We start from the raw sequence: 224,862 nt of genomic DNA, 5'->3' as shown, positions 1-224,862 counted from the left end.
GTCGGAAGTTAGAACGGGTTCTGCCTCCTCGCGTGCGGTTACCCCGAGAGTGTGCTGTCGCCTATGCACCTGCCCCTCGTGCTCCGCCCCTGCCTCCACCTCCTGGCTCCGACGCCTCTTGCCTGGGCACACCCTTAGCGCCGCCTCGGCTCACCCCCACTCCAGCCCAGCCTCCACGCTGGCCACCCGAGTTTCCTGACACTGCCCTGATCGTGTCACCCACCCACTCCCCCGCTAGAGCCTTCAGTGCTGCCTCCAGCACAAGTTCCTGGCCTCCTCAACCTTCCCAGTACGTGGTGGGCAGAAGTCATGGAAATGACTTTTTAGACTCAGCACTAGACAGGCTGTGAGCCAAGAAGACAGAGACCCTGTCTGCTGGATTCCACCTGTACCCCCAGTACCTGGCACAGAGAAGGCAAACACCAGCCTGTTCCAACCTATGTTTCCCCAAGGCATCAAGTCTCTCTTTGCAGGTCTAGCTCCTAATGCATTGTGAGCACTCCATGAATATTTGATGACGTTGAAATATGATGCAGGAGAGACCAATGTGCAGACATCAGGCGAAGTCACTGTTTATGTAACTTCAGAGGCCTTAACCCACCTCAGGAAGGGTTACAGGACGGTTCTTCTGATCGGGGGGAGAGGGTACAAGGGAACTTGGGCCTCCTGAGCCCTGTGGACCTGGACAGAGGGAAGCTGAGGAAGGAGCGGCTGGATGGGCATGAGAAAGCCACCCCCTACCTGAGAGGAACTTACACAGAAGCTCAAAACAGGGAGGGCCATTCACATGTTCACCACGGGGGAGGCAAGTTTAGGCACTTGGCTCTGGGTTTAGAGTTGGGTTCAAACCTTGCCTCTTCCGAGTGACCTCGGGCAGTGATGTGGTCGTGGTGTTTCCTTACTTCCCAGGTGTTATGGGGGAAGTGTTATGACTTTGTGAAATTAACATGTGTGAGTGGAGCTTGAGGAATCTGATGGCGGGCAGAGGTTCAACAACAGACCACAAGAGAAACTGAAGTAAAGAAGTTTATTGCTCACAGGTCTTGGAGGAGGTACAAGGCATGCCTCAAGGGGCCACACAGGAGGTCAAGGCAGAGTGCAGACAGAGAGGCGGGCCCTGGGGCATATTCCTTTATCAGGGTCTGTGGGTGGAGTGCTTTGGGCTTCCCAGGCTAGGGCTGGATTGGTTAATTCAAGCCGAAAGAGTGGGGTTTTGGTAAGGTCCACGGGGGTCTTATCTCAGGGGCGGATAAGGCATACAGGCAGGGGAGACTGCTGATCACAGGAGCATACGTTGGCTGGTGGCTCCACAGGCTGCTGTCTAGGGCGTGCGCGTGTATGAAGGGACCTACTTGTCAGTCTGAGGCCTCTGCAGGCCGCTTAGCCAAACAGACTGGATGCCAGGGCAGCAGTACCATGGAGTAGCCTAGCTAGACTCTCAACAGGGAAATGCCATGGTGAGGCTTCCATGCCAGAAGGCACACAAAGGGCCTGGTGTAAGGCCTGGCCCAGAGCGGGTGCGGGGTGCCTGCTATGTGTTTTCTTCATTTGTGTATTTGTCTATTTGGCATCCATGCCTCACGGGGCCAATTATATTAACTATATTTTCTTATTTTCTGTATTCTTTTCTTTTTTAATGCTGACACTTCTTTATGGGGGTGGGCCGTGCCACGCAGCTTACGGGATCTCAGTTCCCCGGCCAGGGATTGAACCCTGGCCCTCGGCAGTGAAAGCGCGGAGTCCTAACCACTGGACCACCAGGGAATTCCCGTTATTTTTTGTATTCTGGATGCTCTGGCATCTGGGGTCTTCCCCCCCAAGGCTAGCCACTTCTTGGGGATAGCAAAGGGAGCCCATCTTTCCCATGTGCACCAGTCAATCCCCAACCCCCTCTCATCTAACCCTACACGCTCCCACCAGGCCCCAGGCCCAGACACCCTCCCAGACCCTTCACTCCGCCCTGTGCCTGGCTGACTCTTCCCACCATCCCTTCCCCAAGCATGCTCCAGCCCCTCCCCAGCTGGACCAGGCTAGCCCGTCAGTGTTCTCTGCAGCCCCGGAAAGCATGGAACACAGCTGCAATTATGTAGCACATTCTGCAATCATGGGCTTGATGTTTGTCCCTAGAGCTGAGCCCTACGAGGGCAGGGCAGTGGCAGGCTTGTGCTGCCGAATCTCTCTGCCACGCACAGGAAGCACCTATTGTTGCTGAATGAGCGATGGGGTTGAGACTCATAGGTTTGGCTTTCTCAGAACCAGGTGAGGCAGAACGCTGGGATTCTCTGCTCCCATCTTTACCATCCCCCCACCAGGTCAAGTTCACAGGAGCACAGGAAACACAGCTTTCCAACATGGCCCTCCTCGCCCAATCCCCTTAGCCAGCCCCACCACCTGCAAAAATGTCAGTTTATTCCCCTCAGGTCTTTAAGCTTTTGTTTGAACACAAGCCGGCGCTCAGCACTTAAAGAGTTGACCAGGTGTCCATCGTTTTAAGAGTATTTATTGCCATTTCCCAATCACAGGTGTAACCCGTGCTCATTGCAGAAAATGCATACGCACAAACACACACACAAATAAAACTAAAATCAGCCATAACCCCTCACCCAGGGAAAACCGTGGTTTTGTATTCTGGTGTTTGCTTTTCTGCTCTGATATGGCCATGGCTAGATAGTGCAAAGTTAAACAAGGTTTGGTCACATATCTTGAATAGCAGTAAAGCCTCACACAATCCGTCAGAAGGGCAGAAATAGCAGGAGTAAACCCACGAATCACCAAAGTGGCAATTAGTAAAAGTCGATTGTGCAAAAGACAGTTAGTTCTTGGACCAAGAGCTCTCAAAACATGGACTAAGCCTCAGGGTACGTTGTTATAAAGCAGCTCGTATAGTGCGGAGGCAGTGACTGTTTATTCTTCACCATGATTGGTTATAATATTAGGATTTTCTTAAATGATAGGGAATTGGTTACCTCATAACCAATTTCGGGAAACAGTTCCAGTTGTGCTTATGATTTCCGGAGGCAGAAGGAAGGAATGACCCCAGTCAAGTTACTCTTGCAAAATAAGCTAAATTAAACTTTATGTGCACAGGTACACTGTCACCGAACCAAACCGGGGTCTGTTTGCCTGCGCACAGCAAAGCCAATCTACTGACACTGGGTCGTGGTGAAGGAAAATACAGCGTTTACTGCAGGCGCCAAGCAAGGAGTCCGGGACAGCTAGTGCTTAAAAAGCCCAAACTCTCCACTGGCTTTCAGGGAAGGTTTTTAAAGCAGGGTGAGGGAGGGGGGCTGTGGGGTGTGGGATCAACTGGTGGACATTCTTCTGATGGGTTGGTGGTGAGGTCATCAGGAGTCAACATCATCAGCCTTCTGGTTCCAACCGGTCTGGGGTCTACGTGCTTGTGGGCAGCATGCAGTTAACTTCTTCCACCTGGTCAGGGTTTCAGTATCTGCAAAACAGCTCAAAGGACGTGGCTCAGAATATTAACTGTAGCCCTTGAGGAGGAACTAAAGGTCCTTGACTTTGTTTAATGGCTAAACTATTATTTTGTTCTGCTTGACTGTTTTCCTTTCTGCATTTTCTCACTTCTCTGATTAAATTTGCTCTTTGGAACTTGGGGAAGGCCTAGGAAGCTAACGTTTTTCTACAGCCAAGACGCAGGTGGAGGACATGGCGGGGTTAGGGTGGGGGGGGGGGGGGTCTTCTTTGGGAAGGCCCTGTAGGGTCCTGCTCGGTTACAAAATTGGTTTTGTCTGCTCAGGCAACTTTCAAGGCTGGTCTTCGTTTGTTTTTTATTTTAACAAACCCATTTTCCTGATGGGGAAATTGAGGAGCAGAGAGATTACATGGCTCGCCCAAGGCTTGCGGCTGCAAATGCACCTCCAGTCAAGATAGCTGAGCTGGCGTGTTTGCACAGATACAAGCTCCAGACACGGAGGAGTACATCATCGTCCCGTTCCAAGACAAGAAAGGTAAATACGGTATCCAGGCCCTTGAGAGAAGAAGGTCCTCGTTGCCGAGTGCCCATAAAGGAGCCGGGAGCAGATTGTGCCGTGGGGGGGGTGGGAGTCAAAGCCACAGCCCCATGCAGAGCAGCAGGGTTCTGGAACTGGCCCTCTGCATTCCGCGGGAGCCTGAAAGGGTCTGTGCTTTTGTGAAACTGAAGCAAACTGCTACCTCAATGGCTCTGAGTAGAGTCCTCTCCCAGAAAGTGGAACGCTGGGCCTGACAGCACGTGGGCCACCTACATGGTGCAGAAACCCCAAGTGGAGAAATAAAAGATGGTCCACAGCCAGTGACTTCCTTAGAAGCCACCATAGAAGCTACCTGCCTCATACACCAGGGCACACGTGCGGTACACACAGGGTGCCTTTAGAAGTCAACTCCTGCCGACCATGAAATCGTGATGCTGCTGAAGGCCACGAGGAAACCCCCCCACTGTGCAGCAGTCAGCAGGTGTGGCAAATGGGCCGAATCGCATCTAAGAAACTACAGTGATTTGAAAAGGATTTAAAACCAGGTCTATAAAAGTGTTTGAAAACATGGCAACTAAATGCAACACGTAATCCTGGACTGGATTCTGTCCTGGCAAAAAAATGCGCTGGAAAAGGCATTGTTGGCTCATTTGTCCCATTCTTGCAACTTGTCTCTGAGCTTGAAATTATTTTCCAAGAAAAAGTTTTAAAAACCATTTGAAGAGAAAGCACATGGAATAGAGTGCATCACCACAGAAAAGACATTATGAAAAACATGCAGATTTTAAAAGAACCAAATGAAAATTCTAACCGTGAAAAGTAAAGACATCAAGATGTTTTGCAGAGCCCACCCCCCCCCCCCGCCAGCTGTGGTTTGTCTGAGGTTTTTCTCTCCTGTGATTGAATTTATGGATTTTTGGAAGGGATATACAACATCAGAGCTTCAAAATACCTGCACCACCTCTGTTTCCTCATAGTTACTTTTCCCATTTGTTTATTTCTGTCTCTTTCAATGAGATTCTTTCTTCCCATCTAAGGTGGATGAACCCGGTCCCTGTTGATATTTTAGAGCAGGGGACTCGAAAGATGGTTAGAAGTTCTGAGTGTGTGGGTGAGGTTTGTTTGGCTGGGTACATTCACTGAGGAAACCCTGATATTTCTATACGTCTGTTGGTCTATCCTGACTGCTGGCTTCCTGTGAGCACAGAAAATGAACACCACAGCAATTGTTTTAGAACTGAGACCAACAAAATATTCTTTTCAGGGAGGAGTATTTTGTCACTGACATTGTTTAGAATTACTGTCCCACGGTGATTAAAAGCAGGGCAGCTTTTAGCCAGTTTTATTATTGTCTTCAGACAATGCACCCCCTTGTTGCCTGCACCCACCCAGGGTGGACCCCTTCCACCCTGCTGCCCGTGGTGTGTAACCTCCTCCTCCTTGGGCTAAGCTCTGGGTTGTTTCACCCTCTCCGGGTTAGCTTTTGCCTCTTCCGTCATCACCAAAGCCAGCTCCCTGCATTAAATGTCCCCTGTTTCTTTTAAATACTCCAGGTGGTTTCTGCTTTCCCAGCTGGATCCTGATTGCCCCAGAATCAAGTCCTGCTTTTGTGTCTGGAGACTCTCTCTCATGGTGGGTTGTTTGCCTGTGCGTTTTGCCTTTGGGGGTTGTGCACTTATCTTCAGGGGCGCTTCTTCTGTGGAAATCTTGTCATCTTGGATGGGGGTTGTCCCACCAGAGTAGTTTTGCTTGGGAGAAATCCCAGCGCTCTTTCCTGGAGCCACTATTTTTTTTTTTTAATGTCAGTTTTTTAAAGTGGGGTTTCTGGACCACAACAACGGGCTGAACTTGAAACCCAGACCCATGTGAGGAGTAGGCCTGTGGTTACAACTCCCAGGGAGACTTTGTTTCCTCATCCAGAACCTAGTCTGGGTCAGACCAGCTTCCTTGTCTCCTCTGTGAGCCATGGGCAGATTTTATTTTGTGTTCATCGCTCTTCATCCCAACTCCCTGCTTCGCAGACCCAAGGTTTCATCTCCTGTCCACATCTGGGAGCAAAACTTAAGCCGAGACCAGCTTAAGAGACCACTATAAACCCACCACAGTGCACAGACAGCACCCGCCTCCATCCCATCCAGGCTGTGTCGGTGTCCGCTCTTCCTTGGTCCCTGGGGACCTCCCTTACTATCTTGGGAGCTCAGCCATGAATTTAAATTGCCGTCTGGCTTGCGTGCGTAGTCTAGCATTTCTCGGTGTTTGGAGTGAGACCTGCTTTGAGTTCTCCAGTCTGGTAAGTTTCAGGGACTAGAAGTCTCACACACACATTGTTTTAAAACCCAGGAGATTTCATATGACAATCTGTATTTCTGGCTTCTCTTGCTGGGCAAAATAAAAGGGAGGATTCGGCAACTCGGATCCCCAAGGCCTTTTCTGGCCACAGATGCACCCAGCCGTGCTCTCCGGCTTGCCCCGGTCTCCCCTTGCCCTTTCCCAGTTGGGCCTGGGCTGCTCCCCTCCTCCCACCCGCCTCCAACTCGGCTTCCTGCCCGGGGGGCCGCCGGGCGCGGGTCCTGCCGAGGCGGCCAGGCTGGCGGGCGCCCGCAGGTTCGGGCCCCAGCGCCGGGGCGCGCGTGGAGCCGCCTGTTGACACAGCCGCGGGCAATCCAGGCGGTCAATGATTAACCGGCCGCGCTGCCGGCACCAGGAAACCCGAGCCGCCCGTGAAAGCGGAGCCGGGCCCGACGGCGGCGGCGGGAGGCGCCGGGCGCGGGAGGCGTGCAGCCCAGCTGGTCTCGCCATGGACGCAGGTAAGGGCGGCGGGCCCGGTGCGCGCTCCCAGGGGTCCCGGCTCCCGGGGAAGGCGAGGGCGACCCCGCCCCGGGCCCCGAGGCTGGTCAGCCCTGGGACGCCTCTCCCTCCCACCCGGAACTGAGGGGCCCCGGAGGCCGCTGCGGGGAGTTCGGGCACCTTGGCCGCAGCCCCCTCCGCCGGGGAGGGGCAGCCCTCGGCGCAGCCCCCGGGCGGGCAGCAGGTGCCCGGCAGTGGCGATGTGGGGGGCACGTTCCCCTCCCTCCCCCACACCCCGTCCTTCCTCTGACCGTTCACCGGGCAAAGGTGGTGAACGGGCTAGGCTGCAGTCCTTGGAGCGGGGAAGGAGTCCACCCTGGCAAGGGGGGCAGAGACAGGGCCAGGGAGGGAGAGAGAGCCGGGAAGAGATGGCAGGAGACCCCGCAGACTGACTCGGGGACCGAGAGGCGGGGCGGGGGCGGGGGGCGTGCTAGGTAGCTGGGCAGACGGGGTGCGGGGTGCGGGGCGCGGGGAGGCTCAGCCCGGCAACTCCGGCGGCCCGCGGCGCAGCCAGCCCTGGGCGGGGCGGGGGGCGGTGAACCGAGACCCCGGCCTTGCCCTCGGGGGTCCCAGGCTGGCCGGGCAGGGGGTCGTGGTGACGGCGGCGGGACCCGGAGCCGCAGGCGGTGCGGAGTCCGCCTGACCCACCGCCCCCGCGAGCCTGGGGCGGGGCGCACCTAGATTTCTTCTGCAAGGGGCTCCCGAGGGGCTGCTGCTGCGAATGGGGACCGGCCCCGCCTGACTTCATCTGCCGCCCGCACCCCGGGGCCCTCGAGCACCTCCCACCAAACTCCCGGCCCCCCTTTCCGGCTGGAATGTCCCGCCGAGGCTCGGGTGTCGAGAACCCGAGGCCACGGCCGGGCAGCCCCGCCAGCAAATTTATTTATTCTGCAGCCCTATCTCCGCGTCATCGGGCCAGGTATTTACCCAGGCGGCCCGGGTAGCTGCGGTTTTTGTTATGATAACTGGGGCAGGGGATCGGCGTCTCCCCGGGGCACTCCCGTGCCAGCAACCGAGGGAGCGCCTCCTAGGCTCAGGTTACCTACTGGGAGCCTCAGTTCTCTCACCTGTGAAACGGGATAATAAGACACACCTGAGGCTGACCTGAGCTACTGTAAGGAAGCTCTCAGAACAGAGCCTGAGCTTGTGTCCACTGTTATTATTTTTATTATTTTATTTTAATTAATTAATTTATTTTTGGCTGCCTTGGGTCTTTGTTGCTGCTCGCGGGCTCTCGCTAGAGCGGGGGCTACTCTTCGTTGACGTGCGTGCGCGGGCTTCTCACTGCGGTGGCTTCTCCTGCTGCGGAGCACGGGCTCTAGGTGCGCAGGCTTCAGTAGTTATGGCTCGCGGGCTCTAGAGCACAGGCTCAGTAGTTGTGGCTCACGGGCTTAGTTGCTCCGCGGCTTGTGGGAGCTTCCCGGACCAGGGCTCGAACCCTTGCCCCGTGCATTGGCAGGGGGATTCTTAACCACTGCGCCACCAGGGAAGTCCCTGTTATTATTTTTAAATGATCGTTACTATTATTATCCTCATTTACAGATGCGGAAAGGGAGACATGGAGAGTTTGTCTCTAAGGTCGCAGAGCCAGCGTTCACGGGGTGGCACAGCTGGCTCAGGGTTAATGCAGATGTCATGTCTGTTCCTCAGGGCCTGGCACCTGATAGATGCTTAAAAATGGTAGCTGCAGTTCCAAGCACTATCACTGCTATTCACTTGGACATCTTAGCGGCAAAGCTTCGTCCACTTAGCAGCCCCACAGGCACCTGACCCTGCTGAAATCATGGTATTTCTGTGGGGTTTGTGTAGAGAATTCTTTTTTTTTTTTTTTTTTTTTTTTTTAAGTATAGTTGATTTGAAGTATAGTTGATATCCAGTGTTGTGTTAGTTTCAGGTGTACAGCAAAGTGATTCAGTTATGTATATATTCTTTTTCAGATTCTTTTCCATTATAGGTTATTATAAGATATCGAATATAGTTCCCTGTGCTCTACAGTAGGTCCTTGTTGTTCATCTATTTTATATATAGTAGTTTGTAGCTGTTAATCCCAAGCTCCTAATTTATCCCCCATCCCTTTCGGTAACCATAAGTTTGTTTTCTATGTCTGTGCATCGGTTACTGTCTTGTAAATAAGTTCATTTGTATCAGTTTTTTAGATTCCACCTATAAGTGATATCATATGATACTTGTCTTTCTCTGTCTGACTGACTTCACTTAGTATGATCATCTCTCGGTCCATGCAGAATTGTATTTCTGAGCCTAGAACACTAGTGCACAGGAGTTGCCCAGTGGAAACGTGTGGGATTGAATGGCTGGCGGCTGGGTCCCTCTGCCTAGCTGCATATTCAGAGGGTGGTTTGGGGGCTTTGTGTACCAAGGGTGGTGGATTTTGGCTGAGAGCTTCATAAGTAGGTCAGCAAGTGGCCTCTGGGCTTAGAGGAAGGCCCTCTAGCGTAGACAGCAAACACAACTTCTCATTTTCCCCACAATGTTCCTTTTGTTCTTGTTGCCTTATTTGAAAACTCCAGCCCTTGGCTGGGTCGGTGAGGTTGGGAGCTGCTCTGGTGTCTCCCGCAGGGACATTTAGGCCACACCCACCCTCCAATAGATCAGCAACCCTGAAGATCCCCACGGAGGTCCCCTTGGAAGAGCCCAGCTCTCTGGATCAAACTCAGAAGTCACAAACCTTGCTGACGTTACGTGTGATCTCATTGCTCATTGGCTTTGATTTCCCCCACTTCTTACCGATTCCCCAAACTGGCCGGAACACCCTTCCAGTTTCTCATCTCCCAGCCGCTTCCTAACCTCAGATAACGGTAGCCAGGGTTAGTGGAGCGCCCAAGCACTGTACATGCATACACTCATTTCATCCCCACAATAACCCCGAGAAGTGGTGGTGTCCCCATTTTAAGGATGAGGAGACTGAGGAGGCACAGGGAAAGGAAGCAGCCCGGGCGGTCTGGCCCCTGAGCTCCAGCTCCTGATCATGACCCAGAACCTCAGCCCAGGGACTTCCCTGGTGGTCCAGTGGTTAGGACTTGGTGCTTTCACTGCTGGGGCCCCGGGTTCAATCCCTGGTCAGGGAACTAAGATCCCGCATGCTGCGTGGCATGGCCAAAAAAAAAAAAAAGAACCTCATCCCATATCCACCAGGCCAGCTCTGCCCTGGGCACTGAGCAGGGAGAGGAGAGATCTGATCTGCCCTGTTGCTCTTGTCAGCTCCCTTCCCCTCCTCCCCCCGGGTGCTGCCAGGCCCGGTGCACCGCCTCCGTACTGCCCAGGTCCGTCCGCTTGTCCATAGCCCTCTGGCTCTGGCCACTGCTGTGTCTCCCTTTATTCCGCCTTTGCCTCCTCTCCTCACTTCCAACGCTCCCAAAGGAAACTTTCTGCGTCAGTTATCAGTTGGCTTTTGTTGCGGAACAAACCAACCCCAAACCGAGTGGCCTAAAACAACAGACATTTATTATTTCTCATGATTTTGCAGGTCGGGGCCAGCTCACTGGGGCTGGGTGGTCTAGGGGTTGGTAAGCCATTGGCTGGGAGCCCCCATTCTCCTCCTTGGAGCTGATCCAGTGGGCTCCCTCACGGCAGTGACAGAAGGATTCCCAGAAGTGGGAGAGAGCAAGCCCTAGCGTGCAAGTGTTTTGAAACATTTTTTCTTTAAAGAATGTTTTAACTTTATTTGGGGTACAATTTAAAATGTACGCTTTGATCAGTTTTGATGTATTACGTATCTGTCAAGCTATCACTACATCAAAATAAGAATCTTCATCACCCCCAAAAGCTTCCTTGTGCCCTTGGTAATCCCTCCCTGCAACTATGGAATGGCTTCCTGTTCCTCTAAGAAGGCATATTCTAGGATTTTATATACATGAAATCATATAGCCTGGACCGTTTTTGACTGGCTGCTTTTCCTCAGTCTAATGATTTAGCGATCCATCCATGTGGGCTGCTGTGCGTATCCACAGTTCATTCCTTTTTACTGCTGAGTAGTTGTGACTGTTAAACAAATTATAGATGGTCCCCAACTTACGATGGTTCAACTTCTGATTTTTCGACTTTACAATGGTGCGAAGGTGATGTGCATTCGGTAGAAACCATATTTTCTGTTTTGAATTTTGATTTTTCCTGCCCTGGGGACATGCAGTGGCACGATGCTGGGCAGTGGCAGGGCCTCTGCTCCCGGTCAGCCACGGGATCACGGGGGTAAACAACTGATACATTCTGTACCCATTCAGTCATTCTATTTTCCATTTTCAGTACAGTGTTCAACAAATGACATGAGATACTCAACACTTTAGTATCAAATAGGCTTTGTGTTAGATGGTTTTGCCCAACTATAGGCTAATGTAAGTGTTCTGAGCACGTTTAAGGTAGGCTGGGCTAAGCTACGATGTTCCAGAGGTCAGGTGTACTAAATGCTATTTTGACTTACGATATTTTCAACTTTAAAAAAAAAAGTTATTATCACTTATTTTTTTTGGCTGCGTTGGGTCTTTGTTGCTGCGTGCAGGCTTTCTCTAGTTGTGGCGAGCGGGGGCTACTCTCCGTTGTGGTGCGCGGGCTTCTCATTGCGGTGGCTTCTCTTGTTGCGGAGCACGGGCTCTAGGCGTCTGGGCTTCATTAGGTGTGGCACGAGGGCTCAGTAGTTGTGGTGCACGGGCTTAGTTGCTCCGCGGCATTGGGATCTTCCCGGACCAGGGCTTGAACCCGTGTCCCCTGCATTGGCAGGCGGATTCTTAACCACTGTGCCACGAGGAAAGCCCGATATTTTCAACTTTTGATGGGTTTCTCAGGAGGTGACTCCATCGTGAGTTGAGGAAGAGCTGTACCCTCAACACTTAGGTTTTAAACAGCCCCCATTTATTACTGCACAGCCTGGTGTGGCTGGGCTGGGTGCCTGTGGCTTGAGTTTCTCCTGAAGTTGTAGCCAAGTCATCAGCCGGGATGCAGTCACCTCAAGACTCAGCAGAGGCTGAAGGGCTGCCTGCAAACGCACTCACCTGGTTGTTGGCAGGTTTCGGTGCCTCCTGGGTTGTTGGCTAGGGCCTCAGTGTCCTGTTGCGTCACGTGGGCCCCTCCCGCCGTGGTTCACTTCCTCCTGGAGTTGCTGGAGACAAAGAGAGAGTAATTGACAAGAAGCCATGATCTTTTTAAAACCCAATCTTGGGACTTCCCTGGTGGTGCAGTGGGTAAGCCTCCACGCTCCCAACGCAAGGGGCCTGGGTTCGATCCCTGGTTGGGGAACTAGATCCAGCATGTGGCAACTGAGACCCGGCAAAGCCAAAATAAATAAATTAACGAATAAATAAATAAAATATTTTTTAAAAAAGCACCTAATCTCAGAAGTGACCCCATACCTGCTGCCATAGTCTCTTCATTAGAAGTCATGCAGGGAATTCCCTGGGGGTCCAGGGTTAGGACTCTGTGCTCTCACTGCCGAGGGTGCGGGTTCGATCCCTTGTCAGGGAACTGAGATCCCACAAGCCAAGCAACATGGCCAAAAAAAGAAAAGTCACGCAGTAAAAAAGTCATGCAGTCCGGGACACTCAAGGGGAGAGAATTACATGTCAGGAGGCAGGGATCATAGAGCTGCCTCTGCAGACGTATTCCAGTGTATGGATACAACACAATTGCTTTATCCATTCATCTGGTTGTGGACTTTTTGGGTTGTTTCCAGTCTGGGTCTACTGCAAACAGAGTTTCTATACACATTTGTGTGGCTATATATTTTTATTTCCCTTGAGTAAACACCTAGGAGTGGAATAGCTGAATCTTACGGTATATGTATGTTTAACTTCTTAAGAAATTGTCAGACTGTTTCCCAAAGTGGTTTACTATTTTATTTTCCTACTTGCAGTGTTTGTTTCCTGCTTCCACTGTTTTACATACTTCCCAAAGCTTGCTAAGGTTAGGTTGGTTGGTTTTGTTTTTAATTTTAGCCATTCTAATGGATGTGTAGTGATATCTCGTTTTAATTGGCATTTCTAATTTTGATGGCATTTCTGATGACTAAAGACGTGGAGCACCTTTTTATGTGCTTATTGGCCATTTGAGTGTCTACTTTGGTGAAGTAGACAAATATTTCGTCCACTTTCTTATTGGGATATTTGACTTATTACTGAGTTTAAGAGTTCTTTATACAGTGTTGATACAACTCCTTTGTCTGATATATGTGTTATATTTTCTCCCACTCTGTGATGTGACTTTGTATTTCTTAGTGATGTCTTTTGAAGAAAGTTTTTTATTTTGAAGTCCAATATATGCATTTTTTTCTCTTATGGATCATGCTTTTGGTGTCATGCATAGTATTTATTTATCTAGTCTAAGGTCACAAAGATATTCTCCTGTATTTTTTCCAGAAGTTTTATAGTTTTAGGTGTTACATTTGGGTTTATGATGTATTTTAGTTAATTTCTATGTTGTGAGGAAAGAGTCAATATTCACTTTTTTCCCACAAAGATAGCCAGTTGCTCTTACACCAGTTATTAAAAAGACTTTCCTTTCCCCATTGAATTGCCTTAGAACCTTTGGCAAAAATCAAATGACCAAATAGATATGTGCGTCTGTTTTGATGCTCTACTATTTTAATGCTACATTGATATCTGTGTCTATCATTTCATTAATATGAACTGTCTCGTTTATTGTAGATTTATAGTAAATCTTGAAATCAGGTAAAGTCCTCCAATTTTGTTTTGTTTTGTTTTTTTAAAGAATGTCCTTTTCATTTATTTTTTTAAAAGCCAAGCATTTATTTTAATAAGCATGCATAGTTAATACTTTTAAAATGAATTTAGTGCTTTACAACAGCTAGAAAACTTCCTGTTTAGACAGAAAACTTTCCTCAACTTCTTTACAGTTACTTCAAAAGGATTACATGAATTTATTATACTCTGTCCTGTGTTTCATCCTCTTAGTATTACGATAATGCTAATATTTTATGCTAATTCTTACTGAACTTCGATAATCTACGTCATATTTGAAAGGTTAGAATTATACCTTCTGGAAATCTTCAAATAGTTACAATCACTGAGAACATTTACTCTATTCTCACATGTCCATTTTAAGAAGAATTTTAAGGTAAAAAAAGTCTTCCCCACTAATCCCTCCATTCCTCACACCATCATATATAACATATTTTTTCACCTGCTTGGAATCGAGAATTACGTGGTCAGCCCCAAATCCTTCCTACCTAAAATGCTCTTTCATCCTTTAAAGAGTTTTTTGTTTATTTTTTTAAACCTTTATTTTTTTTGGCCGCGCTGTGCAGCTTCCGGGATCTTAGTTTCCCAACCAGGGATCAAATCCGTGTCCTTGGCAGGGAACTCCCCAGATATTTTTTCCTTGTGATGAGAACTCCTAGGATCCTCTCTCTTAATAACTTTCATACTTAACATTCAGCAGTGTTAATTTATCACGTTGTACATTACATCCCTAGTACCCATCTTATAACTGGAAATATTTTTATAATTATAATTTTATCTTATAACTGGAAATTTGTACTTTCTCAAAACATTTTTGGCTGTGCAGATTGTGGGATCTTAGTTCCTCAACGAGGGATCCAACCCGCGCCCTCGGCAGTGAAAGCATGGAGTCCTAACCATTGGACTGGGGAATTCCCTGTTTTTAAATTTTTTAAGCCATTAAAAAAAAATTGAAGTATAGTTAAATTACAGTGTTGTGTTAGTTTCAAGTGTACAGCAAAGTGATATATATATATATATATATATATATATATATATATATATACCCTTTTTCAGATTCTTTTCAATTATAGGTTATTACAAGATATTGAATATAGTTCTCTGTGCTGTACAGTAGGATCTTGTTGTTTATCTCTTTTATATATAGTATTATAGTTTGTATCTGCTAATCCCAAACTCCTTATTTATCCCTCCCTCCCCCCTTTCCCCTTTGGTAACCATAAGTTTGTTTTCTGTGTATGTGTCTGTTTCTATTTTGTAAATAAGTTCCTTTGTATAATATTTTAGATTCTGCATATAAGAAATATCATCTGATGTTTGTCTTTCTCTGTCTGACTTACTTCACTTAGTATGATCATCTCTAGGTCCATACATGTTGCAGCAAATGGCATTATTTCATTCCGTCTCTCTTTTTTTTTTTTTTTGGCTGAGTAGTATTCCATTGTGTGTGTATGTGTGTATTACACATACATACATATATATACGTATATACATATATATACACACACACACACACACATATATATATATATATGTGTATATATATATACCACATCTTCTTTAACATTGACTTTTTTTTTTTTTTGGCTGCGTTGGGTCTTCGTTGCTGCGCGCGGGCTTTCTCTAGTTGCGGCGAGCGGGGGCTACTCTTCGTTGTGGTGCGCGGGCTTCTCATTGCGGTGGCTTCTCTTGCTGCGGAGCATGGGTGCTAGGCGCCCAGGCTTTGCCTATTTTAGCTGATATTAAAGGAGCCACTCCAGCCTTTTTTGCTTACTGTTTATTTGGCATATCTTTTTCCACCCATTTACTTTCAGCTCTCTGTGTCTTTATATTTAAAGTTTATCTATTGTAGGTTGCTTGTAAGTCTTGGTTTTTATTCATTATGTCAATCTCTGCATTTTAACTGGAAAGTTTAGACCATCAGCATTTAAAGTAATTATTGATATGGTTGCATTTAAGTATATAATTTTATTACTGTTTTCTCTTTGCCTCTGTTTTGTTCCTCTTCCACTCCCGTGCTGTGCCCCACTCCCTACCTTTTTTGGGTATTATTTAAATATTTTTTTGTATTCCATTTTATCTCTTGGTGTTTTGGCTGCATAGCTTCATGTTATTTTTTTAGTGGTTGCTCTAGGGGTTAAAATACATACCTAACTTTTCATAGTCTACTTAGAGTTAGTATTGTATCACTTCCAGTAAAATGTAGAACCTTAGAGGTCTCTTTACCCTCATGCCCATCCATTTATAGGCTTAATAAGTGTTATAGTTTTCATGTGTAATACATCTGTACACATTGCAAACTCATCATAAAATGTTATAATTTTGGCCTTCAACCGTCATATATTAGAGGATTTAAGAGGAAAAAAATTATCTTTTATTTTCACCCCAATAATTATACATCTGTGGTTCTTCCTTTATTTCTGAAGTTTCAAGTTTACCTCTGGTATTATTTCTTTTCAGCCCAAAGAACTTCTTTTAGCCTTTTTGTTAACAGCAGGTCTCTGGCAAGGAATTCTCTTAGTTTTCTTTCATCTGAGAATGACTTTATTTTACTTGTGGTAGGCAGAGCTCTAAAGATGACACCCAGGTTTCCCTTCCCTAGTTATTCAATCAAACACTAGTATAGGTACTGCTGTGAAGGGATTTTACAGATGGAATTAAAGTCTCAAGTCAGTTGATCTTAAAATGCAGAGAGTTTTTCTGGGTGAGCCTGACCTAATCAGGTGAGCCCTTTAAAAGCAGAAATATCTCTCTACCTGGTAGTAGAAGGGAAGACAGGGAATTTTGAAGCATGAGAGGGATCTGATGTGCATCCCTGGCTTTAAAGATCAAAATAGTCACATGGGAAGGACGGTGAGCAGCCTCTGGGAGCAGAGAACCTCAGACCCACAGAACTGGAATTTGCCAACAACCTGAATGAACTTGCATATAGATTCTTCCTTAGAGCTCCAGGTAAGAGCCCATTCCAACTGACACCTTGATGTTGGCCTGGTAAGACCCTGAGTTGAGTCAGCCTGGACTTCTGACCTACAGAACTGTGAGTTAGTACATGAGCATTTTGGTAATTTTTCCCCATTAAAAAAAATTGTTGTAAAATACACATAACATAAAATTTATCATCTTAACAATTTTTAAGTGTACAGTTCAGTGGTACTAAATGCATTTACATTGTTGTGTAACCATCACCACCATCCATCTCCATAACTTCTTTCATCTTTCCAAGCTGAAACTCTGTACCCATTAAATAATGTCTCCATTCCCCCCGCTATCCCAGCTCCTGGTAACCACCATTCCCCTTTCTGTCTCTGAGTTTGACCACTCTAAGGACCTCAGACAGTGGAATCATACAATATTTGCCTTTTTGTCACTGGCTTATTTCACTTAGAGTAATGTCCTTAAGTTTCCTCCTTGTTGTCAGAATTTCCTTCCTTTTAAAGGCTGAATAATATTCCGTTGTATGGACAGACCACACTTTGCTTATCCATTCATCTGTTGGTAGACACTTGGGTTGCTTCCACCTTTTAGTTTTTGTGAATGGTGCTGCTGTGAACATGGGTGTATAAATATCTCTTAAAGCTCCTGCTTTCAGTTCTTCTGGGTATATACCCAGAAGTGGAATTATTGGATCATGTGGAAATTCTATTTTTATTTATTTATTTATTTAAAACATTTATTTATTTATTTAGCCGCACCGTGAGGCTTGTGGGATCTTAGTTTCCCGACCAGGGATTGAACTCAGGCCACGGCAGTGAAAGGGCCGAGTCCTAACCACTGGACTGCCAGAGAATTCCCTGGAAATTCTATTTTTAATTTTTTGTGGAATTGCCATATGGCTGCACTGTTTTACATTCCCACTAACAGTGCACAAGGGCTCTGATTTCTCCGTATCCCAGCCTCTGGGTTTTATTATATTTTTGATTGCAATCATTATAATGGATGTGAGGTGGATGGGTGTTGTAAGCCACGATATTTATGATAATTTGTTATACAGCAATAGAAAATGAATACACGCCTTTATTCCTGAAGGACATTTCCTTTATGTTTTATTTTATTTTATTTTTTTTGGCCTCGTGGCATGCGGTACCTTAATTCCCCAACCAGGGATCCAACCCGCCCGCCCCTGCTCTGGAAGCACTGAGTCTTAACCACTGGACCACCAGGGAAGTCCCTGAAGGATATTTCCTTTAGATGTCGATTTCTGGGTTGGTCCACTGTCTTCTGACCTCGGTCGTCTCTTGACTATCTATGGAAATTCAAATTGTTGTTCCCCTGTATATCACGTGTCATTTTTCTCTGCCTGTTTTCAAGGCTTTGTTGTTATCTTTGGTTCTGAGAAGTTTCATGATGATGCGTCTGGGTGGTTTGCTCCCACAGAGTGCTTGTTCTGGATTTTCTGAGTTTTATGAATTTGTGTTTCACCACATTTAGGAAGTTAGCAGCCATTATTACTTCAAATATATTTTTCCTAAAATCTGTCCTGGGACTTGACTGGCACACAGAGTGAAGACCTTCTTGTGTTACCACACGGGTCCCTGAGGCGCTATTCTTTTTTTTTTTTTTTTTCCCCCCCCTTAATCTGTTTGTTGGATTGGTGCTTCTTCAAGTTCACTGACTTTTTTTTCCCTGTCACCTCCATTTTGATATTGAGACCCATCAGTGAATTAAAAAAAAAAAAATTCAGATATTATGTGTTTTAGTTGAAAATTTCCAGTTGGTTCCTTTTTTTCCCATCAAACTTCCTAATTCTTTATTGAGAGCTTTTCTCAAGTGTGTTTATCTTTCCTCATGGAGCCTAGTTATAACAGCCACTTTTTCTGATAATTCCAACGTCTAGGTCATCTCCAGGTGGACGGACATATGTTGATTGTCTTTTCCCTTGAGGACTGGTCACATTTTCCTAGTTCTTTGTATGGTGAATGATTTTGGGATTGTGTCCTGTACATTGCGAATATTATGTTGTGTAGATTCTCAGTCCTGTTATAATTCCCTGGAAAGTCTTGATATGTTTTGTTTTAGTAGGCAATCAACCTGGGTTGTTTCAGATCACTAGTTGTTTCACCTTCTATCAGTAGCCTTTCCAATCTTGGTCCAGTTTTCTGTTTTTTTATTGAGGTACAATTGCCATAACATTACATTAATATCAGGTGTACAATGTAATGTTCTGATATTTGTATATATTGTGTAATGATCACCACAATAAGTCCAGTTAACATCTATCACCATAATAGTTAGAAAAATTGTTTTCTTGTGATGAGAACTTTCAAGAACCACTATTCTAGCTACTTTCAAATATGCAATACAGTATTTTTTTTTTAAGGTTTTTTGTTTTGTTTTTTGGCTGCGTTGGGTCTTTGTTGCTGCGTGCAGGCTTTCTCTAGTTGCGGCGAGCGGGGGCTACTCTTCGTTGCAGTGTGCGGGCTGAGACATTGCTGTGGCCTCTCTTTGTTGTGGAGCACGGGCTCTAGGCGCGTGGACTTCAGTAGTTGTGGTACACAGGCTCAGTAGTTGTGGCTCGCGGGCTCTAGAGTGCAGGCTCAGTAGTTGTGGCACACGGGCTTAGTTGCTCTGCGGCATGTGGGATCTTCCTGGACCAGGGATCGAACCTGTGTCCCCTGCATTGGCAGGCAAATTCTTATCCACCGCGTCACCAGCGAAGTCCCAACAATACAGTATTATTAACTATAGTCACCATGCTGTACACTACATCCTCAGGACTTATTTATTTTATAAACTGAGTTTGTACCTTTTGACGCCTTTCACTCATTTTGCCCACCTCCATCCCCATTTCAGGCAACCACCAATCTGTTCTCTATATCCATGAACCCAGGTTTTTTATTTTTTTATTTTTTTTTCAGATTTCACATGTAAGTGAGATCATGCAGTATTTGTCTTTCTCTGTCTGACCTATTTCACTTAGCGTAATGTTCTCAAGGTCCATCCCTGTTGTTGCAAATAGCAAGATTTCATTCTGCTGAATAATATTCTATTGTGTGTGTGTCTAGATATATACCATTTTCTTTATCTGTTCATCCATCGGTGGACACTTAGGTTGTTTCCACGTCTTAGCTATTGAAAATAATGCTGCAGTGAACGTGTGGGTGCATATAGCTTTTTGAGTTAGTGTTTTCGTTTCCTTCAGATAAATACCCAGAAGTGGAATTGCTGGGTCATATAGTAGTTCTATTTTTAATTTTTTCAGGAATCTCCATACTGTTTTCCATAGTGGTGGCGCCAGTTTATGTTCCCACCAACAGTGCACAAGGGTTCCATTTTTTCCACCTCCTCACCAACACTTGTTATTTCTTTTTGATGATAGCCATTCTAACAGGTGTGGGGTGATATCTCATTGTGGTTTTGATTTGCATTTCCCTGATTGAGCATCTCTTCATGTACCTGTTGGCCCCCCTTATGTCTTTGGAAAAATGTCTGCTCAGATCCTCTGTCCAGTTTTTTTAAAAAAATTTATTGATTTATTTGGCTGCGCCAGGTCTTAGTTGTGGCACATGGGATCTTATTTGCAGCACGCAGGCTCTTAGTTGCAGCATGCTTGTGGGATCTAGTTCCCTGACCACGGATCGAACCTGGGCCCCCTGCATTGGGAGCGTGGAGTCTTAACCGCTGGACCACCAGGGAAGACCCCTCTGCCCAATTTTTAATTGTGGGTTTATTTTTTGCTATTGAGTTTTATGAGTTTTTTTATATACTTTGGATATCAACCCGTTATCAAATATATGATTTGCAAATATTTTCTCCCATTCAGTAGGTTGCCAATTCATTTTGTTGATGGTTTCCTTTGTTGTGCAGAAACTTTTTAGTTTGATGTAATCCCAACTTGTGTGTTTTTGCTTTTGTTGCCTTTGCTTTTGGCTTCAAATCTATAAAAATCATTGTCAAGACTGATGTCAAGAAGCTTACTGCCTATGTTTTCTTTTGGGAGTTTTATGGTTTCAGGTCTTACACTCAAGTCTTTAAACCATTTTGAGTTAATTTGGGGGTATGGTGTAAGATAGTGGTCCAGTTTCATTCTTTTGCATGTGGCTGTCCAATTTCCCCAACACCATTTATTGAAGAGACTGTCCTTTCTTTCCCCATTGTGTATTCTTGGCTCCTTTGTCATAAATTAATTCATGATCTATATGTTGGTTTACTTCTGAGCTTTTTCTTCTTTGACATTCATCTGTGTGTCTGTTTTTATGCCAATACCACACTGTTTTGATTAGTGTAGCTTTGTAATATAGTTTGAAATTGGGGAACATGATGCCTCTAGCTTTGTTCTTCTTTCTCAAGATTGCTTTGGCTATTTGAGGTCTTTTGTGGTTCCATACAAATTTTAGGATTGTTTCTCCTATTTCTGTGAGAAATGCTGTTGGAATTTTGATAGGAGTTGCATTGAACCTATAGATTGCTTTGGGTAGTATGGATATTTTAACAACATTAATTCTTCCAATCCATGAGCACAGACTATATTTTATTTGTCTTCTTCAATTTCTTTCACTGAGGGCTTATTGTTTTCAGTGTACAGATCTTTCATCTGCTTGGTTAAATTTATTCCTAAGTATTCTATTTGATAGGTATTTTATTCTATTTGATAGGGATTATTTTCTTAATTCCTCTTGTAGTTTGCTATTAGTGTATAGAAATGCAACAGAGTTTTGTATATTGAATTCGTATTCTGCAACTTTACTGAATTCATTTATTAATTCTAAAGGTTTTTTGGTGGAGTTTTTAGGGTTTTCTGTATATAATATCATGTCATCTAAAATAGTGACAGTTTTACTTCTTCTTTTCCAATTTGGATTCCTTCTATTTCTTTTTCTTGTCTGATTGCTGTGGCTAGGACTTCCAATACTCTGTTGAATAAAAGTGGTGAGAGTGAGCACCCTTGTCTTGTTCCTGATCTTAAAGCAAAAGCTTTTCAGTTTTTTTTTTAACCATTGATATGATATTGGCTGTGAGCTTATTGTACATGACCTTTATTATTATGTCGAGGTACATTTCCTCTATACCCACTTTGTTGAGTGTTTTTATCATATATAGATATTGAATTGTCAAATGCTTTATCAACATCTATTGAGATGATCATATGATGTTTGTTCTTCATTTTGTTTATGTGGTGTACCACATTGATTTTTTTGCAGATGTTGAATCATCCTTGCATCTCTGTAATAATTTCTATTTGATAATGATGTATGACTCTTTTAATGTATTGTTGAGTTTTGTTTGCTAATATTTTTGTTGAGGATTTTTACGTCTATGTTTATCAGGGATATTGGTCTGTAATTTTCTTGTGGCATCCTTTTCTGGTTTTGATATCAAGGTAATGCTGGCTTCATAAAATGTGTTTGGAAGTGTTTCTGCCTCTTCTACATTTTTGGTAGAGTTTGAGGATTGGTATTAATTCTTTGAATGTTTGGTAGCCATCTGGTCCTGGATTTCTGTTTGCTGTGAGGTTTTTGATTACTGATTCAGTCTCCTAGTAATCAGTCTGTTCAGATATTCTTTCTTATGATTCAGTGTTGGCAGATTGTATGTGTCTAGGAATTTATGTCTTCTAGGTTGGCAAATTTGTTGGCATGTAATTTTTCATAGTAGTCTCTTATGAGCCTTTGTATTTCTGTGGTATTGGTGGTATCATGTCCTCTTTCATTTTTTATGTTATTTATTTGAATCTTCTCTTTTTTTCTTAGTCTAGCTAAAGATTTGTCCATTTTGTTTATCTTTTCAAAGAACCAGCTCTTGGTTTCTTTAATATTTTCTATTGTCTTTTTAATCTCTATTTTATTTATCTCCACTCTGATCTTTGTTATTTCCTAACTTCTGCTAGCTTTGGGCTTCATTTTTTCTAGTTCCTTGAGGTATAGAGTGTTTTTTTGAGATTTCTGATGTTGTATAGGTATTTATTGTTATGAACTTTCCTCCTAGAACTGCTTTTGATGCATTGCATAAGTTTTGGTATGTTCTATCCATTTTCATTTGTCTGAAGGTATTTTTTATTTATTTATTTATTTTTTGGCTGGACTGGGTCTTTGTTGCTGTGCACAGACCTTCTCTAGCTGCGGCGAGTGGGGGCTATTCTTTGTTGCTGTGCCCGGGCTCTCTCTTGTGGCTTCTCTTGTTGCAGAGCATAGGCTCTAAGCACACAGGCTTCAGCAGTTGTGGCGTGTGGGCTCAGTAGTTGTGGCGCATGGGCCCAGCTGCTCCATGGCATGTGGGATCCTCCCAGACCAGGGATTGAACCCTTGTCCCCTACATTGGCAGATGGACTCCTAACCACTGCGCCACCAGGGAAGTCCCTGAAGGTATTTTTTTAAATTTCCCTTTTGATTTCTTCTTTGACGCATTGGTTGTTCAGTAGCATGTTGTTTAATCTCCATATTTGTGAATTTTCCAGTTTTCTTTTTGTAATTGATTTCTGTGTTTCATACAATTGTGGTTGGCAAAGATGCTTGATATGATTTCAATCTTCTTAAATTTATAAAGCTTACTTTGTGGCCTACCATTATTTATCCTGGAGAATGTTCCATGTGCACTTGATGAGAATGTGTATTGTTTCTTTTAAATAGAATATTCTGTATATATTTGTTGAGTTTATCTGGTCTAACATATCCTTTAAGGTTGCTGTTTCCTTATTGATTTTTTCTTTTTTGTTTGGATGATTTTTCCATTGATGTAAGGTGGGTATTAAAGTCCACTATTGTATTGCTGTCGATTTCTTTCTTTAGGTCTGTTATTATTTGCTTTTATGTTTAGGTGCTCCTATGTTGGTTGCATAAATATTTACTAATCTTATATCTTCTTGTTGGATTTGACGCCTTTATCATTTTGTAATGCTCTTCTTTGTCTCTTATTACAGTCTTTGTTTTATAGTCTTTTTTTGTCATATAAGTAGAGCTACCCCAGGCTTTTTGGTTTCCTTTTGCATTGAATATGTTTTTCTATTCCTTCATTTTCAGCCTGTGTGTGTGCTTACATATGAAGTGAATCTCCCGTAGATGGCATAGAGATGGATCTTGTCTTTTTATCCATTCAGCCACTCTATGTCTTTTGGAGAATTTAGTCCATTTACACTTAAAGTAATTGATAGGTATGCACTTATTGCCATTTTGTTAATCGTTTTCTGGCTTTTTTAGTGGTCCAGTTTTTAAAGTCTTTCTTATGCTGGTCTAAGTCTGTCCCCTTCACATGCAGCTTGGGGGTGAGTCTAAGACTTGTGTGGATCCATTCTAAGATGACTAACCGTTCCAGTTTGCCTGGGACTAAGGGGTTTGCCTGGATGCGAGATTTTCAGTAGTAAACCCGGGGAAGTCTTGGGCAAGCTGATATACGTTGGTCACCTCAGTTCACATACAAAACTAGGGGATCCCCCTCTGAAGCTACTTCCTCTCTAGGATTTCCCCACTATTTCCATTCTGCAGGGGCCCTTTCCTGGTTCCTCTGGCTAGAATGACAGTTTCCAGTGGAGTTTTAGCTGCTCATTCTGGTGCTCTATCACGTGGCTCTGTGACTGGAGCTTTGTTTGAGCTTCAAGGGAAATGAGAGGAAAAAAATGGGAAATTCACCCCCTTTATGGTCACTTCTGCGTTCTGACTGCATTCCACAATCTGCTTGCTTTTGTTCACTTTTCAGGGTCTTTGGGTAGTTTCTTCTGTATTTTGTCTAGCGTTTTTAGTAGTGATCAGCAGGAGAGAGAGGCTTTAAAAAAACGGTAAAATATATGTAAGATTTACCATTTTAACCATTTACAAGTGTACAGTTCAGGGGCATTAAGTACGTTCATGCTGTTGGGCAACCATCACCACCCTCCACCTCCAGAATGTTTTCATCATCGCAAACTGAAACTCTGTCCCCATTAAACACGAACTCCTCATCCCTCACCAGCCCCTGGTAATGTGGAGAGATGTAGGTTTTTAAAGCCTCTGTGTGCAAGATGTTTATTAATTGGCCAAAGCAAGTCACATGGCCAAGTCCAGATTCAAGGGGTAGAGAAATAGAGGGAACAGCATGGGTAGAGGTGTGGAGGCATGAACACCAGATGCGTGTGTAGGAAATGCCCTGAGTGAGACCCTGGCTGCTGGAGGAAGTGGGTGGGGAGCTCTCAGGGGCTCAGTACTCCCTGCCATTGGGGATCCCTCCCCTAAGGATCCCTGGCCTCTGACTCCACCCACCAGCTGTATGGGAGGTGGGGGTGGGGGGGAGGGATGGGAGGGGGATTTCAGCAAGGCTCCTCCACCCTCACCAGCGCTGTCACTGTCATGTCTGGTTTACTTAATTCTCTGCCTTCTGTAACCCTTCAAGACACTCAGGAAATGAACCTCCAAAGCCACACCCTGGGCCCTGGGCTCTGGGCTGCCTGTCACTGCTGTGGGTCCTTGAATGCCCACCCAGGTCCACGGGGTCTGCCCCAGGACCCTTCCAGGCTGTTCCTCCAGGACCTACCTGAGGCCTAGAGGTGCTCAGCTGGTCAGAACTGCTCTCAGGAGGTGCAGGGGGACCTTCAGGACTTGCTGGGACCAGCTGGGGTGCCTCCAGAGTCTATGGTATGGATGCTGGAGGCCAGGACCAGGGAGGGAAGGCAGCTGGGCAGCTGAGGGTCTCTGAGCGCCCTCCAAGCTGCTGGGTGGGCTGCTCTCTGCCCACTGCTCCTGGCTGCTCCCTGCCCCTCCCCCACCCCGTTCCTGTTTCTGTTCCTTCTCTGCCTCAGTAGGCACTTGGCCCTTAGTGACCTCCTGGCTCTTTGAAGTCACTCGCTTGGCCGGGGTCCGACAACTCCAGAGCCGAGAACCTGATTGGCTCAGCTGATCTCCTCAGACCAGCCCCCGTTGGATGGTGTCTCAGCACAGCCTATGAGGGGGCTGCCCTGGGCTGAAGCTTCTTCCCTGGTTTAATCGGCTGCGGCAGCAGGACCGTGGGGGCGGGGCCACCTCCCAGCAGGGGCAATCTGGAGCAGGGGCTGGCAAGTGTGGGCAAGGCCTGCCTTCCACCCCAGCCGGCCATACGTGCTGGCTGTGTGATCACCAGGAAGGCACTTCACCTCTCTGAGCCTTGGTTTTCTTGTCCTACTGTTGCACTTTGGGGAAAGATTCAAGGGCCCAGCTTGGAGAAGCCTGAGTGCGGGGTTCATCAGGGGTCAGGATCGGCACGGTCATTGTGACTTTCTCCTTGGAGGCGCTGTGTTCTGGCGTTTGGGGTGAGGACTCCCACCTGGCCCGGCAGCCTCTTGGGGGCTCACCACCTCTGCCATTTCTTCCCAGGAGCGGACGCGAAAGGGGGCGGCAGCCCCGAGGACGCCGGGAGCGCCGCGCGCCCCGAGCTCCCGCAGCTCCCTCGCCGCCCGCAGCTCCTGGAGGAGGACGGAGGGCCCAGCGAGGAAGCGGCCGCGGATGGAGGCAGCGCCCCCGCGCTGGAGGGCACCCCCGGCGATCCCCCGGCCGAGGCCTCGGCGACGCCCCCTGCCCAGGACCAGGCCCAGGCTGCGGGCGAGGCCAGGCAGGCGCCCAAGGCGGCGGCCGGCGGGGTCCCCAACATCGGCTTCGTGGGCGAGCCCCCGCCCTACGCGCCGCCCGACCCCAAGGCCGCGCACCTGCTCTACCCGCCGCCCTTCCCGCAGCCCGTGCTCTTCCCGCCCGCGCCCTCCGCCTCCTCCCTGTACCCCCCGCCCGCGCCGCTCTTCCCCGCGCCCACCGCGCAGCCGCTCTTCACGCCCTTCCCGGTGGTGAGTCAGGCCGCGGGCGCCGCCCCCTCCCCCTTCAATCCCCCCCCTCGCCCCTCCCTCCTCCCACTCCCTCCTCCCCTCGCCCCTCCCTCCTCCCCCTCGCCCCTCCCTCCGTCCCTCCCTCCCTGGGCTGGAGAGTTTGGCGCACAGGAGGTGAGAAGTCACCACAAGCACCCGGCAGGGGACGCTTCTGTGCCCAGGGGCGCAATAGAAAAGGGCTCCCTCAGCTTGGGGATTGGGCGGGAGCGCGAGGCTTCCCAGCAGTGGGGGCATTTGAGCTGGGTTCTATGGGATGAATAGGAGAGTTGAGGCAGAGGAGAGAAGGAGGGCACAGCACAGGCGTGCAGGGGGCCAAGGCCGGTGTGTTCTGGTAATGACGGTGGTTGGTTCAGCTTAGTGGGGAGGGGAGGATAGGAAGGTGGGATCCACTGTGAGGGTCGCCAGGGCCTTTGGTAGGAGATGACTTGATTAGATTTTTAGGAAAAAAACAAAACAAAAAAAACACTGGCTGCCTGTGGAGGAGAGCTTCGAGGTCCCCCCTGGTGGGGACCCAGTGGGGACATGGAGACACTGGTGGCTGGACCCTGGACCGAGCACTTTGTAGAGGGCAGAACCCTGAGACTCCTGGGGGCTGAGTGACAGGCTGGGGGTGCCGAGGGAGCGGGCAGAAGGGGGGCCTTGACCCCTGGGCGACCCGCAGCCTCACTGGGTGGAGTGGTGGGTCCACGGCTGTCGCAGGCTGCGTGCTCCCTAACCACGCCGTGGCCTCTGCCCTCACAGTACAACAGCCCCGTGGCCGGTGTGCCAGCCCCGGCCACCGTGGAACACAGGCCCCTGCCCAAGGACTACATGATGGAGTCCGTGCTGGTGACCCTCTTCTGCTGCCTGCTCACCGGGCTCATTGCCGTCGTCTACTCCCACGAGGTAGGCGGGCGTGGGGCGGTCCTCGGTACAGCCCTCCCAGCCTGCAGCCCCTGGGCCCCTGGCGTTTCCCCCTGAGAATGGTGGCAGGATTGGGAAATCGGTGCCCAGTTGTCTGTGCGGTCCTCGCCCTCTCCTCTGCTGTCTGTGCTCCCTACCACTCAAGATCTGCCCTAGAAAATTCAACTGAAACAATTCACACTGAGGGTGTGGATGATTAAGGCCCAGGGAACTGCCTGTCCGGTGGGGGCTTGTGTTTAATTGGGTGGAGACTGCCATCCACCCATCCACTCACTTCTACCCCTGCACCTCCATCTGTGTAGCTACCCGTCTGTCTGTTCACCCACTACCCACCCATCCATCCACCATCTCTCTAGTCTCCATCTATTCATCCATCCATCCACCCCTCTGCTCATCCACTAATGCACCCATCTGTCTACCCATCCAACCTCCTATCCCTGTCCGTCCATCCATCCATCCATCCATCCATCCACCCATCCACCCACCCCCCCACCATCTCGATAACACTCTTTCTTCTTCCTCCGTCCCTCCCTCCTGATTGTTTCTGACCATGGCCAGGCAAGAGGTTAGACCCTGGGGACTTAGCACGATGCCAGTGTGAGGACATTCTAATAGAGTAGGAAGGCCCTGGGGCTTTTGCTCAAGGCTGACCTGGTGACAGCCCTGACCTCCCTCCATGGTCAAGCTCACCCGTCATAAGCAAGGCAGGACTGTGGGGAGAAAGAAGCTCTCAGGACAGCTCAGAGGCGGGACTCTGGAGGCTGCTGCCTGCCAGTCCATTTTCTGGCTCCACCACCAGCTGTGTGGCCCTACGGGGGTCACTTAACCTCTCTGAGCCTTCGTTTCCTCCTCTTCAAAGTGGGGACAACGATGACACCAAACTCAGGGTTGTTGTGAGGATGGCAGGCGATGGCGCGGAGGGCGCGGGTCTGGCGCAGGCCCGTGGCTGGCAGCCACCACCTCCATCGCTCCTGCTCCTTCGCGAGCTGTGGCCCGGGGAAGGCCCCTGACCGCCTCGCGGGCTCAGCGGTCCAGTCTGCGCACTGGGGCCGGGCCCGACGGTGCCTCTGGGAGGGAGCGGGGACTCTGTGTCCGCTCACCCCCCCCGTCTCGTTGCAGACTCGTGCGGCCCTGGGCAGGGGGGACCTGGCCCAGGCTGAGGAGGCCTCGCGCAAGGCCCGCTCGCTTGTGCTCTTCAGCCTGCTCTTCGGGGTCTTCGTGTCCACCAGCTGGGTCATCTACGTGGTGGTAGCACTCTACCTGCCCTGAGGGCTGGTGGCTCCTTCGGGGACGTCGGGACACCCAGGGACTCCTGACCTGGCCAGACTCTTTCTGCGGACTTGGATCCCTGCTGGTGGCCATCTGTCACCTAGAGGGGACCTGGGCAGGCTCAGAAGAAGGTGGGCTTTGCAGTCCTCAGCACACTCATGGCTGGGCCTCTGCCCCTGCAGGTGGCCTCAGGCAGTGTTCTAGCCCGAGGTGGCCCCAGGGCCCAGGCCCAGCTGTGGTACAGGGGCCTGAGGTCTTCCTGGAACTGTGCTGGCAGTGCCCCCATGCCCCTGGCCTTCACTTGACCCCTGAGAGACCAGCAGAGGGACCAGTGCCCTCACTGTCCTCAGCGCCATCTGGAAGGACATCGCCACCTCTGGCCTCCCCATCGCCCAGCCCAGCCCTGGGATTGCAGGGCAGAGCTGCTGGGCTTTCTTTCTCCCTGTTGGGGAGTTGAGAGGAGTGGCCTCCTCTTTCCTGGGTCGCTCCTGGCCGGTCGTACTGCGTCCCAGCCCCGTCTGGTGGGGCAGGCTCTCTCCTGATGACCCCGTGTCCGGAAACCAAGGCCACGACGTCCGGTCAGTAAACAAACAGCAACACCCTGGGCAGAGCGTCTCATTGCTGCGTCGGGGCTGTTGCTCGCCCTGGGTCACTGTAGGGTGAGCGGGACGCATCTGTCCACAGCTGGGCCCTGGGGCTCCCACGCCGGCCCCTCTGAGATGCTGGGGTTTGCCCAGTCTGTGCAGCGCGGTGTCTGACTTGTGCACGTGGCGGTGGAGCCGCTGGGTACCGATGGCGGGAATTTCTGTAGGGTCTTTCGCGGGCCAAAGGTGATGAGAGAGCAAGGAAATCCGTCTGCATGGAGAGAGGAGGAAGGGGGCCCCCTGGCTGAGCCGTAAAAGATTGAGAGCTCAAGTGAAATCAGGTGCTTTCTGAGCACTGACCAGCACTGGGAGCTGAGGCAGGACGACAGCCCATCTCAGCCCTCGAAATGGTCCAGGGGCTGGAGAGATGGGGATGCGGAAGTAGGTGAGGAGTGATGACGCTTGGAGCCTGAGAGGTGGCCTCACGGTCTAGGACCTGGCGTGGGCCGGAATTAGGATATCAAACTCTAAAATGCATGATTGCCGCGAAAAAGAAGGAGGAAGCTGTATTTTAGGGGTCCGTAGATGCCAAGAAGCATTTGGTAGACCCCAACTGCCATAGCTCTTCCTGTTGCTAAACTCTTACCTAAAATCAGAATAGAAAGAAACCATCTAGACCAGTGTGCCTTGAACCTCAAAGTACATTATGAAACACCTGGGAAATCTTATTAAAATGCAGATCCTGATTCAGTAAGTAGGGCCTGAGATCCTGCATTTCTAATGAGCTCCCAGGTGCTGCTGAAGCTGGTAGATGAACCAACAGCGTATCGTGTGTTAAGTGGGAAATTACTAAAACCACTAACCAGGACCAAGCCATGGGTGCCCCCTAGAGTCTCTGTTCAACATTGTTTTGAGGTTCTAGCTAATGTAAAAAACAGCAAAGTGAAATTTGTAGTGTGAAAACTAGAAGAGACAAAGTGATACTCTAGCCAGAATATCCAAGAGTCAATGAAAAAATCAAAATAAGAGAACTCAGAGAAGTGATTGGATACAGAGCATACAATAGTCAATAGCAATATTCAGGTAAAAGTGGAAAAACTTTAAAATTCCACTCACAATAGTGATAAAAACAGTAAAACCTAGGAATAAACTTAACAGGAAAGATCCAGATCCAAATGAAGAGAATTATTTTATTTTATTTTATTTTTTTGGAAGGAATGTGCATGTATTGTAAGGTACAAGGAGTCCAGGACAGCTAGTGCTCAAAAAGGCCGAAACTCCTCTAAAAAGAGCAAAGAACAAAATATCTGGATAGGAAGATGTAGTATCATAAAAATATCTAGCCTTCTTAAATAAACAGATTTAACGAACTTCCAACAAGAAAGCCAAGCTTTTAAAACTGAAAAAGATGTTTTTAAAAATTAATATGGAAGGAAAATGTGCAAAAACTGCTAATAATTTTTCAAAGTTTAATGAGGGAGGACTTTCTTCACCAGATTTTGAAACTTACGATAAAGCTACAATAAACAAGGCGCAGTATGGCTTTGCCACAGAGATGGATCAGTGAAAAACAAAGTCCAGAAAACATTCCAAGTATATATGGGACATTAACATCTGACCAAAATGGCATTTTAATTGAGTGAGTCAGGGAGGGCCGACAGTAAGCAAAGTTGCAGCTCTGGTTGGAAAAATAATTATTCTCCTCCTATTGTATGTAAAAATAAATTCCAGATGGATTAAAGAGCTAAGTAGTGTGAAATAAAGCTCTACCAATCGCAGATGAAAGCTTAGGAGAATATTTGTATAACTTCAGGGTGTTAGGCAGTGTGGAAGGGGAGACCTCCTAAAATCTGGAATTCCAGATCCGAGGAAGAGATGGATTTGGGTTCTGTGTATAAGGGAAGTACAGACTTAAACCATGAGACGATTTTTACTTATCAGATTGGGAAAAAATTAGAAAGATTGATTCTAGAGGTGGCGAAGGCCTGACCCCTCTCATTTATTACTGGTAGATGTGTATTGCTACCATCTTTGTGGAAAGTAGGCTAATGGTAGCTACTAGTAATATGTGTACCATATATTAATTTGCATGTAAGTGCAAAGAACAGAGTCTAGAAGGATATATTGCAGACTGCTGAGAGTGGCTGCCTTTGGGGAGGGGCCGGGACTAGGAGGGTTTGTGCTGAATTTTAAAATACGGGTGTATTCATGTGTTGTGTAATTAAAAAATAACTGGAAAAAATGTGCATGTCTTTTGACCCAGTAATTCCAGTTTCAGGATTCACAGGAGTGAAGAAGGCAGTCCATTTCGACAGACATTTGTCAGTGTTGTGGCTAAAGGGCCATGAAGGAGAGGTGACTGGGGCAAATCTGGAATGAGCGCTCTGATTACATTAGGGTGCACCCTGATTTCAGAGATGCTCAAATATGTGTCTTAGAATCACTCCGGTGTGGCCTAGAGGTGTTTGGCCTTGGAGAGTGGTAAAGAAAGGCTCCCCTGAGGAAGTTGTGAGTGTGTAAGATAAAGCTTCAATCAGATGCTGCCATTCCAAAGTGGTTGCATCGTTTTGCATTCCCACCAGCAACAGATGGGAGTTCAGTGGTTCCACAAACTCATCAATCCCTGGTGTTTGTCAATCTTTTACATTTGAGTACTTCTGGTCGTTAAAACTGTAGTGGTATTTCATTGTGGCTTTAATTTGCATTTTTCTGATGAATGCTACTGAGCTTTTTATCATATGCTCATCAGCTGTTTGGATCTCTCTTTTTATAATGTACTTGTTTAAGTCTTATGCCCATTTTTATGTCTTTCTCAGTTCAGAGGAGTTCTTTAGTGTTTTCTAGATATGAGTCCTACGTTAGATTCAGGGATTGCAAACATCCTCTCCTACTTTGTAGCTTCCCTTTTCATTCTCTTAATGGTGTCATCTGATAGAAAAGAAGTTCTCAATTGTAATATATTCAAATTTATCTTTTCCTTTATGGATAATGCTTTTTTAAGGCTTAAGAAAAATTTCCCTACTCCTAGGTCATGGAGATATTCTCTTATGTTGTCTTCAAGATCTAGAAGCTTTTCGGGTTTTCTTCACATTTAGGTCTGCCACCCACCTGGACTAGATCTTAGAGATCCATTTGTCTACTCTTGTTACCACTATCATACCTCATGCCTGGGACTTGATAGTAAGTCTGGACATTGAGTGGGTCAGGTCCTCCCGACATCTTTAAGATTCTTGGTCATTTAAAATCATTTGTATTTATAATAAATTTTAGAATTAATATGTCAATTTTTACCTCCTAAAAAACTGGGATTTTGACTCTGCTTTAAATCTATAGATTAATTTGGGGACAACAGACGTCTTAACAGTGCTGTTCTCCAACAAACATGGTGAATCTCCTTATTTGTTTAGTAGGTCGTTTAAACAGTTCCCTTGATTTTTTTGTGTGTGCAGAAAGTTTGCACATTTTGTTAGTATCCCTAGGTATTTGATTTTTTGATGCTATTATAAATATGATCACTTTTATATTTTTTTGTTACTTGCTAGTGTACAAAAATGCAATTGATTCTAGATGATTGACTTTGAACCCAGCACACTTTCTAAATTCACTTATTCTGGTAACTTCTCTGGAGAGTCTGTTGAATTTTCTGTTTACACAGTATTACCGTCTATATGTAATGAGCTTCTTACCTTCCTTTCCAGCCCTTACTCTTTCGTGTGTTTTCCTTCCTGCACTGGCTGGGGCCCCCCAAGTACAATGCTGGATCGCACTGCTGACAGTGGGCAGCCTTATCTTTTTCCTTGTTTCAGAAGGAAGGCTTCAACGTTCTGTTTTTTTTGTAAAAGATAGACATCCTTTTTCAGATTAAGGAAGTACTCTTCTATTTCGCTAAGAGATTTTTTTTTTTTTTTAATAAATTTATCTATTTTTATTTTTGGCTGTGTTGGGTCTTTGCTGCCATGCGCGGACTTTCTCTGGTTGTGGTGAGCGGGGGCTGCTCTTCGTTGTGGTGCGCAGGCTTCTCATCGTGGTGGCTTCTGTTGTTGCAGAGCACGGGCTCAAGGTGCGCGGGCTCAGTAGTTGTGGCACGTGAGCTCTAGAGCGCAGCCTCAGTAGTTGTGGCCCACGGGCTTAGTTGCTCCGCGGCATGTGGGATCTTCCCGGACCAGGGCTCGAACCTGTGTCCCCTGCATTGGCAGGCAGATTCTTAACCACTGTGCCACCAGGGAAGCCCTGCTAAGAGTTTTTAAAAATCATGCATGGATATTGAATTTTGTTAAATTACTTTCACATATCCACTGAGAAAATTATCTAATTCTGTTAATATGGTGACTTAATGTCGATTTTCAAATGTTAAAGTAACTTTTCATTCGTGGAACAAACTCATCTTGATCATGATGTGTTATCCTTTTTCTGTATCGAAGATTGTGGATATTTTGTTTAGGGTTTTTGGCATCTGTGTTCATAAGTGAAATTGATCTGTAATTTTCATTTTTGTTTATGGTTTTGGTAGCAGGGTTATGTTGGTCTCATTACAAGAGTTGGGAAGGGATTCTCATTTTCTTTTTGGAAGTGCTGCGTAAGATTAGTCATTTCTTACAGTGTTCCTCAGAGGGGTGTGTTAAAACTTCCCATTAGCATCTCGGATTTGTCCATTTCTCCATGTCGGCCTTTGCTTTAGATATTTTGAGGCTATGTAGTTAGATGCATACATATTTAGAAATTGTTAAATCTTTTTGATGAGTGTACCTTATATCTTTTCTCTATTGGCTTGGCAGTTATGCATTCTTTCACTCTATAGTGGTGCCCTAGAGACTACACGCTTGCGTTCTTGACTTCTGAAAGCCTAGTACTTTTTCTCCTTTCTAGACAATTCAAGAACCAATTCGAGAATACTCTAACTCCATGTGTCTTCTTCCTGAATCACACACTGTTGGTTGGTATTTTAATTCTCCATATTTTAAACCTCCATGGGACACGATTATTGTTTATACAGTTCATGCTCATTTAGGTTTACCCACATGTTGACTGTTTCTTGTGGCTTTTTCCTTCTCTCCTGCATGTCTCACTTTCCATTTGGGATTATTTCCCTTTGGCCTGAAAACACTGTTCAGTCTTGTCTTGGTGTAGGTCTGCTTGTGATGAATTCTGTTTCTGTTCGTCTGACAATATCGTGATTTTTACCTTCATTCATGAAAGAGATTTAGAGTGAGTATAGAAGTGTGGCTGGTGATTTTCTTTCAGTACTGAAGGTATTCCATCGACTTCTCTCCCCACGTGCTTCTACTGGGGAGTCTCATTCACTGTTACCTTTGAAGGTAACGTGTCCTTTTTTTTTTCCTTCTCTGTCCGCTTAAAGATGTTCTTTTTGTCTTTGTCTTTCCGAAGGTTAACCACGCTGTGCTTAGATGTGTACAGTCAGCCCTCCCTATCTGTGGGCCCAACCAGCTGCGGGGTCACATACTGTTTAAGATTTGAGGTTGACTCTGGTGCTGACTCCGTGGGTACAGAGGGCTGACTCTGGGACCTGAACTTCGGTGGATTTTGGTATCCAAAGCGGGTCTTGGAACCAATCCCCTGTGGGGCTACTGAGGGGACCACTGTATTTCTTTTTAATTATCCTGCTTGGGATTCATAAGGCTTCTTGAATTTAGGGCTTGATGTTTTTCAGTCAAGGACCAATCAGAAGGCATAAACTATGGAGTAATTTGAACAGAGAAAGATTAATATAATTATTAACTGTGAGAGAAGAGCGACTATGAGGGTGTAGAGGGAGTGCTAAAGTTACCCAAGGGTGAAGGTGAATACCCGAGGAAAGCAGATCTCAGGAGGGCCCACGTCCCCATGCTGGGATTCGGAGCTCGTTGCAGAAGGTGTGGTCAGTCCACTGGGCGTGCTGAGAAACACACTGGGTCACCCAGGCCACAGCTGGTTCAGAGCTGGGTGAGCCGGGGCTGGCAGGTGGGCATGCGTACAGGGTGGCACAAGGCCTGGGGGCCACAGTGAGAGGATGAGCAGGTCAGGCTGGGCTGCAGGCTTGCCGAGAGACAGCAAGGTGTGGGTAGAGGGCGTGGCTGGGGCAGAATGCACTGGATACCTCCCAACACGTGCCTCTAGCAGCCCTGCGGTCAGAGCGAGAAGAAAAACGCAGTCTCCACACCTGGAGCCGGCGCCTGCTGCAGGACCCCTCCAGGGACAAAACCCTGCGCTCCCCGCACACGGGAAATGCTCCCTGCAGAGCAGCAGATAAACGGGAGACGTGGACACGAGGAATGAGAAACTGATAACTGGCACGATCAGTTTTGGAAACTTCTTTATAAACATCTTTACTGAGGTGTGATCTACATATCATTCTGAGTATAACGTTAAATTTAGTACATTTACAAAGTTGTGTAACTATCGCCATGAACCAGTTTTTAAACAATTCCATCACCCCAAAAGATCCCTCATGCCACCTGCAGTCTGTTTCCACTCGCAGGCAACCACTGGTCTGCTCTCCGTCTCTAGATTTGCTTTCTCTGTACATTTCATTTAAAAAGAAGCAGGAAATATACCGTCTTTTGCATCTGGCATCCTTCATACCCATGTTTTTGAGGTTCATCCATGTTGTGTGTCAGTTCATTCCTTTTCAGGGCTAACTGGTGTTCCATTGTATGGAAATATGTTTTGTTCATCCTTTGACCGGTTGATGGACATCTGGATTATTCCCCCTTTTTGGCTATTGTGAATAACACCGCTATGAACGTTGCTTCTACTTTGTTTTTTCCTTTTCTTTTGCTACTCCGGTTAGGCTTCTCATCCCATCTCTTCCTGCCTTGTGTTTTGTCCATACTTTTCTCTCTTCAGGCTTCATTCCACCCCTAGCTCCTAATCTATCTCCAGTTCACTAATTCTGTTTTTTTAAAGATGTATTATTTATTTATTTTATTTATTTTTGGCTGCATCGGGTCTTAGTTGAGGCATGTGGGATCTTCGTTGGCACGCAGGCTCTTCATTGTGGAGCACGGGCGTCTCCCTAGTTGTGGCGCACGTGTTTTCCCTCTCTGGCTGTGGCGTGCAGGCTCCGGGCCGTGTGGGCTCTAGAGTTTGCGGCACGTGGGCTCTAGTTGAGGTGCGCGAGCTCAGTAGTTGTGGCGTGTGGGCTTAGTTGCCCCGCGGCACGTGGGATCTTAGTTCCCCGGCCAGGGATCAAACCCGCGTCCCTTGCATTGCAAGGCGGAGTCTTTACCACTGGACCACCAGGGAAGTCCCAATTTTGTTAAACACATTCACTGAGTTCCTTATATCAGTTAATGCATTTTTGGGTTCTAGAATTTCCGTTTTCCCTCTATTTTCCAATTACTTGCTGAAATTCTCAGTCCTCTCTTACACCTAGACAGAGTGTGTGTTGTGCTTTCACAACTACATCTGGTAACTCCAGAATCCCAGCCCCTGCAGGTCTGATTCTGTCCATTGTTTCTGGTCTTCTTCTGTTCATGCTTCTTTGTCCCCTTGTGTTCCTGGTTATTTTTTGTTGTATATGAAAAATTAAACATATTGAGGCCTAGGATGATGTCAACCTCCTCCAGTGAGGCTTTGCATTTGCTCCTGGCAGGCGCCTGGGTGCTAGGAATCCAGACTGAAGCTGGTTTGGTACAGGGCTGTGAGGGCTGGTATACTCGTAGTCACACAGCTGGAAGGTATCTCCTTTGGGGTCTCAAAATATGAATTCTGGACTTTTTTCTTTTTTAAATCTCCCTCTTCTCAGAAGTGCTGCCGAGCTTCTCAGACACCTCTTCTGGAATTGGCAGGAATGTGACCCCAAATGTCAGCCTTCCTCCCTGGATTTCTGTCTCCTCCTGAATCTTGGCCCAGTAATTCTTCCTTCACCTGCCCTCTCTCTGATGAATTCAGGCAGGGATTTAAAAATACTTGGTATAGCTTTCCTAGCAGGATGGCTGGTCTGAATTACCTAGTGTGCCATTCCCAGAAGTGGAAAATTCCTTCTTAAACGTTTTTAGAATAAACTTGTCAAGAACCATGTAAAATCCTGTTGGGACTTTCTTTGGAATAGTTTTGAAATATATACATTAATATGGGGGATAACTGACATCTTTAAGAAACTTAATCTTCCTACCCATGAATATGTGTATCTCTCAACTATTAAGGTCTTTATTATTTTTAAATGAAACCTTATTTTTTCATTTAAAAAAATACATAATTTTATTGAGGCATAATTGACATATAGTATTAGTTTCAGGTGTAAGATGTAACGATTGATGTTTATATATATTGCGAATTGATCACCACAATAAACCAAGTTAACATCCATCATCACATAGTTACAAAAATTTTTTTCTTGTGATGACAACTTTTAATATCTACCCTACGAGCAACTTTCAAATATGCAATGCAGTATTACTAACCATAGTGACTGAGCTGTACATGACACCCCCATGACTTATTGTATAACTGAGAATCTATACCTTTCGACCCCCTTCACCCATTTCGCCCACCTCTCCTACCTCAGGCAACCACCAGTCTGTTCTCTATACCTGTGAACTGGGTCGCATTTTTTTTTTTCTCTCCAGATTCCACATATAAGTGAGACCATATGGTATTTGTCTTTCTTTGGCTTATTTCACGTAGCATAATGCCCTCAGGATCATCTTTGCTGTTGCAGATGGCAAAATTTCATTTTTTTCTGGCTGAATAATGTTCTCTTGTGTATATATATGCCACATCTTTATCCATTCATCCATTGGTGGACTCTTAGGTTGCTTTCATGGCTTAGCTATAGTAAATAATGCTGCCATGAACATTGGGGTGCATATAGCTTTTTTTTGTTTGTTGTTATAGAAAGATAAAAATGTATCTGCTTTCATAACCCCTCCTACACCCACATATAGCTTTTTAAAATTTAAAAATTTTTAAAATTAATTTTTATTGGAGTATGGTTGCTTTACAATGTTGTATTAGCCTCCACTGCACAACAAAGTGAATCAGCCATACACATACAGATATCCCGTCCCTTTTGGACTTCCCTCCCATTTAGGTCACCACAGTGCCTTAGGTAGAGTTCCCTGTGCTATACAGTATGTTCCCATCAGTTGTCTATTTCATGCGTAGTATCAGTAATGTATATGTGTCAATCCCAGTCTCCCAATTCCTCCCACCCCACCCCTTTCCCCCTTGGTATCCATACATTTGTTCTCGACGTCTGTGTTTCTACTTCTGCTTTGCAAATAAGATCATCTATACCATTTTTCTAGATTCCACATATATGTGTTATTATACGATATTTGCTTTTCTCTTTCTGACTTACTTCGCTCTGTATGACACTCTCTAGGTCCATCCACGTCTCTACAAATGACCCAATTTCATTCCTTTTTATGGCTGAGTAATATTCCATTGTATATATGTACCACATCTTCTTTATCCATTCCTCTGTCAGTGAACATTTAGGTTGCTTCCACGTCCTGGCTATTGTAAATAGTGCTGCAATGAACATTGTGGTACATGACTCTTTTTGAATTATGGTTTTCTCTGGGTATATGTGCCCAGTAGTGGGATTGCTGGGCCATATGGTAGTTCTATTTTTAGTTTTTTAAGGAACCTCCAGACTGTTTTCCATAGTGGCTGTATCAATTTACATTCCCACCAGCAGTGTATGAGGGTTCCCTTTTCGCTGGTATTTACTGTTGGTAGATTTTTTGATGATGGCCATTCTGACTGGTGCAAGGTGATACCTCATCGTAGTTTTGATTTGCATTTCTCTAATAATTAGTGATGTTGAGCATCTTTTCATATGTTTGTTGGCAATCTGTATGTCTTCTTTGGGGAAATGTCTATTTAGGTCTTCTGCCCATTTTTTGATTTGGTTGGTTGTTTTGTTGATATTGAGCTGTATGAGCTGCTTGTATATTTTGGAGATTAACCCTTTGTCAGTTGCTTTGTTTGCAAATATTTTCTCCCATTCTGAGGGTTGTCTTTTCGTCTTGTTTATGGTTTCCTTTGCTGTGCAAAAGCTTTTAAGTTTAACTAGGTCCCATTTGTTTAAATTTTCATTACTCTAGGAGATGGGTCAAAAAAGATGTTGCTGTGATTTTTGTCAAAGAGTGTTCTGCCTATGTTTTCCTATAAGACTTTTATAGTGTCTGGGCTTACATTTAGGTCTTTAATCCATTCTGAGTTTATTTTTGTGTATGGTGTTAGGGAGTGTTCTAATTTCATTCTTTTACACGTAGCGTCCAGTTTTCCCAGCACCACTTACATATAGCTTTTTAAGTTTGTGTTTTTGTTTCCTTCAGATAAATACCTAGAAGTAGAATCAATGGTTCATACAGTAGTTCTATTTTTAATTTTTTCAGGAATCTCCATACTGTTTTCCATAGTAGCTGCACCAATTTACATTCCCACCAACAGTGCACAAGGATTCCCTTTTTTCCACCTCCTCATCAATACTTGTTATTTTTCATTTTGATGATAGCCATTCTAACAGGTGTGGGGTGATATCTCATTGTGGTTTTGATTTGCATTTCCCTGATGATGAGTGATGTTAAGCATCTTTTCATGTATCTGTTGGCCATCTGTATGTCTTCATTAGAAAAATGTTCAGATCTCCTGCCCATTTTCGAAAAGTATTTTTTTTTTTTTGCTATTGAGTTGTATGAGTTTTTTCATGTATTTTGGATATCAACCCCTTATTAGGTATATGATTTGCAGATTATTTTCTCCCATTTGATAGGTTGTCAATTCATTTTGTTGATGGTTTCTTTTGTGTGCAGAAACTTTACTTTGTTGTAGTCCCAACTTGTATTGTTTTGCTTTTGTTGCCTTTGCTTTTGGCTTCAAATCTAAAAAATCGTTGTCAAGACTGATGTCAAAGAGCTTTCTGCCTGTGTTTTCTTTTGGGAGTTTTATGGTTTCAGGTCTTACATTCAAGTCTTTAATCCATTTTGAGTTAATTTTTTGGGTATGGTGTAAGATAGTGGCTTTCCCAACACCATTTATTGAAGAGACTGTCCTTTCCTCATTGTGTATTCTTGGCTCCTTTGCCATAAATTGATGATATATGTGTTGATCTACTTCTGGGGTCTCTCTTCTGTTCCGTTAATCTATGTGTCTGTTTTTATGCCAATACCATACTGTTTTGATTACTGTAGCTTTGTAATATAGTTTGATACCAGGGAGCATGATGGCTCCAGCTTTGTTCTTCTCTCTCAAGATTGCTTTGGCTATTCAAGGTCTTTTGTGGTTCCACACAAATCTTAGGATTGTTTCTCCTATTTCTGTGTAAAATGCCATTGGAATTTTGATAGGAATTGCATTGAATCTGTAGATTGCTTTGGGCAGTATGGACATTTTAACATTAGTTTTTCCAATCCATGAGCACAGAATATCTTTCCATTTATTTGTCTTCTTCAAGTTCTCTCACTAATGTCTTAAAATTTTTAGTGTACAGGTCATTCACCTCCTTGGTTAAATTTATTCCTAGGCATTCTCTTCTTTTTGATGCAATTGTAAATTGTATATTATAAATGAGATGGGCTTTTTTAAAAATTCATAAATTTTTGGCTGTGTTGGGTCTTTGTTGCTGCGCGTGGGCTTTCTCTAGCTGTGGCGAGCGGGGGCTACTCTTTGTTGCAGTGCGTGGGCTTCTCATTGCAGTGGCTTCTCTTGTTGCAGAGCACAGGCTCTAGGCACGTGGGCTTCAGTGGTTGTGGCACACGGGCTCAGTAGTTGTGGCTCGGGGGCTCTAGAGTAGTTGTGTTGCACAGGCTTAGTTGCTCCACAGCATGTGGGATCTTCCGGGACCAGGGATCGAACCCACGTCCCCTGCATTGGCAGGCAGATTCTTAACCACTGCTCCACCAGGGAAGTCCCTTAATTTCTTATAATTCACTATCAGTGTATAGATACATAACATTTTTGTACATTGATTTTGCATTCTGCAACTTTACTGAATTTGTTTATTAGTTCTAACAGTTTTTGATGGAGTCAAGTGTTGTCTATATATAATATGTCATCTACAAATAGTTTTATATCTTCCTTTTCAATTTGAATGCCTTTTGTTTCTTTTTCTTGCCTAACTGCTCTGTCTAGGATTTCTAATACTTATGTTGAATAAAAGTTGTGACAGTGGGCATCCTTGTCTTGTCCTGATCTGTTTTTCTTTGGCTGCGCTGTGCGGCTTGCGGGATCTTAGTTCCCTGACCAAGGATTAAACCCCTGCCACAGCAGTGAAAGCAATGAGTCCTAACCACTGGACTGCCAGGGAATTCATTCATTCATTCATTCATTCCAGTGTCTGTCTTGTTCTGATCTTTAAGGAAAAGCTTTCAGCTTTTCACCACTATAATGTTAGCTGTGGGCTTGTCATATATGACTTTTATTATGTTGAGGTATGTTCCCTCTATACCCATTTTGTTGTGAGATTTTTATCATAAATGATGTTGAATTTTATCAAATGCTTTTACAATATCTATTGAGATGGTCTTTTGGTGTTTATCCTTCATTTTGTTAATGTGGTGTATCACATTGATTTGCAGATGTTGACCCATCCTTGCATCTCTGGAGTAGATCCAACTTGCTAATGCTGTATGATCCTTTTAGTGTATTGTTGAATTTTGTTTGCCAATATTTTTTGTTGAGGATTTTTGCATCTATGTTCCTCAGGGATACTGGCCTGTAGTTTTCTTTTCTTGTGGCATTCTCATGTGTTTTTGGTGAAAGGATAATGCTGGCCTTGTTTTAAAAAAAAAAAAAAAAAAAAAGAGTTTGGAAGTGTTCCCTCCTCTTCTAGTTTTTGGAAGAGTTTGAGAAGAACTGATATGACTTCTTCTTTGAATGTTTGGTAGAATTCACCAGTGAGGCCATCTGGTCCCAGACTTTTGTTTGTTGAGAGGTTTTTGATTACTGAGTCAATCTCCTTACTAGTGATCGGTCTGTTCAGATTTTTTTCATGATTCAGTGTTGGTAGGTTGTATGTGTCTAGGTATTTATCTGTGTCTTCTAGGTTGTCAAATTTGTTGACATATAATTGTTCACAGAAGTCTCTTAGGAGCCTCTGTAGTTCTGTGGCATCAGTTGTAATAGCTCCTCTTTCATTTCTGATTTTGAGTACTCTTCTTTTTTTCTTGGTGAGCTTAGCTAAAGGTTTGTCCATTTTGTTTATCTTTTCAAAGAACCAGCTCTTTCCTTGATCTTTTCTATTGTCTTTTTAGTCTGTATTTTATTTCCACTCTAATCTTTTATTTCCTTCCTTCTACTAACTTCGGGTTTCATTTGTTCTAGTTCCTTGAAATTTAAAGTTAGAGTGTTTATTTGAGCTTTGTATTTCTTGATTTAGGTGTTTATTATTATGACTTTCCCTTTTAGAACTGCTCTTGCTGCATCCCGTAAGTTTTGGTATGTTGTATTTCCATTTTCATTTGTCTTAATGTACTTTTTATTCTTTGACCTATTAGTTGCTCAGTAGTATATTGTTTAATCTCCATCTATTTTTGGATCTTCCCATTTTCTTGTAATTTCTCGTTTCATACCATTGTGACTGGCAGAGACGCTTGATACGATTTCAATCTTTGTACATTTACAACGACCTGTGGCCTAACATGTTACTTATGCTGGAGCATGTTCCATGTGCTCTTAGAAGAAGGTATTCTGTTGCTTTTGGATGGAATGCTCTGCATGTATCTTTAAGTCCATCTGGTCTAATGTGTTTAAGGCCAATGTCTTGCTTATTGATTTTCTGTCTGGATGATCTATCCACTGATGTAAGTGGGGTACTAAAGTTCCCTACTATTACTGTATTGCTGTTTATTCTCCCTTTAAGCCTGTTACTATTTGCTTCGTATATTTAGGTTACTCCTATTTGGGTGCGTAAATATTTACAAATGTTATATTCTCTTGCTAGATTACCCTTTTTCCTATGAGGTCTTATACATCTCTTATTGGGTTTATTCCTAGTACCTTAAGAATTGTGATGTTAGTATAAACTGGATATTTTAAGAATTATGTTTTCTAGTAGTTCGTTGTCAACTACTGTGATTTTCTTATTAATCTCTTAATCTTCTTTTCTTGTTGCATTGGCTAGTATCGCCAGTACAACAATGAAAGACAAAGTGACAGTGGGATCCTTACCTTGTTCTATTTTAAAGGAACTTCTTTAAATATTTCACCATTAAATATAACGTTTGCATAGGATTTTAGAAAGTAACATTTATTAGATTAAGGAAGTTTTTGATTTCTACTTACCTAAGACTGTTATTTTTTAAATTAAAATTATGAATGGGTGTTTTAATTTTTTAACAGTGGTCTTTCTGACTACTGAGGTGATTATATGGTGTTCTTCCTTTAATCTGTTAATGTAGTTTATTCAGGAGAGGCTAGGCCACGTTGTGAAAACTTACAAGCCCTGAAATCTCAGCAGCTTATTAGTAAGCCCAAATTCATTTTTCATTCGTGTAAAGCTCAGTGTGGAACAGTGGGAGTAGTCCCTGACTGGGTTCCCTCCAGTTAGGGCTCTGCCATCTCAACACCTGGAATCTAAGTATGCCATGGTGGAGAAAGTGCACATGGAGGTGGCACACCTGTTCTCAGTTCCCCAGGAAGGAAAGGTGTACCAGATGGGAATGCCCAAACAAGGGTCTAAGGAAAGGAATCAAGTACTATCATCACTCCATCTTTGCATTTGAGGATGTGCCCAATGGGGAGTCTTGATTTTTACGTTATCATCACTGGTTTGGGGTTGCTAAGATTATAATTTTTGCATCAGTAATTAATTTTGCCTATAATTTTCTTTCTTGTCCTTGTCTGGATTTGGTGTCAAGGTTGTATTCCACTCATAAAACAAGTTGAGAAGTGTTTCCCTTCTTCTGTTCTCAGGGGCATTCGCTTAAGACTGAAGCTACCTGTTTGTTTAGCATAAATTACCTGTTAAGCCCGTCTGGACCTGATGTTTGTGAGTGGATTTCAAATCCAACTTAATTTCTTTAATGTTAAGTACCTCTTCTTTGTAGTACTTATTATAGTTGTAGTATTTCACTTGTATGATTTTTAAATTAAGAGGATTCAGTGAGGTAAAGCTGCCTGCAAAGTGCTTGGGTACTCAATATATGCTAAGTAACAATAGTGGTGACAGCTCACCAGATACTGTTCCAGGTATAACTTGCTGAGCCTTCACAGACTGTATAAGGTAGAGCTGTCATTACCCCCACTTCCAGATGGAGAAACTGGGGAACAGAGAAGGGACCACAGAGATGGGGACAAAAGACCCCCCCCCCCCAAACACCCCCTGCACCTGCCAGGCGCCCAGCCCACGAGGAGGTCACAGAAAGGAGACAGCTCAGTTGTCACTTTGACACACGTGGCATGTGGTACACAGGTGGCCACAGCTTTCATCTGTGTTTATTTTCCTTTCATATAAAAGTTACAGGTTTGAAATGTCTGCAGGAAGATGCCACCATCAGCCAGGTTAGTCGGGGATATATTACAACGTAACACTGGGGAGGCGCGGGGCCGTGGGAGGGAGGCGCTGCTCAGAATCGGGGTTTAATTCAGCCCTGGCGCGTGCCTGCCCTTGCCCTGATCCACCCACACCTGCAGGTGAGAGCTGCCTCTGCAGGGAACGAATCCTCCCGAGGGTGTCTTTGTCGTAAAGACTGATTCGTACACCTGATCTGGCCCCTGAGACAGACAAACCACAGCCAGGCTGGCAACTCCCAGAGCCAGAATGTCTCAATGAGGTCAAGGTGGGGAAGCCTGTCAGCCAATAAGTTAAAACACACATTGCGCCCGCTGTCCTCATGCAGGGTCACCTGGCCACGCTGGCCCCTTGTCCACCTGCACTGCCTGCCCAGTGCCTCGGCTCAGAGCCACGGCTCCCAGCAAGGAGGGGAGGTGTGGGTGCAGGGTCTGTTCTGAATTGAGGGACGGTGAAGCCCCCGAGCCCCGTCCAGCTCGCGGCTGGGACGCTGAGCCCGAAGCGCGGCGTCGGCAGTTGCCCGCCTATGGAGGGAGGCCCCAGGGAACCGCAGTCCACACAGCCCGTGGGCCCTGAGCACACAGCGGCTGCACACAGCGGCAGCAGCAGAGCAGGGCCAGGCCAGGAGGAAGGTGGGAAGGAGGGAAAGACTGAAATGAGAGGACTTAAAAAAGCGGGAACAAACTAAAACCCAACCCCACACACAATATTGTTCATAACCAGCGACTCTATACACACACTCTTTTTAAATAATAAAGTGACGCGTTCCGCCCGCTGCCGCGGGATCGCTGCCTGAGGGGTCGTAACTGACATTTCACAGATTTCCTCCCCTCTGTGCACAGGACAAACAGCTTCTTGATAAAAGCTGTTCAAAGACCCATGAAGGACTCAAAGTGACGTGGCTGTTTCTTTAAACAGTTAACAGATGTTGCTTTCTACTTTTTTCTTTCGTTCTGTTTGTTTAAACTGGGCTAAGCCCGGGTTGAGCCTGGTGTTCACCTGCCCGAGTCCCAAACCCAGGAGACGTGAGCTCTCAATTATGTAAAACGAACAAAACAGGAGGCGGGCGGCCTGGGGGCAGCCGTCCGGATTCTGATGGCAGCCTGCCCGCAGGCCCACGTCTGGCTGGCACGGAGGCCAGTGGGTGTGGAGAGCCCCTGCAGACCTCACCTCAGATTGTCAACCTCAGCAGCGGGAGTGGTTCTGAAGGAGGAGGATGGAAAGAGCACCTGCTCCTGAAGACGCTGCGCCTCGCTGCCGTGTGGCAGGTGGGCCGTGGCCGCCAACCCCAGGGGGCGCCTCTGCGCCAGGCCCCTGGCCTCGCAGGGACACCCTGTCCTTCCCACTTGAGAGCCGGTCAGGCTGGCAGAAGGTCTGATGAGCAAAGAGGAGCCCCTTTGGGCCCACCAGGCTCAGCGCAAGGGAGGAGGGGAGCCCGCAGGGCGGGACGGATAGGAGATGATGGAGTTTAAGGCACACGGCAAGCGACAGAGGAGGGGGCTGCCGGCCCTCCCCCCGACAGAGATGCCCCTCCCCTCTCCCCTCTCTCTGGATTAACTCACCAAGAGCTACTGGCCCCAGCTCAGATAAAGTGTGTTTCTTGGATGGTCAAGTCCTTCCTTTCCAGCTGCTGCTTCCCAGCTCCCACGGTGCCAGAGGATGGGGAGGGCCGGTGGGACGGGGCAGAGGAAGTGAAGGGGCGAAAACATGACAGCCACGGCTGCTGCTCGTGACCCAGCAAGGGCGGGCCAGTACCGCGACGGGAGCACCAGCCCCAGGGCTCCTGAAAGGCCACCTGCTGTACCCTTCTAGGCCAGGTGAGAAGCTCACACCATCCTCCACTTAAAAAGTAAGTAGGACACGGGAAGTGAAAGGAGTCTTCCCCGGGTCTCCTCTACTTTCTGCCCACCCAACTGAAGGTCACGGGGAGAGCAGCCCCCGCCCCGAGGGTCCTTGGGCCTCTACTCATCTGTCATTTCAGGAGATTCAGAAGATTCCCACCGTTCCTGGGCTGCTGCTGAAGTCCCTGCGCTGCTCCCAGGCTTGGGGGGAGGGGAGAGAGGGAGAGCGGAAGACAGAGCGAAAGCAGAAACCAAAACCAAACCCAACCCCCAGTTCACAAATCAGCAGTGAGACCGCCCGCTGGCTCCCCCGGGCTGGGGGTCTGCTCCTGCGGAGGAGGGGCAGGAAGCTGCTGCGGCTCGGGACGCCTGCCCGGCACAGCAGCGGCCTGGATGGGCCCGGTGGCTCTGAGGCCAGGACACGTGCCACCGCCACGTAACAGGTCCAAAGTCCCTTCCGGCCTCGGAGCGGCCCTCTGAGCCTCTCGAGTTCTCCTCGCTTGCGGCACCTGCTCCTAGGTCTTCTCTTCCCGGTCTGTTTTCCTCCGTGTTATGTTCCTGGGTTTGATTTTCAGAGAGAGTTCCCATAGCGCCTCCTCAGCCAGGTGGTCACTGAAGTCGTTGAAGAAGTTTATGATGTCGTCGTTTCTCCGGATGTCATAATGCCTGGTGGAGGAAGGTGGCCAGTGAGAGCCAGTGTGGGCCAAACGGCCCCCAGACCCCTTGGAGGTGCCACGTGTGCCGCCCCAGCAGACTCACGGGGCAGGGGTGCCCACGTGTGACGCTGGCGCTCAGAGCGTGAGCTGCACCCCAGAGCTGTGCTCTGCTCTGTGCGAGGGCTCCCGAAGCAGCACCCTGCAGCCAGGCTCCCCTCTGCACGAGGTCCCGGGGAGACCCCACTGCGCTGGAGTCAGGAGGGCCAGGGCTCGCGGAGGACAAGCTGGCGGCCAGCTCTGGGTGCAGGCCCTGTGCCACGCTGGAAGCTGTTGGATCCCCGTGGGTCTCGGCTCAGTGCACCCCGCCCGCCCGGTCCCTCAGGGCGGCAGCACTCACGCCTGCTGGAAGCACCGCATGCTGTCCAGGATGTTGAACTGCTGCCACCGTTTGGAAAAATTCACCTTCCCGTCAATATAGTCTGGGTTTCCCAGGTGAACGAAGGTGAGGTCCTGCAGGATGAGCCCCCTGGAAGGACGGAGAAGCAGGTTAGACTCTGGAGGGTGACCTGGCGGGTAGTCGGTTGATGGGCGAGCCGGAGCCCGAGCAGCTGCCAAACCCACAAGCGCGTCTGCGGGGAGGGGAGGCGCGAATTCCTGACTCAGGTTCTGGCCTCTGGAAAGCGGGCTCAGGCCCACCTGCTACGGAGTCTCTTCAACAGCCGTCCCAGCCCAGCAGAGCTCCGGTACAAGTCACAGATGAACGGGAAAGAATGACACCACCCTGAACTTGAGTGGTGGGGTGGGGGGGTCACACGCTGTCATCAAACAGGGCGCGAAGCCCCGTGGCGAGTGGGGGCGGTTCTTGCACAGGGAGAGCCCAGCCTGAGGGGCACAGCCACGCCCACCCAAGCAGCCCGGCTGGGGAATGGTGCCGTGCTCGGCCGGGGTAGGAAGGCTAGGAAGCACGGCAGGGCCGTCGGCTGCAAGACCTACACTTCGGAGCGTGGAGGCCAGGGGCGTGCCGCCGCACACTCAGCCCGGGACAGCGCTGTCTCCTGTCTCTCTCGGAGATTCCCGCCGTCCACTAGCATATTAAGGGGTCCGGTGAGTCCCGCACAAAACTGTTTAGCTTCAGTGTTTTCTGTTATTTCCCAGGCTTACGTGACATGGGATTCTTTTTGGCGAGATACCTATTTAGTCCGTGGCCCACACTTGGGGAAACGCTCCCTGAGCTGCCTCACGCCAAGTAGTCTCAGGGTTCCTGGGGTGGCCGGAGGGCCCTCTGGTGGTTGTGACGTGCAGCTAAGCTTGAGGACAGCGGGACTATAGCACGCTGCCGCTGGCGGGGGGAGGAGAGGTGCTGCACGGCTGTCCACACGTGCGCCTCAACAAGCCCACTGGCCAATGGGGGGGAAGAAAGGAGGAGGAGCAGGACTGGGCGGGGGGACTGAACCATTTTCACTGGACCCCGCTTTCACTGAAATTGTTTAACAAGGCGCATGTTTTATTTTTAAAGTTCAAATAGAAGCACAAACGTCTGGCTTGGAAACCTTTAAGGGAGGGCTTCTCCACGGGGGCCCACTGTACCTTCCCCGGAGCAGGCGAGGGGCAAACCCAGCTGGGAGGCTGTACTCACAGGTACGGGATGCACGGCGGCTCCACCTCCGAGAGGGCGGCCCGGTAGGCGCGGAAGGAGGACGAGCTGTCGATCAGCGTGCAGTACTCCGCCAGGCCCTGGCAGGAGGGAGGCGCAGTCCCTGAGCACGGCGCCGACGCTGGGGCACCGAGCCCCCCCACCCCACCAACCCAGAGCCAGACCCCGCCCTGCCCCAGCCGCAGGCAGGCCAGGCCTTCCGTGGGTTAAGTGGCCCACGGGGCCGCGGTGCCGACAAAGAACCGCGTCTCTGAGCAGCCAGCGCCCCGTGTGCTGGACCTCAAGCTGGGCTCCTGCTTGGCTGTGCTCAGCGCTGCAGCCCGCCTGAACCTCAAAAGCACACACTGGACCATGTCACTCCCGGCCCCCAGCCTGCCTTCGCACCTCACCGCCCTCAAGGCAGAGTCCACCAGGGATGGCGGGTGAGCTCGCTGCTCCTGCACGCAGCGTGGGTGGGGTTTTTGCCTGTCCTGCCCCTTTGCCTGTTATGTGCCTCTCGCCTTGATGTGTCACCTCCTCCAGGAAGCCTTCCCTGCCTCCTCAGGGCCTGTTATGTGTTTCTGGAGCAGCTGGTGTGAATGTCCCATTTCTCCATACACCACTGTCTCATAACTGTCCCTTTGTGTTGCCCCATGAGACGACCCCCAGGTAGCCCAGGCGACACTCAGCCCTGTGGGCTTTGTCTCTTTTCCAGGAGCAGCACCCACCCAAAGATAAAGGTCCAATTCCTTGCCAGGTCCCCCAAGACCCCTGTGATGCAGAGCCATTCTCCCTAGTGATGTGGCCACGCTGGCCTCTGTCCCCTCTGATGGGAACTCCCCTCCCTTCCCAGGAAGCTCCTATTCGGGTCATGGTGTGATCGACACCTCCTTAAGGAGCCTCCCTGACCCCCAGGCCGGCCCAGACTCCTCGTTCACATGCTTGCTCAGCACCCCATCCCCATCCTTCTCCCTGTAGTACCTGCCCTGAAGAGCTCCACCTAATAACGGGTCTAGCCTGTTCAGAGTACATCCCAATGCCTAGTGCGGCCCGCACCCAAAGGAGCCCCTCTAGAAGCCTGGGTCGAGGGCAGGAAGCAGAAGGTGAAGCTGGGACCCAGGCACGGTTCTGCGGTACAGGCAGCAGGACGTGACGTGGCGTGACAACCCCGGCACTCGCTGACACCAAGCCCCGCAGGGCCCAGTGACTGGAGATTAGAGACAGGAAACTAGGGCAGGGCGGGGCAGAACACGTCCCACCACAGCCGGGCCTCGCGTCCCACAACTGCCCTCCCGGCTGCCCTCCCGGCCGCCCACCTCTGAGGTCTGCTTCTGCCACTCCAGCCTGCGGATGGGGGCCGAGTCCAGCGCCGAGAGGATGGCCAGGTAGGAGTTGAAGTTGTTCAGCTTCCGTAAGTGCTGCAGAGAGAGGGTGGGGGCAGGGATGGGCGGGTGGGTGGGCGGGAAGGGATGGGCGGGTGGGTGGGCAGGCAGGGGCTCCTGTGGCAGGCTCTGGGGAGGGTGCCCACAGTTACCTTCATGATCTTGATGAACTTCAAGAGCAGCCGTTCCCTGTCTTGGGCCTTTTCCTGTAACATGATGATTGACCGGACCCTGCACGGACCAAGGGGAGAAAGAGACAGTTGAGCTGACCCGTCTCTCTTCAGGCCTCTGGCTGGTCCTGGTGGCAATGGGACGGGGACACCTGCACCAGCTGGCCAGAAGCCCGTGCCTACGGAGTGCCCCGGGCTCACGAGGCACCAGGTGTACCCCTGTCTCTGCTCTGAAGGAGCTCGTGGCATCCCAGGGGTAGGTAAGAGGCCACAGAGAGATCCAGTGGCTGGGACCTCTGACTGTGCGGATGGACGCGCTCCCGGCGAGCGCTGAGCCTGAGCACCACGGCGGCTGGAAACGCTCAGTGAGTGGCCTCACGATTAGCTCAGGGACGAGTGGGCGTGTGGGCTAAGAGGCCACCTTGCTGGCCACGAGGGAGGGCACCTCTCAGAAACTTAGCAGCAACCAAAGCCAAAGGCCAGCCTTGCACGAGGACCTCACGGTGGCCTCGACCCCCTGTGCTTTCACAGGGGCCACCGCCCGTCACCCAGAGGACGTGCCCCTCTTCTGACCCATTAAAGGGCACCGGCACCGAGTCCACCTTGAGCACCGGGGCTCTGAAGGGGCTCCACCCGCATCTCCTCCTAGGCAGGCCCCAGGGGGGTGTCTGGAGCCCCCGGGCCCAGCAAGGGGCGGGGCTGGAGGCCGTGCTCAGGGCTGCACGGCTTGTCTGCCCTGGAAACCACCTTGTCCTCTGCCGGGCTGCTACGCTGAGCACGTGTTGCTGACGAGTGAAGCGCTTCCTGTGGTGCAGAGAGAAGCAGCGCAAGGGGGAGAGGACCCAATTCTCCTCCAAAGAGCAGTCCTTAGAGCACTTAAAAAAACAGACGTTTCCCTGGTGGTGGGGATGGATCGTGTGTGTGTGTGTCCGGGGTCGGTATGAGACTGCTTGGCCGCCACACCCAACCATCCTCTGCTGAGGCCGAGAGGCCGTGGACACCCTTGAGTCGCATCTTTCAGCGTCAACAGTTCTGCTGTATGTTACAACATAAATGCACTTTTGGGCTTCACTTTGCTTTAAGAATTGAAGGCTAAATAAAAGTGTTAATACAGCCACTCCTTTGCTCTACTTCTCTTTCAGGCAGAGTCAGCGTGAGGCTCAGTCCTGAGGCCACCTGGCAGTGGGGAGGCTGGCAACGGCCAGTGCAGGATGGCAAGTTTAACACCTGCTCCCCTGCCGCCAGCGATGGCAGACAGACATTACTAATAAATCCCGGCTGAGTCCTCCTCAACCCGCCCCCCAGGTGGCCCCTTCCAACGTCCTGTCCCTGCCCTTGTCCTGTCTCTGGTTCACAACGAATGCCCACAGGGCCCCAGACGGAGCTGGGAGGAATGAAAGGGCACCTCTTTCTCCTTGCCGTGGGCGCTCTCCGCGAAGGACACATAGGCCCCCATCCAGAAGTGCTTTGCACTGAGGCCCCTTCTTACCAGTAGGACATGTTGTTGAAGTGCTCCGTGAACTGGGTCAAGTTGGGGCTCTTCTCCTCGTTCTGCTCTTTTGCCCAAAGCAAAACCTCAGGAATCTGAAAAAGCAGGTAGACCGGATAGAGCCTGGGCCCTCTGGCTCTGCTGTGACGCGGTGGCTTCTCTCACTCGGCGACAAGCAGCAGCACTCACCGGGGCCGGGCACAGCCCTCCCCCAGCCCCACGCGTGCCCATACCTCTATCTTATAAAAGAGCTCGGCATCTAGCAGTGTCAGCTGCTCGGCTATCTCATGGCTGTGAAAGTCATGCAAGGTCCCGGGCCTGGAAGACAGAGGCACGAGATGAGTGGTCAGTGGACGGGACGGCGGGGGCTGGGTGGGGGCCGCACTTCAGGCCTCAGAGCTGAGGGAACACGACTTGCTTCACAGCAGCACGGAGGCCACGCAGCGGGGCGGGGGCGGGTCAGGACCAGCCCGCACTCGTCTCCCTGGGACCACGGGGCCTGCCTTCCTCCCTGCCTCCGCCCGGCAGGCTCGGTGGCTCCACTCGCGAGCCCATCTGCCTGAGAACGCACAGCCCGACCCCACTTCAGGGCCCAGTGGGAACAAAGATGGTGCCATGTAATGGAGCTGCGACGCCAACACAGAGGTGATAAATCAACAAACCTCCATGGCCTCGGGAGAGGGCCAGTGGAACCTCTACACAGGCGGAGCCTATACACAGGTTCTCGGAACGGTCAGGGTGGCACAGGGGGCGGCTAGAATTAAGTTGCCACGTTAGCGCCGGGAAGAGAATGAAGTGCTGACCACAGCCTGAAAGGCATTCCTGTCCCCTGTCCTGGTAAGCCCCTACACGCCCTGCTGCCCCACTTCCTACTAAAGCGGTGATCAGTCATACAACGTAACCCTGGAGAAGAGGCCCAGCCCCGGGGGAACCCCTGGGCTGTCCCTGAGGCACCTCGTCACAGGGCCCGGGCAGGACCGGGAGGTGAGGCGGTGAGGCCGGGGGCGGGGAGGGGGGCACTGAAGGAAAGGGAATGGAGCGACGGCTGCCGGTACGGCCCTCGGCAGAGGCAGGGCCCGGAGGAGCCCGGGACGACGACGACGGCGGCGGCGGCGGCGGCGGGCGGCGCACCTGGCTGCCACGCCCCTGGCCGCCAGGGGCTGGTCGGAGTCGGCACACCTGAGCAGCCTCCTCTGCTCCGCCTTGTCCAGGATGTTCTTCCGGAGCACACGGGCCAGACTGAGCTCCCCGCTGCACACCAGGCGGAAGACCAGCTCCATCAGCAGCTTCAAGATCTCCTCCGTCAACTCCACTAGGCTGAAGGGCCAAGGGCCATGCGGTGAGGGGCAAGCATAAGAAGAGGGCTGCTGCCACTGGGTCCAGAACCCCCTCAAGACACCTGAGACACCCACCAGCAGAGCTGGGAAACCTCTCGTGGGAAGAGAGCCAGAGAAGGTCTTGGGATGGCTGTCTGCATCCTACAGAGTGCCAGGAGTGGTCCCACTGGTAAAAAATAACTGCCATTCTCTCAGCAGATGGTCGCTGGCACTGGATAAGCACCAGGGACCATGCTGCGGCCTGGGCTATGGAGACAAATCCTGCCCCAGGGGAGCTCCTGTCCACAGACCAGACAGCCCTGGGACGCCCCTGCACAGTATTCTATAAACACGCACTATTTCACAGCCCCACCCCGTAATCACTAAGGCCACCCCCCAGCAGAAGGTAAACACCTTGAGGGCGGGGCCTGGGTGGCTTCCTTACCAAGGGCTCTCTAGACCTAGGAAAGGGACCTTGTGCATTGTGTTTGTTAAATGACTGGAAATGGCAAATGCCACTCAGTCAGGGGACCGTGGAAAGATGAGGAGGGCAGCCAAGGTCTAAGCCACATGCCAGAGGGATGGCCCCCACAAGGAAATCAGGGCTGGGCCGGGCCAGGGCGGGTCTGAGGGGACAAGCCATTCTCCCCAGGGGTCATGTTAAAGCAGGCAGGAGTGAGCCCTGTCCAGGGCCTTGGGCAGGGCTCTGTGGACACAGAGCCCAGGAGATGCAGGTGAAATGTGACAGGAGGCCCAGATCTCTGCGGGGAAGCCTGTGCCCCGGCGGGGACCCCGAGATGCCCGCGGCCTGCTGGGTACCCCCGGCCACCATCCCCCGGGCGGAAGGACTCACCAGAGCTCGTCCACCACCCGCACCAGCACGAAGAACGTGTTCTTGCTGACGCGCTTCTTGAATGTGTCAGCAAAAGGAGAGAACTTCTCGTACGTGGGCGCAGGTTAAAGAAACAACCGTCCTCACAGGTAGGGACGGGGAAGTGAGCGGGAGGGCTGCCCTCCTCCAGCCCCCCTTCCCTGAGCGAACCCTGGGAACAAGGGCATGGGGAGGGCAGAGGACCTGTGCGGGGTGGCGGAGCTGCAAAGTGAGGTTCAGCCCAGACCTCTCTGACCCCGAGGACTGTTCTCAACCACCACCCTCTCCTGCCTGCAGAACCGTCTCCCTGCGCTCCCAGGCTTGCCTCTCTGTTGGGATCAACCCAAGGTTCCTGTGACCACTGAAACGCTGAAGGCTGCATCGCTGAGCTCAGGCAGAGAAAGGTGGTCAGAAAGCACTTGCCCTAAAAATCCCCGGGTCCTTGGGGAAGGCGCACAGCCCCCCACAGGGGTCTCCCTCTGCTCTCGTCACGAGTTCCCATCACCCTTCCACAGCTTCAGAGGCTGCCTGCACATCTGCCCTTCAAACACCTGGCTACTTCCTCCCTGAGGCCGTGGGTTCCACCTTGAGGGTCACGACTTCTTGCTGCCCTCGTGTTCACCAAGCCTCCAGACACTTCTATGGCTCCATACCGCCTGCTCTCAGGAAGAAGCCATGCACCAGGGACGGCGCCGAGGGCCGGCAGCACACAGGACCCACTAGCCAGCTGCGCCCAGGATCTCAACGCTGCAACATGTCCGTTAACATGCCTGAAGCGCCAAGCAGGGCAGATGCTGAGGTGCCGAGTCAGAGAGGCCTGGGGGGCGCTCTCCCTCCAAGCTGCCAGACGGGTCACTTAACCTCTCTGAACTTCAGTTTCCTTAATTACACAGTAGGAAATAATATCATGGTGCCACATAACAAATGGTAGTGATGTGTGTATAAAATGGTACAGCGGAGCGAGATTACCCGTGCAATCGCTCAGCATCATAACCGACACCAGGACGTTCTCAGCAAGTGTGAGTTACTATCATTCGCTGACCCAGGCCGGTGAGCCACTGAAGGTGTGAGGCGGGAGGGAACGAAGTCTCTGCACCTGGGGGCCGTCCAGTTCCGAGGGACCAGGGCCCCGAGGGGCGGGGGGCAGGGGATAGAGGAGGGCAGGAGGCAGAGGAGGCTCGGGCACACGGGAGTGGGTGGGAGAGCTGGGAGGACTCAGGACTTCTGCCCCAAGGGACAGCGGCTGTCCAGCAGATGGCAGTCACGGGCTGTGACGCAGGAGGACGCTGAGAGCAGGGACCCTGGGCTGGAAGAGCAGCTCCTCAGCCTTGGCAGGATGGGCAGGTTTGGACCCGAGAAAGAGGCAATGGAAGTGTGTCCCTCCAGGCCTCGGGATCTTCCTTGGCCACTGCTGTGGGGAGTCGTATCTGAAAGGGTGAGCCCGTGGGGTAGATGTGGTCGAGGGGCAGGAGGCGACTGTGCTGTGGACGTGGAGTTTCCGTCCACTGCTGGGTCTGCCATCTGGGGGAGTGGCCGTGCCTGCCCCTGAGGTTGTTCTCTGGAGTCCTGATTCCCTCAAACCCTGCGCACTTCGTACCCATCACCCCTAATGCCCTGGGGCTCAGCTCCGCAAAGCTGCAGGTGCCAGTGCCCTGGGTCTCCGCAGGGGCCCGCACACCCCGCCCCCCCCCCCCCCCCCACCTCTCAGCGTGGGCCAGTTCTTTCTCATTCTTTCCCAGCATCACCCAGTGATCACAACTGCCATTCGGCAGCACCCTGTGTTCCAGGCACTTCCTATAACGTCACTCAGCCCTTTTACAGACGAGGGACGAGGCTCAGAGAAGCCTTGCCTGAGGTCCCAAAGCTGGGCCACGGCAGAGCTGGGCTGAGCACCTCCATCACTCCTGCCCGCAGCTCCCTGCGCGAGGGCTGTGTGGGCACGAAGGCCCCTCTCCCGGCTCCAGGAGGCTCTGTGCAGTGAGAGGTGTGGCGCCAGGGCTGAGGCACAGGCAAGGATATCTGTACTGCAGCTTCTTGATGAGCTCCTCAGGGGTGATGAAGGTCCTGTAGGTGGTCAAGAAGGCCTCACAGTACAACACCAGATCTGGAGGGAAGAGCAGTTGATTAGTGAGGCCTGCCACTGGCGCAGGGCACAGACAGGCAGTACACCTGCTGCAAGTACATGCCACCTCTGATTACACACTGAGAGCTTCTTGTTTGCCGGAAGACGATGATTCACAGAGTCTTAATCATCATGGGCATAGAGAATACAATTCAAACTCATCAGCAGGACTCTGAAGCTAAATCATAGGTAACACTTTAGGTGGCAGGGCCCAGGAACAAAAATCTTGGGAATTTCCACGTAGTGAGAGAGACCTAAGAAAAGGCCGAAGGGGCTCAGCCTGGCATGCTGCTGGACACTCAGGAGTGCAGGCTCCGGTGTCAGGGGAGGGCAGGGCCCGCTGGGAGGAGCCCAGCCTGGAAGTCACGTGGGATTAGGGCTGGCAGCTCCCGCCCAACGCCTCTCCTTCCCTTTGGAGGGGCTGGTTCTAGCCAGGGATTCCCAACCTTTCCACATTCACAACAGACCCGTTTATTTATGGCTATGACACACCCTCCCCACCATGCAGTCTCCGACACTAAGGAAAAAAGAGGGGGCATGTTTTAAATGCAGGTCCCTCCTGGAGACAAACGACCTGGTCAGGCTTGTGAACTTCAGAGTTATTCTGTGCTGGAGCTGAGGTTCGAGTCCTGATTCGGCTCCAAAGTCTGTGGTCCTCACCGTGAAGCTGAGCACATGCACACACATTATTTAAATGTTCTTTTCTGGACACAGACCACTTTCCCCCATCTTCTCTCATTCCTCCCACAACTCATCGGGTGGAGGAACGTCAAGGACCCTGCTTCTCCGGCTGGGCAGCCCAGCCCTGCAGAGCCCTGGCTCCTGTCCCCGCCCCTGCTGCTCACCCCCTGGACAACGAGAGGAAAAGAAACACCGGAGCCTGCATCTGGGGCGTGCTCGGGTGACCCCGCTGGCGGAGCGGTGCCGTGAGGGAAGCTCACGGACTGGAGTTGCAGCAGGGGGCCAGCGGTGCTGGGCTCAGGCTCCTTCCTGGACCCCAAGCCCACCTAGCTCACTGTCAAATTTGGGCTTCTGTTCAAAGAGGGGCAAGGAAGCAGAGATGGGTCCAGGGGAGGGCAAGGCCCACTGGAAGAAGGGGTCCAAGGCTGCACCCCCTGAGCCACGGGGTCTCCCAGCCACTGGTGTGGTCTCTGGTCTGCAGGAAGCCACCTGCCCAAGGAGCTTGCTGTGTGGCCCAGGGCCTCTACCTCAACCGCCCATCCCAGGGACAAATGACTGGAGCCTCAAAATCTTTCCATTGATAAAACCGAGCGGAAGCCCCAGCGGGCAGCAGAGCCTCCTCTCCCAGGCACGGTCGGCACCGACTGGAAGGTCCTCGGGTTGCCCCGCCTACAGGGCTCCCTCTGGCCTTGGCCGCAGCCGGCTGCACCTGGCAGATCAGCAGTTTACTGCTCAGGGCTGAGAACTGGGGCCAGCTCCCACTTCAGCCTTTCACTACTGGACAAAAAATGAGAGCTGTTTCTCATGCCAGGCTGAGGATGGAGCTCTGACCTGTCCGGCACGGAGGGTTTACTGAAGGCAGAGCAGGGGCTGTTCCTGGGGGATGTAAACAGATACTCCCTGAGTACTTCCTATGCGCCAACTCACTCAGTCTTCACACCCACTGGGCACTTTGAACCTCTTCACAAAGCTGAGTCAGCTGAGGCCGAGAAGGGACGTGCCCAGCAGTGGCCCAGCCTGAGAACGCACAGCCAGGATTCAAACTCAGAGTCTCCAGGACCGCACTCTTCCCGGGTCAGAAGAAACCCGGAGGGCAAAAGCGTGGCTGTGGTGAGCTTGTGGGAGCCATTTCTTCTATTTTTCAAATTTTCAGCAATGCAAACAATTATTTTTGTACTACTTTCATAATTTAAAAATTCCCAGAATCATCTGTGTAACATACTTTGGGAAATCTGCTGTAAAAACATAGGGACCAGGTTGTTTACAGAAATGAAATTGGTGGGTTAGGGTTTCATGACTGGGGTGTTTTAATTCCTACACACCTTACTTTAACATTGCTGTTCCATCATCTTTTTAATAACTTAAAAAACGTAAAAAGGAAGTGTGTGTGCGGGGAGAGGCCGGGCCCAGCTGTGGGGTGTGTGCACTGCAGGCCCCTCCCGCCTGACCAAGGTCACGGGCACCGGCCTTACAGCCCCTCCTTTTCCTCCTCCTTCCAGAACACAACTTGGAAAGACAGCTCCTCTGCCAGCAGAGTCCACCCAACAGAAAACAGGCCCTGCTTTTCCAGCCCTCTCGAAGGATCAGGACGTGAAGGGGTGTCTCTGCGCTGAGAGTGGGGAACCCTGTCCTGTGCAGGGAACGCTGCTGGAAGACTGGATGCTCCTGACCGAACCTCTGCCCCAGGAAGCTCCCAGAGGGGAATAAAGGAAACCCAATCCAGCGGTCTGGAATAATATAATGGGCAAAGTATAAGGAAAAGCGTAAAAAGCTACCCGCACATCAACGTAATCTTAGCACTATCGTTGGACGTGTCGCTACTCAAGGTACCGTCTGTGGAGCACCTACCAGGTGCCGGACTCTGCACCTGAAACTTGCCCCCTTGATGATCCTGGGGTCCTCACTACCCTGCACCACCAGAGGACACACTCTGAGGGGGTTGGGAAGCGGAGGGTCTGGCTCTGAATGCGGGTCACCTGTCCCCCATGTGGGCACTCCCTACGGTGACCCAGCAGCACCAGGACTGCTGTTCTGACCGGCTCAGGGCTGGAGGAGAGGAGAGGGCAGGGCAGTGGAGCCGAGCAATGTCTCGGTTCAGAGGGACCAGCCCCCTCCAGGGAGCTCTGGCACAGAGGCCACCGCGGCCGGCGCTGCCTTACCTTTCCTGTCCGTCTCAGTAGCGTGGACCAGTAGGATGTCACCAGATCCTCCCCGGACGTCTGGTCCGTCGTCGCCCTGCAAAACCACAGCAAAGGAGGGCGTGAAGCAGAATGCAGCTGTAAGAAAGTCCGTTTAGGGAGCCACAAGCAGGGACGAGATGACAAAGACACGGTGTTGCAGAGACGCCAGGTCCTCTCTGCCCTGCCCTCCCTCACTCCGGGAGCAGCGTGGCCGGGCTGCAGAGGCCAGGTGCGCCCAGCCAGCCCACCCACTGCATGGCACGGCGCTCTGAGGACACCACTGGCTCAGGGGGGCATGGCTCCAGTCAGTCTTTCCCTGGTCACCAGCCCACGGCTCAGGGTGGAAGAGGGGACGGAGGAAGCCGACGGGGAGGCAGGCAGGACCGGCACCGGCCCTTCCCAGGATGATGGTGGAGGCGGCAGACCACTTCCAGGTATGCGCATGTTCCCAAAACTGCAGCAAGCTGCCCTAAATCTAAACCTGCTTCCTCAGGTGGAGGGAATCATTTGTCACATCACACGTTCTTCCAGGGAGCCCTTCTTAGAGGAGTGAAAAGTGTCACAAAGATGCTCAATTATATCCGATGTTGCTTGCACTGACCGTGGCCTGCCAGTTAAGGGAAAAGTCTTACTTTCACATGAGCAAACTGAGGCTTTAACCCATAAACCTGGCCTGCAGCCACCAGCCCCATACGCTGTAATTCCGAAGGAGACCACGCCCCGCGAGCTTCCTCGTGTCTCTAGCCCTTGGAGATGCACCTGCCTCTCCAAAGCTTCAAGGTTTTTACATTGGAAGTGTCTTGGATTTCCAGCTAAGACAGGGCAGCTCCGCCCAGGACCTGATCTTTCAGAAGAAATTTCTGGCCAGAGTCACGAAACATCATTCTCTCTGCAGAGGAGCCAGCCCTACCTTCCTGCTTCCTCTCTGCTGCAGCCTAGCCACGTGTGTGTGTAGAACACGGACGCCTCCTCAGCAGGGGTCAAGGCTACCACCGGGAGCCATTCCTCTGTGTCCCCAGAAATCGCTCGGCAGCAGGGAGACGGGAGGCCCTCTCAGGTTAGCTCCTCTTACTGTGCCGGCTTTGGGAACCGTGTTTACCCACGAGGCTCTCCTGACAAGACATGGGACGGAGGCAGCCTCCGGCGGCCAGGCCTGAAATTTCTTAATTAGCTGTGCTTCCCATGCTGACACTACACTGGGGTCATTCTGTCATTAACAACATAAAAATATCTTGCACTAGCGAGGGCTTATCACACACGGGCTCCGTGCTGAGCACCCTCGTGGATTTCCTTCTCACAACACCCTCCGGGGTCCTGTCATTTGGGGCTTAGAGAGGACATGTCACTTGCCCAAGATCACTCTCCAGAAGTGTCAGAGAAGGGGACAGCACACTTCCTCCTGGAAGTCACCCGTGTGTCCAGGGTCTTAGAGCACCCACGGTGGCCCAGGCATGGGGCCAGGACGAACGGGATGCCAGAGCCCGCCGCCCAGGAGGGCCACCGGGGGGGGGTCAGCACTCGGCTTGGGCCTTTCTGTTCGGGACACCGCCAGGTCCCCTTCTCAAAGCCCCCCACCCTCCTTCTGGGCCAGATCCTTCACATGAAGGCCTGTGAGGAGCCCACCTCTTGCTTGAGCGTCAGCCTCGCCATGATCTCACTGTGGTCAATGAGGGACAGCTCGTCTACCTCCTCCTCCGACCGAGCCTCTGGAGCCTCTGGTGACTTCAGGGCCCTGGAGAGAGAAACGGTTTGTGTTGTGTCAACAGACCCTGAGCTCCACGGCTCCCGGGGGCCAAGGGAGCGTGGCCCCGTGCGCGGGGTCTGTGTGGCACAGCCGCTCCCCTGAACGAGTCCTCCCCGGACTGCGGCTCCAGCGAGAAGCCCAGACCCGCTTCCCACCCCTCCACAGGGGGCCCGGGGGGTGGACAAGAGGCCGGGATGCAGACTGGGTTTCTAGCTCTGCTCCTGCTAAGCTGTGTGGCCTGGGGACAGTCCCTGCTCTCTCCGGACACTCCAGCAGTAAGTGGAAGGGATTAAGCACGCAGAGCAAGAAGGTTCCACTGAGCAATTTGAAAAAGTAATGGTCTCAGTCGCCTGTGTCAAGGCCCACAGACCGCACGGACTGTCAGTACTCAGGGAGAGAATGGCAAAGGGCCAGTGGGACGGGGGAACGAGCCAGCATGATCTCAGTGCCACCCCCAGGTCTTTCCCCAGGGCCGCCTCTCTAGTGGACTGAAGAGGAGCACGAAGTAGGCCCTTGTCCGCGGGCGCCGCTGGACAGCAGCATGGGCAGGGGTCCAGCCGGAGCCAAGGGCAGGGAAGGTGTGAAGATGGGACAGGCAAGCTGGGAATGAAGCGCTGAGTAGGAGTTTGGGTGAAGGGGGAGGAGGAGAGAACCTCCAACAGACGAAGCACATGGGGAGCCTGCAGAGGGGGGACAGCAGGCAGATGGATGTGGGGCCTGCGGGCACCACGCTTTCCCCCAGCATTTTCTCCCATATTCCCATCATTCTCATGATCGATCCTGTGAGTCACTGACTGGCCTTGTGGTCGCAGGCTTCATTTTTAACCCTAAGCATCTGAGACATTAAAACCTGGGCCTTTTGGGAATTCCCTGGCAGTCCAGGGAATGAGACTGTGATTAGACTCTGTGCTTTCACTGCTGAGGGCCTGGGTTCAATCCCTGGTTGGCGAACTAAGCTCCCACAAGCCACACGGTACGGGCGAAAAAACCCAAATCAAAACAAAACAAACAAACAAAACCCCCGGGCCTTCAGTAAGACAACACGGATGGGCCAGAGCAAAACCACGCGCAGTCCCGGGACGAAGCCTCACTGCACGTCAGCGTCCAGTCTGTGGCCTGGCCTTCGTGGAAAGAGGACAACATCCCAGTGGCCGCCTCTAGCCAGTCAGCGTGCGCACCCTTCTGCTTCTGGTGCAGGGGCCGCCTGAACGCTGAAAGATGGCACCCCTGGGTCCAGCGGAGCTAGAGCCCATGAGCTGCTGTTGTCTGGCACAGACGCCTCTGCTACTGCGTGATAGACTAGACAACCCATCACCCCATAACACTTGGGGAGACCTGAGCCTGGGCCACTGAATCAGACTCCGTGTGGATGGTACTGAGGGGCGGCCAGACTAGGCTGGGCAGGCAGCCCTTGTCAACAGGCCCCTAGAGAATGCTTTCTATTTTTTTTTTCCTGTCTCTTGCTATTTTTAACCACATCTTTAACCATTTATGTTTAGGCCTGACAATAGCAAGTGGGTATTGCTTAGCTCTGTACCCGGGAGTAGCCGAACCTTAGCCTAAAGAGGGAGGAAAAGCTTGAATTTGTGGAGCATTTCACAAAGAAGGGGAAGTCAACATAAAGTCGCAGGTGGCAGGGCTGATTCACAGGTCCTGCACATTATCCTTTCTACGTGTGGACTGGAGAAATCTACTACATATTTCCAAACCTGGGCAGGTTTGACTCATGCTAACGTTGAAAATGTTACCAAAGATTAAAGAGACATATGACTAAATGCAGAGATGACTCCTGATTGACCCTGGTTCCAAAAAATAAGCCTTATAAGACATATTAGGGAGAACTAGGGAAATGGAAGATCATTTGCATATCAGATAATGTGAAGAATTTATTAGTCTTCTTAGGTGCGATAATCATATTGTAATCAGGTAGGCATCTAAAATTTTTTAGGAGGCATGCTGAAATATTTAGGGGCTGAGTGTCATGTCTGTGACTTACTTTCAAATACACACTACATACAATTTACACACTATCTCTAGAAACTCACAATAAAAAGTTTGGTGGGGGGGAATCTTTTACACTCCTTTATTACATTTGAACTTGGAAGAGGCAGAAGGAAGGTTGGCCTAGGATTTGAGAAAGAAAACACTGTTGTGGGTAATTTGTAAGGTGAAGAGTATGCGTGGAGATGCTCAAGAAGCAGTGGCAGCCTGTGTGTCAGCAGAAAGGCTTATGAGGGGTGCAGTTATCAGTGATTTTTCTTATTTTCTTGTACGTTTCTATACTTTCCATGTTCTCTACCCTGAGCATGCATAATTTTGAGAATCAGAATAAAGGGAAGAGTGTACACACATATCTCAGAGATACTGTGGACTCGGTTCCCAGCCACTGCAATAAAGCAAATATCACAATAAGGTGATTCACATGAATTTTTTTCGTTTCCCAGTGCATATAAAAGGCTTATTTATACTATACTGTAGTCTGTTAAGTGTGCAATAGCATTATGTCTAAAAAAACAGTAGGGACATCCCTGGTGGTGCAGTGGATAAGAATCCGCCTGCCAATGCAGGGGACACGGGTTCGAGCCCTGGTCCGGGAAGATCCCACATGCCACGGAGCAACTAAGCCCGTGCGCCACAACTACTGAGCCTGCGCTCTAGAGCCCGCGAGACACAACTTCTGAGCCTGAGCTCTAGAGCCTGCAAGCCACACCTACTGAAGCCCGCGTGCCTAGAGCCCGTGCTCCGCAACGAGAGAAGCCACCGCAATGAGAAGCCCGCGCACCGCAACCAAGAGTAGCCCCCCGCTCACCGCAACTAGAGAAAGCCTGCACGCAGCAATGGAGACCCAACGCAGCCAAAAAAAATAAAAATTAAATCTTAAAAATCAATCAATAAAAATTTAAAAAGTGTACATACACCTTAATTAAAAAATGCTTTATTGCTAAAAAAATGCTAACCCCCATCTGAGCCACTGGTGAGCTGTAATCTTTCTGGGGGTAGAGGGCCTGCCTCGATGCTGGCGGCTGCTGACTGATCAGGCTGGGGCTGCAGCGATTTCTTAAGACAAGACCGCAGTGGAGTCTGCCGCACCAACTGGCCCTTCTCTCACAAACACTTTTCTCTGGAGCAGGCGATGCTGTTTGCTAGCATTTTACTCACGGTGGAAATTCTTCCAAAATTGGAGTCAGTCCTCTCAAACCCTGCCGCTAATATTCTAAATCCTTTGTTGTCATTTCAATAATCTTCATCGCCTCTTCACCGGGAGTAGATTCCATCTCAAGACATCACTTCCTTTGCTCATCCATAAGAAGCAACTCCTCCTCTGTTACAGTTTTATCATGAGGTTGCAGCAATTCAGTCACATCTTCGGGCTCCACTTCTCATTCTAGTTCTCTTGCTATTTCTACCACATCTGCAGTGACTTTTTCCACTAAAGTCTTGAACCCCTCAAAGTCATCCAGGAAGGTTGGAATCGACTTCTTCCAAACTCTCATTAACGTTGATATTTTGATCTCTTCCCATGAATCACGAATGTTCTTAATGGCATATAGAATGGTGAGTCCTTTCTGGAAGGGATTCAATTTACTTTGCCAGATCCATGAGAGGAATCACAAATTATGGTACTGATAGCCTTACAAAATGTATTTTTTAAGTAATAAGACTTGAGAGTTGAAATTCCTCCTTGATCCAGGGGCTGCAGAACGGATGTTGTGTTACCAGGCAAGGAAACAACACTGATCTCATTGTATATCATCTCCATCAGAGCTCTTGGGTCACCAGGTTCATTATCCATGAGCAGTACTATTTTTAAAAGAATCTTCTTTTCTGAGCAGTAGGTCTCAACAGTGGGCTTAAAATATTCAGTAAACCATGTTGTAAACAGATGTGCTGTCATCCAGGCTTTGTTGTTCCATTTATAGAGGACAGGCAGAGTAGATATAGCATAATTCTTATGGGCCCTTGGATTCTGGGAATGGTAAATGAGCACTGACTTCAACTTAAAGTCACCAGCTGCATTAGCCCCTAATGAGAGAGTCAGCCTGTCCTTTGAAGCCAGGCATTGACTTCTCCTCTCTGGCTATGAAAGTCCTGGATGGTGTCTTCTTCCAAATAGAAGGCTGTTTCGTCTACATAGAAAATCTGTTGCGTAGTGTAGCACCTTCATGAATGATCTTAGCTAGATCTTCTGGATAACTTGCTGCAGCTCCTCCATCAGCACTTGCTGCTTCACCTGGCACTTCGACATTACGAGACGGCTTCTTTCCTTAAACCTCTTCAGCCAACGTCTGTCAGCTTCAAAATTTTCTTCTGCAGCTTCCTCGCCTCTCTCAACCTTCACAGAACTGAAGAGGGTTAGGACCTTGCTCTGGATGAGACTTTGGCTTAAGAGAACATTGGGCTGGTCTGATCGTCTATCCAGACTACTCGAACTTTCTCCATACCAGCAATAAGGTTGTTTTGCTTTCTTATCATTTGTGCGATCACTGGAGCAGCACTTTTAATTTTCTTCAAGAACTTTTCCTTTGCATTCACAACTTGGCTAACTGTTTGGTTGGTACAAGAGACCTAGCTTTAGGCCTATCCTGGCTTTCAACATGCCCTCCTCACTGAGCTTCATTTCTAGCTTTTGATTTAAAGTGAGAGGGACTTCCCTGGTGGTTGAGAACCAGTGCAGTGGTTGAGAACCCGCCTGCCAATGCAGGGGACACGGGTTCGAGCCCTGGTACGGGGAGATCCCACATGCCGCGGAGCAACTAAGCCCATGCGCCACAACTACCGAGCCTGTGCTCTAGAGCCCGCGTGCTGCAACTACTGAAGCCTGCGTGCCTAGAGCCCATGCTCGGCAACGAGAAGCCACCGCAATGAGAAGCCCGCACACCGCAACGAAGAGTAGTCCCCGCTCGCCACAACTAGAGGAAGCCCGCGCGCAGTAACGAAGACACAACGCAGACAAAAAAAAATGTGAGAGAGATGTGTGACTCTTGCTTTCGCTTGAACACTTAGGGGCCATTGTGCGGTTATTAACTAGCTTAACTTCAATACTGTGTCTCAGGGAACAGGGAGGCCTGAGAGGGTGAGAGATGGGGGAACAGCCATTTGGTAGAGCAGTCAGAACACACACAACGTTTATCGATTGTTCGCCATCTTATACGGGCATGGTTTGTGGTGCCCCCAAACAATTACAATCGTAACCTCAAAGATCACTGATCGTCATAACAAATATAATAATGAAAAAATGTGAAATCCTGGGAGAATTACCAGATACATGAAGTGAGCAAGTGCGGTTGGAAAGATGACGCCTACAGACTTGCTTGATGCAGGGTTGCTACAAAGCTTCACTTTGTAAAAAAACACACCTGGCGCAGCGCAAGTGTAAACATAAAGCCCCAGCAGGCCTGGCGTGCTCGCCGCAGGGGCAGCTGGGGCAGCTCTCACTGGGCAGGCAGACGTAATGCTTTCCGGGCACCCGGCTCCACGTGGGTAACTTCCTACCTGTCCCCGCCGTCCCTGCTTTCCTTCCCAGGTGCACTGCCGGCCGACGAGGCGTCTCTGGGATGTCCGTCCTTCGACGCTGGTGATTCCTAAAAAGAGAAGGCAGTGCTGGGTGTGTGACAGGTGCCCCCGCTGGGCTGCTCTGCTTCCCAGCATTCCTGCCTGCAAGTGGCTTTTGAGTGCAAGTTCCTAAGGAACTTGAGATGTAAACACGTCAACCGTGACCGCGGTCCATTACACAGGAAGCACGGGCCCTCTTCAGACTAGCACCTTGCCTCTGGGGAGAGTGAAAGCACCACTACTTATAACCTTTGTCAGCTGCCGACCTAGAGGAAGCCATCCCAACCACCTCCTGGAAGAAAGGACCGTCACAGGAGCTACCGCTCAGCCAAGCTCCGCCAGGCGCTGCGCATGCCTTTCCTCACCTGGCCCTGACCAACACCCTGCCTGCTGGCCGACATCACCACACCCGGTCACACGAAGAAACAGAGGCTGTGGGAAATGAAGGGCCCGGCCCCAGACCCCCGAGCTGGAAGGCTGTGGCCCTGCCCGCTATGCCCTGCAGGTGTGCAGCAGGCCTCCGCCAGCTTCCCAGTCACAGCACGCCCTCAGCACCCAAGGGCCTAGCTGCTCGAGTGCACAAAGGCAAACCCTCCCGCCTCCAGCAGCCTTGCTTCTTCCTAGGAACCTGGGCCCACCCACTCAATGACGACACGGCCCCCCGGCATCCCTCGTCTGCCACCGAGGCCACAAGAGAACGGGGTGGGGTGGGGGGAGTGTGAAGATGCGGAACGTCCGCACGGAGGGCACTGCAGCACCTCACGGGGCCACAGGTGGAGGGGAGAGCTCTGCAAGGCCAGCCTGGAATGGACTCCATGGGCAGAGGCTGAATTGGATGACGGTGGGGGAGGTCACCAGAGGGGACAGGTGAGGTGGGAACACCAGGCGAGAAACAGCTTAGCTCCCAAGGACGGGGCTGAACCCACTGGAGTGAAAATTCCACAGTGTTCTACAACGTGCTAATACCTGAAGTGGGGCTTGCCTCATGTGGATATCTAGGTGCTATGGGGGCCCCCTTAGGGGGCCATCCTCACGAGAGTGACCACGCTTTTAATGGACTGGGACCTTGAGCTGACCCCTGAGGAGGATGGAGTCCTCATGGCACCTCCCCTCCAGGGACTCGGCCCCCCACTCAGGATGGTGGCGAGAATTAGTTTTGAAGGTTTTGCAGTTGCTCATGTTTTGCTGCAGCAAAACCTGGAAAGCTGACTGCTTAACAGAACTGCTGTACCTTGACTGTCTGCCTCTGGGAGGGCAGTAAAACAAGGGCAACCACGATAGGAGGGAGGCCTGGTGGACTCACCAGGTTCCTTGGAAGCAGGGACTGTAGGCGTGGAGCTTGTTGGGTGGGAGGGGGATGTCGGCTTGGAAGGCTCAGTGTGGGAAAGAGGAGTCCCTGCCTCTGGGGGAGGGACAGAAGACGGGCCCCAACACCAGAAGATGGGGTAGAAAGAAATCCCTGAGAGCAACCGGACACGTGGCCAGGGCCAAGGCCAGGCTGCTCCCGTGATCTCCAGACGGCCCACCGGCCAGGCTGGAGGAGCAGTACACCGCTGAAGCGAAAGCAAAGGAGGCTCCGCTGGAAGCCCTGTCCTCTCCCCGCGGAGCCGAGCCGGCCCCCGGCTGGGCTGCTGGTGACCGGGAGGCTCAGCCAGACAGAAGCAGGGCCCGACCCCTGCCAGGCTAGGCCGCAGGCACAAGGCAGCCCGCGGTTACTTACTCCTCGCTGCTCTGGCCAGAGGCATACAGACTGACGGATTCACCCTCACTGGCGCGTTCGCTCTGGGGGAGACAGGACGAGAGGAAACGCACATGTGACGGCCCCCCGCCATGGGGCTGGCCCTGGCCGGGACGCTCCTTTCACCAGGAGGAGAGGATGGCAGCGGCGGCATGCCCTCCGTTCTCCGGGGACGCCTTCCCAGGGTCGGGGAACAAAGCTGCTTCTGCCACCTCCTGCCTCTGTCAGCGGGGACCCATGTTTCCTGCTGGAGCTTCCCCAGAGGCGTCAAGGGCCACTCAAGCTGTCCTGGGGGAGGCGTACTCCTCCCCACTCTGCCGTGCTGGGGCCAAACATGGAGGGAGAGAGGCAACACGTCAAGACAGCTCCAGGCCGGAGCACTGGCTGCACGTGCCTGCACTTGCCCTGCCCCTCTCCCTGTCCGTGTCCCCGCCCACGTGCACGGCAGCACTTCCCCGTGCCCGGGCGAAGCGCTGTGGCCCATCTCGAAGCACAGCAAAGAGGCCCTCCACCCTCAGCACCTCGGCAACTAAACACGCAACTGCCTTCTGAGCTGTCGCAGATCTCTGCACCTTTCTCTAGAAACAACCAATCACACAGAAAACCAGTAGCATTTGCTATCTTATGCTTATGACAACCTGCTGTCTCTAAATGGTCACTAACCCATTTGTGGAAAATCAGATCCCTAGTTTGATGGGAACTTTGCAGAGAAGGTTCATTTTCTGTTCTGGAAACAGACGGGCTACGGTTTCACCTGGTGACCTGTGCACCCCTCAGTCCAGCCACGCCGCGACTGGCCCACGCCAGCAACAGACTTGACCGCTCGTGAGGGCGGAGGCTTTCTCAGAAGGCGCAGCCCCACGGGGAGGCGTGTGTGTGTTGAGTTCTCACCGAAGGCGTCTGGGGCGAGTCAGTGAAAGAGGTTTCGGAAGGAAGGCAGACAGTGTTCCCATGAAAGCTGCTCTCCTGAGAAGATGAGAGAGGCCCGTCCAGGGTGCTGGGAGGTGGACTGGCTACGGTTGGCACCGCTAAGTCAGAGCTCTGAGACTGGTGCACAGGTGGGAAATGTGGAGAGGAAGAGGAGGTAGACGGGAGGAAAGGCTGGACGGAAGCTTGGCTGTGAGGCACGAAATCCTGGGAGTAGGACCTAAACACAGATTTATACTACAGAGTCAGAGTGGAACACAGACACGAACACGAGAGGATGGGAAGAAGAAAACAGACAAAAGAAAAAGTAATTAGATTAACTCAGCTGAGCCGTGACAGGCCGTTCACAGTCATTCTAACCAGGACCACCACTCAGGCCAAACCACCCCCGTGCTCCTCTGGCCTGAGGTCCCCCCACCCTGGCACGGGTCCCTTGAGAAGGGCCTGAAGACCGACCAGTGCTGTCCTCAGCGTCTAAGGGGCAGTGTCTACCCTGTCCTCAGGGGCAGGACGCGGGTAGCCCCAAAGGAGAGCAAGCCACCCCCCCAACTGTATGGGGGTCCCGTCCTCTTTGTCAGAAAATTAAACCCACGCAACCCCATCTATGCCTCTTGTCCTTCCAGGAACCTGGTGGCTAAATTCAGTGCGTGTAGGCAGACACCTGGTCATGTTTACTTGTTTTGAGGTTTTTGGTTGAATCTCTCTGGTTTTATTCCTTGGAAGTCAAACACTGCAGCCTTTTAAATGTTGTAATCACTTCAAATCCTTTTGGAAGGGAAGGGCATAAGCCTTAAAAAAATGGTTGAAAGAACTGTGCTACCAAAGTGCTAAAAATTTCTGAATTCATTTCCCTTTCTGCCTAACCTGTTTTCTTTCTTTTTTTAACAAATGAAGTGCGATGCCTCTGACGCCACCTGAGAACCGCCAGGCTACGCTCTTCGAGATTCTCATCGTGGGAGAAAGGCCTGAGGTCAGGCGGGGGCGCGACAGCAGATGCCCACAGCTCCTAGGGGCCAGCGAGCGCACTCGGGCCTGGGCTCTGCTGCGGCAGGAGGGATGGAGGAGCTTTGGGACAAGAATCCCATGGTGTCATCATGTCCTGCAAAGGGTTTGCCGACACCTGCCAAACGGGGAGGAGCGCGAGGCAGGGCCTGAATCTGAAGTCCCTGCCAGGCTCACTTCCCACCCCAGGTGCTGGAACTTGACAACAGCCCGCCCAGCACAAACAGGCACACTGCTCACTCAAATGTCCTTTGCGTTTTGGCATAGGATTTCTGAAACCCACGGACAAGAAGGAGGAAGAAGAAGAAATGAAGTTTTAAGCTAACCAGAGGTCAAAGCCACTCCTACCCTTAGGTGTTTTTGCGAAGCTACATGCTTACAGGTTAACTGGACGGAGAGCTGCTGCCACTCAAGGGACAGGCACAGCCTCCCTCTGTCCCCCTGCTGCCCGCCCTGCCCTCCTAGGCTGTGCGGATCAGTCTAGAGCTCCTTCCCCCTCCTTGGTGAGGCCAAGGCCCTCTCACCCCATGAGCCCCACTGGCTGCTGGTTTAGATCAGACCCAGGATACTGCCTGGGAACCGACTCGTCTTTACACATTTTATTCCCCATCTAACTCACAAACTCACGGTCGACCCTTGGACACAGGCAGGTGAATTAGTGGAAGTGCTGTACCGACACTGAAGGCTTAGATTCCTACTGGTTCCGATTCGTCCACATCCCTTCTTTTGAGAGAAGCTGGGGGTGGTGGACCCCTGGCTCGGCTGCTCTCCCCCCGAGGGCTGTGGGGCCTGAGCGTCCACAGTGCCCTCCCCTGGCAGGTGCCATGTTTCACCTGACCTCTCAGGCAGCCATCCAGGCCTGGCCTTGCTGGGGATGGCAGACGGGTGATGGGTTTGGCTTTGGGGACTCTCCATTTCACCTCTGGAGGGTGCTCCCCTCACAGTGAGGCTCTCTCACTGGCTGGAAAGGTGCGCAGAGAAGACTTTGAGGGAAATGCATCAGCTGAGGGACGGAGGGATGGGATGGCCCGGTCCTGGGAGGCCAGCCTGTTTTGGGCAGTGGCTGAGGCCTCACGCAGGAGCCCGGTCCCCAGGCCTGTCGGATGCTCGCTCCCAGCACGCAGGTGCTGCTATGAGATGTGCTAACAGATAACCTCTCCCTTGGCCATGACTCCATCTAGTTTACGATTCATGGTCAATGCTGCTATGGTCGGGATGTCTGCGTCCCCCCAAATTCTTATGTTGAAATCCTAACCCCCAGGGATGATGGGATCTGTGCCACAGAAAAGAGGCTCCAGGGGGACGCCTCACCCTTCTGCCACGTGAGGACAACGAAAAATCTGTGACCAGGAAGAGGGCCCTCACCTAAACCATGCTGGCACCCTGATCTTGGACTTCCAGCCTCCAGAACTGTGAGAAATAAACTTGTTATTATAACCATCCAGACTCTGGCATTTTGTTACAGCAGCCTGAACGAAGTAAGGCAAATGCCAGCTCTGGAGTCCTGACACGTCCTCACTGACGCCCCCCTCTTGTCCATGCCTCATGTTGAGCACTTTAGTGGGCCCTGCAGTAACCAAGCACCCACTCACACACACACACACACACACGCACGCGGTGCCTTTTCTGGGAGGCGGAACAGTTGCCTAGAGGGCACATTCTCTAGTCACACAGACCTGGGCTTGGGTCCTGGGCTCTCTCTCTACCTGTGTGACCTTGGGCAGGTGAAGTAAGTTCTCGAGCCTCAGTCTCTTCCTCTTTAAAATGGGGATGAAAACAACAGTTCTTCTCTTACAGGGTCTCTGTGTGGATTTACTGAGACGCCCCCTAAGTCCTGCTGTGTGACAAGCAATCAATGTCAGCTAGCCTCTCCTACCCTCCAAAATACCCTCAGGAACTCCTCTAAAAACAGAGCCAAGGCATTTAATTAATTAATTCAATACATATTTACTGAATGAGGGAATACTTAAGAATAGATTCTAATGTTATTAACTAAAGTGCCTAGAATATCACCTGACTCAGCAGAGCATCGACTGCGGGTGTGGACAGTACTGGACAAGCTTCCCTCGCTGTGCAGGTGCGGGTCCGAAGTGGGAGGCGGGGGAGGCCACCAAGGGTGCGGACTGCAGGGGAGGGGGGCGGCTGCCAAGGAAAAGGGAAGGAAGATGCGCATCTCTTGGACAAAGCGTCCAGGCTGCCCCGCCTGCCAGCCCGCCCTCCGCAACAAGGCTGCAGCAGCTCTGGTATTCAAGCTATGCAGTCCTGCTGGGACAGGAGCCAAGCCTGAAAATCACCTTCCAGTGGGCGGGGAGATGCGGTCCCTCCGGCCCGGCCGCCCTGCACACTCATTCCCATACCCGTCAACAAGCCCGGTCTCCACTGACTCCCAGAGAAATGTTTCCAGGCCCTTTAAGATCATATTTATTCACACGGGCAGGGAGAAAGCAGGGCTGGCCGCTGAGCAGAAACACCCCTTCACCACAGCCTGGAGTTTATTTTAGGATCTGGCTGGTGCCCGGATTTGCTGCTGCGCTCCGCGGCAGGAATTTTTATTTATAGCCAGAGTAAGACTGTTTGGGCTGAGGAGGAGTTTATAACACGAGGGGCTGCCTGTCTGGAGACGGCAGATTTCTGCAGAAGATCTAGGCGTGCTGGAGCAAGTTGCTGGGGAGGAGAGCAGTCAGGAGAGGGGGCACCTGGCCCCCACACCAGCCCTGATCACACAATCAAAGCGCCAGCAAGAACCATCTCATGATGATGACGACGAAGACAGCTATTCGTACAGAATAGTTCCTGCTGGTCAGGTGAGGTGCTAAAGGTTTTACCTGAATCACCTCGTTTACTCCGCACGAAGTGCTGTTATGATCCTTATTACAAGGATGGAGAAACGGGCTGGAAGGGGAAGCCACGTACCTAGTAACACGTGGCTCAGCTCAGCAGAGACGGTGCTGGGGCGGCCATCTCACGCTCAGGGAGCGCCCTGGGCACGTGACAGGCCCTAAGCGCGTGGTCCCGCAGCTCTGCAGAATCCCGCCGGCTCACTCCACTCGGAGATCTCCTGAGGGGTGACCAGCCTGCAAAAGGCAGTGAGCCACGGCTTGATATACCAGCCGGGGACGCAGCGAAAAGATCTGCCCTCATGAGACACAGGAGCCAGCACCCCACTCTTTTGAAAACATACACTTGAAAGAACGGCCGAGAGAGTCTTCTGGGTATAAAGGATGAGGGAGGCTGATGTGATGTGTGGCCAGTCACATGCTAAAAGGCAAAGCCACCTGAAGCTGGCCAGGCACCGGTTTTCAGTGCCACTTCCTTTCCATCATATCCTGGCATGAAAAACGACTAGGGACAGGCCCTGTGTTGTGTTGGCAAGAAAACAGGAAAGCAGATCTTCACATGAAAAATTCTGATCCCTCAATATGACAGACGTTCCATTTAATTCCGTTGATTAGCAGAAAGCTGGGGGAGCCAGAGGGGGCAGCCAGCGAGCCAGCAGCTGAGAGCTGGAGCCACAGGCCAGAGGACCTTGACTGGTACAGCTACTCCACGGTGACTTGGGCTCCAAGCTTTGGAGAACGTTCAGCTCTACCGATCATGGGGAACACGCGCTAATCGGAGTGAATGGACGTATTGCCGCGGGCGAGCGTTTGGAAGTATAGAGAATTCCAGAGATCAGTCATTACTGTATCCTCTTGGCTCAAGCAAGGCTTATGACTTCATTGTTTTTGGACGCTACTTAGCAAAGCAGATAAGCTACTGGACAGCTTGTTTGGGGGCTTAAATTTTTATCCATCATTTGTGAGAAAACATATTCCAGGGAAGGTGCTTTTCTAGGGTGGTTTGGGCTTCCTTCCCCTATGGGGAGCCAGTGGAAACCACAGCCCAGGGCCAGTCCTGGGCTCTGAGGATGCTTCTTTCAACCAGGGCCTGCGAGTGTTGACACGATATGGGTGTCAGTTATTTCTCTTGGAAGGAAGTAAAGCTTTTAGCCGCTGCAAAACACACACGTCCATGATTTCCTGGGGAGGACTCTCCTGGAAAGAACCACATCAGATTTGGTTCTTAGATGGGACGTGACCACTCCTAGGTCACCAGGAAGGACCCTTGATAACGGTCCTTGTCACTCCATGTGGCAAACTGGCTGGAAGACTGCTCGTCTCCTCTCTCCTTCCTGGTCCCAGTTAATTACGTGTTTACGAAAGCCATCCTTCGGGTCTATCCTAGGTCCAGAGGGAACTTCCTTCTTTGATGTGCTTCTGTTACTTTATAACAACTACATGTTAGATAGTGTCCAAAGATGAGTTTCCGAAGCCAAGAAGCAGATTCTGAGGCCAATGCCGCAAAAGCTTCTGCACTTGGCGATTTCCCTGCTCAAGGCGAGGCCAGACACTGTTGTTGGTCCCATCACGTGAACAATGAGACAGCGCTCAGCTCACCCAAGAAAGGCAACATCAGCATCATGCTGGATTCAAAACACACGTTCTCTCTTTCTGCATAAACTTCTTGGTGGAGTCTATTTTTAAAACTCATTTCAAAATTCCAATCTGTAATTTTATAACAAAGGAGGTAAAAGAACAAAAATGTTCTGCTCAGGAGAATTTTAGGACAGATGTAAGTAGAAATTTACTATGTTTCTTCTCACGTTCCATATTTTTGCAAGCTGAATCACAAGATCTTCCTTGAAAACACTACATTTTTGGCCCATGGTTTCGTAGCTAATTATATTCTTGTAAGAACCTCCGATACGTTTTAGGATACTCTGTATATTCATTAAATATTAACCTTAATAACATCAACTCTTCATAAGAAAATTCAGTATAGATTCCAAAATGATCTGAACTTAGTTCTAGAACTCTGACTCAACTATTTTTTACTCAGTTTGGATTTAAACAGCATGACAAGGGCTCTAATTTATACTTATCTTTAGCACTATTTAGAGCCTGTAGCTACACTCTGTGTGAGAACACAAAGGACAAAAGCACGCATCTCAACGTCTAGCCCGTGCATGGGCTTTTCTTTCTACTGAGCCTCATTGGGTCTCAATGCTTACTGGCCATTAAGCAACTCATAAACGTCAACTTGACACTGTATTTCACAGGATGGGGATCTGGATTCTAACCTTAGCTCTGACTTAAAACTCTGATCAAATGGTTCAGCTTCTCTATTCTGGTGCCTCCATCTCCAGAACAGGGGTAAACATTCCATCACAGAGCAGGAAGGAAGGGCCCTTGACAAGTCGACAAGCAGCTTGACAACATGAATGTAAAGGCAACTGTCAATGCAGGAACAGCACCCTTAGGGTTCACGTCACACAGGACCTTCACGAGGACCAGGGGCTCCTTTTGGTACCTGACCAGTCGACTGTCACAGACTGAGTCAGATGTACACGTGCAGTGAGGGGCTGCAGGGAAGTTCCTGTGCGTGAAGCAGCCTGCGGGCGCTGACCATCCACAATGCCGTGAGCACCAACAACAGAGTCAGGGAGTCTTCAGAAGGAGGGGCAGAAACAGCTGGCTGGAGCGGCTGCTGCCGCAAGGATCCCCAAGCCCCGGTCCTGCTTCTGGGCTATGACCAGTCCCGCCTCCTCGCTTGGCCCTTGCTGTCCACGGCACGTGCGCCAGGCTCACTCCTGGACTCAGGCGGTGACCATCTCCGCCAGGGCGGGGGCTCGGCACAGAGCCCGGCTTCTACCGCCCCCCTGTGGGCAGCAGAAACCCGGCAGGTGCTTGGCTGCCTGTGCCGCCTGCCTCAAGGCCGTGTCTAGGCTCGGAGGGGCAGTGAACTCGGGCGTCACACTTCAGGGAAGCGACGGCCACACAAGCACCCCAGGTCACTGAGGAAGGGTGAAAAAGCACAGGGTGAACTTCCTGGAGGAGCTAAATCATATTTCAAGGGCCCAGCAGACAAGAAGTGCCTGTGAATCTCTCGGGCCAGAGAGCCAGCAGCCAGAGCCTCCTGGGTCAGCAGAGAAGGAAAAAGAGGAAGAAAGAGGGTTCTCGGCCACAGCCTGGGATCAGTGCCTCTGATTCGTGGGAACGGAGAGGCTCTCCCGTGATGAGTCCACTCAGGTTGTTCTGATGAAATGCTCGGAAGCAGGAAAAGACGGCCGGGATGGCGGGCGAGCTGGACGCCTCCCTGTCACCGCTCCCAGTCAGGTCAGCGTCACAGAGCACCTGCGACTCGCTGCTGGGCCCTGACCCAGGTACAAGGTGTAAGAACATAAAAAGCCCAGTCCTTACTTGCAGAGAAAAAGAGCCTGAACATTGCAGAAGAAAGAAAAACCACCCAATGCGGCAATACCGAGATAATTCCTCCCTTTTTACTGAATGCCAGTGTGCATCTTGCACTACATTACACTCTTTATGTGGGTTTTCCCTTTAATCCTCCCGACAACTTCACGCCCCCAGTGACAGAGGAGGAAGTGGAGCTGGGGTGGTATGCTCAGGTCCATGCAGCAAGTAAGGAGAAAGCCTGGTGGGGAAGGGATTGGGGGAAGTGGGGAAGGGATTGGGGGAAGTGGGGAAGGGACTGGGGGAAGTGGGGAAGGAACTGGGGGAAGTGGGGAAGGGACTGGGGGAAGTGGGGAAGGGATTGGGGGAAGTGGGGAAGGGACTGGGGGAAGTGGGAAAGGGCCGGGGCAGAGGAGAGAAGCCCGGGGGTGGGGTGGGAGGGGGGCAGGCAGTGATGAGGAGCCGGGGCAGGAGAAAGCGGAGGGAAGGCGGGGCCCGGGACAGGTGGGCGGACGGGCCGGCCAGGCCTCGGAAGGCCTGGCCCTGCAGGGACGGGGTGACACTTCGGTCTGCCTGTGCTGCTTTGTGGGGAAGGAGGGCGGCCGGCTGTGGCGGCAAGGCTGGAAAGGAGGCCACGGTGGCCACACCGGGGGCGGCGATGGGGTGGAGAGAAGGACCAGCGTGGGGTGGGCGACAGGCCGGGCCACAGGGCGTGCACGTGTCCCATGAAAACGAGGTGTGTACGTGGGGCTGGGGGGACACGATGAGCTCAGTTCTCGCCTGGGCAACTTAGTGGACGGGGGGAACACGCACAGAAATCACCGGGACGGGGGGCCGAGGGCTTTGGCCCGTCCCGCGCGGCAGGCGTGTGTGGGGGGGTGGATCCCTAATCCCAGGGGGCCCAGAGTCTAGCGAGGAGACGCCGGCACCCGCCCACTACGCTCTGTGGTTTGGCCCCCAAGAATGGGGCAGAGCCTGAGAGTCCACGGCTTCCGGGCACCCGAGCGGCCCCCGGGCTGCCTGGGCCGCAGCAGGTCGCAGAGGGGCCCGCAGACTCCCTGGCGGGCGGCAGCACGGCCCTGGCTTGCCCGATGCTGATGGCGCCGGGGCTGCTCTCCAGGAAAGCCTGCAGAGTCAGGCAGGCCGACGAACAACGCCCCCCAGGAGAGGTCAGCTTGGAGACACACCTGCCCGTCCCTGGGCCCCAGTGCTGCCCACGGACACTCGCTCTTCTCTCAGAGTGAGTTCTCTCTAAGCAGGGCAGGAACCGTAAGAAGGTGACATCAGGAAGAAACAAGAGGCAGGCACGGGAGGCAGGAACACATTTTTCCCAGCAGGAGGGCACATGCTGTGCTGTGCCGAGCGGCCGGCCCCCTCGTGACTCCGGCCCACAATCCCTTTCTCACCCGGCTCCGTCCTCTCTGCTTTCCCGTCTCCTCGCCCTTCCCCGTCTGGCCTCCAGACCTGTCAGAGTGCCCCGGTCTCCGGGATGCCTGTGACGGGAGGTCGAGGAGGGGGCCGGACAGAGCGAGTCACCCCCGGGTGGGCCCTGAAGGGCACGCGTGCTGCGGCACAAGAGCCTGCGCCCAGCCCTCAGAGAGTCACTGTCGGCGGCTCCACACGTCTCCCCGCTTTAGACTGACGCCCTCAACATGACACACCCTTGACTTTGTTACCCGAAAGATTTTTAAAAACAGATGACAGTTATTATGGGTATTTCTGAAGTTCTGAAAACCTGGGTCTTCTAGTAGTTTTACTTCTCCAGAATCATTTCGGAAGCCAAGATGGTAAAGAAAGTATTTCAACAGATTCCTAGCATCCAGATAGATCTCTTGGTGACAGTAAATATCAGTTGGCAAAGAAAGGATGTACCAGAAAACAGTTCAGGAGACGGTGGAAAGTGATTTTTCTAACGTTGCCGTTGCGGTACCTGGAGGGCACTGGCAACCCCAACGGTTACTGACAGACTCTCAGTAACACCTTGGTCAAGGGTAAGGTGAATATGGACCCAACCCAAAACTTTCAAGATTGGCACCACTAGGGTTCAGAATGACAGAAAACGCAAGCCAGAGGAGGGAGATGGTGAGGAACCAGCACGTGGGACTTCAGTGGGGGGAGGGGAAGGGCCGGTGCTGGAGGCCCGAGAAGGGGGTGGAGGTGGAAGGCGGGCAGCCAGCACGGGCTCGGCCGCAGTGAGAACAGGGCAGGCAGCCCAGGGGCTACAAGTGATGGAGGAGAAGCCAGGGACAGGAGCAGACGCCAGCGCCACGTCTGAGAGCTGTTTCTAGGAGGGCCCGTCACTCAAACCCTTACCAGTGTCACCAAGGGGCAGGCCCATTGCAAGGCCTGGCAGAATCAGAACAGGAACGAGGGCGTCGGCCTCCCAGCCCGGGGGAGGCTGCACCTAGCTCTCCACGTCATTCTGGCCTTACGGTCACTCATCGTTTCCCTCAACACCTTCTCCTATCAAACTGGTCTTAATACCCTGGACACCACACGCCAGTCCGGCTGCGCGTCTCCTAGGATCGCAGCGTGTGGCGGGAAGGAGGGGGAGTCTGCGGGCTGGGGGCTAAGCAGACCCAGCCGGAGACCGCGAAGAGGAGTGGGGGGGGGGGCACCAGGCAGGGACGGGGGCAGGAACGCGACTGGCGGACAAGTGGGGAAAGAGCTCGAGACGGGGCCTGAGCCCCAGAGGGCCGCACCCAGAAGGGAGCAGCTCGGGGAGCAAGCTGGTCTGGGCAAAGGGGCAAGACACGTGGAAGGGCTGGCTGCTGCCACTACCCTCCAGCCCGCTCACCCAGGACCTCAGTCCCGCGTGCTTATACTGGAGACAACCTTCCAGAATGTATGCCAGGCCTTCCCGGCCTCATGTTCAGGCAGGGCCCTCGGTGTGAACAACTCTGACTTCCCTGACCTTTATCTCCCTGAGATCCTAACTGTCCTTCACACCACCACTCAAGCGCCCCTTCCCCACGAAGCGCTGCCTGACGCTGTCCTGGCTCCGCAGACCATCTGCGACTCTCACGCTGTTACTCACACTCTGCCCGGGCCGGAGTCTCTTTTATGCTCAACTTACTCTGCCTACTCAATTGCAAGGGCTTCTCAAGGATGATGGGGCCATCCTACTTGCTCTGGATCCTTCTTGCTGCCTGACCTGCACTAGGAGAGGCTCCGTGCTTATTGGATTAAACTTATCCTGGGATCCTGGGAAGAGTGGACAAGAATGCTTTTTCAGCACCTACTTCATTTTACATTGATCAAGGCAGGTTTACTGCTCTACAATTCCCTTGGCAAGGTTTTCAGTCTTCCTGTTACATGGCAGAAGTAACAGGTCACTGGACCAAGAACTGTGTGAGGTGTCTTCAGATTTGGCACCTGCTGTATTCCTACGAGGCAGCCCTTGGGAATTCCATGCTGGACTGACGACACAGGCCCAGGGACATTTGGGAATAAAGGGCTGCTCTGAGAGCATGTCAAAGCCCTCTGTCTGGGGCTCATCTTCGAACGTAGCAGAGAATATACGAAGAATACGCTGGTATTACACTAAATCATTTCTCCGGGGTTTCAGCATTTCAAATGTCAAGTGTTGCATACATTTAGGCCATTACTAACAGCTCTTGAGGCCTGGAGGGACTTTCCTTTAAGTGAAATAAAGCACCTTTCTTAGCTCACTCCCCTCAGGCTCCTTTGTGGAGCTGCCGCTGAGAACACAACATTTCTGCTGCAAGATGCCGTAAGGCTCCCCTACGTGCCAGGGGTGAAAACCATGACGTACTCATACCCAAACTTAATTAAAATGCCCTCAAATCTTCTTTAATTCTCTAGTAAACAGTCCAATGCATTGACAGTCTTCTACCCCAAACTACTCAAAAGGGACATTGTAGACGCTCTTAGGAAAACTCACACTTAGTTTCTGTTCACAGAGGGGGAAAAACTGTCAAGAGCTGGGATTGTCTACAGGCCAAGTTTTGCAAGATTTGTGAAAGGAGCTTGCCAGAGGTGCACGCTGAGGAAACAGAGGGCGTCTGTGCACCAGGGCAGGGCTGGGGCGGGGGGGTGGGGCGAGTGGTGTTTAGCCTTTCTACAGCACGTACGCTTGGTGCAGGCTCTACAAAGCTAGGCCCTAGCACTGAAGGGAGGACTGCGTCCCAAGGGCCTCACAACGGGCAGGCCCAGCTTAAACCGGGCGCTGGCTGGATGGCTCCCAGATACGGAAACCGGACAAGACCACACTGGGAACCCAAGCTTGGAGACGTCTCCAAAAGTCACCAGGTCAACCTCGTCATTCACAGAGGGAAAGGGAAGTGCAAGCAGGTTAAGCCACTTGCCCAAGCTCTCCTGTACAGAATTAGAGCAGAGCCAAGACCAGAATCCAGAACTCTAAGAGAAAGAGCAATAGTAATAAACTTTCTAAGCTTACTACGTGCCTGGAAGTCTCCTATGATTTTACTTAATCCTCCCATTCACGAACTATCGTAAGAGGCAAGGAAAAGTACAATCCCAAAGGACAGAAACTGAGGCCTGGGGAGGATAAACCGATTTTAAGTGGAGCCCAAAGGTGCCCCCTTGCCAAGTTCTTTCCCCTGACATCCAGAGTTTCATTGGAACAGATTAATTGGGTCAGCACAGCCGCACTACTAAGCTGTGTCCTAGGCAATGACAAACAGTTACTGTTGTTTTAAGCCACAAGGTTTTGGGGTGGTACGTTACGTAGCAAGGGTTAGCAAAAGCTAACTGATACAGCTCCCAAACTCAAACTCCGTCATGCCGGGTATAGCCTGCTCTCCGGGGCTTTGCTTCCTACGTGAGGACTACTCCTTTTTAAACACAGAGCACCACAGGGCTGACCCCAGGCCCAGTGTGAGAATGGAATAAAAAGGCCAAAACATCCCTGCCCGTTTATGCCTGGGTGATGGCGTTCCAAGCGTGGCCGCTCACGTTCCCCGCCCCACCCGCTCCCACAGTCCTTCGGGCCACAGCCAGCCAACCACGCGTACCCTTTCCCATCTAGTGCAGGGGCCTGCGGAGAGACAGAGCCGGCGATGGGCAGCAGCACACACGGCGGGAGGCAGGAGCGACAAGGGAGAGATCTCGCTCACCAGTTTCCCAGTAGCGAGCAGCAGGGAGCGACTCACCGAGGGCACAGGTAAGTTGCCGTGCCGGCTGAGAAAGGAGTTAGAGACGGACACACTGATGCCCTGAGTGGCACTGCCGTCCTCGGGAGTGAAGGCCACTTTAGTTTGCTGGACACAGTAGGAGACAGAGGAGAAGGAAGAAGCAGCATAGGAGGCCTGCTGGACAGAGGAAGGAGAGAGAAGACAGGGAAGGAGGGAGAAAAGCAGAGAATAGTCAGGCATGTACACATAAAGGCTAAACAGGCTGCTACCCGACTCTGCTGGGACATTCTGGAGAGGGACGGCTTCCCGGCCCAGCTCAGGGGTTAAGGATGCCTGCCAAAGGCGACCTGGGTGAGCGGGCACCCTCTTCACTTCTGGGTCCGCTGGAAGTGGCGGTAAGGTGGGAGGAGCCACGCAGACCTGGGTGAGCCCCTGCTCTTCCGCTTATTTCGGCCCCCAGACCCCCTCTGTGGGGTGGCCGTGCTCCGGCGGAGTGCAGAGCGGGAGCCAGGCTGCCTGGGCTTAATCTGAGCCCCGCCACTCGTGACCTGCTTGGCCCCGGGCATTACTCAAAGCTCTCTGTGCCCCAGGTCGTCATCCGTAGGATGTGGGGAACACGGTGCGGGGCGGTATGCGTGGAAAGCACTTAGAACCAGCCTCCCTCAGCGCACGCGGGCCAGCAGGTGTAACCAGCACTCTCACTTTTGTCTGGAAAAATGGGGTCACACTTCTTGCGTCCGCACTGGAGAAGGGATGCCAAGCAGCCGGCACAGGGCATGGAACGTGTGTGCCCGGGCTTCAGTCAGAGCTGGGCGTGGCTCCCAATCTTCCACTTCTGGCAGTGGGCTTTGAGTCAGTCTCTCCAGCTCTCTCAGCCTCAGTTGACTTAAAATGGGGGTGCCGGGGGCCGTGGGGAGGATCGTGCGACACCATACGAAAGCCCTGGTGCTCACACAGGGCGGTGTTCAACAGGGTGTCGGCCCACCTCCCGGGCCCCCTGGCAGGTCTCTCCCCAGAGCTGCCCTCACCGCCGCCCTGCCACAGGTGAGGCCGTCTGACAGCTCTCTCACGTGGGCTGGGACTCGCGTGCGCTCCTTAGGGATCTCTCCCCAGTGCTCTGACGCCTACGGGCTACACGGTACCGAGAAGATGCCCAAGGCCGGCCGACAGGCACGCGCACGCGTGCACTCCGGCAGGAGGGGATGAGAAAACTTCACATTTCAACCTAACTGGCCCAGCTGTCCAACCAAACATTTTAGGTCAGAGGTCCCGGGGGCAGGCATTTATATTTCTGTGGTGACAATTCCTTCTTGAAATCCTAGAATCAATTTTCAATTTTTGTTCATATTCGGGCATGTTCAGGTGTCTGTGGGGTGAGCAGGACAGGTGAAAAGCTGAGACCCTGAGCACAACTGCTGAGACACAGCTAGCTCGTGGCAGAACTGCGACCCATGACCCCCAGCCCGAGCCTGGCCTTTCCTCTACTAGACCAGGCTGTCCCCCAAGAGGCTGGCTGTGGCTCTGTGGGGCCAGCCCCAGGGCCCGCTGAGTGTAGGAAGGCTCGGGGACGCCTGGGGCCAGGCATGTTCGAGGCCCAATCACAGCACTGCTGAGGCCCAGACAGTTTCGAGGAGTCACCCAGGGGCCTTTGTCGTCTGGTCGGCAGCTGCCTCTCAGAAAAGTTGGGGCAGCACCTCACGTCCTCTCGCAATGGATAAAAGGTGGCCTGGCCAGCCACGCTGGGCCCCTCGCTGGTTAAATCACTACCAGCGTAAGAGCAAGACAGCACATGCAGCTCTGATAAAGTCGGGACTCCTCTCCTGGAGAACACGGCTGGATGGGACATTTGGATTCCACAACCTGACCAGAGCCCACTCGGTTAGTAAACTGGTGGCAAAGAGAAAAGGGTTGAGAGGCGCACCCGCCGTGCCCCTCGTCTGGTCCCCGAGCCTCACAGCCTGCCCACGGCTGGACAGCCTGCCTCTGTGCCACCTACATGGAGTCCTTACACAGGAGGGGATTTTGAAGGAGGAACGGTGCGCCATGCCTGAAACACAAAGCGGCTCTGTGCAAAGCCATCCTGCTTCAATAGAGCTGGTTCTCAATGGGTCATACCCGGCCAGGGCGGGGTGTTAAATCACTGGGCAGAGTGAGGCCCATTATGTAAATCAAGTCCACAGATGGCCCTACACAGACAGTGCCCTGTGCTCTGATTGAGTCCCTCCTTTCTGGGAGGTCTATATTGGAGCCAAAGAAGAGAGAAAAAGGACCGTCAACAGAGAAAGCAAACATTCTGAGTACAAGCCAGCCCCAGCTGCAGGGGCTGCTCTGGAAAAGAAAGGCGCCACCCCCCAGGGTGGGGAGATGGTGCAGCAGGAGACAGGCCGCAGTGAGGGCACGGGAGCACGGTCCAGAGCCCTGGCCCGGAAGGAGAGGCGCCGAAACCTGCCCCAGGACCATCCCAGTTGCTAGAGACCCGTGAGGATGAGAGACTGGTCGCTGGGGGTGGAACAGCGAGGGCCACCTTGGCGGGGGGGGCCGCTTACCAGCTGCCGCTGCTTGGGGGGCAGGGCAGGGGGCGGGGCGAGCTCCTGCGGGGCGTCCCCGGCGCTGAAGGAGTCGCTGAAGCCGTACACCTCCATGAGAAGCTTGTTCTTCTGCTGGTAGACGTGCTCCTTCTGCGGCGTCTGGTAGAACACGGAGGGCTGCGGCTCCGAGTAGTCCTCGAGCAGCTGCATGTAGGCCAGCACTGCGGACACAGACAGGGCACTGGGCTGGGGACCGCTGTGTCCAGACCCCCACCCTGCCCCCTCACGGCGGCCAGGGTGAGGGCCCGGAGAGCCCACCCTGTACGACACTACCACGCGGACACCTGTGTCAAGGCGACGTGAACCCTGACTCGGCGACCATGGCGTGTCACGCGGGGTCACCGCGGAGGTGGTGACGGGGGGAGCCGTGTGTGCGGGGGAGGGGAGGGCAAGGACCTACGGGAACTCCCCGTACTTTCCGCCCAACGTCCCTGGGAACCTAGAACCGCTCGAGGGAATAGAGTCTGTTTTTAGAAAGGCGTAGGGGGCACTCCACTCCTTGCTGAGAAGCCCTTGGGGCTTTCCAGCCTCTCCAGGGCCGTGGCCTGGGCGCCCAGCGCACGCGGCCCGTTCCTCTGGCTCTCTCAGTTCCCGGACCACGCTCGGGGCTTTCCGCAGTGCTGTCCCGGCTGCTCTTCCCGCAACCCTGCTGCTACGCTGCCAGGCCCGACTCTTTCCCTCCTTTGGGCCTCGGGCTCAGGTCCCCTGACTTCCATGGAGGCCTCTCACCCCCCGGCCCTGCCCCAGCAGCCCCTCCTTGGCCCCACGTTCCCTTCCTTCAGAGGCCTGCCCACGGCGTGTCACGAGCTAGCTGGGCTTTTTTCATTCGTCTCATTTTTCTGAGCACCTACTATGTGTTAGGCACTGACCCAGGTGCTGGGACTACACAGGGGCCAGCAAAGCGAATCCTTCGCCTGCGTGGCGCTCACACCCTCCCCAGGGAAACAGAAAACAGGCCGAGGTGGGGTATGTGTGTCCCATGGAGGACAGTGAAATGGGGTGGCGATGGGGGTGCTTCTCTAGAATAAGGGTGAGGACGGGTGGAAGAGTCTTCCCGGCCAGGCAGAGGCCCACAGGCAGGACGAGGGTCCGGTGGGCAGAGCACAGCCGGTGAGGGGAGAGGGACGACCCAGGAGGTCGCATGGGGCTGTGTGAATGGGGCAAGGAAGCGGGCTTGATGCTGAGTTGGCGGGAACCCACAGAAGGGCGCCCCCCCCCCTCCCGCCCCGGGTGTGCCCGGAGCTGCTTCGTCTTGGGAAGACAGTTCTGGGCGGCTGTGCTTGCTCAGGTGAAAGGCCACAGGTGGGGGTGGGGGGGCGAGAGTGGTTTGGTTCAGGAAGAATCTCCAAAGTAGGTGCAGCAGGACTTACTGCCTCTCACTCAAGAGCGGAAGCTGCAGGAGGGCAGGGACCTTGTCTGTCCTGTCCGCCGCTGTCTCACCGGTGCCGAACACACAGCAGGCATCCACACATATTTACAGAATGAATGAATGAAGAGAACGCATGTCCCCCCAGCATCTGTCCCTGCTCAGTGACTTGCTGAACCAGGCTGCAGCCCCGGGGGCGGGTCTTGCAGAGCACCCGCTGGGTAGGCAAGAAATAACAGTCACTAAGCTCTCCCCCTCCAAGCCCGGAGGCTGTATGGAACATCCTCTGTACAGAGGGGCAAACAGAGAGAAAGGAAGTGCTCACACTGAAACATAAGGATCCTCTCCTCTCTAAAAGCCCTTGAAGAAGCCCTAGCCCCGGTGCTTTGTGACCACCTAGAGGGGTGGGATAGGGAGGGTGGGAGGGAGACGCAAGGAGGAGGGGACATGGGGATATATGTATAGCTGATTCACTTTGTTATAAAGCAGAAACTAACACACCACTGTAAAGCAATTATACTCCAATAAAGATGTTAAAAAAAAAAAAAAAAAAGCAGCCCTAGCCCTTGCCACCGCGGCCATGCGTCGCGGAGCCGCGGCCTCACGGCGGAGCTGCCTGCACCTACAGGGCACGCACGGCGGGCAGGCGCCCCCACCGGCAGTGTGGCATCACCGACGGAGCCCTCGGCCGCAGACGGCGGCTCCGCGGCAGGTGTGAAGCCCTCAGCCCTCACGTGAGGGCACCAGCGTATACTTTACTTCTGACTTCTGGTGGTTAGTGATCCAAGCCCCATCTTCTGAGCCAGGCCTTTCTGAAGACTCCAGAGGGCTCTGGGAGAAGTGACAGTCTGGACCTGACAGAGCCGTCATCTGGCGTCCGTAGCTGTGAGGGCTGGACTGGAGCAGAAGCCCTTTCTCCAACCCCAAACTACCTGTGTGGACGGGATCTCGCACTTTACACTCCCTGTCGCAAAGTCGAGTTCAAGGCAGGCCCAAACTGCTCCGCCCTTCCCCTTCTCTAGGTAGCGAAGGAAGCTCCTGGGTGTTAGGGCATCCCCTATACAGACGCGTGTTTGGAGGGAAAGGCACCGTTGCGCCCCTCAATACCTGCGTCAGGAATAAGTACTAACTTATTTACAGGGTGACCGCGCATGAACTAAGAGGGAGGTGAAGGGATGCGAGCACCTGCTAGGTGAAGCCAAAGTTCAGATACCAAGAAACCATAGCAAGGACAAGTTCGCAGGGCTTAACTTTGTATTTTCAAATAACCAGAAAGTTGGGCTTAACTGGAGACCTAAACCAGTCAGAAATGAAAGGACAGAGACACTTTGCTGGGGAAGGCAGCCATGAAGGTAGGGAGATGGTCTTTTTCTTCTCTGCACCTCACTGGGGGTCAAGGTAGACAGGAAATGCCTTTCTCCAAATACGTCTTTCTAGCACCCTTCACTGAAAGAGGGGGTTCAACGTTACCTTCTTTATTTAAAGGAATCAGTAAGAACATCTCAGCTCCAAAAAGCACAGAGTGGAGCTTGGCTGTAAAAGGTGATTTCCCCCATAAAATCGGTGCTTCTCAAAGAGAAGCGCAGCTTGCAGTCCCCCTGGAACCTCACATCGCCTCTTCTCTAACACTGCACAAGCAACACCACTGGGTTCCAGGGGAAGACGCAAACCACGAAGACGTTCCCAAATGCCCACAAATTTCTCCCTAAGGAGCCTGAATGCAACCACCTCTGCCTGACCAAAATGGAAAGCTTCAGTAAGGCTGCGATCTTTTCAGGAGCTCCATGAACTCCTTGATGTTGAAGTCCTTGTAGAGAACTGCTAACCAAGCACAGAGAGGCAGCAGCGATGGTCACCACCTTCTAGAAACAAGGAGGACCAGTCCATTTCAAAGGCAGCCCAGCACAAGGGCCCAGAGACTACAGCGGCCGGCATCACTGGGAGTGCCGAGTGGGCACCGGGGGCTGTGGGCAGACGGTGATGAGGAAGCTCGTATGGCACAAGGGGCTCACAGGGCCGGGGACCCTCAGAGCAACCCGAAGGACGGGGATGCGCTCTGACGCGAGGCTGCGCGCGCACAAGCTTTGTCCAGCGCTAGCCAAGTATAGAGATGATGATGGCCTCCTCCTTTCCTTCAAAGCAACTCTGTGAGGAGTGTTCCACGGGGTTGCAGATTGGAGCTCTTCAAGGGTCCCCTCGGGAAGCGAAGAGCAGACCTGAGACTAGGACTAAGCCTCGGGGAGCCTCAAGTCAGGGGTCCTTTCACAGGGCACTGAGGAGACCACCGGCTGCGCAGGGGTTACTACTGTAAGCTGGCACAGGGCTCAGGGAAGTGGGGGGGAGGCCTTCCTCCTCAGCCTGGGAGGCAGTGAGCTGAGCTAGGAAAACACTGCTCAGAAGCCCACATCTGCCACCCACTTCCTTGCTGATCTGATCTTGGGCAGAGGCTCAGTTCCTTTGAGCTCCAGTTTCTTCAGCTATAAAAAGGGGGCTAATGACACCCGGCCAGCCAGGAGGTTGGTAAGGACGAATACGACAGAGTATGTCAGAGTGTGTCAAGCTTCAGCCCAGGGTGCCACACCGGAGGCGCTCAGTAGATTTTAAAGGTTTGCAGGCACAAGAGCTACAGACATTGACGGATGACACAGAGCCGAAAAATGGATGCCTAAATTAATAGGAAGTATTTTTAGCCACAGGAGACTTGAGGCTAGTCAAAAGGCAACAGTGGACGCCTCCCCCTTTCCTTTTCTTTTCTGCCTGAAGCCGCTGCCCACACCTGGTCTAAGAGCTCAGACGTGAGGCTCCTGGCTCCCCAGCCAGGCGACACCACAAATCTGCTGTGGTTTGCACGGGTGAAGCCTGCTCTTGGTCTAGGTCCAGAAGATTCCTAGGAAAGGACGGGAAAGGGTGCGAGCCCTCAAGGGCACGCTGCTCAAGTCAAGGCCAGGTGGGTGCAGGGGAGAGGCCCATAGCTCTTTAGACACCTGTGCGTGTAGACAGAGAGGCGCAGAAGGAGACGTTCCTGGCCTTGCTGTTTGCAGCTCCCTCTACCAGCGGCCTGCTTTCTAGTGAGTGAACTTACATGACAGATGGGAATGACATCATTAGCCCTACAGAGCCAGCTCTCCCTCCAGCTGGGGAACCATACCACCGAGGCCATTATACAAGCTGGGCGACACCCAGTGCGGTAACTAAGGCCAGGTCTCCCCTTCTGAGAACGGGCCGCTCTCGGCAGGGCCAATGAGACGCTCTCACTTGGGAATTTGGAATGGATACTCAACTTCCAGGTCACAGAAGTCATCTGATGGATGTTTCCACTGAGGCCAGGGAATCCTGGGGCTGTGGGCTGATGTGGCCACACACATATCGGAACACTGACAGCCTGTCTGCCCAAGGAAGATGAGGCAGAGCTGTGCGGGTGACGTGGGGAGAGGGCGGGGCAGAGAGACAGGCAACACAGAGCAGTCGGGGAGCCAGCAGAAAAGCAAATCCCTGCAGAATTCTACTTAGGACCTTGGAAAATATTCAAAATACAAAAATCCAAAATTTCAGCTCTACCCCTGGGCCCTAATAACATCATATATCAGAATATCTGGTCCAAGAAGTGTCCTCAGCAACTCCAACCCGGCAATCCCAGATTCCAAGTCGTTATGTGACATTTCAGTGTCTGCACACAGAAGACAGAGCGGTACCAGGGTTCTCTCTAAACAGTCCCCTGCATTTCACGGAGCATTAGAAAACCCCTGTGGGTGCGATCAAGGCTATTTTAATTCAAATGTCTGTTCTGCTTTACCCAGATATAATGCCGTGATATTTGTTTCTCTTTGTCACCACGTGTTCGGGCCAGAAGGTCAACTGACTGCCATCTACAAGAGGCCAAATACTCTGTGGAGACCAGACCTGAGGTTCTGTCGAGACCAAAAGGAGAGGTCAGCTTATCAGGCTTTAAAAATGATCCCCAGTATTGACAACACAAGGCTCCTGTAAGTGTCCACATACCTGTGGTTCTACCTTTTATGAAATTACGAGGCCACTGGTTTGATTCTGATCTAATGTTTCAATAAAACACCATTTTAGGTTACAAAAGGTGCTTCCCGACAACAGCTCGACAAAAGCTTACTGTGTTTGTTTTTCTTCTCTGGTAGAGGAGGAGGTTTTTCTGGGTCACCCGTTGATTCAGGAACAGTGAAATCACCCACAAATTCGACAGAGGCTGAGGAACCTCCTTGCTGAAAGGGAAGGATAGCAGCAAAGGGCGTGAAGGGGACGGACTGGACCGAGGCCGGGTTCTGCAGGTCCTCCTCGGAGATGTTGTCGTACTGCGAGGGGTGCCGCTCGTAGGACGCCCTGCAGCCAGAGCTGTCCGCCGTCTGGGAGGCCGCGCTCCTGCGCTTCTTCTCGGGAAGAGCAGGCGGCACGTCCATCTGCTGCCCTGGGGCCGAGGGCCCCTCTGGCTGGGGACAGCTGCCCAGAGGCAACTGGAAAGGATGGCCAAGAAATGGAGACCCAGACTCCCCCAAGGACTCTGGCAACGGGCTGAGGTTACAGGCCACTTGCTGAGGTATCTGGTCTGCGTTAGAGAGGTCTTGCTGGAGGAATTCGTAGTCAGGGTCGTAATGATCTGCATTCACAACAGGAGAAACATACTGTGAGCCACCAGCCCCCACAGAAAGAAAAGATCCCACCCTTCTTCCTTGACCCAATGCTGCTCATTAGAGAGTGACCAAAACACATCTCCCGTCTCATCCGCAAAGACTCTCACTTTACTTTATATTCTTCATTTTTCTCCTGCTTATAAAAGTAAAACCAGATGGGAATTTGACTGTTTGCTATCCAATTCTTTGTACTTCCTTGGATTTTTAAAAGTTTCTTACTTAAAAAAAGAAAAATGCATGACCACTGTAGAAAAGGTGGCCAAAAAACCCTATTGAGAAAATAAAAATCACCCACAATCCCATAATCTAACTATAATCTCTGCTTACCATTGGATGCATTTCCTTAAAAGTCTTTTTTCCCTTGGATTCTTTTTTTTTTTTTAAACTCTGAGAAAATACTATATAAGTGGTCTTGGATTTTGTCCGCTGATCACTATATCATAATTGGTTTTTAATACAGCTATGTATTATTCCACCAAATGGATGTATCTTAAGTCTCCTGATTTCCTACCACTGAGTAGTAGATTCTTTCCAGTTTATCATCATTACTCTTAGTAATGCTGAGATTAATGTCTTTGGACAGAAATCTTGCCATAAATCTCTGATTATGTTCTTAAGATAAACTCTCAGAAGTGAAGTATCTAGTTCGCGGGACATGAACAGCTCAGTGCTCTGTAAGCCTCCTGCCAAAGTGCATGCCAGACCCTCATCGGGCCCCACCGCCCGAGGTCAGCACGTGCTGTTCACTCGCCTTCGCCCTCCGTCAAAAGTGGTCAGGGGCTCTGAGCACAGATGGCTCTGAATTCTGGCAAAGGGAGTCAAATGACACACGGACAGGCTAATCGAAGTGACAGCTACCATTTCAGTAGCTCCCATGGGGTTTCACACTGCTACTCCATTTAAACTTTCAACCCCCTTCACAGACAGACACTGGTATCCTCATTTTGCAGACGAGGAAACTGAGGCTCGGATTTTGAATGACTTGGCCAAGGTCAACAGAGCCAGTGACTGGCATCACTGTCTGAGCCCAAAAAGCCACCGAGAGACGACGAGCCAGCAATGGTGACGGAGGCGCCGGCAGCTCACCTAGTGTTTCACAGCTTGTGTTCCGGGAGCACTGCCCGCTGTCCCTGTCCAGAGAGGACAGCTGCTCGTCCGACTTGCTGAGCTTGCCTATGCTGCTGCAGGGGGACAGGCGGGGCGACTCGCCGCCGTATGAGTGGCTGCCTCCCGACAGTCGTCTCTGTGCGTAACAGTCCACGTCAAAATCCTCCCGGGCAAAAACGAAAACAAACCAAGTCACTCCTGGGAAATGGTGGCAGAGACCAGGGGAGGGAGCCGGTACGTTTACTCGGTGAAGGAAATACTGGCAAGCTCAGCAACCCGCTGGAAAGGCCCGTCTTTGCTGTAGGCTGTAAACACCACTTCTGCGCCTTCCGAGAAAGAGGGCCTCTGCAAGCGCTCGGAGCTCAGTGCGAGGGAGGCCCTGGGGCCGGTCTCAGCCTCCCCACCCGGTGAGGGAACTTCCACCCCAGGGGGGAGAGCTCCTCCTGTGACCAACGCCAGGGACTGAAGACCACTGGGTTTCTCTCAGCTTCAGGAACCAAATCCCCAAACCTGAAGCCTTCCTCTGCCTTTCTAGATGGGGCTAATTACCTGCCTATTAATTCCAACAGGCAAACTGGAGCCACTGGTGGCTCGACTCATGGGGGCCACGACGGCCACTCGGGTAGGGGATGGAGCCGACTGTCTCTTCTTCGGTGGCAATGCTGGTGGAGGACTGAAACAGAGCAAGGAACCCGATCAAACCAGACACCCCACAAAATGCTTTAAACAGATACTGGGGTATGGGAGGTGGGTTCTTTCATTATCAGACACTTCACACCTGCTTTTCACACTTTCAACTCCCATCCCACCAGTGCCAAAAAACTAGTATCCAAAGTCCTTGCTTTTCTTTTCGTAACAAATGGTACCAGTTTTTGCTTGGCTAAGGCTAAAGGCAAGCGGTTGGGAGTTCTCAGGGTGTGGGGCAAGGGAGGGTGCTGGGCCAGGCTTGCGTCCTCCGGAGACGCCCCTCCGGAGGAAGGTCAAACCGCCAAGGTGCCTACAGAGCAGGTGCTGACCCTAATGGCACCGTCTTCTTTTTGGCTCATCCTACCCATCCATTCATGAACTTATGACATAAACAGAGGAGGGTGCTAGAAAAACAGAAAATTACCTATTATCAACCACACGAATGCCAGGTAAGGGGGGTTTGGGGGGCGCGACCTCTTCATCCGTGGAATCTGGGAGCCCCTCGGCCGACTGCGACAGGCCGGTCCTCTTGTTTAGAATCTCCATCTCTCGATCTGTCAGGGGGAGCTCAGACTGGCTGGAGAGTTGAAGAGAACTCGGGGTTACAGAAGGCCACAGAGAAGGTCCTGAGAGCGTGAGGATGTGACCAGGGCAGGGAAGTCATGGGGGGACAGGGACGGAGGTGCCCTGGACACAGAGCAGACACTGTGCCCTGGGCTCCAAGGCAGAGATGGGGCTTCAAGTCTGGTTCGATCACCCACAAACAGCGGAAGCTTGGCCAAGTCCCCCTGCCTCTGCACCTCAGTTTCCTCATCTGTAAGAGGAATCTCTGGACTAGACGATGTTCTAAAATGCTCCAAGTGTAGGTTTTACGTTTTTACTAGGAGCTTGTACTAGAAATTACTGCAAGGCCTTATAACTGTCCACATTACCCTCAGTTTCCTTTCTTGATAAAGCTAAGTGCTCTCAAGTCAAACCCCTAAAACCCAACCCTTCGAAGTTCTTTCTAATTATGGGAGGAAGCTGGTCAAGAAAAGTGCAGGTGGGTTTTGACATCACACACTATCCTTAGAAAAGGTCATGCTGACTATTAACCTGGAGACCAGGCAGTTCTTCAAAATGGGTGTGAGCTACACACACTTTAAAGTAATGCAGGCTCTTACCCAGAATTCACTGAGAAGGGAATGTGGGCCTCACAGGGCCTGCCTGATGTGGGCTCCGGACCTGGCTCCCCTTCTTTCTCAAGTGTAGATCAACCGTGACCCCAGATACTGGAGGGTCTGGTCAGCACTCACCCGTCGGGTTTGCAGGCTGGGGAACTGGGTTTCACTGGGCTTGTTGGAGACGGATGCCCCTGCTTCTCGATGGTAAGTCTGACCAGCTCCTACACCCCACACAAGAGAAAAGCAGTGAGACACGAGGAAGGTTCCTCACCGTGAATGTTCCCAACCAGGTGGGTCAGCTGTCTGTCCTCCACTGCCCACAGATTCCTCACTCACCATAAGTGCGAGTATGATTTGACTTAGGTAATCTGCCTGACTTCCCAAAACGTCCCCTACCCTCCAAAAATACCTGCACAGCACATCGAAAGTTTCAAGTGCATAAAGGCACTTCCTTTTGGAAGGGGGAAATGAGAAGCCCCACTGTCTCAGAATGACTAAGTTCATCACACAGATCAAACTCCTGGCAGAACAACCGCCAGTCGGTTTGTGGAGGAAGAAGTACTACCCTTTAGTTCTCTGAAGCCATTACACGACGTGCAGGATGCTGCCTACTAACAATCAAACCTCTGGTCCTGGGGGAGGTGGTTTCCCAGAGTGAGCGGGCCGTGGGTGTGGCAGCAGCTGGTATCCTGAAATGACTGGTGGGAATCTTTGTCAATGGACAGAAAGTTTAGGGCACATTACCCAGCAGAGAAATGACTTTAGAAAATATTTTTTTAAATAGGAAAAAAAAAAGAGGTGATTAGGGCCTACTTGGTTTTTTCGACTAGAATGCATTTTCCCCCAGTTTGATGAGCTCTGGTGATTGCATACACCATATAAGAATCACTCAGAAATACAGAACGTTCCCACCGCCCTCTCCAGTCAATCTGCCCCCCACCCCCGCAACCACTTTCCACTTCTGCTTCTTGGATCACTTCTGCCTAGAACTTGAAATAAGTGGAACCATACAGCATGTACTCTTTGGTGTCCCTCTTCCTTTTCTGAACAGCTCTATGCCACAAAGTTCAGCCATTTAAAGCGTGCAATGCAATGGTTTTTAGTCTGTTCACAGTGTTGTGCAACCATCAACACAATCAATTTTAGGACTCATTATTACTTCCAAAACAAACTCTGGACCTTTCAATGGTCCCTCCTCATGTCTCCCCAGCCCTCCTGGACCCACAACCACTAATCCCCTCTCTATCTCTATTCGTTGATCCTCTTTTGCTCAGTGTGAACACCCACGTCTCTGTGTACGTGAGTAGTGTTCCTTGATGTTGCTGAGTTGTAGTCCAGTATATGGATAAACCCACAATTTCTTCACTCGTTGTCCTGTTGATGCACACCTGGGTAGGACCTACATGTGTCACATGAGAAGTTCAGGCTTTCAGTATGAACGTCTATTTCTAAAGTTACAGAGGAGGCAGCAATGGAAGAAGGTGGGTAATACAGCAGCGTGCCCCCAAATCGGACTGCAAAGCCTCTCCCAACTCAAAACACCCCACACAGGAATCCCGACAAGTGTGGTAAGGCAAAGAGTTAATATGATGGATGGAAGTAATGCTTTGGATAGCCTTTCTAAAAGATGACTTGTCAGTATACATAAAAAGCTTTAAATATTTGCATACATTTTATAATAATTTAGCCCAAGGAAAATGACACGGATGTGTACAAAAATTAAGCCACAAAGAATGGTCACCACAGCATTATGTGTAACAGGTAAAATCAGACTATTCAATATTCCATAATTAAATATTCAATACTAGGTACTGATTACATAAATTAAGATAGAATTAAACAATGGACCATTATATTACCATTAAAAAAAACTCACAACAAGAATATATGACAGCGTGGAAAGACAATACAATGTTAAGTGGAAAAACAGCCCAGATGGTACACTGGTGTATACACAGTATGTTTTGGAAACAAAACAAAACCAAGAACACACGTATAGGAAAAAATATGGCTATGAAACACCCCTTATTTTCTTGTTTTTGCTTCTCTGCTTTTTCTTACTTTGCTACAATGAACATGTATTACTTCTGAAATACTAATTAAAAGAAAAATAAGGCATACTCCATATAATCAGAATCAGTGTCACCCCACTCTGTAATAGTTTCGATGCCTATTCCTGGAGAAACGTGGAGGGTTGAGATCGCCAAGAATCAAGTACTGGAAGAAGAAAGGAGAAGGTTGGCATTTTCCTGTTGTCACCATCTAGGAGTTAAACATAATCTCGCAAATATGTAAGGAACAGCTAACTAGCTGGTGATTACAGACAAGGTGGAGAGACAAGAGACGACGTAATTAGAAGAGAGAGCAAGTGGCGTGGAGGCAGGCCCCCTGCACCCCATCGCCTGGAGCAGGGTGGGGAAGGCCGTCCATCCAGCCCATCACCAGGCCACACAGAAGAGCATCGCGGCATCAGAGGGAGTCAAAGTGTCTTGGAAGCGCCACACTCAGCTCACTCTCCTTACAAGCAGGGCAAAGCAAAGGGAGGAGCCTGGACGCGTGCATCTGCTGAGGCAGGACAAAATTCCACCAATTCTTCGTTGAGTCCTGAGCAATTATAATTAGAATGCCATCTTTCTGGAGAGGCAGCTGTGTGAACTCAACTAAAGAACAATGGCAAAAGAACCACGCAATGACAGGCACACATGTGCAAGTGTGCACCCGAATTCCAAGACGAAGTCAGATCCCAGCACTTACCCTCCTTCCCCCCAGGCCCAAGGAGACCATCACAGGAGGGGGCAGCTTTCCATATGCACCACGACCTTCCAGCCCAAACACAAACACACCGGCCAGAAGGTCTTCACTCTCAACCTGGCTTCTCGCTCACAGGCAGAAGGGCACCCTTAGAATGTGCACGTACCCGGCGACCGTGCCAGCACCCTCATCTCCTTCAGAGCCCACCGTCTGTAACCTGGCCAGAGCCCAACCCCCCCTACTGAAGCCAGATTTCTGAGAGGATGTCAGACTTTCCAGTCCTCCTGAGGCACAGGTTCGGAAGGACTGAGAGAGACGGCACGTGAGACTGTGTCCAGAGCCGGCAGCTTACTGTAAACCAGACAACTGCCGGTTCACCGAAAAGCAGTTTTCAAAAGCCCGAAAGGTACCAGGGAAGAGTACCTTTCTAAATACACAATACTTTATTTCCATGTTCATTTCATTCATACTGAGAGTGATCACAGAGACACTTCCATCTTAGATGACCTTCATCCAGTCAAAGCACAGCTCGGTGCTCAGGTAAGAAACGGTCCTATCTGTTTCTGCCTCCTCGGCCCCTGCCAGGCAGAGGGGACACGGGCTGCACGAGGAGAGGCCCGAGTCCTCCAGGTTCACATACTTTAACTGGAAGCGCCCCACCCTGCAGCCTGGGCCCGCTGCTCCTGCTCAGGCCGCGTCCCGACCTGCCACCGTCTACCCTCTATCATCATGGGGTCCTGTGCTCGTGGCCATGACACAGCCCCTCTACCGGTGAGCGGTCCTAAGACAAGTTCTTCACCAAAGACACTGGGTACAGGCCAGTGGGGAGTTTCCTGTAACTGAAGTGGCATAATGCGGTCACAGGGCTGTCCAGCCCCAGTGTGACCTTTATGGTGACAACAGGGGACCCTCCCTGCCCACATCCTAAGCGGGGGTGAGGCAGCGACAGAGCAGAGGAAGTGCCTTCCTTCTCACATGTGCTCAGGAGGAGACACAGCACTAAGCAGACAAGGTGCCAGAGTGCACTGGCCTGGCGGGTGACTCCTCAAGTCAGCTCCTGGAGGCTCACAGCAGCCTAAAAACAAGGCAGCCAGAGGAGATCTCGAATTCCACACTGAAAGATGCTGAAGAGACCAGCCCAGAAGCAGTGCCAGGCCCGGCTGGCATGGGGGGAGGGGCATAATTTTAAAACTGGGCACTTGTGTCTTCAAAATAATGAGTTGGGGCCAAACACTACAACTCGAACAATAAAAGTTTTCAGGGTTCACCCCCAAAAAGGCCCTAAACAAGCTTACAGATTATTGAAAGACCTTCTCTTGACATCTGTAACTAAGCAGAACACGTGTAGGCCCAGAGGGGAGATGCCGCTGCTACAAATCCTAGCTGGACAAGATGTCCTTCTACTCCCAACACCCTTGAGAATGAAAAAGCAGTAAATGTTCGGTGCAGTTCTTCAGGTTAGCAGATTTACTAGAAAAAATACTTAGTGAACTGCTCAGAAAGTAGGCTGGGGAGGGCTTATCTTCGTTTAAGCCACCTTATTATTTGGAAAAAACGTTAACAACAAAAGTACCCCTAAACCCTGAGCGTATGAAGCTGGAAGAGAAGCATGATGATTTCTCTGACTTATGAAAGTATATCCACAACATTCCTACATGGCAATTTCCTACTACACATAACCCGCTGTCTCTTCCCCCTTTCTTCTTCCCTCTCCTTCTCCTCCTTTGTAAAGCAGTGGAGTACTCAGACCACTGCACACAGGAAATACTCAAATACATGCCACATAAGATGGACCATGCAGACACACCAAGAAGAACTATTTCAAATGACTGCAAAATGATGGGTAACCTGCAGGTCAAAAATAACTTTGAAACGCCTTTAATACTTTCTAATAATCATACTGATGGAGGTGGTTAGTGTTCTTCTGAGACTGTTGTGTTTGTATTGTGAAGAAACAAATGAGTCAAAAACAAATGTTGATATTTTTTAAAACAGGGATTTTCAGTGTGAGAGGAAGAAAATTAAGATATAAGCTTGATGAGGTTAAGTAAAAACCAGTATAAACTCAAGATGTATTTTCTCTTAAAGAAACTAAACATGTGATCAATGAGTAGCAATGAGGAACCCTGGAGTGAGGTCTCTAAACATCATTCCCCAATAAAGGGAACCAGAGCTCCTTAAAGGAATGGCTGATTCCAGGTCGGTGGTAAGAAATGTACAAGGTAATTATAACTCAGTAACAAAAAAAAGATAAATAACACAATTTAAAAATAAGCAAAAGACTTGAATAAACATTTCTCTAAATAAGATATACAAATGGCCAATAAGCACATGAAAAGATGTTCAGCATCATTAGCCATCAGGGAAACGAAAATCAAAAACCATAGTGAGGGGCTTCCCTGGTGGCGCAGTGGTTGGGAATCTGCCTGCCAATGCAGGGGACACGGGTTCGAGCCCTGGTATGGGAAGATCCCACATGCCGCGGAGCAACTAAGCCCGTGGGCCACAACTACTGAGCCTGCGCGTCTGGGCGTCTGGAGCCTGTGCTCCGCAACGGGAGAGGCCGCGACCGTGAGAGGCCCGCGCACCGCGATGAAGAGTGGCCCCCGCTCACTGCAACTGGAGAAAGCCCTCGCACAGAAACGAAGACCCAACACAGCCAAAAATAAAAAATATATATAAATAAATTAAAAAAAAAAAAAAAGATTCAAAAAAAAAAAAAACCATAGTGAGATACTACTTCATACCCACTAGGATGGCTGCGTCAAAAAAAGCCAGTGATAACAAGTGCTGGTGAGGATGTAGAGAAATTGGAACCCTCATGTACTGTTGGTAGGGATGTAAAACGGTGCAGTTGCTTTAGAAAATAGTCTGGTAGTTTGTTACGAGATCAAACACAGAGATATTGTATGACCCAGCAATTGCAGTCCTAGGCGTATACCCAAGAGAAATGAAAACATACACCCACACAAAAACTTGTACCTGAGTGTTTGCAGCAGCATTACTCAAGATTGTCAAAATGTGGAAACAACTGAGATGTCCAAATGTCCATGAATAAATAACATGTGGTATATATCCATGTAATGGAATGTTATTTGGCAATAAAAAGAAATGAAGTACTGATACATGCTACAACATGGATGAACTTTGAACACATTACGCTGAGTGACAGGAGTCAGTCACAAAAGGACCCATAGTATATGATGCCATTTATATGAAGTGTCTAGAAGAGGCAAATTTAGGGACTTCCCTGGCGGTTCAGCGGTTAAGACTCTGCGCTTCTGCAGGGGACACGGGTTCGATCCCTGGTCAGGGAACTAAGATCCCGCATGCCGCGTGACATGGTCAAAAAAAAAGAAAGGCGCAAATTTATAGAGACAGAAAGTTAGATTAGTGGCTGCCTAAGGCTGGGGGAATGGAGAGAAATGAGGGCAGGGTATGGGGAGAGTACAAAGGGTATGGGGTTACTCTCTGAGGCAATGAAAATGTTCTAAAGTTGACTGTGGTGATGGCTGCACAATTCTGTGAATATACTAAAAATCACTAAATTGCTTGAAACCGGGGGAACTGTATGGTATGGGCGTTATATCTCAATAAAGCTATTACCGCAAACACACACAAGTAAGTACAAGGTGAACCTGGAACACCTTTTCATATCCCCAAGTGAGAAAACGATCAAAGACTTCTGGGGTCATGTCAAAATGAACTCAGGAAACAATGTGAAGAAGCTGTCACTGTTCAAAGATGGGACTTGAGCATCACTAAGGATAATAACTGCAATGGACTGGACATATAAACTATGTTTATTTACATCCCTGAGTTCAGAATGCTATATTAAAAGACTCAATCCAGGGCTTCCCTGGTGGCTCAGTGGTTAAGAATCCGCCTGCCAATGCAGGGGACACGGGTTCGAGCCCTGGTCCGGGAAGATCCCACATGCCGTGGAGCAGCTAAGCCCGTGTGCCACAACTACTGAAGCCTGCGTGCCTAGAGCCTGCGCTCTGCAACAAGAAAAGCCACCGCAATGAGAAGCCCGCGCACCCCAACGAAGAGTAGCCCCCGCTCGACGCAACTAGAGAAAGCCTGTGCGTAGCAACGAAGACCCAACACAGCCAAAAATAAATAAATACAAATAAATAAATTTTTAAAAAAACCAAAACCTCAATCCAATGCTCATGTTAGATGATGCTAAGAAACACTCATTTTGATAACTGGTAAATGAAGGAAGGAATTAAGCACTGATCCTGCCTTTCCCCTGAGAATTATAACACAGGATAACCTTGATTGACAAGGGGAGGTCTCTTCTAGTGTATTCCGGCTAAGGAATGAGGAAGGGATGGCAGAAAGAATTATAATGTCATCATTTTGCAACTCCAAGGAATTAACCGATCTAGGCAATAACCATCAACGGCTATTAATATCAAAAAAGGAGAGATGCCTCTAGATGGAAGTGCAGGGCAGCACCTAGGAAACATTCTTTTAGATACAAAAACATGAACCTGATTCAGCCTAGTTTTGCAGGAAATTCAAGGGACAGAGGAACATGTTAAATAACACCGCATAGATGTAATCAGCAAAACCAGACTGTGGGAGACTTCTCAGAGAAACAACCTTTCCTTAAAAAAAGAACAAACAAATAAGTTGCAAGGAGAAAAATACAGAGAAGGGAGAACTTTAGACAAATATTAATGAGTTATAGTGTTTGGACTTTATTTGGATCTGAAATTGAAAACCAAACTGTTTGAAAACAGCAAACTATATACCCTGCAGGCCAAATCCAGCCCAGGGCTTGCTTCTGTAAGGCCCTCAAAGTAAGAATGCTTTGTTTAAAAAAATTAAATTAAAACAAACAAAGAATATGCAACAGACCAATATGCAGCAGAGACTATGTGTAGCCCCAGAAGCCTAAAATATTTACTATCCGGCCCTTTACAGAAAAAGTTCGCCTTGTTCTAGAGATATGCACTAAGGTATTTACAGATGAATGGACATGATGCCTGGAATTCGCTTCCAAATAATCCAGGGGAGTAGGAAGAGGTCTGGAAGAAACAAGACTGGCCAACTGTGGAAGTTCTGTGATGGGGCTTCATTATACTGTTCTCTTTTTTGCAAATGTCTGAAATTCGTCATAAATAAAATTTTAAAATAGGCTGATAAAGGAATAAAAGAGGTGGCTCATCTGGAATGTCAGTGTGGTAGAGATAGCTAGCTGCCCCACAGTATCTGCTCTTCCTTATTAACAGAATTTTACTTGGGCATATGACCAAGTTCTGGCCAATAAAATATTAAGTGAAAGTTCTGTGAGGCCTTTGAGGAAGCACCCCGAAATGGAGAAGCCACAACTTCCTACTCTCTTTTCTTCCTGGCTAGGTGGAATGTAGTCATAATTCATGGAGACTGTAACAGCCATTTTGGACCATGAGGTGGAATCCATGTGTTAAGATGGTGGGAAAGCAGGATAGGAGACCACATCCCTGGCCATTTTGTGAAAATGCCATGCTAGCCTTGGACTGCCTGCCTATCTGTAGGCTTCTTACACGTGAAGGAGAAATAAAGTTCTATCTTTTGAAGCCAGTATTATGCTGGATTTTCTTGCAGTCAAGTCTAACCCTAACTGATACAGTCAGGAAAATATTTCTTTCAAAATATTCGTGCTATTCAAGGTGAATCTGGTATACAAGCCCAATTTTTGGATGGTGATGGTTAAATGACAGAACTGCAAGTATTCCAAAGTTTCCTCCCAGATCAGTGGTTTTTTTTCTTCCAATTAGAAAATGTGTGTGTGTGTGTGTGTGTGTGTGTGTGTGTGTGTGTGTGTGTGTGTGTGTGTGTGTGTGTGTGTTGTGGGGGAAGAGGCTGGAGGTCAGGGGAAGAGGCTGGAGGTCTTAGAAGGGAGATCCAAGAAGGTCTGCAGAGATGGTAAAGCAGAGTCCAGAGAGATGGGTAAGAAGCTGTACATCTGAGATAAGAAGAAAAGCTGAAAAGGTGAAATTAGGAAGAGCTGGGGTCTTGGTTTTGAAAGGACAAACTCGTGTATCTGTTTGACCTTGAGAAGCTCAGTCCTCCAACAGCCAAGAGCTAGGCTGGAGGTGGTTCCTATAGCAAAGGGAAAGTGAGGGCCTTTGAATTCCTTCCAGAGAGCCATGACCATCTGAGTCTCAGGCTCCCATTGGTAAAGCACTTGCCTGGGTCAGATTAGATAATAAGAGAGGTCCATCCTTCGACCTGAGTTAAGTTGCCCAAGGTTACAGAGCTAACAAGTGGCATTTACATGGAGGTTTAAATGATAGACGGTACTGCACATTCAGGGACAAAAACAAAGTAATCCTGCTTTACAACGCTTTTTCTACCCTCAAAAGCAAAATTCCATTTAACAAGTGAATGAGTAACTTGGAAGATGGTGAGTCAGTTTACAGGACATGCCAACACTTTCCCTCCAAGTGGGATGACGACACCCTCGTGGATGTAGTTCACCTCTGCACAGTCCTGTCCCTCCCAGCCCACCGAGGCTCCCTCACACCATGAGGACAGGAGCTTATAAGGTGTCCTAAGCCTGATGGGGACAGTGAGAGAGGATGGGGGCCAGCTGGCCTGGAGGGGAGACACACTGAAGCCCTTGGGCCGAACCATGAATCCTCCTCCTTGTGGGAGGCAGCTGAGGGTGACGGTGAGAACACAGGGTCTGGGGTCCAGCAGGCCTGGGTGTGAATCATGCCCTTGCCACTGACTACTGGTCTGCCTGAGACTGTTTCCACACCTGTGAAGGAGGGGATCACACCCACCTTGGAGGTCGTTATAAGCATTAAGTGGGTAATACACGTTAGCTATGATTACAGTTGAGACCTTAACAGCAAACGCCAACATTACAGTGTCTAAATCGTCCCTGTGGCCTTGACTGACTCCAACTATGAAAAACTTCTAGCGACACAGGCCAGCTCCTGCTCATCCTTTAGGCTTTAGCCTGCCTGTCTCTCTCTGGGGAAGTGTCTCCGATCACCCTGTAAATTGAAGGTCCCCCCCTACACCCAAGTAAGACCACACGCCATTCTTCCTTTATAGCACCAGTCCTGGTTATAATTATACAATTACAAGTTTTTGATTGCTGTCCTTTTCCGCCTTTAGATTCTAAGCTCCATCAGGTCAGGGACGGTGCCAGTTTTGTTTATCACGATATTCCCAATTCTATCACACTACCCAGCACACAGGAGTTTCTCAATAAACGCTTCTTGAATAAATGAAACAAAATTTAATGTACAGAGCTCCTCACCTAGAGAATCTTTGTTCTGGTTAAAATATTTTTAAAACAATTATGGAAAAGTTCAGACGCTGACAGGTTCATAATCAATAGGTGTCTCTCGCTTTCTCTCTCCCTCCCCCCCCTCTCTTATCCTGGTCAATTTGAAAAATCTGAGAAACTTTTCTTTTAGACAATTTTTCAACTGATACAGTGGCACTTTAATGATTCCATAAAGGAAATCCACTCGGGAATGTTACAAAGCTTTACACTTAACTCTCTCTCTTCTATTTTGGATGTTCTGACTTGTTTCGAAACATCTAATTATAATCAATTTGGTAGAAGGAAACCTTAACGATGCCACCTGAAAAATAACACTTGTCAATAACAGCATCTCCAGAAGCCCGGACAGGAAGAGCAAGGCGAGGCGAGCCCGAAGCGCACACACCCCGATGGTGAAGTGTGAGCCGGGTCGCGTCTCGCTTGCCCTGCCGACCTCAGACAGCGAGTGGGAGGCTGGAATGGGAGAATGTGTGACTGGGCGCCAGGCCTGGAAGCAACATCAGGTCCCACGCAGCAGCCACCCTGGGCTACATCCTTAAGTCTCACCAGCCGAAACCGATCGTGCAGGACCTAGTAACTGTGGGGAGTGAAGAGAACTGGGAGCTGTCAGAGGACACTGTGATGCCGTCTAGTCAAGCCTCCCTCTAAATGAGCTCCATAAAGCCCAGCAGACACAGCAGCCCTGCTTACACAGTATTGGAGGTGGGGAGCCACCCAGACAGCCCCAGCCAACACGCTTCATTCCGGAGCAGTGTATAACGTCCAGCAATGCTTTCTTAGCCTCCCATCTGTAATTTTTACCCGTTGGGGGTCCTTATTCTACTCTCCAGACCTTCTGGGGAATGTCAATCCAAGGAGGCAGCATTCAGGAGTCTAATGGCATGGTTGAGTGGGGAAGGAATTTTTTGGACCTAGGGTAAGTACCTTGGTTACAGTTTCGTACTGGAGGGTCTAGAAAGGAAGACAACACAGTTTTTCAAGCCAAGAGACCTGTTTGCAAAGCATACATCTAGCACCACATAATTAATAATAAACAGCAGCTAAGATCTGAGTGTTTAGTATGCCCAGCATAGTTCTAAAAGCTTTATATGTATTAACTAATTTAATCCTTCCTACAACCCCATGACACAGGGTACAACAACTGCATGTATTTTGTAGATGAGTTAACTAAGGTACAGAGCACTTGAGTAAATTGCTCAAGTTCACAGACTAGTAAGTGGTGAACTTGGGATTCAAATCTAGCTGGGCTCTACTCTAGTCTAGCCCTCTTTCCACTACATTATACGGCCTCACGTTCCCACCGCTCACAGCCCTCGTCCCAACCCACAGGATCTCACCTGTTTCACGCCCTGCATTCTGCCTTGCTCCTCATCCACTGGGACTTATTTTCTCAATTAGGGTTTGTCCCTTGGACCTCAATTCCAGGACCTCCAAGGACTTCACTTTCCACCGTAACAATGGTTCATAATTTCCTATTATGCCATTTCTGACTTCCCTGGGTAGTAAATTCACAGACCACATCATGGATTTCAAGTACAGTTAGTTTCATCTCTTACTCACGTCAATCCTGCTTTTCTACTAAGAATCCCAGAAGTTCTTAGAACATGAAAAGGTGGCAGTTGACATGCTGGGAGTTTTGCTAAAAGTCAGTGCAAAAACAATTTCCACTGGACTTCGTCTAGCCGGCAAGCGTGCACAGCCAGAGCTGTAGTATAAAGACTACCTGTAGATTTAATACAAGGCCCAGTAAAGGCTGACTGCTTCTGGCAGCTTTTCTAACTATCAGGACGAGTACTCCAAAGGTTATATTCCTGTAAGAGTCATTTGTACCACAGAGAAACAGCTGTGGGACAGAGCAGCATCCAACAGCAGAAACACTGGAAGACGTTCACTCTAATGTACAAAGTTTAGGAACAAGTTCTCATGGGACAAACACCCAGCAGGGAGGGTGCTCCAAGTCCCTGATGAGGACCGTCTGGAACCTGCACGTACCTTCACTCCGTCCAGCACGGCTTTGATGACCCCCTTCACAGTTGTCACCATCTCTTTATCTTCTGAGTTCACACCTTCTAGCATCACTTGGTCAGACCAACGAATGAGGTTGGCGAGACTTTGGTACACTCGGCTATAGCAGGAGGAGAGGGCTGAGCTAGAGGTAGGAGAAGATTTTTAAAAGAATATTAAAAATCTAAAGCATGACCATCACTTTACATCATCTGTTTAGCAGAGAACTAGTTTCTCAGTGACTAGGGTTTCTCAATCCTTCCTTCTATAAGATCTGCACCTCCTTTTAATAAACTTTTCCTCCCTGAATCTATTTCCTTACGTCCAATGAAGATTTTGTGGAGCTTTATCTTCCAGTCTGTTACAAATTTTTTTTCATTTCTCATATATAATGTAGAAAAATTCCACCATGATACTTAATATGCTTTTTCAAACTTCACATCCCATGAGATTCTGATAACATCTCTCAAGGAGTGCCTCATCTTCCTCTCCTCCTAGTAGGTCAGACTGTTGTACACTTCTTGTTCTGAATTAGATAAAAATTCATGTTATATTGCGTCACAAGGAGTCAACAGGTTTGTGGAATTTTAGCAGGCAGGATCCTTTAAAGGAACAGCCTTTATTTTTATTAAAAAATTTTTTTTGGATCTTAGTTCCCTGACCAGGGATCGAACCTGCACCCTCTGCCGTGGAAGCGCGGAGCCTTAACCACTGGACTGCCAGGGAAGTCCCAAGGAACAGTCTTTAAACATGAGCTCAAAGAGATCTGAAATTTACTAGAATTCCTTCTAACATGGGCTCAGCTTCACCATTGCCTGCAATAAACCATGGCTGAGCTGTCAGAGGAACGCACTAATGAGGAGTATTTTAAGGAGGACAAGTCAGAGGCGAGGTGACCTGTGGTGACGGTAGGTGGGGGGGCGGAGGTACTAACTTCACCGTGATGCCAAGAACTCAAAACAGAAGCCCTGAGCACACCTGGAGGCCCCAACGATTGTAGAGTGGAGGCCAAAATGAAGAAGTTTTATATCTTCCACATATTTTTAAACAACTAAAGATAATTTTCCCTAGGATTTATGGAAAGGATTATTTTTCCATTTTAAATATTTGTATTACAACAGAGGTAGAGCAAAAATGTAGAAAATTTGTGGGATGCTACCTCCTCCACTAAAAAAAAAAAAAAAAAAGAATGAGGCAGACATTTAGGAGCCAAAGATATACTTTTTCCCCAAAGATATAATTTTGAGAAAAATATATAATATTGTAAGATATGATTAAAACAGGTTCTAAAAACAAAGACATTTAAAAAAAAAAAGAAGCCTGAACCAAACAATGCTCTAATGAGAAGCTCTTCAGAATCAGGTAAGGAGGAAGAGAATTTCCAGGAGGTCTGAAGTCTCCACTTAGCCATTCACTCGGCTCCGTGCATGTTCAGGCAGAGGAAAGAAGAGTCAGAAAGAATGAAAGCAGCTCCTCAAGCCCCATTACAAACAAGAAAACTTTACAAAAGGAGCCACAAGAAAGCCAGGGTCTGGCTGCTTTAGAGGATGATACAAATGAAAAGTGTTCGGTGTCAGACCTATTCTCTTCGGAAGGAGGACTGAGAGAATAAAACAAAACTTGTAGACCTGCCGGGGGGGGGGGGGGGGGGGGGGGGGGCCGGACCATAGATGGCGTCGTCCTGAAGGGGGGCGTGCTTCTAGCAGCTCTGCTCCTCCTCCCTGGCAAGGCCAGGCTAGGCCTCTTGAAACAAAGACTGTGGCCTCCCGCCCGCGATAATTAAATGAAAGAGGTGGGAGGGGTCACTTTTACATGATACTTAATTCCTACCTGCACTGGATGTTAACATTTCCCTGAAAGCACCTAAAAATGTTGGTAATTGTGTCCACCCTTCACACTGTGAGCTTGCAAGAAGAATATTCCTGTGTCTTAATGTCATGGGAAGGACATTAAAAAAGGAAGGAGGGTCTTGTACCATAAAAATGTCCAGTGGACCAGTCGTTGGTCTGTTTCTGAAATGGAGCAAAGCTGTCTGCACTGAGGGCAAGCAGGGATCCTGCTCTCAAACATCTCTGAATGTTCCACCGTCAGGAAAAGCCTCCATTCATTGCCCACACTGAACAGCCAGCCGCCTGTTCACAGGCCCGTCACCACTGCCCTCGGAACCTAGGGGAGCGTGGCGAAGAGCCTACCCGCTAGGGCCCAACCCACAGAGAAGAGGCAGGAAAACATCCTCCCAGCTAACAAATGCACAGGAGGATGAGATGATGGAAGGAAGCTAAAAGAAACATATGAGGAGCATTTCAGATCATCTCAGGGAGATCAATAAAGTATCATCAACGGGCTTTGGAAGAATTTCAGGACGAAAAAATCCCTTAAATGGTATTAGCCAAAGGACTACAAAGAAAAAAAAAGAAATCATTATTCCTTATGGCCACACCCAGGCATTTCTCTTTTCCCCTCTAGGAAACTGTTATAGACAGTAAGTCATTTTGTTTTGTCAACTATAAAGTAATTACAAAACCTCCCCACGGACAAAAAATGCCCCACACCATTGTCCTATTACTTGGTCAATTCTTCCAGAGCCTGCACGTCTAGAAAGTAACTTCGCAAGCAGAGTTGCTGGCTGACACTGCAGGAAGCGACAGTCCTAGCAGCAGCGCCCCGTCAACGCTGTTACAGGGCTCAGTGAAGGTGACTGTCCTGGACTCTCCCAAAGAGGCCTGGCACGTGAGGGGATGCGCCCTCATCTCCCACAGCGCCGCCCGTCGGCGCCCTGGTGTGATCACACTCTGCTCACAGGACTGCGGGTCTCGTCCCTGCCGGGCACACTGTGCCCGCTGGCCTCAGCTCCTCTGCTCTTCCCCTTCTCCTGCCCCCACTGCCCACCCAAATCCTGCCCTTCCTGCAGGCGCAGCTGCAGCATATCCTCCCCCAGGAAGTGCAACTCTCCTGTAACTCTCCCTCCTTCAAAGTCCAACAGAGCTCCCACTTGGTACCATCAAATCAGCACTGTCATACAGTGGGGGAGTTGATTTTCTCAGATCTTAACTCTCCCACGGTAGGCCCATCCCATGAGAAGAAGTGTATGAGAGCATTTCATAAAAGCTACCTGTGCGTCTGAGACCCAGCATACTGTTAAGCACGTTCCCTCAAAGGAGAACAGCACCGGGCCTGTCTACGAGCTGGGCACTGGGCTACCTACTGGAAAAGCATGGTGCTTGGTCTCACAGAGTCCTCCATATGGAGCAACTGAACAAGGCCCCAGAGGGACTCGCTCCCTCAGAGGCCTCTTGCACATGACAGCAGCCTGGCCTGGCAAGTGAAGACAGAGCAGAGCAAAGCCCTACCAACGGCTTATCCTTCCCCGCCAAGTGGCCTCAGTGCGCTTCCAGCCAAAAGACCACCATCTACAGGGGTCAGCAGAAGCTCCAGGGCAGAGAGCTTCCTGGAAATAAAGATACTGTTTTATCTCCCAGAAGAAGAAAACTATGCACTTCTCTGTCAAGTTCTGAAAGCAGTTCACAAAAGCTTAGCCTCATGGGGCTACAAGGACACTAAATCATCTTGAGGAACTGAAACAGAGAGATGTTTATCCTGAACAGGTACCAGGGAAGAAAAACAAAGCCAGCAGGCATCTGACAGCCTCTCAAGAAGAAGCTCCTGATAGGCTCTCACTGAAGATTACTTTTAATACTGCTTTCCTTTCTGTATTTAACAACAAACATAGGGGCAAGCCGCTCACTAACCTTTCAGAGGAAAACGAACTCTAGCAATAAAAGCATTACCCCACAAAAGCTGACTACAATTCCATACCTGGCTTCCAACGAATCCAGGTGCTATTTGCGAGGACCTGGCTTGATACAATTAAATGTTTCACTAATCCATGCTCTAATGGGATTCTTCTCTACCTCTTTTGGCCTAATAATCTAAGCAGCCAAGGTCTCCAATAGGTTAGATATTGGCAGGATTTAATGTCATAATAAACTATGGTTAACATAGGGTACTGGGAAAAATGTGTCCAAATCAATGCGATTATTGCCAATGAGCTAGCTAGTACGAAAAAATAACCACAGACTTACGCTGTGGATACACCCCTAGCAATGGTGGCGATCTTCCTCAGTGTTGAGGCCTCATGAGTAACAATGACCTCAACCTTGGAAGAATACCAAGTGATAGCCATGGGGTAGGGGTGGGGGCAGGGCGTGGGAGGGCTCCTTTTCCTCCTGGCATTCCTCACTGGTCCTAGAAACACTGAGTGTGAAATGCCCCCGAACCAAGGTGCCACTAGGCCTCCACTGCTCTGACACAGCCCAGAGCAACTCACCTGTGTTGAATTCGAGGGTCGCTCTGCACCAGGGGTAAGATGGCCTCCAGCACCTTGCTGGCAGACCCTGGAAGCATCTCCAGTACCTTCTTATCAATAGCCATTTTGTCCACAATGGTCTTAAAGTAGCGCAAGGCACTGACAACTTCCTTCTCTTTCTCTTCCAGCCAGCTCAGGTTCTGAAAGGAAATGTTAAGCATAAGGAGGGAGGAGAGAGATTAAAGGGAGCAATTTTAAAATAAATAAATAAAATAAAATTTCCTGCAAACTAGTTTGAGATTGACACCAATGGAAAAGGCTTCTTGCTGCAGAAAGCAAGCCAAATTGTTTTTCTAAGGATTGCAATCAGGATACAGAGGCTAGACTTGAAGGAAGAAGAAGGGGCTGACTGAGAAAGGTTGTTCAGATATTCCTAATTCCCTTCCCGGACAGAGACAGATTTGCCCTGGGGTCTCTGCCTCAACCACACTGAGATATCACCATTAATCTCAGTAAGTGTAGTGAGGACTAATTTGCTGATGGCTGCAGGATGCTTACAGAACCAACAGTTAAGTCCCAACGTGTATATCTATCCAGTAAATCAAATCAAGAAACCCCAGGCCTTTCAAGGTCCTAGGGGCTGTGTAAGACTGGTCAGAGGCATTAGTGCTCAAAACCCACTCCCCCAGGACTCTTCACTAGATTCCTACATTTGACCAAAGACGCAGCCCCTCTCAATGAAATGATACGGCTCCCCCAAAGGACCTGGAAACCCTAGGGTTAGAAGGGGCGGGATGTGCTGGGGTGAAAAGGTGAAGAAGCTGGACAGATGGCAATGATTCAGTCACTACTCCTGCAGCGTGTGCTAACAGCACGCAGGGTCCCTCTGCCCCTGAGGAAAGCCCGCCCAGGAGGAAAATAAAACACAGAGCCCTGTACTTCCCAGCACTCACATTCCCACACCCAAATCTCTTCTCCTTGACTGTGGGATACCTTGAATCCACAGACAGTGGGTAAACACACCCCTTTGGTTTCCTTCTCCAACCTCTCCTTATACTGACCCTAATGTCAACAACCCAGGTCCCAGCTGGCTGGCAGGGAAAGGGAGATGAAGAATAATCTATAAAATGGATAAATCCAAAAATGCATAATCTACTCAAGTAGAATCGATTACATGTCCAGGGCAAATTAAGAGTGGTACATATGAGGAAAACTGCCACCTGTGGGCTCTGTGAGGTCCAGAGAACATTCAAATAAAAACCACCGAGAACAAGAAGATAATTTCTAGGAAAAGTAGATTTAAAACTATATAAATATATAAAAAAGTGATACACAATAAAAAGTGATTATGATTCTGAACACCAGCTCTTTTAAAATAATGAGGAATGTCATTTTAAATAAAAAATCTCAATAGTGGAGTTCATGGGAATATCAAAGGAAAAACAAATAAATGGAATCAAGAAGTAATTACCTCCTTTCGTCAGACAACTTTCAAAAACCCGATTTAATTTCTCTCAATGGGGGTACTTCCCAAAAGGTATTCTGTAGACCACCATGATACATTTCTCCAAGGGAGGAAAAAAACACCCCTTCCCCATCCCCATCACTGTGGCCTCTTTGCCGTCACTTATTTTTCTCTTCTCACTACCTGACACGTTTGTTTATTTACTGTCTGTTTCCAAGAGCCAGGCACTTGCTTCTCCACCTCGTGGCCCAGAGTGCTCTGTTTCACCATGGCCTACACGGGGCTGAGAGGAACCTCAGCATGAAGGAACTCATGGTGCCTTGCAGACATCAAATGTGACTAAGACCGCTCTGGCCAGCTGAGCAAGAGGACTATGGCTCCAGCACTGCCATCTCAGCACATCAGGAGCCAGCAGAGACAAAACGTGGGCAGGAAGCAGGAAACATTTTAAGAAAATGTGTCACGAGGTTTGCTAGGGAGAAAAGGGGCTAATCTGGAGATGGGAGCCGTCCAAAAGCGGCAAGGCACTTCACGGAAAAAAAGAGAACTCTCCTGTCATTTGCAGAGAGATCAAATGAGCCACTGAAGAGCCGGGCTGCCCTGGGCTCCTAATAAAGGAGCCGACAACCTAGCAGAGTCAGGTTTCATCCATTAACTCTCCAGAAAATTCCACTCCCAGAATTAATGGCCTCTGAACGCTGTGCATTCCCCTAGCCCATCAGCTGTTAAACTATGGCTTCTCGCAAAACACAGCCAGCAGTGGGAAGAGTTTACAACGAGACACCCAGACCGAACACCCCCAGGAACAGGGAACCTGAGGCCGAGGCCTCAGAGAGGCAGCTGCATCCACCTGCACACCGGCTCCTGCGTCAGGGGTTAGATGCCACCACTGGCGCAAACAAACCTGGAAACTACATGAGGCCAGCGGTGCTGGGGAAGGGCCTCGATCCAAAGGCACTGCTGGGCTTCAGGCTCCTCATCTGCAAAATGGGGAGAATAATGCCTGCCCTGGGTGATCTAAAGAGGTTCGTGTCGGGGGCTGGGTGAGAATGCATATGGAAGTACTTCATAAAATTAAGGGAGAAAGAGATTTTGATTAAGAAAACTTGGGCCAGAGCCCACACTCTCTGTATACCGGGAAGAGTGAAAGCTTGTGCACATGGTCAAGGTGAGGAGTAAGTAAGACGGTGCGTGAAATCACCCAGGATAGGGCCCGGGCAAAGAGAGACCTGCAGTAAGTTGTAGATGGATCCAAATCTATTTCTGTCTACCTGAGTTGCAATTTCCCATGTAATAACCTGGGAAAAATGAGAATATATATGGAAATACTAAGTCGTAAGACAGCTAGTAAGTAATAATTAAGGATGATGGCAAATGACAGAGTCAGCTAAGTTCACACACCCTGGCAGATTCCCCAACACTTCCTGTTCTGACGGTGGGCCCCCACCATGGGTTTACACTCACTTTGACTCATGCAGGTGACCTGGGGCAGAGCACAGTAATTCAACCCTTCTTAAAGGGCAATGACCAGAAACCAGGGTAACACTCTTCCTTGGGCGAAGATCACATCTATAGCTCCTTCCCAGAGAACAGAGTTTCTCAGCCATGGCACTGACATTTTAGGACCGAAAATCCTTTGTGGGGTGGGGTGAGGCAGGGTTGCTGTCCTCTGTATTGTACGATGTTTACCAGCATCCCTGGCCTCCAGCCAACAGATGCCAGTAGCACCTGCTTCAGTCTCCTAGTTGTGACAACCAAAAATGTCTCCAGACATTGCCAAATGTCCCCTGGAGTTTGCAGAAACCCCCACTAAGGAAAGGGTACTTTAGCATCAAATTTCCCCTATGACCTCTCTTGGAGTGATGAAGAAAGGGGGAAAAGTTCCAAGAAGTGAGCGGCTGAAACAGTTCCTTATCAGAGTTCACTAGCAAAACACAGTGGTTAGTAAATCATTTCACTCCGGGCCGCCTGGACTAGTGTCAGATGACAAGTGGCACTCTTCTTGGCGTTTAATATAAAACCCAGTTCCAAGGGGCTGCTAAACAGATTGCAATAAAAAATAATTGCGGTACAGACCAAATCTTCCACTTTATTACTCTTCTTCAATCTGGAATTTAGATCAATCTGGCAAACACCGTATATTTCATTCTTGCTCTCTAGCCTCTTTTTCTTAACAGATGGGGCAGGAAAAACGATTACTCAACAAAGACTTTGGACTTAAAACCTTTACTTTCTCCACTTTTAACTAGACTTTTAAGATATTCTGCTGGTCAACATAAAAACAAAAGTAGATGCACTGCAAAATTCAAGAGTTATGTGTTTACATAACAGGGTAGTGTTTGCTAGTGGCATTAAATTGACAGCTGTGACAACAGTTCTACAAACTACGCTGTGGACAGTCACCGAAGGGTTCAGAATCTACTTATCTGTGAGGCTTGTCTTTATTTTACACTGCTGAGTTTAATTTTGTTTTTATGTTCAGTTACGTGTGGGAGCTAACATTAGATTTGTTAGATATTAAAAAAGAAATTGACTTTCATAAAGAGTAACTGTAGCATCGAGAGAGTTTCGACTTGATGTCAGATGGCCTGTGTTCAAATCTCAAGTGTCACCACTCTTTGTGTGACTTTGCCCAAACGTTTAATATCTCCATAGTCCCAGTTTCCTTTTCTGCAAGATAAGTTTCCACCTCCCAGGGTTATAATGAGAATTAAGTGAGAGAACGAGTGTAAAGCACATAGCATGGGGCTAAGAAAAGGCTTGGTACATGTTAGCGGCACAAAAGGTGTCCCTGGCTCTGACAGCGCTGGTTCTGCACAGTATCATCACACTCACGAGTCTCGGGAGATAGTTAACGGAGTACCTTACACTTTAGATGCCCTTCCTTTTCTCAACTATCCAGATCATCTTAGCAACTCAAGGAAAGAACAGCTGGTCTTAAGAGATGAGACTCACCCGCTTCCCCCGAACCCGTTGGACCCAAGCAGCACACCCAAACCAATCCCAAAAATCCCGGAGCTTTCGCCATGGAGTACTGAGCTCTCTCCAAAGGCCATGGGGGCTTGGATAAACTCTTACATTTATCCAAGGCTCCTTGGACTGTCTCCTGAACAATTAAGCCCACAGTTGCCACCCAGCTGAACACAATGATATTGCAATAGATTTTTTTTCCATCCCCAAAACCATGGGCCAGGATTCTGCAGTAGAAGGCAAGGCAAACCCAATTGTTCTTAACATCACACTGACCTTCTGCCTTTGAGACCTGGAAGCCACAGCACTGGTGGACATAAATGCTACTGCCTGCTGCTCCAGATCCAAGGGGATAGGGTAGCCCTCTGGTAGAAATCTGTCTGTTGCCTCCTGGAAGAGAGGAAACCTGGATTCCTACAGAGCTTGAAATGGCCGTTTTAGGCTGAAGGGAGGGGTTGATGAAAACCAACAGCTGTTCCAACACATCTGGCTTGACTGGCCCTGCTGAGGTTACTGGTGTTTGAGGACATCTTTGGCTGGGTTTCAAGGGTTTAGCAAGTTTCAGAGCATGGGCCCTAAAGCCGAATGATGGATGTTCTGGACATCACAAATTTCCGTGTGTGTGTGTGTGTGTGTGTGTGTGTGTGTGTGAGAGAGAGAGAGAGAGAGAGAGAGAGAGAGAGAATGTGTGGGCAATGTGGGCCTCTCTGGGGCAGAGGCAGCACCCTGGAGTGTGAACATGACGAGCTGAGCTGTTTTAAATGCCCAGAGGATGACACAGCTGGAAAAGAACTGTTCTAGCCAACCAAGCTTGACTCTGATTAACAGGAGAAACACTCACCAACCTAAAGGTTCATATTTCACAGGGACACTGAAGGCTCCGCCTGGAACCATGGAATGCTATGGAATAGGTGGTTCTGTACTGAAAGTTCAATCCCCAGGGAATAAACTTAAAAAACAGCACAAACTCACTGCTCAAAGCAGGTGAAGGCCAGGAGAAACACCTAGAGAGTCAGCTTACTTTGTTCACAGGCTTCTCTGGAATCTTCACAGACACCTCAGCTGGTTTTCCCTTCTTCGATGGCGTTCTCTTGATTTTGGGTGAGTGGAATTTGTCCATCAGCTTCATGGTGAAGGAGGAGAGATGAGAACGCTGAGAGTCTGAAAACAAAGAAGGTAATGATTTTTAGAGGTAGAGTGGGAAGAAGCTGTGGTTCTTTGACCTTCTGTGGAAGTGAGCATCGTTCTCAAACAAATCTCTCCCCCTAGCTGTTCAGGGTTACAAAGAAAAGGAAATATGGATCCATTAAACATCTCTGCTTGCATGTTTCAATGTTTGCCATTTCCATCTAGTCTAGGTTGAACGCAGTCAAAATGGGTTTGGAAAACGAACGTGCAAATATTTCCAAGTGACCTTATAGAGTTTGTCTGATGATCTAACCAATGTCCAAGGGAACTGACTAAGACGAAAGAATACCAAAGTAGAATCACAGAAGTGCTGGATGTAAGAACTGGAAAGGAAGGCCCTTTTGAATCAACCTTCACGTCTTCTGGTTTAGGGAACTGCAACAAGTGACATGGGTAAGGCCTCAGAGCTGGCAGTGGAGACTGAAACAGAACTAAGGTGTTTGAAACCCTCGGGGACACAGTGAAACACTAAGTGGTTTATCGCCAAGGTCAGGAACAAGATGAGGGTGTCCGTTCTTACTACTGTTATTCAATTTTGTACTCTCTTACTCCAATAAAAGCCAACCAGATTGGAAAGGAAGATATAAAACTATCTCTGTTTGTAGATGACATAATCCTGTATATGAAAAATCCCAAGCAATCCACTAAGAAACTACTAGTACTAATAAACAAATTTAGTGGGCTCACAGGATACAAGATGATATACAAAATCATATGCAAGATCATATACAAAAATCAGTATTTCTATACATTAGCAAGGAACATTCAAAACGAATGTCTAAAAAGCTTCCATTCACAATCATCAACAAGAATAAAATACTTAGGCATAAAATTACACTTAAGTGAAGTACTGATATGCTATACCGTGGATGAATCTTGAAAACATTATGCTAAGTGAAAGAGGCCAGTCACAAAGGCCACACAGTGTATGACTCCATGTATCTGAAACGTCCAGAACAGGCAAATCTATAGAGACAGAAAGTAGATTAATGGTTGCCTAAGACTGAAGAGAGCGGAGAGGGACGGAGAGGGGCTGCTAGTGAGTAAGAGGTTTTTTTTGGTGGGGGATAAAAGTGTTCTAAAATTAGAATCTGGTGATGATTATACAACCCAGTGAATTACTACAAAAGAAAAACTTGAATTCTACACTTTAAAGGAGTCATGTATGTGAATTATATCTCAATGAAGCTGTTAAAAAAAACTAACCCAATGAGCAGCCTTCCTTCATTTACCACCCGCCATTTACCACAGCACTTTCCAGTGTTTGAAACCACCTTATTAAATTATTTACTTATGTGTTCATCTCCTCACAAGAATGCAAACTCGCTGAAGGCTGTACCTGCCTTGTTCAAGCCTGCATCTCCAGTGCTAACATGGTACCTGGCCCATAGAAGATGCTCAGGAAACATTAATTCAACAAATGAACAAATCAACCAATGAAAAAATACCCCACGAGGGCTTCCCTGGTGGTGCAGCAGTTAAGAATCCGCCTGCCACTGCAGGGGACACGGGTTCGAGCCCTGGTCTGGGAAGACCCCACATGCTGCGGAGCAACTAAGCCCGTGCGCCACAGCTACTGAGCCTGCACTCTAGAGCCCTCGAGCCACAACTACTGAAGCCTGTGTGCCACAACTACTGAAGCCCACGCACCTAGAGCCCACGCTCCACAACAAGAGAAGCCACCGCAATGAGAAGCCCGTGCACCACAACGAAGAGTAGTCCCATGCACAGCAGCAGAGACCCAATGCAGCCAAAAAAAAAAAAAAAAACCCACGAAAAGGACTGCTTCTTTAGGTAATGTCAGAAATTCACAGGAAATACTTGAAATTGGTTGAAAATTAGGGAGAACGTGATCCTATGCAATGGAAAAAGAAGTATCTGTACTTTTTTTTCGGCTGCGTTGCGTCTTCGTTGCTGCGCGCAGGCTTTCTCTAGTTGTGGTGAGCGGGGCCTACTCTTCGTTGTGGTGCGCGGGCTTCTCATTGCGGTGGCTTCTCTTGTTGTGGAGCACGGGCTCTAGGCGTGTGGGCTTCCGCAGTTGCAGCACGCGGGCTTCAGGAGTTGCAGTGCGTGGGCTCAGTAGTTGTGGAGTGTGGGCTCAGCAGTTGTGGCTCACGGGCCTAGTTGCTCCGCGACATGTGGATCTTCCCGGACCAGGGCTCAAACCCATGTCCCCTGCATTGGCAGGCGGATTCTTAACTACTGCACCACCAGGGAAGTCCCCTATCTGTATCTTTAAAATAAAAATTACACTCCCTTTCAATTTTCCCAGCAATTAAGTACTAAAAAAACAAAAAACAAAAAACCTTCCAAATAAATGACACAGCATCTTGTATTACAGGCACATGTCACTGTGTCTATTAGTGTTGCATATGACTTAATAGGGCCAAAGTTCAATTCTTTTGTCAAAGACCTTCCAGGTGGCAGGCAGGATCAGATAAATGATCTGCCCTTTGCAATTATCTAGGAACCCACTGCACTCTGGACCAAAGAGAAAAAGCCAGGGTCTGACCTTCGTTCACAAGTGGAGTCAAACCAAACACAGCCTCACAGCTGTCTGTCTGTCTGCTGGCCAGAACTGCAGAAAGCCCTTCTTAGAGCCCCAGTGTGGACACAAGTCCACAGGAAGCTCAGGCACCTCTCTCCTCACCTGGAACGGCTCAGCGCAGGGTCGGAGGGGCTCTCAGCACCAGTCCTCAAACGCTGCATCACCCCTGGGATTCAAAGCAGGTAAACTGGGATGGCTTGATTGCTCCAGCTCCCCTCCTTCCCCTTCCCCACCCAAGCAGGGTGGGCCCCATGTACAGTTTATACTTCCTTCTTTATACTTCGAAATGATGTGACCAGTGTAATAATTCATGTGGTAATTAAGAGGGTGAGCTTTGCAGTCAGTCTGTTTGAGTTAACAGACTTCAGCGGCACCTCTCCAAGTCTAAGTCTCTTTGTCTGGAAAATGGGGCTGATAACATTGTTCTAGAAACGGCTGATGTGACGTAGGTTAAATGAGATGCTGCCTGTGGACGACGTGGTGAGGTACTCAGCCATGTGCTGGGCACACGGTACCTGCTCAATACAGGGAGCTAATCAACCTAACTATATGATTTGGATGGGTAGCAAGTCTGACCAAACTTTGAATTCTTATTTCCCAACTGCTAACAGATCTGAATCAGTATACTCTGCAGCACTGAACATCTGACCCACGATCCCGAGGAACTGCGGGCCTTACACATGCCCCTCTCCTCTTCCTTTAGTCCTGACCAGAAGTTCATCTGTGCCCCTCTCTGGTGCCTCCTTCCATATTGCCCTTATTGCTGCCCCCATCCTCCTCCTTCGGATGCTGGCCTCAGCACATCCCTCACCAGACAGGTTCCCAAGTCAGATGTTAGGGTGTGACTTCCCCCCTGGCAAGCAAGACTGAAAGCGGGGCAAGAAAAGCAGACACAAATGGGGAAGTAAAGGCAGGATGCACGGTTTCTTTGGTGGTCAAAAATGTTCAGAGACATGGGCTGGGCGAGCCAACTTCTGCCTCCTCTGGTCTGCTGCCCCGAGTTGCTATATGGGTAGGCAGGGGGCTGAGGGACTGCCCAGATTCACATCTCTGCCATCATGACCAGGGTAGAACTAGGGTAGGCAAACAAGGTATGCGGGCTCCCCAAAACCCCTGATCATGACCCAGGGATCAAGTAAGGACACCTCCACCTGAGAGCAAACAGAGCCCAGGAAATATATCACAACGTCCTCTCTCAACCTCTGCTTTGCCAAGCACAGCCTGAGACTCTGGTCTGTCTTGGGGCACAGCTGGGAATCCACATCAGCATTTAAAGAAAGTGTTATATCTACCAATAAATCTCTCTCCTTGTAGTATTTAACAGCCTCAAAGCAGCCAGCTCTAGCACAAGATGTGATAAATCAAGTGGAGGAAGCAGGTTCTTTGTAATGACAGCCAACCTCCTCAAGCCTGGAAATCAAGGACAGCACTAACTAGGGCAGATTTTGACTTGGAGGCTGCTTGTCACCTTTTCCTTGAAACAACAGCTTAGCAACACAGATTTCAACACAGGTTTCAGGAGACTTGCAAGGTCACTCAAACTATGCATTTCAGTGCTGATAAAGCACTATAACGACCAGTGACAGCAGAGTGGAAGGAAGCAAAGGTGGCAGCTATGTTGGGGTAATCTTGCCAACAGTACCCCCCCACACACACACACTTCCTGCCCCTCTTCTCACATTCCTCATGTGTATCAATCATCTTGGGTAGAGGGCAATGCTAAAGAGATGCTCTCACACTACTGCAGAGTTTCAGGTGACTTCAATGACCACTCTCTGACTTTTCACTTGGGAAGTTGTAAATGTATGTGTTTAGATATTTTCCAGTACTGAAATTAAAACAAAATTTTGAAAGATTTCATACGTACACATGTACAACGTACAGAGAATTCATCAAATCCATGCATCCACCAGCCCAGACTATCAAAGAGAACCGTGAGCAATGATAGAATATCTGCACTACCCAACGTGGCCGCCACTGGAGGCTATTAAGCACTTGAAATGTGCTAGTGTGACCGAGAAACTGACTTTTTATTGAAATGTAATTAAACAGCCACACGAGACTGGTGGCTGCCGTACTGGACAGCACGGCTCTAGAAGCAGAACGTTAGCAATCTCACTGCTGCCACCGCATGCTCCGTCATAATCATATCTTTCTTCCCCACGATGGGTAACTGTGATTTTGATTTTTGTGCTTATCATCCCTTCTTTTTAAAAAAAATTTATTTATTTATTTATTTATTTATTTATTTATTTATTTATTTATTTATTTATGGCTGCGTTGGGTCTTTGTTGATGCGCAGGGGCTTTCTCTAGTTACAGCGAGCAGGGTCTACTCTTCGTTGCGGTGCACGGGCTTCTCACTGCAGTGGCTTCTCTTGTTGCGGAGCACGGGCTCTAGGTGCGCAGGCTTCAGTAGTTATGGCTCGCGGGCTCTAGAGCACAGGCTCAGTAGTTGTGGCACGTGGGCTCAGTAGTTGTGGCGCACGGGCTCTGGAGCACGGGCTCAGTAGTTGTGGCGTGCAGGCTCTAGAGCGCAGGCTCAGTAGTTGTGGCACGTGGGCTCAGTAGTTGTGGCTCATGGGCTGTAGAGCGCGGGCTCAGTAGTTATGGCTCACGGGCTCTAGAGCACAGGCTCAGTAGTTGTGGTTCACAGGCTCTAGGGCGCAGGCTCGGTAGTTTTGGCACGCGGGCTAAGTAACTGAGGAACACGGGCTCTAGAGCGCAGGCTCAGTAGTTGTGGCCCACGGGCTTCAGTAGTTGTGGCTCACGGGCTCTAGAGCGCACAGGCTCGGTAGTTGTGGCCCACGGGCTTCAGTAGTTGTGGCTCACGGGCTCTAGAGCGCACAGGCTCGGTAGTTGTGGCCCACGGGCTTCAGTAGTTGTGGCTCACGGGCTCTAGAGCGCACAGGCTCGGTAGTTGTGGCACACGGGCTCAGCAGTTGTGGCTCACGGGCTCTAGAGTGCAGGCTCAGTATTTGTGGCGCATAGGCTTAGCTGCTACGCGGCATGTGGGATCTTCCCGGACCAGGGCTCGAACCCGTGTCCCCTGCATTGGCAGGCGGATTCTTAACCACTGCGCCACCAGGGAAGTCCCTCATCCCTTACATTTTGTCCTAGTCTATATCTATAAGTATAGTTTAATGTATAGGTTTGTGAAGTTAACTTAAATGGAATTTCATTGTAAATATTCCTATGTTCTTGCTTTTTCACTTAGTGGTAGGTCTGACGTTTGGCCAGGTGAAGTGCATATAAGTGCTTTTGTTTTCAGTGCTGTGAAGTTCCACATATAGCAGTTTTACTTACCCCCTCCCTGCCAGTGAATACTGGGTCATTTTCAGCGTTTTTGCTTTTACAAACAACACGGCGATGGACCTTCTCATACTTGCCTTCTGGAGCACATGCAAGAGCTTTCTGTGACTAGAACCGCTGGGCTACAGAGTACACACCACATCTCATTCCATGGATGTTGCCAGATGACTCTCCAAAGGGTCTGTGCCACTCTGCAGCCCCAAGGGCAAGGTTGGGTCCCAGCTGCTCTCCCAACACCTGGGCTTGCCAGACTTGCACACTTTTCGATAGGGCCATACCTAAACAAAGGAAACAAAAGCCCTCCTTCCCATGGAAATGCTATAAATTGGTGTATCTTACTGTGTTCTATCAAATCTGCCAGAACAACTTCAAAGCTCATGGATGGAACTTAAGAAGAACCCTCAGCCGCCACTTAGTACGGCATTTATACCAAGGAGGGTCTGGAACTCCCAATGACCAATCTGCCAGTCATTTCTGCCAGAGGAGGACAGCTTACCTGACCTCACAATCAATTTCTGTAGAGATGGCCGCGATGTTGCCAAGAGCAGCACTCTCCTGGGCAGCCCTCACAGGCTGCAGACAGGCTGTCAGCTGAACGGCCTTCTCTACCCAGAGGGAGAGAGAACGGGCTGGAGGAGAGGCACGTAGCCTGCTCACAAAATCACGTCTCAACCAAAACCCAAAACACACCAAAGCCAAACCAGTTTCTTCCAAGTAGTCTGCCAGGTGTTCAATATTTCATTCTTAAATTTTCAATTTGCCCCTTGGCCAGGCTTAACAACGATCTCTGCTTGGTGCTGACAAATGTACACATCAACTGGCCTTTCAGACGTCATTTGTAGCAGCAGCTGGGATCCCAACTTAGCAGTGGTTTCTGTCAGGGCTTAATTTCGCCTTGGATGGGGGGAGTCTCTACATATCAACCATACAAGGGACCACAAAGTCAGGGTCAGGGTGGATAACACTCTGAGGCAGTTCCTTGGGAGACACGGCGGCCGCTCATTCTTCGTACCGACGGCGTGCAGGGCGCAGAGCTGGGCACTGGAAGGACTCCCGCTCATCCGCGCACGAGCTCTGGTTGCACACTTCCGCTTCCTTCATCCACACCATTTCCCAAATGTGTTAAAAGGACAACTAGAGTGGAGAAGTGACACGAGGACCTTAGGAAGAACTATTTTAAGCATAAGGACTTCAGACTTTTAAAGGTGTGTTTGCTTATCTAGAATCGTACAGACTGTAATGTAAAGACGGAGACAGCGTGCGAGTGAGCGGCTCGCGGGCACGGCAGGCGGCCCGCGGGCTCTGGAAGCAGGCAGCTGGTGTTCTCACTTGCGCTTGGCCTCTCTGAGCTGAAGGTGCCTCGCCTGTGGAGCAAGCGTAACCACAGGACCGACCTGCCTGGGTTGCTGTTGCGAGGGTTACACGTGGTCCTGTGTGTGAAGCATTTAGCAAAGGACCCGATATACAGCAAATGCTCAGCACACGGCACCCGTTACTGTTACGGGATAACACCGCCAAGCCTCTGCCGACACTCAGTATGGCAAAGGCTAAAAATAATCCCAGCCTAGTAGAGCGCAAAGTAACCTGATGTTTCATTTTTTCCAACAATTTCCATATTAAAAGATCCTCTTTCTTAATACAGAACTATTCGTGTTAGGGAAAATAGTTTCTCTAGTTCTGCAACACCAAAGGCTCTTTTGACATGAAAATCTTTTCATGTTACCCATTGGTTCAGGAAGTCGACTGATCGCTATGATGCCTGCTGTGGGTGCTAATGGAAATATTAAGCATATCCTTTTTTTTTTTTTTCAGTAACAAAAGTAAAACAACCTCATTATAAAAATCCAAGCACTGTAAAAATATATAACATAGAAAGTGAAAATCCCCCACAACTCCACGTATGGCAGAGCTGGAATATTTCCTTGACTTGCTCTTTTCACCTGAGCGACATGCGGTGGGCATTTTCCCACGTGAGCACAGTTAACGGGTGAATCGTGTTCTGCTGAAAGGCCAACCACACACAGTCCACCAGTCTCCCGACTGATGGTTCCGGTTCCGAGCCCCTGCCCTTCAAACAACAGCACATGGAAGAAGCCCCTCAGGCTTAGCCCTCTGAGCACCTGTCTGAGACAGGCTCCTAGAAATGCAACCGTTAGGCCAAACGGCACGAGCACTGAAAACCTGCTGAGAGACCGCGCAGCTGCCTTGAGCTGGAGGCAGGCCAGCAGGGACTGTGCCAGAGAGCGAGACTCGGGGTGCAAGCAAAAGAGGTGGGGTGCAGGAAAGAGACCAGGCCTGGGGGCCCCTGCCACCTACAGAAGAACCCAGGCTTCACTGTGGATCTGGGCTCAACTCTGACAGAGCTACCAGTTTCGCTTTACTTGCATAACTGGTAAGGATTAAAAGCAGATTCAGAACTGAACAGACACTTCACAAAAGATGAAATCCAAATGGCCAATAAACAGACGACCAGGTGCTCAGTTCCATTTGTCATCAGGAAACAATAAATTAAAACCATGAAGCAATACGACTACACACACACCAGAATGGATAAAAAGAAAAAAGAGGAAACACTAAGCATCGGTGAGGATGAAGAGGAAAGGGCACCCTCTCTCCACTGCTGCAGAGGGCAAGGCAGGACGAGAGCTGAGCACACGCTTCCTGGAGGCCCAGGATTAAATCTTACTCATTTTGGAATCCGGCACTTAGCCCCAAAACCGGCACACAGTGAAAATAAATAAATGATTGTTAGTGAACACAAAGACAAAAGAATCAATGAATGAATTCTGCAACAACTAACAACTACTACATTCAACCAATACCAGAGAGTAGTATCTGATTAGTGACGTAGATGGGACGGTTTATACTGATTTTTAATACAATTCTCTGAGGAATGCCAACACGTGAGTCAGAGACAACTCAATCAAGAACTTTCTCTGCTGTGGTGGTTCAGTTTGGGTCATCTGGGTTAAGAGAATGTTGTTCAAGCCACTTCCAGGGAGAAGACAAGAGAGAAACCATACCCTTCCCTCTCCCCGTCTAGGTCTCCAGAGGACAACGGACTCCCTGGGCCAGTACTATCTAACAGAAATACAACAAGAGCCACATATGATTTTAAATTAACCTAAATTATCCGTAATATTATAATTTCAATATGCAATTAAATAAAAACCATCAACGAGACATTTTACTCTTCTTTTCCTTTCGTGCTAAGTCTTCAGAATCCAGTCTCCAGCGGGACCAGACACATTTCTAGCACTGCTGCAGCTCGAGGCCCTGGGAGTGGCTGGCCCTCCCCGTCCCTGTGAGGAAGGCTGGTCCACTGGTCTCTTGAAAGAAAGCGCCTTGGGCTGGTTGGATTCCAGTGCTTCTGGACTGTGCCGCTGAGGTCTTTAAGGGTGCTTCGCCTCCCCCGGAAAGGCAGACAGCGTGCAGCTGCAGAAGGGCCCACCACAGGGGGACCCCTCACCCCGAGGCTGGGCTCCAGGGCAGCACGTGAGTTCCAGGCTCTGAGGCCCTCCACTAACCACTGCCTCCGTGGAGGTACTGCAGGATCTCATTCTAGCCACCACGTGGTACAGGGACAGAGAGTGAGGAAACTTGCTGTGCAAGGCAGGAGGTGTAGGGCAAAGGAGGTAGACTCTGTTTGAACAGAAGGAATTTCTGACAATCATCGCTTCCCAACAATGCAAACCGATTTTCTTTGGCAGCAGGGACCAAGGACATTCATGCTGGCAGTGACATCATGTCCTCTGCTATGATTTGGGGGCAAAAGGAGTGACACTGACCTCCACACATGGCCAAGGACAGCCCTGTGAACTCATTCCCACCCCACCTGCAGCTCAGATATAAGTGAAACACTCTCAATGTGTGTGACTCTGAGTAAGCTGCCCACTGGGGCCTCACTTTTCTCATTTATAAAATGGGAATGATGATCCTTTCCTCACCTCATGGTGCTGTTATAAGGATGTAATAAAGTACTCCCAGTAAAGTCACTTAGCACAGTACTGGCACTTTGTAAACATTAAATAAATGTTATCTGCTGTTACCCAAATGTTCTGAGATAACTGCCACCATTGTGAATGGGCAATTATTATTTTTTAACACTGTAGAATTTTTAAATAGAGGAGATAATTCATTGAGCCAGTGCTCTTATGATTTGAGCATTTTTCTACATGTGTGTTTTACTTTAATTTAAAAAAAAGTTGTAGTAAAAAAAAAAAAAAAAGGTAGAGCAGAGATGAGAGGAGCTGGACTCTTGGTGACGCTGTCTGGGCTGTTAGATACAGTTTTACTTGTCTGAGGCTCAACTGCCTCTCAACTTCCAGCAACTTGAGAAAAAAAAGAAAAAAAGTAGAAAAAGAGGAGAATCCAGTAACTAAAGTACCCTGTAGGATTTAAATAGAAGCCACAGCCTCCACCAGGTAAACTTCTGATGTGAACAAAGCCTGGAGATGACCTCCTGGGGAGCCTCCCACCCCCTACCTGTCAGAGAGGGCGCTGAGCAAAGAGTCTTCCCAACACTTACTCCTATTATAAAAAATTCGTCAAATAACGAACAGATATCCCATGAGATGAAAGGGGACCCTCTGGGATTGAGAGCTGCTTCCCTCCTGGAGCCCAATCAAGTGGCTAAATCAGCAGCTTGTGTGTTTAAACACCCTATTGGAAGCCAGGCCCTGCCCAGGGCCATGCTCACGTCAACACTGGACGGGAAGGATTCTTAGCACCCTTTGGCAAATGAGGAAACCAAGTCACAGGGGCCTAATCCCCCACCTCCCACCCCCAGAACATGCACACACACATCGCAGACAAGGCAACTGTAGCCCTAACACGTGCTGTGAACCACTCAAGGTCAGCCTGTCCCCAGGGTGGCCTACTCCCAAGGAAGGATTTTTTTTCTATGACTGTTTGGAATTGACCCAGAGATTCTTAAGGCCACAGGCTTCACAGACTTCCAGAGATGTAAATTAGTCATTTCTCCAGAGTGTTATTTCTAGAGACGAGAGAGGAGAGAGGAGAGAGAGAGGGGGAGAGATCAGTTTATTCCGAGTAAACATACCAACACGCTGGGCAGAAAGCAGGCAGGGCCAAAGCGCATCACATCATCAGGATCCCAGCTACAGCAGGAAGCAGGTCCACCCTAACCTTTGTCCTTTAGGTGGAGCTGTCTGGAGCAGCCCCTGTCCCTCAGAGGAACTTGTATGTTAGGACTGGTGCCAGTTCAGAATTCAAACAACGTTCCTCAAGGGCAGCTGAGCCTACTGTGTAGCACGGTGTTGCCCGCCCAGCAGCCCGAGTTGGGGGCAGGAAGTCGTGTTTGTGAGGCGCCAGGCCCAGCACGGGGCACCGCAGCACCACGGCCGCAGCAGACGGCGGCTCCATCCACCTCAGCTGCTCTAGGCCCAGCTAAGGGACCCCCGAGAACGCATGATTTGTCAGGCCACCCTCTGGGCTTCCAGAGGAAAAACAACATTTGCATTTGTCAGTGAGCACACGTTCACTTATTTATTTCCCAGGCAACAGGAGAAGGAGCTGGGAGTCACAATCCCCAGCAGTTTGGGACACTGCTGGAATTTCTCGCTGGGCAAAGATCGAAGAAAGCGAAGGGACAAGGGTCACCTGTAAACTCCCCTCCCTTCCCTATCACCTCAGAGAAACAGGGTGCATCAGATAACGCAGGGCAGGCACAAACGGCGCCCTCATTCATTCACTCACTCGTTCGTTCCATACATATTTATATGCCAAGCGTTTGCAAAGTGCTGGTGTCAGAAAGAGGAGCAGGACACAGCGCCTCCCTCCAAGGAGCCCCTAATCTTGTGGGGGAGACACAGGAAAATCCTCGGTCCTGATGCAGCAAGGACTCCTGGGATGGAGACGTGCTGAGTAAAGGCAGGACCCTTCCAGCTGCTCACAGCCCGCTCAGGAGGAGGACGGTTCCGGGTGCCGGTGGAAGCCCCCTGGAACCCATGGTCTTTGGGTGAAAACCCGGCCTGCTCCTCAGGGCAGGAAAAAGGGCTGAGACTCCAGGCTTTGGACGTTTCACATGGGGACCAATGAAAAACATCAGAGTTGGCAAACGGGAGCTGGTTTGGAAAAGGCTGCAAAAAACTCTGAAGGACACAGAGGTATCTGAAAATGACCACTTCTCCAAAGACGCGCTTCTGGCTTCCCAGGCATGGGGGCGGGAGTGGGAGGGGGCAGGTATGCAGGAGAGGCAGCCTTTGCTCTCACCCAACCAGAGGCAGCGCATTTTCTCCGGAACAAAATGAGCAAAGGATACTCGGCTGCTCCTTGACGAGCGTTTCTTGACAGACCCTGGCCCTCTGCTCCTGTCCCTCAAATACATCTGTGGCCAGGGCTCTGTTCTCACGAGAACGTCCATCATGTCGGTTCATACATGCATGGGGTAAAAAAACAAACCCCACTCTGCTCTATACATTCAGAATCAAGCGCTGATCAATCCCAGTCTCTCCAGGGTAAGGGCCAAGGTGGTCCTGGTTGCCCGGCTTCAGAGGCCCCACTCCCCACCAGGTGCCAAGTGAGTGGTGGGCTCTCAGCTTCCATGAAGTGTGGGAACTTGAAAGGATCTGAGTCTACTGACAGAGGAAGCCGAGGCCCTGGGAACTGATTTCCCACCAGCCCAGGACCCAGGCCTCCTGAGCAAAGCCGGTCCAGGGCTCCCTCCTCAGTAATGGCTGAGAAGTATTAACCAGCTTCCAGTCATTTCTCTTCCTCATGGGACAACTTCAGCATAGTAAGTAAAAATGCAAAGAAGACAGAAAGTGAGACAGCCGCTCCAGTGCTGGGGACACCACCTAGTCTCTGCTCATGAACTACTTCAGCCACAGACGGTCTAACCGCCCACCAGAGGCTCTGAGCGGCCTCGAAAATCTGACGTCAGGCTGGTTTAGTCAAAGCCAGAATTTCATTAGCTTACAGCCTGAAATCCAATCCAATTTGTTTCCAGTCAGAAGTATGGGCCCCCCGTGCACAAGGTACTGCATACACCACGTGAAGCCGACAACAGCAACACAGCAACCGCTGGGACCGCCGCTTGCAGGGAGCGCCCAGCACCACCCCGGCACTCTGTGGGTCTGTCTCAGTTAATCCTCACAGTGACCCTCCAGGGCAGGGAAACTGAGGCTGAGGAACAAGGGACAGACTGGATCTGAGCCCGGTGCAGCTTCACGCGCCAGCCGCGCAGTCTCCAAACTTAGTAGAGAGAGAAGTGAGTTAAGTACCCTAAAGATGGCTCAAATGAAGCAGAGTACCGGTTCAGAGGAAGGAGGGCTCGTGTGTCCCACTCATAACAATCCAGTGCCCATGGGCGCAGGGCCCTGTGCTCGCCTACGAGCACCACTGCCCTGCCCCCACCCCGGCTTCCGACTCAGACGGCACATCTCAGCGTGGGCTCCTCTTCCTCTTTTTTAAGCCAGAGCCTAGCAAATATGCCGTTTATTAGATGCGTTCACAACTTTGATCACCAGGGAAGCAAGCCACCACAAGAGTAGAAGAAAAGACTTTCAGGCCAGTACTGCTTGTAAAAGTGAATCACACCCTTCTGGAAAAGTCCAAGACCAAGATGGCTCACTCACAGCATCACATCAAAGATGTGGCCACCTCCTGGCCGTGCTGGCACCTGGGCTAAAAATACCCTCAGTGATGAAATCTCAGGCACAGTCCCTTAGCCTACGGGAGAGAGGCCAAAGTTATACACTGACTCTTTCAATTTGGGAGGTGGGATTATGGATGGAACCGAGACACCATTTTTAAACAACAGGTCGCTGAAGAATACATATTTTGGTGACTGCTGGAGTTGCCAACATTTGGCTAGAAAGGATTGGAAGGGGATTTTCTGAAGTCAAAAAGGCCTCTCAGTTCTCAAGGAATTTATACCTTTACAGTCTGTGATAAATAACAAATGGCCTCACAATATGTATTTTTAAAAGACAGTTCTTCAGTGGCGGCCAGCCCCTTTCCTGGATCTTGGACTCAGCCAAACAACATTCCTCTAACTCCCTCCAAATCCTCTCTCTTGTTCAGAACTCTCCGAAAACCCACCCCACCCCAGTGAGTGCCTTTAGTAAAAATCCAATTGTCTCATTCTAGAATCCTCAGAGCAGGAAACAGTGTGCATTTTTTGAGAAGACATCTCATTTTCCCTTGTTCTCCCTCAGCAGCCGTATCCTTTAAGTGTCCTAGAATTGAAGTTCTTTTTAAAGGACCAAATATTTGCACAGGAGGCAGCTTCCTGCCGATTGTCGAAAGGCCTCCATCTCGGCAGGCCAAGGAGGAAGAACACGCACAGGCCACATGGCGAGGGGAAGGCAGAGACATGTCTTCTCAAAGTCAGCTGTCTGCGGTCAGAATTCACTTTTCCACTGGAACATTATTAAAAACCGAGTTCAGGACCTGGCCATGGGGCACAACGTGGCCCCTTCCACCAGCCAGATGCTAGGCATTTGGAACCATAGAGGGTCCGTGGTTGAACAGGAATGTAGGTCCTGCCCTCAAGTGGTTTATCAGCTAACAACGAAGTAAAACCGTACAGCCAGGGCTCCAACACACAGCAGAGTGAGACAGCTGCTGAAGAATTAAAGGGTTTACTTCCTGACATAGCCACAAAACATTCATGAAGGAAGCCCTGGAGTTGTAAGCCAAGCAGACACTGCAGAATCCAGCTGTGAAAAATGCAAAGGGATGAGGGTTGACTTGGGTGAAAAGGCATCCTTGAGAGACGAAGCTGAATGGGCCTTGGCTACACAGGGGGGCAGATGTGTGGTCTACTCCTCCTGCTAACGTTTACTGCAAGTCACAACCCACTAGTAGGTCCCCAAATCAATTTCCTGGATCAAAACATGAAACAGAATACAAAATATCAGAGGGCACTGCAGATAGTAAGGCTAAATATTTCATGAAACTTATTTCACTTACGACCAACTTGACACGCTGAAGACCCTTCTCCCTGGGGAGCACGGGGTAGTGAAACCCTCTCACTAGGACAAAGAGGAGCTACAGGTCAGGGGTCCTGTAGCGGCAATCAAGACTGCAAATCTAGCCTTTACCCGAAGTCACCAGGACATTGGTTGAGCTTCCTGACCTGGGTCTGGAACTAAGAATCATGCACAGGTGTAGCGCCAATAGGTGGGTCATTTCTAAGGTGGAGGCTTATCAGTAGCTTTCAAACCTTTTCTGACCACAGTAAGAAATGTATTTTATTTTGCAATCAAGTACACAGAGTACATCAAAAATCTGCAAGTTTTAAATTCTTTTTCACTTTTTAATCCCCTGAGTTGATTCTACGACCAAACAGTGTTTGAATCCCTCCCCTGACGGAGAGTAAGGAGCAGGGGGAGGAAATGTGTGGCCGACGGCAGCATCACCATGACCTGGAGCTGGTTCAGAGTGCTGGCTCTCCAACCCAACCTGGACCTAATGAATTGAGGTCTATGGGGAAGGGACCCAGGAACTGGGGCTTTAACTAGTCCTCCGGGTAACTCTGCAGCACACTCAAGTTTGAGAAGCTCTGTTTTGGAAGACAAAGATCTGGGGGAAAGCAGTGAAACTGATAAGAAACTCCACATCTTGGGCCAAAGAGGGGGAGGGGCTGACTGCAAGCCCAGCAGAGCCAAGTGCACACATGAAGTGATAGGCAGGCGGATCCTTTGACTCTGACCGAAGGGGAGGGTCTCATCTCAGATCAGAACATTCCTCAGGATAAGCCCCTCCTGACGGGGAGACGGATTATGTAAACGCTGTACCTGGAACAGACCTGCATTAGCACAGCCGAGGGGCCTGGGGGAAAGGGGTGACCACCAGTCTCAGCTGACAAATTCCAATCAGCCACCCCAAGCAAGAATCTTTAGCTACAAGGCTCAGAGCACAAGTAAACTGATAAATAGAACAGGACCTACCATGTGCAGAGTTCTTGGGACAACGTATTTCACCCAGAACTGGTGGACCAAAGTGATCAATCATTGCTCTTCCTTCAGCTTAATGCCATGCTTACTTATATTTGGCATCTACTCTGTGCTAGAAAAATCTGTGATTTTTGCCCTCAAGTAATTGCTCTAAGACAGTGATTCTCAAGAGGGTAGAGAGGTGGGTAATGACAAGGTTTTGGTCTAAAAAAGCATAAACAAGACACCTATACAACACATTCACATTTGCAGTCAGAAGAAAGCAAACCTGGACAAAACAGACAGAAGCTGAAAGGGGAAGGGCTGAGGTGTCCGAACGACCACAGTTAGGGCTGGGGGGGGGGTGAGAGGTCACCACACTGACCCCAACCATGAATGAACTGTTTCCTCCATGGAGAATGCAGTATCTTTAAAGTCCTTTAAGTATCTTTAAAATTCAAGCACATTCTAAGATGAAAACCACATTTCACATTCAAGATGGGAAATCTTGTATTTCGTAAAGAGGAAAACAAAATCAACCGGGAAGGAAAGGAATTTGCCCAGAACCCAGACTCCCCAGGCACAGGTCCCCCCAGATGTGACAGCTAGCAGTATGTTCCTGTCACCTAGTCTGTGTGGGGTCTACAAAGACCCCTTCCTTGCAGGAAAGGATATGGCAGAAGAAAGTCTGGTGGTATTCAACCAAAGCTTCCAAGAGCCACCAAGCGGCCATAGAGAAAAACATGTCACTTCATTTCTTCCAGGAAGCGTGGGCCCGTCATGTACTCATCATGACTTAAATCTGCTAAAAGATAGTTTTTGTTCTGCAACTGGTGTCCGCCAGCCACTGGTGTCCTCAGAACTAAGGGCACCTTAATAATAAAATATGCAGCTTCCAAAAAGCTCATGGATATGTTTGAAAAATGCATGAAAATCAGTGGATTGAATCTGTAAATGGGTCTACGTTCTGCAGAAAGCTTGGCACATTTTTTTAAGGCCACCTTTTCAAACATTTTTGGTTCGAACTTTCTTTACAAACTGAAACATCACCACAGAGCAGGGATCAAAAGAAATTTAGTTTCTTTGTAATAATATTTTTGTATTCTTTGTGGTAGAAGTTGAGAGTAGTGTTTTTATTTTCAATTTTATGTATTTACTTGTTTGTTTGTTTTTGGCTGCATTGCATCTTCATTGCTGTGCACGGGCTTTCTCCAGTTGTGGCGAGCAGGGGCTACTCTTTGTTGCAGTGTGCAGGCTTATTACTGCGGTGCCTTCTCTTGTTGCGGTACACAGGCTCTAGGCGTGCGGGCTCAGTAGTTGTGGCTCGCGGGCTCTAGAGCGCAGGCTCAGTAGCTGTGGCGCACAGGCTTAGTTGCTCCGCGGCAGTGGGATCTTCCCGGTCCAGGGCTCAAATCCACGTCCCCTGCATTGGCAGGCAGATTTTTAACCACTGAGCCACCAGGGAAGCCCCGAAGCTCAGGTTCTTGATGTCTCATCGCAGAAAGAATTCAGTAAGAGACAAAGTGATAGGTAAGAAGTGGATTTATTTAGAGAGAAACACACTCTACAGAGTGTGGGCCATCTCAGAAGGCAAGAGAGGTGAGAGTAGTGTGTTCAAATTTTTCATCAAAACAAAAATATTAGCACACAACTGTGTGTCCTGAAGCTTGGTTAAAGTCCGTCTGTATGGGGTTCCCCCACTTTATCTTCAACGTTCATTTCTGAGGCGATGAACCAAAACCAACCACGGAGAAGCCAGTTCTGAAATGCTGAAACAGGCAGCCTCTTCTATCCAGTCTCATGGAGCACTGTTTGGCTTTAAAATTCTGATCTCCTACTTAAAGAAGTCAGCCTCATAAAACTCAGCTCACACCTCTGTGCTATACAGCTGGCCCTGGGCCAATTCCCCAAGGCATGAGAGGTCCCACTCTGGGCCTCTCCCCAGGCACGAAGAAATCTACAGAGCTCCACACTTGGTTCGGGAAAAAACTTTTCTCCTGCGTGATTTCCCTCTTCCAGGGCTATAGCTACGCGAGGCCCATGGCACTTACGTAACTCTGCTGGCTTGGGCGTGGCAGGAGCTTGGAGAGGTGTAAACTGACGGGGCATCGGTCTGGTGAACGTAAATGTCCCCTGACGTTGCCCCAGCTGTTCCATAAGGCCCCAAGCTGAAGAGAGTGCCCTGTAAGCAAAGTCCAATCCAAGCTGGCTGCCTGCCAAGGAAGATCCTCTGTCACATTCCCCTCACTCCTCCTCAGAGGAGAAGGAACCCTGTGTAGATGGATGACTGCGTGAGGTTAACACAGCACTTTTCAAACCCCTAAGTACTCAGTGCCCAGGATGCAGCAGTGAGTCAGACAGACATGGCACCAATACTTAAAAGGAACAGGGAAGGAAAAGCTGAAACACACCATTACAAGGATGACAACTGCTACAAAAGGGGGGCCAAAGCCCACTAACCAAATCGGGGGAGGGTGGTGAATGCCTGAACTTTGGCCTGGGTTTCCCCAGAGGCAGGCTGAGGCAGGGTTCAGGTGCAAGTCGCTTATGTGGGAGGTGCTGGCAGGGGAGTGGGGCAGAAGACAGGGAAGGAAAGACAGCCACTAAAAGGCGCGCTTTAAAGCCCTCTTTCACGGTGGGCAACCACACGCAGCCCTGCAAGGAAGCCGGTTTAAACTGAAGCCTGAAAGGTTCACAGCGGTTGGCCAGATTTTCATTTTCTTTCTGGTGGGGCTAGAGGAGTGGACTGGGGAAAAGTGTTCCTGGCAGAGGGAAGGGCAGGTTTAGAAGGCCAGGGTCAGCAGGGTCAAGGTGAATCAGGAGAGCTGACAGAAGGTCAGTATGGCAGCCGAGGCCGGGGAGATGGGCCCTGCTGGATCAGGGAGCCTGAAGCCCCTGAGGGTGCTGGGAAGTGCGTTTTACAGCGGGTGACATAGCACAGGGTCCAGCATGTGCTTTCTTCACTTGCTACAGAAATCTAAATATGGGCCCCAACAGGGTGAGAAGCCAACCACTCTGAAGCCATCTTCCTTTCAACAAGGAGATTCATTACGAATGTACCGGTGGTCTTGCTGTTTAGACAAAGTGAATTCCCCCAACCCTATCTTAACGCAAATTGCCATAAGGCAAAATCCAAGTGTGCAGGCACACCTGTCTTGTCCTTAGGCCAGCAGAGACCACAGGAAGAGTAAACAGGAATTTAAGGCAAGTGTTAGCCATGTATTGCCTATAACGCAACCTGTTCCACATCACATTCTCCTTAAAACAGCCCATAATTTATTGAGCACTTACTATGCCAGAAACTAATGTAAAATCCATTTTATAGATGAAGAAACTAAGGCTCAGAGAAAATAACTAGGCTCAAAGTCACTCAGCAATCGGGGAAATAGCCTGAACTCAGACTCTGCTCATCTTGCTGCAAGCTGACTCAATCATGCATGAAAGTGTCTTCTTTAAGCATTATCAGTGACTGTGCCTTTTCAAGTGGGAAGGTGCTGGGAAGGTGGCACCAGGGTGATGGAAAATGAAAAAGTGTGCACAGGAAACGCCTACAATAACCTTTTTCTGCCTACACTGAACAGCTTTTGCTCCAAGCCTGGCTGCCCATCAGGGATCCTCACCATCCCAGCCAGAGGAAAGAGAGAAGGGCTGTGAGTCAAAGAGCCATGGAACTCAGAGGTCCAACAAGAGTGCTCCTCCAGAAAAGGGAACCCTCCTACACTGTCGGTGGGAATGTAAATTGGTGCAGCCACTATGGAGAACAGTCTGGAGGTTCCTCAAGAAACTAAAAACAGAGTTGCCATATGATGCAGCAATCCCATGCCTGGGCATGTATCTGGAAAAAACTATTAATTTGAAAAGATACGTGCACCCCGATGTTCACAGCAGCACTATTCACAACAGCCAAGACGTGGAAACAACCTAAATGTCCATCAACAGAGGAATGGATAAAGAAAGTGTGGTACACATATACAATGGAGTTATCACTCAACCATAAAAGGAATGAAATAATGCCATTTGCAGCAACACGGATGGTCCTAGAGATGATCACACTAACTGAAGTAAATCAGACAGAGAAAGACAAATACCATATTTGTCCACATATTTGTGGAATCTAAAATATGACAGAAATGAACTTAGCCATGAAACAGAAACAGACTTACAGAATAGAGAACAGACTTGTGGTTGCCAAGGAGGAGAGGGTGAGGGAGGGATGGATTGGGAGTTTGGGATTAACAGATGCAAACTATTATACAGAGAATGGATAGACAACAAGGTCCTACCGTATAGCACAGAGAACTATATTCAATACCCTGTGATAAACCATAATGGAAAAGAAGATGAAAAAGAATGTACATAAAAAGAAGTATGGGGGACTTCCCTGGTGGTCCAGTGGTAAAGAACCCGCCTTGCAATGCAGGGAACGCGGGTTCGATCCCTGGTCAGGGAACTAAGATCCCGCATGCCCTGGGGCAAGTAAGCCCGTGCACCACAACTACTGAGCTCGCGCGCCTCAACAAGAGAGCCTGTGGGCCGCAAACTACAGAGCCCACGCGTTCTGGAACCCCTGCACCACAACTACATAGCCCGTGTGCCCTGGAGCCTGCGCGCCACAACTAGAGAAGAGAAAACCCACACGCCACAACACCACGCACCACACACCACAACGAAAGACCCCGCGTGCCGCAACTAAGACCCGACGCAGCCAAAAATAAAAAAAAAAATAAATAAAATCTTTAAAAAAGAGAAATATGTATAACTGAATCAGTTAGCTGCACAGCAGAAATTAACACAACTTTGTGAATCAACCATACTTCAAAAAAATAAATTACCAAAAAGAAAAAAAAGGGTGCTCCTCCACTCCAACTTCAGTACCAACAGCACAGCGTGGAAATCACCTGTGCAGGTGGCTGACTTTCCCTCAAGGCAGCGTCCCATCCACAGCTGACCAAGCACGAGGGAGGTGCTAACATCTCCCAGACAGTCAAGAGACATGAGGGAGGAACTGGCAACAATGCGAGGACACTACTCAGCTCCCAAACAAACCACTCCCTTTGCTGGGTGGCGGATACCATCTGGTCACAAACGGGCAGTTGCTATAGGGCACTTTTGCAGGAGTAACTAACCAATATATGGAACAACACCTCTTATCCTCTTATTCTGTCCCAAGTTGTCTTTCTTCCCAAGAAAGAAACTGGGGAATGTGGTCACCATAGCAGTTTGCCAATTTAGAGACATCAGAATACAGTAAGTCCCCTACATACGAACCTTCAAGTTGCGAACTTTCAAAGATGTGAATGTGCGTTCGCATGTCCAATCACGTAAGTTAGTTCACGTGTCTGGCATATACACTGTCACGTGCGTGCATCCTCTACAAGTGGTTGTGCTTTTGTGTACTTTACTGTACAGTACTGTACAGAGTACAGTAGTACGCTACCATCTCCCACCTCCTCTCCCTCCTCCAGTCAGTAGCTCTTCTTGCCTGTTCACTCGATGCCAGCCCCTGTATACCAGCTATTGTACTGTACTACTGGACTTTTCAAGGTACTGTAAGATTTTAAATGTTTTCTTTATTTTTTGTGTTTGTTTGTTATGTATTATTTGTGTGAAAAGTATTATAAACCTATCACAGTATTATATGGCCGATTGTGTTAGTTGGGTACCCAGGCTAACTTTGCTGGACTTACGAACAAACTGGACTTATGAACGCGCGCTCAGAAGGGAACTCGTTCGTATACAGGGGACTTCCTGTACATTTCTCTTTCCAGAAAGTGGGGGGAAAGGTCCGGCATTTAGTGTCAGTTCTGCCACTAATGAGTTTCGTCAGTTAGGCCCGGCGCAACTTCTCCAAGCCTGTCGTCTCAGCTGGAAAACAAGGGCAATAAGCATAGATCACTGGCTCTCAGAGCGCGGCCCTGAACCACCAGCAGTGGCAGCCTCACCCAGGAGGGACTGGTCTGAAGTGCAATCTCTTGGGCCCCGCGCCACGCCTAACTGGATGGGAGACTCTGGGGCTGGGGCCCAGCGCTCTGCTTTAACCAGCCTTTCTTCCAAGTGATCCTGTTACACACCAAGTTTGAGAACCACTGGCCTAGCTGATTTCCCTTCTTTCTTCATTGTTTTATAAGTCCACTATTCTTTACCCTCTCCCTACCTGCCGTGCTACTGACTTCATTTACTCAACAAATACTTACGCAGCCTCTACTGTGTGCTAGGGGACACCTGGTGAACAAGGCCAAGTGCGCTTCGTGGAAAGCAGGCGGGTGAGCGCGCTCTGATGACAATGGATGCGCACGTGGCTTGTTCCTGGTTGTTGGATCAGCAGCACAACCCCGTTTTCCAGCAACTTTCCTCTCTAACCACGATCTTCCTCCAAAACTTGCTTCACTTTTAAAAATAAGGTGTTTTGCATACAAGCAGAGATGCAAGGTGCCAGCAAATAAAATGTTACTGTATGGCTACTGGTGAAAGAACTAGATTATGCAATTAAAATAAGCATAGAAAAATCTACTGGAAAATTTCCATATAGAAAAGAGTAACACAGATAACATTTCTTTCCTCCTAAAACTATTTTAGTGACTCACAGTGTTTACAAGTCTTGACTGTTATTCTAGGCACAAAATAAACACCAAGTGACATTTTTTAGCAGTCCATTTTGCTTCAGGAGGTATACGCACAGGAAATGCAAAAGCAAAAACAAAAGCTAAAATGCTCTACTCTTAAGAGGTAAGCCGCAACCCAACTACCATAACACTAAAAACAACTAAAATTAGCTTCCTCCCTTACGCCTAAGGGTCCTGCTAAAAGCTTGAGCCAAGAGCTTTTCCTCCTCCCCCCTCGGTCCAAGTGACCAGGGAGGCTGAATGAAACGTGGCCAGAAGGCAAACAAACAGCCCGGCTGCTGCAGACCTTGTCTTCAACGCTGGCTGCAGAAGAGAGCCTTGGTCTGCACCAAGCCCACAGATACACTCCAGGTCAGAATGGAATTCTCCTCAAGCAAAATTACATCATGGGATTTGACCCCTAGAGCAGAAGCAGAAATCAGAGATCTCACCCAGAGCACAAGTCAACAAGCTCTTGTCTACATTAGTTAAAACACGTACCTAATAATTAATGTTAACACCCTCACAGCTGCTTCTACTCAGAAGCAGGAACAAAGCAACTCTTCCCCTAGGTAGGTATTTATTTAGGCAACACTAAACACATAACTAATGAGACAGTTTAAAAGAGAACATAACCAAAAGCTTGGAACACAATATTTACTGTGACTGAGCCATGATCATTCAGTTCTTAAATTTCCTCGTAGCAAAGGTAAAAGGGCAAAAAGACAGGTTAATTTTGGACCATCCAAAGAAAATATATGAACTCAACAGAAGAGGGAAACTTTTCCGGATACAACATTCTAGAAAGAAATTTCAAGTAGGATGTGAAGTAACACTGTGAATTGAGTCTTCAATCTTGGCTTTACAAGATCTACAATGTTCTTCATATAACCAGTTAATATCTGCTATATATTAAAAAATCAATAACCCAATAACTTTATCAGGGAAGACATTTCTTAGGAATGTAAGCTACTAATATAGCCTTGGTGTGTTGTTTCCAGGAGCTCCGGCTTAATATAGAAATAACCCTTAAAGAACTTAATGGAAACGTGGTCTTTCCCCACCTATTTTTGGCAGAAATGAGATGTCAGTCGGAGGCCTAAACTCGGTGCGGTTGAAGTACTGATGACCTGGCCCACGTCCGCACCCACAGGACTATCAAGCACTCCTGGCACTAGCGGGGACTTTGGGTGCAAAAGAAAAACCAATCAAATGGTGCACCTGCGAGCCGGCCCCCACCGGGGGAAGGGAGATGGGCTGGGGAAGGAGAACCAGCAGCCCACTTCCTTCTCAGAGAATCTTTCTTCAAAGAGCCCCACATTCACACAGGCAGCCAAGATTACACAGGGAGGCTGGAGGTTTGCTTTTACCACTTCCCGCAGCTTTTTGTGAGTAAAATGGATAAGGTCTAGAAGGGCAGTAGAATGACAAAGAGGACAGCAGGCATAAGACAGATCCAGAAGTCAGCAATCCGTCAGACTGGAGGAGCGGCACTGAGGTTAAGGGGTGAACAAGAAGGCCGTCACCAACATGGCCCCCAAGTGTGGGAAGCAGGGGCCCCACTGAAACTCAAGGGAAGAAGTCAGGCCGAAACCTCATCACTGACAAGAAGAGGGCACCCAGGCAGCTGTGTGAAGGATGGATTATGAAGTCTCCAGGTACCAACACCTTGGAAGCTGAGACTGACTCTGGGGAGGACACGCACGAGGACAGGCCCATCCTCCGTGTGTCCCCTGGCCGAAGAACACTGGGCTAGCCATCTCCTCCACCATGACCACGGCAACATCATGACCAGGGCATCTCTCATTAGCTCCTTGCCAGAGATACCTTGTCAGGACCGTAGAAATGACCACAGGAGCCGCTTCTGGATTTGCCGGGCGAGACGAGAAAGGGACTAGGACTTCCCTGGTGGCGCAGTGGTTAAGAATCCGCCCGCTGATGCAGGGGACACGGGTTCGAGCCCTGGTCCGGGAAGATCCCACGTGCCGCAGAACAACTAAGCCCGTGCGCCACAGCTACTGAGCCTGCGCTCTAGAGCCCGTGAGCCACAACTACTGAAGCCCACGTGCCTAGAGCCCATGTTCCGTAACAAGAGAAGCCACCGCAATGAGAAGCCCGTGCACCGCAATGAAGAGTTGCCCCGGCTCACCGCAACTAGAGAAAGCCCGCGTGCAGCAACGAAGACCCAATGCAGCCAAAAATAATAAACAAAATAAATAAATAAATAAAAGAAAGAAAGGGACTAAAGAACGAAAGCCCACCAGGCTGGGATCAGACGTGCTGTTGGAGGTGAACTGCTGCGGACTCAGCATCGTGTGAGTGGTCCACCTCTTCCCAGGGCCAGTTTAGAAGGGAAAGAGCAGGAACAGCCCTCCTGGGCTGAAGTTCTGTGGTAACCAGGCAGGGACAGGGCTGCGGTCAAGCCTGGCTCCACCACTAACTAGCTCTGAAAACTCGGACATTAATTTAACATCCTCATTAGCAAAATGGAGACAAACAATAGCACCCACTACAAAGGGCTACTGTGAGTAATAAATGACAGAATATGTATTTACCTGAGAATTAAGCTTTTTTACACAAGTAACCACATCAGATAGGGGTCCTACAACCGCTAGCCTCTTTTGCTTAGGCAAAACAATAACAAACGCCAAGTGACATTCTTGGCTGCCCATTTTGCTTCAGGAGGTATTACATACAGGAAATGCAAAAGCAAAATCAAAAGGTAAAATGCTCTACCCTAAGAAGGAAGACCTTCTAGACCTTCTCTGACTTCACATTTAAAAAGCAGGGGAGAAATACTACACAAACACATTTATTTATTTGACACACATGCAGATTTTCTCTGAACCAGATGAGAGTAAGTGGGTTCCCTAAAACACTTCACTGAGTAGTTCCTAAGAATAGGGATACTCTGCATCACTGCAGTGCAGTAATCAGCTTCATAAAATTTAACACTGACACAATACCGTTATCTAAGCTACCATTCATATTGCAATTTTGTCAAGCGGCCCAATAATTTAAGGACAAGCTCTGAGGAGGAAAAAAACCTACTGCAGATTCCCAGGGTTAGCCTGGATTCTTACAATGCTAAGTATGAACCAGTAAAAGCTGCTCTAAACTGCTTATGTTTTGTCGTAGTTCTCCAGCGCCATGTAACGAAAAACATGCGCGTGTTATTGTTACGAAGTCTCTGCTGGTCAGGGCCCAGGCACGGCTCAGACGCACCCTCTGCCAAGGCTGTGGTCAAGGTGTCGGCAGGCTGAGACCTCATCCAGAGGCCTGACCCGGGAACGCTCTGTGTCCAAGCTCCCTCAGGCAGCCCAGCTAGCAGACTTAATTTCCTTGCAGCCATCAGATTAAGGGCCCCAGCTTCTTACTGATTGTAGGCTGGAGGCCACCCTCAGCTCCTTGACACACATCGCCTCTGACTTCTCTAAAGCTTGCAAGGGAGGATGCCTCTAGTGGGTCTGCTATCACAGAACATAATCAGGAAGAGACATCCCTTCACCTCTGCCATATTTTCGCGGTTAGAAGTGAGTCACGGGTCCGTTCACACTTCGGGATTAGACAAAGGTGTGAACACCAGGAGGTAACAGTCACGAGGGCCACCTGAAAGTTTGTCTGCCACATGCTTATAGCTCCCATACAACTATAAAATCAACTTAAATTTATAATTCAAAACATTTAACAATATTGGTTAAACCCACGGACAATGGTTTCTTGAGACTGCATCACCAGTTACAACGTAGACACAGTGTGGAAAGCTGCAGGATAGTGTTTTGGGTTCAAGATGCTTAACTATGTCAAAATGATGACTCATTCTTACCACTTTTCTCCAGTGAAATCACGATGACATCATTTTAGCTTTGACGTCATTTAGCTTTTCAGGTCGTAGAAACGCGCCATCTACATATTAAGTCTACCTGTTCTTTTCTCCTCAGCCCGCACAACTGAAGCACAAAGAGGATATGATGGACTCCATTAACCTCAGATGAATTCAATTATGTACACTTGAAAAACAGACAGAAAGAGGGAGGGAGGAAGGGAAAAGGAGAAGGATACATATTTTAGGCAAATCACTCTCCATTTCTGTTAATGAGCACATGACCTCAGGTGAAAGTAAGATAGGAGAGGTGAAATGACGGTTTCCTCAGTTCCTTCATGCCTTCTGTGGTGTGAACATCTCACCTCACTAACAGGATTCTGGTATTGAAAGATAACAATTTTCTTTTTACCATGTGGTGCCCAAATATAAAACCAATTCCTACATTTGCTCTAAGCAGGGGTCAGCAAAGTTTTTCTTTAAAGGGCAGTAGAGTAAATATTTTTGGTTTTGTGGGGCATACGGTCTGTCAAACTACTTGACTGCCATTTTAATGGGAAAGCAGCACAGATGATGTGTAAATGAATGGGTGTGGCTGTGTTCCAATAAAACTATTTACAGAAACAGGCAGCCAAGTGGATTTGGCCCCAGGGGTGGTGGTTTGCACTCCCCTGGTCTAAAGAAACAGCATTCTGTATCAATGCCGAAAGGACAGCTCACTTTGTTGGTCTCCAACAGGGATTCTCAAGGGTAATTTGGCTATACGTAACTGTTGTTTTATGTACTTTTATTCAAACCCAACTCCTCTGTATAAAATGCAACTCCACTATATAACTGAGCATCAACACACAGAGCTGTCAAATCAGCCCTGAAATCCAAGTAAAGTCACCACCCAGACTACCTACATACAATACGCTCGGCTCCGGTTTAAATAATTGTTGTTTCCACTGACCTTCCTTGACCTCCTAGACCAGGTGACTCAGTTAGAGGCCATGCATGAAGCTCAATGCTCTGTACTGCAGGGTACGTTGACTGCCCCTCTCTTTCACTAGGCCGTGAGAGGCACGGCAGTGTCTCGCCTGCTCGTGACTGTATTCCCAGGGCCCTGCACTGTGCTGGACACGTGCGAAGTCCTCATTAACAAACGCTGAATGAAGTAAAAGATTAGGGCCCATTACATGCCTCCTCAGCCCCAGATACTTTTCATTCACAGCACTTGAATGTAATTACATAGTTGTACTATAATTATTTAGTAGAACTATGAATGGGGTGTGAATGGAGTATGAATGGGGGTGAAAAGGAAGATACAAAATAAACTGAACATTTCAACTGCTGAGGTTCAAAATCATACAAAAATAAAATTACCAACAGTATCAGTCATGTTAAAGCAAATTGCTAGCCGCTGGCTTCTTACCAATACTGGAAAATTTGAGAAGGCAAGCCCGAACAAAGGATTCAATTAGTAACCAATTATTTTTGAGTGGCCAATTGAGTAACTTACAGGGGGAATTCTATTCACCCCTCCCCACAAGCCTGTTCTCAACTGAGTATGTTCTCTTTAGAATTCATTTTTTAAAATGTCTCAAGAGTGAGGTGGTCCTCAGATTTTTCTTAATTGGAAGAAGGAAAGGAGACACATAAAAGGACTTTAGCCATTTGCACAACCGCCTTCCTATTTAGAACTCAGAGCTTGCCCAGCCCCTGGGTTGGTGCCAAGGATAACAAGCTTAAATGTAGTTGGCAAATACTTAACGCCAAGTAGGAGACCCTGTCTTCTCTCCCTCCGTGCCATCCAGCCCAGGACTCTCCATCCCCAAGCCTTAAAAGAAGTGAGTTTTCATATAAATAGAAAATTAACTTGTCCATCTTGATACTCCATCATCACAGGTCCCAACTGCTGGACGACAACACCCTTCTGGCTGCTTGTACAAGTGTTAGCTACCCACAAGAGCACATCCGACACAGCAGTTCTCCCAATAGTCATGGGAGTCACTCATGCATGGAGGTTTCCTGGGACCTCCTAATGGAAAACATTCTCATTAGGAGCCCAACTGCCCATGAAAAGAAATAAAAATGAGCCACAGCCAGGTCTCTTCTCCCTTTTGAAGGTCAGGATGTGTGCGGTTATCTCCCCGGGGAAGAGTTACCTTGAGGAGATGGCGCTAGAGATGCCATGCCAGGCAAAAGGAAGACCTTTCAAGATGGACCTGGGACACTGTCCCTCTAAGTCACTCCCTTTAAAAGCTCCCAAATCCCATAAGTTAAGAACTTCAGGGGACTTCCCTGGTGGCACAGTGGTTAAGAACCCACCTGCCAATTCAGGGGACACGGGTTCGAGCCCCGGTCTGGGAAGATCCCACATGCCACGGAGCAACTAAGCCCGCGCACCACAACTATTGAGCCCACGAGCCACAGCTACTGAAGCCTGTGCGCCTAGAGCCTGTGCTCCGCAAGAGAAGCCACCGCAATGAGAAGCCCGCGCACCGCAACGAAGAGTAGCCCCCGCTCACTGCAACTAGAGAAAGCCCGCGCACAGCAACGAAGACCCAACACAGCCAAAAAAATAATAAGATAAAATAAAATAAAATAAAATAAAATAAATAAAGGAATTTCAGGGAGAACTCAGCCAATTAGTCTGAGTTTGCAAACACTTGCAACCAATGGTTGTAACTCCTGTGGTTAATAAAAACAGAAAAAGCCCTAAAAGAACCACAATTCACTGTTTATATGTAAACCAAATAAACAGCAATGGGTTTCCTCCTGTACTTCTTATTTCAGTGGATGGTGACCACTCGTGAACATAAGCCAAAAACCCGGCTGTCATCTTTGACCTGCTTCAAGCCTGTTATCCCCAAATCCTTTCCATTGCCAAGTCCTGTCCATTTCACCTTCCAAATTATCAGCGAATCTGTCCCACTGCCACCACCCTCATCCATGCAGCCATCACCTGCAGGGATGACTAACTCAGCCTCCGAGTCCATTCTTGCCCTTTCCAGTACATTCTCCCACTGAAGTCAGGGTAATCTTCAACGCACAAATCTCACCTCTCTCAATCTCTTTCGCAAATACACACACATACCACTTAAAACACCGAGTGTCTTTTCAGCTTGTCAGTGCTCTAAAACTCAAGGCTTTGACTGGATAGGTACATGTCATCCGCCACTGAGTGGCCCTCTCACCACCCCCAGACCTTGCCCTCGGGGCCTTTACACGGTGTTTCCTCATCAGACAGTGGTGTGTCCCCGCTCACCCCCGCCCAAAGGCCCACCTCATTTCACCTGGTTAACTCTGACTTAACCCTTCCAACTTCAGCTCTGCTCTTTCACAGTATTTGTCAGTCTGTAATTAGTATCTACCTGGGGACTATTTTGGTTTCTGCCTTTCTCAACTGAGAGGAGAGAATGAAGTCTAAGACCCTAAGGCATACTGGATGAACTGAATTCTCCTATGCGTCCAGAATGACTCTAGCTATGTACCATCCTGGAATATCTGAGAAAACAGTCACTCAAATAATTCTGTGTTCTGTGGTTCAGATGAAAAATTCAGGTTTGGAAAGATTTGTGCCTAACAGTATCTCACATAGCAGGTGCTCAAATATTTGCTGATAGAAAATGAAGAAATAAATTAATCAATGAACTCCCCACCCATGCTTCGATTCCTTTCACTGCACTGGGACCCCTGAGATTTAAAACTCAAGCCAATGACAGTCTCAGCACGGGGGCTGGGGGTGGGGGTGGGGGTGGGGGTGGACTTGCCCTACCTCCTAATTTGCACGAGACAATTTAAACCATTCAAATTACACTAATCACTGCCCACAGCCCAATAGTCATCCACAGCCAGGGGACGACAATGGGATCCCACACACTTTGCACATACTGGAGCCACAGGGATGTAGACACCAATCCCAGTTAGGCCACTGGGTAAAACCTTAAGTAAGTTTAACTTCTGAATCTGTTTCCTTCCAGTAAAGGGGGCTGATACCACCATTTCAGCCATGGCTCTTTGGTAGCAAGGGACAGAAGCCTCATGAATCATGTTCAAGTAAAAAGGAAGGCTTAAGGTAAGTATGAGTGTAATGAGACTCCTGGGAATCCAAGGAAAGCTCAACATCCAACCGTCAGGAAGGGTAAGAACCAAGAAGGCGGCTCAGAACCAGCGTCCATCATCTCTCTGCTGCGGTGCCTCTGCGCCGGCTCCACGCCTCATCCAGGCTCACTCCCTTAGGGAGCTCGTCCACTCTTGCGACTTTAAATACAATCTTTATACCAAGACTCCCAAGTTTACACCTCTAATCCAGATCTTTCTCCTTTCAAGGCATATACTTAACTGTCCACTCAGTACTTCCATGTGGAGATCTAGAAGGCACGTCTAACTGAACTCCTGATCACTGCCACAGCCTTCTCCATCCGAGTGGATGGCAACTCCATTCTTAAAGTTAGATGCTCAGGCCAGAAACCTTGAAGTCATCCTTGACTCCTCTTTATATGCTACAATCCTTATCCAAGCAGTCTGGAAACCCTGTTGGCCCTAATCTTCAAAATCCTTCAGATCCAATCACTTTGCATCATTTGCACTGCGCCTCCCTGGATCACTGCAGCAGCTTCTAGCAGGGCTGCCTACCTGTGCTCCGGCGCCCCTTTATTCCCCTATACACACCATAGAGTGATCCTAGGAAAACTTAAGTCAGATGGTTTCACTCGGCTCAAAACTCGGCTCAAAACTCTGCAACACCTGCCCATTTCTCTCATGATAAAAGTCAAAGTCCTTATAATGATCCTCAAGGCCTGAGAGGATCTTCTCTCTCTGTTCCAGTCATCCCAGCCTCCTCACTATTCCCTGAACACACCTACCTGACATTCCACCTCCTGGAATGTCTGTCCCTCAGATACCTGCTGGGCCAACTCCCTTCCTCCAAGTCTTGACGCAAATCTCGCCTTCCCAACGAGGCCACCCCTGTCCGCCCTATTTAACTCTGCAATTCTTTAAGACTCTTTAGCTCCAGTGCCCACCAGTGCTTAAGACTGTCTCTCTGAGTCCTGGTTCAAATTCCTGAGCCAGAACCAATTGGCCCAGCTCATCTTTCTAAGGCAGGCCACATGACATAGGTCAAAGGCCAGCTGCCTGAGGAAGAGCCATTAAGTACAGAAGGTCCTCTGGGCAAAACTGAAAAAGAGCAAAGCCATCTGGAGCTATTCGTTGTGGGAGCACAAGCTCTCCATAGATCACAAGAGCACTGCTGTATTATAGCGGAGTGCCATCATGAATGTCAGAGAAAGCCTAGAAGGGGTCAGATCAGAGTCGATGTTGAGCTCCCAACACTGACCTTAGCAAGAGTTGTTGTGGGGATTAAGTGGTGCATTTCAATGTCTGGCCCACCCAGAGGAGCTCCATCGTACTCTCAGATAACTTAACTACCCCAGCCATAAACAGATTTGTTGACATGGAGAATTGGTAAAAAACACTTAATATTAAAAATGAATGGATTAAACTCTGCAGGCAAGCAGGCATTTTTTAGAATTTCTCACTGTTCCCCCTTGCGCTGCTCAGGATTTTACAATTACCTAAAGACAGAATGATTTAAATGAGCCAGGTGGTTCTGGCTCAGGGTCTCAGGTGTGGCCAGGGCGGCATCATCTGAGGCTTGACCAGGGCTGGAGGAGCCATTTCCAAGCTCACCCCCCGCGCCGTGCTGTCGGCAGCAGGCCTCAGGTCCTCACCTTGTGAGCCTCTCCTCACGACAGGGCAGCTGGTCTCCCCAGAGCAGCAGATCCAAGAGAGAAGCAGGAAGGCAGCACCCACACACAGTCAGAAGTGACAACTCATCCATCGCTTCTGCCACGTTCTTCTACTGGTCATGCGACCAACCCTGATACAAAAGGGGAGGGGCTGCACCTGGGCTTGTGACTGCCGGGGGTGGGGGGGGCGGGGGGGGGGGCCTCTGGGGCCATCTTGGAGGCTGCTAACCACAGGTTATTCATGCAGACCAAGGCCTGTTTTTAAAGGGCCCAGAGCTAAGATGGTTTTTTACATTTTAAAGGGCTGTAAAAGAGAAAATGAAGAAGAATATGTGACAGAGACCATACATGGCCTGCAAAGCCCAAATTCTTTACTATACGGCTCTTTATAGAAAAAGTTTGATGACCCTCCCCCAATGCAGACTGTTTATTATAGATGACTTAAGGGGTTTTCAAGGGTTATTTTGACTATAGGCAATGTTTCCCTTATGCCCTGACTTTAGAAGCTAACTCCTAGGTAAGCAACCCTACTGAAGTAGGTACTCCGCCAACCGCAGCTCTGAACGTCACTGTAACGTCAGCCACTAAGAAACGGACAGCTCACCGTCGTAACCTGAGCAGAGAGAAAACAATCAACCACACCTTGCCCGTAGGAAGAAGGTTGATAAATGTAAACTCAGTGAATGAATGACTAAAGAAATAAGAAATACTATAAGGACACATCTTGAAAGTGTAGAGTAACCACGAAAGTATGAAAAATCTTTAGTCAGTGACTTATAACATAAGACCAAAGGTGAATCTTACACAGTAGTTACAAGCATAGCTAACTCCCTGCCAAATACTCCCTCATTCGCGCATCCTCACGCCCTACGAGGTAGGGGTTATTAGCTGCCTCCGTTTTTACAGATGAGCAAGTGAAAGCTGACAGAAATTATGTAATTTCCCCAAGGTTACATGATAAATAAGCAGCAGGACGATTTACTCTTACAGCAAAGTATGTAAGTATAAAGACCAACTTCCTCCTGAAGTTCCATGCCTCAGCTGCAGCCTGCTGAGGGCACAGCCGACGCCTGCTGAGGGCACAGCCGACACACGGAGCCCTCCCCGCTGGCCCCAGGCCTCTCCTCCAGGGAAGCTCTGCCTCCCGCCCAGCTTGCTGGGATCCCAACCCAAGGACTTCACAGAAGAGCGAAGCTCCTGGGCTCCCTATCAGCGAGGTTACAGAGACCTGAAATGCTAGACTTAACCTAATTACTCATTTATGTGCTCCCTTTATCCAAAGAGAGCTTTAAAAAATGTTTTCACCATGGTCTTTGCTTTCCAACCAAATATCTTTTCTGAGACTGTGGAATCAGCACCCAGACCAGCCCTCTCTCCATCTGCTTCCCTAATGAGCTAAGTGGAGGGCAGCTGCTCGAGCCCCGGGGCCAACAAAGTTTTGACACTGGAATGATGACAGGGCAAAGAGAACGCTGCAGCTCCTGCAGCAAACAGAAGGGCTGTCAGATACACACGGGACTCAGGACACACTGGTAGCCACTGCAGAGAGAATTGAGCTCTAGGCCAAGGGCTTCCTATGTGAACATAAGCAGACCTCACTCTCCCTGAGTGGTCTTTGAGATGGCTCAGCTTGTCCACTCAGATTCATGAACGTTAGGAGAAATGACTGCCCGAGGCTATTCAACCAGTGGAAGGGCCAAAGTTCCCTGATGCTAAGGCTAATTTTTCCACCTTTTGGACTCTGCTCTTGGAAAGCTTGAAGTCCAGCTGCTTGAGGAGACAGATGTTGATTACAACAGGTTCTGGAGGGAGGAGGACCTGAGCAGAGGGAGTTGACCTTGGACTAGAGAGGCAGGGTGTCTGTGTCAGGGACAGAAAGAGAGAGGCAGGGATAAAGGCAGACATAGAAAGTCAGAAGGCCTGGAGGCAAAGGGGGCTTGAATCGGGTCTTGTAGACAGTGGTGACTAGCTGCACAGGCTGCTACAAGGAACAGGACAGTCACCTGACCAAGGACACGCACAGAGACTGTCAGAGGGCACTGAGGGTCCAGCTGGCAGTGGAGATATGAATTTGTGTCAATAATGGCCCTAATTACATACACAACTGTGACCTCACTGGGATTCTAATAAATACAGCTGTCCAATCCCCACAGTAAACATGCAAATCACAAGATAATCGCCTCCCTCAGCCCATTCTAATTATGAGATAACAGTCATCTTCAAAAATATTATTCCCTTGCCTAACAAGGAAAGAGAGGAAGCAACACTCTGGTCTGCTTGTAAACCCACACTATCAGGAATGTAGAACAGACTGCAAGGGATTCTGACATCAGAGAGACCAAGGTTTGGGTCCCAACTCTGCCACTGACTAGCTGTGTGACACTGAGCAAGATGGCAGACCCTCAATGACCCTGTTTCCCCGTCTGTGAAATGAAGATAAAACACTACCTCCCACACAAAACTCCTGTGAGGCTCCAACGCAATATGCTCGGCTCACAGACAGCTGTGGCCGCCCGTCTGCAAAAATGGCCGCAGTATAACCACCCCGACCCTTGACTTCAGGGACCTTCCATCAGGAGATGGGGTCTCTCTCCCGTCTTGAATCTGGGCTGGCTTGGGACTTGCTTTTACCAACGAAATGAAGTGGAGGCAACACTGTGCCAGTTCCGACCCTGGGCCTCGGGAGGCCGTGTGCGCCTCGCTCTCTAGGAAGCCGACAGCTGCCAGGTGAGTGATCCCGGCTGCCTGCCAGAGGCAGAGCTGAGCCCTTCTGGCAGCTGACGGCAGACACAGGAGGGACCCCAGCTGAGACCAGGACTCCAGCCTAAACTGCCACTTGCAGAAGCGTGAACTAAATTAACCGTTGTTAGGTCACTAAATACTGGGGTGATGTGTTAGCACTGACTGACTGCTACAGCAGCACTCACAACACGAAGCTATTAGAGTTTCTCTTCGCCAGTAATCCCCCCAGTCCTCAATTCTTCCTTCTCTACTGGATCATTCACATCTGCATTCAATCATGCCATTACTTCTCCCTTTAAAAAAAGCTCTCCCTTGACCCCACTACCCTCAATAACTACCACCTTGTCTTTGCTGTCTTGCAGCAAAACTCCTCAAAGAACCGCCCAAGCTCACTGCGTCTAATACCCCTTTGCCCCTTCGCTTTCACATCCTCTTTCACCTCCAACACCGCACTGAAACGTCTCGTCAAGGTCCCCAGTGAACACCATGTTACTAAATCCCGTGGTCAAGTCTCAGTCCTTATGTGATTTGGCTCAAATCAGCATCATCTGTCACCACTGGTCCCTCTGCTCCAACACTTTGTGCACCTGGCTCCTGGGACGCCACAGTCTCCGAGTTTTCTTCCTACCTCACCAGAGGGCCTTTCTGGTCACCTCAACCTCCCGATGCTGGAGTGCCCTGAGGTCAGTCCTTGGCCTCTTTTCTTCTCTAACTCACTTCCTTGGTAATCTCATCCAGTCTCAAAACTCAAAAACTCAAGAAGAAGGCCTAGATTTTCTCTGAAATCCAGATTCTGACACTCACCCTGCCTAACGGCCACCTCCTTTTAGATCTCGAATAGGCATCTCAAACTCAACCTGTGCCAAACACAGCTCCCGATCTCCCCCCTCGCCCCCATCTGCTCCTCTGGCACTCTTCTGTTTTTAACAGACAAAATGCTCAACCCAAAACACCTCTTTTTCTCTCACACCCGATACTTTACCCCTTAGCAAATCCCACTGGCTCTCCCTTCAAATTCCTTACCATCACCTACAAGGCCCTACGTGATTTGCTTCTCCCTGGCCTCGTGCGTTACCAGTCTCTCCCGGGTCCCTCTGCTCCAGCCATGCTGACCTCACGTCCTCCTGTCGGCTCAGGCCCCCTGCACCAGCTCCCCTTTCTCCTGGAGTGCGCTTGTCCGGAAGGCTCAGCACTTCCGCCCCAATTCCTCACAGCTGAGCACTCTCCCTTTCCTGCCGCTGTAAAACTAACAATCCCTCTCCTAGTCCTGGACTTCCCATCCCCTCCCCTGTCCTCTTTCTACGATGCCTGTCATCTAACAGACTATATATTTTACTGTTTATATTAAACTATACACTTCAGAGGGCAATGATGTCCTAATTTTTCATTAGGTACCCCCCTGTGCCTAGAATAGTGCCTGACATAGGACCCATTCAATGAATGTTGTTGAACGAATGAAAATCCATCAATCAATGAATGAATGAAAGTATAGAAACTTGGGATGTTTTTAGGATAGTGCCCCCTTCAATGGTAAAGGAAGACTATTTAAGGCCTTTATATGCAAAGCACCGGGTTCTTCAAACCTTCCATGATCTCCTTTCTTATCACTGTAGTGATGAGAAGTATTCTTATAGATAAAGACCTGAATGGTGTGTGACAGACTACAAACCAGAAGGCTCAGTTTAAGTAACCCCAATTTTTAAAATGAGTCACCTGGAGGGTGGTATTTAAGTCCTTTTTCTGGCTTGAAAATGTGAATATTTTTGGTAACTGATGAGTGACCTGCTTCTGAGTTCCCAAGTAACGATGGCAGAGAGCACCAAACCAAAAAGACCCCATAGGTCAGAGGCTGGCAAACTTGTGCCTGTAGCCTAAATCCCGCCAGCCTCCTGGTTGTTTGTTCAGATTCCTTGTTTATAGCCTGCAAGTGAAGAATGGTTTTCCCATTTTTAAATGGTTTCATTTTAGCTGGTAATGTAAGTACCTACATAATAGCCTTGATTGTGCCTCCTGGCCCTGCAAAGCCTACAATATTCACTATCTGGCTCTTTAAGAAGTGTACCCACCCCTGACACAGATGTGCCATCCTGGGGCCAATTCCTCAGCTGAAGACCACAAAATCCCCAGAAACAGTCATCTGGGTATTTCAGCATGAAGTGACTTCCAAAACCAAGTGCCCTATAAGCAACTGCCAAAAGGTAATTAGATATAAAGTGGCCAGTGGCCACTGCTATTATCTTCCATATCGGTGACACCCTCTATACAGCTGGAAAAGAAACAGCCAAATACGGAAATGTATTTTACGCACGTTCCCAGGGTAAAGCATATCCTAAAACCAATGGCTAGGGATAGATATTGTTCTAAATTTGGAAACATCCGATGACAAAGCGAAGTTTCCTTCCCTTTTCTTACCACACCCAAAACAACACCCTACCTTTCTCATGAGAAAAATTCCTTCACACTTATGGTTTCCATTTCCTACATTTGATCTTTCACTTAACAAAAAAAATGACTAATGGAAGCCCATGATGTATACAGATCTTTTAGTACCACGCCTGGCATATAGGAAGCTATCAGCATTCTTTTAATAGTATACCCAACATATTATTATTGTATTATTATTACATCTGTTATTGTATCACACTGCATACTTTATGTATGGTAGACACAATATATAATGTACTGTAACACAACATATTGAACATGTTATATTCTATAACATGTAAATATATAATATAAATATAAAATATATAATCATTACATACACAATATGCTGTATTGTTTTACATCATTGTTACACACATTATTATATATCATTGTTATATTACTATCCTAACACAGGGGATACTAAGCCACAAACTAGCTGTGAGACTTCAGACAAGTCACTTCACTTCTTTCTAAGCCTCAATTCTTCACTGGTAAAATTAGGTAATCATTTTAGGTTTTTACCACTCTCTTCCAGCTCAAGACTAACGCCAAAAGCATGCTAAATAACCTTTCCTTTGAAAACTTCTTCTCCTACCCTGAAGCCTATGCATGGTCACACCCAATCACGGCTTGGAACCCCACAATGGACAGGCATGGACATCATCTTCGTTCATTACATCAACACCTGATGCTCTGCACTTGTTGATTCAAGCCGCCCTCGCAGCAAGGTTTGAAGCAAGCTGTTTAATAGCAGTTTATCTATTTTAATAACAACTGGGTTGGTGCCCCATGATGTACAAACATCTGGGGAAAATGGTAACGAATCATCCCTCAACAGAAACAGTAAAGAGGAAGAGTTGGGTCATTAGTCACGCTGGGTCATTAGTCATGCCGCTGAACAGTAAGCATTACACTAAAAATGTTAATAACACTTCTGGGCTCACTCTGTCCCTTTCATGTGAGGCAATTAAAGTATTTAATAATCATTGCTCCCTGGGAGACAGAAGACAAAAAGTTGTGATGGTAAATGAGTATCCTTAAATAAAGTCTTCTCATGCCTTTTTTTATGTGAAACTCAGCACTTGAAAGAGACTGAGCCAAGTCCAATGCAAAAGACCATGGGAAAATAGAATTTTGAAACAAAAATAGATTCTCGGCCCTAATAATGGTTTTTGAACTTCCCATTCCCTTCTCTGAGCCCCATGCCTTTAGGTAACTCATCATGATGGCACTAGTAAATACAGTCTAAGTTTCACAAGAAAAGCAATTTCAAAATGATAATGCTCAACACTGACGTGCTTGTGGCTAACTGATAAATTTATGCATCACTCAGGAAAATGTTAACAGATACATCCCTTTTGGAAAACAACACGGCAATAGTCCACGGCAGGTTCCTGGACTGGGAACTTATCCTAAGGAAATCATCCAGCAAATCACAAATATATATGAATACAGCTACTTATTGTTACCTTACCTGTAACAGCAAAAAGGGGAAATAATTTCAATATCCAGCAGCAGGTGAATGATTTAGTAAGTTATGGGACAGCAACGTGATAGAATGTCACAGTCCTTACAGTAGCTCTGAAGGCCACATGTGAAAAATATGCATGCGTGTGCAGCAGCTCTGGAAAACATTAACAGTAACAGCTAATTCTTCTGCTCACTCACTAGGTTTTAGGCCCTTTAGATCTAGTCACTCAATATGCATTTTCTTCTTCGCATTTTGCCAATTTTTTTCCAATTTCTTCTTTAATAACAACATCTTTTCGACTAAAATAAAATGAAATTTCTCTGTACTTAGCCTAAAAATAACAACACTAATAAACACTTACTGGACATATACTACGTGCCAGGTACTGTTCTAAGCACTTTACATGTATAAACCCCTTGACCCTCACACCTCCCCATGAGGTAGGTACTATCTACACGTGAGAAAACTGAGGTCCAGAAGTTAAGTAACTCGCCAACCATCAGCCAGCTAGAAGTAGGGAAGCAAGGAGTCAACCGTGCCATCTGGGCTCCAGTGTACAGGCTCTTAACCACTATGTAATTATGAAAAAACATTTCAGCATTACTCAGGATGGGAAAATGGACTGTCCTGCTTAGTTCAATATTCTAGTTAACTAGGAGTAGCTCAACTATGTCTGGTCCTGCAGTAACTATTTTCAAAGAAATTCAACACCATAAAAACGCCCCTGTGACCATGCTGTTCAGCAGAACTGATGCTTTCTGCAGGTACTGAACACCAGGGGAGCTTGCAGATATGAAGAGCAGTGATGAGTGCTGATGGTCACTGATTCACAGCCCACAAGGCACCTCTGAGATCATCTGGCATGTGATCCCTTCAACTGAGGGAAGGAAATGGGTAGAATTAGCCAAACTCACACTGCTAGCTGGGATTGGGACGGATCCAGGCCCATGATCCACGCCCGCGGACCTGGTAAAACCCGGGTTCTTTCTTTCTATTATGCAACATGTGATAACAAGAATGACCATGATTCATTAAGTGCTTGTGTACGCTAAGGGCTATAACCCCTTCGTGTGAATTATTCTATTTTGCGCCACAGTCCTTCGAGGTAGGCATTATTATTCATCTCACGTGGAGACTAGGAAACAGGCTTGGAGACGTGGAGTCGTGTGGCTCGCCTCACTCAGCTAGGAGGCCCTGATTCAGGTGACCGGAGTGCAGCAGCCAGCCCTTGCACATTCTGGAGCACTGCAGCCCCAAAGCAATGGAATAAGACCACACAGTGAGTGCATGGGGGTAGGTAGGCCGGCTCCAGCTCTGGCCAGAAAGGCCATCAACATTAATTATCTGGCACACAGGCATCCAGCGGCCCCAGATGCTTCTTGACTACCTAGCTAGGTACAAGCTTGTAGAGGCAAGTCTAAGCGCCCTTGCTGACTGGAATCCAAACAATTATAAATCTGCCCCCACAGCACAGGAACCAGAGAGCATGTGGAATTTATGCAAATCCTTGAGTCCCCACTCCCGCCCAGCCAGGCAATCTCCTTCCCAGCCTTGCTAAGCCCACAGTCAGCCCAGGCCTGGGAAAGACACTTCAGCCTCAGCTCTTCCACCGAGGGTGTTAATTTCATTTGCTCACACCCAACTGTGTACAAACATGCAAATCATTAACATTTCCATTTACCAGGCCGGTATGGCCTTGAGCTGCTGGGATTTCTGAAGGAGATAACAATTCTATTTGCAACTACGGCTGCAATTTTTAATTCCCAAGGAAACTTCTGCCCGTGTTATATTCCCAAAAGCCAAAATGACCACTGTAAGCAACCCTTCAAGTTATTCATGAAAAAAAAAAAAAAAAGACCAGAAGAAACAAAGAATTCTTCTGAGAGCACTGGACGGGATAGTAGGTATATTTCAGAGCAGTTCGATTTAGCTCTAAAATGAAGGTTTCCCCAGATGCCTGGGTCAATGAATCAATAACGAAATGCCGACTGTGATTTAAGTGCCTTTTGTGAAGCAATCTTTTGCAGTGTGAACAATCATCAATGAACTTACTTAGTCTTCGTAAATTCAGAACTGCTGTGGGATAGAGGAGGGTGTACCTGTTTTCATCCCCCGACGCCTCTACTCTGGGCAGAGAGAGGCAAAGAAGGAACGTTGCCACCACACGCCCGCCAGCACTGGTAGACACCATTTACTGAGCACCTACCGTGCACCAGGAACCACGCTGCACCCTTCGTACCTCACGTATACCCGCGGCAGCACTGGAGGCCAGGCAGCACTCAGTTTGGTTACCGAGTGCACTCACGGAGGGCACCAAGTGCCATATGCTGTGCTAGTATGGAGGACAGAACAATGATCCCAAGAGACAGCCCTCAGGTTTCTGGTCAGGTACTGTAGTAAACAGACCTCCCCTTCCTCCGCCGGCCCTCCACCGGCCCATCCCTGTGGTGAGGGCTGTAATGCAGTCATTGGAAGGCCACTGGAGGCAAGGACAGTGGGGAAACGATTTGGGATTACAAAATTCACTTGTTCAGGGTCAGACAGAAAGTCAGACGCAGCAGAGCTCTGGCTGGATGGACCACTCGGGATCACAGGAAGCCACTGCCTTATCCTACCTCCCATTCTATTTTTTTGGACAGGGCCTGCTAGAACTCACTATGGTAATGCAAATGACTTAAATTTATCAACCACTGCAAGCATTCATTATTGTAAAAACCAAAAAGGCAGTACCGTTTCTTTCTTATGTTTTGGGTTCTGAGAGCTATAAGGAAAACTAGAACTATAAGAGTCAGAGAGTATATAATGTTGGTCCCTTCAAAGGGTGCACGTCCCACACTGTTTAAAATCATGAGAGAGACATTTCTCTACTAGGTGTAAAATGCTCTTTAGGGTGACAGCAAGCAGAAGTGAGATTCATGTTTCTCAAACTAGAATTCTGTCACCTCAGTTTTTTAACTTTCCAGGTCTACAACATGGAAACAGAAACATAAATGATCCAAAAGGCAGATAATGATTTCCTTTAAATGTCCCTTCAGAATTTATTCTGCATTTGACCTTCCTAATCGCGACTGTCTGGCTCTGGTTAAAGTCTGCCATCGCAGGTCAACACACAGACCGGACAGAAGTCAGGGGCAGGCTGGGCAGTTCCAGCTGCCTGCAGCAAATGCACACAAGGACGTGCCCCAGTTTCACTTGCCCCTAAAGCAGACAGACACCACGCTGCTTGCTCTAGAGCCTGGTGCCATCAGTCATCCACTGAGCTTGGACTTTGAAAAATGCACTCAGATCAGGGTCAGGGTGGTGGCTGGGATCCACTAAATCAGCGGTCCCCAACCTTTTTGGCACCAGGGACCAGTTTCGCGGAAGACAATTTTTCCACAGACCGGGGCGGGGGGCGGGGGGTGGGGGGTGAGGGGGGATGGTTGAGGCAGTAATGTGAGCGATGGGGAGCGGCAGATGAAGCTTCAACCGCCTACCACTCACCTCCTGCTGTGCGGCCCGGTTCCTAACAGGCCGAGGACTGACACTGGTCCGTGGCCCAGGGGCTGGGGACCCCTGCACGAAATCATTCCTAACCATTGTTCCAAAATCCCAGTTCCAAAATATAAACAACTTTAAAGACAAAGACAAACAGACAAACTGTGAAGAATAAATAAACACACCATTGTTATCGTGGATCCTTGGACTGGAGAACAAACTGCGGGTCCAGGGTCTACACTGCTCAAACCAACAAACCTTACACTGGGAGAGACACAGCCCTGGTAAATGGGATCTGTGAAGACTTAGAAATCAGTGGCAATTAACTGCTCTTCTCTTTATCCCCAATTCACTGTGGATCCTGAAATCCCTACTATCAACTCCTCTCGTTTAAATTTCTGAACACAACTAAACAACACAACAAAACACAAAAGCTTTAAATTTTGTCTGTAAGCCCAGCCGCTTCCTATGGAAGTATTAAGAAGTTTTAACTCACACATTTTTCTAAGGAAAACCAGAGACAACTTAAAAGTAAGTAAAATATTAAATTCCTGTTATAAAAGTGATTTGAGTTACTGGATCAATGCCAATTTTCTTCTTGGTGGTTGGAGATACCAGGCCACATGGCACTGAAAGAGTGTTACATCCTGACCCACCAGTAAATACCCATGTCTGCTGAGATTCATTCTTCTGAAGGACAAGGTACTATGATGTAAGCAGCAACTGCTTTTTTTTTTTTTTAATGTTTTTCTCCCCCAAATGAGTAAAGTACATTAAAGAAAATATAACAAACCTCATATATGCATTACCTGGATTCTAACAGTTGTTAAAATGATCCTGTTTTTCTTATCTGTATGTATGTGTTCATTCAGTCACCTGAACCATTTTAGAGTAAAATTATGGCCAGCATAACCCTTTAGCTCTGAATACTTCAGCATGACAACCCCAAAAAGGACATTCTCCTACATGACTCATTACCATCATCACACGTAATAACATAAGCAACAGTTCCCAAATATCATCTACCACGCAGTTCATACTCAAATTTCCTGAACTGTCCCCCAAATGTCTTTTATTACTGTTTTGTTCACACCAGGATTTGATCAAGGACCAGTAAGGAGTACCTTTTTCAAAGTAACTTGTTGGACAAAGAATGAATGACTGATGGAAAGTCAGAGGGGCTGGAACTGAACAGTAAATTAGCATCCAACCTACTTTTCCCTATTAAGAAGAAAAAAAAAATTATATATAATCTGACCACAAAAGACAATAATTATTAACATTTCCATGCATTTTCTTCCAGTTTATTTTTTCTGTTCATAAACACACACCCGTACATACGCTTGTGCTCAAACTGTCTCGCTACAGGTCAGGTGCTATCTCCACTCTTTTTGGCAAGTGGAGATAAAAGAGCCAATACCTGGGGCTTCCCTGGTGGCGCAGTGGTTAAGAATCCGCCTGCCAATGCAGGGGACATGGATTCAAGCCCTGGTCCGGGAAGATCCCACATGCCGCGGAGCAACTAGGCCCGTGCGCCACAACTACTGAGCCCATGTGCCACAACTACTGAAACGTGCGCGCCTAGAGCCTGTGCTCCGCAACAAGAGAAGCCACCACCATGAGAAGCCCGCGCACTGCAACAAAGACCCAACGCAGCAAATAAATACATACATAAATAAATTTATGAAAAAAAAAAAAAAGAGCCAATACCTGATGAAGTCCTGTGGGCACCATCTTTGGTATTTTGGTGCCTGCCGGGTCTGCGAACTGCTGGTCTGCTAGGTTAGTACCAGTGAAAAGGGCAGCCGAGTGCACTGGGAGACCCAAAGGCCCTGGGGCTGCTGAAGGGTCCTCCAGTTCCAGGCACACCACAGCGCACCGCCGTGTGGCCCCTCCGGCTTCCTCCTCCTCAACGCTGACGCTAACACAAGCCTGAGTGACACCGAGTAGGTTTTAACAGGTGTTGCTGTCCCGTGTCACAGACATCTAGGATGGATAAATATGAGACTTGTTTTTTTTTTTAATAGAAGGTACTTTGAACTCTTTGGAAGAAAGGCGCTATATATTTGAAAGCTATTAATAACATTCTCTAAACCAAACTGTCACAAAAGATTCAAACTCCTGGATATCAAAATTTTTACTTGGGATATTTTTTAAAGCTGAAAATTTTCAACCAACGGACTTGTGCTGTACTAAATAAAAATCTCAAACTGAACTAGGTTCTCAGCCAAGCCAGGGCATCACATTGAGATGCAAATCGTTTTATTCCTTAGGAGAACTGCCTGTTAATTTTCTTTAAAATATGCTGAACTGCAAGCATTTTCTGATGAAAGGCATTTCCCCAAGCAGTTTCAGCTCTGGTTTTAAACCAAAGTCTCCCAACAGAAGGCTGCCTCCTTCCCTCTTCCTGGAGATGAAGCGCAGGGCCTTATTACCTTGTTTCCAGGGGCACAGATGGCTTCGTTTCAGGGGCTTCTGTTTTTCAATAGCATTTCCCATTCTAAAGCCAGAGGATCACAGGGCCCCTCCAAGCCCAGGTGTCTTTGTTGAACAGCGAATACGGACCAAGTCACTAGCTGGAAGGGGATTCATCTCTCAGACATCCCAATCACCCAGCGGCGAGCCCTGGCAAACCCTCACAAGAAAAACCTGAACTCTACTCTGGAAGGTCCTTGCCTCTGCCTTTCAAACTCCCCTCACTCCCAGGAAGGAAATCAGAATAAAAGGCTTGTTATCGCCCTGGCGGTGGGTCTCGGTACCGTCTATACTAGGAAGCTCTTCCTCCGCCCTCCTTTGACACTCTGTTACTCACTGGCACAGCAGCCTCAGATTAATTTCCAAACACTTTGGACACTGCTTTTCTTTGGGGGGAGGAGTGGGAAATGAGATGATCAAAAAGCTGAAAGTTAAAAATAGACCAATTTGGGGGTGTGCCACAAGAAACATTTTCACACTTTTTAAGGTTCTGGCCCTCAGACCAGTGTGCGTCAGGTGACAAGTTCCATCAGAGAGAAAACAAGCTGACTTCATTAATCCTGTGTTTCCAAGGGAAAAACAAACAAACATCAAAATGCAAGCTGCACTTTAGTTTCCAAAGAAGAAAAGGCCTCAGAGGACAAGGAGCTAGGAGTTTTGTAACCTCAAGCTCCGATCTTACACTCTATTTTGGAATTAATTTTTCTGGAGAAAACGTGGCACCACCTAAATTCTGAACAACAGGTTTCCTGGAAGAAAGAAGGGCATGAAATCATATGCTTTTTGGTAAAAACAAAGAAAATGGCAAGGTACGTGGAAAGATTTCATTGATTTAGATACCAGAGTTTGAGGGTAGAAAAGCTCTTAAAGAATCCCTGGAGCATATGCAGTGGGTGAGACTGGCTGCAGGACCAACCACCTGGGTTCAAATTCTGCCTCTGCCAACGGAGCACAGCCGTCTCAGTTTCCTTATCTGTTAATTGGGCATAATGCCAGTAGTCCCACCTCCCCGGCTGTAATCGTTAGGGGAAACACTGACTGAAACCGCCCGCCCTGGCCAGGCAAAGACAGTAACAATGTGCATAAGTTATTTTACCACAGGAGATCCTGGTAAGGAACAGGGAACTAACAAGCTACAACCAACCAGAAGTATAGGGGAAAGGTCAAAAGGAGAGAGGAGACGCCAGTCCACACGTCCCACCAACCTCCCAGAGTCCTCCTCGCTGGAATCCATCTTGGCTGAGCGGTTGCGCGTGCCACCAGAAAGGACCCTCGGTCAGAATGATTGGTCAGAGACAACCCCGAAACTCACCCCATCACCATAAACCCCGAGACTGCGAGCCACGTGGCAGAGCAGTCTTCCTGGGCTCCCTTACCCTGCTGCTCTCCGCCCCGGGCACCCCTTCCGAATAAGGTCTCTTGCTTTGTCAGCACATGTGTCTCCTCGGACAGTTCATTTCCGAGTGTTAGACAAGAGCCCACTCTCGGGCCCTGGAAGGGGTCCCCCTTCCTGCAACATAATGAGGATCAAATAAAAGGGACACTTAGGAATCCCTTGGTAAATCGTTATCACCAACACTGTTATACTCTTTGACTGTGAAACTGTATTAGCTCAGATGGCCGATATCTGGCTTCAGGCAATTTAGCCAAAGGCACATAATCACAGTGAATTTCGTTCTATTGGGGTTGGAGGGTACAAGGTGGGAGCCAGAGTAAAATTTAAAGACAATATTCCAAAAAAGACCCACAGAACCAAAGAAATGGAGTTGGAGAGGCACTAAATGCACTAGTGCTCCAACTGTTCAGTGTGCTCTGTTACCACTCCCAGGGCCATGGCCAGCGTGCTGCACCAGCCACTGCCCATTCTGAGGGAAACACAAATAATCCTGCCAATGTATGCAAAATGAATGAAGCCAAATCCAAATCTCTACAAGATCTTAAGGTTTCCTATTTTGATCTACCAATACAGAAATCATTTTTACAAAATCACAGCCTGAGATTCCAAACTTCTTAAAGCAAATAGCACGTGTCCGTTTCACTCCTCCAATGACAGGCAGGAAAGAGAGCAAATGCTTCAGTGAAGGCCACGGCCAGCCCCGCTTCCCTCACACTGTACGCTGAACTCACCTTCCAATCAAACTGCAACCACAAACCGGAAAAGAGCAAAGGCCTGCACCCCAACCGCGCCAGAGGGGGCCGCTGAAACCTAAGAGCTGGTAAAAGATCCAGTTCAAATTCAGCACCCACCCCAACTCATCAACAACCACCCCACCCTTTCGATACACTCTGAAGAGACTTCAGTTTCTTTCCAAAAACCGTAACAATTTTCCTTAGGCAAGTGTTCAATGCCAGATATTATATCTGACCTCATTTCTTCCAGAAGACATTTAGTTCAAAATATCTACAAAAGCATAATAGATCAAAAAGGCTCTACTTTTTTTTTTTTTTTAAGGCTCTACTTTTGAATGATACATCTTAATGTCTCTTTTCACCTAAAGAAAGTTTTAACTTGTCAAATGCTCTGCACAAGATGCCGCCCAGCACCAGCAGAATACCCACGCACAGTAGGTGCTTAATAATTTTTGAATAAATGGGCAGACAGATGAAGGAATAAACAAATGGATGAACAAATGAAGGCTCCCGCCCCCCCCCCGCAAACACACCCTACAATGTGTTAACCGGAGTTCCTTTTTTTTTTTTTAATACATTTATTTATTTTTTATTTTTATTTTATTTTTGGCTGCGTTGGGTCCTTGTTGCTGCGCGCAGGCTTTCTCTAGTTGTGGCGAGCGGGGGCTACTCTTCGTTGTGGTGCGCAGGCTTCTCATCGTGGTGGCTTCTCTTGTTGCAGAGCACCGGGTCTAGGCGCGCGGGCTCAGTAGTTGTGGCTCGTGGGCTCTAGAGTGCAGGCTCAGTAGTTGTGGCGCACGGGCTTAGTTGCTCCGCGGCATGTGGGATCTTCCCGGACCAGGGCTCAAACCCGTGTCCCCTGCATTGGCAGGCGGATTCTTAACCACTTTGCCACCAGAGAAGCCCAACCGGAGTTTCTAATCCATAAATGAACTCTCCTTCCTGCAAGCGCCAGGGGCGTGGGCCCACCAGAGCACTGTTTCATCCACCTTCCCCACCCCTCAGCTCAGGCAAAGTCCCCAACTTGGAGTTTCATCCGTATCTTTTTCATCTCCACTAGTCTGTAAAGCCTTTGAAGTCAGGCACTGGGTTTGGGTCAGTTCCCATGTGCCTGCGTGCGCACAGGACAACAGGTCACCAGGGAAACCTGGGCTCGAGGCCGACGCTGCCATTTCTCAGCTAGGGGCTGCCACATTCTAACAGCTAATTTTCTGATGACCCTTCCAAACAAACTAGAAATTTCCTTGAGAGCAGCTCTTAAGTGAGGACCCTGTGGTTCAACTGCTTCTCGGGTAACCACGGCCTCCCAAAATGATTCCGTGTGAACTGGATGGGGGCTGGGGGGGTTGGGGAAGATAAATCGAATAGCCTGTTCTTAAGAATTCCTCCCTAATTCTCATCTCAGAAAGAATGTCTCCCAGAGTCGTCCCCAAGGGTGAATATGCTCACCATCCAGGATGGGCAAGTGACCCATCCCGTCCACACCTTAGGGAGACAACATGGGACTCAAACAGATGAGACGAATCACAAGTGAAAGGCCACCAGAAGTGGAAAGCTCACTGCACGGCCAGTATCACGTGTCTCCACGTCCTGCGCAAATCCTCCAAGGGTGCTGTGGGTGCATGGACTGCTTCCAATCAGACCGTGTCTGACCGCGTGTTACCAAGTTACTCCTGAGGTATTACTACCGCAAGCCCCAAATCACGGACTCACAGAAGGGTAGGGCCTAAGGACGCAGACTGACAAAATCATCTCCTCCTAAGAGCTTGGGGCGGGGCAGGGCAGGGGTCAAGGTTACACACTTAGTGAGAGAGCCAGATCCAGCCCAAGAATTTTAATTCTTAGCCAGGAAACCTGCTACCTCTTCCTCCTGACCAGAGGGACGAGGTAGGGGAGGAGTGGAAAGTGCTGGCTCTGGAGGAGAGCTGAGCCGGTTTGAATCTTTATGTGGGCACTTCCCATCAGGGTGACTTTGAGATAGGAACTTCACCTCCCTGGACCTGATTTTTTCACCTCCGTAAAATATGTACTAATATGCTGCCTACTTCATAGGGCAGTCTAAAGCTTAAATATGATGTTTTAAAGGTGCTTGGCACACTTAAGGAATAGTTACCATTGCTGTTTTTTTCCTTTTTAATTTCATTATCTATGAACATCCAGCTTTAGAGACAATACATTAAAGAAAAATTATTTACCGTCACAGAGATTTTTTTGTTTTCTTAAATATCCCAGTAAGATCCATTGCAATATTCTGGTAAATAACTCATTCCCTTAGCGCAAATAAAATAAAATTTCACTTCCAAACACTTGTATCATCAGAATACTTTTTTGATTACGGAATGCAAGCGACATAAACCAGGGAGGTAACACTGTGGTTACTGAAGTTTGAAACATTTTACGGAGTCCTGTCCTCAATGCAAGATGCAACTGGATTCAAAAGAAACCTGCGTCAGGGAGTCCTGCAAGGCGCCGCTCACTGCTCAGAAGGGAAAGGCCAGTGATCGCTGTGATGTGCACCTTCACCACCTCCTCCCCACCCCCGCCCCCAGGTGTGCGGGCGGGAGATGGAAGCTGGGCTCTAGAGCCGGTGCCCAGTAGCTGACTTGAAGCTTTGTGCATGGAATTTGTCTGTTGGGAGGAAAGTCTGATGTTGGTCACTTCCCCTCCAGAGAAAAATACAACAATACAAGGAAGCACCAAGCACTGTGGGAATGTTCCACAGTGGGAGTTCCAGCTCAGTCCAGAGTACAAACAAAGGGGAATGACCAGCCTGGAGGTCAGGCCAGCAGAGCACTGAGGCAAAAAGTCTGGGAGCCAGTCTTCTGGGTGCCCTAGTCCCTGCTTTGAAGTGACATTCCTGCCCAGCGCTGCGGAAATCACTGAAGGAGAATGCACATCTCGAGCAGTGCATCACAGGAAACAGAGACCGGGGTTCTCTTACGACACACTTGCACACTCACAGATCAGTCTCAGAATGTCATGGCCTGAGTGGCCTCAGATTCATCCGACAAATGCCGACGTGGAGTTTAGGGAGAATCAGACAACATGAGCAAAGAATCACTTAGTTACCACTGTAATCAGTGCTGAGAAGTTCCGGGAGGGGAAACATGTCTAGCAGGGCAACCTAATCTAATCTGGGAGGTCAGGGAAGGGTGAGACTCAAAGGATGAGCAGGAGCTGACCAAGCAAATGGGTGAAAAGCATTCTGGGCAGGAGCAGCACGTGCAAAGGCCCTGTGCAGCTGGAGGTATGAGAACGGGGGGAGGTGGATGGGGGTCAGATAAAGCAGAGCCTTAGAGGTCCAGGGTTTCATCTCATGGGCTTCAGGGGGTGCCTAAAGTGTTGACCAAATCACGTGTGTTCATTTTTCTGGGAAGAGAAGTCCATGGCTTTCATTAAAGTCTCAAAGAGTTCCAAAAGGTTAAGATCCACAGAGCTAGTCCAACCCTCTCATTCCAAAACAAGGAAACTGAGGTTTCTCATTTTGAGGGAAAGACATTTCCCCACGGTTTCACAGACAGCCAGAGAACCCTAATCACTGGATCCCAGTCTGGTGTTCTTCCACAACTAGCCGGCTGCCTTACTTCTGGCAGGGGTGTGTCAACAACAACAAAGTGCTAATCCTCACCGAATACCGATACTGTATCCCACACAAGGCTACTCTGTTTCTGTCCAGGCAGCCCCAGAACTGACACTCTACAGAATGAACTGTAAAGTCGGCCAGTCCATCTTTCTTGGGGTGTGACCTAACCTGCAAAATACAGGGGGCAGAACCTCCAATTCCAAGGCACCCCCCATGAGAAAGCTTCTGGGTCTTCAGGGACCCTGGCAGATGATGCTGGTTCACTAAAGGAAAGGCAATTAAGGCAGAGTCCTCGCTGCTAAATCAGCATCCTGACTTTTAAAGAAGCTGCTTATTTGTTGTTCTTTCTAAAGTCAGGACTGGAGATTTCCCCGGTGGCGCAGCGGTTAAGAATCCACCTGCCGATGCAGGGGACACAGGTTCGAGCTCTGGTCCGGGAGGGTTCCACATGCCACAGAGAAACTAAGCCCGTGCGCCACAACTACTGAGCCTGCGCTCTGGAGCCCGTGAGCCGCAACTATTGAAGCCCACGCGCCTAGAGCCCGTGCTCCGCAACAAAAGAAGCCACCGCAATGAGACGCCCGCTCACCGCAATGAAGAGTAGCCCCCGCTCATGGCAACTAGAGAAAGCCCGTGCGCAGCAACGAAGACCCAACGCAGCCATACATACATACATACATACATACATACATACATACATACATAAAGTCAGGACTGGGCCAGGAACTAGCCTGCGGGACATGAAAGGGAGAAAGCCCACACCCTCAACTTTATTAATTCCACCTGGAATTGAGAGACGGGAACTATTTTTTTTTTTTAAGTGAACAAAAATAGTAATTTTCTCCTCTGCCATTTATTTCATACTGTTTGGAATACTCGGGGAAAAATCTAAATATGTGTGGAGAACATTTCTTAAGCTCTTGATGCTTCCTGGAATAACCAAAGGAGGAAGTCAAGTGCCCAGGCGGCCATTTGAGGCCTTTGGGAGTCCAGCCCCTGAACTACCTTTCCCACCTCCATCTCCCACATCCCCCCTCAGGGGCCTTTACTTTGGCTAAAGACTCAATACCCTGTGTGAACCTGCTCCTACCTGCACTGAATCCCACCTCCTTCCTCCCCAGCAAAGCAGATGAAACCTAAGAGTCAACACCCAGCAGACTCTCAACGGGCAACCATCAAGGGGAAGCACATTCTCTGCTTTGCCTGGAACATGGCGGGGTCAGAAGAGGCAACGCCCTCACTGGGGACGGGCCCCCATCACCTTCCGCTAGCCCACTAAGCCCCCAGGGTCTGTGGCCTCCTGCCCTTTACAGCACCCGACTTGCAGACGCGGTCCTCCACATGGACTAAGCGGCCTCTATTTGGGGCGGGGCCGGCGTGGGAGTCGCAGCAGTGCCCTCGAGTTAACGCTCTCCAGGCTTTTAAAGCCGCACAACCTTCTCCACTACGAAGCTGAGCCCACACCCAAAGTGTGCTTTCATCCACTCATTCAACAAGAATTTGTGAGCTTCACCTGTGTGCCTTTTGAGCTCTGGTGAAACAGCAGTTGACAAGGAGCTTACCTCCTAGTGAGAGAGAAAGATCATAAAAAAGAAGCAAATAAGCACTATATTAAAAAAAAAAAAAAAAAAAAAGCAAAGGCAGGGTTAGGGGACAGTGAGGGGATAATGTGATGGGAGTACTACTTTGGACCCCCGTGGCTAGAGGGGGCCGCTCGGGGGTGACACATGAACAGAGAGCCGAAAGGAGTTAGGGAGCAAACGCACCCAGAAGGGCAGCTCACGTTTCCCGAGACTCAGGACCTAAGTGCTTCCTGTGCGTGAACTCATAAGGACCCCACCATTGGCTCCATTTTCTCCATGAGGAAGATTTTTAAGAGGAAGAGGCGTGAGCGACCTTCCCAAGGTCACATAACCAGCAAGTGGCTTCTGACCACAGGCTCTCGGCAGCCATTAACCCCAATGCCTGGGGGGATGAACAGGCAGAGGGAAGAGCAAGTGCAGGTTCTGAGGCAGGAGTAGGCTTGGTATCTTCCAAGAACACTCGAAGGAAAAGCTCAGAAACCCGAGCGGCTGGGACAGAGCAGCAAGGGACAGTGGTACGAGCGAGCCAGGCGCCAGAGTACAGGGTGCCACACGCAGGCCGTGGTAAGGACTTTGGGTTTTATTCACAGTGTAAAGGGAAGCCACGGGACAATCCTGATCAGGCCTGATTTCATCTAATTTACGCTCTGGCTGTTGAATGAAGGAAGGAAGACTAGAGAGCTGTGAGGCACAGTGGGAACCAAGAGGCCTGTTAGGAGGGCACCACGGCAGTACAGGGAGAGACGGCGGTGGCCTGGAGCCTGAGTCAGCAGAGGAGCTGGCAAGAGGGACCGGAGGCAGGATATATTTGAAGTAAGCCCAAGAGGATCTGCTGATGGATCAGATACGGGCTACGAGAGAGGAGTCGGGGAGGACTCCAAGATTTCTGAGCCTGAACAACTAGGTCAAAAATGGCATTATTTACCGTCATGGGCACCCAGGGAGGAGCCAGTTGGGCAGGAGGTTAGGTGGTGAACCAAGAGCCCTGGTTTAGGCACATCAAGTCTGACGCTTACAAGACATCCGAGTGGAGATGTTAAGTGGGCAGTCTGCAGTTCAGGGAAGAGACGGGGTCTGGACACACACACTTGGGAATGACCAGTATTTAGATGGCATTTAGACATGGGACTAGATTGCCTAGGAAGAGACTGGAGGACTCAGCCCTAGGATATTCCAAAATTGAGAGTCTGGAAGAGCAGAGGATACAGAAAAGGAGGGCTGAGATGGACGTGTCTACGTGCTACCAGAACACTTACACATTAAGACAATTCAGAAGAAGCTTGTAAACATTGACCACGATGTTTTTAAAGTACTGACTTTAAACATAATTTAAATTTTAGAGTTTGGTTCTCGAGTCCTAGACACTAGTTTTAAATTGTCTTGCTAATCATGACGACTAATATATCAAACCAATGAATGAGCTGATATCCCAAGGAAAAATATACATTTAGTGTGGTATTCATCAAAGAGTTTTCTTCACAGCTGCCAATCTCCTGGCCATCCTCTTGTCAGAGCTAATTAGACTGCTGTTCTTTACCTCACAAAGCTGCTGACAAAAGCAGGTACTGGGAGTAGAGGAACTGTGAACATCGTCCTTCTCTTGCTGTTCACCTGTGCGTGTATTATTAGAATCTTCTTCAGTCTGTGGTGTCTTTGCCACTTATCCATTTAAAAAGGGTTTGTTTCAGTCCCGGGCAATGGTTCAATCCAGCTCTTCCGCGTGCCAACTGGGCAAGTCATATAAACCTCAGTTTTCTCATCTGTAAAATGAAGCCACTATCACCTCCCTGCAGTGCTGTTGAAGGCATTAAATATATTCAGCACAGCTCCTGGCATCAACGCATGTAAGTTGTTTTTTATATCCCTCCTCCCCCGCCAAGAGCAACTTTTCAGGTCGAATCCCTTGGAGCTTTTCCGTTCCTCTCCATACTTAACTTTAAGCAGTGATTCCAAAGGGTGCCCCCACCCCCAAACACCTACCCCACCAGCAGCATCGACATCATCTGGGAACTTGTTAGAAATGCCAATTCTCAGCCCAACTCCAGACCTACTGAAGTAGAAACCGGGGGTTGGAGCACAGCAACCTCCAGGTGCTAAGATCTGAGACCTACTGGAGAAGGCGGGCGGCATTCTGGGACACCCAGCAGGTCCTCAGGACAGGGACCACCTGACCCAGACGATCCTGTCATCAATACCTGCTAATATAACAGGCTGCAAGCTGCCAATCTGTTATAAACACAAAGCTTCCTACCTTTCTGGCTGTTTTCTTTACACATCAACTATATCACTTGAATAAAAATAAAACTTCTTATAAAAATTCAATCCCTACCCTCCTTTCTATAGCAACAGGGAAAAGAAAATCTCTAACTTAACCCAGATTACTGTTCCTATATAATTACTATATAATTATATATATTATTATATTATATATAAGTAATAATATATATTGTTATATGTTATATACTACATATTTATAATTATTATATAATTATGTAATTATTATATAATTATTTTTCCAATTCTCTTGACACGAACACTAAGATCCTTTCCATCCATTCCAAAGAATATGAATTTAAGATCTGGTTAATCTAATTTTTCTCATAAGGAAAACATGCTCTGGTTGTTTTATGTACACGTTTATTGTTTTTAGAAACCAAATTGTCCCAGATTTTGATGCTTCCATGAGTTGAGTGATTGGAACATACGAAGTGGCAGATGCCCACAGGGAGAAGGGGACGAAAACCGAATTCAGCTGACCCTCCTGTGGACTCTATGGGACTGATCCCGCCTTGGAATAGGCCATATTTCTGAAATAGTTCTCTCACTGCAAAAGCAAGACCCTCTCCGACACAAATGTGTGGAACTCAGTAGTTGTAAATGATTCCTCCCTCAGTGTTTTCCCATCCAAATCAGGACACTTCTGAGAGTGACAGGGACGGCGCTATTAATAATTATGCCAGGACAGCAGGTGTAAGCCGGGATGTGTGATCATTATCCCATCTGTCATGTCTGCATGAGCCCAGTGATCCTCAAAGTAATTTTCCTCTGGTGTCCAGACACCTAACTGTGAGGTTAGATGAGAGCTACATTTATAAGCAAAACTCTATAGAGTCTGACTCTTCAATCAAAGGCTAGACCTGGCCTAGAGGGGAGACCTGGACAGGCACAGTGAGCTCCACGAGAGCAGCCTGGCTCACTTATCACTGTGTCCCCAGCATCTACCTTCACGAACCAAAGGCAGCAGCTGCTCAAGAAAGCAGCTGAAAGAATGAAGCAATGCTTCCTGTTGTATTTCCTTGATTCTAAAATGTATACTTCTTCACAGTTTAACTTTTAAAATCAGGATATGTTGTTTTATAATCAACCCTGCTGCTAATGTATTTTATTTTTCTTTGTTTCCTGAGAAGTGTTACTATATCGCTAAAATGTCTTACATGTGTTGGTGCCATAGTATCAAAAAACACAGCGACTGCCTATCATCGCAGATTCGCGGAGATGTGTTAATGATACTCATGGGACCAGAGACCTAATTGTGACAATCTCGAGGCGACAACTCCCAAATGGAGGCACCATTCCATCTAACAGAGTTTCCTGGCCTTAAAACTCTCAGAGAAAGCCTTGATCTTGCTTCCATAGATCGTCCTCTCTCTTCCCCTCCCCCAAGTCAGTGATACCTTCTCATGAATGTGGCCAGTAGCCTGGAATCCTGCCGAACAGCGCTAGAGTGAATGCCATCTGTGCCGTCAACCCAGAGTCAGTGCCGACGATGGTACCCAGGCAGTCTCAGAGGAAGCCACTGAGAGGCTTGTGAGGGTCTTTTACTAAGAGCTGACATGCACTGAGCACTCACTGTGCGCCAGGCTATAGCACCCCCAGGCTCTGGGGCTCAACTAGACGTTGAGGTCCCTGGACTTCTCTTCCACTCCTGGCAACGTTCTACTCAGAAGAATAAAGGACAGGAACCAAAGGTTGCCAGAGGGCAGGACTGGACAAATTCCCTCTGTCAGGGTCCTTGAGGAGCCCAGCACAGCTGAGAAGTGCCACATCCGGTGGGGAGGGGATCCACCCTGGCTTAAAAGCTTCCCGCCCCACAGGAGCCCACGTCTCATAATCTCACAGGCTCCCTCAAGAAGCACGCCCAAGGACTTCCCTGGTGGCACAGTGGCTAAGAGTCCACCTGCCAATGCAGGGGACACGGGTTTGAGCCCTGGTCCGGGAAGATCCCACATGCCACGGAGCAACTAAGCCTGTGTGCCGCAACTACTGAAGTCCGCGCGCCTAGAGCCCACGAGCCACAACTACTGAGCCCGCGTGCCTAGAGCCCATGCTCCACAACAAGAGAAGCCACCACCACCGAAATGAGAAGCCCACGCACCGCAGTGAAGAGTAGCCCCCGCCCACTGCAACTAGAGGAAGTCCATGCGCAGCAAGGAAGACCCAACACAGCAAAAAAAAAAAAAAAAAAGAAGCACACCCAGTTACGAGAGCCACCGCACTCAGGGAGCCCAGGGTGTTGTGTCCCACCAAGTGTTTATCGTTCACCTAGAGGTCCTCCCAGCCCAGATGTAATTAATTAAACCAGAGGGCATTTTTACTATAAGCACTGCTCCCTAGTAATATACTTGGCTTATGCCATCACTTTTTAAATGTTCTAATATAACTTACTATAAGACATTTAAGATTAAATAACTATTGCACAAATGAATATTGAAAAATAATTGGTATCCACAGTATTTTTTTTTTAACAAACTGTGGTAAAATATACATAAAATTTACCACCTTAACCATTTTTAAGTGTTACCACAGTTCAGTGGTAATAAGTACATTCACGCTGTTGTGCTACTATCCAGTCACAGCAGGGCAGGAGGTGAGCGGCAGGCGAGCAAACTTCACCCGCCGCTCCCCGTCACTCACGTGACCGCCCAAACCATCCCTGCCCCCCACCCCGGTGGAAAAACTGGCTTCCACAAAACCTGTCCCTGGTGCCAAAAAGGTTGGGGACTGCTGAGGTCACAGGACTCTTTTTGTCCCGTAAAACTGAATTTAAACATTAATTAAATGTTAAACAATAATTCCCCATTCTCCCTTCTCCCAGCCCCTGGCAACCACCATTCCACTTACTTTCTGTCTCTATGATTCGATTACTCTTAGGTATCTCATACAAGTGGAAGCATACGGTATTTGTCCTTTTGTGTCTGACTTCTTCCACTTAGCATAATGCCCTCAAGGTTCATCCATGTTGAAATGTGTGTCAGAATGTCCTTCCTTTTAAGGCTGGATAATGTTTCATTGTGTGTACATACCACATTGTTGTTTATCCATCATCTGATGATGGGTACCTTTTGGCTATTGTGTGACTAATGCTGCTATGAAACTGGATATACAAATATCTTTTTGAGTCCCTTCTTTCATTTCTTTTGGGTATACACTCAGAAGGAGGACTGCTAAATCATATGGTGATTCTATTTTTAATTTTTTGAGGAACTGCCACTGTTTTCCATAATGGCCGCACCATTTTACATTCTCACCAACAATGCACAAGGGTTCCGATTTCTACACATCCTTGTCAACACTTGCTACTGTCTGATTTTTTGAAAGCAGACATCCTAATGGGTGTGAGGTGGTATCTCACTGTGGTTTTGATGTGCACATCACTAATGGTTAGTGATGTTGAGCATCTTTTCATGTGTTTACTGGCCATTTGCATATCTTTGGAGATGTCTACTCAAGTTTTTTAATTGAGTTGTTCGATTTTTTGTTGGTCAAATGCCATCTTTATTTCTAGGAAACAGAGCTAGTTAACCAAAATCAAATTCTATGCAGATAAACAATATCTATGCAGATAAATCCATACAATGGAATACTACTCAGCTATAAAAAGCAATAAACTACTCATAAAAACAATAACTTCATGAACCTCAAAGTCAGTATGCTGAGTAAAAGAAGCCAATTCCCAAAAGTTACATGCTATATGATATTCTGGAAAAGACAAAACTATAGGGATGGAAAACAGATCAATGGTTGCCAGGAGCCAGAGGTGGAGGAAGGGTTTGACAACAAAGGGACACCAAAAAGCGGGGTGATGGAATTGTTCTCAATCCTGACGGTGGTAGTGGTTACACAAATCTACACATGAGTTAAAACTCAGAGAACTGTACACCCAAAAAAGGGTCAATTTTACTACATGTAAAATTTTAAGACATTCTCATGCAGAAGGGGAAAGGGCTCTCCTTTCAACCACATAGGCATTATGCTAAGCAGCTTATAAGCATCATCTCATGGAATCCTTACAAAACTTCAGAAATGTATAAATATTGACTGTCACTTGAGCCCAGGTCTGACTGAACTAGGAGAAACCAAGTCCTGATTATTCAGATACCCAAGATTCCACTCGATCTTTCCAAGACCTGGGGTGTTTGTAAATTATTATCTATCATACAGTATGAGGAATTTGGTGTTGGTAGAACCACATCCACACATAATCTTTCTCCCTGGGGATGGGGTCCACAGGGCTTCTATCAGATCCTTAGCAGCACTTAGGATCTTAAAAAGCTCAAGAACCACCGTTCCCGTTCAAGGTCCAGGGAGGGGCTGTGGCCTGTCCCAGAGGACACAGCACATCTGTGACAGTGCCAGGCCAGAAGGGAAGGCTCCAGACACTCAGGCTGGTTCTCTCTCCATCATCCAAAAAATGCCACAGTTCCAAGCATTTCTGGTGACAGTGACTTCATATATTCCCCGAGATGATTTTAGTCTACACAACTTCCCCAGTGGTAGGTGCATTTCACTACAAAGCTGGGACCAGTACTTTGGCCTCCCTGCAACTCAGGCCTGAAACGGAGCCCAGGTTCTTAGTCCAATTCCTATCTTGGTCAAATATAAAAACTTCATTCTACAATCTTGCACATTTAGGGTAAGTAATAGACAGCTCCCCATAAACAGAATAAAACAAGGATAGCTCATGCAGGAAAGCATGCTTTTGATCTGAACCTTTGGTTTTCTGATGACCTCAGAGAATTAGTATTTGCAAGGTACTCTTGACAAGCTGAGGCAGAAGCACAAATTGGTGTGGTTATGGTAATTAAATGAGAGGTCCAGGACCAAGTGACTGAAGCAAGTGAAAAGGGTTGACTGGGCTTTGGTCTCTCTGCAAATAGCTGTGTGCTTTGAGCTTGTTGAACTGACAAAACTGCAAGCAGACTACACACATTTACTTTCTCTTATCAGAAAGGCCCAAGAGAGCACAGGTTAAGGAAGACTCAGAAAAATACACTAGAATTTCTGCATTTATCTTAACTGTGCAAATTAATCAAGGAAGGGGAATATAGGGTATGAAACCACCCCACTTGCCACGTTCAATGCAATTTGTAAGTTACCTGTACACAAGGCCCTTGAATGGCTTGTGGTGTTTTAGCTGTCACAAAACAAAAGCAACACCTTGTGATAATTTCACGTTCAGTGTTGAACAAAGATGGTTTAGTTAATCCTGAGAGTCACCCCTACAAGGAGAAACTGAGGTGGTGTCTCAAGGGATGGAGCAAAAGCCTACTTGCTGGTGACCTGCTCAGCCCTGCTCTGGCTCTGAGATAAGCCGCTGCCCACGAGCACAGGCCCGTTCCTTTCAGACAGACTTACAAAAGGATATAATCAGGACTTTTCCTCCATCTACTGCACGTGCTGGGGCCACGTGTATAGCTGAAATGAAATGTCATCAACTCTTCCCATAAATTATCTCTTTGGAGGTTTATTACTTAGTTCTAAAAACCTATTCCCTGGAATTCAACTTGAGAGAGAGAGACGGACAGACAGACAGACAGACACCCTGCAAGGAAATACCTGAATACCCAAAGACCTCCCCTTCTTCTGTGAGTGCTGAGGTCCGAACTTCACTTACCATATGACCATTTTGAAGAAACGGTAATTTTAGAGCAGAAGGGGACATGAGGTAGGAACAAAAGCTAATGTTTACTGTGTCAAGACTCTGCTAACATGCTTTATTGTACATCACCTCGTTTAATCCTCTCTCAACACCATAAGGTAGGCACTGTTATAACTTTTTTCCATTTTACAGATAAGGAACTGAGGCTCAGACACGGAAAGCAACTTGCCCAGGATTCCACTGTTCCAGGGGAGAGCTGGGATCCGAAACTACAGCTTTAGGACTCAGTCGAAGCTCCCCATCGCTGCTCTCTGAGGCCACCCTCTCACTTCACAGATGGGGAGACTGAGGGCTCAGAGGGACACTGATCCAGGCCACTGCTGCAGACCTAGGAGCCATGAAGCAGGTCTCCTGACCTCCAGCCCAGGCTCACGCTGCCTCTAACATGGATGAGTGTTAAGAAAAGTATGAAAGCCTAGATCAAAAGTCTCCTGCACACAGCACATGCGGTGGCCAGATTCTCAACTCCCTAAGGGCACAGATGCCTCCAAACTTCTCAGTACCCCCATGGCCTTGGAGGGCTGCTGGACACTTGGTGAGCATTCAGCCAATGCTGTATGGATGAAGAGGTGTTGGGTGCATGTATGGATGGGTGTGTGGGTGGATGGATGGGTGGGTGAGTGTGTAGGTGGGTGGATAGAGCTATGCCGACTAAGGGCTACTTCCCACTGGTATACATCCAAAGTAGATGCCCTTGCAATATTTTCAGCAAATGCACTTTTTAAGCCACCTCTATACTGGAAAAAGCAGGAGCTGCTTCATAAATCTGTAGGCAGATGTGAAGCCACCTTAACAGTCCTGCAGAGAGGCTGGAAAGCCCCAGGGGAATCCCAGAGCAGGTTCCAACCAAAGACAATGACAGTGCCTTCCAGACAGCCTCCCTGAGGCTCTGTGGTAGAAGAGCAGCAGACCCCAGATCCAGACTCTCAGTGGGACCAGAGGAGCACACACGAAGGCAGGGAAGACAAGGGATGAAGGAAACCCAAGTTCCCCAACCAGTTCTACCTCTCACTCAACTTGTCACCTGCCTCCCTTTCTTCAGCTGTCAGATGGCACAATACTTGCCATTTCTCTCTTTATAACAACAGACCTAATTAAATCATACAAGTATCAGAAGGTAAAGCTCTGAGAGACTTCCCTGGTGGTCCAGTGGTAAAGAATCCGCCTTACAGTGCAGGGGATGCGGGTTCGATCCCTGGTCAGGGAACTAAGATCCCACATGCCACGGGGCAACTAAGCCCATGTGCGACACAACTACTGAGCTCGCCCGCCTCAACTAGAGAGCCCGCGTGCCACAGACTACAGAGCCCACGTGCCCTGGAGCCTATGCGCCACAACTAGAGAAGAGAAAACCCACACTCCACAACTAGAGAGAAGCCCGTGTGCTGCAACAAAGGGCCCGCGTGCTGCAACTAAGACCCGATGCAGCCAAAAATAAATTAAATAAATAAATAAATAATAAAATAAATCTTTAAAAAAGAAGAAGACTCCCACTCCCAATGCAGGGGGCCCAGGTTTGATCCCTGGTCCAGGAACTAGATCCTGCTGCAGCCAAATAAATAAATTAAAAAAAATTAAAAAATAAAAAGGTAAAACTCCCAAGGACACAGGAAGTACTCAACAATCGTGAGCAGTCACCCTTCTCATCTGGGAAAAATGCTGTGTTACTCTAATACCTTTTAATAACAAAACAAACAGACAAACAAAACCTAAAACAAGAGCAAAAAAACCTGATGCCTATAATAGTGTTTTGAAAGCTACAAAGGATCATGTAAGTTTTATAATGATGATGAATAGTTACATGCCGTGCAACACTAGTGTCAGTAAAAACCAACAAAACAACCCTAACACACACACCCCTTTATACTGCAGACTAGACTCACAAGGAATCAGCATTAGAAAGGGCTTGGAAGATTAACCAAGATGGCGGAGTAGAAGGACGTGCTCTCACTCCCTCTTGCGAGAGCACCAGAATCACAACTGGCTGCTGGACAATCATTGACAGGAAGACCCTGGACTTCACCAAGGAGGATACCCCACGTCCAAGGACAGAGGAGAAGCCACAGTGAGATGGTAGGAGGGGCGCAATCAGAGTAAAATCAAATCCCATAACTGCTGGGTGGGTGACTCACAGACTGGCGAACACTTATACCACAGAAGTCCACCCACTGGAGTGAAGGTTCTGAGCCCCACGTCAGGCTTCCCAACCTGGGGGTCCGGCAACGGGAGGAGGAATTCCTAGAGAATCAGACTTTGAAGCCTAGTGGGAATTGATTGCAGGACTTCGACAGGACTGGGGGAAACAGAGACCCCACTCTTGGAGGGCACACACAAAGTAATGTGTGCATCGGGACCCAGGGGAAGGAGCAGTGACCCTGGGGGAGACTGAACCAGACCTACCTGCTGGTGTTGGGGGGTCTCCTGCAGAGGCGGGTGGTGGCTCTGTTTCACCGTGGGGACAAGGTCACTGGCAGCAGAGGTTCTGGGAAGTGCTCCTTGGCGTGAGCCCTCCCATCGTCTGCCATTAACCCCACCAAAGAGCCCAGGTAGGCTCCAGTGTTGGGCTGCCTCAGGCAAAACAACCAACAGGGAGGGAACCCAGCCCCACCCATCAACAGTCAAGTGGATTAAAGTTTTACTGAGCTCTGACCGCCACAGCAACAGTCAGCTCTACCCACCACCAGGGCCTCCCATCAAGCCTCTTAGATAGCCTCAACCACCAGAGGGCAGACAGCAGAAGCAAGAAAAACTACAATCCTGCAGCCTGTGGACCAAAAACCACAGTTACAGAAAGATAGACAAGATGAAAAGGCAGAGGGCTATGTACCAGATGAAGGAACAAGAAAAAACCCCAGAAAAACAACTAAATGAAGTGGAGATAGGCAACCTTCCAGAAAAAGAATTCAGAATAATGATAGTGAAGATGATCGAGGACCTCGGAATAAGAATGGAGGCAAAGATTGAGAAGATGCAAGAAATGATTAACAAAGACCTAGAAGAATTAAAGAACAAACAAACAGAGATGACCAATACAATAACTGAAATGAAAACTACACTAGAAGGAATCAATAGCAGAATAACTGAGGCAGAAGAACGGATAAGTGACCTGGAAGACAGAATGGTGGAATTCACTGCTGCGGAACAGACTAAAGAAAAGAGAATGAAAAGAAATGAAGACAGCCTAAGAGACCTCTGGGACAACATTAAACGCAACAACATTCGCATTATAGGGGTCCCAGAAGGAGAAGAGAGAGAGAAAGGGCCAGAGAAAATATTTGAAGAGATTATAGTCGAAAACTTCCCTAACACGGGAAAGGAAATAGCCACCCAAGTCCAGGAAGCGCAGAGAGTCCCATACAGGATAAACCCAAGGAGAAAGACGCCAAGACACATAGTAATCAAATTGGCAAAAATTAAAGACAAAGAAAGATTATTGAAAGCAGCAAGGGAAAAATGAAAAATAACATACAAGGGAACTCCCATAAGGTTAACAGCTGATTTCTCAGCAGAAACTCTGCAAGCCAGAAGGGAGTGGCATGATATACTTAAAGTGATGAAAGGGAAGAACCTACAACCAAGATTACTCTACCCGGCAAGGATCTCATTTAGATTTGATGGAGAAATCAAAAGCTTTACAGACAAGCAAAAGCTAAGAGAATTCTGCACCACCAAACCAGCTCTACAACAAATGCTAAAGGAACTTCTCTAAGTGGGAAACACAAGAGAAGAAAAGGACCTACAAAAACAAACCCAAAACAATTAAGAAAATGGTCATAGGAACATACATATCGATAATTACCTTAAACGTGAATGGATTCAATGCCCCAACCAAAAGACATAGACTGGCTGAATGGATACAAAAACAAGACCCATATATATGCTGTCTACAAGAGACCCACTTCAGACCTAGGGACACATACAGACTGAAAGTGAGGGGATGGAAAAAGATATTCCATGCAAATGGAAATCAAAAGAAAGCTGGAGTAGCTATACTCATATCAGATAAAATAGACTTTAAAATAAAGAATGTTACAAGAGACAAGGAAGGACACTACATAATGATCAAGGGATCAATCCAAGAAGAAGATATAACAATTATAAATATATATGCACCCAACATAGGAGCACCTCAATACATAAGGCAACTGCTAACAGCTATAAAAGAGGAAATCGACAGTAACACAATCATAGTGGGGGACTTTAACACCTCACTTACACCAATGGACAGATCATCCAAAATGAAAATAAATAAGGAAACAGAAGCTTTAAATGACACAATAGACCAGATAGATTTAATTGATATATATAGGACATTCCATCCAAAAACAGCAGATTACACGTTCTTCTCAAGTGCGCACGGAACATTCTCCAGGATAGATCACATCTTGGGTCACAAATCAAGCCTCAGTAAATTTAAGAAAATTGAAATCATATCAAGCATCTTTTCTGACCACAACGCTATGAGATTAGAAATGAATTACAGGGAAAAAAACGTAAAAAAGACAAACACATGGAGGCTAAACAATACGTTACTAAATAACCAAGAGATCACTGAAGAAATCAAAGAGGAAATCAAAAAATACCTAGAGACAAATGACAATGAAAACACGACGACCCAAAACCTATGGGATGCAGCGAAAGCAGTTCTAAGAGGGAAGTTTATAGCTATACAAGCCTACCTAAAGAAACAAGAAAAATCTCAAGTAAACAATCTAACCTTACACCTAAAGGAACTAGAGAAAGAAGAACAAACAAAACCCAAAGTTAGCAGAAGGAAAGAAATCATAAAGATCAGAGCAGAAATAAATGAAATAGAAACAAAGAAAACAATAGCAAAGATCAATAAAACTAAAAGTTGGTTCTTTGAGAAGATAAATAAAATTGATAAGCCATTAGCCAGACTCATCAAGAAAAAGAGGGAGAGGACTCAAATCAATAAAATCAGAAATGAAAAAGGAAAAGTTACAACAGACACCGCAGAAATACAAAGCATCCTAAGAGACTACTACAAGCAACTTTATGCCAATAAAATGGACAACCTGGAAGAAATGGACAAATTTTTAGAAAGGTATAACCTTCCAAGACTGAACCAGGAAGAAACAGAAAATATGAACAGACCAATCACAAGCAATGAAATTGAAACTGTGATTAAAAATCTTCCAACAAACAAAAGTCCAGGACCAGATGGCTTCACAGGTGAATTCTATCAAACATTTAGAGAAGAGCTAACACCTATCCTTCTCAAACTCTTCCAAAAAATTGCAGAGGAAGGAACACTCCCAAACTCATTCTATGAGGCCACCATCACCCTGATACCAAAACCAGACAAAGACACTACAAAAAAAGAAAATTACAGACCAATATCACTGATGAATATAGATGCAAAAATCCTCAACAAAATACTAGCAAACAGAATCCAACAACACATTAAAAGGATCATACACCACGATCAAGTGGGATTTATCCCAGGGATGCAAGGATTCTTCAATATACGCAAATCAATCAATGTGATACACCATGTTAACAAATTGAAGAATAAAAACCGTATGATCATCTCAATAGATGCAGAAAAAGCTTTTGACAAAATTCAACACCCATTTATGATAAAAACTCTCCAGAAAGTGGGCATAGAGGGAACCTACCTCAACATAATAAAGGCCATATATGACAAACCCACAGCAAACATCATTCTCAATGGCGAAAAACTGAAAGCATTTCCTCTAAGATCAGGAACGAGACAAGGATGTCCACTCTCACCACTATTATTCAACATAGTTCTGGAAGTCCTAGCCAAGGCAATCAGAGAAGAAAAAGAAATAAAAGGAATACAAATTGGAAAAGAAGAAGTAAAACTGTCACTGTTTGCGGATGACATGATACTATACATAGAGAATCCTAAAACTGCCACCAGAAAACTGCTAGAGCTAATTAATGAATATGGTAAAGTTGCAGGATACAAAATTAATGCACAGAAATCTCTTGCATTCCTATACACTAATGATGAAAAATCTGAAAGAGCAATTATGGAAACACTCCCATTTACCATTGCAACAAAAAGAATAAAATACCTAGGAATAAACCTACCTAGGGAGACAAAAGACCTGTATGCAGAAAACTATAAGACACTGATGAAAGAAATTAAAGATGATACCAACAGATGGAGAGATATACCATGTTCTTGGATTGGAAGAATCAACATTGTGAAAATGAGTATACTACCCAAAGCAATCTACAGATTCAATGCAATCCCTATCAAATTACCAATGGCATTTTTTACAGAGCTAGAACAAATCATCTTAAAATTTGTATGGAGACACAAAAGACCCCGAATAGCCAAAGCAGTCTGGAGGGAAAAAAACGGAGCTGGAGGAATCAGACTCCCTGACTTCAGACTATACTACAAAGCTACAGTAATCAAGACAATATGGTACTGGCACAAAAACAGAAACATAGATCAATGGAACAAGATAGAAAGCCCAGAGATTAACCCACGCACCTATGGTCAACTAATCTATGACAAAGGAGGCAAAGATATACAATGGAGAAAAGACAGTCTCTTCAATAAGTGGTGCTGGGAAAACTGGACAGCTACATGTAAAAGAATGAAATTAGAACACTCCCTAACACCATACACAAAAATAAACTCAAGATGGATTAGAGACCTAAATATAAGACTGGACACTATAAAACTCTTAGAGGAAAACATAGGAAGAACACTCTTTGACATAAATCACAGCAAGATCTTTTTTGATCCACCTCCTAGAGTAATGGAAATAAAAACAAAAATAAACAAATGGGACCTAATGAAACTTCAAAGCTTTTGCACAGCAAAGGAAACCATAAACAAGACAAAAAGACATCCTTCAGAATGGGAGAAAATATTTGCAAATGAATCAACGGACAAAGGATTCATCTCCAAAATATATAAACAGCTCATTCAGCTCATTATTAAAGAAACAAACACCCCAATCCAAAAATGGGCAGAAGACCTAAATAGACATTTCTCCAAAGAAGACATACAGACGGCCATGAAGCACATGAAAAGATGCTCAACATCACTAATTATTAGAGAAATGCAAATCAAAACTACAATGAGGTATCACCTCACTCCTGTTAGAATGGGCATCATCAGAAAATCTACAAACAACAAATGCTGGAGAGGGTGTGGAGAAAAGGGAACCCTCTTGCACTGTTGGTGGGAATGTAAATTGATACAGCCACTATGGAGAACAATATGGAGGTTCCTTAAAAAACTAAAAATAGAATTACCATATGACCCAGCAATCCCACTACTGGGCATATACCCAGAGAAAACCGTAATTCAAAAAGACACATGCACCCGAATGTTCATTGCAGCACTATTTACAATAGCCAGGTCATGGAAGCAACCTAAGTGCCCATCAACAGACGAATGGATAAAGAAGTTGTGGTACATATATAGAATGGAATATTACTCAGCCATAAAAGGGAACGAAATTGAGTCATTTGTTGAGACGTGGATGGATCTAGAGACTGTCATACAGAGTGAAGTAAGTCAGAAAGAGAAAAACAAATATCGTATATTAATGCATGTATGTGGAACCTAGAAAAATGGTACAGATGAGCCAGTTTGCAGGGCAGAAGTTGAGACACAGATGTAGAGAATGGACATATGGACACCAAGGGGGGAAAACTGCGGTGGGGTGGGGATGGTGGTGTGCTGAATTGGGCGATTGGGATTGACATGTATACACTGATGTGTATAAAATTGATGCCTAATAAGAACCTGCAGTATAAACAAACAAACAAACAAAACAACTAATACTAAACTTTCATTGGGTTATTTGTATGGAAATATGTTAATATAAATGTTTCAGACATTACATGAAATTTCTAAAAATCTTATATTTGTATTTGTATGGAAATATGTTAATATAAATGTTTCAGACATTACATGAAATTTCTAAAAATCTTATATGTTCTGGTATAATGTTATAAGTAATAATCCTAGTTATTACTTTAAAATGTATATCTCAGAAATAACTAATTTTCTTGTCAATTGCATTATTATGAACTTTCATCAAATCTTTAACTGTGGTCATTTTTAAGTCTTTTGTCATTTACGGACAGTTCTGGGTGTACTCTGATGCTTTTTCAAATATGTTCCTATAAAAGGGTTTCATCTTCAAGAAATTCATGGAAAAGACTCTGACAAGTACAGGTTTTCTGGTAACTGACTGTACTGCTGAACTGAATGAATACGCATTTTCAGAACTCTAATGAAAAACTGATGAACTCATAAAAGTGCTAACAAAAGATCAAGATGAAAAAAAAATTAATTACATGGGACTGAGTGAACTGATGAGGATGAGTATAATTTTTGTGACTTTCTGTCTGAATTAAAAAAAAAAAAATCCCACAAGGACTCAGAGGCAAAGAATATACAAATCAATTTTCACTGCAAAGTAAAGGAGCTGTTACAGTGGAGGATTACTGGACTGAATGTCAATATTATGACATAGTATGAGCGTGTTTCATGTTTGGTAATTGCAATCATTGTTGCTTTTGTCGTGGTCATCCATGTACAATGCTTGGTGTCAGTCTATTTATCTCTTGTAAAAATAAAATACAGTGTGTGTAAAAAAAAAAAAAAAAAAAGAAAGGGCTTGGAGATAGGTTTGTCCCCCTCATCAGGTTACAACAGAGGCACCAGAGGCTCAGAAAGATTAAGCAATTTGCCCAAGGTCACCCAGCAAGAAGCAGGGCTTCCTGGCCCCCTGAGAGCTGGAGCAGGATAGCCAGGGGACCAATGTCATCTCAAGCATCCCCTCCAACATTATCAGGTGGCCCTTTCAGTGTAGCAGCCACCTCAGTGATGGAAAAGTCCCTGGAAACGCGGATGCTCATTTTGAGCCAAGTCACAAAAGCCAAGGGAACAATGTCCAATGTCGTCACAGCCAATGAAAATATGGACAAATGGGACATAGTCAAGTGGGCTTTAGTCCTGTCTTGGCCCCAACTTGGTATGACCATAGGCAAATCTCAGCTATTTTGGATCTCAGGATCCCATGCACAAAAGAAAAGCTCTGTGTCGGAGTTTTGTCCTCTGTAGAAGGAGAACGTAACAGTACCTTTCTCCTGTTGTGAGCATTGAAGGAGACCATGTGTGTAAAATACACAGAACAGAGCCTGGTACCAGCACGTGGTAAGTGCTTAATGAATGTTAGCTACTACTCTTATTTGTATTTATCATTGAAAGGAGAGGTTGAGAGCAGCCAAATCCATGACCCATGCACAACCATCCGTCTATTTATTCATAGTCACTTGAAGGACAGAGGGCACACGTGATCATCCAGACCCAGCAAATAAATACAACCATTGTTTGCAAGCCAGAGGTTTTGTTTGTTTTTCTGTTTGCTTGTTTTGGGCCAACTAAGTGGCTATGCGGCGCCATCTCATTCCACTGGACTTCCGCTGTCCTGTCTTCTCATTCCATGTCCGCGCCTTCCTTCTTCCAAAGACTACAAGCACCACACTTCTGCTCAGGGGGCCCACGGGCTGCTCCCATCCTTAACAGCACAGTGTGCGTCCAGTCAAGTCCACACCAAATGCCTGAACTCCGCCCTTTTGTGCCCGGCCCAGGAGGCACCACACACCATCCTGGGTTTGACAGCTCCATTTCGTCTACACTGTAAAAGCAGGGTAGAGTTTCCTGATCATGAAACTTAATTTGCAGTAAAATGACTGTGTGGAGCCAGCAAGCCAATGAAAAGCAAGGAGAAAGAGCATCTTTAAGGGACCAATGGGAACGAAGGGTCTGAGCTGTTATGACATAGTAACAGTACTTTAGGAAGACGCAGTCCAGACTGCAGGACAGGACAGGCTCAGAGAACTATCGTCTATCTTCCACCCCACAGCCTGGAAAAAAAAGTGGGGAGAAAGAGGAATTGTGACCATCTGATACCAGATTTCTAATCCATTTAGGTAAGTCTCTCCACTGCATCTTCACTCACAAAGAGGAAGAAGTGGCAAGAGAGACTCTGCTTAAACCCCCTGATATAGAAGAAAGGGGGCGCCAACAGAACACCAACAGCCTGCCTCTCCAGCCCCTCGAAGACAGCGTGTACTGTACAACCACTCCATAAACAGAGAGCTGACGGTGCAGGGAGCTGGTCCGAAATAACGCTCAGAGGCCAAGTGAAAAAAGTAACAAGTACAGACAGGGCCTCCCATCATGGCGCTGGTCACACTGGCAGGCAGAGCAGAGCTGGCATGTGCTGTGGTTTGTAAATGAAAGGCAAAATCACAACTGCTCGACGCGAATGAGCGCTGCCTAAGAGTACTTCGCTCCTGTGCAGCCCCAGAACCACACACAGTCACCACAAACGGGAGCTCCAGACTGTCCGGGCTGCACGGGCCTCGGCCTCTCGTCACTCCCTAGAGCTCTCCCCCCTACAGAGTGTTCTGGGAATTTCATCTCAGCCCCCTCATCAATTTTCGGGAGAATACACCAGAACACTGATCAATGTATATGGTTAACACAGAACCCCAACCAACTGCATACCCTTATCAGAGTATTAGTCCTACTAACTCACCAAGAAACATCTCAGTTGGCAATTCAAAACCCAGAAGAAGCTCCATTTAAAGTTGATTTTGAGACTTGGAATCAGAAACCTAAGTTCATTCTTTGACAACATTAATTAAATTCACTAGTAAATAGTTTCTGAGCACCTACTACGTTGTAGGTACAGTGGTGGCAACCCCGTGGTGGACCAGACAGGCCCACTCCCTCGAGGGGCTAACGGTCTATTTAAAACTGTATTTGTTGATTTTTAACTTGAGGAAAGGAAACTGGGGCTTTGGTTTCTGAAAGAGCTAAACAATATCGTTCTATCCAAAGGGTTTATCTGGGGTCTTTGCACGGAATTCACTATCTGCTAGAGGAAGAGAAGGCACGAAGAGCCTAAAGGAAGGCGGATTTGGAAGAGGAGGCTGAGCGCATCCAGGAAGTGGGTCTCCACACTGTGTTGGTGGAGGATCCAAGGAGGGGCCTCAGGGGCCACAGCTGAGTGGTAAGGACTTGCTGTGTCCAAAGTGCTCCCCATTGATGGTTGGCTAAGAGCTTTCCTATATGTTATAAAAGGCCTGATGCTTTAAAACAAAACAAAACAAGGAAGCACTAATTTTAGATTCTCCCTCTCCCCGCTTCTTGGCACTGATGGAGAAAATGAGACCCAGAAAAGGGAACGAATCTCCCAAGGTCACAATTGCGTACATGGTCAAATGGTCTAAAACAAATGACCACAACCTAAGATGACAGATCCCTTAATAATTCACAAACTGGTTTTTTTGTTTGTTTGTTTCTTTTTAAATCATAAAACAGCCTCTGGGGCAGGGTGGATGACAAGTCAGAGGAACACCTGTCCCGGCAGCCAGGCGCCCAGTCGGGGCTGTGTGGGTGCGGTAGCGGAGCGGCCTGCCAGGCCGCTACTCCTTCCAGCGCGTCATCTTATTATGGCAACGGGAACACATTCAGCTGGACTGAGGTAAGCCCCAGCCCTGTGCTCAAGGCATTCTCCAATCCGGGCTGGTTTGGGAGATGATTTTTCTGCAAACTCATACATGACTCATCTTTACAGGCCTCCTATCAGGTCTGCTGGCTACAAGGAATCCCATTCAAACCACCTCTGCCAACAGCTGCTCAGGAGACCAGGAAACTGGGGTTGCTGCGGTTGATTTTTTAAGATGTATTTAGCCTCTGCATCTGTGCTATTTTTTACCTCCGTACAGTACTGCCGGTGATATTAGTATCATATGCAGCCTAAAGACTGCATTTGGCCTACCCTAATTTAACGGCGATTTTTTTTTTTTTTTTTGGTAACACCAGAAAAGAAACTTAGAAACATGAACAATAATTAAGATAAAGTTACTGTGTCTCCAGCAACGTGGGAAGCTCTAAGCAGTGCTCTGGAAAAGGGCTGGAGGAGTCGGAGCAGAGGTGGGCGCCCCGCTGCCCTGCACCACACCAGGGTTGTGACCCTGGGCAAATCACCAACCTTCCCAGGCCTGAACTGCCCTCAGGGTAAAACGGGGATAACTGACCCTGCTCTAGTCCTCAGGACTTGTAGGGATCAACTGAAGTGAGGTCATCTGTCAATGCACTCCGGGCGGAAACTATAGAAACTGCACAAATATTCAAGACCATCTTGATGTTACCCCTGGACCGAGAGCCCGGGAGGGCCAGGCTCCTGCTGGCTCCGGGCCACCACAAGGCGGCACAGTGTTTGCCAACGAGGAGGGTGGAGGGTCGCAGTAAGTGCCACAGGAGTGAGGGAATGAATGACTAGCAGGTGCCATAAGAGTGTTGTATTTATTGACTGGATACATTTTGAGCGCAAAGATTGATAATTGTGGGGAAAAAAAGGAAGTGTAAAATTTGAGAGGAGTTTAAAATTGATCAAAATACAGTGACCGCTGATCTACAAGGACTCTTTCCTAGGCCAAAAATGTGCAGCCTCATGTGACAGACTGCACTTGTACTTTTCATCTGTTCTGAGAAAATACATAATGACAAAAAGTTACTATGACAGCAGACAGTGTGAATTTTTCATTTTAATTTATAATGAAAGCATCTTCACACATTTGAAATACACAGCACCTGAGTCTGAGACACCGTATTTATTCAGTCCTTGGGCAGGGCACTGGCTGAGTCCGCTGCCACTTCAGCAGCCCCTCGGAGTAGCCCGAGGCCACAGGGGGCCTAGAGAGTGGCCAGAGGGTTCGGTAATTGATGAAACTCCTAAACAGACTCCCAGAGGTCTGCTGGAAATACACAGCAGGGAAAGACCCCCCCCCCAAACAAACAAACAAATAGAAAAACCTGCGTAATTTATATCTTTATGACGTCTACTTTTATTGTCTGCCCCAGTTGGATGGTATGGCCCAGGAAGCACAAATCTTTCTTGTACCCCAAACACTAGAAACTCTGGGCCTTTGGGAGGTTCTGGATAAACTATTTGATAAATGAACTGAGGAAAGAGCACCTGAGACTCTCTGATGAGTACAACAGGTGAAACTGAGGCCACCTTCTTCCCTACCCGCCCTGCTGCACCCAGCTAACGGCTCACCTGAAATCTCAGCCCCTCACAGAGGCAGTTCCCACCGTGAGTCTGATGGGATCCCTTGTAACCCCCCCAGCGCTCCCCCCACTGCCAGAGAGGTAAGGCCTGTGTGGCGGCATGATGCTCGCCGAGTTCACCGCTGGCTCCCCAGAGCCTTGCACAGCGCCGGACAGGAGCTCGATCAGTGCCAAGCAAGGGGATCAAAGAATAAATCCATGAAGGAATGGGGCAAAGACTTCAAAGTCCAGATAAAAAGCAAACAAACACGAGTGATTTCTGCAAGGAGAGGGGTGCAAACTCAAACGTCAACAGTCCAAGTGGGAAGGCAGGAATCAGCGCTGGGGCTGGCAGCAGGAGTGGGAGGTCCCCGCCACAGTGGCCTCGTAGGAACAAGCGCCCAGGGTTACTAGAGCTGCTCATTTTCCAAAAGAACCAGAAACCTGAGATTTGTGAGTCATTTCCTGATTGTTAAATACTGACCATCAATTCTTTCCTTTTTCTCCAAGAACATGTATGGATCACACACAACACATCCATTGCCTGAATCCAGCCCACAGCCACCAGTCTGTCACCTCTGCTCACCAGGCCAGAGAGGTGTTTCAGCTCCAGAAGCATTAAGGCTTCAATTCCCTCCGCTTAGTGCATTTGCTGGGAGTAAGCATGAGCACGCTGAGACCCACCGTAACGCGTACACGCCAGAACCAGGTTCACTGGTCCCCCAAAGTGGCCTCAGCACTGCACACATCTCCCGCCAGTGTGGGTCCTCCAGAACAAGTCCCCCTTAATTCCCAGGGAAGCGCCTCTTCTCCTTGCCAGGCCTGCCCGAAAGCTCACCCCGGGAGCGCCCTAATCTGTCTGGCTCCACTCACTCCCCGCCTCCCCATTATCTCTGGAAGACACCAAGGAGCCTCCCCCTCCACTCCAGCATTCTTCCTGGCCTTCCAAATTCAACCCTTCTCCACCAAGCCTAAGTGGACTGGCCCAACCAGCTAGCAAGCTGATCCTTTGCCACCCTCTGGAACCCAGACTGTCTTCATCCCCCACTGGGCCCAGAGCAGATAACTGAAGACAGCCAATCTGGTCCCTACAGAAGGGTAGGCCCTCCTAGGAGGGCAGTATGTATGACACCCCCATCCCAGGCAGGCACTGCTCAGTAAGTAAACAGGTTGAAAAGCAGCACAGACAGATTCAAAAAGATCTCCCCCAGAGGTTGAAGAGGCTGCAGCTCACGAGAGGTATCAGGTGGGAAGGATGGGCAAGAGTCTCGGGGCTGTAAGGGATGCACAAAGTTTTCTTTTACACTCAAAAAACCTTGGCTCCCTTAAGCCCTGAGAAGTGAAAGCACTGGTCCTATTATCAGAGAGAAGAGATTATGAACACATGTAAGCAACTCTTCTGCTCAAGTCAACAGAAAACAGCAAAACCTAACAACAATGAGCACTGACTGGGTGTCAGGCTCTGTAATTTCCCAGAGACTGTTCACCTGCTAACAGGAGGCGCCACTTCACCTAAGGACCCTTCCTTCAGGAAACACGTTGCGGGTGACTTCACAGTAGGTCCATTTAGAAACCGAACGGGAAATCTCATCAAAATGCAAAGTTGAAAGCCACCCACAATGACCAGCAGAAACCACCGAGAAGGTGTACCCCTCATTCCAGAGTGTCCCAGGCTTCCTCGACAGTTGTGTGTGAATCACAGCAGAAGACCTTACACTAGAAGGACAGAACTCCCGCTAGCTCCACGTGAGGTGCCATCTCTGGTCTTGCCAACTTCAGCACTTTCAGCTCAGCCGCCTCCCACCACATGCATCTTCCTCCTGAGATTTCCACAACCCCTGCTTGGCCTCTTCCCCCACCTCCACGTGGGGCACCCTCACCCTCCTCCAGAGCCTTCCCCATGCCCTCAGCGCACAGGCCACCCCTCACCTGTGCCCACGGGCCCTGCCTCCTGCTGCCCCACAGTTCCCGAGGCCTGGCAGCCCAGGGGTGATGCTGGGGCCAGCTCTCCCACCCACAGACAAGCTTCTCCGAAGGCAGGTACCACTGGATTCTGCATCTGCTACAGCCCCTGGCCGATGGAGGTGCCCAGGCATAACCTGGGCCGAAAAGAACTGGCCTCAGGCCTCCTTTCTCCAGGGAGTAGAGGATGCACGTGGCAGCTCCTCTGAGAGGGCTGAGCTGTGGAAAGCAGCCCGTGGGGTGGCAGGTGCTTTTCACTGTGCTCTTTTGGCTTTCCGTGATTGACAAATTTTTCAATTATCCTTATAATTAGACAAAACCCTGTTAATGCTATTCTGAAAATAAACCAGCCAAGTTTCCCATCAATACCATTCAGAGATGCAACGCATCCTGAGAAACACTGCATATATTAACCAGAGGTTATTTCTGGAACGGCATGTGAGCCGGGAGGAAACTCCTGGTCACTGGACACGGCCCTGGCCCTGAAGAACAGTGACAGAAATACCCAAGAAGCAGCACCTGAAGCCAAGGGCCCTGCCCCCAAGGAAGGCACCCAGGCTTCCACTCAGAGAGCAGGGCATCAGGGCCCGGCCCGCTGTCGTCTGGCCGGGCGGCCTACGAGAAGCCATTGAGCCCCCAAGCCTGTCAAACCGGGACCACGTTCTCTGTCACAGAGAATCTACGAAGATTTAATAAGCCATACGTTTAAGGTGCTCAGCACAGAGCCGGATACACAGAAAACCCTCAAAGAAGGCGACGAAAATTTCCTTCCTGTGCTCAAGCCACAGCCTGCAAGTTACACGGCCGGCTCGGTCCACTTCCGAGGCGCCTCTCCGAAAAGTGTCCTGGTTCAACCTGGGAAACCAGCAACTTCCAAAATCAGTGTAACCTTCCCCCTATCCGTTCCCCTAAGCTCCCACCTTCCATAGCTTGGCTGCCAAGGTGATGACAAGGTACCAGGTTATGACAACCAGTGATGTCCCCGCTAGGGAGCCCAGGACCGCCCGCTTCCCTCACCTGCGACTCAAGGATGCGCCCTGCAAGGTGTCGCTAATTAAGCCCTGGGCCCCAGGTGCACGGCCCGAGTAGAATCTTTGGAGACTCTATTCCCCGTCCGGGCAAAACCCAGCTAACCGGAAGGCGAGGCTCCGAGATTTCCAGGAGCACACAAAGGGATGGGGTTGGCATCAAGACTTCCAACCCAACCCCAACCCAACCGGCTCCCCACAAGCCCCGCTTCCAGGGCTCAGCTTGATACCAGGGGAGAGCTCGCCCGCGCCCTGAAAACGCCCAGACACATCCTGCCCACTTCCTTTGAAGCCTCCGAGTGGATACTTCTGGTTAAATATAAACTCGAGGCTCATCAGAAATGACACATTTTATGGCTCTGCTCTGTTCACTGCCTGAAAGACAACCGCCCGCCGCCGAGCCACTCGGGCACGCGGCCGCGGTCCCTGCCCAGTCCCCGGTCGCCGCCGTTGTCTCAAAGTTCACGCCGCGGGCCGAGCGGCGGGCACCGACCGGCCCGGCCGCGGGGCCCTGCGCCCGCACCCCGGCCCCCGCCGGCCGTGCGCCCCGGGGAGCGCCGCGCGGCCCGGCCCGCCGCCCGCCCGAGACGCGCCCCGGCAGGCCCGGCGGCGCTTTCACTTCTGCTCCCGGCGCGGCGACGGGCCCGCGCCCCCCCGGGAGCCCGGCCGCCCGCCCGCCCCGGGCACGGGCCGCCCCGCGCCGGCCGCGCGCCTCACCTGCTTTCTCGATCTTGCCGGACATTTCCGGGCTGCGCCGGAGGCCGAGGCCGCCGCTCATCGGGCCCGCGCCGGGCCGCTGCGGGGCCACAGGCCGGCGCGGCCGCCGCTCGCCTCGGCCCTGGCTCGCCGCGCCTCAGACCCGCGCCGGCATGGCGGGCTCTGCGGGCCGCGGCCTGTGCGCTCGGCCAGCGGCGCCCCAGCCCGCCCGGGGCCGCCGCCGCTCCCGCCGCCAGCCGCCGCCGCTCCGCCTCGTCTGCTCCCGCCGTCGCCGCCGCCGCTTCCCCGGGCCCGCGAGCCGGCCGCAGCGCCGCGCCGCGCCGCCGCCGCCGCCGCCGCCGCCGCCGCCGCCCGCCCGCCGGCCTCGGCCGCGGCCAGAGCGCCACCTGCCGGGCGGCCGCCGCGAGCTCAGCGCCCCCTGCCGGCCCGGAGTCTCCAAGCCAGGGCGAGGGACCCACCCCCTCGACAACCACCGCCCCCCCACCCCGCCTGCACCTGGGACTCAGCGTCCCCTGCCCGCGCGGAGCCTCCACGCCAAGGCCTGGAGTTGGACACCACCCCAGACTCAGCATCCTCTGCCGTGGAACCAGTCTCCTGCTCAAAGCCTGAGTCTGATCCCAACCAGGACTCAGCTTGCCCTGCTGGCTGAAAGGTTATCGTGACCCTCTCTCCCGAGACTCAGCCACCCACCCCCCCCCCAAGCCCCCGCTGCTGGCCTGTAGTCTCCATACCATGTCTTGGGACTGACACCCCAATCCAGGGTTCAGCGCCCTCCCCTGCCCAGGGCCTGGCATGCCCCCTCATAACTTGGAACACAGAGCTCCCACCCGAACTCTAGCCTCCATGCCAGGCCTATGGCTGACGCCACCCGGGATTCAGAGCCCCTCGATGGCCCGTAGTTCATGCCAAGGCCTGGGACCAATCGCCCCTCCCGCCCTCCATCTGGGTCTCGGCAGCCCCTGCTGGCTGAGTCACCTGGCCAGTGCGCCCTGCCCTCCCAGAGGCTCCAGGCCGGGGACTGACCTGACCAGGGGTTCAGCCTGACCTGACCTGTCCCCTTACCTGAGACTCAGCAGCCCCTGAGGGCAGGAGCCACCTGGCCAGGTCTGGGCCAGACTCCCCTGAAGGTTCAGTGTCCCCAGAGGCCCAGAGTCTCCCTGCCAACGTCTGGGCCCAACCCATTAGGACACAGCGACCCCTGCCTGCTCTACTCATTTGACCCCCAAATGGGGACCAGGCTATCCTCCAGCCTGGGTCTCAGCTGTGGGCATTTTCTAGCATGGCGATGAGTTCAGAAAAAGTCATTGGTTAAAGAATCAAAGATCCTACTTAGGGCTAGGCACTGTGTGAGCTGCTATGGGTCCTACAAAAATGTGCACGATCAGTTCTTCCCTCCAAAGAGTTTGTAACTTGGGGAGTCAAAGTTAAATCATATAATGCAAGTATAAGTAACAACAAATTTTAGTAACACAAGGGATGTTCACATCCTGCCCCCTGCTCGCTATTCTTGGCCCAAGATGGAGTACAAAGAAGTAACACAAAACGAACTCGGTTTTCCCTCCTGTTTCCCTCAGATAAATTAAATAATCTGGTGATGGGAAAAGAGTTTGGAAGAGGTGGAGGGAGAAGGAAAGGTAATTGACGTTGCAGAGATTCCTGTTCGCATCTGCCGGCACACTCTGGCGGGCTCGCTGATTCTGTAACTGAGAGCTGGCCCTGGGTGGCGGCCAAATTTCCAGAGTCCTCAGTTCCAGCTCTCTAGGGGTCAAAGGCAAAGCCAAAGATTGACAAATTCATCTCTCTTTTCGAGCTGATGAATGGCTGCTCTGAGCCAGAGCCGCACTGCTCAGCTCTCGTGGCAGCTGCGTCGTCAGGCAAAACTGGCCCTTGGCCCCAGACCACCCCCCCCTCAACTCCCAAAGCTGTCCCCAGTCCTTCTAGGCTTCTGAGTCAGTCTTTTAGGTCCAAATGTCTGGGTGCAAAGCAGAAAATCAGTCTGAATAGTAGGCCCAGTCAGGGGTTCGTGAGAGTGGAACCAAATATATTCAATAAATCATGACAAATCAAATGACAAGACATTTTCAAACAATAAAGTACTTTATAGGGGCTTCCCTGGTGGCGCAGTGGTTAAGAATCCACCTTGCAATGCAGAGGATGCAGGTTCGATCCCTGGTCAGGGAACTAGATCCCACATGCATGCCACAACTAAGGAGCCGGTGAGTTGCAGCTAAGGAGCACACGTGCCACAACTTAAAAAGCCAGTGAGCCGCAACTAAGGAGCCCGCCTGCCGCAGCTAAGACCCAGCACAACCAAAATAAATAAATAAAATAAATAATAATAATAATTTTTTTAAAAGTACTTTATAAATGGACATTACTGTTAATAAGGGTCATGGAGCTTATTTAATAAAGGTTATTCATCAAAGGTGTTTATAGCTATAAGAGAACACATGCAAGGTAGTGAAAGCAAACAAATTCCAAACAGCTTTGTTCTTCCTACCTTACAGCCTTCTCTCATGCTGCTCTTTTTGTCTAGAATATTCTCTCTCCCTCCTCTCTACCTGGCTAATTCCTAGTCATCTTTCACGTCTCAGTTTAACTGCCACTTCTACGGGAAACCCTTCCCTGACCACCGCCCCCCCCCCCCCCGCCCCGCATTAGGGCCAGTTCCCTGTACTGGTCAAGATGCTTGATTTCACTGTCAGAAACCCAGTTCAGCTCGGTTAGGGCAAAAAGGGAGTTTGTTGGACATCATAACTAGCAAACCAGGGTTACAGCCAGGATCAACAGCTACCTCTAGGCTCTCAAACTACGACATTACTCCTCTGGGTTGGCTCTATTCCCAAGTGATCTCTCTCTGTGCAGTGGCTGAGTTGGGCACCAGCTGACTCTCCTTAGCCTAGTTTGAGTCACATGCCTGTCCCTGAGCCAATGACTGCAGGCAGGGGGTGGGGGAGGGGGTAGGGTGCATAAATCGGCCAGGCATGAGAATTGCACCAAATGCAAGAAAGCTTGGGAGTGGATGCCACAGAACCAGCAACTGGGAGGGGGGACGGGTGATGCTCAAAGCAATATCTGGGGAAGAGATGCTGATGAGGCAAAATCCATGGACATTCATCTTGGCATCTTGGAGGGTTAAGAGCCTTGCAGCATCCTATATGTCTCCTTGATAGCACACACCTCCATATAGTTCTTTAATTTCTTGTATCTGCTTAATGTCTGTCCCCTTCAGGACACTGTGAGCTCCTACAAGCAGGGACTGTCTCATTTGTACCCATAGGATTCTAATTTATGGAGGTGACTGAGTGACAACAAGGAGAGGCCAATGCCATTGAGAATTTATTACTTACATTTCCTGAGAGAAGGGGGCACACCATACCATGCAGGACCACATGGGGAGCACCAGGGTGGTCAGGAGGCAGAAGCAGGAGTGAGAGGAAAGCTGAGGACAGAGTCTTTATTGGGTTTTTTTTTCAGGAAAGGCAAGGCAGGGCAGGGTAAACAGTTTAGGATTGACTAGTGTGAATAATTCCAATGAGCTCTGGAAAAAGGGGTGCGCTCTAGTTGCCTGGCCCTGGGATAACTTAGGGCAGAGGAAATATTGGTGTGGTGTGTGAGAGTAACATAACAGATACAAGAAATTAGAGAACCATATGAAGGCAGGCATGTCCTCTCATAAGGTGATCGGGGATGGGTTGGTTTGCATATGAAAGTGTGCTCCCTTTCCTATCTCTAAGAATTGGCTAGTCTCTCCCAAGCCAGCAAGACTTTTAAGATGTCAAAACTTCATGAGGCAGACGTGGAAAACAAACTTATGGTTACCAAAGGGGACAGGGAGAGGGAGGGATAAATTAGGAGTTTGGATTAACATATATACACTACTATATATACAATAAATAACCAACAAGGACCTACTGTATAGCCCAGGGAACTATACTCAATATATGTGTGTGTGTGTGTGTGTGTGTGTGTGTGTGTGTGTGCATAACTGAATCACTTTGCTGCACATCTGAAACTAACACAACATTGTAAATCACCTATACTTCAATTAAAAATAAATAAATAAGTAAATATAAAAATAAAATTTCAATGTAAAAAAAAAAACACATCATAAGATACAGAAAATGAAAAACATTATTAGTACTAGGACCATGTCTGGCTTATGTACGTGGCAGCAACACAGGGAAGGAACTCAATCAGTACCTGCAAGGGTGCTTCTGGGCCCTCTCCCAACAGTCCAGGGAAGGATGAACCAGATGACCACTACACAGCTCTGCAGAATCCACAGTGGAAGGAACAGCGAGGTGGCCAGGAGCCTGCTAAGAGAGCCTTTTTAAGACGGGGCTTTTGGGGCTTTGCTGGTGGCACAGTGGTTAAGAATCTGCCTGCCAATGCAGGGGACACGGGTTCGAGCCCCGGCCCAGGAAGATCCCACATGTCGCGGAGCAACTAAGCCCGTGCGCCACAACTACTGAGCCTGCGCTCTAGAGCCCGCGAACCACAACTACTGAGCCCACGTGCCACAACTACTGAAGCCCGTGTGCCTACAGCCCATGCTCCGCAACAAGAGAAGGCACGACAACGAGAAGCCCGTGCACCGCAACCAAGAGTAGCCCCCGCTCGCCACAACTAGAGAAAGCCCACGTGCAGCAGTGAAGACCCAACACAGCCAAAAATAAATAAATAAATAGATAAATAAATAAATAAATAAATAAAACCAGCCAAAGTGAGACTGGTGGCTCCAGGGCTCATCTCAGATTGGATTGTTGATAATCACGTCACATGTCCCTGCCTGAATTCCCCAACCACACCGTCAGTTCCCTGAGGACAGAGATGATCTCTTCACTATATTATTATTGCAGATCAGAAGGGGCGGTGGAGTCCATTAATAATAGTAGCAGTGGTATGAGGGCTGCTTGCGGCTGGTCACTGCTTCAACCCTCACAGTAATCCTGGGAGGGCGGGATCTAGATCAGGGAGTATTTGTTTGATCACATGTTACAGATACCAATTTAATAATGGCTTGGCAAAAAGAAGAATTTATTAGAAAGCACGCGGGTGTCTCATGGGTAGAACCGAAGGGCAGGAAGTGCAATACCTCACTGGCACCTGAACTGCCCACACGGCCCCTTATCCACCCACCCCCAGGTCCCTTCCTCTCCCATCTCAGCTAACAGACCAGACCCATGAAGGATGCTCATTCCCAAACCTGAGTTCCAAGAGAGATGATCTGATTGGCCCAGCTCCAGTCAGAGGCTCACCCCCGGTCCAATCGGGGCTGGCCAGGTGGATAAGGTTACACAGTCCAAACAGCTGCTAGGGTCTAACCCTCCTGGTCTGGTGAAGGAGGGCAGCCACGTCCATCTTCTCCACTCCCTTGGCTGAGTGGGTTACACAGAGACACACTTCTAGTAAGTAGTCAGTCTGCTCCACACTCTTTTTTTTTTTTTTTTTAACTTTATTCCCCCCAGGCTCATGTTTTAACCACTGTGCTACAACTTCCCTCACCCAGACTTCTCTTTAGGTACCCCGCAGCATTTTACATGATGCTCTGTATTTGTTCAGTTCAGTTCCATTCCGTTCACATAGACTGCATGTCCTCAGCGTACTGGCCTCATGAGAAAAACAAAGACAAACAAGACCTGGTTCCTGGTCTCCAGGAGCTGCAAGGGAATTGGGGGTGGAACTCTCAGTCCCCAGCAAACTCTTCTATGAGACTGGCTATGATGAACATTCCAGCAGGGGGTGCCCACCATGTTGTCTGGGTGTGAGGGTATTCATCCCGATTCGGAGCATCAGGAAAGTCCAAACAGAGGAGACAAATGTTTTAGTGACTTTAGATGACATTAGTGATTTTGTTTTCATTGAAATTTTGCTCATTATTCATTCCTGTGAGCATGAGTTCCCCCACATCCCACCATGCCCCCCCAAATGGTTTAGTCCCCGATCTGGTTGCCAGGAGACTGGGGAAGTGTCCACATACCTCCTCAAAAAGGTGGGGACAGATGTCTGGGTCACCACTCCATGATCTAAATGTGGCAACTCCCAGACTGATCCCAGCAGAGCAGGCAGTACATTGGCTTCACGGTACTTTGGCCTTTTCTCGGGCAAGTTAACAGACTTCTTGCTCTGGGTGCCCGAAAGCTAGTATGAAACACACGCATTTTCAATCCTGACACAAGGTAACCACAGCCGATTAAAATGGGATGGTTGAGCCCATAGCTGAAGCCCGCTAGTGTGCAAGGCCTGGGTGCTGTCATTTTCTTTCTTTTTTAAAAAAATTTATTTAATTAATTTATTTATTTTTGGCTTTATTTATTTTTGGCTGTGTTGGGTCTTCGTTGCTGCACACGGGCTTTCTCTAGTTGTGGCGAGCAGGGGCTACTCTTCGTTGTGGTGCACAGGCTTCTCATTGCGGTGGCTTCTCTTGTGGTGGAGCATGGGCTCTACGTGCGTGGGCTTCAGTAGGTGTGGCATGCAGGCTCAGTAGCTGTGGCTCGTGGGCTCTAGAGCACAGGCTCAGTAGTTGTGGTGCACAGGCTTAGTTGCTCCACAGCACGTGGGATCTTCCCGGACCAGGGCTCGAACCCGTGTCCCCTGCATTGGTAGGCGGATTCTTAACCACTGAGCCACCAGGGAAGCCATGCTGTCATTTTCTTAAACAGTTCAGCAAACGTTACAGATGGCCTGCTGAAGGAGGAAATTATGCAAGAAATGTGGTAAATGGCGATTAGCAAATAGTAGAAGCACACAAAACGCACATCTCTCCTGCCCCCTAGTGAACATTTAAAATTCTAAACTTCGTTGGCTCAAAGCCATTTTTTTAAAAACATCTTTATTGGAGTGTAATTGCTTTACAATGGTGTGTTAGTTTCTGCTGTATAACAAAGTGAATCAGCTATACGTATACATATATCCCCATATCTCCTCCCTCTTGCGGCTCCCTCCCACCCTCCCTATCCCACCCCTCTAGGTGGTCACAGAGCACGGAGCTGATCTCCCTGTGCTATGCGGCTGCTTCCCACTAGCTATCTGTTTTACAATTGGTAGTGTATATATGCCCATGCCACTCTCTCACTTCGTCCCAGCTTACCCTTCCCCCTCCCTGTGTCCTCAAGTCCATTCTCTATGTCTGCATCTTTATTCCTGCCCTACCCCTAGGTTCTTCAGAACCTTTTTATTTATTTTATTTTTAGATTCCATATATATGTGTTAGCATACGGCATACGGTATTTGTTTTTCTCTTTCTGACTTACTTCACTCTGTATGACAGTCTCTAGGTCCATCCACCTCAGTACAAATAACTCAATTTCATTTCTTTTTATGGCTAATATTCCATTGTATATATGTGCCACATCTTCTTTATCCATTCATCTGTCGATGGACACTTAGGTTGCTTCCATGTCCTGGCTATTGTAAATAGAGCTGCAATGAACATTGTGGTACATGTCTCTTTTTGAATTATGGTTTTCTCAGGGTATATGCCCAGTAGTGGGATTGCTGGGTCGTATGGTAGTTCTATTTGTAGTTTTTTTGGGAACCTCCATACTGTTCTCCATAGTGGCTGTATCAATTTACATTTCCACCAACAGTGCAAGAGGGTTCCCTTTTCTCCACACCCTCTCCAGCATTTTTTGTTTGTAGATTTTTTGATGATGGCCATTCTGACTGGTGTGAGGTGATACCTCACTGTAGTTTTGATTTGCATTTCTCTAATGATTAGTGATGTTGAGCATCCTTTCATGTATTTGTTGGCAATCTGTATATCTTCTTTGGAGAAATGTCTATTTAGGTCTTCTGCCCATTTTTGGATTGGGTTGTTTGTTTTTTTGATATTGAGCTGCATGAGCTGCTTGTATATTTTGGAGATTAATCCTTTGTCAGTTGCTTCGTTTGAAAATATTTTCTCCCATTCTGAGGGTTGTCTTTTCGTCTTGTTTATGGTTTCCTTTGCTGTGCAAAAGCTTTTACGTTTCATTAGGTCCCATTTGTTTATTTTTGTTTTTATTTCCATTTCTCTAGGAGGTGGGTCATAAAGGATCTTGCTGTGATTTATGTCATGGAGTGTTCTGCCTATGTTTTCCTCTAAGAGTTTTATAGTGTCTGGTCTTACATTTAGGTCTTTAATCCATTTTGAGTTTATTTTTGTGTATGGTGTTAGGGAGTGTTCTAATTTCATTCTTTTACATGTAGCTGTCCAGTTTTCCCAGCACCACTTATTGAAGAGGCTGTCTTTTCTCCATTGTATATTCTTGCCTCCTTTATCAAAGATAAGGTGACCATTTGTGCGTGGGTTCATCTCTGGGCTTTCTATCTTGTTCCATTGATCTATATTTCTGTTTTGTGCCAGTACCATGCTGTCTTGATTACTGTAGCTCAAAGCCATTTTTAAGAAAAGCAACGTAATATCATTTTACAAATCTTTAAGTGTGTGTGTGTTTTTTTAAAAATATTTATTTATTTATTTATTTAGGCTGTGCTTGGTCTTAGTTGTGGCATGCGGGATCTTTAGTTGCGACATGCAGACTCTTAGTTGCGGCATGCATGTGGGATCTAGTTCCCCAATCAAGGATCGAATCCTGGCCCCCTCCACTGGGAGCACAAAGTCTTACTAGACCACCAGGGAAGTCCCATACAAATCTTTAAGTGTTAATCACAGAAAATAAGTGCCATCATTTTGAAAAATAACATACAGACATATAAAGTCAAAGTCTCCCTTTCACTCATGAGAGGGAACGGCTTAATGTACATCCCTCCAGACTTTTCCATATTAAAAATATATCCATGCACATACTTATGTTTTTTTATATGAATCGGTTTAAAAGGTACATCAGTTGGTGCAACCGAGGCTGGCTAGATGCTCACCAAGCCCACCTACTGGCATACAGCTAGACGACATCTCCCAGCCTCCCCTGTGGTGAGGAGTGGCCATATGCTCAAGGGTGGACAATGGAATATGGTCGAAGTAATGACTGCCACTTCCATGCCCAGTCCATAAAAATCTCCCACACCTGATCCTCTACTCTCTCTCTTCTCTTCCTGCTGTGATGAAATATGGAAGATAGAAGGAGTCTGGGTCCCTGAATGGCTGCCTGGAGGAGAGCAATGTTCCTCCTCATGGACCTGCATGGGACTGGAGGTATCAATAGATAGATTTTTTTTAAAAAGCAACGTAATATCATTTTACATATATATGTATGTGTGTATATATATACAGAGAGAGATTGAACATCTTTAATACCCAATACATATAAATCTTCTTGATACTTTTTAACAGCTGTGCAGCACTCCATTGTATGGATGTATCAGAATGTATTTAAGCATCCTCTTCTTTTTTTTTTTTTTTTTTTGGCAGCACCGCAGGGCATGTGGGATCTTAGTTCCCTGACCAGGGATCAAACCCACGCCCCTTGCATTGGAAGTGTGGAGTCTTAACCACTGGACCACCTGGGAAGTCCCTAAGCATCCTCTTCTTGATGGGCACATGTTTCCAATTTTTTAAAATTATAAACAAAACTGCAATAAATATCAAGGTCAGTATATCTTGCTCATTCATGTTATTATTTCTGCAGGGCAGGTTCTTATTCCCTATTGTTTTAGATAAGGACACAGAAGTACAACAACCTGGGCAGTGGAGAATGACCTGGAATATTTACATTTGGTTATGGCATGCATTTGGAGAGGTAGTAGAGTGCGGTGTTTCAGATCCTGGAAGAAAGAAAGAACCAGGTCCAAGTTCTGGTCCTGCTCCTTATTAAGCAACCTTGTACAAGTCACTTAACCTCTCTAAGCCTCAGTTTACTCATCTGTGAAATGAGGGTAATGCTGGTGCCTGCCTCATATCGGTGTATCTGTAAAATGGGGATAATAAAATGGGGATATGAGTATCTACCTCATAAACTGATCAAGGTTCAATGATGAAGGAAGGAAGGAAGGACAGTGACCCCTGAAGGATGGATACAAATGAAGTGAGCCTTAAGATTGTTCCAGCTTAATGCCTGGAGAGAGTTTCCAGGCCGCAGTGCAGGGAAGGGCGACCCAGGCAGAGCCTGGCAGACTCCCTGAGTTGAGGAGACAATGCTGAGAGTCTGGGGAGAATAAGGTAGCCAGAGTTCACAGGACAGAGGGGAGATGCACAGGGAACTGCAGGGTTACCTTGTAAAACTTGGTGTGGGGGGAACAGAGCAGGGGAAGAGGTGGGAAAGGGCTTAGTCACACGTGCCCACTTTCTCCTTCTAAACTGACCAACCAGATTGGGCAACTCCTCCTGGGGGTGGGGGGTGGGAGTCGGTGCAGGAGCAGAGAGAGGCTACGAGTGTTATGCTATCTGAGCTCTCTCCATCTAGAAGGAAAGAGTGGTGTAATAATGAAGAAGAAGCAATACTGTCGACAATCATACCTCAAAGCTCTCCTCCTGGCTCTGGGATTATTCTGAGAGGTGAGTCTGGACCCTCCGTTCCTCTACCTGTCCCCCTGTCGCAGGATCCGCTCGCTCAGTGGACCATTTGCTATTGTCTTGGTTGATTATTTATCTTGCTGAATAACAAACTATCTCCGGATTTAATAGCTTAAATCTGTGCAGCTCTTGGGTACCAGCAAGAGTTCGCCTATAAAGCCTGCATCTGATCTCGGTGGCATCAGTCAGGGTCAGGGTTTGGAGGATTCACTTACAAAGTGGCTTCTTCAGGAATGTGCTGGGCCTCAGTGCTCCTCGACCACTCTCTTTGTCTCCACATGGCTTGGGTTTCTTACAGAACAGCGGTCTTGGAAAACATGCACTTGGAACATGGTGGCTAGCCTCTGAGAGCCTGGAAGCAGAAGCTACCAGGACAGTTAAGGGCCACTCCTGGACCTGGCTGGGCATGCCTTCCATCCCTGCATTCTATTGGTCAAGCCTTCCATCCCTGCGTTCTATTGGTCAAGACTTCCATCCCTGCATTCTATTGGTTAAGCCTTCCATCCCTGTGTTCTATTGGTCAAGCCTTCCATCCCTATGTCCTATTGGTCAAACTTTTCATCCCTATGTCCTATTGGTCAAACTTTTCATCCCTATGTCCCATTGGTCAAACCTTCCATCCCCACGTCCTATTGGTCAAAGCAGTCACAGGATCCGCCCAGATTCAAGGGGGTGGAGCAATGGACTGCACTGCTTGGTGGGGGTTGCCATGGTCACTAAAAAGGACCACCTGGGATGGAAGATGATGTTGTGAGCATCTTTGGGAGGTTAATCTGCCCTAGCCCCTGCTTCCAACCCCATGTGTATGCCTCCTGGAGTCTCCAGCTCAGACTTTCTCCTGAGTGTCCATGGCCTGCTGAACACCTGCCCAGGCTGTCTTGTAGGCAGCTCAGACTCAAATGTCCAAACCTGGACCCAGCCTTTCAGCCCCTAAACCTGCTTCTCCTCCAGGGTTTCCTATTCAGGAAGTGCCACCTCCTTCCATGGGTTGCCCAGTTCAGAAGCCTGGGCGTCCATCTTGCCTCTGCCTTCTTTCAACCCCCACTTACTCAATTACAAATGCCCCGAGGCTTTCCTCTCCACTCCGACCCCACCGCCACTCTCCTTGCTCTTCATCTGGGCCTCCATCTCACACCTGTGTTATGCCAACAGCACCCTAATGGGCCCCAACCTTCATTCTTGCCCTTCTGGCAATTCGTGCTCTACACTGCGGCCAGAGAAATCTTCCCCATGCTAACCTGATTGTGTCAATCTCCAAATTAAAAAGCCTCAGCCATGCCCCATCACCCTCAGCACAAAGTACAACCATCCACTCTCATCTTCAACCTCATCTCTCCTTCACCAGGCCCACCAGACACAACCAGGACCCCTGGTCATCCTCAGCCACTCGAGCTTTCTGGATGTGCTGGGCTCTCCTGACATCTCTGGACCTTGGCAAATCCTGCTCCCTTCACCTAGGACACTTCTCCCCCACTCCTCCCCTCCCTCCATCCTTGTCGAGATGGCCCCATCTCTTCCTGCAGGCCTCACTTGAAATGTGAACTTTGAGAAACCCACTATTTTGTAGCTCATCACTCAACTAAAACAATATTTTATCAAGCAAAATAGAATGTATGCACAGTAAACAGCATACATTTAAAGTGTACAGTGGGATGAGTTTTGACAGATGCACACACCCATGAAATCACCATCAACAATCAAGATACAGAACATTTCCATCACTCCCAAAGCTTTCCTCGTGCCCTTGGCACTTGACCCTTTCATCCACCACCAGCCCCAGGCAACCACCGATCTGCTTCCTGTCACTCTAGATTCTTTTGCATTTTCTAGAATGCTATCTAATGGAATCATACTGGTGTGTATTTTTGGTTCCTATCTCAATTTTATACTTTCTTGTTTGCTTTGGGGGCATCTCCCCCTAAAAGAGTGCAAGATACACAAGGACAGGGTTTGTGTCATGATGCCTGGCACATAGTAGGTGCCCCATGAATACTTGTTGACTAAATCAATAAACACTATGACCTTAGGTAGTTTCTCTGGGGCAGGAGCTATGTTTGTTTGTTTTTTAAAAATGTATTTATTTATCTATTTATTTAATTTATTTGGTTGAGCCTGGTCTTAGTTGCAGCTCCAGGACTCCTTAGTTGCGGCTCCAGGATTCCTTAGTTGTGGCATGGAAACTCTTAGTTGTGGCATGCATGTGGGATCTAGTTCCCTGACCAGGAATGGAACCTGGGCCCCCTGCATTGGGAGCACAATCTTATCCACTGCACCACCAGGGAAGTCCCAGGAGCTATGCTGATCAGGGAGACCTTGAGTCTCTCCAGCCAACCAAGAGAGCAGGGACCTTGCTAAAATTGTCTTCTTGGAAGTCCCTAGCCTTCTCTGGCACCCTTTGCTCTCCCACACCCCCTAGATGTGACAGCTGGTAGACCCATAGTTCCCAGCTCACAGCCTCCTTTTGGAAATCACCTTCTTTTTTTCTTTAATTGTTTTTGTGGTAAAATACCCCCAGTATAAAATTTACCATCTTAACCACGTTTAAACAGTTCAGGGGCATTAAGTACATTCACCTTCTTGTGCAACCATCACCACATTCCATTTCCAGAACTCTTTCATCTTGCAAAACTGAAACTCTGTACCTATTAAACACTAATTTCCCATTCCACCCTCCGCCCCCACCCCCAGCCCTTGGCAGACACCATTCTACTTTCTGTCTCTATGAATTTGACTACTCTAGGTCTCTCATATAAGTGGAATCATACAGCATTGTCTTTTTGTGTCTGGCTTGTTTCACTTAGCATAATGTCTTCAAGGTTGGTTCATCCAAGTCGTAGCATGTGTAGCATCTAACGAATTTCCTTCCTTTTTGATGTTGAATAATAATAATAATTATTATATATATATATTTTTTGTTCCTTTGTTGTTTGTTTATCCATTCATCCATCAATGGACACTTGGGTTGCTTCCACCTTTTGGCTATTGTGAATAATGCTGCTGTGAACGCGGGTGTACAAATATCTCTCAGAGTCTCTGCTTTCAACTCTTTTGGGTATATACCCAGAAGTAGAATGGCTGGATCATATGGTAATTCTATTTTTAATCTTTTGAGGAACGACTATACTGTTTTCCACAGTGGCTGGACCATTTGGCATCCCCACCAACAGTGCACAAGGGTTCCTGTTTCTCCACATCCTCACCAACACTTGTTATTTTCTGTTTTGTTTTTTTCTTTTTTCTTTTCATAATAGCCATCCTAATGGGTATGAGGGAAAGTCCACTTCTGAGGGCTGGTTTGTTCCCTCTTCAAGGTCTTCTCCTGAGAGAACCCTGGTCTCCAAGCCACACAAATCTTAATCCTGGGAAATCTCAGCTCTGTCCCAACAGTGGTTCCACAACCTGAGAGTCACCGATGGAATCCTGAGGCAGTTTTGACTTTTTGATGTCAAATGTGCATATTCATTCAATAGATATGTATTGAGAGCATATCTCGGACAGGGCCTGGGCCCATGGCGGGACCTGATACCCCAGCTCAGGGTGGCCGTCCCCTTGCCTGCCCCCTAAGGAATTCCGCTGCACCATCTTATTCACCTGGACAATGAGAAGAGGACCAAGAAGAAGCCTCCTTGCTGGATTCTCTTGGCACCCATCCTTGTTCTCCTGTCTTCTTCCATCTGCTTTTAATTTTACACTATTCAGTCTTATTTTATGAACCCTGTGAGCCATTCTTAATTGTTTTTTTTCCCCCAGAAAAAGGCAGGGTATAAATAAATAAATGAGAAATTGAAAAAAGAGTGGTCTGTGGATACAATTAGCAGGAGTCTCATTTTAAGCTGACTTCATCAAATACTCTGCTATGAAGTCTCAGAGATGTAACAGCCCCCAGCATCACACATACCTTCATACTCATGCCCCCACCCCCGCCCGTGCAGGTGGCGTCAGGACCAGCCCTTCCCAGCGGCCCCCTGCAAGGTCTTCCCAAGGGCATGCTGGGAGTGTTCGTGTATGACAACATTCTCCATCATCACGCAGCACTGCTGTGATCTGTGTGGATTTGAGCCCCCATCTCCCTCTCTCTCCCTCCTGTAAGTGAACTGGCAGTGCGCCCTCTGTGTTCTCTGCTTCTCCCATCCTCCCAGGGATTCTTGCCAGCCTGGCTTTCTTTCCAGCTTCTGCAAACCAGCTCACATCTGCCTTCCCTTCTAGTCCTCTGGCACCTAGTTGCTCCCCCTCCACCCCCAAACATCTTTATTATCTTTCTGGTTTATAAAATGAACACGTTTGTTGTAACTTTTTTTTCAGCTAACCAAACTTAGAAAGGAGAAAGGGAAAAGGAAAAACCACCCTAAATCCCACAATTCTGTGATAATCACTATTAATATTTTGGCAGGGAACCTTTCAAACCTGTTTCTGAAAGTGTATTCCTTTGAACGACAGCCCTGAGAAAAGCTTCTTAGGGAAAGAAAGGGATTCCATAGTCAAAAAAGTCCCCAGGAAGAGCTACATTATACTCACGGAACATTACAGCTAATAAGCAAGGTAAAGGCGCTGAATTCAGCTTTCTTAAAACCCTTGAGAGTAACCCCAGGAACCCAGATTGGAAAACATTATTTCAGGGTCTTTCTAATGAGTTGACCCCATGTACAGGCATAAAAGCACTCTTTAAAAAAAGCTTTACAAAAATCAGAATATACTAAATTGCCCTTCTGTAAGATTTTATCTTACATTTTCCCATATTAATAAGGATATATCATCAATGCAATTTTAAAATGAATTTTAATAGATGATAAATGCACATGAATTGAGAACCCAGAAATAGATCCCACAAGTATGCCCAACTGATTTTTGACAAAGGTGCAAAAAAAGAATTCAGTGGAGGAAATAGAGCCTTTTAAACAAATAGTCCTGGAGCAAGTGGCCATCCATATGCAAAAATATGAACATCACCTTAAGTCTCATACTTTGTACAAAAATTAGCTCAAAATGAATCTCAGACTTAAATGTAAAATGTAAAACTATAAAACTTTTAGAGGAAAAAAAAGGGAAAACCATTTGGATCTAAAGGCCCTTTTAAGAGAATGAAAAGACAAGCTATATACTGAGAGAAAATATTTGCAAACTACATATCTGATAAAGGAGTAGTATGCAGAATACACAACCCTCTAAACTCAACATTTAAATAAAAATGAACAGGACTTCCCTGGTCTCACAGTAGTTAAGAATCCGCCTGCAAATGCAGGGGACATGGGTTCGATCCCTGGTCCGGGAAGATCCCACATGTCGCAGAGCAACTAAGCCCGTGTGCCACAACTACTGAGCCTACGTGCTGCAACTACTGAAGCCCATGCACCTAGAGCCCGTGCTCCGCAACAAGAGAAGCCATGGAATGAGAAGCACCGCAATGAAGAGTAGCCCCCTCTCGCCACAACTAGAGAAAGCCCGCGCACAGCAGCAAAGACCCAACGCAGCCAAAAAATAAATAGAAAATTTTTTAAAAGTTTAAAAAAAATTTAAAAAATGAACAATCCAGTTAGAAAATGGGCAAAAGACATGAAAACACATTTCACTAAAGAAGATATACAAATGACAAGAACGCACATGAAAAGATGTTCAACACCATTAGCCATTAGGGAAATGAAAATTAAAACCGCAATGAGATATCACGGCATGCCTATCAGAATGGTGAAAATGAAAAAAGTGAGAACACCAAATTCTGGTGAGGATGCAGAGAAACTGGCTCACTCATACATTGCTGGTGGGAATGGGACATGGTACAGCCCTCTAGAAAACAGTTGGGCAGTTTCTTACAAAACTAAACATGCAACCGTCATATCCAGCAGTTACACCCCTGGGCATATGTCCCAGAAAAATGAAAACTTGTGTTCACACAAAAACCTGTACACCATCGAACACAACTCAGCAATAAAAAGGAATCAACTCTTGATACAACAGCTGGATAGATCTCCAGAGAACTATGCTGAATTAAAAAAAGCCAGTCCCACAAAGCTATATATTGTATGATTCCATGTATATGAAGTTTGCGGAATAAAATAATTATAAGGGTGGAGAACAGATTAGTGATTGCCAGCAGTTAAAGAGGGGGTGGGAGCAGGAGAGAAGCAGGTGTAACTATAAAAGGAAAACAGGTAGGAAAGTTGTGGTGATGGGGATGCCCTGTATCTTGGCTGCGTAGATGTCAGTATGGTGGTTGAGCTATCGTATGAGTCCTGCAAGATGTTAACCATTTGATAAAGGATACCTGGGACCTCTCTGTATTATTTCTTACAACTACGTGTGAATCTAGTTGTCTCAAAATAAAGCATTAAAAAAAAAATCACAAATGTATTTAGACAATGAAAAGTAGGTCGTCCCCCCCCCCGCCCCCGCCGCCCCTGCCCCGGGAAACACCCACTGATCAGTTTCTGCACCTCTGTTTCTAAAAGTTGTGCTGCATCTCATTGGCTGGATGTGCCATATTTTATTGGACCAATTCCATATTGTTAGAGTTACATTGTTCCTAATTTTTACCATTACAAACCATGTTACTATGAGCATCCTTGTGTATATATCTTTGCTAGAAGAGACATTTCTGGGTCAGGAAGTATGCATAAGTGAAACACTGATACATGTTGCCATATTGTCCTCTAGAAAGACTGTATCAATTTATACTTTCACTTGACGGATTCATCCTCGGACTCTAGCAATCCCTTTCTCTCCTCACTAATCCACACTTTAAATTAAGAAAGGGCATAGCCAGTAAAAATCCTGGATAAACTTTATTTCTGTATTACATACAACCCAGGGTGTCAGAATGAAAAACAGAGGCATAACTTCCTTATTTACAAATTCCTACGAGGCAAATGCACCAACTCATCACTTAGACTGTTTTTTAAAATGAAAAGACAATGCTCTAGGTTTTAAAAACAAGAGGGAGGGGATATGGAGATGTAAGTATACATATAGATGATTCACTTTGTTATACAGCAGCAACTAACACAACAGTGTAAAACAATTATATTCCAATAAAGACGTTTTAAAAAAAAATCCACCATTGCTAGCTTTGATATAACATTTCCTTTAGTCTTTACCTGAGAAGTCTTCTTGAAATCCTTTCTACTCTCACTTTTGCTGCTCTGAAAAACAAACTGTGTAACCTCTCATTTGCTAGAGGGGGGAAAATGTTAATTTTCACAGTTTTCCTTACCCAGAAAGGTAGAATAAGACAACCCGAAGGTCAGAACTGGAGGGACCATCGGCTTGGGTTGGCGAAGTCAGTACCAGGCCAAAGAGTTCTACCTGTGACTCCCTATGCTGTCACTTATGGATTGGGAGGTCTTGGTCGAGTTATTTAAATGTTTTAAAATCTGTGTCCTTGAGTGTAACATGGATATAATAATAGTGACCATTCTTGTAAGGCAGGGAGTGATATTATAGCTCGATGCCTTCACAGGAAGGATGGAGACAGGGAGGTCCAAGGAAGGGAGGTGATTCACAGCATATCAACTGGTCAAGGGAGAGGTCAGGACTGGAAGAGAGCGCTCCTGACTCCCACCCACGGCCATCAAAGCCCACTGTCACCAAAGTCACTCTGAGCCATCTACCTTGTTGTAAACCTAAGGGAGGAAAAGTGACTTAGTTGAGTAAGCGCTCAAGAAACGACGTAGCACGGCGATTCATGGAGGCATGCCATGTTTTTGCATTTGTGTCCATAAAAAGCCTGCTACCTCATAGACAGATGAAGCAGGTAGAGGCAGCTTTGGCCAAAAGGCTCAAAATCCCCCACCCTTTTCCCAACCCACGTGACTTGAATGCTCTTAGAGTCTGGCCCTGCTACCAAATGTGCCTTCGTGTAAAATCCACAAACCCGAATCTGCGCTCACAGCTTTTTTCCTCTAATTAAAATAGCTTTTATTGGCTTTTTTTTTAATATTGAAAAACCTCTAACACTTTCATTATAGGGGGAAAAAAATAGGTAAAAATACAGAGAAGCAAAAAGAAAGGGGCAAAAAGCCACAACCCTATCCTATAGCTTTGAACTAGGAAATCAACTAAGTACATTTCAGGAAAGGAAGCCATCTAGCAGGATGCTTTGGGGTTTTGAAAACAGTGAACAAAAGCCAGCATCCCTGGGAACTTGTCCGTGCTTCACATGGATTGCCCCAGAAGGGCCCCAGAGCAGTCCTCAGGCCCATCAGGCCTCAGAGTCCTACCCACGACTGCCCTGCGCTGCCATGTGCTTATCACTGCCCCCTTCCCGCCATGTCTCTTGGCTTTCATTTTATTGCTAGAGTTTTTAAAGGTTTAACACACATACAGTAAAGCAGGATGATCTTAAGTGTACAGCTTGATGATGTTTTACACGTGTGCACACCTGTATAGGCATCATCCAGAATGAAATCTACAACATTTAAGTGCACACACAGGTCCCCCGCCAACCTCCTGGAGGCAACCGCTACTTTGGCCTCTCCCACCATAGATTCACTTAGCCTGGTTTTGAATTTCATATAAATGGGAAGTTTGGGTCTTTCCATTGCTTAACATTATGCCTATGACATTCATGTATGCTGTGCATGTAGCCCTTTTACATTGCTGCCTAACATTCCATTACAGGAAATGTGCACAACTACCACCATTTGTGCATCTGTTTTACCATTGATGGATATTTGGGTTGTTTCCAGGTTCGGGCCATTACCACTAAAGCAGTCATGGACCTTGTACCTGTCTTTTGGTGGACAGAGTGTGTGTGTTTCCTGAGTCCAGGTACATACCCAGTGAACGGCCTTGCTGGGTCTTAGGGTGTATGTACCCTTAGTTTCAGTAGGTACTGCCAAACATTTTCCCCAAGTGGTTGCGTCAGTTTACACTCCTGCCCGTCTCTTGGCTCTTAGAACGTGCTGTGATGATGTAGGTAATTGCAAAACACACACCTGCAAGGAGTCCCACTATTTCCCTAAACTCCATTTAAGGTGACACCTTAAATGCACTAGAGTGGACACCATATGCACTGGAGTTCTGTCTTTCCGTTTTCCTTCTCACCTATGTACACCGCCTCCACGTGGTCCACACACACACACACACACGCACACACCCACGCACACCCGAGCCAAGGCACCTGATCCAGCCCAATTTGTAGTCACACACTCTCCCCAGCGCCTGGTGAGGTCTTGCAGGCTGCTCCGGGGGTGGCTGACTTATGCCCTGGATGGGGGTCACTGAGTGGTCCTGCCCGCACAGGACCGGGCAACCTGAGAAGTCTCTGCAGCTCTAGGGTGTGAAGGGCAAGGGCGAGTGTCCCTCTGGACGGTCTGGCTGTGGCCAGAGTCCTGTGTGGAACCACTAGAGGGCGACACAGCCCCGCAGAAGGACCGTGCGGCCCGGCTCCAGGCGTCGGCCGGGCACACGGAGAGGAGCTGGGCGGGCAGTGGCCGACCTTGCTTCTCACTCCTCAGGGACCTGCCTTTCTCCCCGCCTCCCACCCTGGGGTGGTGCGCTGGGCCCTGGGCAGGAGATCCAAGGCCCGCTTGGCTCCTGCCCCTCACCAGCTTTGGGATTTGGGAGGATCATTCAACTCCTCTGTGCCTCAGTTTCCACACCTGTAAAATGGCAATAATAACGTCTTGCTCACTTTGTGGGTCTATTGTGAGGCATAGTGCTGGTAATAATCATTGGTAACGTCTATGATCTGTCAGGTGCTTACTCTCAGCTGGACTGGAGCCTGTGCGGCTCTTCGGGCTGGTGCTTTGAAGCATTCTCCCCTAGAATCCTCACCTCTGCCCTCGGAGGACCTGGGAGGGGAGGGGGGCGAGGAGCCACGACAGCAGCCACATCTACACGCCTCCCCACCCCCCGCAAGCCCATGCTAGGTGCCCTGCTCCTTGCTGGGCATGCACTCAGCTCCTTCCTTTACCCTACAGCCCACCATGATGGGGGCTGTAATGATCGCCAGTGCACAGAGGGGTAAACTGAGGGGCAAACTGACCCACCGAGTCGTAGGAGCCAGGCTGGGGTTCCCCGACTCCACCCATGCAGTCTGGCCACAGAGCCCCTGATCAGAGTCGCTGGGTCGTTTGTGGGGCCTGAGGCATCGTGTGCATACGTGGCTGTCACCTCCCCAGGTGGCATCGGTACTACCGTTATCGTGATGTCGGGCAGCAAGGGCAGCTGCAAACCCAGAGCTGGCTTCCCGGGGCTCGCTGCACACCCCAACCCGCAACCTTGCTTCTCTTCCCACAGTATGAGGAGCTAGAGGAGAATCAGTGCTTTTCTTTTCTTTTTTTTTTTTTTTTTTAATAAATTTACTTATTTAATTTATGTATTATTTTTGGCTGTGTTGGGTCTTCGCTGCTGCACACAGGCTTTCTCTAGTTGCGGTGAGTGGTCTTCGCTGCGGTGCGTGGGCTTCTCATTGCAGTGGCTTCTCTTGTTGCGGAGCACGGGCTCTAGGCACATGGGCTTCAGTAGTTGTGGCTCGAGGGCTCTAGAGCGCAGGCTCAGTAGCTGTGGCGCACGGGCTTAGTTGCTCCGCGGCATGTGGAATCTTCCCGGACCAGGGCTCGAACCCGTGTCCCTTGCATTGGCAGGCGGATTCCTAACCACTGCACGACCAGGGAAGCCCAGAATCAGTGCTTTTCGATCAATGCCCCTTGGAGGTGCCCCAAAGGTCCTGCAGGTCAGAGGGACCGGGGGTAGGTGAGGAGTCCCGTGGTGTCGCGCCCTCCTCCCCACTTCCTGCCAGAGCAGCTCTTACAGGCTTTGTATATTTTATTCTGGAAAAAGAGTTCTGATGCTAAAATTAACCCCCAAAATGTTTAAAACCACTAGACTAGATAATTCCTGAGGTCCCTCTGAGTTCTAAATATTTTATGAAAACCTTTCTTGAACCTATTTCTATTTTTAGCTGGTAAGTTCCATTTACCTTTTCCCTACTGAGTGCAGACTTCTTTTTTTGTCTTGTTTTGTTTTTTTTTTAATCTTGAAATTTTCCTTCTTGCATTGCAGGCACTCCCAACCCACACATCCAGTTTTGGAGGCCCCAGCTTTTCTATGAAGTCTCTATTCTACCCTGTTTCTGGCTCTATTTTCATGACCTCACTGGCTCCAGCCACACTCCTGTTTTCTCATTCTGGATTGGAAGCCTAACCTTCCCCTCTGGGGTTCTTCACAAGACCAACCTTTAACATAATCGATCTGGCCCTCTCCTAGCCCAAATCTGCGATATTTCTCACAGAACAGCTACTAGAAGCCCATGTGGCGTTCCAGGGACGGGGCACCAGGGTCTGGTGGAAGAGAATTTGCTATTAACAAGTGAGACCGGAAAGAGGAAAAAGGAAAACGAAACAAAGGAAAAAGAGGCTCACATATACATGCACATTTTTTTTCATCATCATTTTCTGATCTATGCTTCCAACCTTCTCTTTTGAATGCAGAGATGAATCCATTTTACTTGAATAAATTCCACATTTTAAGCAGTTTTCAGGATATATGAGAAAGAGGGTGAATTTTGACCCTAGCACTTCTGAGAGCATTTTAATGGCCCCTATTCTGCTGGGGAATAAAGTAATGTGGTTAGAAAGCCCACTTCACCTGTAAATAAACTCTCTTCCAGCCTAACCCACAGCGCGGCTCTGAAGGAGAGTCTCACCCTTTCTACAGACATCACCGTCCTCTGAAGGACACAGCGTCCTTCACGACAGTCTCCCCTTCCCCAGCACGAGAATGAGATGATCAATCACATCAGCCATTGATCAGTCCAGAAGTGCACGTCGTCTGCCTCACGTGGACCTCGTAGTGTTAGGAGCTGTAAGAAAACTGAGGGTCTCGACACGCAAGACGGAATTGTGGCTTGAGAGGGACACGGCCTTGGCTTTGGGCACAGCATGAAATGCAGCATGAATGCTAAGAGAGGGGGTGTTTAGAACAAAAGCCACATCTTTGCCCCAACCCTCAAGGCCATGCCTGAGCTCCCGTCCTCCCTGGGGGCCCCCTCACCTCTGCTCACTGTTCTCTGGCCACACGGACCCCCCTTCAGCGATGGCAATGGGCCAACCTCTGGTACCCTCCAGCCCTGCCCACGTGGGCCCCACGCCCCCAGTCTCCCCTCAACCCTCGCTGGCCTGACCGTCACCCATCAGAGAACCCCCAAAGGAAATTAAGTTCCTCCACTGCCATCACCCCCTCTCGGGACCCTCACCCTTCGTGGCACAGGACAGCAGCTCTAAGAGGGTGATTATGTATTATTTGTTCAATCTTGTCTTCCCAGACTGGATGGTGACTTCGGCGTCTGTCTGCCCTGGCCTCCAGCCCAGGGTCACAACAGGCGCCCAGTGATTGTTGAATAAATGCAAACATCAGCAGCTGAGCCAACTGAGCAGCTGGGCCACAGGGGCGGAGCACGAGCGAAAGGGGCATCCTCGTGGGCAGGAGCTGACAGGAACGCTCCCCGGGGGGCTACACCCTGTGCCTAGCCCAGGACCAGGCCCCCTGGGGGTGGGGGGCGATGGTGGGCAGGCAGGGGATGAGACGAACCTGCCATCTGGGGCATGAGGACATGGGCAGGAGACGGCGCAAGGCAGCCCAGAGATGGCGCAGGCCGGTGTGCCAGTGGGGCTGTCGTCCAGGGAGAGAGGTCAGCCCGGCTGCGGGGGGTAGGGGGGAGGGCATGTCCCCTCCACGGGAATGAGCCTTTAAATGATGAATGCAATTGCTAGTTATTGAGGGCCTACTATGTGCCAGCACGGGTTCCTGGGTGCTATGGGTATAGCCATAAACCAAGTCCCTGACATCATGGAGTGTCCACTCCAAGTGGAGAAAGAGAGTAAACCAAGTACATGTCCATTCATCTGTTAATGGACATTCGGATTCCCCCCAGTTTTTGGTTGTCATGAATTTAAAAGCTACAGCATATCAATTCACTAGACTAGTGCTCAGCAAACAAATGGAAGGAACTACCGATACACACAACCACACAATGATGCTGAATGAAAGAAGTTAGATTAAAAAAAAAAGAGTATTATTAGAGAATTTCATTATATACAATTCTAGAAAATGCAGACTAATCGATGGTGAAAGAAAGTAGGTCAGTGGTTGTGCGGGGACGTTGGGGGCTGGGAGGGACCACACAGGGGCACGAGAGAACTTTTGGGGGGTGAGGGGTGGCATAGTAGTTTGCTGGGCTGCTGTAATAAAGCACCACAGGCCAGGTGGCTGAAACAACAGAAGTCTATTTTCTGTCTTTGGGGCTGGAAGTCTGAGATCAAGGTGTTGGCAGGATTGGTTCCTTCTGAGGCCTCTCTCCTTGGCTTGCAGACGGCCATCTTCTCCCTGTGTCCTCACGTGGTCTCCCCTCTGTGGCTGTCTGTGTCCTAATCTCCTCTTCTTATAAGGACACCAGTCATGTTGGATTAGTGCCCTTCCTAGTGCCCTCATTTTAACGTAATCACCTCTACAAAGACGCCATCTCCAAATATGGTCACATTCTGAGGTCCTGAGGGTTAGGACACCGACATATGAATTTTTAGAAGGACACAGTTCAGCCCATAACAAGTATGGTCACTATCTTTATGGTAGTGATGACTTCACAGGCATAAAAAGTATCAAATTGAACACTTTAAATATGTGTATGTCAATTACTCCTCCAGAGAGCCGTTAGAAAAACAAGTAAACAAATATGTCACACTTAGGGGGTGATATGTGCCGTGAGGGGGGAGAGCCCGCAGGGTGGCAGGGGGGGTGGTGAGGACCCGCTGCACAGAGCTGGAAAGAAGCCAGGATGGGGGAGCCCCCCTGGGAGAGGGCAGAGCTGGAGACACACATTGGAGATTGATTCTGCATTTATATTGTTCCATATTTTGAATGATAAGAAGCACTTTAAAAGGGGGAGAGGGGCCAGTCTCAGGGCATCCTGGCAGGGGAGTAGAGGTTTCTCTAAATGCCAGGAGACTTCAGTAATTAGTTCAGATGTGGTAAGTGTTCTTACAGTCATTCCAATTTTGGCTAGAAAACAAGCGTAAGAACTGAGTTTTTTTTTTTTTAAATAGACCTTATATTTTTAGAGCTGTTTTAGGTTCACAGTAAAACTGAGCAGAAAGTACAGAGATTTCCCGTATACCTCCTCCCCACTATCAACATCCCCACCAGATGGTACATTTGTTACAATCAATGCACCTACACTGACACATCATTGTCACCCAGAGTCCATAGTTTACATGAGGGTTCACTCCCGGTGTTGTACAGTCTGTGAGTTTGGACAAAGGTATAATGACATGTACCCATATAGAGTATTTTCACTGCCCTAAAACTCCTGTGTCTGCCTATTCATTCCTTCCTCTGCACAACACCTGGCAAACACTGATCTTTTTACTGTCTGCATAGTTTTGCCTTTTCCAGAATGTCATATACTTGGAATCATATAATATGTAGCCTTTTCAGATTGGCTTCTTTCACTGAGTGGTACGCATTTAACTTTCCAGGCTGGACGGCTCAGCGTAATACTCCACCGTATGGATGTACCACAGTTTGTTCATCCAGTCATCTACCGAAGGGCCTCTTGGTTGCTAAGGATTTTTTCAAACATCAGTTTTCATTAATGAATTCAAAGGCGTGTGTAGGAAGACCCAAAGTGAAGAAATACAGAGTTTATTGGAGGTAATGATGATTTTAAAGCAGAAGTCACCGCTGTTTGCTGCAGGCTCGGCAAAGGGCTTCAGCTTGCGTGCCAACACTGACTCGTTCGTTTATTCCACATGCACTTACTGAGCACCGACCACACCCAGGCACCATTCTAGACCACGTTCTGGGGATACGCTTCGAACAAAATGGACATACTTGCTGACTGTGTGGAGCGTCCCGTCTAGCGGTCTGGAAGGTGCATTGAGACAGGCAGCCTGGGACTGGAGAGGATTCTGAGGCTGGTGGGGCTCTGTGGGGAGGAGGCTGTGACTCCTTAGCGATGACAGCTGTCAGGAGGGGTACCAGGGCTCCCTGTCTGCCACAACTGTCCTGACTCATGGCTGTCGTCCCCGTGTAATCACTAACAGCCCCTTTCCTCGCTGAGCTTTCTGGCTGTGAGGTTGGGGCAGTGGGAGGGGGGGCACTTTTCCTGCCCTCCTTGGCCCAGGAGAATCACAGAGAATGTGCAGAGCCTGGAAGGTCTAAAAATCTTCCTGTTAATTCAAATCCCTGAGATCAGTCACTAAATTTAGATATGTCTAGATTTAAATATTAATTTCATTGATTGTATCCTTTAGATCAAAACTAGAAGATGTCTGTCTCAGGGGGAAAAAAAACCCAATAAATTATAAATTGAACATTTTCTTGAAGATAATGTCATGGGGAAGGAATTATGAACTGCGTATTGGGGATCGGCGAAAAGAAATCAGAGGGAGAAGATGTAAAACACGATTCTGAGTTATGGTGTCTTTTAAAAAATTAACATTTGTTGCTTTTAAAAAATTTATCACCTGCTCCACACCAGACTCTGTGCTAGGTACTCGAACATCACATTTAACTCTCTCAAAAGTCCTCTGTGGTGTGTGCTTTTTATCAAAGGGGAGTCCATCGGCCTTGGAGGAGGAAGTGGGAGAGGAGGGATCTGGATTGGAATCCACATCTTTCCCATGTGCGAGGCGGTCTCTTGAGCCTCGTGGGGAATGACCCTATTTCCTAGGAAGTATCTCACCTTCCGCTGAAAACTCCAAGTAAATAAGGTAGCATCACTCCCTCCACCCCTCCCAGACACCTGGGACTTTTCAGTCTCATTACTTCATCACCTGTCAGCCCAACTCGGTCGTAACAACCCCCGACACTGGAGACGGAGCTCCCCGGTGTGCTAAGCACGTTCATTTGTGACGTGTAACTACGTTCAGGTACCTGTTGCTGGAGACACAGGGGCGCACCGTTCAGATGCTTCCAGCCCCAGCGGGCTGACAGCCTAGAGGAGGAGACAGACAATCGAACAGAGACGCCACCATGACCGTGAGGAGCGCTGGGATGCAGAAAGCACAGGCACACAGCAAGAGTGCCTAACACAGGGGCTTCCTGGAGGAGGTGACATGGAGATTGAGACCTAGAAGCTGGTTAAGAGGAGCTGGCAGAGTATTCCACATACACAAGCCTGGAGGAGACAGAGTGTGGAAGCTTCCAAAAGCAAAAAACAGTTCAGTCTGGCTAGAGTGTGGAGTGGGAGAGTAGCAAGAAAGCTGGGGGTGTTATTGTAATGGGAATGACTGATAATTGGGCCCTTACAATGAGTCAGGTGTATTCATCCCCTTCCTTCCTCCTGCAGCCTATAAGGAAGCACTGTTATTATCCCCATTTTACAGATGTGGTAACTGAGACCCCGGGGTGGAATACCTTGCCCAAGGGTTTAGCCCAGGCCTGCCTGACTCCAGAGCAGCCTGGTGTCCCAGGGGCCTGGCTTTATCCAGAGGGCACTGGGCAGCAAGTGTACTCCCCTTGGAGGCCGCATGCCCAGCCTTCGGACCCCTGGCCCAGGCCTGTTCCCCCCACCAGCTTGGCCTGTGCTGAACTTCTGTGGCACCGTGAGCTCCGCCCAGGCTCTCCACAATGGCTCAGTCCCTCTGCAGGGTCCAGCTTTTCTCTTCCAGCCAGCAGAGCCACAGCTGCACACAGGCAGCCTGGAAGCCGGGCACTGCTGGGCCGCTGCTGCGCCAGAAGAAAGACCCCCATCGATCGGGGTCTCCCCAGGGTCCTGCCTTTCTTCCCCGTCTTTCTCTGTGGCCAGGAGACCCTCTGGTGGGGGTGGGCGGGATGTGAAGGTGACCCCAGGCTGCTTCCAGGAGGATGTGTCCGGCCAAAAGCCTGACTAACAAATAGGAAAGCCAGCAGGGCGTACAGTCCGTATTCCAAAGTCAAGCCACAAAAATGGGGTTCAGAAGGCAGGGCGGCCAGGGGGCCAGCATGAGTGGTGGTGGAAAGCCCTGCCCATCCCTCCTCTGTAGGCAGGAGTCAGCAGTGCCCCTGGGGGCCGGTGGACGAGGCCTGTGTCACTTTTGGCCGGCGAAACTGTGAGGCTGGTGCCAATGATGGGGACCCTGGCATTGGAAACATGCTCCCCAGTGTCTAGGGCACAAATTAGCTCTGCAGCCTTGGCCTGTCTCTACTTCTCTGGGCTTCAAAAGAGGAGAAAAATGGAGAGGTTGAATCAAATGCTCTTTCCAGCTTTGAGCCTATGATTCCTGCCCCGTCCAGCCTGACCAAGGGGAAAAAGCCCTCTTCCACCCTGTCTACCACCGACCCCACTCGTTCCAGCAACGGGTGTTTACTGAGCACCAACGATGTGCCAGGCACTGCGATAAGCACTGGCATTCCAGCTGTGAACTAGACATGGGCCCTGTGGTCAGCTGGAAAAAATGGTCCCCAAAGATATATTCACTTCCCAGTCTCCAGGACCTGTGAATATTGCCTCATATGGCAAAAGAGCAAATGCTATTTTTTGGGGGGAAAAGGGTCTTTGTAGATGTGATTAAGTTAAGGATCATGAAATGAGGAGATCATCCTGGACTCTCTAGGTGGGCCCTAAATGCATCACGTGTCCTTTTTTTTCCCTTTTTTGTTTCTATTCATTTGTTTGTTTTATTTTTTAGATTCCACACATAAGTGATAACATACAGTATTTGTCCTTCTCTATCTGATTTATTTCACTTAGCATAATACCCTCCAGGTCTATCCATGTTGTTGTAAATGGCAAAATTTCATTCTTTTTTTGTGGCTGAATAATATTCCATCATATACATATACCACATCTTTATCCATTCATCTGTTGATGGACACTTAGCTTGCTTTCATGTCTTTCCTATTGCAGATAATGCTGAGAACATTGGGGTGCATGTATCTTTCTGAATTAGTGTTTTTATTTTCTTTGGATATATACCCAGGAGTGTGGAATTGCTGGATCATATGATAGTTCTATTTTCAGTTTTTTGAGGAACCTCCATGCTGTTTTCCATAGGGGCTGCACCAATTTACACTCCCACCAGCAGTGTACAAGGGCTCCCTTTTCTCTACGTCCTTGCCAACACTTGTTACTTGTGGTCTTTTTGATGACAGCTATTCTGACAGGTGTGAGGTGATATCTCATTGTGGTTCTGCTTTGCCTTTCTCTGATGATTAGTGATGCTGAGCATCTTTTCATGTGCCTGTTGGTCATCTTTGGTATGTCTTCTTTGGAAAAAAATGTCTATTCAGTTCTTCTGCCCAGTTTTTAATTGATATTGAGTTGTATGAGCTGTTTATATATGATATTAACCTCTTATCAGTCATATCATTTGCAAATATATTTTCCCATTCAGTAAGTTGTCTTTTTGTTTTGTCAGCGATTTCCTTTGTTGTGCAAAAGCTTTTAAGTTTAATAAGGTCCCATTTATTTTTGCTTTTGTTTCCTTTGCTTTAGGGGACAGATCCAAAAAAATATTGCTATGATTTATGTCAGAGTGTTTTGCCTATGTTTTCTTCAAGGAGTTTTATAGTTTTATAGTTGTAAATTTAAAGAGAATGCATTTAGGTCTTTAAGCCATTTTGAATTTATTTTTGTGTCTGGTGCGAAAAGAAGTTTTAATTTCACTCTTATACATGTAGCTGCCCAGTTTTCCCAGCACACTTACTTGCTTTCATTTTTAAAATTAAAAAAAATTTTTTATGTCTTTATTGGAGTATAATTGCTTTACAATGTTGTGTTAGTTTCTGCTGTACAACAAAGTGAATCAGTTATATGTATACATATATCCCCATATCCCCTCCCTCTTGAGCCTCCCTCACACCCTTCCTATCCCACCCCTCTAGGTCATCACAAAGCATCTAGCTGATCTCCCTGTGCTATGCCGCAGCTTCCCACTAGCCATCCATTTTACATTTGGTAGTGTATATATGCCAATGCTACTCTCTCACTTCATCCCAGCTTCCCCTCCCTGCCCTTGTCCTCAAGTCCGTTCTCTACATCTTTGTCTTTATTCCTGCCATGCCACTAGGTTCATCAGTACCGTTTTTTTAGATTCCACATATGTGTGTTAGCATATGGTATTTGTTTTTCTCTTTCTGACTTACTTCAGTCTGTATGACAGTCTCTAGATCCATCCACGTCTCTACAAATGACCCAATTTCGTTCCTTTTAATGACTGAGTAATATTCCATTGTATAGATGTACCACATCTTCTTTATCCATTCATCTGTCGATGGGCATTTAGATTGCTTCCATGACCTGGCTATTGTAAATAGTGCTGCAATGAACACTGGGGTGCCTGTGTCTTTTTGAATTATGGTTTTCTCTGGGTATATGCCCAGTAGTGGGATTGCTGGGTCATATGGTAATTCTATTTTTAGTTTTCTAAGGAACCTCCATACTGTTCTCCATAGTGGCTGTATCAATTTACATTCCCACCAACAGTGCAGGAGGATTCCCTTTTCTCCACACCCTCTCCAGCATTTATTGTTTGTAGATTTTTTGATGATGGCCATTCTGACTGGTGTGAGGTGATACCTCACTGAGGTTTTGATTTGAATTTCTCTAATGATTAGTGATGTTGAGCACCTTTTCATGTATTTGTTGGCAATCTGTATGTCTTCTTTGGAGAAATGTCTATTTAGGTCTTCTGCCCATTTTTGGATTGGGTTGTTTGTTTTTCTGATATTGAGCTGCATGAGCTGCTTGTATATTTTGGAGATTAATCCTTTGTCGGTTGATTTGTTTGCAAATATTTTCTCCCGTTCTGAGGGTTGTCTTTTCGTCTTGTTTATTGGTTTCCTTTGTTGTGCAAAAGCTTTTAAGTTTCATTAGGTCCCATTTGTTTACTTTTGTTTTTATTTCCATTACTCTAGGAAGTGGGTCAGAAAGGATCTTGCTGTGATTTATGTCATAGAGTGTTCTGCCTATGTTTTCCTCTAAGAGTTTTATAGTGTCTGGCCTTACATTTAGGGTTTTAATCCATTTTGAGTTTATTTTTGTGTATGGCGTTAGGAAGTATTCTAATTTCATTCTTTTACATGTAGCTGTCCAATTTTCCCAGCACCATTTATTGAAGAGACTGTCTTTTTTCCATTGTATATTCTTGCCTCCTTTGTTGTAGATTAATTGACTATAAGTGCGTGGATTTACTTCTGGGTTCTCTATTCTGTTCCATTGATCTATGTGTCTGTTTTTGTGCCAGTACCATATGGTTTTAATTACTGTAGCTTTGTAGTATAGTCTGAAGTCAGAGAGAATGATATCTACAGCTCTGTTATTCTTGCTCTGTTATTCTTTCTCAAATTGTTTTGGCAGGGTTTTCATACAAATTTTAGTATTATTAGTTCTAGTTCTGTGAAAAATGCTGTTGATATTTTGATAAGGATTGCACTGAATCTGTAGATCGCCTTGGATGGTATGGTCATTTAAACAATATTAATTCTTCCAATCCATGAACATGGTATATCTTCACATATATTTGCATCATTTTCAATTTCTCTCATCAGTGTTTTATAGTTTTCTGAGTACAGATCTTTTACCTCCTTAGGTAGGTTTATTCCTAGGTGTTTTATCCCTTTTGATGCGATGGTAGATGGGACTGTTTTCTTAATTTCTCTTTCTGATTCCTTGCGGTTAGTGTATAGAAATGCAACAGACTTATATATATTAATTTTGTATCCTGAAAATTTACCAAATTCATTGACAAGCTGTAGTAGTTTTTTGGTGGCATCTTTAGGATTTTCTATGTATAGTATCATATCATCTGCAAACAGTAACAGTTTTATTTCTTCCTTTCCAATCTGCATTCCTTTTATTTCTTTTTCTTGTCTGATTGCCGTGGCTAGGACTTCCAATACTACGTTGAATAAAAGTGGCTAAAGTGGGAATCCTTGTCTTGTTCCTGATCTTAGAGAAAATGCTTTCAGGTTTTCACTATTGAGAATGATGTTAGCTGTGGGCTTATCATAAGCTACCCAGTTTGGAGTAATTTGTTATGGCAGCCACAGGAAACTAATACAAATTTGGGAGCTCTCAGACTAGTTGGTCTAGGAGGAGGGCATGTGGTTACAATCCTGTGTGGTCAGTGCCGAGTAAGGGGATGGGGACAGGGTGCTCTGGGTTCCTGTGAGAGGGGTATCTCCCAAGGTGAGGAATTGGGGTCAGAGAAGACATTCTGAAGAAGAGAATATCTAAGCTAGAGCAGGAGTGAGCTAGGGAAGGAGTCGGGAGCAGAGGAGGGAAGAGCGTTCTGGGCAAAGAGGACAGCATGTGCAAAGGTTGGGAGGCAAATGATAGCATATTACATGAAGAAACTCTAGGATGTCCATGTGAGCAGAGGGGTGAGTGAGTGGGCAGCAAAGAGAGATGAGGCCGGTGAGGCAGACAGGCCATAAAGAGCCTTTAAAATAATCCTATTACTAACTACCTCTTACCGAGGGCTTGCTCTGTGCCATGCCCTGTGCTAAGAGTTTTGCAAGCACCATCTCATTTCACCCACAGCACACCCCTAGTACTCAGTGATTAGATGTCATTAGCCCATTTTGCAGATGGGAAACTGAGGTCTGAAGAGGTTAGGTTCCCCACCCTAGTCTCTACCCCCAGTCTGACTCCTGAACCCTTGCTTTCACCAGCCAGGCTATATGAAGTCAAGCCAGAGAGCCGCCCCTGCCAGCCCCCACCTAGCACTGGCCTGGGTGCTGCTAGACCAGGCCACTATGGTGAGGAAGAACAAGGCTGGGTGTGGAGAGTTGAATAAGAGCATGTCAGGCAGGATAACGTGGGCCCTGGGGATGGACAGCGGGGCTGACTCATCCCACGCCAGCACCCTTCCTCAGGGCACCTCAGTCTTTCCTCAGCTGGGCAGATGGGACCCTCTGAGGGGCCAGTCACTGCTCAGGAGTTTGGACCCTGAGGTTTGTCTGCCCAGACATCCACACTTTTGTATTAATCATGTCTTTTTATTGTCTGTATTTTTGATGCTTTGACATCTTGGGGCCTTGATGACCCTGGAGGGACTGCCCCTTCCAGGGCTAGCCAATTCCTAGAGACAGTAAAGGACTCAACTGTGAGCACACCTTACATATGCAGCCACCCAACCCAGAGTCCACACCCTCAACCTCCTTTATGGGGCTCTCATATTCTGGGCCTCTGTCCACCTGCCCTAATCTCCCCAGGGCCAGGTGCCAGCTAACATAGCCCCATATGCCCCATAGCATACTGAAATTATTCAAAGTATCCAATCCTAAGCCTGCTTATGCTGCCTCACCCGTTCCTTCCCATAGAAGCCACAAAAAGACCCTTGCCCATGTTTTCCCCTCACTCCTTCTGCCTTCTGAGCAACGCTGGTGCTTCCTGGTGTGGCCCTGCACGGTGTGGCATGTCCTTCCTCTTCCCATCTGTGAGTATAACAAACCATCTTTTCAATGGCAGTTGTCTCCTGATCTGTTGGCCTAACCACACCTGAATAATCAGAAAACTTACATTTTAGAACACTTTCCCACATGAACGCCTGCATCAGTCTCTACCTTGGATAGACACTCCGCTCTTGTCCACGCCCTGGGTAAGGAGTTTAGGATGTGAGTCTACTTCTGGCCATTCAGTGGCCCCTTGCTGGCCTCACTGTGAGGAAGGCAGGGCAGCAGGGCAGGTGGTATCACACTCCCTTTTGCCAAGTAAGAAACTGGGGTGTCTTGTCCAAGGTGCTGAACTGCGCTAGACTCCCCCCCCACCCCCTCCCCCACCCCAGCTCTTCCAGACTCCCAGACCATGGCCACAGGCCACTTGTCAGGGACCCCTTGGGAGCGACTTCCTTGCTGGAGGATGAGGGACTCTGGGAACCCCTCTTCCCTCATCTCAGGGTTGGGTTCTCAGGGGAGCAATCAGCCTGTGTGTGTGGCTGATTGGGCCAGGTGGGCACGTGACCCAAGGAGGACCAATCCAATTTGCATTCCCAGGGGCTTGGAGGCGGGACCAAGAAAGGGCACTAGGTCCACTTGGGGTTGGTGAGCGGCCATTTTCCTCCCTGTGGTTTGAAGAACACAAGAGGGCACAGCGCAGCCCCTCGAGAGGGAGGCTCTGGCAAAGAAAGGAGCCAGTGGGCGGGCGGCTTGGTTTCCGGGTCTCAGGCTCTGCCCTGTCCACAGGCCTGGCAGCCTCCTGCCTCTGATTTCCCGGAGATGCGTGGTGACTCCCAGCATCCCCGTGTGC

At 48.5% G+C, this 224,862-nt stretch overlaps 2 protein-coding genes and 1 long non-coding RNA gene across 6 annotated transcripts; 2 read left to right on the top strand and 1 right to left on the bottom strand.

Annotated features, from left to right (window-relative positions):
• The first annotated feature begins 24,526 nt into the window (after positions 1-24,526).
• Positions 24,527-29,053, top strand: PRRT1B (proline rich transmembrane protein 1B). Its single transcript, XM_068553947.1, has 5 exons — positions 24,527-24,536; positions 25,777-25,952; positions 25,989-26,237; positions 27,018-27,161; positions 28,299-29,053. Exons 1-5 carry the CDS (start codon positions 24,527-24,529, stop codon positions 28,446-28,448), a joined length of 729 nt encoding a protein of 242 aa, XP_068410048.1. The 3' UTR covers positions 28,449-29,053.
• A 15,305-nt stretch (positions 29,054-44,358) lies between these two features.
• Positions 44,359-191,352, bottom strand: RAPGEF1 (Rap guanine nucleotide exchange factor 1). Of its 4 annotated transcripts, XM_068552132.1 has the most exons (26): positions 191,243-191,352; positions 114,525-114,664; positions 113,780-113,893; positions 109,090-109,268; positions 104,751-104,907; positions 92,843-92,931; positions 91,972-92,124; positions 91,410-91,533; positions 90,840-91,023; positions 89,219-89,719; positions 83,691-83,893; positions 81,163-81,321; positions 68,760-69,032; positions 66,071-66,159; positions 60,457-60,565; positions 58,813-58,888; positions 55,870-55,954; positions 53,833-53,925; positions 52,795-52,980; positions 51,897-51,981; positions 51,664-51,758; positions 50,157-50,235; positions 49,939-50,040; positions 48,626-48,723; positions 47,387-47,515; positions 44,359-46,999 (listed from the first exon to the last, which is right to left on the bottom strand). In XM_068552132.1, the coding sequence occupies exons 1-26, from the start codon at positions 191,301-191,303 to the stop codon at positions 46,849-46,851; spliced, it is 3,714 nt and encodes a 1,237-aa protein (XP_068408233.1). In that variant the 5' UTR covers positions 191,304-191,352; the 3' UTR covers positions 44,359-46,848. The 4 variants fall into 4 exon arrangements, with proteins under 4 accessions (XP_068408233.1, XP_068408230.1, XP_068408231.1 ...); XM_068552129.1 differs by lacking the exon at positions 81,163-81,321; XM_068552130.1 differs by lacking the exons at positions 68,760-69,032; positions 81,163-81,321.
• On the top strand, positions 53,911-54,731 carry LOC137769944 (uncharacterized). The gene is made up of 3 exons (XR_011075106.1): positions 53,911-53,960; positions 54,148-54,254; positions 54,366-54,731. It is a non-coding gene; the product is annotated as an uncharacterized lncRNA (long non-coding RNA).
• Positions 191,353-224,862: the final 33,510 nt, after the last annotated feature.

This window comes from Eschrichtius robustus, chromosome 10 (assembly GCF_028021215.1).
Source record: "Eschrichtius robustus isolate mEscRob2 chromosome 10, mEscRob2.pri, whole genome shotgun sequence".
Taxonomy (NCBI): Eukaryota; Metazoa; Chordata; class Mammalia; order Artiodactyla; family Eschrichtiidae; genus Eschrichtius; species Eschrichtius robustus.
Note: the sequence above shows the minus strand (reverse complement) of the source record. Positions and strands in the feature narration are given on the sequence as shown.

What these genes read in the sequence shown, in the direction of transcription:
- RAPGEF1 (XM_068552132.1), bottom strand. Translation starts at nt 191,303, where the DNA reads ATGAGCGGCGGCCTCGGCCTCCGGCGCAGCCCGGAAATGTCCGGCAAG. An exon ending in AGCAGGGACGGCGGGGACAG is followed by an intron (nt 60,566 to 66,070) that starts GTAGGAAGTTAC and finishes TTCTCTCTCCAG; the next exon opens with GGCCCTGAAGTCACCAGAGG. An exon ending in ATGCGGTGCTTCCAGCAGGC is followed by an intron (nt 47,000 to 47,386) that starts GTGAGTGCTGCC and finishes TTCCTCCACCAG; the next exon opens with GCATTATGACATCCGGAGAA.
- PRRT1B (XM_068553947.1), top strand. An exon ending in GCACCCCCGGCGATCCCCCG is followed by an intron (nt 25,953 to 25,988) that starts GCCGAGGCCTCG and finishes GCCCAGGACCAG; the next exon opens with GCCCAGGCTGCGGGCGAGGC. An exon ending in CCGTCGTCTACTCCCACGAG is followed by an intron (nt 27,162 to 28,298) that starts GTAGGCGGGCGT and finishes GTCTCGTTGCAG; the next exon opens with ACTCGTGCGGCCCTGGGCAG.